Source organism: Perca fluviatilis, chromosome 24 (assembly GCF_010015445.1).
Source record: "Perca fluviatilis chromosome 24, GENO_Pfluv_1.0, whole genome shotgun sequence".
In the NCBI taxonomy this organism is placed as follows: domain Eukaryota; kingdom Metazoa; phylum Chordata; class Actinopteri; order Perciformes; family Percidae; genus Perca; species Perca fluviatilis.
Genome location: NC_053135.1, coordinates 5,653,227 through 5,907,963, shown reverse-complemented (window position 1 = coordinate 5,907,963; position 254,737 = coordinate 5,653,227). Strand labels below are relative to the sequence as shown.

The 254,737-nt window shown below is 40.9% G+C and overlaps 13 protein-coding genes across 36 annotated transcripts; 7 read left to right on the top strand and 6 right to left on the bottom strand.

Annotated features, from left to right (window-relative positions):
- Positions 1-37,277: 37,277 nt before the first annotated feature.
- Positions 37,278-41,714, top strand: mmadhca (metabolism of cobalamin associated Da). Of its 2 annotated transcripts, XM_039793513.1 has the most exons (8): positions 37,278-37,372; positions 37,884-37,925; positions 38,229-38,370; positions 38,642-38,859; positions 39,432-39,537; positions 39,719-39,837; positions 39,927-40,013; positions 41,103-41,714. In XM_039793513.1, the coding sequence occupies exons 2-8, from the start codon at positions 37,914-37,916 to the stop codon at positions 41,319-41,321; spliced, it is 903 nt and encodes a 300-aa protein (XP_039649447.1). In that variant the 5' UTR covers positions 37,278-37,372; positions 37,884-37,913; the 3' UTR covers positions 41,322-41,714. The 2 variants fall into 2 exon arrangements, with proteins under 2 accessions (XP_039649447.1, XP_039649448.1); XM_039793514.1 differs by lacking the exon at positions 37,278-37,372 and having other exon boundaries at positions 37,391-37,925.
- A 1,792-nt stretch (positions 41,715-43,506) lies between these two features.
- On the bottom strand, positions 43,507-50,577 carry lypd6 (LY6/PLAUR domain containing 6). 2 transcript variants are annotated; one of them, XM_039793519.1, is made up of 5 exons: positions 50,503-50,577; positions 45,576-45,737; positions 44,548-44,646; positions 44,182-44,312; positions 43,507-44,095 (listed from the first exon to the last, which is right to left on the bottom strand). In XM_039793519.1, the coding sequence occupies exons 2-5, from the start codon at positions 45,694-45,696 to the stop codon at positions 43,928-43,930; spliced, it is 519 nt and encodes a 172-aa protein (XP_039649453.1). In that variant the 5' UTR covers positions 45,697-45,737; positions 50,503-50,577; the 3' UTR covers positions 43,507-43,927. The 2 variants fall into 2 exon arrangements, with proteins under 2 accessions (XP_039649453.1, XP_039649452.1); XM_039793518.1 differs by having other exon boundaries at positions 43,958-44,312.
- Positions 50,578-52,687: 2,110 nt separating this feature from the next.
- Positions 52,688-64,199, top strand: pspc1 (paraspeckle component 1). Of its 2 annotated transcripts, none has more exons than XM_039793500.1 (10): positions 52,688-53,201; positions 54,209-54,358; positions 54,502-54,653; positions 54,873-54,968; positions 55,177-55,373; positions 55,936-56,020; positions 56,140-56,245; positions 60,552-60,609; positions 62,641-62,777; positions 63,292-64,199. In XM_039793500.1, the coding sequence occupies exons 1-10, from the start codon at positions 52,812-52,814 to the stop codon at positions 63,505-63,507; spliced, it is 1,587 nt and encodes a 528-aa protein (XP_039649434.1). In that variant the 5' UTR covers positions 52,688-52,811; the 3' UTR covers positions 63,508-64,199. The 2 variants fall into 2 exon arrangements, with proteins under 2 accessions (XP_039649434.1, XP_039649435.1); XM_039793501.1 differs by having other exon boundaries at positions 52,812-53,192; positions 63,292-63,507.
- Positions 64,200-68,870: 4,671 nt separating this feature from the next.
- Positions 68,871-95,185, top strand: LOC120554534 (rho GTPase-activating protein 20-like). 2 transcript variants are annotated; one of them, XM_039793477.1, is made up of 17 exons: positions 68,871-68,942; positions 69,130-69,235; positions 73,281-73,366; positions 78,524-78,697; positions 78,839-78,988; positions 81,592-81,633; positions 81,733-81,817; positions 81,990-82,067; positions 83,479-83,545; positions 83,902-84,069; positions 84,144-84,316; positions 84,439-84,603; positions 85,441-85,553; positions 85,849-86,041; positions 87,119-87,233; positions 87,959-88,887; positions 92,806-95,185. In XM_039793477.1, exons 2-17 carry the CDS (start codon positions 69,164-69,166, stop codon positions 93,622-93,624), a joined length of 3,429 nt encoding a protein of 1,142 aa, XP_039649411.1. In that variant the 5' UTR covers positions 68,871-68,942; positions 69,130-69,163; the 3' UTR covers positions 93,625-95,185. The 2 variants fall into 2 exon arrangements, with proteins under 2 accessions (XP_039649411.1, XP_039649410.1); XM_039793476.1 differs by having other exon boundaries at positions 68,893-69,235.
- On the bottom strand, positions 94,770-102,929 carry fdx1 (ferredoxin 1). Of its 2 annotated transcripts, XR_005638507.1 has the most exons (5): positions 102,442-102,929; positions 97,623-97,747; positions 97,370-97,499; positions 96,104-96,283; positions 94,770-95,603 (listed from the first exon to the last, which is right to left on the bottom strand). XR_005638507.1 is itself a non-coding variant. In XM_039793520.1 (4 exons), exons 1-4 carry the CDS (start codon positions 102,579-102,581, stop codon positions 96,175-96,177), a joined length of 504 nt encoding a protein of 167 aa, XP_039649454.1. In that variant the 5' UTR covers positions 102,582-102,929; the 3' UTR covers positions 94,770-96,174. The 2 variants fall into 2 exon arrangements, 1 of the variants encoding a protein (XP_039649454.1); XM_039793520.1 differs by having other exon boundaries at positions 94,770-96,283.
- Positions 102,930-102,988: 59 nt separating this feature from the next.
- LOC120554542 lies at positions 102,989-108,292 on the top strand. Of its 4 annotated transcripts, none has more exons than XM_039793496.1 (8): positions 102,989-103,730; positions 103,865-103,902; positions 104,729-104,947; positions 105,054-105,098; positions 105,573-106,621; positions 106,802-106,939; positions 107,489-107,600; positions 108,068-108,292. In XM_039793496.1, exons 2-8 carry the CDS (start codon positions 103,866-103,868, stop codon positions 108,139-108,141), a joined length of 1,674 nt encoding a protein of 557 aa, XP_039649430.1. In that variant the 5' UTR covers positions 102,989-103,730; position 103,865; the 3' UTR covers positions 108,142-108,292. The 4 variants fall into 4 exon arrangements, with proteins under 4 accessions (XP_039649430.1, XP_039649433.1, XP_039649432.1 ...); XM_039793499.1 differs by lacking the exon at positions 102,989-103,730 and having other exon boundaries at positions 103,756-103,902; positions 105,573-105,653; positions 105,780-106,621; XM_039793498.1 differs by lacking the exon at positions 102,989-103,730 and having other exon boundaries at positions 103,756-103,902; positions 105,573-105,653; positions 105,738-106,621.
- Positions 108,293-108,433: 141 nt separating this feature from the next.
- Positions 108,434-153,310, bottom strand: nbeal1 (neurobeachin-like 1). 4 transcript variants are annotated; one of them, XM_039793462.1, is made up of 55 exons: positions 153,230-153,310; positions 152,327-152,703; positions 143,439-143,530; positions 141,669-141,830; positions 141,336-141,417; positions 140,877-141,004; positions 140,641-140,723; positions 139,210-139,295; positions 138,052-138,424; positions 137,717-137,823; positions 136,425-136,511; positions 134,285-134,368; positions 133,870-133,968; positions 133,105-133,676; positions 132,739-132,871; positions 131,570-131,689; positions 131,023-131,332; positions 130,673-130,758; positions 130,294-130,383; positions 129,995-130,172; positions 129,752-129,885; positions 128,178-128,337; positions 127,449-127,551; positions 127,200-127,359; positions 125,791-125,949; positions 125,204-125,363; positions 124,414-124,502; positions 123,540-124,145; positions 122,788-122,963; positions 122,371-122,659; positions 121,939-122,244; positions 121,685-121,834; positions 121,428-121,585; positions 121,074-121,198; positions 120,389-120,515; positions 120,149-120,297; positions 119,931-120,064; positions 119,680-119,781; positions 119,360-119,455; positions 118,981-119,105; positions 118,717-118,857; positions 118,385-118,515; positions 118,070-118,179; positions 117,502-117,619; positions 116,937-117,034; positions 116,728-116,844; positions 116,497-116,586; positions 116,266-116,375; positions 115,927-116,099; positions 114,705-114,799; positions 114,157-114,273; positions 113,027-113,188; positions 112,608-112,756; positions 112,358-112,493; positions 108,434-111,071 (listed from the first exon to the last, which is right to left on the bottom strand). In XM_039793462.1, the coding sequence occupies exons 2-55, from the start codon at positions 152,375-152,377 to the stop codon at positions 110,967-110,969; spliced, it is 8,283 nt and encodes a 2,760-aa protein (XP_039649396.1). In that variant the 5' UTR covers positions 152,378-152,703; positions 153,230-153,310; the 3' UTR covers positions 108,434-110,966. The 4 variants fall into 4 exon arrangements, with proteins under 4 accessions (XP_039649396.1, XP_039649395.1, XP_039649398.1 ...); XM_039793461.1 differs by having other exon boundaries at positions 108,434-112,493; XM_039793464.1 differs by lacking the exon at positions 136,425-136,511.
- Positions 153,311-153,830: 520 nt separating this feature from the next.
- stradb (STE20 related adaptor beta) lies at positions 153,831-162,500 on the bottom strand. The gene is given in 13 exon segments (XM_039793508.1): positions 153,831-156,109; positions 156,112-156,193; positions 156,366-156,408; positions 156,506-156,762; positions 156,870-156,974; positions 157,108-157,279; positions 157,956-158,079; positions 158,297-158,405; positions 158,591-158,712; positions 158,836-158,938; positions 160,702-160,782; positions 161,417-161,651; positions 162,242-162,500. Coding segments are annotated over 12 exon segments (1,287 nt in total). The 5' UTR covers positions 161,429-161,651; positions 162,242-162,500; the 3' UTR covers positions 153,831-156,032.
- Positions 162,501-162,520: 20 nt separating this feature from the next.
- Positions 162,521-180,233, top strand: trak2 (trafficking protein, kinesin binding 2). 5 transcript variants are annotated; one of them, XM_039793483.1, is made up of 17 exons: positions 162,521-162,643; positions 166,252-166,437; positions 167,324-167,509; positions 170,322-170,381; positions 171,545-171,621; positions 171,725-171,841; positions 172,430-172,645; positions 173,272-173,350; positions 173,460-173,590; positions 174,704-174,778; positions 175,086-175,223; positions 175,460-175,539; positions 175,889-176,029; positions 176,121-176,419; positions 176,583-177,104; positions 177,194-177,293; positions 177,438-180,233. In XM_039793483.1, exons 2-17 carry the CDS (start codon positions 166,383-166,385, stop codon positions 178,222-178,224), a joined length of 3,063 nt encoding a protein of 1,020 aa, XP_039649417.1. In that variant the 5' UTR covers positions 162,521-162,643; positions 166,252-166,382; the 3' UTR covers positions 178,225-180,233. The 5 variants fall into 5 exon arrangements, with proteins under 5 accessions (XP_039649417.1, XP_039649418.1, XP_039649419.1 ...); XM_039793484.1 differs by lacking the exons at positions 162,521-162,643; positions 166,252-166,437; positions 167,324-167,509 and adding an exon at positions 167,853-168,014; XM_039793487.1 differs by lacking the exons at positions 162,521-162,643; positions 166,252-166,437; positions 167,324-167,509 and adding an exon at positions 170,063-170,103.
- A 4-nt stretch (positions 180,234-180,237) lies between these two features.
- On the bottom strand, positions 180,238-186,838 carry trim25l (tripartite motif containing 25, like). 4 transcript variants are annotated; one of them, XM_039793488.1, is made up of 16 exons: positions 186,206-186,838; positions 185,489-185,584; positions 185,114-185,347; positions 184,397-184,556; positions 184,281-184,313; positions 184,143-184,181; positions 183,999-184,043; positions 183,830-183,883; positions 183,704-183,751; positions 183,509-183,574; positions 182,421-182,603; positions 182,169-182,288; positions 181,756-181,791; positions 181,566-181,634; positions 181,325-181,390; positions 180,238-181,056 (listed from the first exon to the last, which is right to left on the bottom strand). In XM_039793488.1, exons 1-16 carry the CDS (start codon positions 186,836-186,838, stop codon positions 180,482-180,484), a joined length of 2,457 nt encoding a protein of 818 aa, XP_039649422.1. In that variant the 3' UTR covers positions 180,238-180,481. The 4 variants fall into 4 exon arrangements, with proteins under 4 accessions (XP_039649422.1, XP_039649423.1, XP_039649424.1 ...); XM_039793489.1 differs by having other exon boundaries at positions 183,509-183,571; XM_039793490.1 differs by having other exon boundaries at positions 183,704-183,745.
- A 1,062-nt stretch (positions 186,839-187,900) lies between these two features.
- On the top strand, positions 187,901-189,209 carry nudt15 (nudix (nucleoside diphosphate linked moiety X)-type motif 15). Its single transcript, XM_039793521.1, has 3 exons — positions 187,901-188,156; positions 188,598-188,794; positions 188,899-189,209. The coding sequence occupies exons 1-3, from the start codon at positions 188,008-188,010 to the stop codon at positions 189,024-189,026; spliced, it is 474 nt and encodes a 157-aa protein (XP_039649455.1). The 5' UTR covers positions 187,901-188,007; the 3' UTR covers positions 189,027-189,209.
- Positions 189,210-189,354: 145 nt separating this feature from the next.
- Positions 189,355-194,854, bottom strand: cpo (carboxypeptidase O). The gene is made up of 9 exons (XM_039793510.1): positions 194,590-194,854; positions 194,435-194,474; positions 194,236-194,337; positions 193,981-194,085; positions 193,594-193,710; positions 193,154-193,247; positions 192,195-192,397; positions 190,097-190,181; positions 189,355-189,995 (listed from the first exon to the last, which is right to left on the bottom strand). The coding sequence occupies exons 1-9, from the start codon at positions 194,655-194,657 to the stop codon at positions 189,730-189,732; spliced, it is 1,080 nt and encodes a 359-aa protein (XP_039649444.1). The 5' UTR covers positions 194,658-194,854; the 3' UTR covers positions 189,355-189,729.
- Positions 194,855-204,213: 9,359 nt separating this feature from the next.
- On the top strand, positions 204,214-238,544 carry LOC120554545 (cholecystokinin receptor-like). 6 transcript variants are annotated; one of them, XM_039793504.1, is made up of 6 exons: positions 213,906-214,113; positions 214,812-215,007; positions 218,022-218,270; positions 226,500-226,761; positions 231,549-231,676; positions 232,486-233,057. In XM_039793504.1, the coding sequence occupies exons 3-6, from the start codon at positions 218,024-218,026 to the stop codon at positions 233,055-233,057; spliced, it is 1,209 nt and encodes a 402-aa protein (XP_039649438.1). In that variant the 5' UTR covers positions 213,906-214,113; positions 214,812-215,007; positions 218,022-218,023. The 6 variants fall into 6 exon arrangements, with proteins under 6 accessions (XP_039649436.1, XP_039649441.1, XP_039649439.1 ...); XM_039793502.1 differs by lacking the exons at positions 213,906-214,113; positions 214,812-215,007 and adding an exon at positions 204,214-204,358 and having other exon boundaries at positions 232,486-238,544; XM_039793507.1 differs by lacking the exons at positions 213,906-214,113; positions 214,812-215,007 and adding an exon at positions 204,240-204,358 and having other exon boundaries at positions 218,071-218,270; positions 232,486-238,544.
- Positions 238,545-254,737: the final 16,193 nt, after the last annotated feature.

The window sequence follows — 254,737 nt, the reverse complement described above, 5'->3', positions numbered from 1 at the left end:
TTCAAGTAGCATGGATTTATATTAGATTTCAGCCTCATTTGTATAGTCTTGAGACTCATTTCTTATATTTCTAATTGGATTGACATCCCACGGCTACAATATCCATATAGAGCAACAGCCGTAATAAAAAACTGTTGTAAAGTATGTAACTTTATTCTTTTTACTAGCCAAATTAAAGGAATAGTGCAACATTTTGGGAACTATGTTTATTCCTGTTGCATCTTAAAAGTACTGTGTAATGTGTAACTTTTCAGCATTAACATGTTATATATTTTATTGAGGCATATTTTGTTACCTTTGGACAGCCAGGCTATCTTTTTCCCATTTCCAATCTTTATGCTAAGCTAAGCTAACCGTAGCTTCATGTTTAGTGTACCATGTGAGGGATGTCGATCTTCTCATATAGTTTTCAGTAAGAAAGCAAAAAATGTATTTTCCTTTTACCCTTAGGTGCTATCTGGTGTTGTTCCTGCTTTCATAAAGTTGCAGTGACATCACATTATTTTCTGCAAAACAACAGCTGTAATCTGGTTTGGGTGTCAGTCCTTAACTATTAAACAGCAAGGTTTTCTTCTAGAGCTGGTTTTGCTTCTATTTTCCCCAGACACACAGGGGAGTAGTCTGTAGATCAAATAACACGCTCTCCACTCAGAGTGTAGCCTCATAAACCAGAACGTCTGACATGTTGAGCATTTGAGTGAAGCGCACAACTTGCCCAGTTTTTTTTCTCAACTGGAAAACCCTGCTTTCTTGCCATTATTGCCACCATTGTTGTTCTTTTTCATACTCTCTCTTGCATTTGAACGGTGATGTCCAGGCAAGTTCTCTGAGGCTTGTTGAAATGCATTTGGGAAATGTAGGACATAATTCAGCTAGAACGAGATAGGGTGGAGAAGGGAAACAACAGAAACTGAATTTAACACTTTAACCCCAAGCAGCTTCTACAACACAAGTTGTGCACCGTTTGCTCACTATGATAGCAGTGGTAAACTAACACCGACACTCACAAAGAACAAAACATCTCTGTGCCAATTTAACCTTAATTCTACAGCTGGGTCCAGACTGTAATGGTATTTAGACTAACCCAGATACTGTAATAAGTAAGGAATCCCACTAAAGCAGAGCGCCTGAGCACAGCTCTGGTCTTAAACACTCCCTATTGGTGGGCTGAACTGGCAGAAAATCAGTCTTGAGCAAGTCTGCAGTCCACCCTGCCCTGTACAGTATGTGTCCCACAACGCCTCATTTTACTCAGCCATGTTGTAGAAACATGGGAGGTGAAGTGAGCTAATCCACTGATTGCAGATGTGCTGTAAGTGATTTCCGCAGTTTCCCCAAGGTTGGGTTCTTATGATTTGCAGCTGTTCAGATACATTGAGCATGTTTTCTTTTTAGCTGTGCTAGTGCTGTGACTCTAGGAATGGCGATGTTGGTTGGTCCACCACGTCCAGAATGCAATATTTCAACAACTGTTTCATGGATTGCCATGGAATTTGGTACAGACATTCATGGTCCCGAGTATGAAACCTACTGACTTTGGTGATCCCCTTATTTTTTTTTCTCTAGCACCACCATGAGGTTGACATTTTTGTTTTTTTAGTTAAACGTTAGTTAAAACTATTGGATGGATTGGCATGCGGTATGGTACAGACATTCATGGTCCCCAGAGGATGAATCCTCATGACTTGGTAATCAACTCCCATGACCTTTCTTCTAGTGCCAGCAGCATGTGAAATTTTAACTTATCCTGTAAAATATTTCAATATCTACATGATTGATTGGCAGAAAACTTTGTACAAACATTCATGGTTCCCAGACGATAAATCCTACTGATTTAGGTAATCCTCTCACGTTACGTCTAGCACCACCATGATGTTGACATTTTTGGTTTAAAGTGAAACATTTTGTCAACTATTCTATAGATTGCCATGAAGTTTGGTTCAGACATTAATGTTCCTCACAGGGTGAATTTAGAGATCCCTTAACTTTTAATCTAGCGCCATCATCAGGTCAAAATTTGTCAAATACTTATGACCAAATACCTGCATAAGTAATGATCTGTCTCTTAGCTATACTTTGTGTTTACTGCTAATTAGCAAATGTAAGCATGCTAACACGCTTAACAATAAACACTATACCTGCTAAACATTGTTAGCATGTTAGCATGCTGCTATTTGCAATAAGCTCAAAGCACCACTTTGCCTCCGTACCATTTCACAGAGCGGCTAGCATGGCTCTCTTAGTGTTTTTTAATTAATAAAACTAAAATTGACTGACACAGACATGACTCACACACACATACAGTGGTGGCATTTATATATGAGAGAAATATGACAAGGCGGGGCCCCCCCCCCCTGGCAAAAAAAAAAAAAAAGACCCCCCCAATCCCCCCACCCCCCCCCACCCCCAAAAAAAAAAATTTTTTTAAAAAAAGAGAGGGGGGGATTTTTTTTGGGGAAGGGGATTAGAGAATCTTGTCATCATATTCTTTTGTTTACACCTGCCTTCCAGTGCATTAATCTGACATGTGACAAACTGCGTGCTTGGAAATTGAGCTGGAAGGTGTTAGACTTTTTATAGGATGCCATTTCTTATTGGACAATTTCTTCTTAGTTTCACACACATAAGTGGATCACAGCATGAAAAAAAAGCTTTTGATTGCTTATTTGACTTTGATTCATGGGGAGGAAACTATCCCAAGACCATTTTAAATGTCTAAATCACTCAGGATTTCCTGCATGTCCAGTTTTGATAAATAGTTTTAATATTAAGCCAAATATCCTTTTCCCCCTCTCCAGTGCAAAACAGAATACTTTTCCTAATCTGTCTGCAGTAACAGCCTTAGAGAGAGATGGGCAGTATTCATCGCCATCTTTGTAGGAGCGAAGAAGCTATTTTTTCATCCTGATTAAGAAATACAATTGCTTGGATTAACTGTTATGGCAAAAGCAACAACTTGATTGAGCAGGAATGATCATCTATCAGCCACATATTGCTTTTTATGTGCAATCGACTGCCTGATATTGAACCGGGTGAAGTCAAGGCTTAGGTGGAAGTGAGCTGCTATGGTTCACGCAACAGCTCAACAAAACAGGCATCATCGCTGCTCGCCCACAGAATATTCTCACACACTCTCTAAGTACTCTGAATGTAAATGCAAGCTTCCCCAAATTGTTGGTGTGTGTGTGTGTGTGTGTGTGTGTGTGTGTGTGTGTGTGTGTGTGTGTGTGTGTGTGTGAGAGCAGCCCCCCCACAGTTTTCCATTTTCCTGCAGAACCAGCTGGGACGGACACAGACTGGGAGCGTGTAGATCAATAGGTCTAAACTGGTGGTGCATTGTTTCCCCCCCAATCCTTCTGCCTCAGACAATCAGTCATGCACAGCTGTAAAATAGAGACAGGCTCAAAGCAAAACAATAGATGTTTTTTTTTTTCTTCACAGAATAAGCTTGTGCTGGACTTGGGCTGAAGGTCTTGAGAAAAGAGGATGAAGAGAAGAACGTGTTTCCTTGTGGCTCTGAGGCGTGCAGACGGCTTGAGCTTAATGACAAGCTTTTGGTTCATTATGAATGAACTGGTGCAACATGGGAAAAGTGTGGCTTAATCTAAAATGCTGACACAGCTAGGCAAAGTAACAGTGTAGAGCCTTTACAAGAGTAGTTGTTGAGTAGTCAGAATTTTTTTTTGCTGAAGTTTATGAAGGTTAGTTTCTTAGTTTCAAATCTTTAGTCTTTCTCTATAAAATTACCTTTTCGTGACTGAATAAGCAACAGTCAAAGTTAAAGTTTGAAAAGCATCCTTATTTATAGTTAATTAAGACTTTAAAATGAGCCTGTTTGCAACATTAGCTGACCATAACCTAATGGTCATACCAGACCAAATAAGACAGTGGCAGCAAAACCCCTGAGTATATTAAACTAAGCAATGGTTAGTTTTATTGCTTATGAGTTATTTTTCAGAAGAATAATGTGTGTTTTCTTCTTTCAAAAGTTACATAGTGTCACTTTAACAATTAAAAAAAACAACTAAGAACTATTAACACAATGAAAATATGTTATTTCAGCCTGGAGCATTACCTGATAGTGTTTCATTGTTGTAAAAAAAAGACTTTGTACTTATAAGTACCACTTTTCATTTCAGCACTCATGAAATCCACCAAACCGAAAACCTTTTCACATTGGCTCACTGCTGCCCTCCATGGGGGATTGTGTTTGGAGAAGACTGTGGGAACAGCAACGACAGGAGAAGCTTTTCATGCTTCTTGGTAGAATGTTTCTGAGGTGAACAGCAGAGTGGGTGCCAAATCACCAGAAAAGTTCCTGACTCATGTTTTACTTGATACAGTTTACTAGCGCCATATTTTTCTGTGGATTTTGGCCCAGAATTGAGCTTTGACTACAAAGCTCAAAACTATTTTGACCTTTCCAAACAACTGAGTCTTATATTCCAGTGAACTGGACTCCCTCCTCTCTCTTCAACATCCTCTCTTCTCCGCTCTGGTTTGCCATATGTCTGATCTTCACCGTGGGCTACATCCAGACCACTGACCTCCTCTGTCTCGCTTCTCCTCTCCATCTGCTCCCTGGCTCGGCCTTTTTGGTTTGGGGCCAAACTCAACACATGTCTGAGCATGTTGTTAGGGGAGAGCCCTTCATCGCCTGCTTAAGCTCTAAATTGATCTTCTTCATAGCAATAATATCAGTTAACATCATGTTCATCTCGCATTGCCAGACATGCCTCCACAGCGCTGCGGAGGAGGGTCTGGCTAGTCCACACAGCATTGGGATGGGAGAACAATGTGCTTTGGTTTATTGGCATGTCTTTAAACCAATCACAATCATCTTGGGCGGCGCAAAGCCACAAATGGAGCCCCGGTGCCGCTGCAAAATAGCCTCTGGAAGGAACTTGTTTTGGTGGAACGTGTACGTTCAAAAGTAGTTTTAGTTGTGCAAAGAAAACTCAGATTGGACAGATAGTCTAGCTAGCTGTCTGGATTTACCCTGCAGAGATCGGAGGAGCAGTTAACCATAGTCCTCAGAAATCCACCGGAGTTTAAAATTCCAACACAAAGAAAGCGGGAAGGAAACGGACATCCGGCCGAAAAGAAGGACATCTAGCGGAATTTCCATCTGCACCGGAGCAATCCCGGAAGTGGAACGTTGTGGATATAGACTGCCATCATGTAGACTATGCTACTGTGGGCTGGAGCCAAAAATCCATTCGGGACATATAAACAATTGTTCCTGTGTTCTTCTCCTGTAACATGCAATATAACCAACAGGACAATTTTACATCTAAAGTCCAATGAAAAACATCAGCTTGGGATGCTTGTGTTTTCTTCAACACATTTCCAATTCCGACAGGAATTCCCTTTACCTTTTTCAGGTAACATGATCTAGCAAAGATCTAGCAAAGATCTAGCAAAGCCATTCCCAAACTTCCTCCTCCTTAAAATCTGTTGCTCTTTTACTGTGAATGAAAGAGAGTAAACCCGATTAATTCAGGTATATGATTGCGCAGCACTTGTGTCCTTTTCATTAGCTAGACAAATATGTATTTGATGATTCAGCCGGCAAAGCCATTTACACAGTGTCTCTTCTCTCTTTCCATCTTTATAAGCAGCCTCTCCTCCGGGCTTTAACCTTGTTAACCACACACACACACACACACACACACACACACACACACACACACACACACACACACACACACACACACACACACACACACACACACACACACACACACACACACACACTAACTTGGGTCACAACTAATCCGAATTCCAGCTGTTCTCAATGAAGCATTAACTCCTTTGAGTGTGTTTTTGTTAATTTATTAGTTCATTTACAGTATCTGCATGAGCCGAAGACCCCCTAAAGATTAAAGAAACTGGAGCATCACAAAATCAGTGTGTGTGTGTTGTGTGCGTGCGTGAGAGAGAGACACACACACACACACACACACACACAGAGAGTGAGACCCCCCTCCTGCTGAGTGTGTTTACTTCACCAATAAAAAAAACAAAAAACACCCAGGACTCCCACCTGCCCCGATTAGCATGAATCAGCAACGGATGGGTCCCTGCCACCCATCAACACCCCTCCCCACAAACCCCCTACTGCGCCACTGATGCTACACTGAGCCAGAGACGCTTATCAGTAGTCGGCCACTCCTGGTGCGCTGTTGAAACCCCGCTGTGCGTTTGTTTTTACCGAGCTGTAACTCACTTTGCTTCTAAATCTTATTTTCACTTCATTGACATTGTTACGTTCTGTTGAGTTGATGTCTTAAGATCTCAAATTTAGTTAGTAATGAAATGGAAGTTTTTGTTGTCGCAGGATGAAAATGTTGCCTACCGTGCAAACAGGCTCATTGTCAACTCAAGTGTGAGCTGTGTACAGAAATAAATAAGGAAATCACGCTTTTATGAGATTAGAGAAACATCTGAGTCAGAACATTTGTTGTGGTATATAAATAACACACAGGAAGTGGGGAAGGAAGCTTGAGCTGAAGCCAAACGTCATCTTAACATACTATTTATGCACATTTCAAAGATGGTTCACACTTCATCTTCTTATTCCAACTTGTCTTGTCCATTTGGTACCTCTCCTGTCTCAGCCTATTAAATCACAATTACATCCCTGCAGCGGCTGCTGCTGTTTGTTAAAGGACTGTAATGTATTCAGATGCATTAGCTCAGCAGAGAGACTCTTAAATTGTTTTTGAATGAGTGAAGGGAGACTTTTCAGTCCAAGCCACACACATTCCTGTCTTTGAAAGTACACACACAAATAGTTAGATAGTCGATTACAGCTTGGTAGAAAGCTAGCAGCATCTCCACCCGCCTTTAAACTTTGGGTGACTGGTGTCTCAGCGGTGGGGTAGAGGGGAGGAGAACTCATTCTTCATGTGCAGATGGAGCAGCGGGTGGAGATGCGGCATCATTACCATAAATGTTAGCTAAGCCGATCAACCTCCTGCCAAGGTCAGATACAGGCCAATCTGGTTTGAATCTCTGAATGATATTGTTTTATTTCCATGGTGGCACAGATTTTTGCACATCATACATGACAAGAGAGTGGGAATTGTCAGCGCTTTGGAGCAGCAATTGTCAAGTAATTTGGAACGGAAACAGCCTGAACAGTATTGAAAATTATAGTAGAGACACAGAGCGATTCAAGTTTTTTTTTGTGACCAATGAGGAAATCAGCGAGTACACTGAAGCTACCTGAGCACGTCTTAGCTGGTGAAATCTCATTGCTACGATCTACCTGGCTCTAAAACTAATCGTTACTCTAAGTCCTTTATCCCCGCTGCTGTCTGCCTTCTAGTTCCTTATAGGGTGTTTTTTTTATTTTCATTATGGTATGCTTTTGTACGGCATTACCTTGGGTATCCTTTTTAGATTGTTTCTAGATATTTATTGTTAGGCTACGTATGAACATGTGTTTTACCAATTCCACATGCAGTGTTTTTAAGCTCAAAGCCTTTGAATGTTTTTAGTTTTGTGATTGTGTTTTTCCTATCTACTGTATCTGAGCTGCTGCATATGATTGCCCTCAAATAAAGTAGAATTGAATTAAACATTGTGAATATTATATCTGCTAAACATCAGAATGTTAGCGTAGCTTTGAGCTCAAAGCGCATGTGACTAAACACAGCCTCACAGCTGCAAGCATGGCTGTAGTGGGTTGTAGTTTCTCTTTACTCTGAAAGCTTTTTGCTTTTACATGCACATGGTAACAACATGTTAATTAACAATCAATGCATTGATCTGTTCCATTGGTAGGGCTAAAGCAAATGCTACTAATGCACTAAAGATTTCTTTTCTGAAGCCGTTGCTGTGGACATTTAGGGGTTTGAAGGGTCAAAGTGTACACCCCGTAGCTCTGTCTATGCTCTTCCACTTTAAGCTAGCTAGATAATATCTCTTCAGCCTTTCAAAAATGGAACTGCCAAGGACACACACGGAAACCTCTGGAATCAAACTGTGTGTGGAGATTAGAGGTAAGGGTTGTGCAGACTTGGCTTATCAGCTGTGTACAGCCTCCAGACTCTTCACGTATCAGTCATCTCTGAGCAAAGCCAATGATTGAGGATGGATCTCAGATGGAAGAAGCCACACACAGCAACACTATTATTAGAAACCTTATTAGAAACATTCACATGCATGCTACCAGAGAGCAGCCAGCAGCTTGCTGAGCGGAGAGGAAACCAGGGTGCATCTTTGCTTTTTGCAATGTTTGTTTCTTAACAAGCGTGCTCATTCGAATCAAGGTGAAAAAAAGAAAATAGTCCTTTGTGCATTTGAAGAGATACCTCTGTTGACGGCATCGGTGCAGAAAAGAGTATGCTAGGCATTGGAAAAAATATTTCAAGGCTTTTCTTTTAACATCGGCACACACAGAAGTGAAGCAGCTTCCTTTGTTAAAGCAGCAATTCATCGGAGAAGAAAGTGAATGTGTGCGTAAGATGACATTTGTTAGCACATAGCTTTTCTCCTATGAAATCATGACAGATTATGTTGGTTAGAAATGTAACATATTTGCCTTTTTAATTTGTTGTCACATACACTCGTGAACAGACGGAGAGGTAGGGTTTGACTGAACTCTTTAATTGGTAAATTAACACATTTGACACTTACGTGAATACAGAGATGGTGGTGTATCCTTGGTGCACTTTATATGAAAATCTACTTATTCTCTGCATGATGACTGTAAAAAAAGCCTTTTAAGTTCAGTGAAAGTGTGCCAGAGTACGTCCTAACACAGGAATCCTGTTCAGCTGCCGCTTTTCTCCCAGAGGTGCTCGACAGCCATAAGCAATTAAACCTCAGCGAGGTTATGGATGACTTAAAGTCCCTGCGAGGTGGGGGCCCAAAAACTGAAACTCAATTAAACAAGGGGATCACTGTACCTCCGCTGTCATTCTGCATACTTCAAGGCAAACATCTGGAAAATTAAGAAATAACCCAACGAAAAATCCTGAAGCCGTTTTAGAACACCCAGCATCATCATCTAATCAGGTAAAATCCTGTCTTTTTAAAAGCAGATTTGGACAGTTTGTTTTAATTGAATTTAAGTGATGGATATGGACGGTGATGGGAAATGGTCTCCACTCTGAAGAAGCCACAAAGGAAACCTCAAAAATGAAATGTACTCAAACGTTTCCTCCAACAAAGGCCGATTACATGATTTCTGGGTAATGAAGTTCCAGAAATTCAAAGGGCTTCTTCTGGCTGCCACTTGGGGACACAGGAGTGTGAGATTGTCTTGAACAGCATCAATAATCTTTCTTTCTATGGTGAATGTTGAATGAAGCCTACAGGAAGTAAGAGCTCTTCTTTCTGAGACAGCTGGACCAACGTTGGACCTCGATTGTCCTCGAGTGTGCTCTGGTACTGTACTGGTTAACATGGGCATACAGAGTGCAGTTTACTGAAGTCACATTGTTGGATTTTTGGCGACTAAACTCATTACATTTCAAGCACTTATCTCTTGCTTCCATTTGCAGCTGCCAGTATGTGAAATTACCTTGCGCTGCTTTTATGTCAGATATTCAAAGAGGTCCCTTTAACAATCCCTTAATGGTCCCATTAAATGAAAAATGCCTTTTTGTGTTGTTACCTTGTGTTCCTGGGTAAATGGTGTCATTTACTGAACCCAGTATGAGGAAAACCAAAAACATTTTCTTGTGTTTTTATATCCAAATTCACCCTTTTTTCTTCAACGACATGTTACTATCAGAGTTCAAGCTAACGTTAAAGGCTATGTCCGGCTCTTTATTTAGCAGACATGGGGACCCGAGTTTGAGACTGGGACTCGAGTCACACTTAAGTCGCACACACAGTGACTTCAGACTCGACTGGGACTCGAGATGCAGGACTTGTGGACAATCTTTATTTTTAGGAAACATCTGATGAGCTGAATCTTATCTCTTACCTCTCTGCATAACCCCCTAACCTACATAACACATAACAGGTAATGTATCCATCTCCTGCGTGAGAGAGGACAACTAGCATGTTCACCGCACCGCATCTGCAGGCATAGAGCTAATCCTAGGCTATTGTTTACCTGGAAAATGAATTCACTAACTTCTTTTTACCTGCTTTAAACACAAGGATAAACTGGTCAAGGTTTCTTTTTTTGAGGTTGATGACAACACTGATATTGATGACGACTTTAAAGGCTACATTAATAAACATAAAACATTAATCAACAATTACATTAATAACAAGCCAAAATGATGACACTAAAAACCTTTTCCAGGAAATTTGCCAAGGACAATTTGTCTCGTAGCTACTGCCAGTAATATATGCTGTGTGCACCAAATATTCCTCTGAGGAATCTCCCTCACACACACTGAGAACACAGCAAAAAGCAGTACCTCAGCATTATTAATAATGGATCAAAGGAGACCATGTAACCCTGGCAGTCGTCCATGTTGGCTTTACATTGATCCATGTGAAGCATTTGGTGCATGGGGAGCACTGATACGTGACCTTGTGGATTGGACAAAAATCATCTCATATTCGACATTGATCCATTGAGTCCACACTAACTAATTGGCGTGTGTCGTGACACGTGTGACATGTTCTCCAATGCATCAAATTAAATAAACATAAAGCACAAAAGCTGCATGATTGGTTTTGATTCTTGGATTTTATTTAGTCATAAAATTAAAGGTTACACTTACTCCTGATAGAAACAAACCCTGGAAGCCTTTGACATGTTATGAAATGCCATATTAGGCTCTGCTGATTAGAAATTTCACATCCATTCTTTCATTGTCATGTGGTTGAATTTAAGTCAAACTGAATTTATAATGTATTTTTGCGAAGAAAACAATACTACAATCAACTTACCTGAAATGCCCGCCCCATAAGCATTCATACTATATGTTGGGTAAGCTGCATGACTGTAAACGTCTGAAACTGAAATATGCATACAGCATATACTGCATATTTACATTATTTGATTTAAGTGTTCAGACTGTTTCTACCACTGATCTGTATGAAAGCCCTAGCAAAGCCGAGCTGTTATCTTAATGGATATTAGAATAGTCTGAAGTATTCATTTCAGTATGACGACACACACACACACACACACACACACACACACACACACACACACACACACACACACACACACACACACACACACACACACACACACACACACAAAACACACAGAGGAATCAATACAGCTATTTCCTCTGATCATCTCCTGTCTCAGATGACAGCAGTTTGACCACATCCTGCCTACACTCATTTTTTCTTTTGCTAAAGCATATTATCATATTTGTTCACTGGATAGTAAATCTGAAAACCAACGAAAAGAATAATTTCTCTATTATATTATAATCCGACACTAACATAAACAATTGTTTCATGTTAGTGTTATGAAACAATTCCATCACAGTTATTTTGTGGTTCATAACCATCCACAAGCTCAACCTGTCTGACTTTACTCTGAAAGCAGCTGCGAGCGCTCGGAGAACAAAGCGACATAAAGCAGGGTTCAGCTCACAATGTTCTAATTCCATTCAATTCACTTTATTTGTCATTTCACTTAGTACTTGCATATGATGATGAGAAGAAAGAGAAAAGTTGTTTCTAAAGGTTTAATGAGACACACAGGAATATATACCGGTACTTTTTCTAACAAACGCTTCATTCACTTTGATAAAGTGAGAGTAGATTGATAGGAAAATGGCACTGGAGGAAGGGAGGATGGATTCAAGGTAGGCTCACTCAGATAAATCTTCAGAAATGAAAACAGTGTAACAATTTATGTCACCAATTTAAACAGATGCGAGAGGCTTTGTTTATAGTTTTTACAGAACGGAATGTAACATATATTAGTTACCAGTTATAGTTATCATGGAGCATCCTTGTCCATCCTTGTTCTTGTTACTTACCAGTCCAATCTCCTACAAACTGGATGTATAACTTTAAGACCCCTGTTGTAGACGGAGGATGTGTTTTTTACACTCTGACCTTATGTGTAATGGGACTTTGCAGCGGTGTGTGTTTGTGTGTGTGTGTGTGTGTGTCTGCTGTGTGAAGGAGCTCACTCTGTGAACTGAGCTCATCTCCTCTCAGATCCTTAACTGCTGAAGGTTTCGCAGGAAGTGTGTCTCCCCCCCCTCCGCTTCCCCCCACCCACCCACCCACCGTCCCTTCCATCTTCCTTCTCCGTTCCATTTCCTCTTCTCTCCTTTCGTCTTTCCTTCCTCTCAGCTGGGACTGACACTGGCAGAGCTCAAAGGGGAAACAGAGACAGAGAGGAGAGGGCTGGTCTCTCTAAACATCCTGGTAGCTGACTTCCCTTTAAAATACATCTGATTCCTGATATGAATACTCTCAACACAATCAATCAAATGATATACCTTTTGATTTGCTGAAACCATGACTCCTCTTTGCGTCAACTGTGCTTGACATTGGCATTGATGAAACATTTTCTCGCTTCCATACTTTTCTGTCACTGAAGCCTCACTCGATGATGCTACATACTTGCCAAACTGCACAAGATGTTTTGTGCGTAGCTCAGAATGTTATACCTTTATTCATCCTCCTGTAAATGCCAGATATAAATACCATTTTTGTTTTATATTGTATTTATGTTTCATACATTAAATTGACATTTTAAATCAATGTCACTGTTTAATTACTGGATATTGTAAATTGAATTTAAACATTGTATGTGTGGATATAGATTTGTATATCATGGATTCATTGCACTAAAATGTTTATTGTTGATTTCATTGTGAGTCTAGATATGTGGATGTGTTTTTGTGCAGGCCAGTCTTGGTTATGAATAGCCTTTCTAAGGCCTCTATTTCTATGTCCTTCAAATTGGTTACCCTGAGAGCTCCTTATTTTAAACACCTGTCCTATGTCAGTCAGCTTGCCAAAACGTCCATCTTTAGAAGTCGAAGTAAATGATGGTATCTTTGTGATTAAGCATGCTGGCTCTTTTTTGCACAATGCACAACATTGAAACCTGTCCTACGGATGCTGCAATGGGCAATTTTCAAGGAAGGTCAAGGAAATGGATTACAAAAGCGGGATAATTTAATTCAAAGCTACTTGCTGGAGCTAGGTTTTGTTGTGTTGAACAGTTAGCTGAAGAGTTACAAACTGACAGGCGACAGAGAGCACACAAGTACATTGAAGTGAGAAAAATTTAAAACACACTTTGGTTTGTGATTAAGAAATTTCTTCAGGTAACTTAGCTTATCTGTGAAGTAGAGCGACTGATTGATCATTAATGTTGATTTTGTCAAATTTAAATTTGAAATTGGGTGTCCTGTGAGACAAACAAGTGTGCTGGACTGGTACAAACTCTGGAGTAATAAGAAAGTTGTGTATGCAGTCAGACTTGGTGGGTTTATATTTAACATAAAAATGGACCAAAATGTACTGAAATAATTTATAAAGAAATGTAAATTCACTGACAGAATAGTAGGCTACCAATAATGAATAATAGATAAAACAAGTTTAAAGAAAACAATGTTGTCCATACTGATACATTTTGAAAATAGGAAAAGGAAAGGTTGTGAGACTTTCAGGAAAAAGTTAGAAGTTGCTGAGATACTCTGAGATACCTTGATTTGGTTTCCGTGAAGCTGTAATACAAAAACTTCATTCAGATGAAGCGGGACTGATGTGGTTGTGTGCCAAAGTAAAGGAAAAAAAAAACATCTGGCATGCTGTCATTCTTCCATCCCTCTACTTTAACACTTTATTGACCTCACATTCTCTGTATAAACCCATGTGGGAGTGAGGAGGCAAACTCCATAGGTTAGTCTTTTTATTATTGCCTCAGAAATATGACTAATTAAAAAAATGCTGCAGGTGTGTCTCGGCTCTTCCCTCTCCTCTGATGAAAACAGTTAAGTCTTCGGTTGCAGAGAGCAAACTGAAAAGCGTTCCATTTTTACGGATCTTTCTGTACAACATAGAAGACCAAACTGCTGCTAGTGGCTTTTGGAAATAACATCCCATAATACTGTTGCAGACAGATTGCATCTTTCCCACAATGCTGAATTACTGCTGTGGAAGGATTTTAAGGGAAGGGGAACATTTCACTGAGAACTTCTGGGGATGTTTTGAATGTAAAATCGACAGCCACTGCTTTCTATTGCATTGCATAACAATTTCAATTCTCCCCCACCCCTACGTACTGCTGCAGTGTTGGTAAGAAGGTTTTCTTGTCAGCCGGGCTGCTTTGATCTCGCTCCAGGTCTGACACATTAGTTATTATCTCCTGTGTGTTTTCCACAGGCTTCCTACACACTGTTAAGGCAAAGGGGAAGGCCCTCCCTCTCTCTGTGTGGATGTGAAAGCCAGAGAATGGCAGTGGGAGTCTATCCAGAGGCTTAGCGAGCAAAGTCGCAGTCAGTCGCTTCTTTCAGGTTACTCTCGATAGAGCGGCGACGGGCAAACTTGCTGACATGTTGGAAAAGTGTTCATTGGCAGAGTTGAATAAGCAAAAGGACCAATGGGAATACACTTTGAGGGGGTTTTTAAAAATCCGTTTGGTGCCTGTTAAAACAGAGCAGGTCTGAGTCTGTCTCACATCTTTAACTTTTTTTGTGAGGACATTTGTTCTTTATATAACACAACTATATTTTTGTTCCCATGAAAAGAACAAAACCAACCATGTGTTAGTCCATCTCCCAATACTTTTTGACCTCAGTCCAGTATACATGGAAATCAAGTCTATAATTCAGTACCTTGTGATTTAATGTTTGCCTTTTTATTAACCGTAATCATTATTTTTCCCAAACCTTAAAGGGGAACTTCTGTATTTTTCAACCTAGGCACTATTTCCCCTTTTTGTGTCTAAGTGACTAATAGGGACACATTTTTTTTAAATTGGTCCAGTATTCAGCAAGAGCCCTGCAGCCACAAAACAGGCTGCAATGTAATCCTATGGGGCAATTACGAATCGTCAATGTGTGTTCATTAAAAGTGCTTGTTTTTGCCACTGACAGGCTCAGATTGTTATTTTAAGTGTCTGACAACATTATGGAAAGGATCCCTATAGAGAAATAAGACGTTTTTCTTGACCTTTTTGCTTGATCCGCTAACCAAGAGAAGTCTTGTTCTGAAATCTCTCAAGAGTTGACTTGTTGCCGTGAGACAGCTGAGTGAGAGTTGGGAGGAAGGAGTGCTGGGAAGAGTTTTTGTTGGAGTACAGAAAGTGTAGCTAACTTTTATCTTAAAGATTTTCATTGTCGTGGCTAAATATTTAGATGATTTTGACAGTGTGGATGAGTCAAGTCACCACCGCAAGATTTTGGAACGAGACTTCCGAGGCTTGGTTAGATACAATAACAAACAGACCGGATCAAGCGACAGGTAAAAAAAATTATTTTTATTATTTCTCTGTATGTTCTTTCCATAATGTTGTCATACACTTATAATAACAATCTGAGTCTGTCATCAGCATTGACAGATCTGGCTTTTTGCATTTTTGAACTCTAGAGGGAGGTTGTAAATGATTACTCAACTAAACAAAGCTAAACTATGAATCAAGTAGTTTCAAACCTAAAGACTGGATACAGCCTTGTGTGCTACATAGTAACTGTATGTCTAGAAATAGCCGCTTGACTAATTTAAACCTGAAATCCTGAACACAACTGACTCACTGATGCCGGCACAGAGCAGAAGTATGACAGCGAGTTGTTGTGACTTCACTTGTGCGAGTCTGAGACAATTTTTCCACGCTGGTGGGGACCCAGATATGTCATATCTGTGATGTGTTTTAAAGAAGACTTATCTTTTCAAATTCTGAAGCTGCAGACTTTTACTCCAGTGGCTGAACATTTTTCCTCCGCCATAGATTTGCCTGTCAGATTGTGTAAATATGACGTCCTCCTCTCCTCACCACACACACACACACACACTTTGCCCTTTGGTTATTGTAGACAATGTCATTGGATGGGTGTGTGTGTGTGTGTGTGTGTGTGTGTGTGTGTGTGTGTGTGTGTGTGTGTGTGCGTGCGCTTGTGTGTGCGTGCGTACCTCTACTGTAGTACATATGTATTTATGTGTCTAAGTAGATTAGAGGAATGCAGTATGTTGAGGTCTGTTTTTAGACATTTACCTTATTCATATACTTTATTCTAATCTGGGCCTTGGTATACATGTTGCATCCCTCCTTTCTGTTCTTTCTTTGACTTCAGCTACGTGTTGTGTGCCTTTTTTTAAATTTCTGCAATATTTGATTATAGTCAATTAACTCTGTAAAGAATTTTGTTCTTTTTGATTGGAGTCTTGCCGCATCTGTCTATGGGTCTCTCAAGCACATTCAGCCTAACCACCATGTCTAAGCAAGCATCTTCTGAAGTGCAAAGGGGAAAAAATGCTGGCGGGTTTTTACACATGTTGTATTATATTATCAGTAACTTCTATTGTCTCGTCTTGCTTGATTATTTTGATCAGTGTTTTCATGGGATTTATAGAATACCACAAGCCTTATCCTTTATATATGATATCTATGGAGACATCTCTTTATCTCTAAAGTAAACAGCATACTCAGGCCCGGGAGATGTTTTTCACCAACAGAACTTCAGTGTGATGGTTAACCTGTAAAGCAGCAGAGAAAAAGGCACAAAATGACTGAGAGTAAGGCATGTGTCTGTGCCCAGGGACCCATTGTCTCATAATCCATCCATTAGCACCAGATGTAACATTAATAGTGAATGTGATGTTTTTTACTGATGTACTTGGCCAATGAGGAGAGATAGCTAAATCTTATCTTCTACGCTCGCCAAGGAGTTTATTTCTGTTATGACGCAACGAAATATGTTTTTGGAAAAGATTTGTATCTAATTATTTCAAGGTGTGCAGACAAAAACCATGGTAGCAAGTCCTATTGAAGTACCCATTCCTTTTGTAAATGAAATAAAATAAAATGGTATGGCCTGGAGTCATGACACGTATATTTGGCACTTATGCTAAAGTGCAAAAAAAAAAAAAAACTTATTTCCCTTGAAGTTTCTAAGCATATGAAACTCAAAAGTTGAACAAAAGTCTAGTGCTGACATCAATGGTAAACTGGAGCAGAATTAATGTGATTATTTCTTTCACATGGTGGCAAAGACTGGCGGTGAAAAGACCGACAGGCACAAAGCTATAACTCATTGTGATCAAGGGAAAGAATTAAGAAGTTACTTGTACTTTGTCAGCATTGTCATCCATAATACCTGAATGTGTCTCTGTTTCAAGTCCAGCCGCAGCCTTTTAATGATAAAAGCAACCAGCAACGCTTCAGGCTCTTTGTGGTTTTCTTTTTTTTGGTATTTTCTTTTTGTAGTTTTGGGCAAAATAGCATGTTTTCGGTTGCAGGCAAAGGATTACCTAAAGCACGACACACATCTCTTGAGTCATCAGTATGGCTTGTTTTCTGCAAGCAAAAGAACCAGGATTAACTCAGAGAGAGAGGGTTCACCCAGCTCTGTGTGTTGAACATGTGTGTATCAGGCATACGTACCTATACAGCTCCTCAGAGACACACACAGCAGATAGAACAGAGCCAGCCGATTGGCTGAGTCACAGAAAGAACAGGTGCTGTGTGGGAGTTAAGCATCTTACAGAATTGACATGTTTCGGTGCTTTTCACCTCCAGTGTTTTGGCATCTGGAGGTGTTATAGACTCTTGTTTACTGTGTAGGATAAGATAGAATTCATACAATCAAAAAAAAAAGAAAACTACAGAAATGTGCCCATCAGTTGCCACCTAATCATACAAGACCTATAGCTTTCTCCTAAACTGTTATGACATTTTAGATTAGTCAAACAAGCTTCCAGATTATTTTCTCCTGCAGCTCTGCAGAGGCAGCAGGCTGCTGTCTCCAGGCTTGTGAATGTCCTTATCCTTTTTTGCACATAAAAGGCTTTTAATAACAAACTCATTATTAGCCTGTTGGGTCCCCTGGAGGAAAGAAGAGCCACACACAGTCTGATGAGGAGATGCACACAGAAAAGACAAAGTGTGGTGTTACAAGGCTGTTATCAGTGAGGCGGCTGCAGCTCTCGGTGTGATCTGCAGATTTCTGTTGCTGCTGTTTGCCAAACCGGTAGCAACCAGTAACCACTTGGCCATTGCAGAAGTAATTTTTTTCCAGTGTAGTGTATTTACATAAGGAATTGACTTCACCTGTGTATTTGCACTTTTTGTAAAGCTGAACTGAAATTTGAATTCACACTTTTTGTGAAAGTAAATATATTGTGCATACGTTTCCAGTTTTCAAAAGGGAATACAATTGTTTTGGGACATTAGTAGAACCGCGTCTAAGCTTCAACCCTCTGAGTAACTTGCAGAGTGCGGCGTAACGTGCGGCGTAACGTGCGTAGTGGTAACAACCTTGGTCTGGAGCCAGTTAACTGTGTGGCTCAAAGTGAATTTAATTATTATTACTTCAACTTTAAAATGGGTGATACATTTGTGTGTTTTTGCCAATTAAACTTAACCAAAACTTAAAAAGTAATGTACTGCTATGCAACTTCAGGAGTGAATTTAATCTCCATGGTTTTCTACTTTATTGCTGCACATCTGGTTTGGCTCCATTTTAATCTGTTCTTGTCACCGGTCAGTTGAGTGCCATAAAAACAAATTAGATTTGGAAATTAGATTTCATGAATTTCTTCTTCAAACAGCGTGTGAAATTGCAGAATCTGAAGTGTGGAATTCCCAGTTGCTCAATTTCTCGTCTTCATGATATTAACTGGGGGAGCAGCCAGATGCTGAAGTGGTATGAAGGTTGACGAGCAAATATAGTGCATTAATTAAAGTGTGCTTTTGATTAGTGCTGCACGACCACTGCCTTCTCCGTCCTATCAACACAAAAATGGAAAGCAGGGTAACTCTCAAATATATAACCAGCTTTTTTGTGTGTGTGTGTGTAAGTGTAACCATGATCTTTTTCCTGTTTCTGTCTCTTTACCTGCCTCCAAAACCCGTAGTGCATTTACATTCTGCAATTGGAAAAGTTTTAAATTAAATATACTCTGGCAATGTTTGCCTGAGAGTTTTATGATCCGGAGACATCATACAGTATATTGTTCCCTGCCTTTATTCTACAATGCTTTGCTTGATTTCCAAATTATATTACAAAAGCAATGAAAAAGTCTTCACAGCATTCATAGTTTGGATATTACTAGAACTTAGATTTGTCTTTTGACATTTTACAGCCAACTGCAGATTTTGCAGTGGAACTTAAGTTTCTTAACTTTGTTCTTAAGCACAAAACTTTGGAAACTTTTAGAGAGATGTGTTGGTCCAAGGCATACTTCCAGCAACACAATGATTTTTTTTTGTGTGTACATTTTCGGCTTTATTTGAAAGAGAACATACATGGGAGGTCCCAAGGCCCGAATCGACCCCAGTACGTTACGGTTATATATATATGGCAAGGACTGTAACCACTCGGCTACCAAGGCACTCCCCAGCAACACACGTGCTCCAAATAAATGAAGTCCTCTGTGTGCTTAAATGAATGCTGAAACTCCTCCTCTAAAACTGGCAACATTTTCTTTTTGTCAATATAGACAAGGTGGTAGATATTACTTCCACTCAATATTGAATACAAATTCAAGACACACTGCTGCGCAATTAGTTTATTTGATGCTTTAATTCCCCCCGTGATAGACAAAACTGCAATTTAAAAAAAGGAACAGCTAAAAAGGAAAACAGGATTACAGAGCTTGTTTTTTTTCAGGGCATCCAAGTGACAGCTGTGGAAGTATATGTACACACATTTTCTTTGTTCTTTTCTGTTATTGTTCACATATTTGAACATGAAGGATACCGAGACAATCTGACTTGATGGATTCAACATTCAATATATCCCAGTTCATTACAAAATAAATCAGTTCATGTTACGCTTTATATTTCCCAGCGTCGTGGTTCTGTGTGTGTCTGACAGCACGGCAGACTGATATCTATTCTCCGCAGTTCGATCAGTTCACATTGAAATTGATTTAATCTTCTGATAAATGCGGGCCCCAACTGTGATAGTAATGATAAAGATAAGGGGTTGTAATTTAATCACCATCACACACTTTAGTGATCACACGTAAACAAGAGGCTTATCAGGCAACATTAAAAAAGGTTTTGTGTCAAGATAACAGGAGCACCTGACAATGTAATGTAATTTAACACCTTAGCTACAACACTGACATATTATCCATCACCTTATAAAGTTGATGTGGCTAATGTGTTAGCAAACAGTTGCCTATTAACACATCAGAATCAGAATCCACTTTATTGGCCAGGTTTGCGTAAACAAACAAGGAATTTGACTCTGGTTAATCTTTGCTCTTAAAGTACAACACTCACTTAACATATAGAGAATAAAAACAGAACAGTAAGAAATATAAAAAAAATACTGTTAAGTATAACAGTATAAAAATGCAATAGAATTTACAAATTTACAAGAAATATACAATAACAATTGAAGAGAGGGAAGGAACATCCAGCAGACATGCAGCAATATTAGCACTCATTCTTGGTGGGACTTTAGTCCAGGCTGTGAGCCTTGACAAACATGTGAAGTCCTTAACCCGCACTTGTTTTCCACCTCAGAAACACTGCAAAACCCAGGCGTGTTGCATCCTATGCTGAGTTCGAAATGATCATACATGCCTTTTATTTCTTCGCGTTTGGATTACTGTAATTCTCTTTTTATTTGCCTCATGCGACAGAGCTTTTGAAACAGTCGCTCCTAGACTGTGGAATGCTTTGCCAATCTTTAAAAAGCAGCTGAAGACGTATCTTTTTAGTCAGGCGTTCGTTTAGCCGTATTACTTTGTATTTTATGCTTTCGTGTTTTACTGTGATTTATTGTGTTTCTTTTATGATTATCGATTTGTTTTATTGTATTTTAGTTAGTTTTTTGCTTGTGAAGCACTTTGTGACTCGGTCTGTGATAAGTGCTAAACTTTCCTTACTTACTCATCTGGCGTTGTGTTTCTGGCCACCTGACGAGATGTCGAATAGTCACTCTCCTTTGTTTGTTCTGTTTCAACCAGGTCTTGAGGAACCATCTGGCCATATAGCTGCTAAATGCTCCACTATGTTCACCAGGTAGCCACGGACCAAAACAATGGGCTGAAAGATGTTAAAACACTCCGTACAGGGGAGGGAAACTGCAGAGTTGATGTTGATTTTCTGTAGAATTGTCACTACGAGTGACCCCTTTCAAATGCCACATTGTTGATATGACGATATTGATTAGAGCAGCTTAAATGTAGGATTAAATGTAGAAGCCGTGGCAGAGAGGTATTGGCACGGCTAAGATTTCAAGCACATATATACACACACGCACACACACGCACACACACACACACACACACACACACACACACACGCGCACGCACGCACGCACGCACGCACGCACGCACGCACGCACGCACGCACGCACGCACGCACGCATACACACACACCCATAGAGCTTGTTGTTTTTACATTTCAGTTTTGTACAGAAATATAACATGTTAATTGTAAGCTTTAGAGGTGCTGGAAGGCGGATTTCTTTTACAGAGCCAGGCAAGCGGTTTCCCCCTGCCTACAGTCTTTATGCTAAGCTAAGCTAATCATCTCCTGGCTCTAGCTTCATATTTAGCATACAACATGGGAGTGGTATCAATCTTCTCATCTAGCTCTTGACAAGAAAGTGATCAAGTGTATTTCTCAAAATGTCAAAGCTGTTTCATCAAGGGTTTTATCACAGCTTTTACACACTATTTTCTGGGAAACCATCTGCACTGAGTAATATTCCTTTTCTTTGGTCATTCAAAACATTTTCTAAGTGCAAGTGCACATGCAGCATTTCTAAAACCAACCCCTGCTCCACATCAGCAGCCTGCCAGCATTTTGTAACCGGCCATCAGAAAAATGACCAGCGATCATCTGGTGACCCATAAAAACAGTGACTGGGTGGCTGCAGAGGCGCCAGATGTGGGCAGGTGTTGCCATAGCTGCTTTATTTCCCCCCTGAGCAGGTGCTTAAAGGCAGAATAGTGGCATGCCGCTGTGGGGAACAATGCTGTTGATGCGAGTGGACAGAGTGTCACTGCAGAGCACAGTGGTCTCTGCAGCCTGCTGTCACATCCTGTGACACTCAGTAGATGCTGCAAAGCAGAGATGTCTTTGAAATATTCCAAATATATACAGTAATATTACTGCTCCATCATTCTAGATTTAAAATTAAATAAACTCCCAGCCTGATTTGAAGCAAAATGGTGCACAAAAAGCAGAAAAGCTAAAACATAGGGTTTACATTTTTTTTCCATTTCAGAACTTTCAAATGATTCAACACCTATTTCTCATAATCTCCTAAATCAATCAAGTTCCAGTCGAAAAAAGATAAAAATACATTAAAGTGTTTAGTAGAGCTGCCTCTCACCGATGTGGCTTTTAATCAATAAGACTGGTAATAAATAATCAGCTTTGACACAATATTGATGAATGAAGTGCACTTTTACACATGTATGGGTTCATATACTGTACATGTATATGTACAAACCGCAGCAGCTGTCACTCAAACAGGATTCAGATGAAGATTTCAAATTACTCCCTATTCTTCGATTTCTGAGTCAATGGATAAGAAAATGGCAAAGTCGTGTGCTGCATTGATTGCTTTCTGGTTTCCTACTGATTTAATGAAATGTGAGTTGTGTTTTCCTTTCTCGCAGCTCCCTTTGTTTTCTGCCTTTTTGAGGGAAGTGTTGCAGGGAGCCACAGATTAAATGAACGGTGGCATATTCCCCCAGGAAACTGAAAATATCTCACTGAGCCAACGTTCTGCAGACTCTGTAAAATGTTGATAAGGCTGCTTATTGCTTTTAAATTAATTAGTTTCATCAGTACAGAGTGAATTTGGTGCATGCACTGCTTTATTGTCCCACATGAATACAATATCATCTTTTTTTATACCAAACGTGAAGTGATATTTGTTTTCTTATTCCAAATTGCATCTGCATTTTCAAGAGTTAAAGACGTTTAGTTCATGTATAGCATCTTTTTTGAACAGTGATGTCATACAAGACGTAGCTGTGATCTACTCTATGAATGACTTCATCATGGTGCACAGGGCGAGTGACACAAAGGCCTCAGGGTGTCAGTGCTGCGCTGCTCAACAGCTACTGTATCAGGGCTCCGTATTCAGATTCACAACTGTTTAGTCCCAGACTGACACACACACACAGCTGGCATATTAAATATGGATACTTCATTAGACTGTACACAGCGATGACTGTCACTGCTCATATCGCTGCTCCTCAGCGGTTACGTGTGTGGATCAGATGCTGCACTCTGATCACTGTCACCACACATCAAGGCATCATAGTCTAATGTTGGTGCAGCTCGGAGCTATTTGGTGTGCAGTAATGTGAGGAGGATGAGGTAGTAATGAAGTCCATCTAACAGAATTAATGTGGTCGGATTGAGAAAAGATTTGCATTTGCAAAAATCTGAGACTTCTGAAAAAATGCTGATGTTGCCACTTTAAATGCAATTATTTTGATGATGGACACACAATGATGTGACTTTAGTCTCATAGTTTCCTAGAAATGAACTGATATGTAACTGCTAATTTTTCGGAAGGTTCCTGAAGAGGACCAGATTAAAATGGACAGTGTTCAACTAATATACTTTCAAATAATTAATTCCAATTAATTGCAAACATAACATAGATAGTCCTTTTTAAGTTCACAGCAGGCCAGCTGAACATGCAAAATGTAATTTGTCTACAGGCAAGCATATTACTATGTCCTGGTTCTTTCTTGCAAATTCATAAGTTAGCTGGTATTTTCTATATTGTCTCAGAACATTGTCTCTATTTTCCCTTTGATTAGCATTTAATTATGTAATTTTTCCACTTCCTGTGAAATCAAGTATTGAATAAGAGGTTAATAAGGAGACATTTGTTCTAATTAGATGGATAACTGAGACAGAATGACCTCGACACGAGGCAGTTGCAGGTGTCAGGATAAAACCATATGTGTTCAAATGACTTTGGGTGCATGGATGTTTTTTGTCCCGAGTTCACCTTCATTAATCAATGTGATTCTATTTTGAGGCACAGGTGGTGGAGCATGACCCCACAACTGTTCAGAGTCCAACCACTAAGGAAACGATGAGGTGCTTCAGATACAAGAAAAATATCTGAATTACTTGCAGTCATGTAAACAGCTTCCCATTGTTAGCATAGCATCATGTTTTTTTGAGGAGAAAAATCAGCTGTTGTGTCGTTGCAGCTTCAGCTGACTTCAAACCAGATCAAAGATCATGTGACCTCCATCATGCTCACGCATCATGACCTCCGAATGAGTTTCTCCTCCTCCAACAGCATAAACAAGAGAACATTCTGTATGATAACGGACAAAGTCAAAAAGTATTTTTCACAAACGCTTGAATTTCATCTGTTCATGTCAAGGTTTTTTTTCCGTGACTGTATGCAGGGCAGTGTTTCATCTCAGAGCTAGAACAAATTGTTATAATGAGACGATGAAAGATGCAAAATGCGATTTATTCTGCATGGTAGCTAATCTTATTAGAATAAGTGCTTACTTCTTCCATTGTCATTGTTTCAATTTTGAGGAATTTTTAGTGAATGTTGCAAGCCTTACAATGATGATACAAACTCAGCAGCGGTATGTTATGATAATACATGCATAGTGCTAATATGCATCCTAGCCACCCTACATATATGATGTTCTCTTCACTGTGTACCATTCGTTTCAGTTTGAGTGTGCAGTTTCTTGAATGTGACATGTTTTGCATGTGACATGTTTTACATGATCACACCAATTTAGCATGTTTAAATGATCCTGTCTGCAGTTCTGTTGTTGCATAATCTGTGGTTAATACTTTCAGCGTTAATTAGACAGAGCTTTATTCTTTGTAAAACATCTGAGCAGAGCAGTTTGCATGTCGTCTTTTGCAAAGCAGGGCTTTAGTGTCTTCTTATGTTTCTGATTATCCAACCAGATGGGTTTTTTTTAGATTCAGGGAGAGCAAATGTGTGGTTTGGTTAATGTTAAACTGGAAAAATCTCAGTTACTTACTGAGTTAAATCGATTTAGGATGTGAACATTTTTCAACATAAAAAAGTAGAAATCTTTGGCCCTTAAAAAACTACTTGCTCTGCATTCAAAAAAAAAAAGAAAAAGATGTTGAAATAGAGACTTGAGAATGGATTTGCCGTCATCCGAGTCTAACATCAGGTCATGCACCGAAGGCATCAATCAGCTCGTGCTGTGATGGAGAACTTGCTGTCCCCTTGGAAAAAAAAAAGGAGAGAAAAAGAGAAGAGCTCAGCGGGACGGCGAGGTCATTATCATCTTGTGCAAGGTCACAAAAATGCCACTGGGTAATTGAGTGAAGCTCGGCTGGTAGCTGTGAATCGAAAAAGGCGCTTCACCTTCATCTGTGGGGGAAAAATGAATCAGAGCTATTTCATATCAAAGCTGGTTTTGTGTAGTGGGGAACAGAAGCAGCCTGAAATAACAGGTTGTTGTTTTTTTCCATTTTGGATGTTCAGCAAAAAAACATGCAGCAACATTAAGGAAGACAAAGATGGAAGTTTATCTGCTGGGAGGAATGATGCAACCAGATGCTGCTGCTGCTGCTTCTCCCACCAACCCTTGTTGCTTTGCGAGGCGACAAAGGAAAGCACTCTCACAGGAACCAAAGTGCCACACTGTCGCAGAGAGTGCATCAGCGAGGAAGTGAATTTATGTTATTTGCCCATTACCTGGAGGCACAGAACTGCTGATGGCAGGGCTTTCTATATTGCAGGAGCCTCTCTATCCCATCAGTGCCTTGTCACAACCAATCCAGCTGCTACTTCTGATAGCTTTCTTTCATTTACCGCTCCCTCTTTCTCTGCATCCCAGCCTGTCTGTTTGTTTTGGAGAGGCCATCAGCTTTCAACAATGTCTCTCTGAGGTCCCACCTGTCCTTGAACCTCATCTTCTTCTGCTGTGTGTGTGTGTGCATGTGTGTGTGCGTATGAAAGAGCAATGGAGAGTGACATTGTGTGTAGAGGTAAAGGCTAGAGTTTTATTAACCTTTACAGAGCAGAGTGAATGAAAAATCAGCTGAATCCTGGTTGGTTCAAAGAGACTGTAGAAGATGGAGGAGCTTTGCATCACAGAATTTACACCAACAATCATTCAAGGTCCCCAAATATTAACACATGCCTGCACATCCTGTGCTGGCAGAGAGTTTGAATTTTTTTGTAATTATATTCTATCCATAAAAAGTGTACTGTATTTTGAATGTGTTAGGCTAATAGTTACACATTATTGTAAATACAGTTATGTGCTTTTCCCCCAAAAGTTAGATGAGAAGATTGATAAAGATATACAGTATTTAGCTTTAGAGATACTGGTAGGCTGATTTTTAACTTATCGACTGAGCCAGGCTAGTGCTTTCCCTCTGTTTCCAGTCTTTATGCTAAGCTAAATTAAGCTAATCAGCTCTTGGCTCTAACTTTGTATTTGGCATACAGACAGAGTGAGAGTGGTATCAATATTATCTAACTCTGGGCAAGAAAATGAATAAGCGTATTTTCCACAAACTGCACAATTATTCACTGCACATTCCTGAAAACCATACTATATGTAGCATCTTTAAATAAATGGCTACACGTTCACAACCCTCATCTCCTACTGAAGTGTTCCTAGCTTGGCATCATGCTGCACCTGTACCTGCTTACACTCATTGTATCTGGATTTTAGAGAGACCCTGAATACATCTCTGTGTGTCCTTCACCATCCTTTAAAACACACAATGCTGCGCGCCGAGCCCAGCCGAGAGGCTTTGTAATGTGCTGTCAAAACCTATTTACCTCCTTCATCTGGCTCTGTTGCCGCACCACAAGTGCACGGTGGGGGTAGTGGGCTTGGTAGGCTACTATCTGTCACTGTCTCTCACTGTGGTAATCCACAAGATCGTTTTTCTTCTTTTTTGACTCCATCGTTGCTAGTAAAGCTGTTATTGCTGCGGTGTTTCTTCTTCCCAGAGATCGTTTGTCAAATCAAATGTATTTAGTTTGAGTTTGTGGCTGGTTCTGACTGTCATACCTAATACTACCCTGTTCCTCTCCAAATAAAACACATCACTTCCTGTAAAACAACAAAAAAAAGCTTCCAATTGTTCCATCAGTCATGGCAGGCAGCAAAACAGGCTGCTCTAGTTAATGTTTTTATATAATAACAATGGACGTGCCTGGTGGAATTTAGGGGTAAGTCGTCCTAGTCCAGTCATCATTATAGACTTATAAGACAATGGGAGTTTCTTGTAGAGTACCAAGTATTTTGTAACGTCTCAAAATAATGTTTGCCCCTGCTGCAGGATATTTCTATCCATCAGATTTAGTCCATTGGATCTCTCTGCAATCAGCTTTCCACATAACCACCACAACATCCGCAACAGTGATGGGATCACGATCGTCTCACTGTAAGGGAATCATAACAATCCTCATCACAGCTTCTCTCTCTCTCTTCAATGTATTGATTTTTAACCTCAGGAGATCCTGACCACTTTGGGCTCCGTTATGAGTTTTCGCTGCTGGTGAGGATGCAGTGCTATATTGAGGAGAGATGCTGGGTTACATGTTGAGTGGGAGCTGTGGGATGATTAAAGCAGGTAGGCCTATTGATTGGCCGATAGACGGCGGTAAGGTGACCATTGATTGGGCAAACAGCCAATTTTTGACCTCGAAGTGCACTGGGTGAATCAATGGCCTTAATCCAGTGGGAGAAGTAAAGAATGAGAAGACTGGTCCCGAAATAACCTCTAGTTTAGTGTTATGTGACACAATAACACATGTGTAATATAGGATTTTGTTAAAAGTAATTTCTTGTTTTAATGTTTCTGTGCTTAATTCTGCTAATTCTGTTATTTTTTATGTTTAAATTGATAAGTTGGAAATGATCTTGACTGGGTAATTGTTGGACATACATGCCAAGATAATCAGTTTCAAGTCCTCCCTGTCCTGTCTTTCTGGCACTCAAATAATCTTATCGTATCCATTTGTCTATTTAGTCAGATTCATTCAGTGTACACCTGTTCAAGATGGATATTTTGACCTTTTAAAATGACTGCTCAATCAATACCATAATAGATACAGTTCATCTTTATTCATGAGGCCCCCAAATAGTGAAGGAGCAGCCCTGTGCATAGTATTGTACATTAGCCTATTGTAGTCTGACCATTGTATAACAATTAATGCACATAACATTTAATAAAATGGCTTTAGAGTCTTAAATGTGTTTTTTTGCATTGCGTGTCTGCAATGTAAAGGTTAGTACACATTCTTTTACACTGTGACAAAAACAAATCTAATCGACCGTACCTTCTGGAATTAGTCAAAATGTTAGCCAATGTTGTCATTTAAAAAGGAACTTTACTTAAGCATGTTAGCATGGTAACTTTTGATTTAGCACTTAACACAAAGCACAGCTGAGGCATGGGAATAGTAGTTTTGCAAAATTAGTATCTGTCCTCTGGGGACCATGAATGTCTGTACTAAATATAATGGAGATCCATCCAATAGTTATTGAGATTTTTCAGTCTGGAGAACCTACAGACCAACATTGCCATGAACCAGCATGGCTAAAAGAATTTGTCAAAGTCAATGATACACAGGTCATGGATTTTGGTCCCTTTTATGAGTTAAATTTCAAAAACATGGAACCCACACAGTGCATCTTAATACCACCTTTTCATTAGACTCTCCCTGCCTGGTAAGCTCCTAAATGTCTCAAAAATCAAACGTAATGTTTGTAACGGCTTGTGAATTACATTGTTAAGATTACTTTCATATGCATAGTTAACTTTCTTTCTTCCTTCCTTGACACTTGAATTTACAACAAAGTAAGAGTGTGTTAATCAGATTATTTCCCTTAAATGACTTAGACTTCATTTAGCATTTGTTTGGTGTGTGCATTGAAATAAGAATTAAAACATAGCAATTTCATTTTAACATGACAACAAAAAGATATTATAGAAAAGCTACAACACTGACCTGGATCAGCTAACAAACCATCCTGACTTCTCTCCACCTGTCACGACTAACAGCTGCAGGGGATTTAAACGGCACGTAGTTTGCTGAAGGTAACCTGAGCGGATCAGAGATACCCCACCAAATTAGGTCAGTGCTTGTTGGATCATTGCCCCTGTCTGATTGAGAGTCGTCATCGCTCTCACCTTGTCTGGCACGTCACACACTTGCACATTCCTGCACTGTACACAGGGACGAAGCCAGGAGACAAAGTCAGCAATAGCAGAGCAATATGCTCACGCTTCAACGCTCACCACTGTAACCCTGCCCGCAGACTGGAAAACACAAAACCTAGTGAAGTGTGGCGGCGTTCTGCTTTATAGAGTGTGAGTCATTAAAAGAGGAAAGGACTTGTGCACACTTTGATATGTCACAAGGCTTTTATTTAATGATGCTGTAGACGGAGCAAAGGTTACCAGGACTACAGGGCAGCAAACAGTGAAGCACTCAGTGGAGATCATTACAATTACAAAGATATAAGTTGGACCTGTGTTTGATTGCCAGCCCTTTTTTCTGCATTAAAACACATTGGGTTTAGGATACAATGAATTAAATGACTATATGAAATGGGAAAAGGCTTGAAGGTAGTGTCGAACCTACAGAGACATGGCATCCAACTCTGCAGTTCCCTTCACTTTGTACTTGGTACAATATGTATGGATTTGTATTGAATGTCTTTGGAAACTTCAGGAAACAATGTTATTTCTTTTACATCATATTACATTTGTTTGTAATTCCTTTTCTGGTATATCTGTTACTTTCTAATGTGTAATTTATGTATATGCAGTGACTGTAATTGTAACTAATATGAGACTGCTTCATTAAACATTCTGGCAAGGTACTGCATGAGAAAATCTTGGCTAACTCTCATTTATTTACATTTTGTGAAGTGTCTACCTGTGAAAAGGCTGCTTCCCTCCTTTTTCCCTTATCCCTTAATCCCTTAATGTTTCCCAACATTAATGTTTTTCTGTGTTTCTCATTTCAGTGATGTGGCTCTAGGGATGGAAACGTTTGGAAGGACAGGATGTGGTACTAACATTCATGGTGCCCAGAGGCTTCATCCTTTTAGTGATCCCTTGACTTTTCTTCTAGCACCACCAGCAGGTCAAAGTTTTCACCTATACTGTGAAATATTTCAACATCTACTGGATGGATTTGCACTAAACGGGAGATTGTACCTGTCAGACACGTTCTCACCTACTGGAAAAAGATAAATACATCTTTTTGGTTTAGGTGAGGGGTGGCGCCTGGGTAGAGCAAGTAGGAGGAAGAACATGGCGCGTATTCACACCGCGGTCACATACCCCCGTTCGTAATTTGGTCATAAACAACTGCGTCTCTTGTCATTCCTTGGATTTGTCTGACGATCTCGGCCCTGACCGACAGAAGTTCCCAAATCCTGTCTTCTCTCCAGTGAGACATTTTCATGGCTGTCTTTGTGTAAATGCACCTTCTCCATCACCCTCGGATGCTTGTATTTTTCCAGTTTACACAATGAACTAAGATGATTAACATGGTAATCATTATACCTGCTAAAAAGAATTAATTTAATTGAGTAAAAATTATTTTTTGTGTACACTAGCATTCTCTTAGACCTTTTTATTTGACCTGAAATGCAAGCACGTGTAGAAAACTTCCTTCCAACCCTTGACCTTTCAGATATCTGTCTTAGTTCATGTTGCTGAGGGGCAAAGCACCTTTGAGAAACATTGAGTGACCAATGTTTCTCAAAGGTGCTTTGCCCCTCAGCACAGTATCATGCTGGTGTGTTTAATCCAACCATGAAGAGTTAAATCAGCCCTGGGGTGCCTGATGTGTGATGAACTCATTGGATTACGTCCAGCTGTCTGCCACCATTATCCACCTTGCTGTTTAATAATGTTGGTCAGCTTTCTGGAGGCTAATTTGTGCATTTAATTGTTTTAGCGCTACCTGGTTGGTGTTGAGTTCAAATGTGTGTCACGGATACATTTCACACAGTCTTTCCATCCAGCTGCATAAAAACCTCAGACCATGACCTTGTAAACCTTTCTAAACAACCAACAATAATTATTAATCAGAAATACCTCAGTGGTGAAACCCTAACACTGACACCTTTCCATCCTTTCTTCCTGCTACATCCTCCTATTCATTGTATAAGCTAACTATTTTCTCTTCTCAAAGCCCATTTGGTCTGCTCTCAGGCATGGAGGCGATCATCAGAGCGTGTGACAAGGCCAAAGAGACAGCTGACATGAACACATCAATACACATTAGGCTCCATACTGTGAACTTGTTTAGCTTCTTGCTCTGATGTGTATGCATCAAATGAATCTTTTATAGTATGGCCTTTCTCGTGATATTATTGTCTTGAGAAAAACATTTTGTGGCACAAATCTATCAGAGATTTGTTTCTATGAGGAATTGTTTCACCCTCCAAAGGGTTGACAAACAGCAGCATTGTACACTGAGATTAGCTAATACATTACCGTTGGGCATTAAGTGTGAAAACCCATCCCCTCTATCAAACTGTATTACAGTTACAGGGCCATCGCCTTTCGCACTGGGATGCCACCCTCCTAGATCTTCTGTTGTTTTGAATGGAAACTGAAAGCACAGGTTAGAAGGGCATTTTGAGCCGTGGCATCGGCGAGCCCCATCTACACCCTTTGTGCACCATGCAGTCATCACAATGCCGTTTTGTGTCATTCAGCCTGAAGGTGTGGAGGGGTTTCTCACATGGCCTGGGTGGATGTTGTTGGATCACACTCCTGTACTGTATTCCTCCGATTTCTGCTGCCTGATAGACAGATATCTTAAAACCTCAGCACTTACACCAAAATATTTTGCATTATTAGACACTAATGTGCAAAAAAATAGTGGTGAGGGGCATGTTAGGAAAATCATTTTTGAGAATAAAGTTGTAATTTTGAGAAAAGTCAGAATAGTCAAATATAAATCAACTCAGGAAATTCTAGAAATTAGTGACCATCTTGAAACACTTAAACTTGATTGTATAAGATATCTGAAACATGTTAATTTACATTGAACAAACAGTATGACATGACTTTTAGAGACTGAATGGCAGTGCACCATCGTTTAGTCGAAGATGACGCTTTAACTTTTTGTGAAACAAGTTATCTTGTTATTCCAGTGCTATTCCAAAAGATTGCTTCAGAGGCTGAAATTACAGTTAAGCACGAAGAAAATATGACATAACTGTCAAATTGTGGATATTCACTTCATTAGCATTCAAGCTGTTTTCCTGCATTTAGAGAGCATATAAAGCATACACAATTTAACATAAGCTGGTACTCACCAGCCCCTTTTTAAGACGCAATGAAGTCATTTTGTCTATTTTCATTTTCTGTGTATCAGACATGACAGAAGTTGGGTATTTTTACACACTTTCAGAGAGCTTTCCCTGTCCACACTGCGCACACTGCTGCTGTAATCCGAACAGACAGTGCTGTGAGACAGTGGCAAGGTTTTACGTGCCTTCAGAAATGTCACCCTACCTCCGGTCCCTGAAAAATGATGAGCGCCGACACACGCTCACACACATACTTGCACAGATGCCATGCGGATGTACGCTGGTGTAAGTTTTAGTTATACAAACATTTCTTGTGGGCTTAGCTGATCCGGAGGCAGTAGTAATGTCATTGCTTGATTTAAATATCATTGGGTAGGACTGAAGCACAATCTCTCCAACTAAGAAAATGTTGGATTGAGGCCTGGTTAAAAGGCAAGAGATAAGAGAGGAGGAAATAAGAAGTCAAGCACTGTTGCTTCAAACTGCAAACATACAGTCTGTAATAAATTATCCTGCTACTTTACTTGGCTGACCTTCAGTGTTTCATCTTGCTGTAGTAGCTTTTGTTACCAAAGGCTCCTGCTGACCTTCCAAGACCAGGGATGCTGTTAACTAAATAACTACTAAATAAAACTGAATTCATACATTTTGATTACATTTTGCTCTGTACCGTTCATGTTCACCACTTGACAAGCTCTAATTTTCTGCACACATATTAGGTGCCTGCCATTTATTCTGGAGTTTATCTTTAACATTGAAGTGTGGGTTTACTGGATAACTTACACCTTATATTAAAAAGGCTGGTTTATTGAATTATTTCTTTCTCTATGTTGACCTCAGCATTACTCCTTGGGGCCCTCCACACACTTATATTCCATTGTCATCAAGAATAGTTTTCCAACCAGCATCCAGCACAACCTCTTATCAGGATGGTCAGAAATACAACCATATTTCTATTTATAACGGCTACTTTCATCTTTTCAGCCTGACGAGAGAAGAAACTGTTTTGGCAATATCATTTGAACTAGAATACCATTAGAGCACTTTGTGAGCCTTTGCTCTGTAGGCTTGCATTCATGATATGTAAAATGGTCTAAATGATCAGGGTGCCACATGCTTGAGTGTTCTCATATGCAAACTGTGTAGTAATTATCTTCCTCATAATTACTACTCGTCTGAATTTTAATGAACCCTTTTCTGCATTAAGGAGCTGTTTGCAGGTATGACGTCAGAACAAAGTAGAACTTAGCAAACAGTGATCAGGGCTCTCAGGGCTTTACCATCAGAATTGGCCTTAAACTACCACCAGTCACTAGTCAAGCATCAGTTGGTGCTGGATGTGCAGCTATAGCCCGGGGCCCTCTATACATATACATAATTTTATGCGCACGGTGCAACAGCAGACACCAACCGCTACCTCATTAGTGACTGCAGCCCCCAGGCTTACAAATGGGAAAAAGCCTAATTGCACAGTTCAGCAGCACTGACAGCGCTCAGAGCGTTTTGGAACAGACTTCAACAAATGAGCATCAGGTGCAAGCACCTACAGTAATATTCTGTTATTTCTGACAAAACCTGTCACAGTTGAAACTACCAAGTTAAGCTCATAGTGCATCACTGGAAGTTTCTGGAGCACAAAGGGACAAGACAAAGCTCACTGGAGAGTGAAGAAGCCAAGTTGGACTGATTAGGTGGCAATCACTTTGCGGAGCACAAGACCCGTTAAATGTTTTAAATGTTCTTCAAATAGGTTATTCGCAATTACGAAAATAATTGAATTCAATTATACCTGCTAAACATCAGCATGTTAGCATGCTGGTGGCTCTAAGCACTGCTTTGCCTATGTGGAGCCTCACGGAGCTGCTAGCATGGCTGTAGATCATGTGATGTCACCATGGTGTTTTGGCAACATTAATCAGCCCTCATGTTGAATTAAACCAGAAATCATCTCTGCCGTGGTTTATTGCACTTGCTTGCACTTGCACTTAACCCTCTCTGCGACTTTCTTGAAATATTATCATACTTGCACCTGGTGCTTCTTCCTAAAAATGGATTCCAAAATGCTGTGAGTGTTGTCGGTAGTGCTGAACTCTTCAATTATTTTCTGTGTGCAAGCCTGGGGTTTACGGTCTCTAATGAGGTAGTGCTGTGTATGAGCTGTTATTCTGTATTCATATAATTATGCATGTTTCAGGAGGGGCTGTTCATGCATTTTACATGAATGCCCACTGTGACCATGCTCACAAAGTTAGGTCAAACAGGGAAGACACCACAAGAAAGAAAATGGATGTTGGGTTTAATAATTAAAAGATTACCCCCAACAATTAAATCAGTTTATATCTGTTTTTACCGTTTACCCAGCTACAGAGACACTTAATATTCAGTCAGCTAAAAAACATTCACTGTGGTGTTAGCAGGAAGTTGGGGGCCAGATGGTGATGCTCCGCAGCGGCTAAGACTCTGTAGACATGTGTTAACCTGTCTGGCTGTTTAAATGATTAAGAATGTAATTGGTTCACATAAAATATACTTCTTGGAACCATAGCTTAATATACATACTGACAATTGTTTGCTTTCTTGAGGGTTAGATGAGATGATTGATAACTCTCTCATGTCTGTATGCTAAATATGAACCTACAGCCAGGAGACAGGAAAGACTGTTAACTTAGGAATGTAAATGTCAGTGCCATAAGGTCTAAGTTTCTAGTTATGGCGAAGAACAAAATAAGGGCTGAAATGGAGGACTGGACCGCAGCCTGAAGATATACAGGATTTAATGCCTTATTTTGTCCGATTGCCTGGTTTTAAATTCAGCACAGTCAAGCAGTCAGGTGGAGGTGGTGGGGGTGGGGGTGGGAAACATGACCAAATCCTGTAACTCTGCAATCCTAATAGGTTTGTCATCCTCACATGCCAAGGAGATGTGAAATACTGTAGACCTTCAATGGCTCTCACTATATCATTAGTTTAGGAGTGAGCACAGTTAATGTGCTGACACAGGCAGGTAGCTCAAAATGTGTGAGATGGAAATGTGTTTTTTTTGACGTTGGATGAAATGGTAGAAAAGTGCTGATCCCAGACAAGCTGATGTGGCCTGACAACACAGCAATAAAAAGACCTCGACTGACTCATGGCTTTGTCTGGAGGTCTTAAGGTTTAGCTGCACTTAGGAATTCCACTCACGAACCAGTCACTGCTGTCCAGGGAAAAGTGTTTCATAGAAAGAATTTGAGACTAATACTGGACTGTTGTTTCACACAACCACAGATAAATAGACTGAAAAATACACAGTGAATTGTATCCATTTGCCTATTTCGATTTTTGTAAATTAATCTTTGAAAGTGGTTTGTTGGTTGGACAAAAACTAGCTATTTGAAGACACCATAGGCTTTGGGAACTTATGATTTAGAGTTTGACTATTTTCAGATTTTTTTTTACTGACAAATGGATTCATTTTAAACACAATGAACACGTTCACCAATAATTCAAAAAACCATAAGCTGCAGCTTTAATGTCAGTAAAGTTGCATATTATCTCACTGAAACACAGAATATTGAATTTCCACCAGACTCAACTCATCTTGATTCATTCATTGCTTTTCACATCCAAATAACAACACTGTTGAGAGAGCCTGAGGTGAAGAATTAATTTGGTAACTGTGTGTGTGTGTGTGTGTGTGTGTGTGTGTGTGTGTGTGTGTGTGTGTGTGTGTGTGTGTCTGTCCTCACAGAGCTTGGCTGTAAACGAGTCTCCCACAGGATCATTTGTAACAGCCATGCAGCATCCACCCTAGATGGAGCCCCTGCGTGACACACACACACACACACACACACGTGCACACATAAGACGTTGCTGGAGCAGCCCCCAGTGAGTGAAGCATGTTGGTCCCAGGGTAAACTCCCACTGCATATCCTGTCAGTTCAGAGAAAGTGTCAATCAGTTTGTCCAAGTCAGCTAAAGAGATGTGTCTACGCCAGCACAATGTAGTCTAATTTACTAGCTGTCCTTCACGACTCTGACAGCAGAAAACACTGTTCTTGCCAGGACAATTCCTCTATTCTAGTTTTTAACTTTATTGATCAAGGGAGAGGAATTTGCTGAGCATGTGTAGCCTACCATTTTTTCACACTTTCCGACCTGGGAACTGTCCAGTACAAACACACTTAGACTTTGATTCTGGATACTATTTAAAGCTCAGCCAAGGTAAAGTTAAATAGTATTAAAGGGAGTTCTATACGAACTTAAGTGTACGTGCTATGAATGCACTTTCCCTGCCCTGGTTGTTATAATTTACACAGGGGGCTGTCCTCTGAAGTTGTTTACATGACCTATAGGGCATTGGGTGTTGATAGATATTCTATTAAATAGTTCAGGCCTGTGACATCATCAGCCTTATCAATGCAACTGAGCAATCAGCCTGACACACCTGGTATTGATTAGCTGCTGTTTCCTCTACACATAGATATCCACAAAAGTAAGTCTTAATGTAAGCCTAACTCTTTACAAGCTATCTGAATAGCAATATGTTGTATTTTAAAGCAAGCTAGAGAACAAATAACATGAAAGGTAAGTCAACATAATGAAAACTTTAAACAGCAAATTCAAAGTCATAAACACTAACTACTTTAAGGGCACACTGCAAGACAGGGGCAGTAGCCTGTTGTAATCAAATCCGTGGTTGTGTTATCTGTTAATTTGCTACCATCTTGTGGCGAGTCATGGAAAACACGGCCTGATATGTTCAGCACTAAGGAGAAAGGCTGTATTATTATAATATGAATATTGTCTCAATATAGCAATTTCTGGCAGATAATGGTGTTGAAGCCATTTTTAAAAGGACCATTATTACCGTTACAACCATAAATTACATCACATACGCTAAAATGTCAGTTGATGTAACCGTTATGCAAACCGCACGAGTTGTTTGTCCCTCGTCACTTTCCGTCGTTGTTTTGCTGTTGCACAGGACGGCGGACGTGCAAGTTGACAGGTAAGAACAACATGTACTTTTCATAATGTAATCCTATTAACAGATGTATATTTGACCTTTTTTATAAAGAAAATTAACACGTTGTCAGGAGTTTTTTTTGCAAGGTCATATCTAGTTAGGAAGTATACAGTACTGTCTGAAAAGGGAGTGTCAAAATAGAATATCAGCTGACATATGGGCTAGCAAACACACCGCTAACGGTAGTAACGGTAGCTAGCTAGCTAGTTAGCTGTTTTGTTTGTGTTGAACCATACATGTGTTGAACGTGTCACATTTTGTGACGATTTATATCCGTTACAAGTTTACCGCTTTTGATGCAAGTGTTTGATAGACTGGACCCCTGATGCTTTTGCTCCCCCGTGAATGATACATGCAATCAAGAAGTTACATTACGTCAGCTAGTATATGTTAACTAGCTAGCTAACTGGCTAGACAACTAAGTTAGCTAGCCTACTACACACAGTTCAGGGTGTCCTCTGTTGTACCAATTGTTGCTGTTTTTATCCAACAGGTTGAAGTTAAAAGCAGGAAACCAACCACAATGTCCACTAGTGTGAGTGACATAACAACTTGTAACCCCTGTACTGTATCCGATTGTCTGCCAAACATGTACAAATAAGGCAATTTTCCAGGATATTGCTTTTCATACAAATTACACGCAGAATACAAAATTTCTTCGGATTTAAAAAAACAACTAATAATTCAGTCTCTGACGTGGTATTTAGTTTATTTGTTCAGTGAATCAAGCATTATGTCTTCTATCTTTTCACTTTTTCTTCAACATTTCCCGAATTTTATCCCACTTGTAGTAAACTGTATGACTTTCTTAGTTTGCCTTTCTTTCTACTGTATGTAGGTGCTGTGTGGTCGAGGCAGGTTGGTCCTATATAAGACCACTGGCCATCAAGCATTAGGTGCTCTCCGTGTCTGCAGAACCAGAACCTTCTCTGCTGCAAGCTCAGATGAGCCCTACATAGCTGTATCACCCAGAGACTCAGGTGAGTCAAGTAGTAAATGAATTAGCCACCAGTTACTGGTAAATGTGACCATAGTATACAGTTTACAAAAGGTTCTGATCTAGATATGAAGGGAGGTTATGATGATGATTTTAGTTTGCTGTCTGTTTGTACTTGCTCCAGTCTGTTGATTGCGTTTCCAAAACAACATGTAGAGAGAGACAAGATGATGGAAGTGAGGGAAGATAAAGCAAAGACAAACATGAAAGAGCAAACACACACATTTAAATTTCTTTGTCACGCCCCCCTCCAGGCCCCAGGACTGTGTGGCCTGACGAGAACATGGGACCATTCGGACCTCAGGACCAGCGATTTCAGTTACCAGGTAACGCTGGGTTTGACTGCCACCTGGAGGGCATGGATGACCAAAAGAAGACTCCAGTTCACAGGACAGTGCCTGATGTACTGACGGCCCCAAGCTGCATAGAGAGACACCAGTTCATACTGGCCCAGTTTGTTAATGAGTTCCAAGTAAGTATTTCAAGTATTTTTATTTTTTTTTTACTTTCGGCAGGGCTGTAACTACCAAAGAGGACAGTAAGGTTATGTTTCTGTTTTTTGTTATGTTTGTTTATTTTTTATTTATTTGTGAATTTGTGGGTTTTTGAAATCTGGGAAGAGTTAACATTCTCTAAGAATAAACATGGGTGTTACATTACACAAGGTACATTTACCAATACTTTTTTAGCCATGTAACGCTATTTCATTTGGATAGGTTATTCAATTGATTGACAGTTAGCACATTATCAATCAGTAGCACTGAGATCGAAAAGTGGTTGATGTTATGCCACTAGTGAAACATCTGCATAAGTTTTTCACTGGAGTGGTATGCTGCTCAGTACAGCCACTTTTCAATTTAATAAATTGTGACCCATGACACAAACTATTCAAAACAATCTCCAAAACAGCTTTGTACGCTGCATGTATCCACATTTTTATCTCCGGTATAATTCACAAAGGTATTCATATTATCAGTCAGAATACAATTTTCAGCCTCAAAGCTGCTTCGTCAGTGTATATTTCTTTGTGTGTTTGTTCATCAGGGAAACCTCGGTACTATAGACACGAGAGTCCACAAAGCTGAGCAGTACTTTAATCAGACGGATGCAGACTGCTCCATAAATTCCTGCCCTGAGCTGTTAAGGAAAGGTAAGGGACGGCTAATTAACTTTAAGTCATCTTTTACAGTGTTGTGTTATATAGTTATAACATGAAGTAAGAAAAGTGTGTGTGTGTGTGTGTGTGTGTGTGTGTGTGTGTGTGTGTGTGTGTGTGTGTGTGTGTGTGGTGGGGGGGGTGGTGTGTGTGTGTGTGTGTGTGTGTGTGTCAGATCTTGAGCTCATGTTCCCCGCTGCGCCCACCACCTCCATCACAGTTGTGACGGTCACACAGAGTAACAGTCAGAGGGAGGAGGCAGTAGACCAGGACAGAGACCAGCTGCTCCACAAAGTGAGTCCTGTGATATTTTATTGTTATAAGTTTGGAGATATGACATAATGTTAAGAACAGCTGCTGATTGCGTTTTCTCCTGACTGCAGTTTGTAAGTGGAGCAAAGGAAATGTGCTTCGCTCTGTGGACTGCAGGCTACTGGGCAGACTTTATTGACCCAACAACAGGAGCACCTGTAAGTTATGTTGTTTGTAGCAGTGATTTTATTGTATTAACAGTGAATACAAGGGAATTTTAGGCATTTTTTATTATGGACGATATACATCTCGATATTTTCTACATAGTGGGCTAAATGTTCAGTTGTAAGTCACATGTGAGAGGACTTTTATGAAAACAGACTAATTAAAATAAAATGCAAAGACAGGGTTTCCTTCCCTGTTTGAAAATATGCAGCTGCAACACATACTGTACATACAACGCTTACTGTACAATTCTCTGGTTTATTAGTGAAGTGTATAAACTACACTGCAGACTGGATTCTCTACTAACAGTGACGGCTGCTCATATGAACTGGTCCAGCACGAGTTGTGTGCACAATCGCATGTCAGCGGCGTTACAAACGTCTCGTGAATGAAATGTCTGTATTGTCACTGCGTGGCATTTTTATGAACTATGATAATCTGGTCTGGTCACATCTCTCGCCCGCATCCAGGGTCCGTCTCACTCGCTTTTACTCATAGAACTGAAGTTAACTTTACATACAGCAACTTTTTTCCTCTTTTGCTTTAATAAAATATGCAGCCATGCAAATAACATTTAAACTGTAGGCAAATATGGCGCTGTGTCTTCCTCAATGTTGCAGGAGAGCCTGTGAGCAAGTGGGGGCCGGGTGGCCCGGAGAGTGTGAGAGGAGAGATGCAAACACAGGCATGGCTTTGTAACACAAAATCAGACTATATCAATATAAACAGTATTGTCTCATCCCAAAGCTCATTTGAAAAATATATTGATATATCTTTAAAAAGTCAATATACCGCCCAGCCCTAAGATGGATGAGAGAAAAAATTAAGTTAAACGATTTTAGCATAAGGCTTCAACATAAGTGAAGGGTATGAATACTTTCTGAATAAGGATGGGTATCGTTTTTAGTACTGACTAGTCCGGAACTGGTACCAGTTCTCGATACCCATAACTATTTCGTTATACTTTAGGAGTGTTTCTATTTTTTTGTCATCCTTATTTAGATACATGAGGGGGCAGATTATTAGAAACCCCCAGTATAATGCTGTCCAGTACATCACCATCACCTTATGTGTCCCAACAGTTCTTTGCATCTCCATCAAGTCAAACCAAACTGCAGACAGAGGAGGAACTAAGAGATTTGGGCTTCCACATCGAAGTGTCAGGCTCCTGCACAGTTATTCGCCACATCCTGAGAGGAACGCCTTTGTTTGTGGGGACTGTTTTCACCAATGCACCCACTCACAGTGCTGCTATCGCAAGACTACAAGGACTTTCAAATGTACTTGCTGATGACGAATAGGCTTTTCTAAATATTCCACAGAACTCAATCTAAACAAGGCCTCTATTTATGGTGTGAAGAAGCTTGGAACGTATATGTGGTATATGGTAGTGTTGGCACATGGTTCTATCAGTGAAAGGTTGTGCAAAGTTTGTCTTACTGTAACAAGGACTGGACTGAGACTAATGTAGACCTCCATGCTGTGCCTGACTGACAGGAAACCAACCCAGCTTACCCCTGCACTGCATCCAGGGAGAAACACACACACACACACACACTCAATGCAGTGGCAAGGGATATGACTACAAATAAAAGACATTTCAACATGTAATATCTGCTGTTTGAAAAGTTGGTAGACAATGTTAACACTTGAGGATGACATCACCTCGCTTTTATTAAAGATATTGGTTTTTAGAACCATAGATTTTTTTTTTGGGTTACAAGTGACAGTTGATATACATGAAAGGGGGAGAGAGATGGGGGATGACACGCAGCAAAGGGCAGCAGGTCGGATTCAACCCGCGCCGCTGCAGGACTCAGCCTACATGGGGCGAACGCTCTTACTGGGTGAGCTAGAGGCCGCCCCAGAACCATAGATTTTAAATGGAAACCCTGTATATCAGGACAATGACTTTTTATACTAACAGTCTTGTTTTTTCTCTTCTTACTGTTGCACATAATCTAAAGAAATATGGATACTTTTTCAGCTGAAGCACTACCAGACATAGACATAAACAAAGACATAAACGCAACAAAAATATTCTGACAATGAAGCCAGGCATTTAATATGCCCAGCGCACACACAGATCAGACCCAGTCAAGAGGTGGTTTTACCAAATGCCTCATCCAAACCCTTGCAGCTTGTGTATCTAACACAGGGAAATATGTGATATTGGGCTATATAAATAAAATGTACTTCTCTCTGACATTATATGGGCATCACTGTTCACTGTTTAAATAGCCAGTGTGTTGAGGCTATAGATGCAAATGTTTCTCTATCAAAGTGATGTCTTATTTTATGCAATGCAAAGATAACTTATCACTATACTCTAACTAATTAATGTTTGTAGAAAATGGATGTCAACAAATTAACAATTGTTCTCTTCAGGGGAGAATTGTACTTTGGTTGAATGGTTTAATTTTAATTTAAATTTAAATTTTGACTGCTGGGTGCAGCAAGGCACAACTGATTAGTCTGAATTTTGTGCTGGAAACAAATGTAATGTTAACACATTTTTACAAGATGTACTGATATACAGAAATACATTTTTGATTTTGCAAAATATCCAGTAAGACATTTGCCTCGATGAGGATTTTATAGAATCTGTAACTACAAAAACAGTGACTGTTGTATGTCCTACCCAGTTTGTGTGTTGGGCACCTGCCTGCCGTGCCTGTAAATTGAGATTGTGTATGTCACAATGTAGTGTCACAATGTGACTAGAGCATGCAGATATGGTGATAGTTATTTTGTTGCCATCTAGTGGTTGATTAGATTTACTGCAGACAGGCTGACTCATTTACCTTCAACTTGACAAATGTTCTTTGACTCCTATTCTACCTCTGATAATAATTGATGAAAAAAAAGACTGCAGGTCACATCAAGAATCAAATGCAGAGCTATGAGTGTTTTAGAGTTTCCGATTGCATGTTTTTGGAATGTGGGAGGAAACGGGAGCGCCTGGAGAAAACCCATGTCAACACTGGGAGAACATGCAAATTCCACACAGAAAAGGCCACAGCCATAAACGGGACCCTCAACTTTCCTTCTGAGACCACACTGAGCCACAATGCTCTTAAAAGGGACATTGTTTTAGGACATACCAGACTTGATTGACAAAATAGAGCTAAAACTCACAAGCTTCAGCTCTATTTTGTCAAACTATCAATCTAGCCTGTATAGATTCTACTGTGTACACACACACACACACATGCACAAATTGGACATTTTGATCAGCTTTACAAAAAGAAATGTCTCTTCATACAGAGGTTTAGTCTGGGGGGCCTGCATGCAGTAGGCCCTATTTAATCCATCCTAATAAGCCAACTAACTATCCCCTTCTGATTCTGGTAAGGGGCCAATCAGATTCCAGGGGGGCTAGGTCACCCCTTGGGTCCCCACTGCTAAACAGTTGAATGCAGTTATACCATATAACATCAGTCTCCATTTTGTGTGTACTCCTGTAACATCCAAAAAACAATTTAATTGAATCACAAGCAATTTAATATTGACAAAACCTAAAAAGAAATACACATTGACATTGTTAAACAACACAGTCACATTAATACAACTTAAAAAACTTAGCTTAAATAAATTAAAAAAGCTTCAACAAATTGTAAAATTGCCTGAGGAGGAAGGAAACCTAATTTGAAGGAAACATGGTGCAGTAGTGACAGTCCTGGACACAGGTTTTCAGTCTTTTATTCGTTCAGACATCCTATAAAATAAATAAAATAAACATGAAACCCAGATGCTAAATATACCAGGCTTGTAAAAAAAATACCATGAGATTAGGAAATACATTTATTATTGTTCTTCACCTTTAGCAAATTTTTCAGTTTCACAAAAAGTGTCCTTTATAAAGTTGGGTCTGATATGCATATGTCTCACAGATGCAGTTTCCCTATCAAACATGTCCAGTTGTAAAGATGCCGATGATGATGTAGCTCAGCTTTGCAGGAAGAAACCCTCTGCTCGAGCTGGCCAGGGGAGAAGTCGAGGAGAAAATGGCGTTGCTCGCATTCCTTGGCGCCAACATGTTACAGATGTTCCCCTCACAGCAGGATGAGCACATCTGACGGATTGCGTGAAATATTCGAATATATTTTTTCGCAACATCAGTATGAGATTGTTAATGCAGCTTAATCTTAATCCACATACCTGATAGCCATTATCGGTGACATCAGCACAGCCGGTAAACAGACAGTCCTTCAGGGTCGCACAGCGCTTTGTCACAGACACACTGTCGCCATGGTTATCCATCATGTGGAGTGTGTGACAGTATCTGGCATCTGGAAGACATGACACGCCTTTTATTTGAGGATTATTTTACTACCTCAGTGTCACTCAGACAGCATCAGAACATAGTGATGTGGATTTCGAAAATCAAACCCCTCTAAAATGTCATATATTCAGATTACACTCTCCTTCATATTTTAGAAAAATTGTAGAGTTTGATGTCCCAAAATTCCATTCTGGTAAGCCCACTATGCACACATAGAAGTAAATGAGAAAGCGCTGATGTACCTTTTGGACAGTAAACATCCGGTGCCCAGCGATTACACTCATAGTTATCTGCAGCGTCTTCACACGTGAAGCACTTAAAGCCACCAGGATGAGGTGTAGCTGTGGAGAACAGACGCATACACTTCAGTACTCTGAGTTCATGATGTCTGATAGAGACATTCAGGGTTTGATTTTAAATATTTGTGATGTCTTCATTGAAAATTTTTGAGCCCTTCTGAAACGAGTATATTTACATGTGTGTTACAAAATGTAAGCTCACTAGAAACTGCTCACTATATGTGTTTGCTTGCTAACAGATGTGCAAAAGAAATGTAAATAGCCTTTAATAATGAGTGAAAAGTATTGTGCGCAAATTGTTGCGCACAATACTGTCATCAGTTCTGCCTCAGGACCTACTCTCAGTTGTCTGTCTTTATAATTGTGATTTTATAATTGTGATTTACAATCCTGCCACACCTGGGCTCTGCAAATCTGTGTGGCGAGCAGGGGCCCCCCTGGCAGGAAAAGAACTAGACAAACTAGCTTATATCTGTGAGGCATGTTTCATTAGTGTGATTGCTCAATGGCACTTTTGTTTTCTTTGCTCTTTATTAATGTGATTGCTGGCGTGACACTGTGACTGTCTCAATGCTCTGGGACAATAACAAGACACTGTTAACTATTCTCATGCCTCACGTAACAGATGTTGTCAAATTCTTACATAAAAGATTTGTTTTCCCGACAGTATCTCTGAATGATCATCTGTTTACTGTACTACTCCCTTTGGCAAGAATCACATCTGTACTGGGAATCAGGCGGTGTTTCATCTGGGACAGCTATAGGCCTCAGGGTCAGCCACTTTTCAATCACAGGACAAAGCCATGTCACGCACGCACGCCCGCGCGCGCGCACACACACACACACACACACACATCTTTATCACTTTCAGTTCCCAAATGTTTTGTCTCATGGTCCTGTTGGAGGCAGATTTGAACAAATGTTTTACATTCAGAACACACATGATGCACATAGTAATATCATGCTCTTACTTGAGGGATGCAGCAGGATGATGTCCGTCATGGTGAAATCCCGTGACTGGACAGTTTTCAGCCAATCAGCAATGTTGGTCATTAGCAGGACCCAGGCCACTGTTAGCCAGGCCTCCATCATTGTCCTAAAGTTCCTTCATGCACTTTTCTGTTTCAGGCAAACTATGGGAGAGAAGGGACCATGAGCAGCTGAAATACATCACAGAGGTGGTTTCAAATACATCCTCAGGAACAGTATAATAATAAATATAACTAAAAACACATTTAAAAAATTATGTGTGTTATGTTTGTCATAATTTCGTAGTTGCAGTGAATGGAGAATATGAAAACAAATGTCTTCTTGAGAGAAAAGCGAAGCCAACATCTAATAATAGAAGGAATTAGTCTATAAAAGTGATCAGCTGTGTGTGCTGCTCATGCTGTGAGCTCACTTTATTATTTAAATGTCAAAAGGAACCCTGCCAGTCTACAGACAAATGACGGAAAGACATCTATTATAACTATTATTAACACTGTCACTTCTGACACAAATGTGAGTTATGTTTCAATTACAAGACCTTTTTGCCCTCTGGGAATTTAGCCATTAGTCCTTGCTTGCCAGATGGTTTTTTTTCTGTCATGCAATGGGTCATTTATTGGTAAAACCGAGTCAGCATGTTAATTATCTTTTACTCTGACTCCTTTTTAAACTGGAGATCACAACAGCAGGTCTGCTAAAGAAAATTCGTCCTATTCTAGACCTTCTTTATGTCCAAATCTGTTACTTAGCCAAACAGATTCACTGCTCCATTAATAAAATGCCCACATCCTTTATTCTGAGACTGACTTTGTTGAGGGATTCAAGAAATATCCTCTAAGCTGCCATGGTAATCCTTTTGAAACATCACAAATCAGGTGCAACTATGCCCATCTTTATTCAGCAGGAAACAATTTGTTTTTAATTCCAGACTCCAAAGAAGGATTTGACAAGTCAGTGACAAACATGCACTGTGTAAAGACTACCTCCCTAACATAAACATCTCTCCATAGCCTAAAGGTTTGAACCACATTCAGAACATCCGACAGCTTATTACTTCAAACGGTACCAAGTATCATTTCAACGCCGGCAGATCAAATACGCTTTAAGAGGTGGCATTCCTGTTCGCAAATATGTGAATGCTTTGTTACCATATGAGAAATAATTCACATAGTCTGAGAGACAATACCTGAGTGCCCTTGATTTATAAAGATTTAAAGCAGTATTTGTTTGTATGCAAGAAAAAAAAAGTGTCTGTTATTGATGTACAATTGGAATGTAATATAATTTGCTTTGGTACACGCTTGGTACTCTTTTCATTATTATTAACAGATTAGTAGACATACACAGGCTATATTATATTTTATATTCATTGATGACATCTAATAGTATTCAGTCACAGTCCAGGCAGAACTCTCTCTATAAAAAAATGCTCTTCCTAGATTCACTGAGACGTCAATCAATGAATTATATACCAGATGACCTGGTTTTGCCTCTGAATTGAGATCAGTAGCGTAAGATCAGCAAGTTCAGATGCCTCTGACTCCATTTTATGTTTTGTCCTCAGGCGTTGTGCTGGCTGTGTGGTTGTAAATACTTGTTTTCTTAGCATTATACATGCCCCAATAACATTGATCCATGTCTTTGATGCAGACAGAATAACCATACTGTATGTGCTGCACACAGCATACTCTAAATTCTGGTATCGAAGGCTCAACCACATTGAACATTGTATATGAAGAATTTTACACAATACATAATATTTAATAGTTAAATGACTTTGAATGCTATGCAAATTAATTGGACTATAATTAACACAGAAAACCACTGTATATTCAAGAAGACAGCTTGATAGTATCTAGAGCTGAAGCGATTAATCAGTTAGTCAATTCATATTATTTTTTGAAGCAAAAATGAAGAGATGCTGGTTTCTTAGTGTTTTGTGATACAATATTGCAGTTTGGGCTGAAAAACAAGACATTTCAATTCAACTTGGGCTTTGGAAACTTGGGATTTGCATTTTTTCACATTCTTCAGACATTTTATAGATCAAATAATGAATCGACTTATCGAGAAAATAAAGCACCTGAGGGGAATGAATTAACACATGTATAATAACTTTTTTGCTCATTGAAAGCTTAAGTAAGTTGATGTCTGTGTCATTTGTTGGAATTAATTTTTAAATTGCAGTATTTAAAAAAATTAATCACATTTTTTTTATCTACCTTGCACTACAGAAGTTGAGTTTTGGAAACGTAAAATACATGATACGGTATTCAGAGAAGTATTTCAGTCCATGGGCTTGCATTCATTAAGCTCCTCAGCACCAGTGCTACTGTATAGCCCATAATGATATTCTGTACGCTGAAAGGAAAACTTGAGATTAGCTCTCCAACTTTGAGCTGTCTGAGAGATGCCGGGTCTTGCCTGTAGTAAATTTGGAGTGCGGGGATTAGGTACAATAGCTCCCTGTTACAACTGGAGAGGGATGGAGAGGGTTTATATCACTCAGGGTTCAATCGGCACCGACCAACTCCTTTGGTTCGCAGGATTGAAAGAATCTGAAGGAGAGCAGGTTTTAAATCTCTCTGTCACCCCTGACAACGGGGGATAAAGTTTGCAGATTGTGAGTGTAAAAGTGATGAGTATGGCTGACACATTGACGGTATTTTGCAGACACTACTGCAATAGTATCTGAAAAGTCTCTCTTTACTGTAGTTTTGGTTTGGTGGTGATGCAGCCATCTCAGTGTCACATTTTGTTCTTTTATCCAGAAAACAAGTTAAAAACAAAACAAAAATTTGATTTAAACTGCTGTTTGACTCATGACCCTGCCTGTAACCTCTTCATACCAGAGATAAGTTATAGGCTTATCTGCCAAGTCCAATGCTATGAATCAGTCATCAGAAGTTCAGAGAACTGAAAAAAAGATAAAGGTATTTCCAAGGATAGACATAAGGTAACATTGAGACAAACTGTGAACTAATTACTTCACACCTTCAGTCCTCAGGCAATGCTATGCTGCCTCAGTGCTGTCAGAGATATCATATTTATGACTGAAACACACATGAATGACCCAAAACATTGTAAATATTACTGGGTAAGTCCTCTTTGTCCAATTCTTGACTCTTTTTGCCATGGATGCTGTGGTGTTATTTGTGTTAATTGCTCGTATACGGGAATATTTGGGGAATACATTTATTAGACATCAGTTGCACTTGTGTGCATTTAGTCTCACTTAGAAATGGAAACCATTTAAATGTGCAGAAACACATGTTTACAACTTAGAAGGTATGGTGTTAGGAATATATATATGGAATAGATAAAGGCAGGTTTACTGATGGACCACACAGAGAAACAGATAAATGCTTTAAAGTACCCTGAGGCCTCTGCAGTTGTTCAAACTCATCACATAACTGTAGGGAAAATACATTGGTAGCTTTGGTTAGACCCTACCAACAGAGCAAAGATCACTAAAAAGTGATCTAGATGATAAAACAAAATGACAAATGTGAACTATTTCATTCCTTTGATGAAGTATAATTGCTCCATGTTGGTCATGCGTGTCAAAAGAATACAAGATTTAGGCCACCAGGGTTGCCTTTGAAGTTCAGCCGATCAGCAGCTCTGTTCTATCGACCAGACACATATGGCAGGGGCTTAACTTCTGTGATACAACTGCTCGTGTTTTTCCACTTATACACTGAAGTCAGAGATACATGACTGCACCAGAGAAATGACAGTAAGTGTTGCTGAATTCTCCTGTCTTAAGCTGTTTAACACTTCACTGTTGACTGAAACACCAAAGTACAGTGTATAACTAACCCTAACCCAAGATTTCTTCAGACCTATGGTTAAAGTGTTAACTAGTGAAGTCCAGCCTCACATACACACACATGCACACAAATACACAGCCTGTAGTAGCAATACTACAATGTAAAAATACTCTGCAATAAATGATAGTCCTGAATGTATGCACTGAAGTAAAAGTTATCAAAACTGCTAATTATGCAGCAGAATGTCCTCCTAGTGTTACATTATTATATACTATAGGCTATTAGTGTTACAGTCTAAGCAGTATTTTGATGTAGTTGGAGATAAGGCTACTGTACTGTAAAAAGTATTTTTATGCTGCTGGGTAGTTGAATCAATGACACTGTATCATATTCTATACGGTGCACGTGTTTTATGTAAAATCTGAATCTGCAAAGTAACAAGCAGCTTGTTGTCGAGTAAATGTCGTGGAAAATGTACAATATTTTCCTCTGAATTGTAGGGGAGACAAAGTATAAAGTAGAATAAAATGGAAATCGAGTAAAGGATTCTTAAAAATGTGTCTTACAGTACTTAGTTACATCTACTCATTATAAATAAGTCTGTGACACAAAGTCCTAATGAACAACTTCACAATCAATGCACAGTGTAAATATACTGTAGGCTACATGTACAAATGTATGTAGACTAAATTCAAATGGCACTAATTATAGAAAAATACACTATGCACTCGTGTCAGCGTTCATGTGATTAAAGATGCCTACTCAAACTGCGCTCCAAATCTCTACTACTCTACACATAAATTAAATCTGCCTAAATAATGAATAAAGCATATTTATGTGACTACCCGAGCGCTATTAAACAGTACAATTAAACTGCATTTGAAATGTTCACACTAATGATGTAATGTTATATCCATACATGACGATTATTAAACCTAATAATTATTCTCAGAAATATGACTACAAACAGAATTGAATCCCACGACCAATTCATAACTGGATTCCAAACATAATATCCTTGATTCATCTTAAATTAGCGCGCTTAATTACACCGAAGCGTGACATTTACTAACGTATTAACACTGACTTAATATGCTTACATAGCCATTCTATGGAACTTTATAATCCAACTCACCGGCTTTATTTTCTCGATAAGCCCGCAGGAGACTGGCAGCGCAGATGAAAATCAGAAACTACTGTGCTGTTCCGACCTGAGCGAGGAGGGTGCTGCAACGTCACTGGCACGTCATTACTACTCCCATCAGCAACACTGCAGCTGGATCAGGAATACTGCTTACATTTTCTACAGTTTTTGTGGATTCCATCAGTAAGAAGTGAATATATAGTATATAATATATAATATTTAGGCTAATCCAGTGGTGTCATGTAGCAAAGTCGTTTTTTTGAATACCTGAGTTTAATTGTTTCTCTTTTGCTAGTTTATATTTCTACTTCACTACATTACAGAGGCAAATATTGTACTTCTTATTCAACTACATTTATCTGATGTTACTTGGCGCATTGATACTTTACACACTAAAACGTGATCACTGTTTAAAACATCTTTTTAGATTAAACTATCCAACGCTAGGCTTAGAAATAGCTCCACCTCTACCAGCTGTAACATTAATATTCTTCTTACACATTGATGTTAATGCAACAGTATTAGGCTAACTATCCTTCAGGTTCCTGACCTTCAGGTTCAATTTATTCACAAAAGTTCAAAGACAAACAATCATAAGACAATATACAGATATGTGAAATGGGACACCATGGAAAGCTATTTAAAGCTTGTGTAAAGGGGCCCAGACACTAGCAAATACTACACATTAAAAATACAATCATATTGTTTTAATAATTAATAAAGCCTATTAACCACAAACATAATATATGATATAGGCCACACTCACAGCGGGCATTTTTCCGCAATTCACCTTTTTAGATTTTAAGTTTGCTTCTACAACACACAACAATGAGTGATGCAACCAAATTTTTTAAATATGATTTATTGAGTTGAGTTTTCAACAAAAAAGAACAGACACAGACCCTTATATACATCTGAGTGAGTAAGATACAACAGACCATTGAATGAGGTGAGGTAAGCACTAACAACAGAAAGTGGTGTTACTTAAAACAAGAGGATAAAGTTTAACCAATACATGTTTAACAAACATCAACTTAATTAAGGCTAAAATCAGGGTCTTTCAGATATGTAAAATGAATGCGTAAGGGATATTGCTCAGGATCAAAAGATAACTATAATGAACATGCATTATTCCTGTAGGCAAATTACAACAAGACCCTTCAAACCGCTTGCTTATTCACATTCCCTGAGTGAAACATTACGCTGCCTGTGTGGACAGACTCCTACAACTTATCAGCGACAGGCAGCAGCCCTCTGACCTGTCTGGATATGGGATCCCTGACAGGAGAGCAATGAGGACGATAACTACCCTTGTCAAACAGAGGAATTTAAGCATTTGCACACAGATGTGCCATGATATCTGGACAGATGGCTGGTCGATCATGGGAAAAGCTTTCAGCAAGAACCTCAGAAACTTGCACACTGCTCAGATGACAAAAACAGACAGAAAAAGACACCTGTTGTGTAAAGGATCAGTCAAAATGTAGGCTATGCTCTGTGTTGGATATAAAGGATTAAGGGGCTGTAACAGGTTTCCTGGTTTTGTTCAGCCATGGGGGCTTTAATGTAGGCTATATTGGATCCCATTGTGCAAATTGTAATAACTCACTGAGTGAGAGAGTGTGTGTTGGAGAAGTGGCTCTAGGGTTTGAGGGGGTTGTACGCTTAACAAATTGCTTCTTTGAGCCAAATTTGTGATTTTAGGCTATATAAATAAAAAAATGACTTGACACTGGAGAGGCACCCCTTTCAGACTATGAGGCTTTTCCCGTTTAAAATAGCAGGATTTAGAGCTGCAATGTTGTAGTTGATTAATCAATGAGTCCATCAACACAACATTAATCAGCAATTACTTTTAAAACCGATTTATCGTGTCACAAATTTTTAAAGCAACTCTCTCACCTCTAGTGAGGATTTGCTGACTTTTGTTTGTTCTATATCACTGTAATAGTATATATCTGGGTTTTGGGCTGATTGGCCAAAAAAAAGATTGGCACATTTATTGTTAAGGAAAAATAAATCATCAGTAGTTGCAGCGCTAATTTGAATTAGTCTGTTGAAGGGTGGAGGTTGATGGTGATTCTTCTAGCTCCCCATGGCTGGAAGGGGGTCACAAAAATTCCAGTTGGTATTTACGCCCTTGGCTGGATCAAAATAGGACGTTGCGCGCGCAACCACCGCCATCTTTGAAAATCAGGAGGTGTGCGTACACGGCACAGCATCAGCAGCGCTGGTCCACAAGCCTTCTCCCCAAAGTTAGTTTAATTAAGATAACGTTACATAAACAACTTTGTCCGAACATGGCTAACCGAAATATGCAGCAAGCAAACATGCAAAGCTGTAATTCTCCTCAACAAGCGAGACGTGGGACCGACTCCCCGGCCCCGGAGCAGTCACCGGCGAACAAAGACAGCCCAACGCCGCAGCAGCAGCAGTCACCCGCGGCCGAACAAGGGGAAGTAGCCGGAGAAGGAAGCGAAGAGTGTCGGGAGGAAATGACTCTGGATATTACGAGTTTTCGGAAGCCCGGTGAGAAGACGTTCACCCAGCGCTCACGTCTTTTTGTCGGAAACCTCCCGGTGGATATCCCGGAGGAGGAGTTCAAAAACATGTTTGCTAAATATGGGAACGTTGGCGAGGTTTTCATCAACAGAGACCGGGGGTTCGGCTTCGTTCGGTTGGTAGGTTCTGTGTGTGTTGCTTTTTTATTCTGAAACTAACCTAGCTATAGGCCTAACGTTAACGTTATGTGTTTTTGGTTTTAATATGTGGAGCGAAATTTCGTGGCTAAGAGGAGCTAACTAAGCTGCTATGTTAGCAAAAACACAAGGTGCTGGTTGACTTCAATCGATCAAGTTATTTGTCACGACTTGACACCATATGCTTGACACCCATATTATAATAACCATTCATCTTACCGTAACATATATTTTGTCTTATTTTGTGTTGTACGTTTCCAAAGTGAAGTCACATGTTACATTTCACATTTTATAGACCAGGTTATCTATTTTGACTTGTATGTGAAAGGTTCCCTGAATGTCTTGTTTCTCCTTATTCCTTCTCCTCACATTGCAATGTATTTTTTTATTTTTTATTTTTTTACACCTTGCAGTTTTATATAGCAAATAAAACATCAATATATAGTTTAACTTATGTGGCACACTTTCATTGGTCATTATAGAAAATATAGTGGTGCAAGGTTTTATACACCGATGTAGGGCTGGACCATATTGCCAAAATCTTTGCAACCAACATTTGGGTCCCCAAAGAGAGAACCTAAACTTGTGACTGGAAGGTTGCCAGTTGGAGTCCAGTTTGCATCGAACTGAGTGGTAATGTAAAATCAAAATGTGATGTAAAAACAAACGGCTATCTTTAAATATTTGCTCAAAATATTTCACATCAGATTTTCTATAAAATTGGAGTTGGTATATGCTGGTTATTATCAATTTAAATTACTTAATTGTGTATCACGATTTCTCAATATATGATTTCATCACGATACGATTCTATTGAAAGGCGAAAAAGAAATTAGCATATTGAATTATCGCCCAGCCCTACACTGGTGCAAATTCTGGACTGTCAAATATCTTTAGGATAACAATTTGAATACAGTTTATTCTGCAGCCCTAACAAATGCCATAACGTGCCTCACTGGGGTATCCTCATCCTTTTCCTTCTCCCCCCTTGTCTTCAGGAAACCCGGACGCTGGCAGAGATTGCTAAAGCTGAGCTGGATGGGACTATTTTGAATAATCGACCAATCAGGATCCGCTTCGCTACACACGGTGCTGCGCTTACAGTGCGAAACCTGTTGCCTGTAGTAACAAATGAACTGCTTGAACAGGTATACTGGACAAAAGCTATAAAATCTCAGAAATTCAACAGGATTGGGATGTTTGTCAATTTTACTTCCTGTGTCTGGTGCTCTGTGGAATTGCTGATTTCTTTGCAGTGATAAGTAATCTGAAACCCACCCTCTACCATTAGGCGTTTTCTGAGTTTGGGCCGGTGGAACGGGCTATTGTCGTGACAGATGACCGTGGTCGTCCCACTGGGAGAGGCATTGTGGAGTTTGCAAGTAAAGCAGCTGCACGTAAGGCCGTGGAGCGCTGCAAAGAGGGAGCGCTGCTGCTGACCACGTAAGGAGTGTGGCACAGAACTGGCTGGGGTTGAATGACTTTGTGGTTTTGTGTTTTAGTTGCATAATGAAGGTTTAGTTTTTACCTACTCATCCCACATCAGTTAAACCTTACCCTTGTACAAAAACTAATTACTTGTGAGGCATTTTGTCCTTTTCTACTGCATCATCTTTCTTGAAATATCACATGTTTAATTCAGTGTTGTCTCTTTTTCTTCAGCACACCTTGTCCAGCCATTGTGGAGCCCTCGGAGCACTTTGATGATGAGGATGGACAGCCTGAAAAACTGCTGCAGAAGACTCCAAAGTACTACAAGTAAGTCAACAAGTTATTTGTAGTTATATTGTAGTTCAAATTCATGCATAGATTTTTGTTACATTAAAATGTGCTTCAGTTTGTTCATACGGTTTGTTGGTTTTTGAACATTTTGAACTCCACAATGCTCATTCTGTCTCTTGGTCTAGGGTGGCTGACGGTAATCCACTGGAGTTGTTTATTTTTGTATTATCTTTTTTTCCCCCAGGGAACGAGAGCAGATGCCGCATTTTGCTCAGCCGGGGACATTTGAGTTTGAATATTCGTCTCGCTGGAAAGCTCTTCATGAGATGGAGAAACAGCAAAGAGAACAGGTGGACAAGAACATTAAAGAGGCCAAAGAGAAACTGGAGGCTGAGCTAGAAGCCGCCAAACATGAACATCAGCTCATGTTAATGAGACAAGGTAGGGGCTGTGGGGCCGCTTTACTGTACTATGTACTTAATATCTCACATTTGTTCAGGTGGGAAATCGGAACAATACCTATTTGCAGTGTAGCTGCTTATGGTGATTGATTTAAGCTGTAGGTCAGCGTAGGATTTAGCCAGCTTGACTCTTTATGGATGTTTTATACATGCATAATATCCGGCAGTGTTATGCTTTTATTATATATCTGAAGTAACCATCTTTACCTTCTCTCATTCATTTTGTTTTAGAGAGCAAATGTTGCACTGTTATTGCTTTGCTGTGGTTCGTGTCAGCTATATTCCGAAGCTCTATGTAGTGTAATGATGGATTGACTTAGATTGGTAGGGTGAAAAGGGGGAATGGGTTATGTCGCCTCAATTGAATAAGTGTTAAAATTTGGTTGCTTATGTCGTGTTGCTCATCATGATTTCTGAGTTATAGGAAATACTGCCTCATGCATGTTGCCCTTTTTGTTTTGTGTTTTTGCATTTATTATTCCTTATATATCCATTCCTCTGCCAGTTTGTGTTACTCATGTTGTCTTCCTCCCTTCTTCCAGATCTAATGAGACGTCAGGAGGAGCTGAGGAGACTGGAGGAGCTCCGCAACCAGGAGCTGCAGAGGCGAAAGCAGATAGAGATGAGGTGTGTTTCCTTTCTTAAGCAAACCATTACGACAGAGTGAGAGAGCTGTTGAGAGTCCCTCTTGTTTGATTTAGTTGTATTTTATTTGACTATTCTGTCTTTACTCTCTCTGGCTGCAGGCATGAAGAGGAGCGGAGAAGGAGAGAGGAGGAGATGATGAGACACAGAGAACAGGAGGACCTGAGACGCCACCCAGATGGCTTCAAACCAAACTACCTGGACAATGTGAGTAGAGCAGGAATACATATATGCTGTGAAGCACACTTAGAAACACACTGAAGACTGTCCAGGTACATTTGCACCTAGGGCTGGGCGATATGGAGCAAATCAAATATCACAATATTTTTGACCAAATACCTCAATATCGATATTGTAGGGTTGACAATTGACAATTCACAAATTTTTACACAATGATTTTTGTGATAAATAATCATCAGGAATGTGGATATAATGACTAAGTGGTTAAAGGCAATTAAAAGAACAGCTAGAACAAAATGACATAACTTTACTGCAATGCAGCCTTTAAAACCAGGAAAAGAAAATACTTATACTCCAAAACCTAAGAAGATATCTATTCTCATATCACGATATCACAATATAATATTGATATATTGTCCAGCCCTATTTGCACTTTTGATACATATTAAAGTATTGTGCACACGCAAACAATCAAGAATCACACCAATCAAAGAGTAAAAGTTGTTGGTTAATACTTTATTATTCAACAAATGCATACATGACCTTTCTCTCTACTTAGCGCATCGCCTTAGCACACACTGATCTTTTTAATTCTAGATAGAAATCAAAAGAAAGTAGAAATACATAATTAAGCATACTTGTCTCCTATTTGCCTTGATATGCTAAATATCATAGTATATACTATGATATTTAGCATACATATACTATGCACCATAGTGTGAAATGGATCTCAACAACCTGTATAGTGTACATACTTTAGCAGTGTCGTTTGTAAGTTACAGCAGCATCCTCAGTTATTGGTTTTTGGTATTGCAGCAGCAAAAAATAGAGTTTTTTTTTCTTTTTTAGCCTAAATCTATTTCATTGAGGCATATCTTGGAGATTTTTTTTAAACGTGTAGTACACAAGAACCACTTGCTGAAAATGATTTAACTTGGTCCAGAGCCCAGTTTTAGGTTAGTAGCAACCCCATTTCTTCATTTTTGTTTCTTTTGCATTTCCTACATTTTAGCAGCACCTCGATTGAATTGTGTTGCTGTGCAAGATTTTCTTATTTCCTCCTAGTTTTGTAGCAGCTTTCAGTCATGTCTATAGAGACAACATTTTCCATCTTTTTGATTATTCTTTATGGTTTTTTAATAGTTGTAGTCAGGCTGCCATAGTAAGACATCACTGTAATACTGTAGTTAATACTGTAGTTCATTGTGTCATGTCAACTATGCATGGGATCGAACAAACGCCCACACTAACCACAGATAATATATTGTTTCACTTTTACTATTTATTTATTAGTAATATATTACTATTATCTGTAAGTTGAATACTAAATCAATATTAGGCCTCTTTTTTTCATGATCCTGTTTTTTTTTTAAGAATCTTTCAGAACTGCATGCTTATGCACACCACCTTTTACAGGTGTTGCTTTTGTTTCCACCCCCTGAACAAATAAAAGAAACAAACCAATGCAAGGTCATAATCAAAGATCAGTGATTGGAACAATACCTTTATGCATGCTGGTAAAGCAGGTTATTCATGGCTTAGAATTCTATAGTCTTGTGTGCAGTTTCTTTTCTATAAATGTGTTTTTCTAAGTTGTGATGTGACTGCACCTTTTATAGTAGCTGCAGTTGTCTCTCGAAAGTTTGAGGACTCTGTATTCATTATTTTTCTTCATGAACATTCATAGTTACCCTTAAATAATGATGGTATAGATCTCTTGTATTGCCAGCTTTAATTTGAGTTAGAAATAGACACCATAAAAAAAACCTAAAAAAAAAACAGGAACATGGTGGGATATATGAATAGAACCAGCCACTCCAACAGATAAGGAAACAAAAACGATGGAGCTTTGTGTACGTGGATGAGAGTGGAATGTATAGTTATAGTTAGTTAATGCTGTCACACTAAAAATATTTACAAATACCAGCTTGGCCTCTGACCCATTTCTAGCATCTTGCCTAGGGCCTAGTAATTGGTAATTATTAATGGAATAGATAATTAATTTACTGGCGAAGTGCTCTAACAGCAATGAGCAGGTTTGTAAAAAACAAACCAAAAGGATGCAAGTTCTAGTTCATACAAGTGGATTTGCAGTGAGAAAAAAGTCAATATGTAATCTGTATGATTTTTATTTGATCAAAAAAAAAGTTTGAGTGAATTCTAGGTGCCTTAACTGTCAGTATGAGTGTCTGTTGGTGTGATATGTTGTTGATTTCTGTGTGATAACTTTTCTCTTCAAATCCTTTGCTCTGTTTAGAGGTCCTGTTGGAGTCTGCATCTTTACATGCATGTAACACACGCACACACTCAGAACTTTCATCTAGGACCATCCGTCTAATTCATACCGACTCCTTAACCCATCTAACACTAATGATTAGTCTTATCAATGAACACACATAGTTTTGAGTAAGATACATGAGAAGTTTCATTTGTATTGTTTTCTTTTAAACTGAAGTGGCATGTGTGTTGTCTCATACAGTTGGTGTGGATTCATATATTAATAGAGTACATGTCAAATTGTACCTCCCTAACAGAGATACTATCAACTCTACATTAGCTTCCTTTGCCATCCTGTCAATTATAAAATGTAATTTGCAGGTGTATTTTACACATTGGTAGACCACTTTGGTATAATAAAAATATATAGACATAATTTATCATGGGCTGTTAACTAATTTACAGAGTTAGAGCAAGTGTTAACCTGCTCTTTCGGGCGTTATACTATTATTAGACTGATGACTCCCAAAATATAAATGCTATCTGCTGCAATCTACTGCTTCCATTAGTTGCAGCTCATGCATTACTGACCACAGACAGATTTGAAGCTGCCATGTCATAAATGTAAGTGGAACAATGATATAGGGTGTTATCACACTTTGAGCACATTCACATTACTACTTATTTTAATCACAACATATTGACCATTAAACAGGTAAGTATATTAAGGATACAAAGGTTGAGCATCTCAATATTTGCACAGTAATTTAACATAGTGTCCCAGTTTTCCTTAACGTTTGTGTGGGACAATGTATAGTTTTGGCCCACCAAATTAAAGTTCCATACCTGACCATGAGTTACCAATTTGAGCTATGTGATATGTCTGCATTTTCTACCTTCAACATAAGAGTATATATACATTTAGAAGGTAGAGGTTGTAACTGTGCAAAAATTCATTCCACCATTATTCTTTGTGATAAAGATTACATTAACATTCACGGACCCATTATAGTGAGTTTATAATTTTCTTAAAAATAGTTTATTTGGTCATTGATGTCCAGTAGGTTTCAATGATATGGATTAAGCCTTGTCTAGATGTTTTAAAAAAATGTTAATCCTAAAGCAGACTCAATACAGGTCAGTCAAATATTGTTGAACTGTATTCACTTTGTGTGTTTGCAAGATTGTGTGAAACCGAGAGAGAGGATTGTGTGCGTCCGTTTTGTGTGTGAATGAAATGTATCCATAATTGTGTTTATTGTGAGAATGAATGAATGAACAGATGATGGAGCATCTCTGGTTTTGTGTTTGGGTCCTGAAACACCAAGCTGACAGGCGTCATTCAGCAGTTCCCAGCACCATTTACTATAGTCGACCATTATCAGCACACATGGGGCTAATGCATGTTGAATCTGCATCAGAAGCAGTCACTAATTTAGTGTTGTTTATCTTTTTTGCCTTCACCCTTTCTTTTGTCACAAGAACAGACCGAATATTACTGTTTATATATTCAAGAGTAAAACAAGTACATTAAAATAGATTAACATATGCATTCTGGTGGTCAGCTGTAGTCTTTGCTATGAGGTTGTTTTGTTTGTTGTCGCTAATTTCTAGTTCGACTTGGTGTGTCAGGACCCTGTGCGAATGTTGTACAGATTTTTTTTTTTACACAACTTTTAATTTGTGTTGGGTCTAGAGGCTGACAAAAGTACATGCTTTAAACTTCTAAAAAAGACGTGTGAATAAAATAGCCTGAAGCCCGTTTGATGTGGCTTAGGTTTTAAAGATATGCTTGCTCTAGCTGATTTGATTAGTAGCCTCAATTTGCAAAGTGTCAGTGTGCATTAAGCTTGTCTGAGACCAGTAAGTCTACAGACCAGCAGGAGGATGGAAAATGTTTCTGCATTGCCAAAGTTTGAATAGAGGCGAAGAAGCATTGAAGCTGAACCTTAAGTTCACCCTTTCCATCACTGATAAAGCTAAATTCTTTTAAATGCCATAGGCAATTTCTATCATCAGTTTTGTGTAGAAAATTAATACTTTTTCAGAAAGCCTATCCACTGAAGAATTGTACTTTAGCAGTTTTGTTCTGAAGGCTCCTTTTCACTTCTTCCAGAGAGAACAGGAAATGAGAGTGGGTGAGCTGGGCCCTCGTGGAGCCATTAATATGGGAGGTACGGGCATGATTGTGTAAAGACTGGTTGATTTAAAAAACCAGATCAAGTGACGAAAATGAGTAAATTATTACTGCCTTAATGTCATCTATCACTGTTTGTATTGCATCCCCAGTGGCTCCTTTTCAACAAGATGTATTCACATGTTTGTAATGACTAAAGTAATACTTTGTATGTTTTCACTTCTTTTTGGTGTAAAATGGACTTAATGGGGGATGCAATGCAAAAGAAAAACAAAACCATAATACAACCCATGACAACATAGTGTCTGTACTCACAGAATATACAGTGTACTGAACGGGGTTGTTTTTGTTGGGGCGAGGTTTCATAGTTTGAGAAATATTTGGTCCCTGAGCTCTCATCCTGAATTGTATGCAGATTTGAAATTGAATGATTTAACTGTGATATTTATTAACTGTTGTGGCCTTTTGAGTTTTTTTACAGTACATTTTCAAGAAGAAGCCTAAAGGCTGCAACATTTATTTAGCACTTTAAGTGAATCATAGCTGGAAATAATTAGAAGACAGACAAACGTCTGTCTTCTAATTATTTTTATTATTTATTTTATTATTTGTCTCCTGTTGTGCAGGATGAGGGGCTGGGGACTGAGGTTTTGGTCTATAATGTAGGACAAATTGTTAGATATTCATGGTCTTTCTTACCCATACATTATTACCTAGGATTGCACATCATCTATATAAACAGAACTGCTGTGTTCTATTTGTATTTTTGTTGTTGTTGCACAAACAGTAGCATCCTGTTTTTACTTAAAATGTGGAAAACCTGAGGGAGATATGGCATTGCTGTTTGTGTCATGTAATCATTTCTAAGGAAGGTTACAGTCTCATTGCTCCACACAGATCGTCAGACGTTTTGTCGTCTGCTGTAATTTTTTTGTCGCCTCAGTGGACATTTAAACCACATACTTAATTTATGTCATGATTTATTTGCTATGCTATGTTTCCATTGCAGAACTTTTTTTAATTTTATTTTTTTTTTTTACCTCAGCCAAGCATGAAAACCTTTTTGCAATATTTCAACTTTTTTTTCTTCAACTTTTTATTATTTACACTCCACTTTTGTTTGTTTAAAGTGCAAATTGAAAATGCACATAAAAACAGGTGGATGGAATCCAAACTCTTACCTCATTCCTTATTATGCTATTTTATAAAAATGTTAATATCCAACACTGTATAGTGTATTATGTCTGTAGCGCTTTTCACAAAGTGGGAGATATTGTTGGTCTGAGAAATTTCCAATATCTCTGACTCGAAGTTGGAGGCTGCTTGTAATTACAGTTCAAATGATAGTTTTACATCAGTCATCATGTTGCAACACGTCGGGATCGTACTATATAACATTTGTAGCTCTGAATGAAAGTGGAGAATTCTGTTGTTTGCGTTTGAATGGGATATAACCTTTGATGTCTGTGCCGGTCTGACTGCTTTTAGAAATGGTCCAAGGTTTTTTCTTTACAACTCTGAATGCTTCACGACTAAGATGATGTGCAATCCAAGGTTTAGTTAGCAAAAGATGTGGATGTTGGCACTTGGCCTTCAAGTTTAGGTGTCAAAGTAAGAACCTCTCATTATTAATTACACAATCTATTGTCTCGGTCTATTCTATCTGTGATGTCTACTTCAACATAATATATGACCTGTTTACTACTTTAAATTAACGTTGGTTTTTAGTTGTGTTGACATATATATATACATTATATATATATATATATATTCAAATAAACTAACATTGTTGATTACAAAACTGTTTTGTAAAGGTCTTACTTCATACTCATAAATTGAGTGTACTGTTAATGTGTTTTTTTTAATGAGTAGCAAAGTAATAAAATAATAGTCTTCATCAGATGACCGATAATTATATAAGCTGTCGACCAAAAGCCAACGTTACATTTTTCTTTGAAGTGATTGAGATTAGTTGTAGTGTTCAGCTACCGCAGGTCTTGCGGGGCGTTGGGGTACATTTTACTGACCCACCAAATGACAAACCAATGCTCCGTTGTTTTGCGTGTAGATGGCTATAACCGTGGGTCTCCGGGGCCCAGTGGTAACCAGGGTCAAATGATGGGCATGAGTGGAAGGGGAGGAGCTGTTGGCCCAGAGGGAACTGCAAATATGGGGACACCGTTGATGTCAGAGAATGGAGCAATGGTAATGTATCAGGAAAGAATTAGGAAGATATAGCTTATCTCTCAATTAGGCTATCTTCAACTTGAATGCCATTTTCTTTATAGACTATAATACAAGAACATGGCCTAATAACAGTACATTAGTCAAACAGTCTGTTTAGAAGTTAAGTCATTGTTTAGCTTCTAAGAAATTCAAAAAAAAAAAAAAAAAAAAAAAATGTAGTTCTTGAATTTGAGCAAAGGCCTCCCCTTAGCCTTATTTTGAAGCAGAAGTAAACTATTTTCTATATTTGTAAAAACCTATATTAAGCGTTGAAAATGTATCTCAAAACTGTAGACTTAACTAATAGTCTTATTCCTCTCTCTCCCTTTGTCTGCTCGGTCCACCTCACTCCCTTTTACTTTCGGATGGCGACACTTGGATCAAACCCTGACTGATGAACTTTTAAATTGCTTTTCTTGATACACTGTATTTGTGTCTGACCCCCGAACACCATTTCCGTCTTTTTTGTTTCCTTGACTCCATGATACCTCAGCAAAACGATAGATACCCGCAGGGTGGATCAGTGGGGGGGCGACCAGAAGTTGAGTCCCCAAAGCAGCAGCCGCAACAGCAGCAACAGCAGCAGCAGCAGCAGCAGCAGCCACAGCCGCCATTAGGCCCTCAAGTTGGACCAGCCCCAGGATTCGGAAGGGGGAGTCCAGTAGGGGGAGTCTTTGATGGGCCAAATAACAAACGCCGCAGATACTAAGATACTTCTGATCATGGAGACACAGTTCTCGTGGATCTTTGTTACTGCCCCAAGCCGATCATCTTTTTTTCTGTGTTACATCGACCCACTTCCTCCCTGTGGGGAAATGTTTGATTTTATTTTTTTTTTTGCCAGTTTTATTTTTCCTGTAAGGAAAGTTGTCACTGAGAGGCATATATTTTGTGATTGATAAAACTACAGAGAAAGGGTTTGTAGCTACATTTATTTGCAACATTTATACACAATATTTTTTCCAGCATACAGTACGTTTCCCCTCTGTTTTTTAAATGACACGGTTTGTGCTTTTTGTCTGCTGAATATTAAGTGTGCAAACAAGTTTCAAAGCATGTCAAGAAGCCCTTTGTGGGTAGACAACTTTGCAGTAGGTGGTGGTTACTATTGTCTTGGATACACTCTATGAAGCTGCTGTATGGGAGTGTTACATTTAAATAAAGATTAATTAGTTTGGACATTGATTTGAGTCAAAACAAGATTGCTAATCTCTGAAACTGAAAAGTAGTGTAAACCCAAGAAGACTTTCCCTGGGAGTTGGTAGTAGTTTGTGGTCCTCCCATTAAAAATACTGTTACTCTTAGCTAATTGGATATTCAATCATACAGTAAGTGAATGTTTCTGCAGCTTCAGTGCATCCTGTATTTGATGGTTAAGAGAAATAAAACATGTCTAGTAGGTTCTGTCTCTTTGTCATTTGAAAGCACTGTCATTTCCTTCATAAACTTGACATTAAAGATGCACCGATAGCAATTTTCTTGGCTGAATACAGTTGAGTTTTTTTACGTCTGACCTGCCAATTCCGATATTGGCCCTTTCTGATTTTCTATTTTTCTAATAACAGGAAAATAATGCACTTGACAAACATTACGCATGCAAATTGAATGAATTACTGATCAAATGCCACAAATGTCCCCACCACCAAGATTTTTATATGAACAATATTTAACTTTTTCTAATCCGGTGATCACAACATATGTTAATAAGAAGAAGACTTTATGGTATCTCCCTAGTGTTTATGTGAGTGTCCAGATATATTTGCTGTATGTCAGTGTGTCGTGGGTTTCTGTCTGCATGACCATACAAGATCTTTGTTTCACTGGATCTGAGAAATGTGATATACACTATGTGTCAGATTCTAAAGAATAGTTTTATAACCGGTAATTACATTTAATTTCTTCCTCTCTTGTATCTTTGCATTGTAAAAACACACATGCGCACACACACACACAAAGCACAAAGCACTTCTGCAAGCCTAATGAAGTTCATCCAGAAAGACTAAATGATAAAATGAGAGAAAACTGCTGTGTGATGTTTTGGAGTGTATGTATGTGACATGTATAAGTTATATTTGTTTTTATAAGGGATTTCTGTGAAGAAAATCGTGTCGTGGCAAAAGGCAAATATTTGAGATATTATGGATAGAAGAGCAAGTAAGACTTAAAATCCCAAGACAAGAAAAGTTGATCTTGTAGGCTGTATGTATGTCTTAACAAGAGCAGCTTTTGAGAAATTTGCCAGGTTTAATTGCCACTGGTTTTTGTAAATCATATCGTTTGATCATTTGGAATAGCTGGTCTTTCATCAGGAATTGCTCCACTGGTTGCTGAAAATCACTGTTTGGTATCAAATGCATTGTTTGCTGAAGCGTAGTTTGATGGTTAATATTTTGTAATTACCAAAATATGATTTGCATCATCTGATGAGCCAGTTTTGGCTTTATTTGTTACTGCTCATTACCGGCTTTGCACAAATATATATTTGAGAGGCTATTTGAATAACATAGTCTATGAAATGTCACTTTTAGTTTAATGCTCAGAATATTCAACAGAATATTTGTTTGAAATGGTCTTCTTTCTCATCTGCTATAGGTCCTGTTTGTGTCCTGCCTCCAGTGAAGGAATAGGTAAATAAACACACACACACAGTGTTTACAACTCTGCAGGTCCATTGTATTGTATTTTAAATGATGTGCACATCAATATTTTTAATAAGATATAATTTTGTACTGCAGCCTCAGACCCCATTAATAAATACCTAGGGTTGATACAAAATATATTGTCCTCAAAGGGCAATTTGGCCTACAGACTGCAGACAATGATTAATAAATATAAAATGTGTATGTATTTTTTTTCTTGTAATTTGTAAGTGAACATGATATGCAGAACAAGAACAGTAGGGCTAGGATGGGGTAATCAGTTAAACACAGACAAATACACAGGTACAGATAATTACACTGGGGATTCGGCAACGTCGCCTCTTGGTATTAAAAACAAAAAGAAACCAGAAGGGCACTCGGAGAGCGTAGACCTCCGCCAAGCCATAACCTATCTCACAATGTTAATGCAGTGTGTATTTTCCCAGTCTGAAAATAATTTTCCAATTATTCCAACACCACATGAGTGCAGCACAAATGCCCTATCTCACAATGTTAACGAAAGTGAAAAATAATTTGTGTATCCACCCCGGGCTTCAAATCCACTGCAGTAGGTTTTCCGTAATCCTCCCGACTGACAAACAGACAAACCGAGCTGAAAACATGACCTCCTTGGCGGAGGAAATGAAGAAAAATGGTTAAAGAAACAGTCAGTGTCTATTTCCTGAGAGTACCAATTTCATCCAGTATTTTTCACCCATGTCTTGCTATAGTTAAACATTGTAAGTGATATTTTCCATGAAGGATAGTTCATAGTAGGAGAGGGGTTCATTAGGTGTTTTTTTTTTTAACTTGCAGCCATAAAGAACCTCAGGAGGTACATAATCACTTTTACACAAAACTTTAGGCAGATCTCATATTGAATATTCACTAGTGCTTACGGGATGAAAAGATATATCTTTCAAAACTTTAAGCAAAGTCAGAGCATATGTATGTATGATTCTTTGAACATAATTTCAGTAGAGACGAGTCAGCACCGACATACTGTCCTGGATAAGTCAAGGATATTCGTCAGTTCTCTGTACTGTTTTGTTACATTTTGATAAAATAAATCACCACAAAATTAAGACATTTTTGTCATTGTGGTGCCTAGCAGCTCATAAACAGTAGTGGTTTGGCATTCCGCATTCAACGTTCAGTGTTCCACTGCTGTTAATCTCCGTTGTTCAAAAGTACAAATCATTATTAAAAGTAGAGGAATCCGTGGTTAAGGTGGATGACATTTATACAACATTATGTAATTGCACAGGTAGGTTTTTAAACATTGTATTGTATCCACATTAAATAAAGATTTATAAAAACCATGTCTCTGATGCCTCTGATTTTGACCTTTCTGTTATTGATGTAAATGATTTGCTGTTGATTTTATGTTAAAAAATGTCATGTTTGTAGATCACTTTTTCCTGCCCTATTAAACGTGTAATAATAACATAAAAAGATTGAAAATGCTGTACCAGTAAACTAGATGAAACCCTCAAACACTTGATTTGTTAATTGGGTCATGTCTGTAATTGATGAACAAAGATAATTGTTATATTGTGGCAGGAGTTTTTGGTCCATTTGTAGAAACAGAACAACTTTGTGTTATATTTATTAGCAAGCAAAAGTTATAAAAAAACAAAGTATTTGGGGCAACAGCCGATGTCGTGGATGGCTGCGGCTCAGAGGCATAGTTGTAATGTACGGTTGTATGTGACAAATAATAAAGTTTCTTTTTTCTTCTGGTGGAGGTCATTGATCACTAACCATCTTATTTTTGTTTTATTTAATCAATAGGAATTTCATCCCTCAAACTCACTGGGCTCTTAGTGGATGATTGTGTATAGGTTGCAGTGAGACATTTGGACTGCCTGTTTGATACAATCAAAGCAAACAGACTGAGGCTTTAAGGGTGGTAATAGTGTGTTTGTAGCAGGAAGGTTGGGAATCAGCGAGGAGGGGCGCGCTGCTTTTCTTTGCCATGCCGAAGGCTGTTCATTATCAACACGAGGGAACATAATCATTAAAGTGATCCAGTTTTAACGGGGCTGATTGTGGCCAATTTGGGGAATGAATACTTTGTCTTTCACTTTCTGGCCTTGTTCTGCTTTAGCCCAGTTTGTGGCCCACTTCTGTTTCTAGAAGGACAATCGATTTTGGGGCAACATTCTTTTCCTTATGAATATTTCCCTTTAGAAAAAATATTTTGTCCACATTTCCTCCCTCCATATGGTCAGGTTTACTTGTATCAATTTTGTATTGTATTTAAGACCTAAATTAATAATTACTTACTTTAAGTGTTTTATTACAGCTTTGGGTCATTAATATCTGCTTTACAGATCAAAGATGATATCTCTTTGTAGAGTTAATTGATACATTATCACTTTATTTAAGGTTTGAATGTGTCCTACATTACAACCTTACGGCCTAAATTGCAGTCAGTACTATTCCTGACAGTTTCCCAGAGACACTGGAATCTAATAATGTGTCTTCAGACTGATGGACAGCCTGAAGCTACTTTACTGACAGTGAGCATCAGACCCATAATCTGATAACAGATCTAAATAAATTCTTTTAGCTTAGAGAATGTTCACAGGATTCCCTTTAGTTTGTTTATCTGCACTGATTTGAACCGTTGTGTTTTTTTTGTAGTTTGGGCTGCCACAAAATGTGTAAACCTTTTGCCCCTAATGCCCAATATGTAGAAAAAGTACTGCGGTGGCAATCCTTGCCTTTGCCACAAACTCGACTTGTACATGTGCAAAGTGTATTTTCTCTTAGTTGGTTCATATTTTTGCCTTGTTTCTTGTAAAATGCTTCACATTTTCCCTATTTAGGCCTCAAAAAATCCTTCAAATGAAAGGATCTAAGCAAACAAATAGCCTTTGTACTTCCCTCAAAAAATGCATGTGTATTTTTGTTTAAATATGTAATGCTAACATATTTTCCAATAAACCATGAATGGTATGTAAGTTTGGTTTTTTTGTTTTAGGGGATGAGGAAATATTAGCATAACAATTCTATAGTTAAAGTCAATATTTAACACTTTTATTCAACTTTACATTGAATGAGGTGAGATAATTTTGTCACCTGGTTTAACAAGCTTCTAAAAAAGGGTTGTATAAATCTAATCTACTTGTTTCTGCTAATAGACCGCAGTTAATTGTGGACTGATCATGTTGATTGAAACAATTCTTTTTTTCTAATGCAGTTTGGTGGCAGTAATCACACGACTCTGCTGGACATCCGCGGATTTCTATTAACAAGCGGATTCCCTTATCAAACAACTAGTCTTACCTAATAATCCTCTTTCATTGTTTCTTTTAGCGTAAATCTGATTTGTCTGCTGAATGAATGGAGTCATTTGGTTATAAATAGATGGACCTATTTTTTTGCAGCGTATTGGCGCCGCCTCCCTTCTGCGCGTAAAGACGCATTAAGAAGTGGCACAGTAACTGATAATCCAGACAGGAGGTGCGTTTAGTTACAGCACAGCCTTTCATTGATGGTGAGGAGAGAGATAGCTGTGTTTTAAACTTTTTTATTTTTCCCTCCTCGCAGTTCACGGTCTCCTGAGTGCTCGCAGACTTAAAGTTTTAAAAGTGACATACTAACAAGCTTGTGTTGGGATGGTTTCTTCCTTTTGGAGACGTTATTAATGGGATTTCTCTCTCTCTTGCATCACCTGAGGACAGTTGGACAGTGAGCCGTAGGGCGTCTGGAGGCTGGATGGACAACATGTCTCCACAGCAGCAACAGGACAGCCTCTGCCGAGGCGGTGGACAGCAAGAAAACAAACGGGTAGGCCTATGTTTTCAACATTTCTATCAGTGTTCCCAGTCCTTGTTTAAGTTAATGGGTAGTTGTGGTTTCTAGAGTTTGACGTGTAAACTGAGGGCGCAAAGGAGAAACAGTTTGTCTCCGGATCCGTTTATAAAAAATATGATTATTTTTGCGTTTTTGTGCAAACTGCAATATGAATGGCGGGTGAAAGGTTAGTTCAGAGATCACCCCGCCTCCGTAAAGACGGGAAAACAACTGAAGTAGTCCCTGGAAAAAAAAAAAAAAGATATGATGACGTTGTACAAAATAACACAGGCAACCATAAACAATATTATCCTGGTTTTTAATTATTAGTGATCAATAGCCAACAACTCAACTTACATAAAACATATCAGTTGGTTTAATCATGTTAAATGTGGTAACAATTTCTTTGAATACCCAGATATGGAGATTTTAAGTGTTTAGAAATGTAATTGTCTTGTAGTCAACGACTAAAACTTATAAAGCATCTGTTACTAATTTATAAACAAAAATGAACGCTTGGGGACAGTGCAAGTTAGGGTTCCCGTTTTGTGTCCCCCTTTCCTGGATTTTGTATCTCCATAGTCCCTATAAATGTATGTAGAAATGCAGGAAATGGCATTCAAATCGGACGACCCCCAGACCCCCTGTTTTGTGTCCCCCCCATTTCTAAAACCAAAGTTACTCCTTTGTGTATCACTATATAGGATCACATTAAATATTGGGTCATCAAGTATTCGTTAAGTGTGTATTATCAGGTATGGATGTTTCACACAAGGAGCAAAAAAAAAAAAGGAATAATTTTAGTGCTTTATTACCATTTATTAAAGTCTTGAAAATACACACACACAGGACCTAATGGAGAGATGTCAGGGTGAGGGGGTTGCCCAAGACCCTAGCAGTTGGGGGTTCAGTACCTTGCTCAAGAGCACCTTGGCAGTGCCCAGGAGGTGAACTGGCACCTCTACAGCTACCAGTCCACACTCGGAGACAAACATTATTTTCACTATTTTCTGACATTTATCGACCAAACGACTAATCGATTATTCAAGGAAATTGTCAGGAGGTTAATCGAAATGAAAATAATCGTTAGTTGCAGTGTGACTGTAAACCCCACCTGCCCTTTGTGCCTATTTAAGATGTTATACTTTCCATTGGGTGTGGTTTGTTATACTTTTATAGTTAACTTGACTGCCCACCTAGAGCCAGGTTCTGTTCGACTTTTCCTGCTGCACTGTGCTGCATCCTTGTTTTCATTAATGATTGATTCCACATCGGCTACAGCTTCTCATCTGTATGTTCTGATTCAAACAGATACAGAAATGCAGTATATCACCATCATGCCATTGATCCCTGCTAGGACTGTGACAACTCCTCACAGTATGAGTAAATACAGTGAACGTTTGAGATGTGCAGTTCCACCTGAAATTAACACAAATCTTTGAAACAGCCCAGAAAGCTCAGTGGAAGAGCACTTATTTTTTTTACTTCAGTGAGAATCAGACTGTGTCTGGGTTCATTTAAACATGGTCTGTGTTCTCATTTTCTTTTATTTATTGTCATTATAGGCACAAATTCTTTGAATGCTGGTAGTTGCAGTATCAACTTCTATTATCCCAGTAGGTTCTGACCTGTGGCCCCTGCTGGCAGTATGACTGGAAACAGTCTATGACTGAATTTCCTCTTAAACTGCTTTGTGTCGTAATACAGCCAATAGTATAAGAGCTGGGCTGTTGTTGGTCAGTAGATTTTTTCCCCAGCATAAAACCCATATCTCCATGTTACCTTTTGTTAGTTTCTTTTTAGGAGTGAAAGGTAACATTGTCATGTTGTGGCTCGAGTGTAGCTTAAAGAATGTTTCACCACTGTGTGACCCTGCTAAATCAATGATATTACACTGTGAAATGTCAGAAATGCCTTGAGGTGAGAATGATCTTTTCTCACTGGGGAGTTTTAGATTTCTTTTTTTTTTTTTTTTTGGACTGAAAGTTTATGAACGCCTACAGACAAGTTGGAGACTGTGACGCCAGTCGGTTGGTCAACCACTTTGGTCCAGACTGAAATATCTTCACCATTGGATGGATTGCCATGAAACTTGGTAGACATCCATGTACTCCTCATCCATGTACACGGATCATTTGTAAATAACTTTGGTGATTCCCTTAGTTTTATTTAGTGCAAAATGAATGACATAGTGCCCACATGATGTGCACGCTTCACTGAGCTCCGACCACCTTGGCGTGTGGTCTGGCTGATCAAGACCCATTGAAAAGACAAGTGTGCAACAACCAACACACCAACAACACCAACCAACAAAAATCATATATACCTTCAACAAAGTTACAAAGTGCTTTAGAGAACAGAAATAAACATAAAATGTATAATAAAGATCAAGAGCATAAACACCTAATCTTCGTTAAGATTTCAATCATGAAATTTAAACCAACAAAAATAATAACAAAACAAAAAACATCATCATTTGATTACCTACTTACCCATCTGACCATACTAAACATAATAAGTATTAGTAGGCGACGGTGTCACAGAGTGTGTTAATCTGACATACAATGAATAAACTGTTTATGTAATTGCTGCTTGTCACCTTGCGGCACATTCACAAATCCTTCTACAAGTAGATTAAATAAAACTTTAATGACCCTCATGGAGAAACAAGGATAATAGGATCCAGCAAAGAAAAATAGGATCTCAATATGGCTGCAAGCAGCAGCCGGTAGGGTGCAGTACAATGGGAACAGACGATTAATATAGCATTGAAGTACCATATTTTTGTCTAGTCTTATTTCATTTCAACCTAAAGACTTTGGATTGAAAAAAAACAAACATGTATGTTTATTATTAGGGGTGGGGGGAAATCGATACAGCATAGTATCGCAGCATTTTCCGTGGCCATACTGTATCGATACACGGACACCAAGATTCCATCTTTTTTAAGAATTTAACGTTTTGGTACTAGAATAATAAAATGAATTTGCTTTTTCAGCCCACTAGATGGAAAATTGAAGTGAGGTGAATAAAGAGAGAAATGTATCTTTTTTTAGACATAATTTGAAGTCGGATAAGGGTATTTAATAGCAAAATATTGCAGAATATCGCAATATGTTTAAAATCGCAGTTTTCAATATTGTACCGTGACAAAGGTATCGTGATAATATCGAATCGTGGGGCCTCTGGCGAGTCCCACCCCTAGTTATGAATATGTGTTTACTGTACCACCACAAACAAAATGATGTATGACAGGCAATTTCAACACTTACACATTTACACACATTTCCACCTGGCTTTTACGGAGTAGTGGAAGTGTGAGAGAGGTCAGGAGTGTCATGGTAGAGACAGATAGAGGCTGCGGAGTCATAAAGGCAATACAGACTGTACAATGTTGTCTACCTGGCTAAACATTCCTCCGTGTTTAAATACTCCTGCTTCAATCTGCTGTTCCTGTCCTTTTGGAGGCCACAGTCGGTCCCAATGATGTGATGGATGTGTTGAACATTAGGATGCCTATGTAACATATGAGGAAAGTGTAAACCTGACGTAATAATGGAGTAACTTCTGTCCACCTCTCTTTGTGGGATTTGAGCATTTGTAGTTGTGCAGGGCAGTGTGTCTTTGTGTTAGCAGATGCAAAAAATGGCTTCATTACGATAATTTTACAGCTGGTTTATGTTTAGACTAATAGGAAAAATTAGACCAAGAAGAGGTTATAGCGTACAACAGGTTTTTTTAAGCTCAATATTGATGTTAACTGGATCTTATTCTTTTTGTGTAAAATCCAAATTGAAGACCAAAGTGAAGTGCTGTGGTAAAGTAACCTGGAATAAGTAGAGATGTAGAGCTAAATACTTTACAAAAAAAAAATATATATATATATATATATATATATATATATATATATATATAAATATATATATATATATATATATATATATTCCTTTGATGAATGCTGCACATAAATGTTAATAAGGCAGTGGTCAGATAATATTTTGAGTTAGATAAATGTATTGTCTCTGTTTGTCTCTTGTAGCGGATGAAGTCTCAGAGTTGTCGGCGCCAGTCCGCCCCGTCTCTGGTCATCACCAAGGCTCTCATCAGGTCCAAAACTCTCTCCAGGTACTGTAAAATACATTCAAAGACCTGAGGCTAGATTTAAAAAGTGAATGGTGCAAATGTGTGTTGCAGTTTACAAGTCATTTTCAGCCACAATCAATATGATTTTATTTATAGCCTCAAATTATAACTAAAGTTTCCTCCGGACACATTACAAATAGAGTAGGTCTAGACCACACTACACAATACTTATACACGTGCGTGCACTCACGCAAATGAATCTGGATCTTTACAACGCTGTCAACGGGGCAGTTTGTTATGGCAGGAGGGACGTCCTGCAGTTTAAGTCATCCCAGGTGTCATGTTGTAACCTGCAGGTGTTAGTTGTTCAGTGTCACCAAGCAGCGCTTATCAGGGTGAGTAGGTGGGTTATAACATCCTCAGAAGCATCCAGTTCACTTACACAGAGGCCACCGAACCCTGAAGCCACACTCTTCACACACGTGCACGCACACACACTCACATGCCCCAGGCATAACCCAGAGTAAGGTGTTGAATCCACTCGGATAGATAATCCTCCTGTAACCAGACTTATCAGAGGATCAGGCACTTATTAATAGCTCTGTCTTTCAACGTATCGACTGGGAAAGTGAAGAAGAAGCAACCTCATTAAAAAGCTCCGACAAAGGTGGGGCCCCTCACTGAGCTACACCAACAACCCCTTCTGTCAAAGACTGTTGACATGGTGTATGGCTCTGTTTTATCACATAACTCTAACTCCAAGTGTGGAAATGGCTAATATGATATACCACTGATATAGGAAATTATATCTCTAGATAATAATCTTTTTTTTTTCTCTCAGATGATTAATAGATACATTTTCTTTTTTCTTTAACCACTTTTGGTTTTTTGATTTGGTTTAAATTGATCCAGTGAGTCCAGTGAGCATTAAAAGGTCTAAAAAAGTGAGTCAGATAAAAAAAAATAGTTTTCACCGTTTTAGCTTATTAAACAACAAACGCAGAAAAGAATAGTTAATAATTTTGGGAAATACGCTTATTCTTTATTTTGCTGAGAGGTTCATGCAAAAGTATCACTATCTATTGAATGCAAGTTTTATTATTCCAAAATCTTTGTTTTCTTTATTGTTTTTTTGTATTTTTATCTTTTTTGTTTTAATCGTCATTGTATTCCTTTTTGGTTTACCAGTTTATGACTTTAAGCTGCCAAGAATATCATTTATTAACAATTTCGAAAGATCCCTATTCAAATAGGGATCCTGGGAAAAGCATCAATGTAAGGATGCGAGCACTGTTTTGCTGTCCCTTTTTAGATTTGACTTTCTAAAAGCTGCAGATTCCCTGACCTCATACTGCACACAGGACTTAGAATTACATTACACAATTTACATAATGAAGAGTGCAGGAGTCCTTTGATCTTTTATGCATCTCTATTGAAACACAAGTCAAAGTGGCACACTATGCAGTAAACATGCAGCTAACTACTAGCTATTTTGTATTTGGTGATGAAGGAGAGAGACAGAGATCTGAAGTGAATAATCTAATAAAAAAGGCACTCGCCCATCATAAGAGACAGGGGCTGACTGAGGCTTTGTGTTTACTCTGCGACGTCACCACCAAACATGCCTTCTGATAAACTAAGACTGTAAATCTCAAAACATCTCCTTATAAGAGAGAAAGGTTTGACGAAATGAGTTAGCAGCTGCTTAGCATTACCAGTCAGTCACGCTGGTTCTAAAGCAAGTTACTGTATTACACACTGACTGGAAGAGGTACTTTGACATAAAAGTGGGATCACGGGTTGCATCAAAGTGTATTGATATGGAACCAAGTCTGGGTGACATTACAGAACTTGGGAGTGAGAGAGGATGTGCATGTATCCCTTGGTGTCCCAAATCTTCAGACTTTAAAGACAATATTCTTGTTTACACTTCATCAAAACAGATCAAATTCAACTTTAATATGTTTCACCTGAGAGGAGACTTTAAGGTGCAACCTGTAGTATTTTAAAGGGGTGATAGAATGCAAAACCGATTTTACCCTGTCATAGTTGAATAACGACAGTTCGGTGGGTAAATAGGACATACATAGAAGCTCAAAATCCCATTGACACCCTTTTACTATGAAAATTTCATATTTTGAAACTGCCGCTGAAAACGGGCGAATCCCAACAAAGCTGGAAGTTGACGTCAACCTCCCAAAAACCGGAACCTTTGTCAGCCCATGGGTGTATTAAGAGAACGGTCACGCCTAACATTTACATAGGCTACACAACTGACCTGAGATCAGTTAGTCTTCTGAATCTAGGTCGCGCAGATCTCAGAAAATGTATACATTGTTCATATGCTATTTTACCATTAAATTCACTTCTGAGAATTTTTATGCGAGAAATCAACTACTTAGAGGTCAAATATGGGCCGTTTTACGAAAAATTGATGTCTAATTGCAAATATTTGTCCGACTGTGTCGGACTTCAGAGGCTGGTGCTGCCTGTGTTGCTGCCTCGCCGCCTGGCCTGCCTTCCTCCACAGACCCCGGTGTAACTCCGGCACGGCTGCTGCAGCCCACAGCACCTCATACCCGCAAAGTCACCGTTTGGGCTGGTGGACTACTACCAAACGCCGCTGCTCTGACAGAGCTCCAGGGCCTGCAACTCCCCTCTTCCTGCTAGCTAGCTAAATGCCCGGTGTATGTGAGTGAAAGCGCGGTCAGCGAGCCTTGTTACGCCAGCATTCTCTTACCACAGATTCTAGTTAATCTTATAATGTGTGTAATTATAATGTGTTGAGTTATTTAAACAAACGATTGGGAAAATAAACGCTGCGTCCATGAGTCTCATTGATAGAGCCTGCGGCTGGGGGAGCTCTATCAATGAGAGCTAGCTAGCCCTCCTCTTAGAATTCCTCTGGAATTCACAAATATTCATTAACTTGAAATCAGACACCGTTGTTAGCTTTATAAAAAATATAGTTAGATGTTGTATAAGTGGCGTGACGAAATTCAAACTGTAAATATACTCGAATTACGACCAAAAATGAAGCTAACTAGCCGCAATCTGTACACATAGGATTGAAGGGACAGTCGCAGCTAACGAAACCCTTACAGCTCACAAATATTCATTAACTTGAAATCGGACACCGTTGTTAGCTTTATAAAACATATATTTAGCTATATGTTGTATAAGTGGCGTGACGAAATTCAAACTGTAAATATACTCAAATTACGACCAAAAATGAAGCTAACTAGCCGCAATCTGTACACATAGGATTGAAGGGACAGTCGCAGCTAACGAAACCCTTACAGCTCACAAATATTCATTAACTTGAAATCGGACACAGTCGTTAGCTTTATAAAACATATAGTTAGATGTTGTATAAGTGCGGGGACGAAATTCAAACTGTAAATATACTCAAATTACGACCAAAAATGAAGCTAACTAGCCGCAATCTGTACACATAGGATTGCAGGGACAGTCGCAGCTAACGAAACCCTTACAGCTCACAAATATTCATTAACTTGAAATCGGACACAGTTGTTAGCTTTATAAAACATATAGTTAGATGTTGTATAAGTGGCGTGACGAAATTCAAACTGTAAATATACTCAAATTACGACCAAAAATGAAGCTAACTAGCCGCAATCTGTACACATAGGATTGCAGGGACAGTCGCAGCTAACGAAACCCTTACAGCTCACAAATATTCATTAACTTGAAATCGGACACAGTCGTTAGCTTTATAAAACATATAGTTAGATGTTGTATAAGTGGCGTGACGAAATTCAAACTGTAAATATACTCAAATTACGACCAAAAATGAAGCTAACTAGCCGCAATCTGTACACATAGGATTGCAGGGACAGTCGCAGCTAACGAAACCCGTAGCTACAGCTCACAAATATTCATTAACTTGAAATCGGACACCGTTGTTAGCTTTATAAAACATATAGTTATATGTTGTATAGCTAAGTGGCGTGACATGTGTGTAACATTTGGTAAGAGATTGCTGGTGTAACAAGCTCGCTGACCGCGCTCTCACACACGGGCCATTTATCTAGCAGGAAGAGAGGAGATGCAGGCCCTGGAGCCTCGGTCAGCGGCGGCGTTTGGTAGTAGTCCACCAGCCCAAACGGTGACTTTGCGCTGGTGTGAGGTGTGGTGGGCTGCAGCAGCCGTTCCGGAGCTCAATCGAGCTCACAGCAAGCCGGGTCTGTGGAGGAAGGCAGGCCAGGCGGCGAGCCCTAACACAGGCAGCTGAACTCCGGCACACAGTTTTACCAAATTTGCAATTAGCCATCCATTTTGCGAAAACGGCCCATATTTGAGCTTTATATCGTTGTTTCGCAATAAAAGTCTCAGAAGTGAATTTGGTAAGGAAACATTGCAGTGTCTGGAATATGAGATTCTGTCGGCGTTTCTAATGTATGTGTATTGGAGATTCGCTCAACCAATCAGCACAGCGACCTCTAATGCGTGGTATGGCGAAGTCGCTCAACCAATCAGCCTCGTCTCTATGTGTGTGTACCGGGCTAAGGCTCAACCAAGCAGCGCGCAGCTCATCTAAATATTCATGACCATACCATATTTGGAAGAAAAGCTCTTGTTACAAATAGGGCCAAAACACAGGGATGCATAAGGGCCAATAAAATATCAACCAGGCCATTTTCAGCCCAACTAATGTTACATACCCCATTAGGAGACCATAAGGAACAGTGTGAAATACCCTATATAATCATTCTATCACCCCTTTAAAATGATAAAAGACACATTTAGGTTTAGACATTTGTACAAATACTATAAAAAGTTAATCTCATTGCGGAGAAGACTGCGACTGTGTTTCCTTAACTCCAATTGTTTGGTGAAAAATCTGCTAAGATGCATCCCTTCTTCCAGTGCACAAGTTTACAATAACGCCTAGGAGAAAGAGAAGACAAATGAACATAAAGCAAAGGGGTTTATGGGAAATGTGGTCTGAGATGGAGATTCGGTATTCTATTGATTCCTAAACACACTACACATTAAATCTTTGATAAACTAGTGCATTTAAAAGTACATACAATGTAACTTGTTTTATTTAACAGAAATCAATTTTTTTTTTTGGTGTGTTTTTGAGTGTTTTGGATCAGCTGGCTGAAAACAGGATGTGTTACTGTGTAAAATAAAACATGTCAGTGATTTTAGCTCCATGTGTTTGTATTACAGAGAGAGCTTCCTGGTTCCTGTGTGCCCAGAGACCTGCTCATTGGTCAAGTCCTTCCTCACTGGCTCTGATAGGTCGTTTCTTCTCCATGGACATGCTCAGTTGAAGACCGGGATGCAGACTCAGGACAGACACCTGTTCCTGTTCAGCGACATACTGGTGATCGCCAAAGCCAAGTAAGCACAAGTGTGCATATGGTATTTTTTTATCCTTGTGTGGAACATTTGGGCTGTTAGTCTCTCTTCAGTGGGGAATTAGGTTAATACCTGGTAAGTGTGGTGTCACACTGGTTCTCGTGGCTCTTTCTGCATTCACAGATCAGCCAATCACTTCAAGCAGAAGGCCCAGGTGTGTGTGTGTGAGATGTGGACAGCAGGCTGCATGGACGAGGTGTGTGAGGGAAGCACGAACCCAGAGAGGAGCTTTGTTATGGGATGGCCCACCTGTAACTGTGTCGCTATGTTTAGGTAACGCACACGCACGTTAATATGTGGTCACATTTATGTTGCTATAAATCTGTACCCAGATTTAATAATTGAATGCCTTTTTAGTTGCATTTGTTTTATACCACAATGCTCTGAAGGTCTCAACCCGAATCTAATGAGATGTTTTAATGGGATTCCAAGTGACAGTTATAGTGGCTATATGTAACTTTCAGTTTGTGTTGATTCTAGTGGCCCCTTTGGACAAAAGTGGTAGTGTTTTTAACACACCTGCTGTCGTAAAGCTCTTTTCTTTATGGTGCTGTATTACCAACCACCGTATATTACTGAGTTAGCATTACTGGGAGGTCATAGTTGCGATGAATGTTTTGCTCACACAGATAATTTATTTACAATAAGAGAATATGTTACAGATGCATCGTTGCATTTCAAGTGTTGCATACGGTAACTTCGCCTACTTCGGATGTATCGTGAGCTAAACCAGGTAACATTATCACTGTCACTGTGTCAAGAGCCAAAGCAATAAGAGTTTGTTGTAGCAACCAACTTAATAATAACTTAGATCAATATAGCGCATTTAATGAAACCCAAGGATGCTTTACACAACTACAGGGGGACAAGGGAAAAGAAAATAGTATGCCAACACAAACACAGACTAAAAGGAATAAAATGTCTGCGCTAAATGGAAGGGGTACGTAATTTAATATAGGCTACTGGCGTACAACCACATCGCGCAATCTAAAGTTATTTTATGACTGAAATAGACATTACATACCTAAGGTCCAATTCGGGGTCGGTTTTGAATCATTTACAATCCCATAATTGATAGCCCTACCCCAGTATCAGCCATATCTAAAGCGGATAACTTCTAAAATAAAATTTAAATACAATTAGGCCTATATAAAGACATCTCCTTCCTTTTACCTGCATATCACGAACACTAACACTTCCGGTGTTAGGCTGAAATCTGTGACCCGTCAGAATGTGTGCTCTGTAGCGCCGTCTACCTGCCGAAAAGCAGTTTGTGACTTCGGACCTGGGCAGAGGCATTAATAAAAACTATATGAAAATAGCGCTCTTTTTACTTAGTCTCGTTTGCTGTTAAAGGTCATTTATGATCATCAGATGGAAAATTACAGTTTCAGAAACATTTAAAAGTTACATATAGTCACTTTAAACTTAATTAACTTTCTATAAACTTTGTTCAGGTTCATTGTTTATGTTCACGCTGCCTCACGTCGCAGGCTGTAAAATGTGTTTGTTTCAGTAGTATACAGTATGTTGGTGATGCTGTAAACTTGACCTTAAATGCCAAATATGCAGCAAACAGACAGGGCAAGCCGTACACAGTTGTATAGAGAGCCGGTTTAACTTCACACTGAGTGATATCCCACCATCTTCCTGGTTAACATAGCCACATAGACCACTTAACACAGGTTTATTTCATTCAAAATGGTGGTGCAAATGATAAGGATAACAAAACCGACACACATTGACTGGTGAATCTGAAAAAAAGAAATAGAAATTAGACCTATTATTCTCACATGTCCATCTTTAAGAAATAAGAATAAAGCTGTCCGTTAAATAACTTGGACATTTTATTAGAAATTAAAGTGCAAAATACAACTCATCATACCAGATGCCGCCCAATTTGAGGGTAAACAAGTGAGTGAGAGGGAATGCAGTCTTAAATAGGGAGTGACCAGGTGATTTCAATCAGGCAATTAGGGTTGACAGGGTGGAAGCTTGAAACCAATCAGTGAGTATGTTTACGTGCACTTCGTTTACATCAATATTCCACTATTATTCCGAATGTGACAATATTCCGAATTTAATACAGGTCATGTAAACCGCATATTTCGGTTTGATATTCCCAATAAGGCCTTTTTCCATATATAGCATTTTCCGATTAAGACATGTGGGATATTCCGGTATTATTCAGGTTTTATACAGTGCATTTGGAATATGCGTCTCAATCTGGGTTTATACCGCAGTTTTCGGCCTCTTGCCTGTTTACGGTTTATGTTCAGCTCTGTGTGTTGCTATGGTTGCTGTACACAAACCAACCAGCCAACAGTTTGCAAGGCTGCAGACCTGATAAGAAAGAGAAACACAGCTACTTTTAAACATTATCAAAGACTTGGATATTAACAGGTTTTTGGATATGCACACCCAACGCTATGCCGATTTTTTTAAAGAAGCTGGTTGAAGGAACGAAAGAGGGTCGGTGTGTTCCCACGGTCCAACAAGTACACCATTTCTGGTAAACTTTGAAAAAATCGTATTTTGCACGTCTACATGTAAACGGGAATATTAGTGGAATATTCACTTTCATTAGCCATGTAAACAGCTTAGTCGGAATATCATCTTTTTCGGAATTAGGGCAAAAAATGGAATATTATGTGCATGTAAACGTAGTCAGTGATGAAGGAAGTGAGGAAAAGGAAGTGAGGTAGGAAGGTGGCGGTATGCACACCAAGTTGTTTTCCAACCGCCAAAAAATGTCAAAAGAAGAAGAAGGAAGTGAGGTAGATTAGAAAAGATGGTGCCAAAACAAGAGAAAATATGGCTCTTGACTAGACACACAGACTGATCAGGTGTGATGTTCCTCTCTATGTTTGCTTCAGCTCAGCAGAGCAGAAAGAGAGATGGCTCTCCCTCCTCAAAAGGTAAACTCTGCCTTCATGCATCCACATAAAGTGTGTCCAAATGTGTGTGGAGAGAAGAGAAATCTGACGTGTCGTGTTCCCTCTTTGCTTCCTCTCCAGTCGCATTAAAGAAGAGAAAGAGAAGGAAGAACCTAAAACCATTCCTCTGAGAGTGTACGGGAAGGGAATCAATACTTTTGCTGTTGTAAGTTTATTTTGAGGTTTGAGCATCTACTTTTACATGCTGTAATCTTCACAAGCTAGTTTTCCGTCTTCCAGTGTTCATGTATATTTGTACTGATACTTCTTGTCCAGAGTATGTGATGTCCTGTTGATCCTGCACCATATATGTCAGTATGTCCTTTTGCCCTGATTAGACCAAGACGCTCCCGGTCAGCAACTCTGATTCAACCAATGAGGTGGTCCGACTGGCCCTGCAGCAGTTCAGCATCATAGTGAGTGAAGAACGAAATATCTTTCTCTTGTTTTCATTAAGTGTAACATAGGGCTGTGCAATTAATCTCAATTGTTATCGCAATTGTGAGTTTGGCCCCTAATGAGCACAAAAACAGAGTAATCGAGAAAAACTATTATTTTGCACATTACGTTTTGCAAGTAAACTCTTATTTTGTCTTGTGTTCTTAATGAAAAGCGGGAAAAGTATGAAGGGGAAATTGATGACTTGTTTCACTGTCTTAAATTCAATACTTGCAACATCTTTCCAAAAGTCAATGAGTAATCGTGTTAAATAATCGTAATTTCAATATTGACCAAAATATTTTCTATAATGGAGCAGCCCTAGTGCATTATTTGCTTGGTCTGTTTGTGCGTGCACACCAGAATCCTACTTTTCCCCCAAATAATACTGTGAATGTATTCATCATGTTTACTGTATACTAAATTAGTCAGTTGCCCATTTACATTGTCTGACACTGTTGCTAAACTTGTTTGCATTTGTAAGATGCGTTTTGATCGTGCAAACCTGCAGGTATTTGTGCAATGCATTCCATTTTGCTCCTCCCAAAGGGAATATGAAAGAGAAGCGAGGATGGAGGAACTGTATTTACCAAATGGGACAGCTTCGTTCCCTCCAGCGTCACTCTGAGGACACGATTATTAGTTACAGCTTAAAGAAAAACTGAATACTGAAAAAAAACGAGTGTAAGTCAGGGAGCAATAAAATCTTTAATAAAAATAATTTTGTTTTGTGAAAGGCTGCAGTTATAATAAGTCTGTCCTTATTAAAACTGTAATTCTAACCACAACTGTAGATCGTTAGATAGACTAGATAGACTTGGAATGGAAAATAAGGTTTAGGGTAACCGGAAACAGTGTCACTATGACATAGTTTGTCCAACCTATCTTTGTCACAATAAAAAAAGAAAATATCTATGGGATCTGTATCAAGATTGTATGTTTAGGTTTAAAAAAATGACCATCGGCCGATACATATAATTATCAGATTTTTAAAATACTGATAGCTGCTCCGCTTACTGTCCCATCAGATCTCATAGGCTTGACCTGTGTTTTCTCTCCACTCACTCCTCGTTATGGAACATCCTCGGTGATGGCGGAACCTCAAGTGGAATGCACAAATATATTCTTACTAAACACAGAGAACAGAGGATGGTGTTTTCACAGAAGCCCTGTAGCCCAATGTCAGCTCAGTTGTGCAAGTTACATGTGATTTTAACACACAGCATGTGAAAAGTGGAAGAGAATAATATTCTTTGTCACATCTCAGCATCCTAAAATGTGTTTCTCCTCTGCAGGACAGTCTGATTGGTTTCTGGGGCAACTTGTTCTCTGAGGCCGTGTAAAGTGGTGTCTTGTTTTTTTGAACGTCTTCGTCTCTGTTTTGCTCAGGGAAATGTGAAAGACTTCCAGCTGTGGGTCATCTCCAAGAGGGACAACACCCCCTATCCTCTAATTGGTCAGTGAGTGCGATCTAGACCAGTTTTAACATTTTTTTTTTTTTTTTTTTTTTTTTTTTTTTTTTTTTTTTTTTTTTTTTTTTATTTTTTTAATTTAACATGACAGATTTTTTCCATGTCGTTTAGATTTCAGGGTGGAAGTGAGGTGTCTGTGTGTCTGTGTGTGTGTGTGTGTGTGTGTGTGTGTGTGTGTGTGTGTGTGTGTGTGTGTGTGTGTGTGTGTGTGTGTGTGTGTGTGTGTGTGTGTGTGTGTGTGTGTGTTGACTAATAATGGGATGTTATGGTACTGTTTATATTTTATAGCAACTATATCAAGCCTCCAGGGAGTGATTCTACCTCTTGTCCTCTGTCTCAGGTCATGAGTTTCCTTTCAGTATCCAGATGAGTCATGTGAGACACACGATGTCTCAGGGAGGCGGCGGAGACAGACAGAGGGCCATGCAGGTGGAGCAGATGCAGGTGTACAAGCAGTGCCAGTTCATAATGAAGCCTCGAGTCGTTGAAGCGCTGCATGTATCTCCAGGTGAGGTCATTCATTCAGAAAAGTAACAAAAATGTGAGTGTTTTTGCTCATGCATTTTGGGATTGCCTTTTCAGAGTGGTCTCAGAAGCCATTTAAAAGGAGGCGTTCCCTCATCACCTGGGCCTTCTGGCGAGGCTCCTCCTCTCACCTGAATGAACTGTCCCTCGCCGGCGGCGCCCGCGGCTGCCTGTTCAACCGGCCACTCAGCTCCGTTTGTGTAGACGACGCTCTGCCAAAGCCAGTTATGGTGAGTGGGCACAACGTCAGGAGGGACTATTTGGGATTTCAGTCCTTGTTTCTCAACCTATTGTTATGGTAAAGAAATGGCTGCAAACACTCTCCCTCACTTTCTCTCTCCTCCCTCACCAGGACATGATGGTGTTTCTGTACCACGAGGGTTCATGGACGCGGGGGATCTTCCGTCGGCCGGCGGGGGCTCGGTCTGTCAGGGAGCTACGGGAATCTCTGGACAGTGGCGAGTTTCAACTTCCTCTGACAAGAGAGCACGTCTTTCTCATTGCCGGAGTCTTTAAGGTGAGACGGTATAAGTGTGTGTGTGTGTGTGTATATTTTAGTTAAACCTGAGAAGGTGGAATAAAAAAAAAGAAGCACTTTGCCCCTCATCTTCATATACATCTTTACTGCAGATAAACACTATGTAATGAAACCAAGGGGCTTTAAAAACTTGTGTTGGTTACCCTATTGACCCTCATCTGTAAGCACAAAATGAGTCTGCTTCCACCCTACTCAGCCTGTGTGTGACATGCTATGTAGCTTCGATAGCAGGACAAGATGTTCGCAGCACAGAGCCTTAGATTGTCTCGTTAATGTAATCTGGATTATAATCTCTTATTATCTGGAGGGATAACAGAGAGCTTCTCTGCGCAAGTGCCTAAAGTATGTCACATATTTACACAGCAAGATTTCTCATTTATATTACATTACATTATATGTCATTTAGCTGACGCTTTTATCCAAAGCGACTTACAATTACTATATATGTCAGAGGTCGCACACCTCTCGAGCAACTAGGGGTTAAGTGTCTTATTGTATCGCAGTGGGAATTAAACCCAGATCTCCCACACCCACGGCATGTGTCATATCCACTGCGCCATCACCACCCAAGTTTATTTATGTCAATGATTTATATTTTTTTGCAGCCGTGATATTGTCTCATTTTAATTGCAGTATATTTGAGTGAACATCTCTCACTTATCCCAAGTAATAGAAATGTCTTACACCAATACCTGGAAATACAGGAACAAAGAGGAGTAATAAACAATATGTATGGATTAGTAGTGATATGTCTTCAGACAGACATCATGGTAGAGAAAACGCTGGTGTGATTGACTGCTGTGGGCATGTTTTCAGGATTTCCTGCGCAGCATCCCAAGCAGCTTGTTGGGTTGTGAACTGCATGAAGAATGGATAGACGTGATGGAGGAAGAGGAGGAGGAGGAAGAACAAGTGGAGGACGTAAAGAGGTAACATTCACACTATACTGCTACTCTACCTTTTTAATATCATTTGATGGCATTCCTTTAAACCAGGGGACTTCAACGTTTTTTTGGCCGTCTCTCTTAGCTGAAAGAGAGACGAAGCTGGGACCCCCTACTACATATGTTGCATACTGTATAACTGAGTGGATGGATTGATATTCAGTGTGGATAATGGACCACAGCAGGGGTTTCCAGATGCTTTGAGATTTGGCAGTTCTTCATGTCTAAAGACTGACAATTTTCTTCTCTTCCTATTCTCCGGTTGTGTCTTTTTTTGCAGGATGATTTGTCGCCTGCCCAAAGAAAACGCCCTGCTGCTTCGCTACCTGTTGGCCATGCTGCACGGTATCGAGGGCAACGCCCACGAGAACCAGATGACAAGTTTCAATTTATCAGTTTGCATCGCTCCCAGCATGCTTTGGCCTCCTGGAGTGCCTTGTAGCCCTGAGGTGGAGGGAGAAGGAACTAAGAAGGTAAAAGAGGGGAAGAAAATATATCACTTTAACAACTAATACATTGTGGAATTTGACCCAGATCTAGAAAGGGTTGGTCGCTGTAACTTTGGCTGCTCCTGCTATTTTAACTTGTTGCAACACAATTAAATCAGTCTGTCTAAGCCATGTCACAGCTCAGTAACAAAGAGAGGGTTCTTAGTTTTGTCTGCGGGTCATAAAAAACATTATTTTTTGGGGCATTTTAGACCTTTATTATATAGGACAGCTGAAGATGTGAAAGGGGAGAGAGAGGGGATGACATGCAGCCAAGGGCCGCAGGTCGGAGTTGAACCTGCAGCCGCTGTGACAAGGGCTGAGCCTCTGTACATGGGGCGCACGCTCTACCAGGTGAGCAATCCAGGTGCCTCTAAAGTCATTGGGTTTATGAATTTTCCAATTCATCATAACAGTTTGCTTTACCGACAAAAAGGTCAAATGCCCACCTTTTAGCTTTTTAGCCTCTGCAGATCAGGACAACTTCCTCAACTGATTTGGAAAATTGGTATATTGACTTCCAAAAGATTGCCCTCATTAACGGAATGGCGCTGTTATGTTTGTGTTAGAAGTATTATTCACACAAATGTTAAGCTGCGTAAACTGCCAACTAAAAGTTATTTTTAGATCAACATGTTTGTGTGTGTGTGTGTGTGTTAATTCCCCTGTTAATGAGAGCATTGTAACACCCTAAACCACGTCAGGCTTTTCTCAGGAATGTCTCCAATCAGTATTATAGAAAGTGTAAAGGGTCTGTATATTTTAGAACAGTTTGACTTTGACGGGAACTAAGCAAGTCCAGGGTTAATGTCCTGCAAAGCACTTTGTTCCAGCAAGTATTAAGCATTGTAACACAAGAAGCTGCTCAGAAAAGATGCACTTTAAATGCTGAAAGCAGGAGATAGGAGAGTGCTTCCACGCAGCCTTGAAAAGTTTCAACACTACAGTTAGTTGGACAATGAACATTGAGAAATGCTAACACAACTGTTTCACTGTTATCATTGAATCTCAGTTGTTACACTAGTTTAATACCAACCTCTCTCTTCCTCCTGTCTGCTGCAGGTTTGTGAGCTGGTAAAGTTTATGATTGAACACTGTCAGCAGATTCTGGGAGAGGATCCCTCCTCCCTGTTTGGAGGGCAGCCACACAGACTCAACACTGACGAGATGGGATCAGGTACACAAATGTCTTTAACTCGAGAGGGATTAAACATTTATGTTATTAGTCTATTTTTATTACGTCTCCTGCATCCATTTAGAATGTTCCTTAATCGTTTTGGACACATGCTAGCAGTAAGCATATTTACTGTTTTATTAATGTGTTGATCCATCACACTAAACACGGAGTCTGCATTGTTAGATGAGGAGGAAACACATAGGTGGTAGAGGTGTGATCATGATATCACTGCCAACTACTATGACCCATGAGCTTATGGTAAAGTGCAGCCCCAAATCACATTTGAATGGATGCCTTTACGTCACTGAGTTCAGGATGAGTCATCCACAATATTTTAATGTTGTAGAGGAGCCTTTTGATTTGACTTAGAATTAAAAATATATTTGTTTTACATGTTTGGCATAGTAAGTGACACAAGGATGCAGGATTAGAAGTTGGAAAATGTGTTTTTTTTATTTTATTGTTTCTTTATAAAGTCCTATCAATGTCAAAAGAAACCCCACAGATTACAGGAAAATTCTTCATGAGTAGAATTATTCATGAAGACAAGTATTTACTGCTAGAAGTTGCACATTTAGTTTGCCTCGTAAATCCTGAGCTATGAAAACAGATCCCATTTGCAATGTTTTGCAAACAGTTTGTTTCTCACCTGTCTTTCTACATGTGTCTTTCCTTTTGCTTTGTCTCTTCTGCATCAACTCTTGGTCCTGCTGCTGGACCATTAGACTCGTGGCTGTACCCTCATACAGACTCATCCTACGACAGTCTAGAGAACGAGTTGGACAACATCAGCGGGGGCTCACCGGGCTTCTGTAGCAGAAGGCACACCAGACCCAAACCGCTACAAGGCAGCCTGGACTCCATCCTCACATTCAGCGACTACGACCCAGACACAGACCCAGACTTGCACCAGACCCAAACTGACAGCCCAGAGTGTCTGAAGTTACACCCACTGGGGAGAGCCAGAGGAAGGAGACAGGACGCACTGACTGTAGACACCTCCACCCTGGACTCGCTGTCCCTAGATGGTCGGCACACACAGCGGCGGCGCTCAGAGCCGGCTATAGCATATGTGGCCAAGTTCCGGCCGTGGGTTTCAGGGAGTACTGATGGTCTCTCTGGCGAGGATGAAGATGATGAAGAAGAAGAGCTCTCCAAGAAGCCGAGCAGCCACACACTCACTCGCACACACTCCAGAGTTCAGACCAGGAGGGGTGGAGGTGAGCCCGCATTAACCCTGCATGGAGCTCAGGAAGTAAGCTCCCCCAGCCTCTCCTCCACCGCCACCTCCCCTGCACAAACCCGCTCCTCCCTGGACTCCTTGGACTCCCTGCACTCCCTCAGCAGTGACCACACCTGGGCGACCAGACGGGGGCTGCAGCCAGCCAAGGCACATCTGCCCTCCAGCGCGCCCCCTTTACCTGTTCCCTCTTCTGTCCCCTCCACAGCTCTAACCATTAGCTCTGCTCTGACCTCTGGTGGACATCCAGACCTGGAGACTTGTCCAAAAGGCTCCCCACCCAAAGAAGCACTCAACTGGGGGACCCTAAAAGGCTGCAGGGGCCTACACCCAAACTCTTGGCTGAAGAAAGGCCGGAGGCTGTCACTAACCCAACAAGACAACTTGGAGAAAGAAGAAGAGGACAAGACTGGGGTGAGTAAAAAATACTAATATATTTATTTTTGAGTTTGATTATAGCATCAAATCACATTACATCCACATCTGATGCATTTGTTTATCTTATGTAATGCATTGTACTATCTCCATCAGTCTCCATGTCCATTTTCCAGTACTAATTTCATCAGGCATGTCATACTCACCACTCGGCATATCACTTTTTTTTTAAGATAATTTTTGGCCATTTTAGGCCTTTATTTTGACACAACAGCTAATTAAGACATGAAAGGGAAGAGAGAGGGGGAATGACATGCAGCAAAAGGCCACAGTTGAACCCCCTGCATCAAGGATTAAACCTCTATACATGGGCGTCTGCTTTACCAACTGAGCTATCCAGGCACCCTGCATATCACTTTTCTAACTGAAATATATTTTTCATTCACTAATTAGTCACAGTCATTTTGTTTTGATGTATTTCCAGATGTTATGCTACTGTCAAATACAACTACCCTTTCTGTACAGATGTTTAATTTTGAAACATCTACAGGAATCGCACAAGAAAAAGTGATTAGAAAATTAAAATAGTATTTTCTTTAGAGCAGCGGAGGTTATGAGTTACATAACATGTTTTTATACTAAGAGAGCAGGTCTTGAACTTGACACTGGCGCCTTCAGTGTCGAGAACATCAACACAAGTGTGCTTAGAACGGTGTATTTGACTTCTTCATTCTGGTGTTAAACCTCATAATAGAGTGCACCTCCTAAGTATTGAACTCACTACCATCGTGTTCTTCCAACTAGCATTCCACCACGCTGAGCTATCTAATCCAACACACTTAACTACCATATATATACGTTTTGGACTTTTTACATCCACTGTTAGACTTTAAAGTGCTCATATTATGCTCATTTTCAGGTTCCTAATTGTATTTAGAGGTTGTACCAGAATAGGTTTATGTGGTTTAATTTTCAGAGAACACCATATATTTGTTGTACTGCAGCTCCTCTTTTCACCCTGTGTGTTGAGCTCTCTGTTTTAGCTACAGAGTGAGAGACGTATCATCTATAAGTTACAGGGCGCAGTTAAGACGTACCCCAGTCTCCTGGGTGAAAGTCTTCCTGTTTCTGGTTGTAAAACCTCATGAAGTGTACCTCATGAGTATGGAACTCACGACCATTGTGTTCTTCCAACCAGCGATCCTTCACCCTGAGCTATCTGATCTGTTACACTAGACTACTGTTATGAGTAATTGACTTTTCACTAAAATGTTTTGACTTTTAAAAACAAACAGCACGTCAGAAGGATTGAACCCTCAACCTCCAATCTTCATGAGACTTTAACCTTCACCTTACCTTGCTGAACTATATGCAAAGCTTGTAAAGGTTCTGGTTGGATGATGTATTTATTGTTCAAACTACAGGGGAGAGCACTTAAAAACTGTAAAGACAAAAGTGGGATTCATTCCTTCAATCTCAGATTGTTGAGTCAGTTATATCTGTGAGCTATTCCTAATTAATCAATTAAGTAATCAAGCAATTAACCTATCAATTAATACATTAATCAAGCAATTAACAGATCAACCAACTAATTAATCAATCAAGTTTATTTGTCACATGAAATAAATTAGTCTACAAGGACAAAGTGTGAACAACAAATAATAGAACGGAAACGTGAACTATCAGCTGCAGGAGTAGCTCACTGAGATAAGCTACTGACTCAACAATCTGAGGTTGAAGGATCAAATCCCACATTTGTCTTGACAGTTTTTCAACTTCTCTCCTCTGAAATGTGACCGATAAATACAACTTCCAACCAAAGCCTTCACAAGCTTTGCATATAGCTCAGCAAGATAAGGTGACGGTTGAAGTCTCAAGGAGATTGGAGGTTGAAAGTTCGATCCCTTCGGGGTGCTGTCCATTTTCAAAGTCTAAAACTGGAAGGGAAAAGTCAAATACTCAAAACAGTAGCAAAGTGTATCATATCAGATAGCTCAGCATGATGCAGCGCTGGTTGGAAGAGCACAATGGTTGGGAGTTCAATACCCATGAGGTCCACTTCATTAAGTGGTTTTAACACCCTGAAACACAAAGTGTTTCACAGAAAATTTCTTTCTTTCCTAAACCCAAGAGTTCGTCTTAACTGTGCACTGTAACCACTGGAGGTGGCGGCAGAGGTGGTGGCAGAGTCGAATGTGCATCAGCCTATCACCCAGGAGAGCCGGGTTCACATCTGGCAGGATGCGTGTAAGGTAGGCACCACCCCGAAGGGGTGGTGCCTACCAAAGGGGGCAGTGCCCACCAGCAACCCCAATGCCTCCCCAAAGGGGGAAACCCCAATGCCGCCCGAAGGCGCGGCATTGGGGTTTCCCAAGTGTCATAAATGGTGCGTTGCAACCCCTATGGGGTTGCAACGCACCTTACCTTTTGCCGACTTCAACCATGAATTTTTTTCTCTAAGTGTCATAAGGACAACTTGGGCCTTTGACCCAGCAGACCAGGGTTCATGTCCCAAATGTCATGGTTAAGTACTTTCCTAATCCCAACTGACTCAGACAGTTGAGTTTTGGAAAGTACTTTTCCATGACACACATGACATGAACTCCAGTCTCCTGGGTGAAAGACCTCATGTTTCTGGGTGTTGAACCTCATCATAAGGTGTGCTTCTCGTGAGTATTGAGCTCACAGCCATTGTGTTCTTCCAACCAGCGTTCCATCACACTGAGCTATTTGATCTGATACCACATGCTGGTTGGAAGTTGTATTTATCGGTCACATTTCAGAGGAGAGAAGTTGAAAAACGGTCAACACAAATGTGGGATTTGATCCTTGAACCTCAGACTGTTGCGTCAGCAACTTATCTCACTGAGCTACTCCTGAAGCTGATATTCCAACTTTCCATTCTATTATTTGTTGTTCACACTTAAAAAAAACAACATACAGTATAGTATGCTGAAAAACAATAAAAGTCATAGTATATAGAATGACGAAAAAAGTCATAGTATAGTATGCAGAAAAAGTAATAGAAATGTCATATTATAGTATCCCTAAAAAGTAATAGTATAGTATGTTGAAAAGTGATAAAAATGTTAGTGTAGTATGTTGAAAAAAGTAATAGTGTAGTGTGACGAAAAGTCATAGTATAGCATGTCGAAAAATAGTTACCAAAAATTTACTTTTCCGTGACACTACACTGTTATTGAAACATTAATGCCAATAAAGTCCCTGTACAATAAAAAATTGTTGAATGCACACCCTGTCTTAAGACCATGGCACTAGAAACACAACAGGGACCACTAGAAGCAACCCAGTGGGACGCCTTTATGGAGCCAGGACAGAGACTGAATATTTTGCCATAGAAAACATCAGTTGTCATTGGGTAAAAAAAAACTACCCACACCAGAATGCAAAAAAAAACTATCACAACAGAATAAAACGTTATACCCGTTTTATTTTCAGTGGAGTTTTAAATTTTATTTTCAATGCCAAAATCTTAAGTCATTCACTGTCCCGGCTCCATACTTCCTTACATGGCTGGACTGTCAGAACACATAGTGAGTCATTTAAAGTCAGAGGGAGCTGATGCTCAATAAAACCACCATAAGATCTAAGCTGGTACACCATAAATCAAGATCCCCAGGTAAAGAAGAATGATGTGGTTGGTATATGGCATTACGTACAGCAGCTGTGGGGAACATGGTCAAACTCCAGATACAGACAATATGACTTCATCAACCAAGAGCCAGAGAAAGATCAGGGAGACCATCCCAGAACCAATGCGGGGGTATGCTTTCCCCCACAATATGACAACTTGTTCTAACCTGACCGAAAGTTACCCGACCAGCTCCACCCACTGAATAAAGGCCTTGAGCTGCAGATCATCAATAAGTGGACCTTTGAGAAAAATATATGGTGAAGAGAATCTAAACTCAATGCACTCTGTGTTTCTACAAACAGGGAGATCCTACTGATAAGTCGCTCCAACTTGGGAAACCTGTCCCAGTGAAAGGAAAAGCATGCGAACGGGGGGGGGCAAAACTGATCTGCAGCCAACAGAAGCCCAAAACCATCAGCAGAGCCTCGAAAGATGCAGCAGGAGGAGGAGGAGGAGGAGGGGGGAGCCATGTAAAGGGGAGGCCTGGCCCGGACTCCCACAAGCCCCGTCATCCTAACCAGGACTCATCCAGCCCCCCTTCCCACCACCGCTCTACAGGGAGTCTCCAATTTCCCAAGCCCCCCTGGCTCCATTCCTCAGACTCCCCGCTCAACAGCACCCATGGCCATACAGGAGGTGACAGCACCCACCACAGCGGCGCAGCTGAAAGGGAAGCCAACGAGCTGAAGCAGCCTTCGCCATCTTGTTTCTACAGGCAGAGTGGTCCGTCTCTGTCCCTGTTCAAGCAACACAAGTCCCACTCCGTGGACGAGGGATGCGACGCCCGGCTCTACAAGCGCCGGGGATCAGAGCCCGGACACCAGGTCGTGGACCGGGCCTCCACCCTGACACGGGCCAGGCTGCCCAGCGACCCGGGACTGAAGGTCTCGGAGGTGGATTCACAGGGAGGGACACCAGAGGCCCGGTTCTGTCTCTCCCCCTTTGCCACCAAAGCAGTGAGGGATTACTTCTCCTCTCACCCGCGCAGTAACCCCCAGAGCAGCCAGCAGGTGACGCTCGCTCTGCTGGAGAGTCGCAAGGAATGGCTGAAGAGGTGCAGCGATCCCGCAGCAGAACCAGACTTTGACCAGCTTCTGTTTGCTGAAGAATCTTATGTCTGATTAGGACTGGAGCAGAACTGGGTTAGATGAATACAACAAGACAAATCACTTAACTTAAACACACACTAGAAAAGACAAACTAAATGGTTATTATACTCAGCACCTTAAATGCATGACTGCTTTTTAGTGTTTCGTTAGACTCTTAACGCATTGACCTCTACCGTCCGATACATTTTGCCTGAGTCTGTGACAGGACTTAAAATTGTATTAATCTGCTTTGGTAGAAAAACTAGCTTTCAAGCAAAACCAGCTACATTTTAAACTAAGCTTATTGCCATTAAGGGAATGTATACATTTTTGCTTGAATGTCCTCAATGCTGGAGTTACACTTGCAGATGCACAAATACTATTGAAAAATGTTTAGAACAGTCTAAACTGATGGATTGTTTTTGTATCAAATGCATAATGAAACTAAGTTGTGTCCAGTCCATGGGCTTTTTTTTTTTTAGAAGAATGTAACTTTGTAACTTGTTTTTATTTTGAACTAAATCAGGCCAAAGTTAAAACCTGCCAATTTAAACTACCTGGTGTTGCCTTCTTTTACCACGAACAAGTAAAATCTCTCACTAATGATTCATCATTGGATTTTCTGCTGCATTATGTTTGGACATTTAAATCTATTAGGTACCATTAATGAATGGTTAATGACTATACTGAGTTTATTATAAAGTAAACCCTTTAAAGAGCCGGCCTACACAACTTTTAACATTATGTGAGCATCACTGATTTCCTGCATCAGCACTTATTTAAAATGATTTGATTTCAAATTAAAAGTTTAACCACAATAGTTGCATTTAAACATAATTAGTAGGAGACATTATGGGATTTAATAAGTTTTTTTTTTTTTTTACACCAAATCAGTGTACCGCTATAGCTTATATAACGGCTAATACAATCATGGTTATAGTTTTGATTCAGAAGCATCACTTCGTGTTACTGTTGGTATCTTAACTTTAACAAATAGGTTCCAAATTTACACAAGACTTGGAGATTAAGGTCATGTGATTTAGTGGGAAATCTGAACTGCCTCTTATTATTGAACAACTCCTTTTTTAGGTGACACCGATTAGGTTTTTCTGTCTGCAGTGAGTCTTTGCTCTTTAAATATTTGGTCATTACATTTGGCATACACTGTTCTAAAAGTCTTTTTTTTTTTTTTTTTTTAACACTATACACATTTCAAACGCTTCTCAGCATTAGCACACGTGACATATGAAAGGTCGTGTTCCAGCACATACAGCAGTACATACACGCAGTAGAACAATTTGTAGGTATGATCCTTGATTTTCTATTTGTTGCCAACAATGTGGTTTTCACACATGCCTGTATTGATTTGAATTAATCAAATGTGTCCTGTCGCAATGTTTCTATTATGTAAATATGACCCCCCAAGGATGTTTTTCAAGCTTTATATTTTATGCAGCTCAAAATGTTGTTTAAATAGGCCATAAGACTGTTGCTTTATTATATTGTCTATGCCTCCTTTCTATATACATGTATTCATACGCTGTGTTAACAAGCCTAAAAGAACCTGCATTTGCAAATAAAATGACCTGATTAACGTTTGATGTAATTATTGGTTTACGGTTGTGGTTATCGGTAGGGGGAAATAAGGACATGCTAGAAACAAGATATTTTCAAACTGAATATATAAAAACATGAAAAAACTGACAGTTCAACACGCCATTAGAAAGGTGATTTTTTTATTACATTATTTTTCATTCTATACATAGATATATATGTGTGTGTTCTAGCTATGTACAATCACATGACTGAATTATACGGTTACATAAAGGATCTGATCAAACCAACAATAGTAGGGGTATACATATGTAGAATAAAATATTGGGGGACATCAGCACAATCTCTGAGGCGTCAAGAACTGTTAGTTGCATTGGTTCACAAACATTTCCTTCACAGGCTGCAGTCAGCTGTGTAGTCTTTTAGCGGTGGACCTTTTCCTTGTTCAGTGATAATGACTGCATTTACACACAAAGAGAGAATCTTGTAAATTCAGTCATAGTAACAAGAAAATCAAAAGATACTTTCTTAGATAATCGAAGGCACAGCCACAAACTAGCACATGTTGCAGTCTGCAAAGTGATGTTCATGTATCAGTCATAGTAACTAATACAAGTTTTTTAAGTGATTAGGATTAACATGAAGAGTTTATAAGGATATGATATCATAGGTTTGTCTTAGCTTAGAGTTTATGTCGTAATATTTTGCCATACTTCCTCACACTAGGATGGCAAGGTTCTCTAATGGTTACAGAGTTTACTCTAAAACTCTTGCCTATGTAGTTTTACTTTCTATAAAATAAAAAATAAAAATGGATTTGCGAGTCCAAATCCTGTATTGTTACATTCTGGTTATTAAAAGCTGGCTCTTGTTGTCGGTGACTTGGAAGTATTTTCATAAAAAAAAAAATAATAATAATGTTGTGGCAGTCCAGCAGTGCTGACAGATTAACACCCACCATCGTCCCTGTGCACATTCCCTCAGTCCTGACCGGGCACAATGTCTACAGCCACGTCGCCCCGCCGCGGGTTAAGAGGATCCGTCTTTGCTCTGTCGGATGTCCGCTACACTCTCCGGAACCCTGGCCACCAAGCCCTCCAGAGACCTCGTCAGACAGATCTGGCAACCCAGGCGAGATCTGTGGGGAGAAAAAATAAGGAGTGTTGAGGCTGTGACACACCAACCTGATGGCAGAAAAGGCAGTCGGACTGATCAGTCGGCTCCCATCGGTCCAAAAAGTGCCTCGGGACACACCGAAGCGACGCAGACGTGAGCGTACGTTCTGTGCGTGCATGAGACTTAATGTCTCCATAACAGCAGGCGGCGCTAATCTGTATCGTCGCCCCAAAAAATGAAAACCGGAAATGACGGAACATCTCTCTAGAAAGAGCACGCTGTCGTCAGTCATTGTTTTCATCACAGAGTTTTGACCGTAGTCAAGAAGGATCGATGGCTAGTAATAAGAAGATACTGGCGTTGTCAGCTCCGGTTTTCTCGTGCACTGAATCGCTAGTCAAGGGCTAGCACTCCACCAATCAGATTGGTCATTGAGTCCGACTGCCCACCGGCCGATTCAACAAGTCAAATCGGCCAAAATGAACTCCAGTCACCGACCTCGCCAGAACGTCCGACGGCCGGTAATCGGGTTGGTGTGTCAGCGCCTTTAAATCTTAAGCTTTCGGGTCGCCATTTTTTCAGCAACAGGCATTTCGTTTATTTACACTCTTTAATCACCTCTATATACAGATGTTTTTATTGGTAGTTATTTGAAATTGAAATGAAGCCAAAATACGAGTGTCTTTTGTAAAGTTGAAGCACAAGTTGTTTTTCCTATATTATTATAATAAGGTGTAACTGACAATATGTCACTGTTGTAGTTACAGCTCGTTGAACAGTACGGCCCCCTGCTATGCTGAGTTAAGTTGATGCTGGTGTAAGATTAACTCTTACTAATCTCATTACCTCAACAGAAACATCTCATCAGCATCATGCAGGGTGCGACACACAAGTCTTAAAAAAGGATAAGACACATTCACATTATCAGCACATTTTTATAGAAAAATTAATTAATTCATCCAATTAACAAGCATTGTCTATGTGGAGATGCGGCCACTGACGAATACAAAAAATCCAATTTAAGTAGCTGTGGTCGATGGAATCTCACTACTGGACAGACCGGTTTGGCCTGCTGTGTGTTCAAGGCAAGTGTTTGTGTCCACCTTACGTGTCAGTCAAGCCGTAGGCTAAATCTAGCATGTCCATCTCCTCGTCTGTGACTGGCCCCAGAGTCTTGTAGACGTCCTCGTCAAAGATCAGATGGCACGTGGAGCACGCCAAGGTTCCCTCACATGCCCCTGAAACCACACCCACAATGGGTGATGAAAGAAGTGAGCAGAGAGACGCTGCTGATTAGATCTATCCAAATCTCTAAATCTCAGTCTATCCTACACCAGAGAGTAGTGAGTGAGTGAGTGTACCAAAGCCATCAAAGTCAAGGTCTTCATTAATGACAATATCCAGCAGGGAGTCTCCCGGCGACCCCTTCGCTGTGACCTTCTCCCCGTCTCGGTTGATGAAGTGGACCGTCACCTTGTTGTCTGACCTGACAAAACACACACACACACACACACACACACACACACACACACACACACACACACACACACACACACACACACACACACACACACACACACACACACACACACACACACACACACACACACACACACACACACACACACACACACACACACACACACACACACACACACACACACACAAAAACACACACACACAGCCCTGAGCCTTCACTGCCCTCTAGTGGTCAGAGCTCATCCCTGCACTCAGACCTAAAGATGCCAAAGTCCTTCAAAACCTCATTGTGGGAAACCCAGAACAGTGTAAACTATATCAAATCCTTTTTACAGCCTGTTTATTTATATAAGTACAATTTACTCCAGCTTAGAATGTTGTATATTTTTTACCACTCCAATAGTTACACACAATTCTCCAGAATATGCCAAGAATTTTCGTCTTCCCTTACAATTGAGTATAAGAGGTAAACAAATCTAGAGCAGAGATGATTAGGTGATAGACAGAAAATTTAATTTACAACTAGTTTGATAATCCATTACAAATTTAAAGTCATTTCTTAAGCCAAATAGCAAATTGCGGCGGACAATTTAAACTTTTTTTTCATGACATTTTATGGACCAAATGATTTACTCATCAATTGAGAAAATAATAAGCCACTTAATAAGGGCATCACTATGGTAACTATTTGTAAAAAGAAAACAAGTAGTTTGGTCTATATAGAGTGAAGAAGCTCTACTAGAAAACCTCTAAGACCAAAATGTGAAGAAGAAGTATGATGCAGGCTATGGTCAAGCTCTTTCTATAGTAGATCATATTTTTATTGGGAATATATGTGTGAATATATAAGGCCAAGGTTATGAGATTACCCCAGTGGGATCACATAACAATAGTCACATTGTCAGACCAATTTCTAAATTAGACAACAATGACCAGTTAAAAATCAGTAAACTACAGATGCATTGAAGGTTATCACTTTATGCATCAAGAAAAGCTATTTTATATCACATAAGCAGGCATAATTTCATAATTTGTCTTTAAGAAAATGAATGATGATGGAATTACTTAAATTAGGGTCTCTTGTTTGACTAAATAGCCGTATTAAAATATAATTTTAAAAACGTTGCAGCTTTATTATACTATGCAATTCCACAATTTGACAGCAGATATAATTACACATGAATGAAAATTAATTCTTCAAACCTTGATGACTCACAGAATGTATGACTTTTTTTAAAGAGTATTTTTTGGGCATTTATTAGATAGGACAGCTGAAGACAGGAGTAGGGGAGAGGGGGGGAATGACATGCAGCAAAGGGCTGCAATTCGGAATCGAACCCACGGCCGCTGCGGCAAGGACTAAGCCTCTGTATATGGGGCGCAGGTGAGCTACCCAGGTGCCCCAAATGTATGATATTTTTAACAGTGTTGGATGAGACATTTGTCCAATAAATGTTTCTATTCAGCGTCACGAAGGTTGAGGATAAACATTCTTCATCTGCTTAGTTTGCACTGGTCTTAGTCACCATTTAGCTGAAGAGAATGTTCTTTCCAACAAGTTGGTTGTATTTTTTTCAATCATTTTCATTTTCAGCCCCAGGTCAGGAGTAACACAGCCACACATTGTGCAAAATAAATAAATACGATCACATCTCAAGGACCGGACATCCTTAAAAAAAGGAGGGAATACAGAAGAACCTACTGCACTACTCCTAAACTACTGTGGAGGGTCGAACAAAAAGGGTTAGATACCATGGTAACATTTTTCTCTGACCCTAGCACTGTCTGCCTAATCTTCTCCAGTTTTAGGCATATGTCCTTAAGCCCCTGGGAATGTGTGGGAGGGTGGGGCAGCATCCTACCACTTACTGTAAGTAAAGTACTGGCGCCCGGATAGCTCAGTTGGTTGAGCGGGCGCCCATATATAGAGGTGTACTCCTTGTTGCAGCGGGCCCAGGTTTGACTCTGACCTGCGGCCCTTTGCTGCATGTCATTCCCCCCTCTCTCTCCCCTTTCATTTCTTCAGCTGTCCTGTCAATAAAGGCCTAAAAATACCCTAAAAAAAAAATCTCAAAAAAAAAAGTAATGTACTGTAAGTACAATTGCAAAAGCAAGGGAGCTAAATCCTTCAGCCGATAGTTGCATTTCCTCCTGGGGAACTCCATAGAGAGTGACAAGGGGATTGGGCTCAATAACAGTTGTTATAACCGTGAAAAGAGTTTCAAACACTTTTCCTAAATTCTTCTGATCTAGGGTATAGCCGATACGTATGGGCTAGTGAGCCGCACTCTTGAAAAAAAAAACTGTAGACTAAAGAAAACTATTATCAAAGACTCAATAATCTCACTACTTTCCATAAATTAATAATTCAGTTATAAAGAGCATTCAAGTAAACCCTATTCCTGTTAAGTGACCCCATTCATGAAATTCCCTGGCACTCTTAGTCAACCTCTGATTTCCTTGGCCATGAATATTAAACTCCGTGACCTCCTGGAAATCTCAGGACCAGCGGGAACCCTGTATAATCCGCTTTTAAAAAAAAAGAAAAAAAAAGAAAAAAGCCAATTATCAAATTCCATACACTTTCCTGCATTACATGATCTTTTAAGACCAAAACATGCATAGACCTGGAAAAGCCTGCATTAAACTTTGATCGCCCAAGTGGATTTTCGAACATGATAGGTACGGGTGGGTGGGGGTGTTAGGGTCAGCCATGCACGTCTGACGTGAGCTCACAGGGACAGTGTCAGGCAGTTTAAGGCCAGCCCGGCATTGTGCAATTCAACAAGTTGTTTGGCCCTGGGCAGCCTGAAGGATGGATCACTTTAGCCTCAGTCTTAGTGAAAGTGAAAGAAAGCATAACCTAACAAATGTTTATTTTGTGATAAAAGCAACACATTTGGCACAGATGTGTATGTTATGAAAAGATATATCGGGGCTGCCAAATATGCCTGAATATTGCAGAAGAATGATTTCATGACTAACGATTGCCAAGGTGTGTTCAAGCTGATTAGATCAGATGTCAGAAGACTACAGTTTTTCCCTCCTTATTTTTTTAAGAGTGCTTTTTAAAAAGAAAAGGAACCTGCTCACTTCAGGGACAAACTTAACCCACTTGCTTTCATGCTGGAATGCATAACATGCATCTACAGAATGTTGATTAGCAGCACAATGGACAGAGATATCGCTGGATAAAGTCCAGTGTCATCAGCAACCCTTTAGTCACAGTTGAAGCTATACTGAACTTTGGTAGACCTCTGGGTTGCCATGGTATGCCCGTCTAAAGGTGAAAATCGTCATCACTTGCTCCAGTGAGCAGATTACGGTTGGTTAGGTTTTCTCTATATTCATTCCAATTGGTCTCTTCATCTCATTTTTGGCACATAACATATCTTAAAAGGAGATTCTGCTTACATGTAAAATACCAAGTTCTGTTGCATACATTTGATTGTTTACACTTGCTACCAAAGGTACTAATTTCTTACCAAGCATGGTAATGTATTTGAAATGTAAGCCACCGCTCCAGGATTTGTCCTCCATGCGATCATGAGGAGGCTGACAGTAGGATGTTACTCCATGTTTCACATGCTGCACTTCTCTGCCTGCACACAATATTGATTTGTACGGTTGATTCAGATGTTGTTGTGCGAGCAGTTTCTGGTGTGCACAGTCTTAAAGAAGGTACACAACTTTGGCTTGGATGTAATCTTCTAATCAGCTTGAACACACATTGACAATCATGAACAGTCATACATTCAGGTTCTCTGCAAAATTGTCATATTTATTTTATTTTGAAAAATGGCCAAATTTGCAGCGCCCCACCCACCGATTTATCTATATTATTTCATAAAATATAAACCTTCATCTGTGCTAAATGTGTTGCTTTATCGAAAAAGAAATTGTCATGAATATTTTTAACCTAGCTGCCCCACTACCTGCACCACATGACTTTTAACATGCATGGACTTGGAAATACCTGCATGAAACTTTAACTTTTAACATGTTAATCTTGGGAGGGTCAGGGTCAGCCGTGCACCCCTTATGTGAGCTCACAGGGACAGTGTACCAGTTTAAGGCCTGCCCGGCATTACGCAATTCAACAAGTTGTTTGGCCCTGGGAAGCCTAGCCTTGGTCAGCCTAGCCTTGGTCAAAGCCTTGTACCTGAACAGAAGGATGGATCACTTCAGCCTCATCCAAGGTTCAATCAGCCTTAAGATGATAACACTACCGCCACTCTTGTTATTGTTATTATGTGACAAACACACCAGTTTTCACACATTGAAATCACACAATTTCAGATTTTAATAACAAACTCAACCTACCGTTATACATGCAAGTGTTTTTTTTTTACTCTAAATAAAACCCCACTGACTAATGTGACAGCTGTGGGAACAAACAACGGACATTTAAAAGATTAAATGTAAAGAAAGTGCGCTATGCATAGTGTTTCCTACACACGTGTCTGAGCCTAGCAAAGCCAAGAATAATTGACGTTAAAGAAACGTCTTCATTTAATGTTCTACTTGATATCCTGCCAGGCGTGTGCTGATGAGCAAGGTCACATGTCACTACCCGTTTTCTGCATGGAGTTTGGCGTGCACCTCTGTACATGCAACACAGAGATGAACAGTATGCACGGTTGCGTTCAAACGTTGCCTTGTATTTGAGCACTAAGTTACTCTCGCAGTAAATGTACCTACCTCAGAGACTGTGTGCCGGTGGTAAAACTCCTCTGACCAGTCAGCCAGGCACCAGCACTCGAAGTTACTGCCGCCGTCCTCCAGGAATATTCTCGTAACCTGACGTGAGACAGTCTTCTTAACGCGGTTACTAAAGCCATTTTAAGTAGCTACACGAAGTTGATAAGGAGCTGGTGAAATATCTGACCTGCTGGACACGCAGACACAGTCCACTTCGGTCAAGCTCTTTGCTTCTCAACGGAGAGAAACCCAGAGAAGTTTGACTTAGCCCACTGAGCTAGCTAGCTAAGCTAGCTTGTTTTAGCTGCGAGAAGGAAGTCACTCTGTCACTGTAACGTTCATTGCGTAACGTCACGTGCAAGTTAACCTATGGCAGGTGCTCGTTGTCTTATATATATGTCAATGGTTGTCTCAGATCCCAAAATAAATGAAGTGAGTGTGATGATCAGCTACAAAACACGGAGTAGGCTCAGATACTATTGCTGCATTCAAACTGCCCAGGTTTATGTAGTCATGAGCAACATGAGACCCCACGTACTTCCTAGCAAGAAAACTGTACACAGTAGGCATAATTTAACAACTTCCTGCCATGACTTTACAAATAAAAGCTTTAGCAAAAAACGTGTTGCAACTTTTCAGGGTTTACACCGTCCAGGTGATACATTGAGTAGCTGCTTAATAAGAGAACTAGAGATAGTTACTATCCAATGTTTTTTTGTTCGGGGCACACACGTTTATTCATAATAACTTTATTCATCATTCATAATCAGAAGTTGTTTGGTTTACGTTTATTTTGAAAGCTGAACCGACAAGTTCCTGCTAAATGTTGGTTAATTATGGTTAGCTTGATGCCGCTTAGAGTAAATGCCCATTGCCTGCCCACTTTGCCTGATAAAAATTGGAATCAGGGGCCCTGAGTTTATGTACAACCATCTCACATCTGTTATTTCCACTCTCGAGCCAAGTTTACAAATATTGATTGAGCTACCCCCGATTAACAAGTGCCATTCACCTTTAACATATCTACAAAACCTGGAAAACAGGATGTTTACATTCCAGTATAATACGATGTCAAGGAAAACTGAACTGAATTTGCTGCAGCAACGGTTCAAACCTTTATCAGGCAAGAACTCAGGGCAAAGTGCATCGAATATCAGCCATCATCAAGATATGGGAGATGCAGATTAATCAATAATCTCATTCAGTGTTATTAGTTCGGGGTTTATGACCAAGACAGTGGTATAAAGGGTAGCCTTTTGTTCCTGCTGTGTTCATCACTGTTGTCTCAGGTAAGCTACACACAAACTGACATACCGTCTACACTGCAACAGTCTCTAGGGTTACAGTCGCTTAATAGAGCACAGGGCAGTGGAAGGAATCGTGCAGCAGTTTAAAGTTGCTCTGTTTATTCTGGTGTTTACAGGATGTTCAAGTTAGTGATACTGTTCCTGACACTGTCAGGTAAGATCTCACTCCCTCCTCTTTCATTGTAGTTACTGTATGCTTGTTTGATACATTACTATAGTACACGACTTACTGAATGCTTTCATTTGCACATGATGGGATACAAAGAGTTTGTTTTATCATGAAAAAAAAAAAAAATGTTTTTTGATATTGACATAACTAGACTTTTTATTAGTAATTTTATTACATACATGTTTTCTATCATTATTCTGAGATTATATAACAATGGTTTTGACAGCTTGTCATGTGGAGATCACATAGTAATTTTGCAAAATAAGTAAATAAATAGCTTTTCTTATGGTCTTGAAAAAAATCTCACAATCTTAATACAAAATAACGCTATGGTTAGATAAGGAAATATCTCAACTGTGATCATGAGACAAAACATTTTAAATGTTAAATTATCTTTACATATCACAATTCATTCCCTTTGATGATCCTAGTTAATTATTTTATACTTTCCATGTCATAGTTCATTTTGGCTTCGTGGTTTGTTGCTAGACTTTGACTATTATTGATTTATTACACCGTTAAAGATATACGAATTATTCTGGCACAATAGTTAATAATTGATGTAAAAGGGACAACCCAAGGGAATTTGTTTTATCAGCAAGGAAGTCTAAGGTTGTGTATTCGAACACCACTAGGTTTCTGCCTGTACTTTATGTGAGCATCTCTTACACTAAATAAATAAGCAGGATGTGCAACCACAGCTGCAAGATTTGCATTCATATTTGCAGATCCTTGGTGTAACTGCCATTTAAGAAACCCTCTCAACTTACGAAGAGAAGGCCAACTGTAAAATAAACAACACCCTTTACAGGCCTCCAAGCTGCCCCACTTGCAGTCCCGAGAAGTTCGCAGAAGACATCTTCAACCTATAAGCTCCCTGATGGCTTTCACCAGGGCACTGAACACTCCGACATCCGTGAACCTGTTCCTAGGGGCTTCCGACAAGGTACAGAGCCCTCCAGGAGGTTCCTTGTTGACCTCAACACAGGCCTCGTGCAGGAACACATCAGTGAGATGGACAGGAGAGTGGGTAAGTATATATTCAAACCTAATCAAGAAATAACTACCTAAGCCGTTTTTGTTGTTTTTCCTTTTTACATTTCCACTTCTAACTTTCATCCGTCTTTCTCTGGAAGAGGGATTTGGAGAGATGGAGAGAAGACACTGGCTGACAGACGAGGGTGAGGAAATTGAAATCAGCGATGTTAATGTCGGTCTGTTGGTTGCTTACCACTTGGTCCAGACTGAAATATCCCAATAACTATTGGACACCTTGCCATGACATACTGTGCAGACATTCATGGTCCCCAGATGATGAATCCTAAAGATTTTGGTCAACTGACTTTCCATCTAGTACCATCATCTTACCATTTGTCCAATACTTCGGTACATGACCAAATGCCTGCAAAACTAATGCCATTCCCATCAGCCTCAGCTGTACTTTGAAGTGCTAATTAGCTAATGTTAGCATGCTAACACACTAAACTAAGATAATGAACCTAGTAAAACTGCTAAACATCAACATCCTAGCATTGTCATTGTGAGCTTTTTAGCATGGTTGTAGACTTTTAGTCTTGTTTTCTTTTATGTACTCAATAGAATCACACTATATACCTAAACGAGCCTGTATAATCTAAAGGTATTCTGTCTTCCAGTCCCTGTTGATGTTCCAGCCCAGAAGAATGGTGGTGGTTGGGTCCGGGTGGAGGAACCCTCTGCTCCTCATCTCCCAGATGGTTTCAGACAGGGAACCGAACCCGTGATGTCTATCCCAGATGGTTTCAGACAGGGAACCGAACCCATGAGGTCTATCCCAGATGGTTTCAGACAGGGAACCGAACCCGTGAGGTCTATCCCAGATGGTTTCAGACAGGGAACCGAACCCGTGATGTCTATCCCAGATGGTTTCAGACAGGGAACCGAACCCATGAGGTCTATCCCAGATGGTTTCAGACAGGGAACCGAACCCATGAGGTCTATCCCAGATGGTTTCAGACAGGGAACCGAACCCGTGATGTCTATCCCAGATGGTTTTAGACAGGGAACAGAACCTGTGATGTCTATCCCACATGGTTTCAGACAGGGAACCAAACCCATGAGGTCTATCCCAGATGGTTTCAGACAGGGAACCAAACCCATGAGGTCTACCCCAGATAGTTTCAGACAGGGAACAGAACCAGTGATGTCTATCCCAGATGGTTTCAGACAGGGAACCGAACCCGTGATCTCTATTCCAGATGGTTTCAGACAGGGAACCGAACCCGTGATCTCTACCCCAGATGGTTTCAGACAGGGAACCGAACCCGTAATCTCTATCCCAGATGGTTTCAGACAGGGAACAGAACCCTTGATCTCTATCCCAGATGGTTTCAGACAGGGAACAGAACCCTTGATCTCTATCCCAGATGGTTTCAGACAGGGAACAGAACCCTTGATCTCTATCCCAGATGGTTTCAGACAGGGAACAGAACCCTTGATCTCTATCCCAGATGGTTTCAGACAGGGAACAGAACCTGTGATGTCTATCCCACATGGTTTCAGACAGGGAACCGAACCCATTCTTATAATTCCATTGCGCTTGAGAGAGGGAACTGAACGCTTTACCTCCAGGCTTCAAACAAAAAGAGTGGCTTGTAAGGGGGAGGTCATCGATGGAAAATGCTATGAGTTCAACCCAACGTTGCTGGCCTTTCAAGATGCACAGGTTAGACACATACATCTCACATTACAATTTTAGGCAGGGACAGTAATTCAGCCTAATTAAACTTTCAGTGGTGAGTCCATGTCACCAATACTGTTTTGTTTGAAAGACCTCCCCATGTTGACCAATCTGTTTGTAGCTCTACAAATTAAATCTCGACTTTTCTGTGACCTTTGTCTCCAGGCTTTATGCAGAGCTCTCGCCCCGAATGCTGAGCTTGCATCTGTAACCACTGGTGATCTGCATTCCCGCCTGGTTGCCCTGGCAACCAAGGATGGCGAGAGCAACCCTGTGTTAACCTGGCTGGGAGGCATAGTCAAGGCAAGTTCCTCTCGTCAACAGTCAAGTACCTACATTCGGAATAAGTTTTGGAAAACTCTCTGACATCACCATTTTTATTAATTTGCTTACTGACTGTGACGCCAACAGTCTGGCCCTGTACTGTGGCACATAATGGAGGCCAAGGAGAGTGTCATCAGATATGTTATCAACAGGATAGATAGTGTTATTCTTACCTTGGTAAAACATTGACCTTTGAACTTTTATTTTTTTAAACGCTCCATCTGTTTCTGTGCTGTCACTAAACAAGGCCAGAAAGCAAAAAAATTAAATAAAATCATACTTATGCATTGATGCAACAGTATTGATAATCTAATAGTAAATAATATAACAGTAATGAGGCATTTTTCTTTTTACTTTTGAAACTTTAAGCCTATTTTTCATATTCTTGTGTTACCCTTACTACTTTTACTTTAGTAAATGATCTGAATACTTCCTCCACCACTAATGTGCTTTCAGTTTGAATAAGAATGGTTTAACCAAGCTTATACGTATGAAATATTTTGTGTGTGTTGGTGTGGCACACCTCAGAACCAGCAGGCATCATGGGTAGACGGGTCAGAGTGGAGTTACAGCGACTGGATGCCAGGTCACCCCAACATTCACACTGATAAACCTGTCTGTGTGGAGATGTTTAAGATAGGTAAGAACACACCACAAACAAAACAACACAGACTAAGGACTGATTTAGGTCTGAAATCAGCATTTCCTGATAGACTTCTGTATCAGACAGGCAGGCCATTAAAGTTCGACTATGTAACTTTTGGAAAATCCCACCTTTAACTGCATAATACCTTTAAAGGTTACAGTTCAGATAAGCCAAATGTCTGGCTATGTCACAAAAAGTAGGTTAAGATAAAATATTAACTTGTTTGAAGGAATCTTTGCCCTGGGGCACTAAGGACAACCTGACTATCTGCTCAGACATATATTACCTTATTGTACTGTCCCTTCCGCACAATTGTACATTTTAGATAAATACTGTAAATACCAGTAATCAGACATGTTGGGCTTTATCTTATTATTACGAAATGGCCTTAGAAAATACCCGAGTGTTATGTTAGGCGAGCCAACATGTCTTCTACAATTTTGTCTCTACCCTTTTTGCAGACGAGAGCTGGTGGACGGCAGCCGACTGTGAACTGAAGAGAGCGTCCATCTGCTCATACCAGATCACTGCATGAAAACCACAAAGAAACACAGCATAAGAGGGTGGCTTTTGATTCATTCTCTTATGAATCAAACGAAAACAATCTTACAGACAATATTGTTTCCATTAGTCTGGGCTACCGTTTGCATCTGTCTGTATTTCCTTAAATAAAACTTGGCATTTTACATCTGTGCGTTTCTATTTTGAAATATGTGCACAAAATTGACATGAGGAAAAAATAAGACATTTGACCTTAGACATGGCAGTTACTTTAAAGCGTTAACTGTAAAGACCTCAGACAGATAAACCACAATTCATATAACCCATTAAATTTAGACAAGACTTTAATGATCATTTTCCACTTGTGTATACAAAGCAGTTTATACAGATTCGGGAGCCAAGTTAGAACAATTTGTTACAATTTAGTACCTGGAAAGTGCAAAAGTACATTTCAAATACGCTGAAATCAAAAATCATGCTGTACATTATATACTGTATTCATAAATAATCACAGATATACACACATCCATTTGGTGACAGTCACAGAGAATGTTGCTAAGACAAAATAGTACTTTTTGATTTTGCTTTGATGTCTTATTATATTCTTGGTTCCCATTGAAACTGGAGGTTTAACATCTGGAATGCTGCTTTCATTTGATTTACGATCAGTTCGGGGATGATAAGCTTCGGTAATGAGAGAAACCTGTGTCAACACTACACTGGGATAAAGGCACTCCGTTTGTTGCAGTCGTGGAACAGCTCAAACAGTGGTCTTTTGTCTGAATGACAAATGTGGATGAACGAAAAACGAAAAAACATTTTATGCACCTTTTAAAAAAAACAAAAAAACAAAAGGACACAGATTGGTCTTTGCACTCCATCTTATTGTGACATTTAAATAAAATCTAAATACAAAATCACTTTGAACAATAAAAAAGTAAAGAGAACCACAAGAGCAACCCTCTGTCCATGAGCCAAAATAATCAAGGGCTGCCATGGTTCACAGAATCAGAGACACCGTATCAACAGAATTTGGCTATAAAAAAAACAGACATGTATCATTGACACACACACACACACACACACACACACACACACACACACACACACACACACACACACACACACACACACACACACACACACACACACACACACACACACACACACACACACACACACACACACACACACACACACGCTTCATACTGTGGTTTGTGATTCTGATTAAGTAAAGAAATCACATTCACACATTGAACAACACGTCTTCCAAGCCACCACAACAAGGCATGCAAACCTTCTCGATGCCCCATAAAATAAAAACTCCTCTGAAATAGGTCACTTCACAATGAGCAGGAAGGAAAATGAGATGTGAAATAATAAAGGATGATAGTTTGAGGATATGATGAGAGCTAAAGGAAAAGGGAGGGAGTTAGGGTACATTTACTGTCCCAGTTAAGCTATAGGAAGACTGGAGATAGAGGACTGGAAGAGCAACCAAGACGAGGACAGAAAACAGGAAGAAAGCTTCGACAGCTACCAGACGAAAGAGCTGTATTGCTGTTAACACTGACATCTCATAAAGCCCTTGAGGATTTCTCCTTTCTCCTTCTTTTGCAGGTGTCTGAACAGTAAGAACAGTTTAAAATATGCCATACAGGTGTCTGCAGTCAAGAGACAAAGTGTGATTTTAAAAACTGCTACTTTTACTTATAAACATGATTTCAAGTAACTTAAAAACATTCAATGAAGTGTGATGTGACTTTATCGTCGTCTCTTTCTGTACTGCTGTGATACATCCTCACATGGAAGCCTCTTTTGTTGGAGAATGTAGTGTTTTGCCTGTAGTGAGAATATTTCCTTTTACAAAACTATATCTTAAATTATATGCCAACATTAAAGACAAACGCTACAAATGTTTCTAGAACAAAACAAGTCAGCTATATCCAAACGTGAATAATCATGACGTCTTCATCATGGTGTCTGCTACCTAATCTCAAAATGGACCAAAAAAGCCATGCATACAAACAGATGCCAAGTTGCTGGGCACATGCCTAAATCTGAACAAAAAAAAACAAAAAGAAATCAACAATAAAAAAAACAAATAAAAATCACACACTCACACACACACACATATATAAATATAAAACGCATAGGAAAGGCAGAAGTTTTGGTCTTGTGAGTGATGGAGCCGTCTTACTGCATAAGGCTGCTGTGTGGCAGCTTTGAGGCAATCATGAAAAGTCTCAGCCTACAGAGCAAAGGCCCGCCTGTCTGCATCAAAGGCAAACTAAGGGAGGACAAAAAGGACACTTGAAACCATATTTTGACATAGAGCATGGCAATATGCTGCACATGCGCACACACACACACACACACACACAGACACACACATACAGGAGAGCGGTTAACTGATCGATCCCTGTCAAATTTAAGCTGAGCAGGTCGGAGAAACAAAGTGCCTCTGTGAAGATGCTCCCGCTGGAAAACCATTAGGCTGACCGTGTAGTATCATGTAAAAATGAGGATGACTAGCTGAGGGATTAAGAGCCATGGTGTTTGGATTGGTGGTGGTGCGGAGGCTGGCACTACTTCTGGATTTGAACCACAGCGCCAGCGCCATACGTTCAATCCAAAGCAGAAATATTCACACAGAGAAACATAACAGACAGGTGGCAATGCTCAATGCTCTAGCAACCCAGAACACTACCTATTAAACTGTGAAAAGGTACTGGAGGAACTGAAGGGAGTTCCTCAGACAGAATGAAGCAAACTGGTTGGTGAAAAAAAGGTATGGGTGACAGGAATGTGGGATATGCATGGAGGGGAGGGTTCAGGGCTCGGGGGACTGGGATGGGTTCAGTTGTCGTCGTGCTGGGTGTTGTACACCGTCTCCCCCGAGGAGATCTGGGTCAGTCTCTTGCTGGAGCCCCACAGCTTCCGTGTGATCTGGCCCGAACGCATCTGAGAAGAGTGGAGGAAGAGGAGGAGGAAGTGGGATGAAGGAGAGTGGGGAAAGAAAAGTGTGAAGTCAAAGGAAACGGGGAAGAAAGGGAGGAGGGATATGATTCATGAGTGATTGATTAGTTAATTGGAACTTGATTGACTTGTGAAGCATCAAAGAAAAAAAATCAAAGCCTGATTCACTTTGGTGAGAAAAGATGAAAAGCAGAAAAGTGTGATAATCAAACGATTGAGAGAGGGACTACCTGTATCAACCTCCAACATCTACACTATCATACTATTTACATTATCAGAACATTAGAGTCTATCTTGGCGCAAGAGTACTGGATTGCATTATTAGATTGTAGCTACACTATTAATATGGCTTGAGTTTGAAGAAGCGTTAGTCTAAAGTTTGTTTCACAGCATAATTATTATAGTCGTAGACTACACTCAAACACGTAACATAATGACACTTCAGGTAAACAGCAGGGTTTGGAGTTGATCCCAGGGCAATGGCCAAATCAAGTCAAACATTGCACGGATGCCAAATATTCTGAAAAAACAGAATGAGGTAAGCACAAAAAGTTGTTTTCATGTCACAGTTGTGTTTCTAGTGGCCACTGTGTCTGCTCAGCTGTGTGCTGAAAGGAATGTGTTAAATCGGTGTGGCTCAGATGTAAATGGTGACTGGGGGCGACAACCATCCCTGAGAAGGAGAGGTGACTGTGGATTAAAATGTCTTTGAGGACACTGAGGCCAAGCATTGCAACACAGGTGATATGTGCAGCAGGCTTATCTGTCTGTGTGTGTGTGTGTGTGTGTGTGTGTGTGTGTGTGTGTGTGTCAGATCTACAGTAGTCTCCACAATCTCCACAGTGGTGTGTCAGCGATGGGAGTACGGTCTGGCTACACCACCTATCTATTCTAAGATAGGGAAATAACACTCTCTATTGTTTGTATTTCTTTAAACCTATCAGACTGGGTGACACTAAGCTCTGATTGTGGAGATAGAGACAGGGGAGGAGGACATTCTGCGTGTGAGAGACGTGGCGGATGTGTAGCTTTATCCCAGCAATGTATATCCGTTGAGCCACACTAGATCTACAGCAATGTGGTGGGGGGGGGAGGGGGGACTAGAGCCGCTGGACTTTATGAGAGCTGGAAGTGGGGCTGAACACCAGCTGGTCGCGCTGGTGTAGCAAGCGGGTTGGTGAACGAGCTCGAAGTGGGGCCAGCAGGGGGGAGGCCATGAGTGGCGATCCCTCCAGGCTCTGAGCGATGTAGTTCCTCAGCGAGTTCTTTACCTCCGCCGGCTTGCCCACGCCCACGATGATCAGCTTGCCATCCTGCAGGCCCACCAGGACGTGGCTCTGCTCCTTAGTGACCGAGACGCAACGCACAGGCACCCTCATGGCCATGGGCTCTGTACACAGAGACAGACTGCACAGGAGAAACAATTATTTCAATAATGTCCACATGCTCAGTCTGCGTTTTATAAAAAAAAAGGCAGTTTCTCAATCTAATAAATTGTAAATCGATGTACAACAAGTTTACCTGTAGAGGTCACGGATGGACAGGTATCCCTGCTCGCTGCCAATGACTACATACTCCCCTGAAACACACATATCAGTCACCTGCTCCTTCAACGGCTCACTGCAGAGGTGCTTTCCATTTACAGAGTAAAGGTGGAGGGCATTTTTATCCTGGGTAGAGAAAATAAAACACCTATGAATAATGATTTTCAACTTAATCTACACAAATCCATGTCTGTAAAGCTGCAGCTCTAGTCCAGCCAGCATTTAGTAGAATTTGAACTGGATACTTTCAGAAAATCTCTGCAATAGCTCACTAAACAAATGTTTGTCATGCCTTTCACACAACTGTGAAAGGCAAAAGTGAGATTCAGCCTACTTGTTTTCCTAGATTGGTCCTTTTTCAAGCAGTGTCCGTGTGTGACAAAACTGTGCATGCACCTTTAGTGTTGCTTTGCCCTCGATGCAGGTGTGGACCAGAAGGTGACCCTCCCAGGACACGGCCAGGTGGAGAATAGAGAGCGGCAGGGAGCTGTCGCACGGCGGGCGCAAGCAACGCATGTACTGACCCCGACGCACCGTGTGGATGATCACTGTCCCATCCTGGAAGCATACAGTGTTTCATTAAAATATATTTTCCTAATGGTAATTAAAATCATTAAATTAAACTAATACCTTAAAGGTCCCATGGCATGAAAATTTCACTTTATGAGGTTTTTTAACATTAATATGTGTTCCCCCAGCCTGCCTATGGTCCCCCAGTGGCTAGAAATGGCGATAGGTGTAAACCGAGCCCTGGGTATCCTGCTCTGCCTTTGAGAAAATGAAAGCTCAGATGGGCCGATCTGGAATCTTCTCCTTATGAGGTCATAAGGAGCAAGGTTACCTCCCCTTTCTTTGCTTTGCCTGCCCAGAGAATTTGGCCAACCCATGAGAGAAGAGAGACATCATGGCTTTCAAACGAGCAAAGTGGCAGTTGGTCAAGGCCACACCCCCACCCTCCACCTTGCCCCCCCCTCTCTCCTCCTCAATAGCTACAGACACAGAAATGGCACATCCTAAGGAAAGCTCATTGTGGGACTGGCTATTTAGACTCCAACCTTTTAATCAAACAACGGCAGACTTAAATGTAAGGCATACTTTTTATAAAAAGAAAGTTTCAGTCAGCTGTAAAAGTTGGCTGAAAATTCTCAACAAAACCACATAAATGGCAATTGGTGTTGTATTGTTGCCAGTGCTTAAAATGAAAGATCACTGTCATTTCAGATTCAAAGCAATCAAAGCCACTGAACACCAAACCTTACAAATCTCTTTACCTTTAAAGACCCAGAATTACACATACCGCTGACTTTCAGTGTAAACCCCACTTTCCAGCTCATTAACTCAGCATGTGATTAAGTAGTTTTTCAAGAGCACACATGATTCAATCTCCAGCTGGCACCATCATTCTTTCGCTCTCATGTTATAATTTATAGACTAATTTACATCAATTCCCAGGATGAGATGAAACAGCAAAAGATGCAAAAACAGTGGTGAACTCTCAAAAGAAGCAGTCCAGTGTGTGCTCTTACACGTGATCCAGACACAGCCATGTCCAGCTCTGTGCTGATACTAACACTGACCACCTCGTCCGTGTGGCCATACAACACCTGTACTGGTTTGGGACAAAGACCCACGGGAGCTCCACCCTGCACAAACAAAGCAAACAAACAAAACCGACTGAAACGGAGAGAGAGAGAATGTATCTGGTCATCATAAAGACATAAAGAGAGGAGAAAGTCACAGAGAAGTCATGTCCCAAAATAAGTTTTCATCTAAATTTTCCATAAATTATAAAGCTGATCAATGAATTAGGAATATTAAAAATATTCTTAAAGTTATTATCAACTTAACAACTTGAATAATGCCTGAAAGTAAAAACCCAGAAATGAATACTGTCCGCTTTAACTTTGAGAACATTAGCAAAGAAGGATGTAATTATTAAAGGCTCCCCAATTACTGAGAGATAAACAACATGGTTTGTGTCTGCATGTTTTATGAAGGTAAATCTAGTACTCTAATACTCTATTTGCAGATCAGTAACTGTCATGGTGTATGAGCGAGTCCTGGCTGTCCTAACCTGCTGCAGAACCTGCCACACCATGCAGGTTGTGTCTCTGGAGCCGGAGATCAGGTGGATGCCACAGTGGTCGGTTGACAAGCAGGTCACAATGTCTGGAGGGATAGTGAACAAAACCACAGATTACTGCAGGTGTGACAGCCCACTCCGCTCCTCTAGGTGTGCCTGTTTTTCTTGCAGGATCAGTGCCCCCAGGAAGTGCTCCGGGCTTTGAAGTCAATTTGACATAGCGGCCAAACAGTGGAATTACAACTTCTGCGTCTGTCGAAAGATGCCATTGGGCCCAAATAAACATTTTCCCATAGACTTACACGGTTTGTCTGTGTGTCTGTGAATCAGTGGATACATTATTTATTTATTTTTTTAATGAGTGTCACAACTCTACTTTGGTCTCAGTTTTTGCTCTAGTATCTGTTTTGTTTGGGAGACATTTGACGAGTTGTGTTAAGTAGGCATGTTTGCAGTTGTATGGTTTAACAAGACGCTGATTTGTTCAGAGAGATGTCTTTGTGTCACAGAGCTATGTATGTTTTTTGCTGATTTTGTGTTCCCAAGTTGCTTTCTTTGGCATATCCTTCTGCTCTTCCGGTTTTCCTCTTTATTTGCTCCTAGGATCAACGGTTGCTGAGGTGAGACTGGGTGACAGGTTGGAGTGGGGAGGTTGCTAAAATTAAATGACATCTCTGAAGAGACATAACGGATTACTGACTTTAGTATGGTTTTTGTAAGCAAATGACTATTTTACGCTCTCATCTTTGCAGCCTATGAGCCAAGTTGTGACACAGGACATATACATTGTAAGATTTTTTTGGGGGCATTTCCCTTTATTATAGTGACGGTCAGTGGATGGACACGAAAGGGGGAGAGAGATGGGGAATGACACGCAGCAAAGGGCAGCAGGTCAGATTCGAACCCGCGCCGCTGCAGGACTCAACCTACATGGGGCGAATGCTCTTACTGGGTGAGCTAGAGGCCGCCAATCAAACTCCTTTTTTAAAATCACTTTTCACACACCATGTTGCTACAAACTCAAACATCCAGTGGTCATATAGCTGCGTCTTGACCTGAGGCTAACATGAGTAACAGGAAGGGCTAATTATTTTTGAATGGATATCTACAAGTTGCAGTTCCATCATCATACTTTGCCTGTTTGTTTTGTTTTGTGATGCAAGTCAAGAAGCAGACTTCTCTTCACAGAATTATGTGTAAGGTGTGTGTATACCCATGTGTCGGATGTGCTGTCCCACAGTCTTGCCCTTAACAAGGGAGGTGACCCGGAGGCTGTTGTCCCAGTGGCCACCGCTGAAGAGCAACTTGCCATCGTGTGAGACCACAAACAGCCCGGCTGTTACCTCCATGCCAGGGGCGAAAGGTCCGGAGAGGAAACGCTGGGTTCTAGGTGAAGAGGGTGAGAGAAGACCGAGACAATGCAGAGAGGAAGGAAGGAGGGTTGGAGAGCTTAGAAAGATTTGTCAACATGGTGGTAAAGGCAGCATTGCATTGTTTCCACAGAGCTATGCTGCTGCAAATGTAATGCATTTGCATGTGTGTGTATTCTCACTTGGCGTTGGACACTGTGGGGTCCTTAATAAAGGTGAAGTAGTTGGAGATGTTCTTGTTGTAAGGCAGCCACCCATGGGTCCCAACCAGGCAGTTCTGACTAACCGTTACCTGGAGACAGTGCAAACACCCTTCATTCATTCCTTTTGTTTACAATTTAAAAAAAGGAGTAGAAAACAACTATTTTCCAACGATTATTATAATGACCATTAGTATTAACGCCAAGTCTCACCATGGTGTCAGGGCTCCCCTGGGTGATGAAGGAATGGGACTGATTCTTTGGGACCACGGCCTTAACCAGCGGCACATTGTCACTGATGCCCTGCAACATGACGGGGGAGAGAAATCCAAGTTATTTTAGGGGGATATTTCGATGAAAAGTGCATGGTAATAATTTTGGTAGGAAATTATATTGACTGGTGTTTTGTTTTAGTTAAAAAACTCATCAGTAGAGAAATCAAACCTCAACAAAGAAGGACTTGAGGTCGCTGAGGTGTTCGAACATGCTGAAAGGACATGAGTCTAGCAGAGCTTTCCTCTTTTCCACTTCCTCCTGAGACAGACGCATTGGATGGGGCTCCTATGCAGTCACACACATACAATAGTCTGAATCTGATTCATCAACACAGATACAGAACTTCATTAATTAATGCATCTGGTGTGTGTCTGCACCTTGAGTAACTGGCAGGGTGTCTGTCCAAAGTTGCTGATCATGCCTTCCAGAGCCTTACGCTCCTTTTCATCAGTGATGGCATCCAGGTCCACCGCCCCTGTAACCCCAAATCAATAAATATACTACACTTACAATTCACAAAGGCAGGACATCATTGATGCAAAATGCTTGAAATTAAATGTCTCCAAAAAACAGTCTTTGTATCAGTAGGTGAACTTAAAGTAAAAGTAAACATTTTGGAAACAATCATGTCTCATTTTTTAACTTTACCTTTTAGAAAATAATTGTAACATCTAAGTAAATACGTTGGTTTTTATATTGTTATTAAAATACAAAAAATTGTAATAAGTTTGCAATAGTTAGTGTGACTGAATGCTTGAAACAAAGTGTTTGTTGTTTTTAAATCTATATTTGCATCCTTTTGTAATCAAGCTGTTGCCAAAAGCATTTTATACACAGTAGTGCATGCAAGAACACTTTCAAGAAAGAAAGAATACTTTCAATTGACGATTGAGGAAAGAATAAAACCATGATGTGACATGATAGCTGTTCTGGATGCTTTACCCTCATATGTGCAGTAGTAGAAGACGTTGAGGGCCTCCACCGCTGCAGGACCCCTCTGCTTGTAACCAAAGATCAGATCGATCCACTCGTGAAGGTGGGCTGATACGTACTCCGACTCCTGTCACAAACCACATATACACCGTGGTCGTAAACAATACAATACAATACAATACAATACATGTAGCTACTACAACAAGCACAATATTACACCTGCATATGCACACAGACTTCATCAAAGTGCCTTAAATTCAACTACAGGAATACTACACTCAAAACCTGTTCATTTGGATGTTGTTTGATGTGAATAACAAAATGTCGACAGTGTAAACTCATGTATCTTCAGATATCTGACATATCAAAGGTAAAATAACAGCTTTGGCGTCAGTCCCTCAGAGTCAAAGACCAGATACTGGACACGCTGCACTAATGTTAAGGCTAGGGTAAAGTTTTAATCATGGTTGCCGTTCATTCAATATTCTACATGTTTTCTTCTTGCACAAGCTCTACAGAGAATGATCCCTAAGAAGCAAGGTCATATGACAGCAGTAGAGCTAAAACTGCATCTCACCAGAGCTTTGCGGTGCTTGTAGATGAAGTCCTCCGGGGACTTGGCCCATTTGGGCAGAACAACGTCATTTACCCTTTCCTTGGAGATCTGCAGGCGACCCAGATCAAAACCTGAATGACAGCAAGAAGAAAGGCGAGGGAACAGAAAGAGGGAAGCGAGAGAAAGGATTCAGAGAATTAATACAAAACATATTTATGACCATGCTCAAATAGACAAGTCCTACAATAATGACCAACTGCCGAGTCTGAATCTGCTCAGATAAATATTTTCTAATCATATTCTTATTGTTTATTTGAAAAAATACTTAATACTCACCATTTTGGTTCTCAAGGAATTCTGGGAAGTAGAAGAACTCTGGGATGAGCTCCTTGACATCATTGGGGTTGTCCATTAGGGTCTGCCATGTAGCAGGGATGGAGTGGAACTGGCGGTCGGCACAGTCAAACCTGAGCCAAGGCAGGATGGCATGGATGAGCATCTATATTAAACACTAGAAACAGCAGCTAAGTGCTGGCACATACATGTCAAAAACTACCTCCAGGGGATGCTATAATTACAATTACTATCATCGCTGAAGATACATGGAGGGAAAGCAGAGGAAAAGCAGAGAAAGAGTGGTAGGATGACTGGCTGACTAGTCGCTTTACCGTCCACTCTGCAGTTGGATGTGCAGGGAAGTGAAGGGCTCCACTCTTATCAAGTAGTGCATCACTCCGGCAGCATTTGAGTAATGGGTGCCATAATGGAATCTGTCGATGGTGCCTGTTGGGTCCTCAAAACTTTCATACCTGGTGGACACATAGAAAAAGTTAACTTGAGCAAGACGGATTGTCAGCTATGTGCTTCCCTTTAGCTGCTATAATGATTATTTAATTATGAGAATAATTTAAGTATGGAGGGATGAATCATACTTCTCTCTAACGGCCTTGGCATTGCGTTCGTTAAGAACAGCCACTGGCTTTGACAGGTCCCTGAATACCCGAGGATCACAGAGGTCCAGCTCCTCTGAGGTGTAGTCAGCTAGAATCCAAGGGAACTGGTCACACACACACACACACACACACACACACACACACACACACACACACACACACACACACACACACACACACACAAAAAAAAAAAAAAAAAAAAAAAAAAAAAAAAAAAAAAAAAAAAAAAAAAAAAAAAAAAAAAAAAAAAAAAAAAAAAAAAAAAAAAAAAAAAAAAAAAAAAAAAACACGTTAGCGTAAATATTACCATTCATCCAGTCACCACACTTCACCGTAATGTATTCAGAGAGAAACGTACCACTGGATACTGAGCCAGGTTGTTGTATGTTCTTCCTGCAATCGTGTTGAGTTGCATCAAGTAGTCAAAGTTGGAAATCTCCCGGTTCACCCATTTCTGTGCAAATGCAGTCTTTATTTTCATTTTCCTCAACACAAAACATTGATGAACTGAACCAATGACGAGATTAAGGTGGATGACTGACGAGAGTCACAGACCAAAGATCATTTGGTTAATAAATTCCTACACAATGAAGCCATATATTTGAAAAATTATATATGCGTGTTGAGACTGTTGGATATCTGTATTTGTTAATGAGCTCTGCATCATTGTTTCCTGACCTGTGTGAGTCCAGAGGCTTTGAGGAGCTCCTGTGGTGAGCGGGTTCCATAAAGGCTGAGGGATCGCAGCAGCAGCATGCGGCTATAGACCTTGTTCCTCACCTGTTGGTAAGAAAACTCTATCTTATTATAAAACTATTTAAAAAGGCAAAAGGGGGATCAAATATTATTCTGTGATCATTGGAATTCAAACCTAAATCAAGAGGTGTTTAAAATGTAGTAAATGCCTAGTTAAATTTGTGATTCATCACCTCCTTCTTGAAATTGAGGAAGTAGTTGGTCTGGTCAATGAGGAAGATCTCCAGGGCTGAGCGGCGTAGGTTATAACGCCGCAGGTGGACCTCTCGGATCTGAGACAGGGGCCATTTGAAGTCGTGGCCCTCTCCTTCAGGAAACAAGTAGTTAGTGCAAGTAAAACATTACTGGGTTTACCATATGTTTTCATCCTCCTCCATCACTATCTCCTCACCTTCCTCTTTCTCCTGGCTGCTGTCGTAGAAGTAGATATGTTGGGTGGTGAGTTCCAAGCGGCCGGGCACCTCGTCCACCACAGTCACTAGCTCGCAGTCCTCCCACAGCACCAGCTTCTCCTTCTGGCCTGCCTCCTCGGCTTCAACTCTGCAGGACAAAGAATGGGAGGTTGTGATACTTTCCTAGTATGTATTACGTGAACACAGTTGTTCTGTGGTTGTTGTGTTGGGTGACTGACTGGTTGTTAGCAGCAGCAGGGTCGTCCTCTGGCAGTTCCAGGATGTCGTCTTCCAGGTCGCTGACTTTGACCTGCTTCACAGCCTCCAGCAGCAGAGACTCTGGGTTTACACGCTGCTTATGGACACCTGAGAAAAGCAAAAGAGACGGGAAAGGATTAAACACTGAGAGGAGGCATCCAGAGATGCTGCAGTGGTTAATATCACATGGCAGTGCAGGAAATTAACTTCTTAGCATGCTTGTCAAGGGCTGCCAAACTACAAAAACTTACCAGACACATTTTTGTTTCATCTCCCTTCAGTTATTTCGTTCAATAAACATAAGATTTACACTTTTAAACTTGCTCACAAAATAAAAAATAAAACAAAAAGCCTCCTGAAGTCCTGACTCTGCAAAATGCTCACCCTTACAACAAGCATAGTAGATCCTCCTCCTCATAAAAGTAGATGGAAGGGTAGGACAAATATTAAGCTTAAAGAAGATTTTCAATGTCAGTCCTTTTTAATCTGTTTATCAATGGTAGGCTGGATAAGTGTACTCATGACATACTGTACTCACACTTATCCCTGATCATCTCATCCACTTACTGGAGCAGGTACTTTTATTTAAGAGACATAACAGAACTGTACCAGGCTGTTAGTCTAGACACACACTAAAAAGTCCAAAGAGAGGCAATGGTGTCTTACCCAGGTTGTCTCTCAGAGCGCTGGCCTCTCGGTGTGGGTTAAAGTTGTAATTACGGACCAGCTTCAGCCTCATGCGGGAAAAGTTCTCAGCACTGGACACCCTCCAGTGCATCTCATCCTGCTGCCTGTTAGAAATAGGGCAAAACACACTTGTAGCCATTATCTGCACATATTATATTTATACACTTGTTTTCTATCACTGCTGCTGCAATTGTTTCAATCTTATCTTAGGAAGTATGAACTAAAATCAACAATAAGTTTGAACCTCCATGTTGATTTGTTTTGCTACAGTAGAAAGTATAAAGTGGGGAAAAGACAAGAAATGTAGAAAAGCAGAGAAGTTGATGTCAATACCTGTCAGCCCAGGGCCCTCTCTTACACACCAGACCCCGGCGTGCTGCCTTCCACTGCCTGAGGGTAGCACTGTTCTGGCTGTGCTGCTGCTTCAACATGCTGTTGTAGCGTAAGTTCTCCTGGCGGCCTCGCCGTGAGAAAGGCTCCACAAATTGCTCCTGAAGGGAGTGAAGAGGAAACGTTTTTTGGATGAGGCTTTGCACCAATAGAGGAAAAGAGGCTTTAGTTATTATTTATTTATTATTGATCCAACTAACCTGGAAGCGGATCTTGCTTTCACCCCTTTCCCTCTCTCTCTTATGCAGGCTGACCATGAAAGCCTCGTAGCACTCCTTCCAGTAGAGAGCCATGGTCTCATGGCCCTGGCTGAATGTTTCGATTTCATACTGCTTCATGTACGGAATAATCTGAAGACGAATGGAAGTAAAACGGAGAACCATACCATTAAGTTTTACAATAAATTTGTTTCTAATATAATCTAAAAACAACAAGGAACCTTTAAATCTCATACATATTTGTCGAGGTAGACACGCCACTCAGGTGAGTTGCAGTACAGCTGGAAGTCCTCAAAGAAGGATGGGCTGCCGTTGTTGTCGGGGAGCTGGGGGAGGTGCAGCTCCATGTAGAGGAGGCGATGGACTTTGGAGAGCAGCGTTCGCAGCAGAGGAACCAGGAAGGAGTATGTCTCCGTTTGCTCCTGGATGGAGCGCCGCAGAATGCCCTCCACCTTACCTAGCAGGTAGCAGGCCTCGTCCTGGCTTGACACCTCTTTGGTCTGCAGGATGCCATTGAGCTTGGCAGTGGCCATGGCACACACCTGGGACAGAGGCAATTTATTATTGGGCATGCATGGGCTTGCTTAGTACAAAAAGCCAGAAGAAATACCAAACATGGCATAGTACAAACAAGGCAGAAAGGGAAGACAATGGGAAAAATAGCTCACTTTAGGGTCCTCCTGAGCCATGAAGCCCAGCAGCAGTCTCAGTCCAACTTGGGAGAGCTGGAACCACTGGGTGCCAGCAGAGTACCACACCATGAGGCTGTCCATCAGTGTCACCGTCTCCTCCAGCACCTTCTCCGTCCACAGTGCTGGATTGACCAGGCCCTCTGCCTGCAGGAAGTCCTGTACCATGTGAAGCAACCGCACTGCATTCTCCGTGTGCTGTGGCAACGTGGCGACTGATGCCTGGCGGTTATCACTCACCGCCCACTCCAACATACGTTCCATAAGACTTTAAAGAGAAAGAGAGAGCACAGAGGAGGACACTGTTAGATACTGTTAGCAAGTCTGTCTCTGAAAGCAACATGTTTTCAACTCCTGCTTTGTCCAGTGTTGTCAGCAGTTGAATACAGGGCTGACCTGAGTTTGATCTGGTCGACAGGAAGCAGCAGCTCGTTGGCGGTTGCCAGTTTGGTGAGAGCTGAGAAGACCTGTCCGCGCTCCAGCCACGCTGAATCATCTGAACCTTCTACCCCACGCCACATCACACAAAGCACAATCTCCAGCAGCGTGGTGCACAGTTCCTCTTCCGCCCGCTAGGTGGCGACATTACACAGGGTTATCATTAGAAGAGATACGATTAAATGTCATCGATCCCTCTGGTGTATCACTGTAGCAGTAGGTCACAGAATACAGCAAATAAAAAAAAAAAAAGGTGATTCCAGTCTTCCTTATATATTAGTACTTAAAATATTCTAATTCCTCTCAAAGCCTTTGACAGCCTGAGTTTTAGTATGATCCCCCGCTTATCTGTCTTGAACATAAACTGCTCCGTCTAGAAATGTAGATGATTCTACTTTTGTCTCTATTGGCTAAATTTGTTCTCCCAGAAAGATCTAACACTTTGTCACATTCCCCAACCAAAAGTTTTAAAATGACACATTTCATTATATAACTGACAGCCTCCTGCTGTGGTCAAAGACAGGTTGTCTCTCTTCCACCTCTGCCCTCCAGTGACACGCTCACTGGATGACAGTGCCATTTCACCAACTAAGTAAGAAGCTCTTGCAGGGTAGTAGCATTAAGGCAACCTCAGAATACAGACTACTATATAAAAGAAAGATGCCAAGGGTTTCTTATCACAGCAAGTATCACAAAAACACCCATCTCACCTCAGCATTGTTGAAGGACTCCCCCAGTGAGATGTTGTCACTGAAGAGAAAGCTGTCTTCAGTCAGGGAGGAAGTTGCATCTCGATCCCCGGTGCTCCCTGGGAAAGGCTTGGAGTTCTCCAGTGGAGAAGGTGTGCTGGGCATGCTACCAGGTGTTTGGCTGCCACTCTCCCCACCTTCATAGGCCTGCAGGTGGGACAGATCCAGCATCAATCCTCCTGACTTTCCCACCACCCAGGGCTTGACGTGTAGTTGCGGCTCGGTGGAGGCAGAGGAAGATGGCGTGTCCAGCAGCGAGATGACGTCGCCGTTCTCCAGGCTGTCCACAGAGCGAGTGTCACCTATGCTGAGCCGGTCATCCTCCAGCCGGTCCAGGCGGCCAGTGCTGCCTGTTCGCGCCCTCCTCTCCAGCGGCAGCTCCAGGCGGTTGGTGCTGCTGCCACTGGGCCGGCTCAGGTCCAGGCTGCAGGCGCTGATGGTGTCAGTGGCCCGAAGTGGCATGGACCCTTCACCCCGCAGGTAGAGACGCATTAGAGTGTCCTGCCAACACTGCTGCCTTGAGATCTGAATGGCAGCATCTGTTTGGGATAGTAGCAGCTGGTGAACCTAAAGACAGAGAGGGAAAATACTAATCAATTGCTGGAACCATCAGTCATTTCCTGTGTCTGCTGTTATATATATATATATATATATATATATATATATATATATTTATATAATATATATATATATAATATATAATATATATATATATATATATATATATATATATATATATATATATATATATATATATATATATATATATATATATATATATATATAAATATAATAGTGTGGATGTCAGCAGGCTGAAGTGCAGGTAGTTCCTCACCCTCTTGCAGACGAGGAGGCGTACACTGGGTCCAGCCCGGTGAGTGAGCTGGGCCAGTGCCATCAGGTCCTTGTAGTTCACCACATTATCTGTAGATTTTAGACAAACACACAATTTTACATTTGTGCAATTATATATTTGGTATTGATTTGCGCTACCATGTGCTAACGTTATGGTCTGCGTTTTTCTTTACTAATGACAGACAGGGGAGCAGTTCTGTCTACTGCCTCCGTCCTGAGCTCCATTGATAGGTAAATAGTATTGGACTGACATTTTTTTCAGCCTCTCTACAAAGCCTTCAACTCCAGTGTGTGGGGTAATGTGAATATGACCGGAGTTCAATTAGGAAGGTTAAGCCACACTGCTCCTCTGTTTAAAGAAAACTAATAACGAGTACTGGCTTAACGCTCTGTAAGTGCTCATGAAATTGATTCCATTAATTCAAGGAACAACACGTCATAGAACTGGCCGGAATGGGCAGCAGAGAATGAACTGGTAGGGGGAAGAAGAAAAAAAAAGAAATCAAAGCACCCCTGCTCACTGACTAAAAGCTTCAACCTAGGCTGAACAGATTTAATTCAGGGGGAGATTTATAGTAGCAGGAGAGTTGCTGCTGCAACTCCAGACTGATTAGTGATACTGTGCTTAATGACAGCAGCTACTGCAGCGTGTTTACATAGACACAAATCTTTACATTTGCTCAAAATAAGGTTAAAGTTACAGTAGTTGAAGAGAAAAGCAGAACAGTGTGAACACACACTTTAGTAATAAAAACAAAAAAAGAGCTGACCTGTGTGGAGGACCTGGTTGAGGAGACAGCGGACCAGTGTCGGAGTGATGTGAAGTTCGGAGAAGAGCAGCGACAGGCTGGCGTAACCTGCCTCCCTCAGCCGCAAACGCTGCTTATTCTTCTCATAGACGCGGTCACAGCGCAACATGCGCTCAAACAACTGTGAATCAAACATTATTTTTTATGACTAATAGTGCTATAATACAGTACATCATGGTATATTCCTGTTGAGTAGGATTGTTGACAAGTGTCTGTGGTTGGATGTTCTGTGTAGTTCTGAGTAAGTTGGTGTGTGGCTCAAAGTCACTTTTACATTTAGGTGAATGAAATGGATGGGCCCTGAATTGAGTCAATACTGCAAGACTATTAAGTGAAACATTTGTAAAACTACATGATTGTTGATCCTGAGGAATACCAATAATGGGTTTATTTAAAATGCCCTGACTTGAAAAACATTAACTTTTCTGCATCTCTTAAAGCGCAATGATATTCCAGGAATTCCATAACTAATCGTGACCTTTTACAGCGGTTTACTTAGTCAAAGCAAGTAAGTCGGTTTGTCTCAAGTGTATTTGGCTGTAGCCCACCTTGAACACGAGCTCTCTGAGTCGATCTGAGTGCTTGTTGTTGAGCAGGAGAGCGTAGCAGGAGTCGGCCGCCCCGGGCTCAAAGAGGAGCAGGAAGAGCTGGTCCCTTGACGGACTGGTCTGAAGAAGGCTGAGTAACAACTCCAGCAGCCCACACAACTGCAACACACACAGCCACAACTACATTTAGCTTCTTTTACATAGTTTTGACAAACTTCTACACTGTTTTGAGAAGGAAATCATAGCACTAAAAGACAGTAAAACAGCTTATCATGCATGTCATATCACTCTGAGATTAAAAAGCACAGAGTGGCATCTTTAACCAAATTTGGCTAAAACAGAAATGGAAGCAGGGAGGTGGGTAACGATATAAAATCTATTGGTTCACAGTGTAAATTAGTGCTTGTATTGCACCATTTATATGTGGACAATGTAGATTATGTTTTGATAAAGTGGATTTTTCATAGTTTTAACATAATTAATTAAGTGTGGCATTTAAACATTCAGTCTGACTTGATGAATGGATAAATAGTATGAGAAAGATGCCAGAAGCCCAGCAGTGGAGTAGGATTATACGATTGACCATATGTTCATAGAGGGTGATGTAAGCTTCCACATATAGTACTGCAGTGTAAGAGGATATGCAAAGTGACAGACAAAATGAAAAACAAGATGGGACTAAAAAAGGCAGCGAGGTGGGGAGGAGGTGTGACAAGAGGAGGAATTGATTTTCACAAAATAGGTGACAGATACAAAGTTGTGTGAAAACTTCATCTAGTCGGAGAGGAAAGCAGTCAAGAAATGTAGTGGTTTGTTTCAGCCAACAGCCACTGATGGATATTGCTTACAGAGAAGAAAATGTTTAAAACATAATGCACAGAGAGAGAGAAGCTGGCAAAAACAGCTGCCATGCGGGAAATGAGCTGACAGCTTCCTGCACAGACATCACTGCAGTAAGTCCATAGGGAAACAGAAAATCCTGTAGTGAAAGGTCATCTTATTTCACAATGAAATCCTTAAATGGCAAGGGCGGCTGGCATTAACCAGTTTCACAATATATGGGTCATCTGACAAGCATACACCAATAATAACTTGACCTACTCCAAATTTCAAGATGTTGGCCTGACACACCTCAAAGTATCATTCTCAGGCTGCAAGGCTGAAAATGAATTAACCTTTTGGTCACAGTGACTGCTGTAATCCCTTGATACGGTTTTAGTAATATTCTGGTCCTGGCTGGGGACAATCTCATAAGACTACTGTATGATTCATTCATATAGTGTTATTCCAACACATGATAATCACATGTTTCTACCTTGAATATTTATTTTAAAAACATTTCCTCTCACAAAAGGTTTATTTTAAGAATTTTTAAGTGCATAATATAACATTTGACCTGACCCCCTCACCTGCTCCTCGTCTCCAATGGCAGCCATGTATCCCAGAATGCTGTGAATCTCCTCCTGTGACATGCCCTTGCTGATGTAGTACTTGATGAGGCCACAGAGAGACGCCCGGATGGTACGAATGTCATCCTCGCTCAGGTCACTCTCTTTATTACTGTTCTTCCTGAAGTACAGAGCAGAGGACGATGAGGTTTTGTGAAAAAGAGACTAAAAGTATTGGTTAGGTATGAACTTTGGGAAATGGAATCTCACCCGTAATAAAGGCGTATGGTGTCCAAAAGGAACTGAACTCCATATTTTTTTCTGAACTGCTTCCGGTTATCTTTGATGACGGTGGACATGTACTGGATATGACCTACATTAGAAGAAAACAAACTTTGAACTGATAAAAGTCACAGTCATGGACACACTCTTTGTTTTACACACAAAATTCAGCAGCATCACATCCAGCAGCCATGAAGAAAAATAGACTTAGATACATGGAAAATGCAAGAAAAATGTGAAGGAAAATAGAAACAAGTCATGATCCTTGGATAATATATTTTCATTAGTTTTCTTTCACGGGAGTTGCTGGTATACCGCTGCCTCAATCGGTTAGTTAGTTTGTGTTATTGTGTGAGTTTTGTGAATTTGAATTTAAAAAAACACCAACGTCACACAACAACACAAACAAACTGATCGAGGAAACAGTTGAACAGCAACTCTACAAAGTGAAATGATGGATGGAATGGATATAACGGCATCAGTTCCCCGTTGAAAAGGGCTGACGGCAAGGTAAAGAAGTAAAAATATAAATATGGCGTACACTTAAACTGTTATGGATTTTTTTTAGGTGGGCCTTTAAATATGTTTTGCTGCTGCTCCAGTCCACAGCAGTACATTGCCTAGCTTCCGTGTCGGTACGGCAGGCTGCTTCTTCAAACTGGGGGCGTGCCAACCCCCATCTAACACACACACGCACCCACACCCACACCCACAAACCTATGCGTAGCGGGAAGTCCCCTTTGTTCCAGATGTTGAAGTTGAACAGTAGATGTGTGTGAAGCTGCTGCAGCAGAGCCTGGTTCTTCTCATATGTCACCTGCTCTATCAGCAGCTGCATAGCAACCAGCACGCTGACATCCACATGACCTGCTGGCAGCTAAACGCATACAAAAACAAATCAATTGTATTTTACTGGCATGCATGCAAAATAATAAAACACAGAAAGGAATATGTGTGATCTGAAAATGGGCCTTCTAAGAAACAAAAAGACATACACAAACAGGTACGTATTATGTATAGCCCCATAAATCATGATAAAAAACTTGTTGGTAAACAAGTATAAAGCTATACCTGACACCCAAAACCCAGCGCCACTAAACAGATCAGGAACATGTTGGAATTTGGAGCTACACATTAGTGGTTTATTTGTACTTTTACCATTTACAGGGTGTGGTTACTTTGCTGGGAGCAACTATTACCGCAACCAAGACATTTTCTTTTATCTGAGTCTCTGTGGAGTCTTTTATTTTCCCATGGTGTAAATGCTGATGCAGAGATATCCCCCCCAGGCGATATACAAATAAATAATGAAGCACATGCACCAGACAAAAGACAGAGGAGAAAGGGATGGAAGAAAGAGGTAAAAAAGCTGAGGTAAAAAAGAATGAGCATTCAAGAGAGACAGACATAAAGGGAAGGACAAACAGACACACAGAACAAACAGATGGGGACAAAAGCTATCTGAGGTGAATTCCTTTCACTGGAGGATGTCGAGGAAAATTCATAATTCTTACACCATGCGAGTCTCGTACATTATAAACAATGTAATACAAGCTATAATAAACTTGAACAAAGTCAGCAGAGATTCTAAATTTGTCCTCTCACAACCAAACTAATCCAGTTTGAATAGGGAGAAAAACAAAAGAGGCCTATGCCCTTTTTGCATGTGGAGACCTTATGCAATTACACATTTTGTGAAATGTTCTCCATTGGTAGAAATTGACCAGAAAATGCTTTTAAAACATCCCTCTAGTCTAGATCTTGCTTCCTTTTTCTTCTTTTTATAAATGCAGGAAGAAACCACACATCTGAAAGAGGAAGAAATTGTATAACCCAAAAAATGAAAGCCGAGCTGAAATGAATTAGTGTGACTCATGCAGAATCAGTAGCATCAGGGGACCTGTCACAAATCGCAGAGAGGCATGGGTGTTATCTTTCTGGTGAAAAACGGTCTTTCATGGTCCACAAGTATTATATAAACATTAAACATTTCGTAATTTTATTTGAAACTGTTCTGCTCTCATGAAAACTTAACTTTCTAACATCAAAAGTTCTACTCACACATATTTGAACAGAGGAAGCACGGAAGTGATGGAAGATGGGTAATAACATGCCAACAGTGCAACACATTTGAACATGTTTGTTTGTTTTTTTTACAAATGTTTTGATTTGCGTGTCAGTGAAGACATAAACTGAAGAGCCCCCAGAGTCTTGTCCTGCGCACAGCACCTAATATTCCGAACGGACACCCTGGTTATATTAATTGTTTGCATAATTAGGATTAAACAGACCTTCTGCAGCAGGGCTCCCAGTGTACTGACACAATGCGAGTGGAACAGATTCTCCTGGTTGATAGGGTGCCTCTGCAGAAAATGCTTCAGCACCAACAGGAAGGTGGCCACCAGATTCTTCTCCAAGCGTGCCTCTGTAACAAAAATAAAAATACATTTGTTGCCACATGTACCCTAGTTTCACAGTTATTGAGAGTAGAGAGAAATGAGGAGGGAAAAAACAATATATGTGCTGGAGCAGACCTGAAGCCCTGTTGGATGGGAGAATGACCCAATCTCCATCGGCTGGCGTGGTCACATCAGGAGTGATGAAATCTGACCCAGCTGCCTGATCACTGGCCTGTTGATCAGGAGTAATCAGGGCCAACTGCTCCAGTATAGGGAAGAGCACTGGCAGGCCGCCCACACAGTTGATCATATCCTGCCACAGATACAACAGCAACACATATTCAAATAGAATAGACATCTGTGCAATTCAAGTTGTAATATTCCTCTGAGCAAACAACAAATACATGACAGCATGAGCTGCACGTTCCTCCCACCTTAATATCCCAGTTGACGACTTTATTCCCTGTCAGGCGTCCATGCAGCATGTTTGGGGACAGATCTAGACAGATGGGGTTCCTACACGCCTGTTGATAAAAGGACCATGTTAAGTTAACAGTAAGCAGATTTTCTTCAAATAAATAAAATTACTATTGTAGTAAAAATTTCATTTTATCTTGCTAAAATCATTCTTTAATTCCCACTCATTAATGAAAATGGAAATATGACCCCATTCGAGAACATTCTGCAGAGCAAATATTTCCATATTCCTACAGAAGAAACACCTTGTCTTAAACAAACTGATATGACTGTTCTGTATGTGGCTGATGTTAAAGTTTTAAGATGGGATGACTGAAACCACAGTGGTCCAATTACCTTGGGCGAGTAATGCAGCAGCAATTTGGTTGAAAGGTCGCCAAGTTCTGATTCCTGGGCTTTGAATGGAGAGATGCAGTTTGGACCTGCGTGGAAGACAGATTAAAAAAAAATTTTTAGGTTTACTTTTATCTATGATCTGTACTGTTTCAATATTTTGATGTGAATTTAACTTTTTTATTAATCTTTATTGCTGGTCTCATTTTCATTCATCAACTGTTGCTGCTTCATTGTTCTAACAAACAATATGCCTCCTTTATCCCACAACATATTTTCTTTAATTTCTCTTTCCTCCTCTTCTTCTTCTTCTTCTTCCTCCTCCTTCTCTCACGCCATTTCTCCCTGCTTACCAGCAATGCAGATGGCTTTAATGTGGTTGGGCTGCAGGGGTTCATGGAAGACCATGACGCATCCCAGCTGTCCCTGCAAGGAGGTAGGACTTCCCCACTCGCTGTCCTGGGTCCCTGCAGAGATGAGCTTAGTCACAGACTCAGGCTTTCCCCCCAGCAGTCCCCCCCAGGTCTGCGGCGACAGGATGGCGCCCAGCGAGGAGCGAGTGTTGGGTGTGATCGGGGAGGAGAAGGGAGGGTCTGGGATCTGGGAGGGCGGGGGAGTGGTGGTCCGGTGGCCTGCTGAACCGATGCAACAGGAGATGAATGGCTGTGGGTGGAGGACAACAGAATGAGATAGGGGAGTGAACAAACAAAAACATGCATGATGTGCATGTACGACACATTTTTCTCTCCTTACAAATACATTAGAAACAGCAAACTGCGGGGTACTTGTAACCTCTTACAGCATTTCTGTCTGTAACATTTACACACAATCTGGTTGGTTGACCAAGTTGCCGAGAAGTTGGTGAATTTCCATTATTAACCATGTGAGTGCAGGTCTCACCTCTGTCATGGTGGGATACTTGAGGGGGGCGGACAGTTTCTGCTGTCCATCCACATAAATGTACACGAGACTCTGTCCAAAAGGCCTCTTTCCTGGTACGTGCACTACACCGATGCTATGCTGTAAACAGAAAATCCAATATAATTTATTCTCTTTAATCCTTAGTGTTGCTCTCTTTAAATCAGTCTACCAATGTGTGATCTTCTAAATATAGGGAGGCAACTGTGTTGCCAGACTTTAGGATATTTAGAATGTTTAGCCTAAATGTCCCTTGGGAAGTTGAGGGCAGTTCAAAAATATTGCATCTTCTGCAATACTGATTGCAAATGTTAGTACTGTGTTAAAAGGGGTCGGATCTTTAATTCTGTCTACATTGCCATATTTCAGTGGCACTACCCCTTCAGTAAATTTATGTCAACAACTTATGTCATGTTGTCTAAAATGGGCTTAACCCAGGACAATGTGAAAATGTAAGAAAGAGGTGGGCACTTTTCTCCATGCCTTATGGGATTGTCCCACGGTAAGGCTCTTATGGAAGGCAGTGTTAAAAAAAAGTTTGAATGGTGGCTCAGACAATCCCTGCCAGAATCCCACAATTATGCCTGTTAAGGGATAGGTGCCTCATGCCCCCAGGCCTTGCTAAATCAGAAGCTGGACTGATGTTAACAGGTTTTATTGTAGCTGCCAGACTAATTTTGCGTAACTGGAAGAGTCCAAATAGACCAGACATTACGGACTGGCTTAAACTTATGACAGAGATAGCGGCCTTTGAACTTCTGATCGAAAGGGTGCAGAATATTCCAAGCAAAAACAGACAAGCATGGATGTCTTTTGAATATAGTATTACTACTGACGTTTAGAGGGGAGGTGGGGCATTGGTGGATAGAGGATAATTACGGATGTGCAGGCACACATATGTGATTTTATATTTGTGGGTAACAGTGTGTATGTAATGGTTATGAGGATGCTGCGTGGGTTCCTTTTTTGGCTGCCTTTTATTTGTTTTATTTCATTATTATTTTATTTTCTATTGTTTGTATTTTCAAATGTGAGATCTATGTATTACATGTATACCATGTATATATGTGTGTGGAGTTGCATTACCAAGATAAATAAAAATGTTAATGACAAAAAAACAACAACAACTGATGTCATGAAACCTGACTCACCCAGAGAGAGTCACAGAAGCAGTAGTCGGGCAGCATGACTGTGACGTACTCCTTCTTCGTGCATACAGCCACAACTAGCACACCCGCTGAGCTGATGAAGGCCTCAAACCCCGTCCCTCCTGGGGTAAAAAAGCTGTATGGGATAAAGTACAGGAAAACAGCTTGAGCAAGCATGGACATACAGAACTTTCTGATGCGATAATCTCGGTTTGGGAATTTCAGAAGAATAGTTAGTCTGCCATCTCCTCCTAATGATACTATACTTGTTAAGACCAGACATTAGATGAAAATGTTCTTATATACACACTCTTGTCCTCAGGTCTCTTTCACCAATACTTTCTCTGTCTTCTTCTCTTTTCCTCTCACCTGTAGAGCTGCTTCCTCTTGTCCTTGCTGAGTGGGCCCAGCTGGTCCTGATCTAGTGACAACCAGGCGAGAAAGCTGAAGGCCGAGCCTGGCCAGCGCTGCACTGTTGGAACTACAATGCCGGCCATGCTGGGTGAGAGGTCAAAGTACTGCATGGCACTTTCCAGGCCCTGCTTCCGTACCATGGCCAGGAGGGCTCTCAGGGCAGGACCTACATAGGGGTGAGCTTGTGTGGACTCTAGAGGTCTAAGGAGGAGCAGGAGACCCAGAAGTTCCCTGGCGCTCAGGGACTGGGAGCCAAGTGAGCCCACCAGCCCCAGTAGGCTCTCAGCGCAAGCTCGGTGTAGCCGTTGGTGACGCTCCAGGCCTACCAGCGCTTGCATGACCATGGCGGCATTGACGCAGGTGGCGCGGGTCTGGCGGTTGAGGCAGCTGAGGCGGCGGAGCCAGTCGGCCGTAAAAAGCTGCTGCTCCGAAGAGTCCAGCTCTGGGAGCCACTGGACCAGCAGCAGCAAGGGCTCCACGTTACTGATGCCCAGGAGCCCCACTGAGGTGTGCTCACCCTCCACCGCCTACACACATATACAGGGAAATACACATGAACACAAAGATAGAGACACAGAATACACACAGATACAGGTGCAGTGGATTAGAGAGCGCCATTCAGTCAATCAGGCAACTAAGAAAGTTAGCAGGACATCATTCAACCACACCAACAAATATAAAAAGAAAGGACGAAACACCAAAAGACAATCCATCTCTCACCATGTTCATCAACTCTTTGAGAAGGTGCCGTGATGGCTGGCCGAGTGAGGTGAGCACTTCATACAGGTGATTGTAACCAATCCTCTCCTTGAACACCTCCTGGAGAGGTGGCAGGAACAATATGTTAAAATACAAGGGCGTAGCCAATAACCCGACTTCAGCTCTGCATAAATAGTGGATAAAGCACACAACTCAGGGGAACATAAATGAAAACAGTGTCAGGAGGGGATGATCAACTTCCTTTCCAGAGTCTCTCACCCGATTGTGGGTTTAAAGCTACTTTTGTAAACTTCTCTTCTCTAACTCAATAACTCAATAATCACTTTGGAATGAGCAGCTGGGTTCTTCAGTGGCTCCAGTCCCAAAATAGACTATAGGGACAGCATGTAATTACATGCAATTGTGTTCCTATTACCTTTGCAGCTGGTGATTTGTGCATCACTGTTGTCAGGGCTTTGATGGTTGCTACAGCGAGAAGGTCTAGTCGCCCTTGAAACACCTGAAGAAAAATCAGACTCGTCAGTCCCTTACTTCAGCCAATCACTTGTGCTTTTAGCGGGCACAGTATGTAGCCAAATGATTGGGCACATGTCAAATCTCTTTCCAGATGAAGGTTATAGCACTTTCATGAGGTGATAAGCATGCATACAATTTAAAAGCCACAATCATATATACGGTTTGAAATGCTAAAATAATAATGATCAACTTATTTAAGGCACTTAATACAACATGCATCACACTTGGAGGAATAAAAGGGAGACTTTAGTAGATGCCTTGAAGTTTGATTCAATTAGTGTGTGTGAAAAGGTGATTAAAATCATTGATGATGGTTAGATCCCTGTTTGTCTCTGCAGTACGGGCTGGCATCAAAGCTTGTACTGCAGATGTTATAGTGCAGATAAAGGAGTGTTGTCTTTCTGCTCCAGGTAAAAAAAACAATCCTTTTAATAGCATAATGATCTGACTGGAGCAGGAAGCTTAGTCAAAATAAAAATACCCACCTCCACACACAGACAGTCACAAAGGAGTACCTCACTCTTTTTCCTCACACAAACAGTCACAAAAAAGCATGCAACCCATAAAACACAAGCACAACCATTCAAAATGAACACATCTCCATCCAGCTCTGTCCTGCTCATGTCCAACATGTTCCGGGTCACTGAACCCGTAATTCCATTGGAATAAACATGCAGCTGTAGACTGGTTGATCCTACAGAGGGTCTTGGACCAGCTGGAGAGGGACTGTGGCAAAAATCAAACACTTAGGTCATCATCACCGAGTCCAGATCACCTCAAACCACTGAACTCTGTGACAACACACACCAGGCCACCGTGATAGCATTCCAGCAAAAACCCATAGTATACAGCAGAAAACCCAGGACAATGGGGAAGGGGAGGGCTGGGGAAACCAAAAATGACATGAAATAAATGAAATGACACAGCTGTGAAAGAGGCAAAGTGGTCACTCTACAGCAAGACGAAAACGTTTTATTATTATTATTTAGCACCTTAGGTCAATTCTGGTTTTGGAATTTCATTTGATTTTTGTTTTCTCCATTACATCGATTACTTTTAAATCGTTATGCTTTATATTAACTGAAGAGCTGCTCTGATGCTGCTTGATCTCTAAAAACCCGCCAAACAGACTGAAGCCTCGGCCACTGCATCAGGTTACAGCTGCACAGCAACAAAGGCACATTCATTCGTGTTTGTGTTTTACATGCTGGTTTGTCCACCTGTATTTACATTATCCAGGTCAATGGACTGATTATACCTTTTAAAAAGGTGGCTCTGTGAGTAGAAAAAGTACAAAGAGTAGAATAAGAAGCTATTATACTCTGTACAGGTGACTTTTCTGTGCACATGAGATGATTCAGTGAGAGAGCTCTGACTGATAGTTGATGCTAAACCGTTCAAAAGACGAGCCTCAGACAGGTATTGTAAGTGACAGCTCATGTCTTATAGATTTCAGCAAAACAAACGTGCAATAATTAATGTGATCGATATTGTTGAACCGTCCCTTCAAGAAAGAGGTGAATACATTCCAAAATGTACTTGCACTACTCAGGCTGTGTGTGAAACTTACTATAATAGCAAGCTAACAGAGCAATGCCTTGGTTACAAGACCTAAAGTTCAGCGAGTTCAACACAACTTCATTTAAAATGATATTGTGAATCTGATCCCTGGGTCTGCTGTAATCTTTGCTAAGCCACAAATTACACAGGCTGTTACAACTGGTTAAACAGGAAATTCAGTATTAATGAGAAAAATATAAAGACCACAAACATGGTGGTGTAACAGTTAGAATCTGTTGAATAAATGATGCTCACACAACTAGCAGTGTGTTGCCTGCCAGCATCCCGGCCGTTTTATGACTCAGCGAGTTTTCTGTTAAGCCATGATCGAATTACAAATCATTATCTGGGACAAAGCAGTGTATGTGTCTTGCTGTGGAGTGGCCACATGGCTCTAGTGAGGTGAGGGTGGTGTGACTTGGCAGCCGGTGAGGTTAAGGGGCAGGTAGGTGGATGGTGTGGGGCTTTCTCGGCGGTACCTGAGTGTCCCTCTCTCCTGTCAGTAACCTGTTGTTGGTTATATCTTTCTGGTCCTTGTCTGCCGCCGTGCACCTAGCATTAACCAGCTGACACACACAACAGGCAACATGTCAACATAGCATGTGGGGAGGTTGATAGAAAGAGAGAATGGCGACAAGGGAGAGTCAGAGGATGGTTCAGGGGGAGGAAAGATGGTGTAAGTGGAGAAGAGGGTGAGAGGTTAAAAGCCATGGCCCTCAGCAGGGGTCACTGTGTGCAGGCGTGTCGGTGATCCAGCCTTGCTTTGGGAGGTAAACATGCAAGGTGGGCAAAATGCTCTTCCTCAAACTAAAACTTTACAAAGTACTAAACACATGACATACAGGCTAGACCAGACCAGGACGATAATGTATCCAAATTATATGTTAAAAAACCTGACAGTATAAATTACATAGATCCATCTATCTTAATTTGTTTGCTGCACTCGTTTGTATTAATAAATATTAACTCCCTGACACAGACCAGTAACCAGTCAACCAGAACAATGTATACATACTGAGTAGAGTAGGTTAACTAAAAAATAACATAATGACATGCATGGCAAAAGGATAAACCCTGCTGCTTCTCTTTGTTCCTTACTAAAAGTTTTTATCAGCAGCTTTGTGAATAGCTTTTAAGGATGACTTTGGGAATACAACCCCAGAACTACTGAAACTGATTCACCAGAGACGTAAATAAACAATAACCAATACAAGACATAACTCTATTCATGTAAAATGATCTTGGAGAGTTTTATCATTAAGTAATTAAGTACTAGCTGACAGGCGCTATTCTGCAAGTACATTTTGCTGAAACTACTTCTTTACTTTCACATATGAGAGTTTTTGTGCATTGTGGTATTGCTACCGCAAAGGATCTGAGTACTTTTTCCACCACAGGATATTTATCTTCGATAAGTGTGTTAAGAAAGATAGACGTCTTTCATCACAAACATTGCAAACAAGCAGCAAGCTGTAATGTAATGCACTACTACACTGTGAGTCCTCAAGTATAAAATCAGCATATTTTAAAATTGATAATGTCGTAAAGAATGCAGCGGGGCAAACATGTCACAGATGCGAGATTACAATTTCAAACAGCCTTAGGGTCTTGTAGTGTCTACAACTAATACCTTAGAAATAATGTTCAATTTGACCCAGTTCTAATCTAAAAACATTAGCTCAGAATTATCAAACACCACATCCAGCCACTTACACTCATAACTGAGTTGTATCCTCAGGTTATATTTAGACAGAAAGAGCTGTACCATTACCTTGCTGTTCTGCAGCAGTCGTGTCAGATGCTCAAAACAGTTACTATTGAGGAAGATGGCTTGTAGAACTGGCCTGTCTGAACACAGGAACATGTCCCTGATAGTGTCTAAAAGACAGCAGGAGAAATAGAAACAAAAAGAGACAAAGGTGGAGAGACAAAGAGAGTCACAGACAGAAATAAAGAGAGAAAGAAAAGCAAAGACAGAAATAAAACAAGGTGGAATAAGTCACATTAAACTTGACTACCCTGTATGCAAATCATGATTTAACTAAATAGAACAGCTCAAAATATATATCTAATATCACAGGCCTTTCTTGTCAATTAAGACCCTACCTAGCATGTTTACTTGCAGAGCCACAAATCGGCTCTCCCAGTGTCGGCCCAGTGTCGGCACTCTGCCCTTGGCTTGCTGCTGCTGCTGCTGCTGCTGTTGGGAGGCAACGACGGCTGCCGGGTCCGAGTTGAGCAGCTTGAAGTAGTTTTCTAGCACAGAGGCGATTTCAACTTGCCGCTGGTCAGAGCTTGAGGACAGGAGGCGCTGCACCACCTCCCGCAGGCAGCCCAGAGTCAGCAGAGCCTTACGGTCGGGGGCCTCACTGTCCCAGTCCTCGCCCTCATCTGAAGAGCAGCTACCCATGGAGCAGTCAGCCAGCACCCGCATCAACACCTCCATGGTGGCTGGAGAGATGGCAAAGAGAGCGTTTCTCTGCCAGAGAGGGAGGGATGGAGAAAGGAAAACAAAGTAGAGCGAAAGGGACAGGGGTTAGACATGATATGGAGAACAGAAGACCCACCGCCCTGCAACAACTAACAGAAACTGCCAACTATAACACCACAGAATGCAAATGGCATGGGAATGGGATAAACACCAACCAATAGGTTTTCATGCTAAATATTTTACTGCTGTGTCAATTTCATGTGGCAGAAGAAGGTTGAAGGCTTGGTGGACAGTTGTCATTGTAATGAATTCGACCTCATCACAGCACTGGAACTGCTCTCATGAAAGTCCTAAATTACTGTACATTGATTTAAATACAGACAGATGGTAAAGTTTCTTTCTTAGTTCTGCTGGATCTCAGTGCAGCGTTTGATATAGTGGACCATAAGATACTGCTGGACAGACGAAAACTGGGTTGGACTCACTGGCACAGCCCTCAACTGGTTTAAATATATCTGCAGAATAGGATTTTGTGTCAGTTGGTCCTTACAAATCTGAACGAACAGCAATGACATGTGGAGTTCTCCGAGGGTCAACTCAATGTCTCAACAAGACTTGTGTTTAGTAGACTTGATTATTGTTACAGTGTCTGTAAAAAAATCAAAGCCCTTTGAATTGCCTTTGTGTCTGAATTGTGCTAAGTAAATACATTTCCTTGCCATCTCTCTATTCAAAACACATCCACGGCCAGCAAGAGCTGATAAGGACACCTCGGTTACCAAGGGGATCAAGCCTGTAACCTGCTAGTTAAAACGTTCGTCATCCAGACTTACCTGATCACCAGCTACTATGGCTCCAAACAGGTGCAGCAGGCAGCATTTCAGACTCTCCTTCAGGTGCTCACTCTCCTGGAAGCACTCTGGAACGAGCACACAGACACACACAGAGACACACAGAGACACACAGAGACACACAGAGACACACACACACAGAGAGACACGCACGCACACGCACACACTTTAGTTTGATCTGTAGGCGTGATGTCTGGTATGCAAAAGCAACACAACCACAAACAAACTATAGCAGAGAAGTACCAAACAGTTGAAGTTCCTGTTTTTTTTTTTGTCTGTAAACAAAACACTGATGAATGGACACACAGACACACCTTGATCTTTTCTAACTCTTTCGTACACACACACTCACACGCATGAAAGCTAAACTAAATCTGAAAATCAGCGAAGATAGGACCTCAGTTAGCGAACACAGTTCACAAACACACACACACACACACACACACACACACACACACACACACACACACACACAACAACACACAAACAAAAAAAAAAAAAAAACACAACAACACACACACACACACACACACACACACACACGTGGCAGTCCTGCCAGTAACCTCTGGGTCATGGTGGTCCATGGTGGTCCCAGTCATCCATTAACTCATCTGTCAACAAGTCCAAATAGGGGGAAAGAAATTGGACATCTTGGCTCCGAGATGTCTGTTTCCTTTGTCCCAATCACGCTAACACTGAACTATCACTGGATCAATCTAATGGCAGTAATATCCAATTGAGCTTAATAAATGGAAAAAGTATTCCCACAAACTTGTTCTTTGCACATCACAGACACACATACACACACAGTCAGGTTGGGCCTTGGGTGGTATCTTTAGTGCCAAACCACAGCAGCCACACACATGACAGAAAGGAGCATTTGTTCAAAATGTCCGCCAGCCTAGCTGAAGTGGCTTGACATACACCATTCACTATCGGCTCATCTCATCGCCTGGCAAACAGACAACGGACACAAAGAGTGGATTCAACTGGACCCAGAGAGGAAAGAAGAGGGGGCAGTGGGAGAGTGACGGCATAGGATCACTTGGGGAAAAAAATGGGAGAGGGGAGGATAGAAGTGAAGAGAAATAAACAGAAGAGAACTGGCTTTTTTATGATGTTGAGGATTGCTTTCATATCCACACCCAAACAGGCCATTGAAGCGAGAGATGCAAATTATGGACCATACACAGCAAGCACTGTAATATTGCTACAGTGTTTGCTAATATACACATAACTGAAGGGAATATATTTCTTCTTAGGGCAAAAAAGTGTCATGTACAGTTGATGAGTATGCCTTAATTAACTATTTTATTACAATAGTTTAAAATGTTCTCCAGAATGCTACAAATACTGTGTGGCACATGGAAAGAGAGTGAGACTCAGAAATACAATTAAAGATAGGGGACTTACGGTAAAAGAAAGGAACAAACTCAACAGTGAGCGGAGCTGCCTTGTACTTCTGTCTGCTCCTCTCTACTGTACCAAGCTGCTCCCTGGAGGGAAAAACACACAGTTCAGGTAAGACACGAGTATGAAACCAAGTAAAGCATGCTGTACACACAGGATGATGAACACCTCTATTGCTGGTGAATGTAAGCTTTATTGTTGTTATGGTTTTGTAAAGCAGTGGTGCAAGATGTTGTTACCCGCAGGTTCGATGCCTCCAGTTGCGGTATGGGTCATAGAGGCTCTCGCAGAAAGCCAGCGCATGACGGACAAACTCCTCCGCCTGGCTCTGGTCTGCCATCTCCTTCTCTTTGGTCTTGCTCTTCAGCTGCAAACCCACACACAGACCCTCTTCACGTCTGCTATTATGGGTCTCATTCAGACTACTTCTACATAATCCATCCAACATATGATTCAAGTGAATCATATTTTAACTTCAAACATGTGTCTCCATAGGTTTATTTTTCTGTTGCCAAATAGAAGAATAAATGTCACTTTTTAATTTATGTTTCTCCAAAATGAGTAAACTATTCAACTACTATTCAATAAATGAATTGGAAATGTTGTGCCTTTTTGTTCACCCTGTTTATTGGGCACGATGTTTTACAGAGCAGAGAGAAACAGAACCATCAGAGCAAAGACAAAGGAAGGAGTCAGACCTGCTGAATATAGACGGTTGTCATAGTGATGATGTGATTGATATACGAGCAAGTGCCAATCTCCTCCACGTTGGACAGGTTCCTATCAGAAACAACCAATCATGTACACACACACACACACACACACACACACACACACACACAGGACAAGTTATCTTACAAGTTAGCTTATCAGTTGCTTGCTTGGGAGTATTAGCTATTACATGTAGGTAACAAATTGAAGCACAAAAGTAGTATACTACAATAAAGCACAACACAATCCATCCATAAAAAACACATCATTCAGAGGTAAAGTAACTATACTGTGTGTGTGTGTATGTTTACTGTCCAGACCTGCAGATGATGATAAGGAACTTGAGCAGCAGCAGAGCCAGATTTTGCTGCTCAGGCTCCAGGCCGTCAGAGGCTTTCTGGACGCACTGCAGCAGCTGGTGGCGCAAAACCTGCAGAATGTTGTCTGGGAGGAGCGTCAACACCGGGGGAACCTCCTCTGGCCTGGACACACAGAAGCATCACAACCAGAATTAATAGGAATCTCCATTAGATAGGAGGATGAAATGCTTTTAGGTTAGGTTAATAATAAAACTGGTACACTGTAAAGTGCAGATGTCACTTTCTAATCATTGGGGGTTTATCACAGAGGTGTCGCGCAGCATACACGAAAGCAACTTGACGGAGCAGAGGTGCTACACATGCCTGCTGCATTCAGGCATTCATTCCTAGAGAAACAGCATGTGTGCTGCACTGCTCATAAGACGGATAGAGAGAAAGAGAGCGCAGCGAAACCCATGCAATGAGTGTTGGTGGGAAAGCAGGACAGATGTGGCAGCTGAAAAAGGGAATGAGAGGGAGGGAGGAGGGGAGGGAAGAAAATGATGATTAGACGGAGGAAAAAAAGGCAAAGAGACAGATCAGGGAGGAAGATGAAAGAAGGAGTCAGAGAAAAAGCAGAACAGGAAGGGAGAAAATGAGTCAAGGAGAAATGGGAAATGAGAGAGAGAGAGAGAGAGAGAGAGAGAGAGAGAGAGAGAGATATGCAGAGACATAAAGCTCAACAAAAGATTTAGGAGGAGGAAAGGATTTAACCACCCATGTTCCTCCACCCCACTCCACCCTTTTGCATGGCCCTCCCTCCATGATAAAATGTGACTGACTAGGTATCAACAAACTAAAATACTGGACACAGGCTTTCAGATGTGTTCAAGCACTGAGCGGCTCTCACATTAACCTGCATCATATGTTCACATGTCGACACCAGTCAGAGGGTCACCTGCAACAAAATGTGACCACTTTGCACAAAAAGCATCTGGTGTGGCCGTGCTATTTTGGATTGTACTGTGGAAGGCTGCACAGTATGCGGTCATTTTGTGGATGAGGCATACAAGATGAGAGAGTTCTGAACCCACTCGCCAGGACCTAATGCAGAAAACTGCGTGGGTGTATTGTTAAATGTAATAGGGAGGTCCATATTATTAGAGTATGTGACATACTTTAGACAGATGAAGACTGACAGGTGACAGTGCGGACTGAGTTGTTGTAGAGCAGTGATTCCCAGGTACTACACTTCTGTAGTTGCCAGGGAGTACGTGAAAAGCTAAATTAATTAACTCAACTGAAAAATAGAAATTGTGATATGTGGATTCCAAGTCAAATCAACCTGAGTCGGTTGTAACACAAATTTTGTAATAAGAGTGTGTGAAAACTAGTTAGCAAGCAGATACATTTAAATAATTAGCTAAAAGTAATGGATACATAGTTGAAACCAAGTGTAAGAAAAAAAGTACTGCAACAATATCCATTTTTATATAATCAATAGTCTTAACATCCAGTTTATTTGGTACATGACGGGTGGTGCTGATGAAGTCTAATTTCACCCATGAAGAATTGTCATATGTGGGTTTTCCTTAGGATGAATTCTCTTGCACAGTACACACACAAAGTGACACATTTTATATTTCCAGTTAGTTTGGGATAAACAGAAGAAGAAGGGTATCTATTTTGACCAGTTGGAACTTTTATTACTACTGTAACTATTAAAAAGGTAGATATATGTTTGCATCATAAAAATGAACTTCAAGTGAGTAAGTATGATACCAACGTTACCTTGAAGGTGGCTTTTCAAAGTCCACATCCAGACATTGCTCATAGGAGCTGATGAAAATCTCCAGCCATAACTTCAAGTAGTCTGGATCCCTCTGAGAAATGAAACAGCCAAAAGAAAGAAAGAAGGGGAGTGAAGAGCATAAAGGATGGAAGAGGGGGAACCAGAGAGACGAGAGAGAGAGAGAGCAGGGTAAAGAAAGAAAACAATATAGTTAGTGGCCTTTGCTGACAAAAGCTGTCATTGTTAAAATACATAAATGGCTGGCAGCTGACAGGCCTTGTCTGCAATTTGATGTGTGTGTGTGTGTGTGTGTGTGAGAGAGAGACTAGACAACAATAAAAAAATGAAATAAAAATAACAATAGAAGCCAAAAACTTTTTGTCTCTGCAAATCTCAATCAGACATTTTCACTTACACTGGCAGTAACCAATAAAATCAAGTTTAAAACAAAGGATACAAATGTCTGATTATGTGGAGCAACAGTAAAAGAACAAAGTGAGAGAAGTTGTATTGTATACTGAACACCATGTTAAAAAAAAGGGGATATAGTGGTTTATGAAGCTGCTACCAAAGCATGACAAACACGTGATAGCAGGAATGTCTCAGGTGTGTGAGTATCTTATCTTTTTAGAGTGGCAAAGCCAAAACATGCACCTGTTGGAGTGGAAAACAGGCTTGGCTGCATTCTGAGGGGGAGTTTCTAGCAGCCGGCTGATCGACATTTCCTAAATTCCTGGAACAATGCCCAGAGAAGGATGGAATGGCAACATGGGCCACAGAGGAAGGCTGGCCTGGCTTGGCTTCTCCTAGGTCATAGTACAGTTCCTGGTGTAAAATACCCTCAACCCACAGGAACAAACACAAAACTGCTTAAACAGCAGGGACCATAAAGACATGTGCGCGCTCCTTACCAATTACCTAGTTCTACTGGGAGCATCAGCTCTTATATATCTCAATAAAGAATACAAGAGAATGCCAGTAAGTACACATTTAGTAAGGTGAAGTCTTGATATGTATTGTTCTGAAGGAAGCTTGAATTTCTACTAAACAAATTGACTAAGTATTTTCATTCATTAAATTAAGTTAAACATTTTCTATTTATCTCTGTAGACGTACTTACATTACAATTTTTTACACTAACTTCATTTGGGCTATGGTTATCATTAAATCTTCATCTATTTAGTCAAACCATCAATGGATCTGACCAGGGGACACTGAGAACTAATGGCTGAAAGCAACACATACTGTAATGTTATTATGTAATCTCTAACACAGAACATAATTAATGGGTGTGTGCTATAAAAAATACATTTCAAGCAGAGGGGAAACTGTTGTAGCATACACCACAGTAGGACTGGAACTAGTCAGGTTTACCGGATGTACAGTGTTGGGATCAAGCCTGACATCCAGTGACAGCACTTCCCGTCCCGCTATCTCTCCTCTTTCTTTTTTGCAAGGGCACCGTCGCTGCATCAGGGGCTTAGCGCCGCCCAGGATGGTTTTGATTGGTTTAAAGAATTACCAACACACCAGACTGTTTCCCCCCCTCCCATCCCAGAATAGATAAGCGGTGTAGCCAGACCATACTGCAGCACTGACACAGCACTGTGGAGATAGGTCTGGCAATGAGAGACTAGACTGCAACTAACAATAATTATCATTAGAGATAGTACATCTGCCAATAATGGTTTGGTCTATAAAACCAAAAAACTGAATTTAAAACTGAACTGAAAAATGCATATCACAGTTTCCCAGAGCCAAAACTGACATATTCAGATGACTAGCTTTGCTGACCGACATTTAGAATGATATAAAAAACTAATTTGAGAAACTAGAACAAGTAAATATTTGGCATTTTTGCTTGTAAAATGATTATTCTTTTTTTTTTTTTTTGTCGATCAACTGAATGATCAACAACTACATGTTTCAGCTTTACACCACAGACACGCAGGTTGCACGACAGTTGGATGGCTCCATGCAGCTTGGATAGAGTCATTAATTCATCATGCAGGAGTAATCACTTGCTGACAACCCCCCCACCATATCCTGTCATAAAGACCTTGAGCCATCTGGAGGGTGCGAGGGAGCAATCTAGGTCAAGGAGGGCTGAAGAGGTGATGGGGGCAGATTACCATAACACCAGTCAGTATATTGTTAATTTGGTATAGTTTGACTAACCACAGGTTTGGGCGTCATTCATTTAGATAATAATTTAGAGGTATTCTGTCATGAACATTAAGTGTTGGACAGTTGTAAACTTTGACCTGTTGATGGAGCGAGAGGAATAGTCAGGGGTTTGTTAAAACCATTAGGATTTACTCTGTGGGGAACATGAACATCTAAAGTAAATTTCCTAGCATTCCATCCAATATGGCGGACCAAAGTGTGAGACCAACAGATCAACTGACATTGCAATCCTTTGAAACACCGCTAGCCTGGCTAAAAGAAAACACTATTTTAAACAGTCAAGCCATTAGGGATTAGGCCTACATGGATTTTGAGGTGCCATCATGTGTCTCTCCTCCCTCTCCCTATATTCTGTCACAGTTGTTGAGGTCTGTGGCCTACATTTGACACTCTTAAGGAGAAGTGTACTTCAAATGTATCCTGGGGAAAAGATAACCACCATATCTATACATTAAACTACCCCGGGAGAGAAAGATACTGATGGAGAATGAAAACACAATGCATTGCTCTAATGTTCACCATGTTATTGGATGGGTCTCTGAACTTTAACGTGAGTTTTTCTCACCACTTTTTTTTTTTTTTTTTTTTCTTTCTTTCCTGCACTGAAGCTATCCCCACCTGGATACTGCAAACGGTACACACCTGAAAACATCACATTATGCCACTTTCAGACAAAATAAATATAGGTCCACAGACAATTCGCAAACCAATTTATACCTTTTCCTATGAAGAATTGTATGATAGAGCTTTAAAGTGAAGAAAAAACACAAATGGAAAAGCAGGGTTTCTTAGGATAGCAGTGCCATCTGGCTAAGGAGTTGGAGAGGGGCTGAAAGGCTGACTGCTTCTGTCCACGTGTCAGAGTGGGAAATCAGTCAGAACGAAGCAGGAAGCAAGCTCTCTGCAATTCCTATGAAGTCATCAGAACAATCCTGTGTGTGTGTGTGTGTGTGTGTGTGTGTGTGTGTGTGTGTGTGTGTGTGTGTGTGTGTGTGTGTGTGTGTGTGTGTGTGTGTGTGTGTGAGACATGTGAATGGAGTCAGCAACAGCCACGTGTGAATAATATGAGAACATGGCATGTCGCCTGTGTGCTTTCTTCTGCTACTGCATGAATTACTGCCCCATATTATTTCTGCCTACTGCTAAAGCTGTCCTTTAACTTGAGCAATAAATACAGCATTGTCTTTATGTCCATGCTACTGCCAGAAGATTAGATGATGATTTATGCCAGCAGCTTTACTCTCAAGTGACTAAGCTTTCTAGTAGCAGTGACTGAATGACTGTGTGTGTGTGTGTGTGTGTGTGTGTGTGTGTGTGTGTGTGTGTGTGTGTGTGTGTGTGTGTGTGTGTGTGTGTGTGTGTGTGTGTGTGTGTGTGTGTGTGTGTGTGTGTGTGAAATAATGTCCTCTTTTAGGCAGCAGCTTGGGAGCACAGATACCCATTGAGGGTTTGGACTGTGGCAGGCGGGGACACACCCTGCTCTACATGGCTCTGTTTATCCACGGCCTTCATCACTGGCCTGACACACACACAGACATACACGCACACACTGATCTAGACGTACGTAAGTAGGAATCCTAACTCACCAACAGTCACCTTGTCCCAACTCTAACAACCATTTTGCATCCCAATGTATACGAAAACAAATCCCATGAGAAGATCACATGCCTCTCCTATGTACATCCATTATCATATTAGTCTAGGCCCTTTGCCAAGCTACTACATCACATTCCTCTGTAAAGCTAACAAGGTCACCAGCAACACAGATCAATGCATTTCATTCAGTTCCCCATTGACATGGGAATCAAACAGGATATGTGTTGACTTGCAATAGCAGATCGGGCTCTGCAATGTGAGATCATATCCTTCCAACTAATAACATCTTCCCCAGCATTGGGTACATCATACCATCTGCTAATAGCAGATAATAATGGTGTCAAACTTTAAGACAATGTCCCTCTAAATAGGCAAAATAAAGTGATACGACTATTTAACACATTAAATCGCTTTATTTTAACAATTTGACCAGATATGTATTCCAGTAAGTCTGTCAAAAGAGATAATAGTAATCCACAACATTAGTCATGTACTGGATGTAAACAATGCAGAATTTAGCATATCTTATAAAAATCGGTCTTGCAAATAAGTAATTAGATTACTTGATTGATTGATCTATTATCAGTATGCCCTTATGCAGTGCAGCAACACAATCTCAGCAAGTGATCCGCCCCTCCAGACAGGCGCGGTCAGCCAGCTAGACGGGTGGCTGTTTGCCTAGTTTGTGGAGGCTGTGAGTGACCTGGTTGGGTGGAAGTGGCATGGAGTCACTGAAACCACAATGTTTAAAAAGGTTCCCCTCCCCGCAGGTTTTAAAGACGGCTGCGGTCATTCTGTTCTGCACCCCTACATCACTGCCTCAGTCAGGGACAACTCCTCAGGCCATGACGTCACTACCAAGGGAGGATTTCAAGGAGCTGGTGGGAGGGGTTAAAACCACATGAAGCATGTCTGATACGCTACAGTATGTCAGTGACATCAGTGTTATTCCAGAGATATTCATAGCACAGAGGAAAATGCAAGAGGGTAACACAGAATGAAATAAGCGGCAGTGAAAAAGAAAGCTAGCCTGAGGGAACATACTTTGCATATCAGCACATTAACCAAAGCCTGAGCGTGTGCGGGTCTGTGTGACATTGTGTGCATGTGTGTGTGTGTGTGTGTGTGTGTGTGTGTGTGTGTGTGTGTGTGTGTGTGTGTGTGCGTGTGCCAACAGAGATTAGACCGTAATAAGCAAACAAGCAGGAAAGCCAGAAAAAAAAGACCCAAGTAAACTACTGTGAAACTGCGGCACTTTCTCCTCCTCCATGGTCCCCAGCTCAACTGTTCATTTCCCTCCTCATTTCTCTCTTCCCTCTATCTCTCCCTAATCTTATCACTATTATGACTCCCATAAGTGCAGGGGCTTATGCAAATCATTTTCGCTTCTCCAATTCCAGTCAAAAAGCGACTAACAAGGCAGGGTAGGGTGGGGGGACATAAGACAGGATGACTGTTCTGTAAATGGTAACCAGAAATGGTTTGTGGACACTTAGAAAGGGAGGGAGTATTTCTACTCTAGAATTAAGATACCGGACTCAGTCTTAAAGCCACTGAAGGGTGAAATGATGCCCCTGGTTGTTGAGGCATGTTCCCTGTGGTTGGGAATTAAAAAGGGCTTTTCTGCAGCAGACAAAGGCTTTAAGAGCGTAACTGGCACTATTCAGAAGTCTGCTAAAGCCTCCGCTTTCTCCGACAAGCCCTTCTGGATAATATACTGGTGAAATAGGAGCGCCAGTGCAGCATGGTGCTGTTGCCTCTGTATACCAGCGGCTACCAGCGGTTCCGTGTGCTCGGGGACAACACTCTGGCACAAACCAATGACAGGCAGCTAAGAGGATCGCTGGTTACGTAACGGCCTTCACTGTCTGACCTCTCAGCCCTCTACAACTCTGTGAAGCAAGCTGGAGTCAGTCCTTTTAACTACTGCAGATTTTCATCATAACTGTTCAAATGTAAACCTTCTGAATGCTTCAGAAATCTACTAATACACAGAATCCTCACTGTTTATTACAACCAAATGTGCACAGAAACCTGCAGGGGTTTCCATTGTTTCTAGGTGCTATGGTCAAACCATTTAAAACCAGGGTATATCAACATATTTTGAACAATGTATTTGAAATTTAAATGACAATATGCAGTGGGATGTGTCTATCTTTAAATGCCTACTCAGCACTTCTTTGGCCATATAAAAAAATATATAGACCTATTCTACAATTGTATTAAGTTATTGGTGTAAACAAACCTTTATCAGCCTCAGCAAGCAAATGAATATGGAGCATAAGCATGCATTTGAAAGCTCTAAGAGCTAATAAGTAGACATCCACAGCCAGAAAACAGAAACACCAACTCCTACACACTCCTCAACACTGACACTGGTGCAACAGCTGCTCACCCACAAATTTCTGACCTCATCTTCAATATGTGAACAGCTGCCACTGCTGGCACGAAACATAGTCTGAAATTATAATTACAATGTCGTAAGTCAAAATCAAAGCATGACACATCCGTTTAAAAAAAAAAAAAACTTCCACTTTCAGCACTGGATACTGGGTGACAATCAGGTGAATAAGATTAGATTAGATGATTAGATTCAACTTTATTGTCATTGTGCAGAGTACAAGTACAAAGACAACGAAATGCAGTTTGCGTCCAACCAGAGGGCAAAAAGAGCAGAAAAGTGCAATGCGATATACAAAGTATAACTGGTATAGACAGGTGGTGCATAGACAGGACAAGAAATATAGTGCAGTGTAGACAGTAGTATACAGTTGGTTTACAGTATGTGGTTTAGTAATATAAATTAAATATAAATATGTGCAGTGTATTAGCAGTTACCTTATAGAGCAGAATAAACATGGCTATGTAATATGAACAATGTATGAACAACATGTACAGATATGTGCAATGTAGTATCAGTAACATTATAATAGTAGTAAGAATAATAGATATATGCAGTATATTAACAGAATATATTATAAGAAAAACTGAATAAATATGGATAATCAGTATGAACCAGATAGACAGATATGTACAGTATGTACAGCTATGTGCAGTGTGGTAACAGTACCATTGTAGTGCATTGCCCATAGTGAATAACATACAGAGATAAGAAATGACAGCTGATGTCTATAGTTGACAGAGCAAGATGAGCTGGTTCTCCTAGCGCATACCTTTGGCTGCTTGTGTTGTACTGTCAAACGCTTCTGAACGAAGTGTTAACCGCTGACACTAAAGGCAGTGATGTCGCCACTGTTTTGTCAAACATTCAACAGAGAGATGACATGAGGGACATATGATCAGCTCAAGAAAACAACAAACACCTTTCAAGTCATCTAACTGAATTATGTAATCTAGTTTAACTAGCTACTGCTTGTACTTTTTGACTGTTTGAATGCTTAATTAGCTTTCAAAGTGGCAGCGGCAGTATCTGATAAGTACATCTAACCACTTGAATGCCAACAACATCCAGTGTATACAATTTTATTATTACTAAACACATTAAATGCATATGTGCTGTATGACAACAGAGGTAAGGACTGAGGTTGGTTGTGAAACAATTAACCCTTTAGTTGGGCCACAGGGGGTCATAGGGCCATCACCCCAACATTCCTCAACTGAAATAGGCCACGTGAGTGACTGCATGTTTCTTTTCTTGCAGCTAACATATCCTGGCAACACACACACACACACACACACACAAACACACACACACACACACACACACACACACACACACACACACACACACACACACACACACAAAAAAACTGACATTTCTGCTGCTCGGGGCAAAGAGACAGGCCGCTATACATATATTATTAAGTGCTTCTCTCTCAGCGCCTCTTTTGCCTCCCGCAGAGAGAAATATTGGCCCGGTGGAGCCTTGGCTCAAAGCCGAAATGAAATGAAATGATCCTTCCTCGCAGTGTAATGCTTAGTCAATGCAAATACACACTCCTGCTAGAACAAATGCAATGTGTATGCTTGCAGCAATTGCTGGCATTTTCACAAGTGGCTGTGACAAGTGTGTGCGGGCAGCAGTGTGTCTGAATACTTCGGTTATAAACCCAAAAACACCCACACCACTGGCATTAGATTTTCTATTTGTGTCTGCATTCAAGCTTACATATTTCACTTTACAGGTTGAGGATTATTCAAGGTACTAAAATTGCAGAAAACAGCTTTGCCTGTACCGTGTGTGTTATTGTGAGGGATTACAGTGGACAGTAAGGTGTGTGACTGCACGTGAGGAGCTGCTCAGGCAGGCCGTTGTGATCAGAAGCCAGGACGTTCACATGCTTTATCGCCAAGTGCATCAAATCTAGCCAACAGCTGACTCAAGGGGAGTCATCAATACTACAGGGTCACATATTCATCTCCACCGTAAAACAAAGCAGTATTCTACATGCATGACAACTTCCTGTCGTAAACTGATATTAAAGCCTGACCACATAGCGTCCCTACTAGTGTTGTATACACGTTTAATCTTTATCTGTTGGATATGTTTTTAGAGTTAATGGGAACGGTATTGACTATTATTTATTCATCACCAATATGGTGAGGGTTCGTGCCAAAGTATTTGCAACACTAACCTGCCCTAAAGTTACATTCTCTGTGAAATAATTATTCATTTATAAGCCTAATGTGTCCTCTACCAATAAATCCTTCAGGACGAGCAGGCAATTTAGTATGGGTTTAACTGGAGCGTGTTAAGAGTCCTATAATGTTTTATACGCGGTTTCAAAAGCTTTTGCATCCTGAAAAGCGTAATGCATGGTATAAAAAGATCACCACTAAATAATTGCAATCAGTGACTTTGGTTTAAAAATGTCCGTTTTTTGTTTTGAGTTCCCATACTGATGATTTCCACACTGACGATACTTACTGCTAACCATAGTCTTCCACAGCAGATATGCTCTGTCACAAAAACAGGCAGGAACACTAGACTTTCGAAATATGAATGCCAAGAAAGAATAACCTCTTTGCCAGGGAGGAAATGTCATCACACTGTCAATTACTTCACTTAATGACATTTCACTGGCTGTTTCACAGGAGACAAAACAGCCATAGTGTTAGTTGTGTGCACAGGAATACCCCTTACCTTAGTGCAGTAGAGCATCCAGACCTCGTACAGTCTCTCCTTGGATGCCATGGTGCTGGTGAGTGGCACCCTCAGGCTGTAGTATCACCCGAGGTCACTTCCCTGGCTGCTTCATGGTTTTCACTCATGAGCTAAACCTCTGCTGCTGGCCTTAATGCTCAACATCGTGACTGTCCAACTCTGGCAAGGTGTAACACGCCTCAAAAGATGCAGAAATGGGTGGTAGATGACGTGTTGTGGCAGAAACTTTCCAATAATTACTCCATGGCAGAGGAGAGACGTGCAGTCCCAGAGAGGACTTGGCCCAGGTGGGCCTGTACTTCCATTTGTTCTGCTCTTCTCGGAGAACCAGAGGGTATTCCCAGCAGCGTTGTTCGCTATCAATGATAAAAACACAGACTTATCATGGAGGCGAATGTTTTGTCACGCTCAGACGACGAAAGTATTCACTGCTAGCAGCAACCAAATGCATCCAGTGACGTTACTCCCTGTGCACTTTGAGCTGCCCTGCTGGCTCCAGGCACAGACGGACTGAGGCGATGGTTAAACTACACGGCAAAACACACACCATTAATAATGTCTGCTCTGTTGTGTGCTCTTCAAAGAAGCTACCAGATGACTCGCTCGTCCTGTGACAGCTGTACAACGCCCTCGGTTATCCTCGGCAAACATTACTCAGTCATTAATCAGTCGACCTTACCTGACCAAGTTAGCTAAAAGCTAGCTGTCAAAAAAAGCCTATTTCTTTTCTTTTTTTTTTCAGCCTTCCTTTCTCCTCCTCCTCATGTGACAGAAACGCCTCGTCCTCGCAAGCCTGCCCGGCTACATACGTCTCATTTGAAAGAGAATATGAATACCTGATAAAAATATATTAAAACCGTCGAGAAACTGAAGACCACTCACCTGTGTAACGAAAAGACCACTGACACTAACGCCGTGTCTCCCTAGTTGCTGTAAATGTGTCAAGTTGCCGACAACATCGCGCATACAACCAACAGCACTTCCTGCCGACGTACTTTTCGATTTATTTCAAAACAAGAGAGCTTACCATAAAAGCACATGATTGAAAATAATTGTACAAATAAAGCAATGACAGAAATTTCGTTATTATTAATTTGTTATCTAAAAATTTGCGCCTAACAAAAATATGTTTGATTACAGAGTAATACTGTGCTTCGTTTTATAACAAGTCGGGTCTATTGTTGAATGTCTGCAGTAGCTATCTTACTTTCGAATTCAGTCAAAGACAAGGAAAGTATTCAATACAGTATATGAAATGGGAGATTGTATTATTAGTCACACAGGGGTGTGGTACAATTGGGATGGCACATTTACAGATATGCCGCATTCTTGCTACAACCATAAATAATTGTTTAGTTAAAATGGCAAGATGCCTTGGCCTTAAAGTTGATAATGGTATATCAAGTTGTTGGCAAAGATTGCACCAGAAAAAACTTTTTGTGGAGCTGATAATGGTATGGTTTCAATAAACAAACATATTGTGTGAAATGGTTAACCAGTACCTTTAATTTGGCAGGGGAACCGGATACATAATACACTGCAGCAACTGGCACAAACATATTACCAAACTAGTCAGGATTATTAAACTGCAGTTTCAATACAGTATGCGTGTTTCTAACATAGCGTATTTAAGTTGTTGTGAGGAAAAAAATCGTGGCTTGCAATATTGTTTTTAATCATTAGGTGCGTTTGCGACAGTTTATCCACTTTACGTTGTGGATGTGGAGCTATGTGGTTGCTAAGGGCTGGGCTTGGTTGCAGAGCTCCATTGGTTAGTTTAATCCCTGGGTTTGATGTTGTGTTGCCATCTAGTGGAGCAGTAGAGAGCTGCTATGTCTCACTAGGGGTGTGGAGATGCGTTTCTGTGACGGAATGTTTTATTTCACATGAAAAAGGGGGTTTCAGATATACATATATATATATCTTTATATATAAAAATAAGTCATAAAAAATAAATAAAGTAATGTGGCTTTGACAAATGATGATGGAGCTTGAAGCAGCCTGGACTAGACGTGGATTGTAGTCTTAAAAAAAAACCTTTATGCAATGCAATATGATACAGGATTTGTTTTTTCTACTGCTCAAAGAGATATTTGGATCAGTTCAGTGCACGTGGCACACATTTGATGATTTAGTGATAATTTACATATTTTTCTAGTTTTATTCAATATTGGTTTTAATGTTTTACAATATTGCTTTTGTTTCTCTTTTTAACCGAACATTGTTTTTAATTCTGTTGTGCAAAGCTCTTTGGGCTAAATATTTGCATTAAAGGTGCTAAAATTAAAAAGTCATTATTATTACTAATTGTTTCATCACTCAAGTTAAAGACATGCTTGGGTATACAGAATGATCTTTAGAAACATGGATAAATGCCTCTGCATCCCAGTGTCTTTCTTTTCAAACACATATTCAACCACAATCAGAATACCAGGTTCTTTGATTATGCCAACAACTTGAGTAAACCGGACAATGTGATACAGGTAGAGGCTTTTACTAGTAGACTGCTTGTAGTTTAATGCTTGTAGTGACTGCATCTTGCATGGTTGTGACACTATTGCAATGATAAAATCTGTCTAAAGAGAGACAAAAAATATAAACAGCTGGCAAAGTTCTCACACACACACACACACACACACACACACACACACACACACACACACACACACACACACACACACACACACACACACACACGAGGTGAAAACAATACCAGCGTCGCTGTCGCAGCTGGTAATCAAACAAGGCTAACAGGAAGTTTAGAAATCAAATTTTGTATATTCATATGTATATATATAATTATGTGTGTATATATATATAAGGCTCATACAGCTACCATGTTTGATATGTACCGTAGATCACAGTTCTCATACACAGTACACTTAATCACAGTTACAGATGGATCACCATATTCAGAATGCAGGTTTCATTAAAACAAAGGCATTGTTGGAGAAGTGGTCACCCAGCACAGTAGAAATATTCTTTTGGTGAATCACTGACGACAAAGGCAGGGAATCTACTGTTTCTACTGATGGTCTCTAAGTCCTACATGGGACACTAGATATATATTCTATTCCTCATGTGCTCTTTTTACATAGCCATCTCAGTATTTACTATTAAGTCTGAATACATTACACTGTAAAGGAAAAATCCACCTGAGCATAGTCACTTAGACTTCAGGGGTTATTTTGTCAGTACCTATTAGGATTTTACTTTTTAATTTATTTACTTATTTCAGATACAGATAACAATGTCAGTAAAAACAACATATACGGTTTAGCACAACTAGCTGTTTTTAACAAAGTATTTCTGGGTGGACTTTCTCTTTCACTCATAGTTGCCTTTTATCTCAGAGGAAGTGCGTGATTATTAGTCAACTGATTAGTCTTTAGTCATGGGAGTTGTTGAAAGTTCATTAGTGTCATCATAGATGCTTTATAAATGATCAGAGCAGCGTCTTTGATCCAGCACTTTCACAGTCTTGTCACCAACCCATGACCCAAACTCAATGTATTCATCAGACAAACATATAAAATACCTCCAAACTACTCAAAAAAGGCTCAGAGAGTTGGGTTAATAATACAAAAGAAAAGCACAGTAGAACTTGGCCTCATTGCTTTGCTTCGATTGTCTTGTGTTTGGCTTGCTAGTCAGTATTTGGAGATTTAGGGAAGGAGAATTGGGGTTAGGAGAAGTCCCACACAGCCTCAGTGGTGTCGGTGGAGGTTGATGTCGGAGTGTGGCAGGATAAGGCGGGGGGCAGGATACTGGAGGGTCCTCGGGGCTGGTGAGGGGCACTGCTGGGTACATTAGGCTGAGGAAGGTGTCTCTGGTGTGTCTCTTCACCTGTCACAGAAGGACACAACTCTGCTTAAACACTGGCACAAGATACTGTATTGTAATTTTTTTAAAGCCTAGTGGAAGTTCACATGACAAGAATTTCACAAAGTAGTTATTTTAGACAAAAGCAGCCGCACTGAGAGGAGTAGGCAGTAGGCATCCTGACTAATAAACCCACCTGCTTGAAGAAGGCGTGGGTCAACAGTGTAGATGCTGACGGTCTATGGAAGACAAAAACAGAACAAACACTCATTTGCATTAAGGTTATGCTGTATATGAATGCAGATCAATTGTCAAAAAAAAGCTGACTGTAATGACCTGCGCTCAGGCTGTTGCTGCAGACACAGCTGGACCAGGTTGTGCAGGGTGGCCGAGTGGTTTTTGGGTGCAGGGCTCTGAGGTCGGTCAGTAGGAGGAGCGGTTGCGCTGTGTGTCATGCTGCCGGTGGCCACGCTCTCCCCAATGCCGGAGTCTACCCCTGACCGGGACACCTTCAGCCCCCCCAGCTCTCCCAGCGGGAACGGAGCCACATCAAGCAGGCAGCAGTGGGAGCCGCGTAGCTTCTGAAGCAGCATCTGAACGGGAAAATTCAAACACTGATGCAAACTGTGGACAAAAGTCCTTTAAAGCTAAATGTGCACATACATATTCTTCTTAAGCAGTTTGGAAGTGTTATCATTACCTGAGTGGGGGGCATGTCCTGGAAAGGCACCCTGCCGCTGACCAGCTCACAGGCAACGATACCTAAACTGTAGATATCTGACTTTACTCCGTAACCGTGCAGGTCCTACTGAGGGCAACACCATGGGGAGAGGAGAGAGGGAATATACATTAGAATAAGGCTGACACTGGAGTATTGTTCCTTTCTGAAATATGCACTGCTGTAATTAAGGTTATCACTAAATCTAGTGAGTCCTGACCTGTCGCAGTAGTTCAGGGCTGAGCCAGGGCAACAGGGCAGGGCTGTGGTGGGGCATGTCAAAAACTGCCCTCATCCTCTTCCCCTCACGCATCATACTGTAAACACTGTGGAGCCCTGAGAGGTAGACACGCCCCTCCCCTGACAGCAGGATATGACTGGCCTTCACACCCCTGACACGAGAGGAATAGGTGGACAGACATGAGATAGATACAAGTATTTTGAATACTGTGTTTCCTTGTGTAGTGGGGAAGGCTTCCCTTAGTGTAGGTACATGTGTAGTGGAGTTTAACTAACTGGTTTACCATATATTTAATTTGTGTTTAGTTTATTTCTTTCAGAGCAGGGTGCCATCTTGTTTGGAGGCTAGGCAGCCGTGGTGAGGTTCCTTCACTGTTTTGCATGTTAGTAATTGCATGGGGACACAATATAGACTGCACCATTTTGCTGTGAGGAATGCGGTGCGATTTGCTGTGTTGCACCTAAGGTGAGTAGCGGTGGCACCCCTGAACACTGAATTCTTAAACATGTTTTTAACATTTATATCAAGGCTGTTTTAACTAATTTTAATAAGAATTGTATCCACCCCCACCATTCCCCCCCCCCCTTTCTTGCAATAGTTCAAGCCCCTGCCTGTATTGAAATAAAAACATTTGGAATACTGTGACTGCATCAAATCTGTGTGCCTTTCTCTCCAATTAATCAATGTTCACCCAGTATTTCCTAGGGTGCAATTCCCTAAGTGGCATCGGTTCTTTCATTCAAATTTCCCCCTTATTGGTGACCCTTGCCACACTTGTAATACAGATGTTTCTTCTACAGATGTTTCTTCTAACGTCTCCCACTGACCGGTGAACGTAGCCCATCCGGTGCAGGTATTCCAATGCTTTCAGGACGCCGTACAGCAGGTACGCTATCAGGGACTCACTCATTCCATCTGGGAAATATGTTCTTAGTAAGGTGTCTGCAGAGCCTGGAGGCAAGAGGACAGGGAAAAGGACACATAAGCAGGTGAAAATCGGCAGTGATCTATCTGAATTGTGAGAACAGTGGCGCAAATTGTGAGGTTTTATATAAAGAAATGCAGATGTGTCAAAACCAATAAAGAGCTATTGGCTCTTAGTGTATAAAGTTTCATAAGCACTAAATTTAATGAATTTTAAAAGGGCAAAAGTTAAGGTGTGTCTGACCATAGGCCATCAGCGGTGTGAGGACCCATAGCTGGCAGCAGGAGCTGAAAACCAGGCGAGAGGTCAGCAGGTTGGGGTGACGGAACAGCCTGGACAGCAGAACCTCGTTCTGAGGTTTGAAACACAATCGGATATAAACCAACCTGGATGGAGAGCAGCTATTGGTTGAATGTAGGTTTGCAGAAGCATGCCTTAAAAACTGTGAAACCCCAAAATAAGCTTTGAAGAGAAGAACCCCATGCACTAAGCAAAAATGTCCTTTAAATAAATGCCTGTTTCTGGACGGCAGCTCACCATGAGCTGCAGCAGCTCCTCCTCGGTGCACTCGTCCAGGTTGGTTTGTTTGACGGCCACCAGCTGGCCAGTGGGGATGTAGCGGGCCATGTTTACCTGGCTGAGATTATTGAAGCCCCTCCCTGTCGTACACAGAATGGAAGAAGTGAAATCTTCCTGCATTTAAAGTCGTGTTTGAAAGATTTTAGTGGGAAATAAGGTGCAAATAACGCTGACTCAAGTGTATGTTTTGGTGTTCTTCTCACCCAGCTCACACAGTAGCTGGTAGTGGGCTGGCTCAGCTGACAGCCCTGTGATGTCATCGCCACCTGCTGGCCCTTGCAGAGTGTATTCAGAACTGTCACAGCTCTGCGGGGACGCACACATATTATGCATTTAAGAAAAAATGATTCAGTCTATCACGTAAGTAACTCAAACACGTACACGTATGCTGTCATTTTAAATGTGCTTTAAGTTATCTATGATGTTCATCAACCTCCCAATCCATATTGACAGAACTTAGGGTTCACATTCACAGCCTCTGGTACAGGTCCCTCCCCCTTAATGGAAAAACAAGCTAATCTGGATAAAAACTGAAAACTACTAACGTACAAATGGAAAGACTCTTATGTAACAGGTATTAACTATGCAAAGCCATTTTCAGTTATATTCTAATAAGTGTGTACTATGATCCTGCCAAAAAATGTACTTACTGCCTCTTTAGTAATTCTTACACAATAAACAATTTTGTGGTGGTGGTGAGGTTATGTGTGAGGGGACAATGTTGCCAGGGAGTGGCACTGTGACACTTAGCAGAGAGAGGGAGGGAGGTGGGGATGGGGGGGATGCTTGCAGTTTTAGTGATGCAGACAAATTTTTGGGACTCAGTATTGTCTGGTTCTCTCTCAGCACAGAATCAGACAGTTGCGTGTGTTTCTGATGTAGCTTTGTTTAAAACACACCAGCTGAATGTGTTTTATCCATACTGTCCCAGCATTTTGTCTGTATTATCAGGGGGAAAGTGAGCTTCCACACTAGCATTTTAAGTAGTTAGTAATATTTAATACAGTACAGATTAAGTAATGCACAGGGTTCATACGCATTTTAACTTTTCTTTTTAATACTTTTCTATGACTTTTTCGGCAAATTTCCATGACTATGTGTTCCTGAAAATGTCAGTCGACATTATACAAAAAAAATACAAATCTGTGTTAAAGTTTACCCTCAGAGGTTTAACTATAAAATAACTGATAATGTATGTGGTTCATAGTGGGATTCGTAATATCGCTCCCCGAATAAAAAAAACAAACAGTGAGGTTAAGATGACATGAAAATACATTTATTAATCACATATTATTATGCTGTGTTAAAAAAAAATTCCATGACTTTTCCAAAACTTTCTGGATCTTTTTGTTTCCAAAACCTTTCCAGGCCTGGAATTTGCATTTTTCAAATTGCATAACTTTTCCAGTTTTTTTCAAAACGTATGAACCCTGAATACATTACAAATGAAACTTCCTGATGAAATCAATCGAAACAATAATGGGGATTATAGCTGCACTTTAAAGGGGCACTCCACCCATTTTTCTAATGAAGATCAGTTAAGTTGCCAGCCAGCTGTGTGGTTTTGGAGCTTTGTCAAGTCTAAGAAAATAACCCCCTGATGATGTCATAGTGAGGTCATCAGGGTTACCTTGACTTGGGCTTGACACTTCGTTTCAAAAAGCCTGTGTTATAAACTGGGAGTATAAGACACATGGATGTTTACAGGCATAAAGGGTCTGATAAACTACAAACTATTGAGCTGCGATGGGAATTGCAGTATCCACTATTTTTAGAGCGTGACCCATACTAAGGACTTAAAATCTGAATATCTCCGCCTCTGCCTCACCAATTTTGACTGCTCAAATTTTCTTGTGAGTCCCCCAACAAAATTTATGGAATAATCAATTAATTAAGCGTTACCAACAGCTTTAACAGCTATAGCAATGCTATTCCAATGGTTACTGTCTTTAACAACTTTAAGGTGAGGGTTAAGCAGATCCAGATAGATAATAAATGAATAGTGATGATATGATGAAGAACATCAGTGTAACGCCTGTCACCATGCTGACAGCGTCTTGGCTACTGACCAGGAGCTGGTGGCTGATGTCCTCATAGCGCTCCTCTATGTCCAAGGGCTGGACCTGAGTGTGGGAGATGCAGGAACAGTCCTGGTAAAGGAGGGAGGGGGGGGGGAGCACAGATGAGACATGCCCTACAGGACAAGAAGGAGTGGAGAGGAAACATGGAGCTTGGGAGTGGAGGGTCAGAGAGGAGGCAGAGAAGCAAGCATCTGGGAATACAGGCTGTGAGGGCACTTACAGGGCATTTTGTCGGAAGTGGTGAGTGGAGAGAGAGTTGAGTAACAGTAACAGGCAACAAAGAGGCAGCTCAATGACTTATGTGTCCCAACAGAGCAAAATAAGAGCTGCATACATAATTAGATGTGCCCATTAGATGTGAGGAATGCACAGAAAGCCAATATTAATATATGATATTTTCCAATCTAGAATATTAATATATGTTAAAGTATATTATATATATGCAGATGCAATGGGGTTTTCAGACAAACTAAAGAATATTTTACATCTTAACAGAAAAACGCTGAGATCTGACATCCGACAAAAACAGTGGTGCATGGACTATCTGGAAGCTCCTAATTTTTAACACACTTGACTGATTGAATTTGCCTTAGACAACAGAGGCATCAGCAACTGATTCGTGACAATACATCTCCTAGGTCCCCCAACTCAGCGACACGCACGGAGGCACAAAGTAAAACCCATGCAGCGTGATAGTTCTTACCAAGAAAGACATGGAGTCCTTTTGGCGACGGTAAGATCGCAGGCTTTGGTAGTCATCCGCTCACAGGCCGATGGAGACCGACCGCGATGGAGGGAGACAGGGGGAGGAAGCGCAGCAGTACGAGACACACGTCGAATCCCCCGCTAGACTAGAGAGTATAACCAGCATCCAGCATGCCTCGGCCATTCATCCATCCGCTTGCAGCTTACCTGGCTGCATCAGGTGATCTAGAGATCTGAGGAAATTGTATGAAATTCACCAGCAGATATCCCCGTCCAGTCAAATCACTAATGTTGACTTGATAAGGAAAATTATAAATGAACCCTAAACAAGAGCTACACCTTCCCGATCAGAAGTTATTATATATTTATTAAGTTGTCTTTGTTCGTGATGTACTAAAAAGAGGACTGCAAGGCTTCATTCGTTGATTACAATCTAAAAAGGAATAATTTCGCAATACCCTTAACTACTCCAATTCCACTTCAAGGTTAAGATTAACTGCAGCCATTTTAGTTGAATCAGAACACGACTATTATTCAAACCCACGGTTAATGTCGTGACTACCAGCAAGCATATAGGCTATTTATTGGGGTGACATATTTGAATGCACGTTAATGTTAAACCCCGTGAAGAAAATACGGGGCAGGCAACACACACAAAAAAAACATCTTGAAACGTTAGGTCTCCTATTTCGGTAGCTAGGCTTAATGTAGCTATGGATATAGTGCAGGGTTCAAGCTTTGAGCTAACGGTAGCTAAGTAGTTATATAATAGCTCTTATGTTTATTGTATGTACTTGAAGTACCGTGTAAAGAAGCTGCTTACCTTCTCCCTTCGACAGCAACTCTAGCGCTTCGACGTAAACAAGTTAAAAATACAAAGGAGAGCCTGATATCCAACACGGCGTTTTGTTCGTAAAGTTCATCTTCTTTAACTTTGTCTCCACCTGCAATGGTCTGTGCCAAAATTAACGAATTTTGCGGTCAATACCGAACCGCATAACATCTCAAAGTGAAAATGTAATCTTTTGACAGGACTTTTAATTTGACACAGATAACTGGCGCGTGGTAAAAACGTCATCGATCTTACTGTCGCACGCTGATGAGTCGTAGCTGTTTGCCATCTCCCTCCCTTCCGCTCCATTGTTTGAGATTTGGTGAGGGCATTGAGAGACACCGTAAATGTAACACTGACATTGTCAATGCTGTGGAATACCATTGACATCGGGTAAGTTCTATCATAATCAGACATATTCTTTGATTTCTGTAGTGCTGTATGCTCCCCGCGTGAGGGATGCCGGGTTGGAGCTCGCGATGGCAAAGCTATGCCAAGCAATAAGGTTGAAGCTGTCATCCTCGCCCAGCATAGAAAAACATGGGAAACGTTACGTGCTTATAGTAGATTCAATTCAAGTAGATTTTAATAAAGGATCTATAGGTTTAGCTCATTTGACGGTCACGTGAAATTATAGATGGCCTGCTAAACATTTTTGTTTATTGGTAACCTAAAAGCAAAATAAAATATCAGTGGCTCGTGTTTTAAATTCGGTAACCATTAACGTAATGTTACCTAACGTTACAGTTAAACACTAAATATGTACGGTTAGCTAATTGTAGATGAACATAAAGCGTAAAGTTACCCCGTCTGTTTGCAAAAATGTCGTTAGTCAACTAGGGAGTCAGCTAACGTTAATCCTAATTCTAAAATTGGGATAATTTAACAAAATATTTACATGTTCGGATCTTTCGGTAAATTCTCCACGTAAAGGACACACAAAGACAGTAGTTATTTTTCCACAGCCCACAAAGGTGCGAGATGACTATAGGAGTTGCATGCAAACATGCAAACATTTCTGTACATGTAAAATTCAATCCAAATAGTTGTTTTTTCGTATATTGAAGTCATGCCGAAATGGAGAGCAGCTCCTGGGGATTCATTAAAAGGCTTAGGTCATATTTTACTCGTCTGTACGGTTACTGACCAGCAAAGCATCTTTGAAATGCAGGTTTTTCAAACAGAGTTCTTTTTAAAATCAATTTCTTCGTAGTAGATGACGGCACACGTGGAGGTTAGTTGTTGGATAGTGGATATTATCAGCCAGTCTGATCAGATGAGTATTTCATGATGTTGTTGGTGATAGACAGTTACATTAAACTTCAGTGTTTTCTTCTTTAGGCTATGCTGATGTTCCAGTCAGAGGTTTCTGGTTATGCAGTAATTAGAGTCACAATGCTGCTTCCTATTTCTTTTCAAGCAAGCCCTCTGGCCCTGTCCAGTTTGTCAGATCAAAGATGTGCTGACTGCACATGCTGTTATACAGCACAAATGGAAACCGTGAAGCAAATCAGGAAAAATAACTTATAGGTTTTGGCATTGGATTATTTGTTTTGCCCTGATCTTATACCAGAGTATGATACTGACATTTCTACTGCTGCACACTGCTGTAGGTCACTCTGGATAAGGGCATCAGCTGAATGAAAATATTAGACAGGAAGGGAGATGAACTCTGATGATGCAAGCCGATTGTCCCTCTGGGACAGCTGGGACAGACTCATGTTGTATAACATGCTGCTGGGCTGTCTGTGTTACATAGAGTTCCTTTCAGGGCTGTCTGTGTTGCTGCTGTGCTTACAGTATACACCTTTTTATAATGTGCAATAATCTGTCACCAACAGTAGATGGTGGTTTCAGATTGTGGTCTGGATTTTCTCCAGTTTTTTTAAGCTGCAGAAAAGTGTGTGTGTGTGTGTTAGGGGTGTGGGAAAAAATCAATACAGCATAGTATCGCAATATATTCTGTGGCAATACTGTATCGATACACAGACGCCAAGTGTCGATCTTTTATTATATATGTGTTTGTCTGCTTGACAATCAGATTTTGCAGCAATACAATTGAAGTGAGATAAACAAACAGATAAATGTATCGTTTTAGATAAAACAGATGTTGACAAAGTTTCCTTTTGGGGACATAATTTGAAATTGGGAAAAATTTGAAGTTGGAAAAAAGTTAATCAATTGCAATATATCGCAGAATATTGCAATATGTTTAAAATCGCAATAATATCGTATTGTGACATAAGTATCGTGATGATATCGTATCGTAAGGCCTCTGGTAATTCCCACTGTGTGTGTGTGTGATGCTTTTTTTAGAATATTTTTGTTATACCTTGTCAATAAGTTAAAGAGGCCGTGGGAATAGAAGTGCATCTCTTGCTATTTATTTCCAGACTAGACTAGGCTGTATCACAAACACAAAGCGGTCTGTGACAGTCTTACTCATGAGATGACTTACAGATCAGCCCTGGCATGTTAAATCAATCAGGGAAAAGAAGAAGCTTGCATCGGAAAAATGTTGCTATGATAGGTATGAATAGAATTTGTGCAGCATTTCTTTGCCCAGCTCATACTGATGTCAGTAGCTATTAAATATGATTATAATATGCAATATTCTGTCCACGGAATTGCACTTAGCCCTTATGTGCATGTTACTATTATAATTCCAGTGCCAGTCTCATTAATGGGTCAGTACAGTGCATCTACCAGGCCTCTTATGCCAAACAGCACATTTAGGCTGTAGCATTACGGGCATCACATTAATCTCTTTTGTGGATCAAACCGTTGCAGCTTCTGTGTTACATAAACAGAGGATGAATGTTGCCCATGGACTCTGTCTTTCCACAGGCATACCTACTGGAAGCCTATCTTGGCCTCTGCTGTTTCGATTGGCCATTGCTTTTTTAAAATCTGTCTATCACAGGCCTCCCAACTTCATGGAAGTGCGATACTAAATTTAAGCATCCAGCGAGTTATTTGGAACAGAATAAATTTGTGAACACATAATAATAACCTATATATGTGTGGGGGGGAGGTAGGGGGGGGTCTTGTGTGAGGTTTATTGAATGTTAGCTGTAGTTGATTACATTGTATCAGACAATTGTATGTTTACTGATTATGTGCAATGTGTTGCCATTTTTGTTCTCTCGACTGGCCAAGACAAATTTCTCCTAAAGGAGACAATAAAGGCGTATCTTATCTTATAAAAATGGACTGAGATTGAGACAAAATCCAAAACAATCTATAAAATTGCAGCACCATAGTGTATAGATGCACGTGTCCACAGCTGGTCTGGTTCTCTACTGGGAGCTCATCCCTTTTTAAGAGCGTACATCCTGTGTCATTCCTTCAGTCACCGCTTTAAGCCATGCAGCAGTCCCTACAGAGATAGTCAACAGGATGTGGGAGGGCTCTGTCTCACCCCTCGGCCCTCCCTTAAAACAGTATGTGACACATAGAGGGAAATGGAAATATGCTGTGCCAGTCTGTAAGTTTCTTACTCTGAGCTCTTAATGAGTGGCTTTTTATCTATCTCTTCTTCAGACAGACGGAAGAGAGTAAAAGTCTTGTAGTTTCTTGAGATTTGTAAGGCTTTACTGATTAATTGGTTGTAGTGGCACATAAGATCTGTCAAATCCCAAAGAAGATGCCAGACAATCAGCAGTTAAAGTATTGAGCAGAAAACACTGTGGGAGGAATGTTTTTTTCTCCATCTGGCCTTAAATGTCAGGAACCAAGTTTGAAGGAATCGAATGAATGTTGTCAGCAGCCTGGAGTCAGATAAACTTCATGCACACACACGGGTTGTAAGCAACAAAATAACTCTTGACGAATATCCTCCACCACTAAACTGATTTCAGTGACCCTTATTAAACTTGACTGGCCCTATATTTGGCTTGCAAACATAAGCAAATCCAATGTGAACTCTAACATTTGTGGCATTTTTGTATCTTAATCTCTGGGAACATTGCTTCTTTGACGCCTAACACTTCTCTCCTCAGGTAAAGGTGTGCGTGTGCACCACCCATCAGTGCAGGAACAGGATGTGAGGTCACAGCGATAGCGGCTCCCTGTTTCAGTCCTGCTTTGTGTTTACGATCGGGGGGCCCCCCTCCCACTCAAAGGACAGGACATGTTCGAGGTCAAACCCCGGGCGGTGGAGAAGAAGGAGTCCAGCACTGAGACAGGTAGGGTGTTGGGGTGTGTGTGTAATTTATCAAATGAATGTTGATACTCCAATATTATCAGGGAAATATCTTCAGTATGGCAAGTGTACAAGCTTTGTGTACATTTTCTAATTTTGCTCTGCCAATGTCATTCTGCCCTGAAGTACAGTATGCTGTGTCTTTGGGCTTGATGCTATAGTTAGCCCCATCTGTCCCAGTAAACCACATATTTACTTAAGTGGAAGGACGTAGGCTTGTACAGTGGCTGAGCCAAGAACACACACACACACACACACACACACACAAATGCTTCCTCTGCCCACACTCGCTCTCAAACCACATTCACTGCAGTCTGACTTCATCTTCAGCTGCATCGTTTTTACAAAATAAAAGCATCCCTCATTATTAATTTATAGTTTCATGGTGATGCATGATAACATGGCCAAGCCTTGATTTGTTTTCAATGCAATGCATCGGCAATATTATAGCAAATAATAGCCTCCGTCAACTGAATAATTATATAGTATAAATATGGCAACCATGCACTTCCTGCATTCTGTTAATATAATGTTAGTTGTTGATTATTTTCATAAACCAGAGCTACTGAGGTTAAAGGAATAGGTCGACATTTCAACTTTTCACTACCTGCATGTACCGTTTTAACCTTTGGACAGAGCCAGGATAGCTGTATGGGGGTAGCTGTACCCTGTTTCCAGTTTTTATGCTAAGCTAAGATAATGCTCTAATAATACAGGGTCATGTTGGGCCTTTCTTGACTATTTTGGACATTTTACACTGTCGGAGATCAATTATGTTATCTAAAACTCACAGCTTGATTTGTCAGTAATGAAAGTAATCATTAGATGCTGGAGAGTAGATGAAAATGTATCTGTCTTCTAACCCCCAGATGAGGGGCTGGGCAGCAGCGGGAAGCACTACGGCTCGCTGGGCTCGGGCTCGGCCGACTCCGGCTCCGTCTACCTGTCCGACAGCCAGGACTGGGTGGTCTCCCCGAGCTGCTCTCCGGACGAAGGCCCCGGCCAGCACAGTGCCATCTCCCCCATGCTGGCCGAGGAGACCTTCCGCTACATGAGTAAGTGTGTGTATTTAGATTTCACTTCAGTGTTATTCGGGCAGGACACTAAGTTAATAGCTATTTCTGTGTCGACTTTCTTTTGATTGGTCAAGCCTATGGCGACATCAGTGAGCAGATGGTGTGTTCGTGTGTCTCAGTGCATTAGACATGTGAGGCATTCATGTTATACAGTGCACATCCTCTTCAATTAAAATCACAGGGATTTAGCGTGGATATTATCCGGCACATGGTTGTCACTGTGTCAGCTTGTCTTTGCTTGTGTGTATCAGACAGCTCACACACACTGTGTGAGTGTGTGAGGGAGGGAGGGAGGAAGAGAGAGAAAGGAATTCAGTGGTCCAGCCAGAGTTAAGTGTAGTTCAGTCACGGGATAGAGAGTGATGAGGAGGGGGGGGAGTAGGGAGGATTGATAGAAGATGAAGACAGGACGTTAGAGAGAGTCGGACCATGCCACTTTTAAACATCACCAATGAGGAGGTTTACGACAACTTTGCTATGGAAGGTGTGTGTGTGTGTGTGTGTGTGTGTGTGTGTGTGTGTGTGTGTGTGTGTGTGTGTGTGTGTGTGTGTGTGTGTGTGTGTGTGTGTGTGTGTGTGTGTGTGTGTGTGTGTGTGTGTGTGTGTGTGTGTGTGTGTGTGTGTGTGATGTGGGACTGCAGAAGCAACTCCAGTCATTGCTGCAAGGTCAGGCAGAACGTGACAGTGTGGAGGGGAAAGTGTGTACATACTGTACTGTGTGTGTGTGTTGCGGTGTTCCTTGAAAGACAGGAAGTGGCAAGTTTGAATTGAATGCTTGTGTGTTTACATTTAAACTAGTTGTGGTATGGGGAAGCAGTGTCAACAGTTGGATAGTCACAAGTTCCTGCCTTTGTTTTTCTCATGAATGCACAATTTTCCTCTCTGTATCGGAGTCCTTTTGTGTCTAATTAAAAGCATGATTTGATCAGACCTGACCTGAACACATTACTGTACAGAAGAACAGAACAGAAGATTTCAGCTGTGTGACATTGTAATGCAGAATGTTTTTGTTTCCATGGTTTTGTATAGGGTAACGTGTTTAGGTGGTGGGTGTATATGTGTTTGTTAGCTGCACGTGTGAGAGAAGGGGTACAGTAAGGGAGTCTCGGTGTCATATTCCTGCTTGGTAAAACATTTGCTCCACTTCTGCGCTGTAAAATCAAACGCAGCCTATTAATAGCCCCTGATGCACTCAAAGAGGCATCGCATGGTAATATTGGAGAAACGAGGAAGTTTTTAGACAATGCTGACGATGTTTAAAAGCTCAGTACTCCTATATGATGGAACACACATATCAAGTATCCCATTTTTGTGTCAGGTTGTGAAATCGGAAGAGGGAGCTGTCTGACTTGGCAAAATGTACACAATCACAACTCTATTTTAATGCAAAGTATGTCAGTATTGTTTTCAGTGAAAAGTAATGAGCCAGAGTGGTGACACATGGACAGAAGTTAACATCAGCAACACAAGTGCAACGTATGGATCCGCAAACATGACCTTAGCCCCTAACTTTCCCTTTCAGTCCTGCAAAACGGATCCTGGTTGTTTAAATTAGCCCAGTTGATACTTTTTGTTTGCTTGTAACGATTATTTCTTACAGCACACTTTAAATTGGGTGTTCAAATTTGTCAAATAAACAAATGCTGTATGCTGGTGTAGATAGTTTATTAGTGCCTAAGGTCCAACCACGCATGCATCAAAAGGTCCACAGTCTTTCTTAAGGAGTCACCCGTTGAACATTGCACTGTGTGTGAGCATGCCAGCAATCCAAAAAATCAATATGAAAATAAAAGTGACTAATTTGGTTACTGATTGGACTTTGCAGTTATGCAGTTTATTGTGGCCAGAGTTCAGTCACTGTCTCCTAAAAGACCTAACGACTGAAACCAGTGTGTCACTGTGTGTGTGCAGTGTGTGATTGCAATCGGAGTTTATTTTTAATGTAGTGTTTGGTGTATCATGATCAAACCGGACCATGGACACATAAGTTATACAGTGACACCATACTCGTCCCAGCAGGTAAACGTGTGTGTGTGTGTGTGTGTGTGTGTGTGTGTGTATACAGTAACATGAAAGATTATATACACTGTGTGCTCACAGTATCCGTCTTCCTGTGTGCAGCAAAGATAGCTCTGTGGGCCAGAGGTTATTTTTAACAGTCGGTTGTTGGAGCGGAGTGCGGTGTCCGGGACCAGGGGTCACCGTGAGCCTCAGATTACTGGACGACAGCTCTCATCTATTAGAGCAGCTGCTTCTTTTTGAGGCTTTCTAGCGATGCTTATTATTACATTTCATTCCTGCTGAAATGTCAATTGTGTCATTAACCAAATGTAAAAAAAAAAGAACAGAGAGGAGAGCGCACATTGAGCTACAAAGATGTATGATGAAAAATAAAGTTTTCAAGGTGTGTGATCAACGCAAAAGTTTTGTTGGGTCATTGGGGCTACATTTAGTTTGTGCTCAGTCTGTTAAACGCTATTTAAAAAAAAGGCAATGTTTCAATGATTAGAGTTGCCACTTTTCTTTAAACAGGTGGAAGGGGAAGCGGTGCAGCGCTGGTGACACCCACTCAGGTGCTAAAAGTGGACCAAACTAATCGATGTTGTAGATTCTCAACAAACTAATGTTCTAAGTGAAGTGGATTTATTGAAGCTTCAGCTTTCACCCTCGGCTTCTTACTTCCTTTCCTCCTTTTCTTTCCCTCTTTGTGTCCCATTCACCTTAAAACAAGCTGGTTGCTTGTACACCATTTTGAACTCTCCCTTCTTTTCTCTCTCCTATCTCTCACTAGCGTATCTTGCTTTGGAGCCCTCTTCTTATTCCCACCCCGGCTCTCAGAGCCTCTCCAAAGGTATCTTTCTCTCTCCATCTGCCTGTTCTGCGACTTCTTTGTAGCTCCAGTGTGAGAGAGGGGCTTCAGTCCACCAATGTGGCTCCGACAGCCGCACTTCAACTTGGAACTGGAGCCACAGACCTGGAGCCCCTCTCTGCTTTTTGCATGTAGTTGACAGCAGACATGAAATCTGCGTAGTATTGGTCTGCTGTCTGCCACTGTATACAGCTTGTAGCACTGTATAGTGTGTGTGTGACATTATATCGATTCTTAGTACAACAATACAATAGTTGCTGATATCAAAAAGTCTGCCACGATACGATTTTGATTCAATTCAGACGATACATTAGCCCATTTAATACAGTCAGTTACATTTATATATTTTTACAAAGAGCAACTAAAATATGATTTGACAATTTCATTACTAAGCTCTTCCAACCTACTCTTTTAAATAAAAAGAATACATATAACGTGGAGCAGGGGTGGTGATGGCGCAGTAGATATGACACATGCCTTTGGTGTGGGAGATCTGGGTTCAATTCCTACTGTGTTACATCAACCAATGTGTCCCTGGGCAAGACACTTAACCCCTAGTTGCTCCAGAGGTGTGCAACCTCAGACATATATAGCAATTGTAAGTCGCTTTGGATAAAAAGTGTCAGCTAAATGTAATGTAATATAAAGTGGGAATTTCAAAATAAATCTCAAAGATGACGATAAGTAGCGATATTTTCACTTTGTATTGATAATATTAGATCAGGATTGAATCGATATATCGATCCAGATCGCGTGCGTGCGTGCACGTGGCCTCATTATGTCTGTATAGTGCTATTGTGGCTTCATTAAATTCAGACCACTAGCAATCACATAGCCATGTTGTGGAGCTGTATCATCAAACAGCACCATTAGTGTTTCAGCAATATCCATAACCTATTGTAACCACAGTGATGGACGATCAGCTACAGATGATTGCTTGATTGTGGCTGCTCACGTTGCTCGTGGTCAGAACATTTAATTAGGTAGAAAGTAAAGTGGAGTGATATGGTGGTTTTATTTTTTACTTTGTTTTGGTTTCTGTGTTTGCATGCACATGCCACAATGTGGATTATAGACTGTGTGTGTGTGTGTGTGGGGGTGTTTGCTTGTGTGTCGCCTAACAGTAAAATGTTGTTTCTGGCCAGTCCTCAGTGCTGATCGCGTGGAGCAGATGGCCAAGACTTACAATGACATCGAAGTGGTCTCGCACCTTTTGGCCGAGGTAGGTGTCCCCTCACTTGTACAGGGCACAATTTTGTTTTGTATTAAGAAGCGGCCTCTAATTGGTTGATTGACTTTGGGTGCTCTGTGCTCTCATTGGCCAGCGGGACAGAGACTTGGAGCTGGCAGCTCGGATTGGGCAGTCCCTTCTGCAGAGGAACCACCTGCTGCAGGAACGCAACGAGGCCTTAGAGGAGCAGCTGGCACAGGCCTTAGACCAGGTAGCTTACACACTCTAGTTCTTGATTTCAAAACTGAGATTTGAGGATAGTGCTTTTAAAATGTTTTCCTCCAATTTCTTTTAAAACGATAGGCACACACTTTCTGTAGGGCTCCTAGGAAGCTATGTGCTGGGGAGAAGCGTATACTACGTGCCTACGGTGTTATCACATATGCATATGTTTATTTGGTTTACAGTTTTTATTGTTATTTGGTTATTGTATTGTCTTGAATGGTTATAGGTGTTATGTCATCTTTTCTTAATTTTTGTCTAAGTGGATATGTTCATGTTGTATGTTTTGTATGTTTAAAAAAAAAAATTGTTAATCATTTAAAAAAAAAAAAAAAAAGTATAGGCACAAAAAGATTGGTATTTGTGTCAGAGTATGATGATCTAAATGGAACCAAAAGCTATTTTAATCATGAAGGCTATCCAAAGTAAATGCATTTAAAAACTAGAGCTTAGTGGTAACCAGTTAAGTGTATTTTCTTTGTCTCTCTGAACCTCTATAATCATCAGGAATCTGCAAATTTCAGTGTTGAACAGCTCACACAGTACTCACTCTACACCCTCCTTCCCCGTGGGCCAGGTTCACCAGCTGCAGCACGAGCTCAGTAAGAAGGACGAGTTGCTGCGGATGGTGGCCAGCGCCTCGGAGGAGAGCGAGACGGACTCCAGCGTGTCCACGCCGCTGCGCCCGCCTCAGCTGCTGGGGGGAACCGCCGCCGCGGCACTCAGCCAGCTGGAGTCTCTGCAGAGCAAGCTGCAGGAGCTGGAGGAGGAGAACCTGTCACTGAGGTCGGAGGTACGAGGTCTAACGCTAGGGGTGGGAAAAGAAATCACTCGTGTATCGTGATTTTGAAAATGTATTCTTTACCCCAGAATCGATATTTTCACCTAAATATGTTCTGTTTACACGGTACCGCCGACGTAGAGACCACATCATATCCGTTTCCAGCAATTCAGAGCAAAAGAAGAAAATGCACATAATCCATGTTATATGTATATACTTCTTTACAAATGAAAAACATGTCAGACTGCCTGACATGTGATGTGCATTCTTTTTAGAAAACAATTGGTTTTTAGATGTGTCTCATGATATATTGTTTCTAGAAGTGTCTTATTCAACTTTTGTTTTTGTTAAAGAAGGAAAAGAAAATCGCTATACTATAATACTATCGAATCGCAATACTTCTGGAATAGCAATACAAATCGAATCGGCACCCATGTATTGTGAAAGAATCGAATCGGTACAAAAGCATATCGTCACAGCCCTATCTAACACAGGATAGACGAGGTTCTAGCGGAGGCAGAACATATTGGGAAGCTTTAAATCATAACCCCGTCTTGAGAAGTGAGTATAATTACTGTTGTTGACAACGAATGATGTTGGAAGTTCTTACTGGTTCCTCTCGACCTGTCCACTCCAAGGCTTGCCAACTGAAGAGCGACACCATCACCTATGAGGAGAAAGAGCAGCAGCTAGTGAGCGACTGTGTGAAGGAGCTCCGTGAGTGAGATGCACACATATTTACACATAAAACACACAGACCCTTGTGTCTGGCATGCTCATTTTAACATTGGTGTGTGTTTGTGTGTGGTTTTTGTGTTGGTTCCAGGTGAGTCCAACAGCCAGATGGTGTCTCTGACGGATGAACTGTCTCAGAAGAACGAGGAGCTGCTCAGACACCAGGAGGAAATCGCCCAGCTGCTCTCCCAGATAGTGGAGCTGCAACACCGAGTGAAGGAGGTGAGGATGTCCAGTTTTCACTAAGCTAGCTACCACTACAGCTCAATAAACTCCCCACTGGAAGGGTTTCAGGACAAGTACGGCGGATACAACTCAAGCCACTTTACGAACTTTTATTGCGCACACATAACACATAGCTAAGCATCCACACACTAGATTCCACACACTGATTGCTACCGCTACGCTAGCCTGTCAGCTTGTTAGTGACGTTAGCAATTTAGTAAGTTAGCAAGCCAGGTTGTAAACCTGTAATGAAAACACAAACACAAAACCCAGAATTAACCAATAAAATTATACAATCATATGATATTAATTCTTGGTTTGAATTACTAGCAAACTGCTAGTTTATGGTCACTCACCGGCAAGGCGTACCAGTCCTGAACATCAATTGAATGCGAAAAAACAAACCTAAAGGCGAACCGCCTGCGCACTGTGACTAATTGAGCAGACCCAGTCTGGTGACCAGGAATGATAATAAAACAAATCTGTAGCCTGGTATGATTATAACATATATGAAATATAACATAAAACAGGCCTGCATTTTGGAATAAGGTGGTAAATGTACACACTTATTTTCTCAAATACTCCGGAACATAATAACATCCATCATTTTTTGTGTATTTATATATGTAAACATTAGTTACACCCGCTGGAAAGTTCTACAGAGGAGGTTACGTACTGTATGGACCAGAGGTGGACATCTGACTGAATCAAAAAAGACCTTCAACTCGACTTTAACTTTAACACCAGTGACTCGTCACTTCACTTGGACTTGAGACTTTTCACCTGGAATAACTTGATATTATCCCCCAAGCACATATGTTAAAATGTACTGAATGTAAATAAATAGACTTGCTATTGGACTTGGTGGTCTTGACTTACCTCAGGACCTACCTATGACTTGCAAAAACAATGACTTTATCCTGATTAGTGGGCTTAATCTCGAGTGTGTGTGTGTGTGTGTGTGTGTGTGTGTGTGTGTGTGTGTGTGTGTGTGTGTGTGTGTGTGTGTGTGTGTGTGTGTGTGTGTGTGTGTGTGTGTGTGTGTGTGTGTGTGTGTGTGTGTGTGTGTGTGTGTGTGTGTGTGTGTGTGTGTTGTGTGTGTGTGTGTAGCTGGCTCTGGAGAAAGAGGAGCTGAGGATCCACCTGCAGGCATCTAAAGATTCTCAGAGGCAGCTCACAGCAGAGGTACTACCTCACACACTCACAGGACGTTTTCGTTCAGACTGCCAGTACTTGTCTCTTCGTGTATGAGTGGAGTTTTATTTAAACTGCTGGAAGAGGTCTGTCATACAGTTACACTGTTTTAGCATGTTCCAGCAACTCACATATACTTTGCAGCACTAGCCCAGATTAATAAAGACAGATTTTGATTGACAAAAAACATTTTAAAAAATGAAGTAATTTTAATTCATTTTTTATAGTTTAACAGCCTTATTCAAATAGTGGATACAATGTGTAAGTAAGTGTGTGTTTGCGTGTGTGCGTGTTGCAGCTGGACGAGTTGGCAGACAGGAATGCGGAGTGTGTAGAGATGCTCCATGAAGCCCAGGAGGAGATTAAAGACCTTCGCAGTAAAAACGCTCCCTCTGCCGGGCTGCGAAGGCACCTTTCCTACGGCCTCTACCCCATGGTGAGAGAAACACTCTGAGGTTTTATGTAGCAGCACTGCAAATTCACAACACACTAGTTAAATAAAGGTACAAAATGCACCAAAAATAAAACATTTGGAGCAACGTGCTCTGAAAAAACACTGTGTGTGTGTGTGTGTGTGTGTGTGTGTGTGTGTGTGTGTGTGTGTGTGTGTGTGTGTGTGTGTGTGTGTGTGTGTGTGTGTGTGTGTGTGTGTGTGTGTGTGTGTGTGTGTAGGACTCTCTGGCAGCAGAGATCGAGGGCACCATGAGGAGAGAGCTGAGTGTAGAGGAGGAGCCTGCCTCTCTGGACCAAAGGTCAGAAACCCAAACGTCACGAATTAAAAAAAATACCCAAATGTAATGAAAAAGCCTGAGACAGTCCTCAGGCTGAGACTAGTTCCATTGTTTACTTCTTAACACTTAAATCCCACTTACCAACACAGAATCACTGGGTAAATGTAGTGAGTGTGCCTGCTACATATCGAGTCTTCTTCATAAACCTTCACAAAATCCAAACAGTTTTTACAGGACACAGCACTAGGTCCAATAATCCACATTTATTTCCATCACTAGTCTTTTAAGACCGATTTTAATCAAGCTCATTCACAAAACGGCTGCTTTCACTAACTTTGTGGACCTTGTCTCTGACCTCTTCTCCCTGCAGAGTATCCCTGAAGAAAGTCTTTCAAACAGTCCGCTCCATCAACGCCACAGCATCGCGGCCGGCGTCGGCCACCCCTCCTATCCCTGGCTCAGGACAGAGCTCTCTAGTGATGACCGCACAGCCCTTTACGTCCACTCAGGGGTACGGTACCAAGAATGTTCCTGTCTTTCCTTTTAAAATGGAGGATTGCGTTTGTGCCCTTTCAGCTCAATAAATGTGCGCGTGTTTGCAGCGATGAGGTTCCAATTGGCCAGCCTGGCTGTCCAGGAGGAAACGACCTGACCAGAGCCCTGCACCGGCTGTCGCTGCGGCGACAGAACTTCCTGTGCGAGCGTCAGTTCTTCCAGGCGGAGCGCGAGAAGAAGCTGCAGTCCCTGGCGGGGGCCGAGGGAGACGTGGAGAGCAGCGGCTGCAGCTCACCAATGGGCAGCATGCTCTCGTCCTTCTCCAACCTGTCCGAACTCTCCTTCGGTTCCAGTGTTTTCAAGACCTTCCTGCCGGAGAAGCTTCAGATTGTCAAGCCCATGGAAGGTAAAGTGTTCAGTGATCAAAACACCAGCAAATATTAATAATAAAGCTGGCACCAGTGATTCTTTAAGGCATTTTTGCCTGGAAAGTAACTGAAATGAATTGTTGCCAGTCGGGGCTTTCAACTCCTATAATTTTTTATGACATGATGACATTTCTCTGTCAGGCTCACTGACGCTCCATCATTGGCAGCAGCTGGCTAAACCACACCTGGCCACCATCTTGGACCCCCACCCTGGGGTGGTGACCAAAGGTTTCTGCCCACTGGTTCAGGACGCTGTCTACCGCTTGTCTGATATGGAGGAGGACGAAGAGGACGAAGAGCACAGAGGTGTCCAGGAGAAGGGGGCAGCAGAGCGGGGCAAGGAAGAGGAGGACGAGGAGGAAGGCGGGATCACCTTCAAGGTGCGCTTTTCGTCTACCCCAGACGAAAGGAAAGACAGAAAGCAATTGATGTCGCCTCTCCCTGTCCCGCCTCTCTCCCCCACCCTGCCGACATCCCCCGGAACACCGGCCACGTCCTCCTCCGCCAGATCAGAACTCCATCTGACCCCCGCACCCCAACACGGCACGGAGAAATCCAGCTCATCATCTCAGCCCATTTCAGGAGCCTGTACAACAGTGGTCCAATCACAAAGTCAGATTTGCATCTCCACATCAACAACAACAACAACAACGTCTTCTTATGGTAAATACTACTTGAAGTATTGAAATAGAAATGTACAGTATACTGTATGTCGACGTGTTTTCTCCTTACCTGATTTGTTGCGTGTTCAGTCCAAAATCCAGGGAAGTGTCCGGGCTCCACCTCCTCTACCTACACCTTCACGACCTGCTGCATCCTGCACCCCAGTGACATCACACAGGTCACCCAAAGGTAAGTCCTCCGTAAAAGATAAAGAGAACATTCATGTCATTTCCTCTTTTTTTTTTTATGATGCAGTGATGAATGATGGGAGGACCCTTTTTAAAAAAAGGCCATGTCTCTCTTCTCACCTTGTCAATTCTTCATGTTTTTCAGTTCTCAGTCGTCCCTCATGGCCAACACACCCAGCTCCATGAGGACAGGTCCCAGTACCCCTGTGACTCCTTGCAGGCTGAGTCTGGGGGACTGCTTTCCCCCCCGACGCCCCCCTGTGCCCACCCGCGGTCTGGCCAAGCTGGTCCTGGAGAGGGGCATTTCTGCACAAGTCTCCACTGACACCCCTCCTCCATCCCCGAAACAAACACCCCGGCAGCCCCTCTTCCACCTCCTCCCAAACACGCCCCCCAACTCCCCCTCACACTCACCTTCTCCCTCCCCGGTGCCCCCGGAGTCCCACCAGCACCCGGCGGACAATTTCCTAGCCTCGCGGCCGGCAGAACTTTTCCTCCAGGACGTTTATGGGTTGAATCTGGGCCGCGCCCCCCATCCCGATCTGCCAAGCTATTCCCAGGAAACTCTAACCCATGTCCCGTCCCTTAAGTCAGGTCGAGCCAGGCCTGACCTCGGCCTAGTGGAGAGGCTTCGGCGGTTGGGATTCACCAAGGTGCTCCAGGGAGCAGAGTCCGAGGCTTCGGCGCCACGCCAGGATGCTGCTACTTTTGTGTCAGCCGGCGGAGGGAGCCTGCTGGACGGCCTGAGGCGCAACCAGAGCCTCCCGGCCATGATTGGTGCCCGAGCGGGGAAGTCAGCCGGTCACCCGACACCTCCTCCTCCTCACCCCACCACCCTGGACATCCCCGCACCACCTTGGGGAAACCCCAAAGAACGGCGCCGGCATCTTGCCTCTGTCTCCCATTTCCCGTCAAGTTCAGCCAAACGCTAAGGGGGAAAGAGGTGGATGGACTGCGAGGGCAAACACTCCAGAACATGAACCCCTCCCTTACACCTCCATCCTCTTCTTCCTCCCCTCATCTCTCCTCTCCTCTGCCTTCGGAGAGAGGAGTCAGGGCATCCAGTGGGCAGAACAATCCCTCCTTTTTATGACTTTTTAATTTGAAAGCACAATTTAACTTAACTGACTGTTTTTAGCTATACCGCAGTGTCTATGTGTGTAGATGTTTGCCATGATGCTAGTTACTGAGGCCTTAGCTCACCTCTGACTGGGGTGTCAGCTCTCGACACCTTCTCAGTCATTAATTAGGTTAAGTAGTTTTCCTGTGAGGCTCTGGATGTTCAGCTACAGGTAGAGGAGGAAGGAAAAGGTCAAATGTAGGTGGACGAAGGTTCGTGAATGTGGATTAGAAAAGAACGGGTTAAGATGAAGGTATAAAAGGAAGAGAGAATGTGGTCTTTATTCATGTCAGAAGGTAAAGTAAGTGAAAGGCAAAGAGAGAAGGGCTGAGCATCCAGTCTCGCTATTCCAAGGGCTTGTTCTGTAATGGGTTGGAAAAGCTTTAGTGTGTAACAACTATGCCCATTATACAGTGAATGCTTCATGGTCATCTCCAAACAAAAACAGTCACAAGTGAAGGGATTTAACATGCTTTTATTACTTGAGGTCTTCAAGTGCTAGCTGGCTTGATGGCATACTGCCGGGCTAATCTTGTAGTCAGACCGCAACATTAACATGCCAGTATTAATGCTAACATGATTTTACAGTAGTTCATTGTTACAGATGTCTGTTGACCGACCATGTGCCGTGCCCCGATTCCCGCCATCCTTGCAAGCGTCTGCATGACCTGTCAAAGGCAACCTACAGGCCTACAGGTCCCAGCATGCACCTGTCGGCAGACAGGTGGGGCCAGGCTGAAGGCGAGGTCAGAACCATAGACGCCAGGCCTTTTTCCTTCAGGTCCTAGTGTTTGTGTGTTTTTAATGGTATGAGGCCTTAAGTAGAAGCAAGCACTGATTTGTGTTCCTGTTAAGCCATGTTTGTATATATTAGTTGCACTCAGTGGGATATGGAGCTTGTGTTAATTTGAGAATCACTGGTGGGCCTTTTTTGAAAGCAAATTTGATCATTTCAGTTTCCAGCGACCATCCTTATCGGAGGCCTGTGGGGCGTTCAGCTTCAGTCTGTTAAGAGGGAAAAACACTTTATTTTAGTTGTATATCACATCCAGGTGTATTATAAGAGGGTCTCGCATGTGTAGTTTACACACTGGCCAACAGGTGGGAGTATTCCTGTAGGAAAGCATATGAAAGTTCATCCTAATTACTACTTTATATTCTATAATATGTTTAGATACAAGGAAGCATAGAGCTTTGTGCTTGACCCGTGACCCTTCAGTGCTGTTGTCCCTAATAACTGTCAATCCAACCAGACCCTCCCACTCAGCTACTGCACTTACTTTATTTTTTTTTTATTTAACTTTGTTTTAGTGACACCATTATCTGAAGTATACAAATTCCTAACATTAATGAGAAAATGTAGCATATGTTGTGCCTGTTGTAACAATGTCTGCTAGCATTTTGACTTAAGATTTTAATATATGCAGCTTTTTTTGCTTTCCACATGTAGAGGTCCACAGAAGGGAATCCAAATTAAGCCAAAAGTGATACTTTTATTTTTTTTCAAGTGATGAAATAAACACGTGATGCTATTTGTGTTAATTTGCTTTAACATGTTTGACAAAAGGAAGCTTCTGTTTAATTGTAGGAGTTGCAGAGAAGAGCATAGATGGCTCATCCAGACTGTTCATATCTTTAGATTTGTTGTAGTTGTCATATTATCCACGGTTTCCAGTAAAGCAGGAAGTTCAGGTTTGGCACTTCCTTTGGCTAAAATGTAAAATCCTGTCACTTGCCTCCCTTCTAAGATCATGATCCTCTGTAAACTACTCATGGCTATTATTCAGTTGCCTCTTTTTTAAATAAAGCAATGGAAACAAAGATGCTGACTCACCCACTGATTTATTATTACTCATACTTGGTGCAGAAAGTCTAGCATGTCTTTAAACAATGCAATATTTGATTTTTGTGAAGCAAACAAACTTTTTTCAGTAAGTGCATTTACAATATGAAAAATAAAAAAGAGATTAGGTGCAACCAAACATTACGTTCAGTCACTGTGCCCTGAGAGTTTGATCAGCATTAGCACTTCCAACTGTGGTGTTAATCTCTGAACTCAGCCTGCACCATCACATGGGACAGATCTTGATGCTGTCAGAGCTGGAACTGAACTGGCCCAGGGCGAAGTCCAGACCCACCCCGACTCCGCTGCCCACCCCGAAGGCAGCGTAAAGCGGCTGGGTGAAGTTAGCGCGGAAGGTGTGAAGGTGCGTCATGCTCTCTGCCACGCTGTAGAAGGCCAGCGTCCCCGTGGACAGGTCCAGGTAGATGCCCAGGCGGGGGGAGTAGGTGACCGGTATGTCCTTCTTCTCATTGTCGTGCATGGCTGAGCAGCAGGTGTCCGACAGCTCCAGGGTCCAGGACTGGGCGTTGTGACCGAGCCCCGACCGGGCGTCTGAGCCCTTCCTGTTCAACGCCCCATATACTACGCCCATAGAGGAGCCCCGGCCTCTCCACTCCACCTCCCAGTAAGAGCGCTGGGCGTACAGGGGGCTCTGGCACATCACCTGGGTCCAGCCATCAAAACGCTGCGGAGTGTCGGGGTAGGGCTGCGCCGCCACCTGCAGGGTGGCTTTAGTGTTGCCGTCGGAGAGAGCCAGCCGTCGGTGGGCCGTGTTGGAGTCAAGGGTCAACGTCACAGAGTCTAGAGGGTTTAATGGACAATTATAATATTATAATGTTGGCGTTGGGGTGGAGTTTTAAACACCTTCTGCATGGTAGGTATTTCTAAGAATAAGACTACACAGGAAGTGATGCGTTTTATCTTTTCAGTTTCTTTGGAGTAAACATGAACAGCAATAGGCACCATGGCAGACATGGTGGTCATTTACCCTGCCAAAGTGTTTGTCAGTGAGTGCCTGAGTGCTCAGTACTGTAATAATAACCTCTAAAATGTAATAATTGAGACTCACACTGTAGGAAGTCCTCTCTGGTCCTCGGCTCTGGGGCCTGGATACTGTCGAGGTTGATTTCTCTCACTGGAAAACCAAACAATATGTCAGTTCATGCACAAAGAGGCACATTTTGCGAATATTTAGAATGCATGTATTGATTTTCTTTCTTTTTGTTGTTGTGGCAAGAATCATCTTTTCATCGATTTGCACTTCTCATTCAAAATGGAGATGCCATGAAGATAAGTTTACATCAACTCACACGCAGGGAAAGCAGGAGCGTTATCCATGATGCCGGGGGTGGGAGAGTCCAAGAAGAGGCCGGGGTTAACTGTCCAATGAGAAAATACTGTTAGACACATTAGTATTAACATACACTTGTCCAAGATTAACTGATATGAGCCAAAAGTAAGAATATTAATTTGACATATGTATAAAGGCTGCCATCTTACTTTCTGTTGGTGTTTCAGGCAGAGCAGCCATCCCCCCTGTTGGGTGTGTACAAGTCACACTTTGAAACATAATCAACATGCTATATAACCAAATGATATTGAGAGAGACACATTTTCTGTGTCAAACTGATCACTTAGACAAATTATAATATATAGATTTGAACATATTTTTGTCTGAATGTTTCATCTACTGATATTTACGTCTTTTACTACTTTGCTGCTTGTATTGAGGTTAAGAAATAAAGCTCATTGTGTTTATCGTGTTAAATTACTTTGAAGAAAAATGGTACCGTAGCTACAATAGATGCCTAAACTGGAAGTCTAAAAGAACAAATTACTCGCTTAAGCTTGCCAAAAACTCTTGAGTCAATTTAATTTGAGAGGAGAGTATGGGAGTTGGAGTCTGATCTTACATGGCTTTCCTCCTGGTGACAGTGTGTTATTGGCCGGGGAAGCTGGGGTGGCCTCTTTGGTGCCACGCCGATGGGAGCGGAAGAGGCTGCTGATCGATGCCATCCGACTGAAACTAGACCCTGAACCAGGAGGAGGAAAGAGAGAGATGGAAAACAAAAAAGGTATTACACTCTAGCATGAGCCTTTTGTGTTGGTGGCAGCAATGGCCACAATTCTGAGGATTTATTTTGGTCAAAAGGTTGGTATTGTACCTCCAGTTGACGCTGCAGGGGCTGGAGTTGGAGCTGGGGTGGCTGGCATTGGAGTCGGAGTCGGGGCCACAGCAGGGACAGCCTGGCTCTGACTGGACCTGTTCCAAAGAGATGGAGACTCTCTGCGGCTGGGAGTGGGGCTGGGGCTGAGGCTGGGGCTTGGCCTGGAGTTGGTCTCCCTCACTGTTTGGAGCACATGTGAGATGTTAGATCAAAGCTGCGGTTACGATCAGTGCCAGCTGATAACAGTTCACTAAAGGCATTCACTAATTATTAAAAAACTGCTGAGCAGCTGAGTTAAAGCACACACTGTCTTCTTTATTTCTAGAATATGAGGAACAGAGGGTGAATACAGGTATATTCAGATATTCAGACAGTATGAGAAAAATAATGGGATTTTTGAACATTAAAGCATTGCAGACATAAATGCTACAAGCATGAACCTGTAAATGAGCATGATATGGGACCTTTAAAGGTCCCATGACATGGTGCTCTTTGGATGCTTTTCTATAGACCTTAGTGGTCCCCTAATACTGTATCTGAAGTCTCTTTTATATAGACCTTAGTGGTCCCCTAATACTGTATCTGAAGTCTCTTTCCCAAAATTCAGCCTTGGTGCAGAATTACAGCCTCTAGAGCCAGTCTCACAATGAGCTTTCCTTAGGATGTGCCATTTCTGTGTCTGTAGCTATTGAGGAGGAGAGAGGGGGGGCAAGGTGGAGGGTGGGGGTGTGTCCTTGACCAACTGCCACTTTGCTCGTTTGAAAGCCATGATGTCTCTATCTTATTGGTGGGCCAAATTCTCTGGGCGGGCAAAGCAGAGAAAGGGGAGGTAACCTTGCTCCTTATGACCTCATAAGGAGAAGATTCCTGATTGGTCCATCTGAGCTTTCATTTTCTCAAATGCAGAGCAGGATACCCAGGGCTCGGTTTACACCTATCACCATTTCAAGCCAATTCGGGACCATAGGCAGGCTGGGGGAACGCATATTAATGTTAAAAAACCTCATAAAGTGAAATTTTCATGCCATGGGACCTTTAAATCAGAACCAGTGTGACCTCCTGCCAGGCAAACCGAATTAACCTACCTGTCTCTCTTTCCTCTCCCCTCTGTCTGTCCCGAAGTCTGGGTGAGTTTGTGTTTCCTCTGTCTACTACAAGGAAGAGGCACATTTTAAAACACACACACACACATTTGTACCGCTCCATCCATGGTAGTGACTCACACCGCAGGTTTGAGGTTAATTTAGGGGGTTTTCGACAGCGCACAGACAAAGCCTCACCTCGTGGTGTGTCTCTACTCCTCACGTCTTGACTTTTGAGGCCTATACCTGAGTAATAAAATGTGAATGTTCAACATGGACTGCATGTCAAATTACTTTTGATATTGTCACGTCAGTTTACATTACCAAGTCCCCGTCTGTCTGTACTCCGTGCTCCCACTGAAATACTGGGTGGAGTAGCTGTGAGACATGACAGAAATCATGTATACATTACGCCCATTTCTATAAAAGATTATAAAGTGAAAAGATGTACCGATGGCAGATAAAAATGTAGACTTAAAAACACTGCGCATACCTGGTGAACGGCTGTTTGTGTTGCGAGAACCCAGACCAGAAAACACTAGAGAGAGAAAGGGGAGATAAGAAATCAGTTGTTTTTTAAATAATGACTTTCCTCTAATACTGTATTATCAGATGAAAAAACTAAATCCAAACTTACATTTAAAAATCCCTCCTTTCTGTCCTGCGCTGCGGTTGGCTAGATAAGATCAGAGGAAGTCCTTGTTAAAACGAGGCGACTCAACAAAACTACACTTTTGTTACATTCATGTTGAAGTTTAAAATGTTTGGAACTTACAGTCTCGCAAAGTGAACAGAGTTGTGTCATTGACTGGAAGAGAACAGACAATAAGATGAAGATAAGACACATAAAAAGAGAAGAAGGTAGGACAAGATAAGACTCTTGTGACAGACCTTGTTTGGTGATCTTGTCCAGCTCCTGGTTGCACAGGTCCTCGACTCGGTCCCTGAGGTCTAGGATGGCTTCTCGTGCAGGCTCAAAGGAAGCTTCCAGATTGACCAACACAGGGGGCAGGTCCCCCGACTCTAAGGGATGGCACATGGACTCGTATGTCTGAAGGGAAATATGCTGGTTAGTTTAGGGGAAATTTATAGCGGAGACTTCAACCACCTTCTTGGTCCAGCCTAGATTAAGATTTAGATTCAGAAAACTTTATTGTCGGTCATGACAGAAAATCTTAGACGTGGCCTCAACATACAGTGCAAAAACAAACATGGACAATAAACATACAACAGCTTATAAAAAGAATTAGCCCAGGATAAAAATTACAATATATGTGTGCAAAGTGGCATAGTGTTGGTGTGTGGGTCATTACTTTTTATTTAAGATGTTTATGGCAGTGGGAATCGAGTGTTTTTGTAAGTTTTTTGGCTTGAGGGACTTCGTAACTTTGGCCTGATGGTAACTGGAAAGAGTTATGCAGGTGTGTTAGTGGGATCTTTTGTAATGTGATTGGCTTCCCTTTCAACTTCTTGGGTGTAAACTACTGATAATGGAATTTGGGTTTGGCCAGTTATTTTACTTGCTTGATCAATGATCTGGGGAAAAAGCTTACATGTATTCTTAACAGAGACGAAATTGAACCAGGATGAGATGTCGAAAGTGAGTACCTCCAAGTAATGGATGTGGTCCTCACAGAGGGCCAGGTCCTTCATCTCCATGTCCCTCTTCTTCAGCTCCTTAATCTCAGCCTGCAGGCTGTTGGCGACCTCCTGAGCATGTCCCATCTTCTCCTGGCTGGCCTGATGCAGCACCTCCTCCAGCAGCTCCTGCAGGCGCTCCACCGAGCGCTGCAGCTCTGACAGCACCTTCTCCGTGTCTTCATGCACCCTGTCTAAAGAACGCTGGGAGAGAGAAGGTGGTCATGTCTCAGTATCCCAAAATAGCCTGACATCTATTTGAATTAACTATGGCAGGGTTTATGGGAAATGTAGTTTTCATTTGGAGAAATAGTGCACCTGCAAAATGAGTGCAAACCAACCAACCTTTGTCACATCCATCATCTTCTTCATGTCTTTCAGCTCCTGCTCTCTGTCTTTCAGTTTTTGCTGATTCTCTGCATACATCTCGGACATAACTTTCTAGAACAGGATACACGAGCACATGACATCAACACAATCCCAATTTATCTCACACAAGCACGAGGAAACAGCTGTGCGTATGACACACAAGAAACCTGGAGAGGGTGGAGCGTTATGAATGGACAGGAATGTAGTTAGGAATGTCCTCAGCCTGGCCGGAGCCACAGTAAGACAAAAAGGAGAGAGGACGACACCCTCTCACACAAACAGAAAAAAAAACATCACACAGAACAATGGACAGTTAGCAGGAGTGGTGATTTACTGTACATGCGCAGTATTGTCACCTATTCTAGAAACAGCTGCCACTTTCTATTTATGTTTTCTTTTTAATAAACTTAACTGTGTTTCATTTTAGGATCACACAAACACTTTAATTTGATAATTGTATAATAATAGGTTTTATTTATTGCTTATTTCATATTAATGTTCAATATGTTTGTTTATTTATGAACCAACCACCAAGGCAAGTGTTAGGCTACTTACTTAGTAGTAATAAAGCCTTTTCTGATTCTGATATTGGATCACATCAACAGTACACCCTGGTTAACTGGTCGAGGGACCCTTTTGCAGCTTCTCATCTGGTGCCTGAGGCCAGTGCAGCATCCATTCTTTCTTTCTTACCTGTTTCTCCAAGCGCTCAGCCTTGGTGGACACACACTCGTGGCCTTTGTGCTGGTTGCTGGTGCACAGCCAGCAGACGAACACCTTACACTGGCGACAGAAGAACTCCTGCAGGTACTTGTGCTGGGTGCAGATCTTCTCAGCCAGATTGGCCGTGGGTGCAATCAGCTCATGCTGATTCAGGGCCTTCTTGGTCTTGTGGGGCTTCAGGTGCGTTTCGCAGAATGAGCTCATGCACACCAGGCAGCTCTTGACCGCCGCTCGCTCTTCTCCTTTGCACATGTCGCACGGCACTGCTGAGGAGGAGAGCTTCCCTTTGGATCTGGATGAGGAGGCGGCTGCGACCCCTCGGGCGCTTCGCATGGATTCACGAACGTCGGCTGTGCGGGCGCCTTTGCGGAGCTGCTCTACAGCCTCCGCCAGCATGGTGTTCCTGGACAGGGAGGGCTTGGGGCTGAAGCTCTGGCGGCATTGGGGGCAGCTGTAGACCCCCTTGGGGTCATCCTTGCTCCAGTAGTCCTTGATGCAGGCCATGCAGTAGCTGTGCCCACACGGGATGGTGACTGGATCATTTGGGAGATCCAGACACACAGGGCAGTTAAACTGCTCCTCTGTCCACAGTTTAGCACTCATAGTGACACTGCCGGAAAGAAGAAAGAGCTGAGAATAGAGAGATGGTTACTCAGAGATGTCTAAAAGCCCAAGCAGAACAGTGGAAGAGAAAGATGCCGACATGTGAAGAGGTAAGCCTGGCCTGGACTGACGGGGGGAAACTGCCGTCTCTCAGGTGAGAGCAGGGAGAGGTGGGCGGGGCCAGAGCCACCTGGCAGGTCTAGCGGGGAAAACGGGTGTCGGTGGAAAACTGCTAAATGCCATGAGAGTGATGAGAGTAAAGGTGTCAATGAACTGATCATTTTATTATTTTAAAAAAGACAGTGGTGTATTCAGTATTCAGATCGACTAAATAAAAAAAGAGTAAAGATCCTTTACTTTAGTAGGCCTAGGCTAAATTTAGCCTACCAGTAGTCTACATGTAGGCTACTCCATTAGGCCTACAAGTAGGCCTAAATAGCCAGCATTTAAAATAAGCCTGGTTTAGCTACATCCCTTAATTGTGAATAAAGTCCTATTTGAAAGTCTATTTGAAAAATGAATGATAAGAAATGCTTTTTATTCTTCATCCTATAATTTCCAAAAAAGGCCTAAAGAATGATTTTCAACTAGCTTTGTCATCATAATATTCCCTGTAGTTCAATAACTATAGACCTACACTTAGCACAACTTGTCACTAGGTGGCAGTGTTATACGTTTAGTATGCTGGTGCTTTTAAGTGTATTTATTGTCCATTATATCAAGAAATAACTAATTATAGATGTTAGGGCTATGGCTTAGAGAGATGTAGGCTATGCTATACTGAAGCACCCTTTAGCCAAAGACTGCCCAGCCAATTCAAAATAAGCGCCTAAATGGAACAATTTGGACGATAAATGAGGTGTAGCAGCTACTTATTACTTATGCCATACTATTGTTGCCACCCTTTAAGGTAGTAGTTACCAGGGAACAAATGAGGAACGAATGAGGAACTGCTAGTGGACCGTAAGCAGTTTATAGTTAGTTCCTCATTCGCTTCTTGTCTTGTTGACAAGACAACAAATGTCTAAATGTCTTTAAAGCGAAGACGGAAGTAGAGATAGGGGAAACCTGCTGTACTTCCTCCGGTTACCTACTACTCATGTGTAGCACTGTCGAAAACTGTTTAGCTAACTCTGTGTGATTTATGAGTCATTTTTAAGTTCGACCAGATGTCACATATAACAGTGAAACGTCCAGGAGTTGGGGTCGGGGTACTGATAACAGACTCAGCCCACTCAGGCTGTGTTCTCCTGGGAAAACGGAAAAGCGCAATGGGCAAAGGCACGTACCAGCTCCCAGGTGGCCACTTGGAGTTTGGGTAGGTAACCTAGGCAGCTATAGTTAGCAAACCCCATTCACAAATCTGACTCTGCTTAGCCGAGGAACGTTATAGTGACGCATGGCTATTAATAAATGTTCAACACTGGCCTTCATTCATTTAACTCAGCAACAACAAAACACTCTTTCACTATGACGTGTGTTTATGTTATTGAGAGAAATTATAATAAAATAAATAACTTCTTAGCCAGTTATCATTATGCCGAATTCTCCCGACGTGGTCAGCAAATATGAAGACATGTTCATAATTTGCATTGTTACACGTGCCTGCCAAGTATGTGTGCACAAATAAAAATTTTCTAGATTTTAAATGCAATTTGGTGTAAGGTAGTGGTAGTGCTGGTTCCTCAGTGTACTGTACATATGACATGCATATGATGACTTCCAGTGGGTGACACACTTCTTTCTATGTCACTGGAAGAGAGACGTGGGAGGAATGTGCTCACAGAGAGGTGATGGAGGAAGCAGGGGTGCGTTTGGTAAACGTCTGCTTTGCGTCAGTGGTGAACTCCATCAGACTGGAGGAGCAGTACCACTACGTCACCATAATCATGCAAGGAGAACTGGACAGGAAGCAGTCAGGAGAGCCAGAGAACCTGGAGCCAGAAAAGAACGAGGGTATGTGAAGTTGAACCACTGTTTTTCACAAGTTTTAAATGGAAAAGCAAAGGATTCCCACCCACCTGAGCAGTTGATAGTATGTGATGTTCTCTCCCTCCCAGGTTGGACATGGACACAGTGGGACCAGTTTCCTCCAGAGGAGCAGCTCTTCTTGCCGCTAGCCGGTCTGAGACAACAAGGCTTCCAGCCGTTCAGGAACACGGTAACAAGCACTGAAACGCTGCTTTGAGACTGCCCGTCACATTGGGAAACTTGTATTCTTCCCCAAAGGATAAAACAAACATACCTCTTCAAAACTCAAGCTCCTGTTTTACATCAAAGGTTGGTTTACGTGTGCTTTTTCTTTAAACATGTTTTTATGTTATGGTACATACTGTAAATGTTTGCCAATATTAAAAACTCTTATTACAAATGTAGTAGAAGGAATTCATGACATTCAGATTGTCAGCTGTGCAGTCATTCAGATTCAAAGCAAATTATGCAACAAATATAATGCAATTTAGAGAGGCAAATGGGCTTCACAAATGTTATAAAATACACACATTAACACAAAAAGGGACATTATTATTTTTTTATTACTCTTTGGCACCAGATGCTGTTAAGACTTGGTAATATTGTAATGCATTAACTATTGCCTGGAATATGGAAGTTTATAAACAGTTATAAACATTTCAGATCATTCAAAGACACAACAGTGAACCAAAGGTGCATTATTATTTTTTAACGGCTACATTTCCATACTATTGATCATTTATCAATAGAAAATTCTGCCTAAAATGAGGATTAAAAAAACACGTTGTGCCCTAAAAAACGTGAACCGTTTCTGAAACTAACTTGAAGCCTAAACTATACACTTGTGCCATACACGCAGGATGACTGGAACTGAAAGCCATACAGCTTTGGTCAGTTTCCCTCGTGCACTTTTTTGCTCCTCACATCAAGGTGGTGCTGGTGACGCCCACTGTTAACAGCATGGTCCACAGGGTTGCAGCAGCGGTTGCCACGGCACCATTGAAGGTCTTGTCGTGGGCGTAGGTGATGATGTGCAGGGCTCCGCTGTAGGCCTCCTCACAGGTTGGCTGGATCTGATCCTGAGGAAGCTGGAAGCCGAATGTCCCTTTATCTCTCAGCTCAAAGGTGTAGGAGTAAGGGATCCCCTGAAACCGAGCCCAGTCCCTGGATGAACCAGAGTTGGCGTCTGTAGAAAGAGGGTACATGCAGTATTTTAGAGTTTCACCCCCTGGAGCCACGCTGCTAGCGCGGCTAACATTTTTATATCTGTGACCAGCATTGACTTACACAATACATCCGGTGAGGTTCCTACAGTGTAGTTCTTTCCGTGGACACTCCTAATGGCGTCTGCTGCACCCAAACCCACCTCCATCTGAGGAACCAGACATTAGCTTTCATCACACATTCAAAGAACGCATCTACACCAACCCTGTGTGTAGAGCAGTCCTATATATCACAATATTTTTGACCAAAAAAAAATCAATGTCGATATTGCGGTGGGGTTTACAAGGCAGGAAAATGCAGGTTTAAACTGTCTAGAGCTTCATTAGTATTAATGACAGGAATTGACATTCCTTCCCCATGACTGGGTGCTGTGGCTGACATAATAGTCTGGCAAAAGGAGCAGAAAATGAGGCTCAGTTGTCACAGATACGTGATGTGAGTGCATGCTTGTGATGCTATCTTTGATATCCACTGTGGTGGAGGAGTGTGAAATGCTTTTGCACCCAGTCAGAACGGTGGAATATGTCTGATGAAGATATGTGTAGTGAACAAGTGCTGTAACAGCTTATGTTCAGAAATACTGTTTTTTTTTTGTCTTTTGCATTTTAAGTCAGTCAGAAGGGGCATTTAGATCTGCTAAATAACTACAATTTGCATCATGTCCTTTAACATTTCTGTAAATATTTATGGGTTGAATTCTATTTTCCCTGTTGCCCTTTTTTATTAATCTGGAGATGCATTGGTGTGAAGATAATAGGATTTTTTAGGCCACTACTGTTTTTTAATTTTTTTTAATTTGTTTATTTATTTGATTAGGACCATGCACATTAATAAACATTTCTGTAAATGTGCCAGTGTTAGCCAGTCGGCTAATTTTCAACTGTAGTCCTAGTTGGCTAGCAACTTTGTTATGCAAGAGTTTAAAAAAATATGATAACAATATATCAGCTGATAGTATTTAAAAAAACAACAACATAGAAGACCTGACCGGATGTTCTTGCATCAATTTTAGAGTCTTAGTGTTTATAAACCAATCCTGCTCCAGGTCAGAAACGTGGTGTCGTTTGAATGGTTTAGGAGAATACAGGGTACCCTTGGGGTCTTAAAAGTCTTTAAAAAGTCTTAAATTTAACTCCTGGGGGGTACTCTGGAATAGGCCGGCTTCCCCCCGCTAAAGTCATGTTAAAGCCGGGGAGAGGAATGGACATAATCCTGTTTTGCATAATTCTCTCTTGATTGTGGCTCCAGTGGGTTATTACCTGCATCAGCCTCCATCCTATCTTATCAGCAACCTGCCATTTGTTTTCCACAAGCAATGCTTCCTAGCTTCCTCCAGTTCTGTTCAGGCTTGGCAGATGGCGACTGACCGCTCTCAGAGGGTGTTAACGACATCTGTCGTACTGCCACGTTTATGGTTTGTATACACGGTGTAAAATCATAATGCATTTTGCCATGCACCATTCAAATGTACTCTATATCCAATAAACAATAAGAAATCCAGAACCTTGACATAGATTGCTAACGTGAGTACCGAAGTGTTTGTAACAGATTATCTTATTTTCTGTGGGTTTTTGTATTCTCTTATGTAGAATCATGCAGTGATGATCAGGCTATAAAGATGCACATACACTTGTTATCCTGAATTATTATTTGATATTTTGTCCAATATTGTGTGTGCATGTTCATTCTCAGAAATGTGTAAAACATGCATCAGTGTTACCCTTTTTACACATACATGGTTATTTTGAAAAACTGAGACATTTCCCTTCGTTTGTGCCCTTCTTTTACACGTAAACAGAGAATTTGCCTCTGTTAATGATTCTTTCTAAAAACTCCGGCCAAACTTTGTTTGCACTTTTGCATGTAAACGGAGGTTAGGCAGCCGAGGAAGTGAGGAAGAGAGAGGGAGTGATTTGTTTCTGTTGTTGCTATTTTCGGGATTCTGATTGGCTAATGTGGGCTTGAGCTTCTTGTTACACTGCCACATACAGGTTTGGCATGCTCTTGACGGCATATATACACGTGTACGTGTAAACCAACACTTTTTTCTGAAAACTGACATGTGCACGGTGTTATTTTTGAAAACACACAGGTTGAAATGTCTGTTTATGAAAATAGCCGGCCACGTGTAAATGTAGCATGTGTCTGTAGATGTAAATACCAGCTCTTTGTAGTTTGGGGCAGTGAAGTTGGGGTGTCCATAGGGAACCAGGAGCAGCTGGCCGTAGGAGTGGATGGTGAGGAAACACAGGAAGTCATCCTTCCGGCTTCCTACAAAATAAGTCACAGCCTGGGCCTCGGGCTCGGACACAGCTTGGCTCCCGCAGTAGGTTTCTGAGCTGCAGTTAAATGATACTCCAAGTGCTGTGAAAGCAGCCAAAGAAATGGAATAATCTAAATCAAATGTAGTAATGACCCCACTTCCTCCCATAACACAGGCAGAGCAAGTTCACCTTTTTACATGTTAAAGCTTCACATGTTCAAATCTAAGAAATCCTATAAGACAACATCAATATAAATGTACGCAAACCATTTATGTTTTAAGCTGCATTAACCGGTTTTGGGCCGCTTTAGCCTGTGAAAGAGCATTATGGGACATTAAGTCCAGTAAAACCTAAGAGTGTCAACTTTAAGTCAATGATGTCAGTTTACATACTGAATTCCCTTGATGGTAGATAGTGTTTCCCCACAACGCGATGCACGGTGGAAATGGAGCTGCTCAGGAAAATTAAAGTTGGGTCGGAGTACTACTCAAGCTGTGAACACAGTTATTAAATGTCTTCTTTGGCTCGAGCTTTGTCAAGTCTGAGAAAATAACCCTAATGATGTCATAGTGATGTCATCGGGGTTATTGCCGATTTGATTTATAACAGAAAATATGTGGGTATTTACTAGGCAGGGAAGTTCTAATGACAGATGGTATTAAGTTGCATTAGGATTTTTGGCCCTACAGACCACTCTTTGTTACCCCTTTAAAATGAATCGTGTGGTAATGAGTCAGCTTCAGGAACATCTTGGGGGGGGAAAAGGCAGTTTTCTCTGTGTGATAACCACTTATCCATGATTATCAAAAACACAGGCTGTATAAATCAGGAGATGGAGAACCACAACCAGACTCACTGCCCCAGTTGGCGTCAAAGTTGCGGTTCAGATCAGTGCCGTAACTGTCGCAGTCTGGAGGTCCCGGTGACCTGTTCTTCCTCCACAGTCGAGTCTACAGGGCAAAATTGTCAAAGTTAAATCAGCTTATTTTGGTCGTTCTACCAATTTAGTAAGAAATAAAATGGGCACTTGTACACACTTCAGTGCTGCCTGTTTAATATATTTTCCATTCATCTTATTTTGAAATGTAATGATTTTGTACTTGGCCTCATGTTGAGCACCAGAAATCCATTTATTCACTGATTGAATTTTAGCTCATTGTAACTTAACTGCCAGTCTGCTTTAATAGACTATCATTCTCTCATATCCTGCTCATCTGTGTCTTGAGAGCTTGAGGCACAACTCAGAAACCCTAGAAAAAGTAATTTGATAAAAATCCATCAAACACAAGCACTGACTGTGTTGTCCTTCCAGGAGTAGATGTAGCCGTCCATGTTGAGTACAGGGGTGACGTAAAAGTCCATGTTTCTTATCATCTCTTGCATTTTTGGGTCTGTTTTGTGTGCTTGCAGGATCTGATTTGAGAATAACATTAAGGGTTAGATTGATATATTGAAGGATATGTAGTATATGTCGTCCACTTCAGTCCTGTTTTAAATAAAAACAGTCTGGAAACTCAATTAAATATTATACTCTTTGTTAGTTAATTTACTTTTATTTTCAACTCTATTAATTTTAGATTTTTACAACAAATGACATACAGTAGAGGCCATGGCGAATGAAACATAGTAAAAACAGTATGTCAATTCTTAATTTACTTTGTTAAATGGCTGCATGTCTCTTACCTGTCTGACAAAGTACTGACAGAAGGCCGGGGCGATCCATTCCCTGGCATGTATACCACAGTCCATCCAGATAGCTTTCTTTTTCTCTCCAGTATTGAGGCCAATCTGGAAGACACATTTATATAGCTTCTTGTTTGGCTACTGTATTACACAAAAACACACAAAACATCACTACACTCCAGTATCATCTGGTATTTGCACATTTCTCATCTGTGTATGCCATAGCGATGCTTCACAGTTTAAAAGTTGGATTACCTTGAGCAAGCGAATGACTCTCTTCTCATAGGTCTGTCCGTATTCCACTATGGTCACAACACCAGGGTTATCCTTCTCAACCTGAGCCATCCACTTGGTGATCTGTAGGTTGGAATACACACATTACACATCAGAGCGTCTGTGTGTGTTGTAATCTGTCAAAATAAAAGTGGCTCTGAGCAGCAATCGGGCCTCTCACCTCCGGCATGGTATGGTATTTGTAGTAGTCATACTCCACTCTGTTGCACACACCAAAATACATGAGACACAGGAGTAGAAGTGTTTTTTGTACAAAAACGTCTCCTCAGTATTTCACACAAGCTGCCAGTATGTCATTTTATGAAGGAAACTCACCTCTCTACTGTGGCTGCTTCCATCGCTGAAAGCAGCACCAAAAGGCTCAGTCCCACATAGCTAAGCATTGTCACTTTGTGAAAGTAAACTCCGTATTTGCAACTGTTTGTGACACTGACCTCAGTATGATACAAGCATTTTAAAGACGTCCATCAGATAAAGATGCACCTTTGCCTCAGCCCTCTTCCACATACAGCACACACACACACCCTATTACTGTGTTAATGATTAATCAGAGCCAAGCCTTAATTACTATATAATCCTTTAAAATAGGCGTTGTTTTTATATAACTGATTGTCATATATTAATTAGGTTTACAGGTTTGATAAAAACACTGCCATAAAAATAGACAGGAGCCATATTCAGTTACACTGAATAGCTTCCTTTTTTTGGCAATTGTTATCTGCCTTTTTCACTTCCGTTTCAGTATGACACTTTGTATTTGTCAACTGCTAACTTTAACTTTTCATCACATCACCTGCAGCTCACTCTTTTCTCCCAAGTGTAGATTCAACTACCTATTAGTGGAGCAGTGAAGTCAGCGCTGTTCGTGGTCAACAAATGACAGCATGCGGGGGATATTTAGTCCTGTACCTTCCTCAGGAACAGAAAGACTCGTCAGAAACACAAACTCACCTGCCACCTTGTGTAATTCACAACCGTTCATCATACTTCATAACTGTTTATCATTGCTGCAATGGTTTCCTCGGTCTATTCTGGAAACGTTAAAGGCCTTTTCTTCAATTCTAAACCTTTTAAAGTAACCTACACCCCTGTCTGTAGTAATAGCAGTGTGTTCAGCCGCACAGAATATGTTTTACAACATGAACATAAGAAGCAGAAGATTAGATAAAATAGAGATACTTTACTTATCCCGAAGGAAATGAAGGTGTCCAAAGCTTATACACAATATACATACACACAGACATATGACATCCACTCACACATACTACAAAAATACAAAGGAAGATATCAATAGTGTGCCTTTACAGTAAAGTTTGGTTGTAGTATGGTCAAAGGAGCGGTGTGGAAAAAATGCAGAAAGGTGCAATGGTATCATAGTTCAAGATAGTGTCAGTGCAAATTCTATTCTAATCTATTCAAGTACAACAGGCAACACAATATATCAAAAATAGAATAATCATTACTTAACTATACATAGACACTAGTAAAGACTTGAAGAAAAGTTTAAGTTTAAGTTGAAAACTGTCCATACACACAAAAAGACAGCGTGGTGTATTGACCATACAGGCAAGCTTGCAAAATGGGCAGATGGCTAATATAGCCAGTAAGGGAGTCAAACAGTGGCAATCAGATTAAGGTGCATTAAGTCAAAGGAAAAAATAATGAGGCTAGACTAAATGGGAAAGAGCAAAGGTCCACACAGTATCAGTACAGTCATAAATGTAGGCACGGTATTCTGTTTAAAAAAAGGCACATGAGTTTAGGTGGATATACCCTGTCAATGAAAGGCTGTTCTGGATGATCTGATTTGGAATTTTTAATAAACTTTAAATTAATGGTGGATTTTGTTTTCAGTATGGAGGCGAAATACAAGTTGTATCAGCAAATAGCTGTATTTTATGTTAATGTAGATGGAGTGATAATACTAGCACGCTATCACGCTAAACTAAGTGTTAAACATTAGACATATTCAGTATACCTGCTAAACATCAACATGTTAGCATTGTCACTGTATGGATGCTAATGTTAGCATTTTGCACAGCCTCAACAGAGCACCTAACACCCTTGTAGTCTTGTTGCCTAAAACCTTTATTATGCTAAACATGATATTATTTTGAAATTCATGGCTTGACTTTGGGAAAAAAACCCTGTTTATAGTTTGTGGTTACATTACATTCATTTATCTAGGTAATTGGGAATAACCTGAATCCTCTGTTGTTGCTTGTTTCATTATATCAGTGCTAAAGGTATCATATGTTATGACATATGTATAGGTTATTTGGTATTTAAACACATTAGAATTTTTTCTTCATAAAAGAGGCTACCAGAGGCAAAGACAATGTTTTATCCATTATTCATCAGCAAGGCTGAAATGTAGCTGGTCAACAAAATCTGTGCTCAGGTGGACTGCATGACATTATATTCTCAGTCTAATCTATTTTTCATTTTTAGAATAACAAGCTATAATGGTATCCCCTCATGTCTTCTTCATATCCTGCGTTTGGTTTATTTTGGTGCTAAATTGCTGTAATGTCTCTGCAGCTCTAAAAGATCGTCTGTGACGCAGCCTTTGGATTTTTATGTTTTGATGCTCTTTTAATAGTTTTTCCAGCTGTGGTTCCTATTGTTGCTCAGGGAGACTACCCAGCCCTTCTGCTGATTGTTGCCAAGCTTTTGTGGCTGCTGTTATAATCTTACATTAGGTTCCTTCCTGTGTGCCAGGTTGTTTTTTTTTAACAAGGAAACAAATCAGTTAATGTAATAACTGTTGAATTGAAGTAAAATTATTTTTGTGCAAAGAGATCAATGAAGCAAGAGTTGCAGACTATCTTAGATATTACGGCATTTCGTTGCCGCCTTAGTCTTCACAACAGAGGTTCAGTTTGAAAACTGTTAGCTCAAAATGTCCTAATTTTGGCCTCCAAATATCACACACAAAATGAAAGCATCTTGTATCAAATTAGGTAGAGTGATATGTCACACAAAACGTTGATCTGAGCATCACAACACTGTATATGTTCATCTCTCATTTTAAAATAAAATTATTGTTATTATTATGAGGCTGTCAAACAGTAACAAATTCTCATTAAAACAGTCAGCAGTGTGTCGCTGGGTTGGATCAGTGGTGGAGCAGGCGCACTGAAAGGCTTACGCCTTGACGCAGAGGTCCAGGGTTCGAGTCTGACCTGTGACGATTTCCTGCATCTCTTCCCCCTCTCTCTCTCACCTAACTGTCCTATCCATTAAAGGCGGAAAAGCCCAAAAAATTATCTTAAAACAGTCAGCAGTGGTCATTTCTTTAAGATTATACTAATAGCAATGAGAGAGAAAAAAAAAATCAATTTACGTTCATATTAAAATTATGTAGTAATTAGAGTAAGAATGACTTTTAAAAATGGGTTTATTGAATATTCTTTATTCCTGTTAATATAAATAATGTGGTATAGAGGCTGACTTAACACTACAGTAAATCCTACTGTACATTCATACAAGGTAAAATGATGCGATTGTACTTCACTTCCACTAAATACTTGGCAGCATTTTCAGAGAAATCAAAAGCATTTCCTTTCTTTCTACCTTTGTTTCCATTGCTGTTAAGATAAATAATGTGGTATAGTATAGTATAAGTAATAAGCACCGAAACTGAGGTAGCAGGATTCTGGAGCCTGAGCATGTGATTTATTGTTTTGCTTTAAAGGTTTTCCACATCCAAATTCTGTTGTTCTGGGAAATAGAGCCATTATCGGACATAATCTTACCTATAAAAATGTTTAGATTGAATGTAAAATTAAATTCGCTGCCACTATAGCAAGGTCTGCTTAAATGTAGGCAGACATGATGGGTTGTAGAAATTGCTCATGTAACATCATCATGTGACATTTTTAATCTAACCTCAAAACTTATTTATTTAGAATGGCTGTTAATTCATAGTAGCGCATAGTAGTAGTTGTGATATTTTCCCTTTCATTCTGCTTTTATGTATTCCTTTCTAATTTTACTGTATGTTTCATTCCTTTTTGATTTTACTGTATGTTATGTTTTATTGTTAAGCACTTTGGATACCTGCTGGTTGCTGTAAAACGCTACATAAATAAATGTTGATGTTGATCTGACCAGCAGATGTCAGTACAATGCCGAGTTGAGATCAAATCTGTAGCCTTAGATAATCAGAGTCAAATATGGGCAGAGGAAGGATGCTTGCAAACACCTGTGCACCCAAACAAGCATACAATGACAGTTGTATTGTAATATACAGTCTATCAGTGGGAGTAAATCATCACCTTAAGTTCAAAAGTGGGCCATCTCTTAATAAAAAGCAAGTGTATGTTGATAATTAATCATTTATGCTACTCGTTATTCTTGGCAAGTCCTCACCAACATCCGCACGGTGCTTTTTAATCCAAGTTGTAGCCCTTTGAGATTAATTTGTGTAAGAGTTCAGTCTTTTTCTGGGAGCTCTAGCTGTCTCAGTTTTGCTGCTCCGTGGTTATACCCTGACAGCATAACGCTTGCATGTTAACTACGCCTCAGCAACCCAAGGTTTTGTCTACACTCCTTTGCTGACATGTGCATCATGTCTATTCATAAGATATAGAGACAAGACCTGTCTCAGTTTTGGCGCTGTGTGCACAAACCCGGGATGTGCGTGTCCCAGACAGAGAATGAAGCACACATCATGGGCTGTTTCCTCATAATGATGGATGAAAGCACTAATGCTTTTGGATGAGAGAGGCAGGCCGCTCTGTTGCACTCAGACACAAGCTTACAACATGTCTGTGTGTGTGTGTGTGTGTGTGGGTGTTTTTAGGTTCTTAACTGTGTGTGTTTGTTTATGTGTGTGTGAATCTGCTCCTCATTAGCTAGTAGATAAAATGAGTGTGTGGAGCAATAGAAGAGGTGATTCCTCCCTGTGGAACCATACCTCCCGCTCTGTTTCTTATTTGTATCGCTGTGTGTGTGTGTGTGTGTGTGTGTGTGTGTGTGTGTGTGTGTGTGTGTGTGTGTGTGTGTGTGTGTGTGTGTGTGTATGTGTACATAATATTACCTTAATCCAACTGATCAGCATTTTAAAGTTTGGTTCAGGGAACATTCACTGCTGAGATAAAAGATTATTCATAGGGATTAGAGATGAATTTAGGTATGTGTTGCTACTTTGTGTACTCAGTTCTCTTTTTTCTAGTTTGGGATTCTTCTTTAAGATACACACGTTAAGCCAAACACTGCATCACCTGACAGTTTTTATCCAGGATTTTATGATCACTCCTGCAGTTTATTTCAGCATTGGACTCATTGTTTTATGAGGTGCAGTTAACTTAGAGAGTGCATAGTGAGGAAAAGCTGTGTCAACATCTGGACAGACTGCAAAGCTGGGAGCATCTTTTTGGTGCAAACATTCCTGAGGGGCCTGAGGGTTCTTATGGGTTGTGGGTTTTAAGTGTCTGATGGTGCTGCATTTACTTGTGAGTGAGTATTCAGTATTGTCTTTGTCATTAAATGTGTTTCAGCCTCCCAGCTTCATTACTCTAGAAGTGTAAATGTCTGATTTCACTTTTTCCATGGGACAAAATTCAAATAAACAGTTGAATGGGGTACATTTCTGAGATGATTTTACTTTTATTCAAAACTAAAAGCACAAGCCAAGTTCCGTAAGATCATTTTAACTTTTGACAGACCCATGCTAGCTCCCCCACCCCGCTTCCGATCCATGTGTTACACTAAGATAATTACATCACAGGATTAGGAGAATATCCTTGGTTGAACAAAGAAGTTGTCAAGCATTTTCATGTCAAAGACAACCACACACATCTCAGGCCATGGACTCCTATTAAGGGACACTTTATCTCATATGGGAACGTTCCACTAATCAACTACTTGTCTTTCTACACTTAACATGAGGAGATAATAATCATAATGAGACAAGTGATTACAGTGATCATCATAATGCCTATGAACTGGGATAATATTAAAGAATTATCCAGTGAAATGAAAATCAAATCCTTAGTTATTATTTTCAAAAATCTTAAGCAGGTATTAGATAGTTTTTTTTAAAACGATAGAATTATCAGATTTAATATTTCGACCTTTTTCTGTGACTCCATTGCAGGTGACATTAAGAAATCAGATTTGAGTTTCCTATTTGAGGCAAATAAAATTGATTCAGTCTTAACCCAAATGTAGTGAGAGTATTGTCCACTAGCCATGGAGCTATGATCGATCCCTGTGGAACACCACACGTGACCACTGGATCTGATAAGATACTAATATCTAGACACAAGGTTATCCTACACAGTAGTGTCACATTTATTACATAGAATTATTTCATTTCATGTACTGTATCAAATTCCTTTTGATGGCTGATTAGTTGGTTTTATTTTATTTGGGGACTGTTAGTAGTGAAAGTGAAACTTATAATTTGACTCGTGTGATTCGAATGACATCATAAAGCAATTTGCCTCCATTAAAGGGATATGCCACCGTTTGTTGAAATAGGGCTTATCACGGTCTCCCCTAGCTGTAGATAAGTGGGCCAACGCATTTTTTGTGCATGCATTGTTTTAGTCCGGTGCAACACCAGCAGCGGCGCCACTAGTTAGCTTAGCGTAGTGGATGGAATCCTATGTTGCCGGTTAGCATGTTGTGAGTAAAAGTGAGCCAACAAAAGACAAAAAAACTTGCACTGAGACAAAAAATGCATTGGCCCACCTATCTACAGCCAGGGTAGACTGTGATGAGCCCTATTTAAACAAACGGTGGTGTATTCCTTTAAGGAAAATTCCACTCTTAAAAAAAAAAAGTGCTTCACACAAAACCAGTCACCACTTCACTGCAGCAAGCAATCCTTTTGTAAAGTCAAATTCTCATGTTTCTAGCTTTAAGAAAGATTGGTGTATGTTTTTTTTGTTTTTACTGTGCTGTCCTGGGGGACTCAGGGATTCTTAAAATGGGCAGACTGACATTTCATTGTATGCAAATCGGTTACTTTAGTGCTCCACCTGAGCTGCCTTTGCTTCAGTGGATGTCTACACAAGGGATTTCATTTCCATCAAAGTAAAATGCCAACACTCTCCAGGAGCAGGATGCTCTGACACCCTGGAGAATCTGAAGTTGAATAGTTCCTTATCTCATCAGACATGCTGGTCATGACCTGTGTGAAGACACAGGAAAAATCAATGAGGAGCCGCCGCCAAACAACATCAGATGTTTGAGAGTAGGCAGAAGCGAGCAACTTTTGGCATGCCTTCAATAAGCTGCTATCTTAAAAAATGTGAAAGAAAGACCAGCACATGTTAGCCAAGCTGGAGCACCATACACACACCTCCCACACAAGTGCAGTAGAACAGCGGCAGCAAAACTTATGAAACCATCAGCAGGACTGCCAGCAACCACCAAACAAATCACAAACACAAATAGTGAAGCCCTCCACCCCCACAGTTCAAACTAACTCCCCCTCGTCCCCGCAGCATCCAGACATTTTTCAAAGCATCAGTATGGTTTCTCAAGCAGTAACACACAAACTAAACCTTGAGGCACTCTGAGAGCGTTCAACAAGGCCATCACGCTGCACACTAGGAGTCCCAGAACATGTTACCTCTCTCCTGCAGGTCGGCCAAATAGACAAATGGAAAATGAAACAGTTGTTCCACGGGCTGCATAAAATCTCCAAGACATTCTCCAGTTTAAAACAAATCATTTGAAACAGTCACAGTGTAAACAAGACAGTGGCATTCACAAAAAAAGTGCTATTCAAAAACACACAATGTGCAATATCTATACCTGTGCCAAAAAACTATTTGTAACCATGGCACCATCTTCTGCCACACAAGGCAATTTAAGAAAAGGTATCTGGTACTCTCCTCTAAACCTTGCAGAATTGCAGCTCTTTGTCCCAATGATGATCTCTGACATCCTGAAAGACCTGGATTTTGTTCACTAGAGCAGAGAAATCAACGGCATCCATTCTTTGAGAGAAAGAGAATGTTCAGTTATCGATCCGCCTGAAATAGTGCATGAAATTAAAACAATTTATTGAAAGAGAAGTTCTAACAAAACTGGCGACACTGATGCCAAGAGGGCAGGGCTGGTCTAAGTTTTTATGGGGCCCCGGGTGAGATTTGACTGGCCAAGTCTCAGCTAGGACTGCACAATTAATCCAATATTAACCCCGATCACGATTTTGGCTTCCCACAATTAAAAGAACATGATCGTTCAAAATGTGTTTTCCGCTATAAACCTCTGCTGCATATCAAATCAAGCACTTCCTAAACTAACAGCATGAATCAGGAAGGACTCAGCAGCCAGCGGTGGCATTAGTCACGGCTGTGTATACCTTCATTAAATCGCCTAAACACGGCACCAGGCTGACCACCATCAGACCTTCACACACATTAGTCTGCCCCGTTATAACTTAGAACTTGACTCAGCCAGACATTTCTCCGTTCTCAGCTGAGATGGACGGGAAAGCGCTTCACTGTTTACAATGTATGAGTTAGCCAGCGGCTAGCAGAACTTTTCCTTTGCTCATCGATTCATTTGTAATTTTCAGTCTGCATGTACATTTTTTTCAGCCTACAATTGTTGAAACAGCTAATATTGGTAGTGAGCAACAAGTCAGCAGCTGCCAAGTCGTCACTGCACCTCTCTCTGAGTGTGCTGCACACTGTGTGTGTGTGTGTGTGTGTGTGTGTGTGTGTGTGTGTGTATGTGCGTGTAAAGAAGAGGAGAGAAATGCCACCATAAATGACAGTAAAAACCCAATGAAGACTCTCACACTGAGCTTAAATGGAGACAGAGCCAAAGGCATTCCTTTTTTTAAGGATTCTGTTAGTATTGAAGAAAAAAAAAGTATACCAAATCCCCAAATTGTAAACCAAATACCTACCCAATAATGAATATTCGGATCCAGCCCTACTTATCTAAAATGTTGGTTTTGCTTGTATCTTAATACACTGAATCAAATAATAATTGTCAATAAAATACAGATGTTTTTTTTGTGTAGCTCTTGAGAATCCTAAGTGGTTTAGAATTTACAATTACATTGTTATCTCTCTTAACCCCAACACACCCACCTACGTCAATTGTATTTCCATACTCACTCACACTTGATGTATAGCTCAGCAGCACAATCAATTAATCTATGAAAAGAAGAAAAACTTGGCCCTGGGGAATGGGACACTCTCAAATATGGTTATCTCAAATATAAACATTTCATACGAGAATATTGTACTTTTTACTCCATTACATTTATTTGACAGCGTATAGTTACCAACTCATTTTCAGATTTGGATTTTACATTAACAGAACATATAATAAGCGTGTAAAATACAATGCATCATAAAGATTAAACCAGTTGCTGCTAAATGCTTCCCTCCGCTATGTTCACCGCTGTTAACAGCTAAGCTAAGAAGCATATTCCTACTGCTTTGGCTAACTTGTATATGACAGTCGTGAGCTGAATGAAGAGAGGGAGGGAGTGTGTGAGAAAGAGAAAGAGAGAGAGAGAGTGTGTGTGTGTGTGTGTGTGTGTGTGTGTGTGTGTGTGTGTGTGTGTGTGTGTGTGTGTGTGTGTGTGTGAGAGAGATAGAAAGACATGCAGAGAGCTCCTCAGTTGCCTTAGCAGCGCAGCTTCATTCCTTCACAGTCGGGCTTCAGTCCGGTGCTGTGAGCGCTTCGCTGCGCTGCGCTTCACGGGGCTTCCCATAGGCTACGACCGCACGTTAATTAACTTCTCACGGTCCGGTTATTGTCCCGTTATTCCACGGTGTAAGAATTTTAAATCAGTGAAACTCAAAGTGGAGTTTTTTTTCTCCAAAGTTTCACACTCCGGCTGTTGTGAAGAAAAACGCGACTGCGGCAAGTGGTTCCAGCGCGGCTCCAGTTTGAAGCAGCCCACGCAGGTGTAGCCTCATTCCGCTGCTAATAACCGTCCTGTCGCCGGAGAGGATGGCTCTGCACACGGTCAATGGGAGTGCGGCGGACGTCTCGGCGGGCTGTGCGCAGCAGGGGAACTTGAGCATGGAAGTCACCGACTACAATATCAGCTGCAATAACGGCTCTGTCCTCCCCAGCCCGGCCAGAGGAGTAAACGGTAAGATTGCTTCTTTTTCTTCTCTTCTTCTTCTTCTGTAGGTTACACAAAGCTGTCTCTCATTAACCATCCAAGCTCAGGTGCTCAAGCTGTAACTGTAAGCAAAGACAACATCTGGCCCCAAACATACGAAACAAATAAGGTGGTATTGTTTTTTCTTAAACTGATTATCAGGATTTGGATAGGCTATATGTCTCTTGTATGGCTGTCATCTTTTTATAATACCCTGTCTGTTGGCACTGGGAAAAAATAATTCAAACAATTTTTTTCTTCTTTTCATAAAAAAAGTTCATATCTGACAGTGAATAACTACAAACCATAACCTACAAAACAAAGGGGTCAACCTCTTAATAGAAAATATGTTATTCATTCAGCTTGATACTGTTGTTTGCCTCTAATTACAAAGTGCCACCTATGAAAGATTACCTGCTTAAAATATAAAATCAGTAGACCTGATGTCATTCTTCACAGATTGAATTTGTACAAACAAAGGGCAATTTGACCTTCTAACTATCACAGATTGTTCTTTAATTTTTCTACTCTGTGCATGTTCACTGGGTTTTACCATTACGTGATTTCCAATCAGGAGTTTTGTGTAAATGAAGTTCTTCAGCCTGATTGTATGCAATCAGTCACCAAGCAGACCAATTTACTGCCGCTTCTCTCTGCATCAATAATGCCACAATCAGCAGAGTTGTTGTGTGCAGTGTGAGAGCCTTTTTTTAAATTTTTATTCTGAATGTTGATTTTTACTGTGTACATTTATCAAAATGCCGCCTACCCGTTGAGGAGATTAAACCCTACACCAGAGGAGAAGATAAGGCCCACAAGCCTTGTCTCCTATCAGGACACCAGTGGAAAATAAGGGCTGATTAGGTAATGAGGTCTGAGCGTGGGAGAGAGTTCTATTTACATTTTTTTTTTTCCTGCTGCTGCTGCAGTATCAAGTAAATTTCAAATCTTCCCCCACTAAATAATTCACAGCCTGGGCTGCATTACTTGTATTGACCTAATACAGGAGGCAGGCTGGAACATCACTCAACTACCCAGAGAGCAAACGCTGTGGGGTGTGTTCAGTGTTTGACCAAGAGAAATGTCCTGCTGACAGATTGTCGCCTCCATCTCATTCCCTCTGTGACACACTGTCATGTATATTGCTGAAACACTAATGGTGCTGTTTGATGATATAGCTACACAACATGGCAATGTGATTGCTAGTGGTCTGAATGTAATGAAGCTTCAATAGCACTATACAGACATAAAGAGGCCACACACACACACACACACACACACTTCTTTTATTTACCTTAATCCTTAGTGCTCCTTCTCTGCAGTCTCCCTTTAGGCCGAGGAGAGCAATGGAGCGTGATTATGCAGCTGTATTGCTGCTCTCAGATATGATATTCCAGTGCTGGGACAGGAAATTAAAGTCCCACCCCCAACTTCCACTTGTGGAATTACTGCTGTCTGATTCATTGAATTGGAGATTTTGTCCTTCACTTGCTAAAGGACTGAGCTGCTGATACAGTGAAAAAACGATATACAAAACTATAACAGCCGTTTGATCAAACTAAATCTGGGATAGTCGAGTAAATATATTCATATATACAATATTCCGATGATGGACTGAATATAAAACACTAAAGCAATGAGAGAAATGAAGCTGATGCATTTTACTTTGCATGCAAATGGCCTGGGCTTCTGATACATGGCTTAAATATTTGTTTTGAGTCAGAAAGATGTTTATTTTGTTGATTACATTAGGAATAAAGCATTAACCACATAGCAATGTGATTCTGAGCAATAACTGAGCAATAATTCTCAACTTCTAAAATTGAATAAATAGAAAGTGATGCATTTTTATGAAAGCAAAAACAGCAAGTTGATCAAAATAACTCTAATAAGTATCTGTACATATTTCCACATGTTGAACCAGAGCACTGAGTGTAAAAAAGCAATGAGAGTGTAAATGAAAAATGAAGCTGAGAAATGTCACATTACAAGTTATTTTCTATGCGTAGGACTCAAATCAATTTAATATTTGGTCTTTAAAAAATGTCACAAAATAGTGGCAAATGCCCATCAGAGTTTTCCATAGCACGAGGTGACAGCTTCAAATTGCTCCTTTTAGTCCGGCAGCCCAAAACCCAAAGGTATTCAGTACAGTGCATGAGAAAACCAGAAAATGCTTATATATTTGAGAAGATGAAAACAGTTATTTCTTTGGCATTTAAAAAAAAAAAAAAAGAATTCATGAGAGTGATCAATCTCTTAATCAATCCAGGCTACTAAAAGTCTACCCGAGGATAGGCAACAAATGAAACAGATGCTCTCTGCTCTCTGAACTTAAACTCCTGCATTCTGTTCTCGTCCTCTGCTTCAAAGCTCCTGGTCAAAAAAAACCTTAAGATGGAGAAGATTAAATACACTATCAGAGGATCAGTTAATAAGTTGTTCTCAAAATTTGAACCCTTGTTTTTTCAAAGACTACAAACACTTCCTGACTATGGAGATGGATGGAGCTACTTGAAGTTGAGAACTTTATATCATCTGGGTACACAATTCTAACCTCTGACTGACCTAAGACTGCTGATCGGATCTGAAACAACTAGCACAGGGCCCATTAAAAACATGCCTATTCAGAATGGGACGATGGCTTGGCCTACTGTACTGCTGCTTGCAGCTTTCAAATGTAACTGTACTGCACTATACAATTTTGAGGTACTTGAACTTTACTTGAGTATTTCTGTTGATACAGACACAAGCTGAGCTGGACTGTGTAGTCAGCGAGTGGTTAATGACCTACTTTAATCTTCTTTTCATCCTCATTTTTTGACACCATCAGTTGTTTTTTTTGTTGCTTTTTTTATTTTAACCGGCCGCTCCCACGCAGCAGAGTTAAAACCGCAGACAGTCAGGTAAAGATGTGCTGGAGTCAGCCTGCAGAGCCATTATTCAAAGTTTATTAAAGTGATGGTTCGGAGTAATTCACCCTAGGGTCCTTTGCACCATGACCTCGAGCCAAACACCCCCCTAGAAGCTTTTTTCACCTGGGTCTAACATTGGGCGAGTTAGCGTAGAGTAGCGTTAGCCGCTGAATAGCTTAGAGCGGGGCTAATGTCCTCACGTTTGTATCTTTACTAATACAAATGTTACCAAAGGTCTACACTAGTATATATAGGTTATGCACTCATAAAACGATGGATTGGAAAGTTTGTAAGTACACAGAAGTTTATGTAAATAACACTTGCCTGCTGGCTTCTGCTCTCTGCTGTTGTTGTTGCTGCGGGGAGACGAATTTTAGGGCTTAGGGACATCTACAAATTACACACCGAAAGTGCCAACAAAAATATTTATTAATTTAACTTTTTTTAAAGTAAGTGCTGTAGTATAACTAGCAGGAGACAAGTAATAATTGAGGTAAGTTTGGAGACATTACCTTATTTAATCATTAAATTAATACATATTTTTGTTGTATCTCTTTCGGTGTAGTAATTTATAGACGGCCCTAAGCACCTGTCTAACTGCAGGTAGCAGCAGCAGCAGCAGCAACAGAGAGCTGAAGAGAGCAGGTAGTGTTCATAAACGTCTGGTGTACTTACAAACTTTCCAATCCATCGTTTTATGAGAGCATAACCTATATATACTAGTGTAGACCTTTGGTATCATTTCGGGCATTATTAGTGGGGTCATTTAAGAGATACAAACGTGGGTCCATTAGCCCTGCGCTAAGCTACTCAGCGGCTAACGCTACTCTACGCTAACTCTCCCAATGTTAGACCCAGGTGAAAAAAGCTTCTGGGGGGGTGTTTGGCTCGAGGTCATGGTGCAAAGGACCCTAGGGTAAATTACTCCAAACCATCACTTTAATATTGAAAGTACTGCCGATCAGTTTACAATGCCTCCTTGTTGTTGTTTTTGTTTTTTTAAGCACATAGTTACATATGCATTACTCCAAAAATAGGATACTGTGTGAAGTGAAAAGGACAGGTAAATGCAGGTCAGTTATAGTATATACAGATTTGGCCCTAATTTGATCAAAAATCGCACTCCTTCTTGCATTCTCCGAGGATAACATTATCGCTGATGCCCATAATTAATAAATGCCGATATACTTAACAGTTTGCCTGAGAGTCATTCATTTTAAAATTGTCTTCAGTATCAAAGTAAATCAGTGCTATATTTTTACAACGATAGGTGCATTGCAAACAGGACTTGGTAAAAGCTAATTCTTCAAACTCTGAATGGTGCCAATTTGCCAAAATGTAAACAAATTGTACAAGCAAAATTATAGATGATTTACATGTAAATGCCCCCCAAAAAATCCTTACATTTTTTGTGATCTGTATTTAAATGTTAATTCTGGAGATACAGACTGTCTGCAATGTTTGCTGCTACAACTACAGGAGCAGCTGTAAAACTCCTACGGCACAGAAATGAAACAACATCTGACATCCATCACATTATAGTAATCATTCAGGACTCTGGAGAGCAGTTCAGCTCAGACAGTGCCCTGCTGATGTGGAACAACATCTGTAGCTGCACCTTGGCTCGGCTCGGACACTCTCCGTTCCCCGCTGATTCAAAGTGCCACTTTGCTGAGCTCACTCAGTCCTTTTGAGTCCATGTGAGATAAGTTATCATGAAGTGGATCTCATAAGCATTAAATGAACACCGTTTCATTTTTCAGAGGGAAAACTTAGCAGTCGCCCCGGGCTCTGGGTATTTACACGGGGATGTAGACTGTCATAACAGGATCACGGTAATAAGATCAAATAATTGAAATTTTTTTCACACACACACACACACACACACACACACACACACACACACACACACACACACACACACACACACACACACACACACACACGGTGTACCAGATATTTCCTCCTTTGAGATTATGAGCTGCTGCCTCTTGTGCACAATTCACATCCTGCTGCGTTATACATTTAATAAGGAAAATCGATTATAGCTTTTATATGCAATTATCTCATCAATTCACTCCATGGATAAAGTACAAATATCATAGATTATGAGGGTGTATAAGTAGACAGCACAAATAAAGATCTCGTCAACCATACAATGGTTGTGTTGAGGTGTAATGCCCTCTGTCTGCACGCTGGCTTTATTAACTCGCGATAGCGGAGGATTAGAGGGGGAAAGGGCGGGAGTTTTATAGGGTTATCTGGTATCAGTCAGACTGGAGGTCTAATTTCACCGTTGGTTAATCCTTAGCGATGTGACTCGCTAAGTGACAAAGCAAATACAACCATACTTTATAGGGCTAGCTCCACCCCTGTGCAACCATACATGACGAGCATGTTTAATGATCGTGAAATAGATGAGCTGTGATTTCTAATCAATCTTTCCCTCGTGACTCTCACAAAGTTTAAGGATCTCTATAGTCTGGAGAAAGTCCAATTAGTAATTGCACTGCAAACTTTGGGAATACAGGTGCCTCGTCGCTGTCTTTGTTGCCATAGTGATTTATGGGAATCAAGTGGCAAACACCTCGTTTAATTTGATAAGGGAGTCCCTTATGCAGCTCCTCTAATAGCTACGAGGTGCTTGTTCCAATGAGTTCATATGAGGCAAATGAGGAATCTCCCATATAATCAATTTCAACAAGTTAGGGTCAGAATAATTGATTTAACTTCCTTTAATGAATATCCTAGAATAGAATAGAATATCCTAAAGCAATTAAAAAACATACTGCACCAATAATTACATTGCGTAGGCTGGAAGAGGTTTGTTTGGGGATGCATTTGCTTTGATTGACAGGCGTCTCAACCTCCTCTTACCCATTACACTCTACATGGTCTCAGTTAAACTACTGTTATTCTTAATGCAACATACATGCAGCCGTTACTGTACACTGAGGCATCTACATACTGTACACCATAAGTATGTACCCTCCTTGAGAACATGAACTCAAATTGCAGCCTGCCCGTCAAACACAGGCAGGCAGGCATCTGGCTTCCTCGCATTGTGTTTGCAGAGACTGCAGAGTGGACAGGGATTTACTGAATATGTTACCCTCCGGAGAGGCTGCAGTGCAGTAACTCTGCTAAATGCTTTACTTTAAATAGACATGAGCTCACACCTAATGTACATGTGCTATCTGCCATCCCATATTGCCCCTTAAGTTTACTCTTTTAACATGCTTTCAACTCTTCACTTTAGTGTCTCATGAGGCAGAGATTGGAGGAATTAATGGCATCAAAAGCAAACGTGCATGTCTGACAACGCCTCGTGGGCAATTGAATATGTGCTGAGCTCGTTCGCACAAGCTCTCTCCAACTTCCAAAAATTTCCAGATAAGGACAGATCAATATTATCCTCTCACGGTGTGGAGGAAAGACTAATTGAGTTGAATTGTGCTGACTGATACAGTAACTCGCCTCATTATAGTGATAAAATGTGACAGAGACAGAGCTCTATGCTTAATTGCTGTCCAGTGAAGCCAATGTGGCTTAAACCTGCATTCTACATGCAGTTTCTTTCCAGCAGGGGGCGACTCTATTGGTTGCGAAAAGAAGTTGGCTTGTTTCAAAGAAAATAGGCAGGTTTCCCTAGCGTTTAGTTTAGCGCAGCACCAATGCAACCATAGTGTCATGACAACACAGTGGCTTGGCAGCGTCATCCTCCTCAGCTTTGCCTACTCGTCCAAAAATTGTCACGTCGGGTTTAAAAAAAACAACAAGATGGCGACGTCCAAATTGCCAAACTCGAGGCTTCAAAATGGTAGTCCATAAACCAATGGTGCTACATCAATTATATATGTTATATTAAAGTGACGGTTCAGAGTAATTTCACCCTAGGGTCCATTGCACCATGACCTCGAGCCAAACACCCCCCCAGAAGCTTTTTTCACCTGGGTCTAACATTGGACGAGTTAGCGTTACCGGCTGAATAGCTTAGTGGATCTAATGGATCCGAGAGTGTCTCTTGTACATTACCCCACTAATAATGCCCGAAATGATACCAAACGTCTACAGTAGTACAAATAGGTTATGTACTTATAAAACGATGGATTGTAAAGTTTGTAAGTACACCAGAAGTTTATGTAAATAACATTTGCCTGCTGGCTTCTCTGCTGTTGTTGTTGCTGCAGTAAGACAAGTGCTTAGGGCCATCTACAAATTACAACACCGAAAAGAGATAAAACAAAAATATTTATTAATTTAACTTATTTTTTAAAGTAAGTGCTGTAGTATAACTAGCAGGAGACAAGTTATAATTGAGGTAAGTTTGGAGACATTACCTTATTTAATCATTAAATTAATAAATATTTTTGTTGTATCTCTTTTCGGTGTTGTAATTTGTAGACGGCCCTAAGCACTCAGTAGCAACAGCAGCAGCAACAGCAGAGACGAGAAGCCAACAGGCAAGTGTTATTTACATAAACTTCTGGTGTACTTACAAACTTTACAATCCATCGTTTTATGAATGCATTATCTATTTGTACTAGTGTAGAAGTTTGGTATCATTTCAGGCATTATTAGTGGGGTAATGTACAGATTCACTCTGGATCCATACTAATTTGGTGCAAAGGACCCTAGGGTGAAATTACTCCGAACCATCACTTTAAGAATTCATTTGCCACCACTTTTTGGAGTAATGTGCTGTATGTTTAGTATATAGTATAGAGCTACAAAGAAGGCCAATAGGTCAAATCTGCAATGAGTCAGAGTCATATATTCAAATATATCAAAAACCAGTGGGATTTTGTTATAAAGCCTACAGATTCTCTTAGACACTTTCAGTCTATAAGTGATCTGCATACACAGGTGAAATCAATCTTGGTATTCAGCGATCATGCTTTTCTTCTGTGATTGAACTGAAAATGATTGATTTGATCCATTAGGACACAAGACATGCCGTCAAACTCTCCAAACTTACTATTGGAATTTGTAAAGGGCAGCGTCTGATTAGCCGTGACAACCAGCGAAAGAACGATAGGGATTAAAGCTGGAGCTATTTAGTGCTCTGGGATCTATTGTTGGCAGTGTGGACACAAATCTTGCATTCAAAGCAAACTTCCACTATGAGGAAACATTCATGCCAAGTATGTTTGGATTCAAATTTGGAGTGCTTACTAGTTGAAATGAGTCCAAAACGCAACCATTAATGGTTATAAGCAAACAGATGTTTGTAATAACCAGCAGGCCCTTATGCTCAGAAAGCCTATCAGAAAAAAAAATCAATTTCAAAACATATTCGGACTTGAATCAAGCCAATTTTTTCATTTACTATGTAGTTGATAAACACCATAGAAGGTTACAGGGTATTACAGCAAAAGGCGATTATTCTTCACTAAAGTTACAAGGCTTATTGGAGGTTGTTGATTGTTTTTATTCACATTCCTGCCAAAATCATCACATCGGATGAAAGTGTTAAGTGAACCAAATATGAAAATGCAACTAAAGTAACTTTAAAGCAACTTTATTGTAGGTTTTGTAAGGGCAATCTTATTTTCAATTCTGCCATTTCTGTGCTGTTACTGAGAGACAATATTGTCCTTGATATTGAAAAATGTTTAATGAGGCTTCAGAAAAGTCAACCAATGATACATTTGTTTTGTCTCTTGACGGACATTTTCTTCCCCCTAAAAAGATGTTTTCATCTCTGACTTTCCAAAGGATACTATTTGTAATAAGAATGAAAATATCATTTAAGGAGGTTTTTTTCCTCAACAAAATGGTACTCTGGGAAATGTAATCATATTAGACTAATTTATGTAATATTACAGCTGTCAAGACAAAATTCATTATAGCAAATTACATTCATATCGATAGGTTAACAATCTCGGGATTTAGCCTCTGTAGGCAACGGCCAATATTTCAGGGTTCCGGTGTAGCCAGCGGATATCGGGATAACGGCCTCTTCCATGCGCCGCTCATCGTTTACAGTCCGATTAGCAACGTGAGACACGAGAATGGAGTTGGAGACGACATCTACAACCTAATCTCTATAAACAAATATCTGCATAGGAATGCATATAGATAAATAAGCTAATAGAAATCGAAAACATCATCAGACAATAGCCAATGGGTTCCGAGATTACATTGAGCCAATGCATTATTTGCCCTTTTCAGCCAAAAAGGGCAAATAATTCACTGAACGTTCAGTCAAGACCATGAAGGACAAGTTTAGACAAAAGGGAATAAGTTGCTGACTCCCACAAGTTCAGGACTCATTACCTGACTCATGTCTACTGCTTCACAGGTTCATTTCCAAAGGGTTTTCTGCTCACTTGAAATTAGGAGTAGCATCAGATCTCTAGCATTTCATCATCTCACAGGGGCTTGGTATGAAATACAGCCTCATAGCTAGGTTGTGATTAAAAGGATAGTTCAGAATTGTGGCATCTCAGTCACATGGCCTCTAAGATTATTACTGCCTTTACTTTTATTTCCACAGGACAGATGAAGAAATGAAAGGGGAGAGAGAGGGGGACATACAACAAAGGGCCACAGGTCAGAGTTGAACCCACGGCCACTGCGTCGAGGAGTAAACCTCTATATATGTGTGCCTGATCTACCAACTGAGCTAACCCGGCCATCCAATAAATCACTTTCAAATGACTAGCTGTCCCTATGCAGTCGTGCTAGTCCTCTCCTAAAAATAAGACAAAGTGAAGTGATGGAACTTTAATGATCCTTGTGGGGAAACAGAGGGACAGTTTGCCTCGCTGAGCAGCCAATAGGATACTAGGACTGGATCGAAATATTTGAATATTCGTTTGATGGGTAGGTATTTGATTTTCAATGTTGGGATTCAAATATTTTTTTTTACATGCATGCAGGCTGAAATTCACTGTGGTGTAGAGCTGGGCGATATGGAGAAAATCAAATATCCCGATATTTTTGACCAAATACCTCAATATTGATATTGTGGCGATATTGTAGGGTTGACAATTGGTGCTTTCACAAAATATGTACACAATGAAATTTTTGATAAATAATCATCAGTTATGTTAATATAATAACTACTGTATGTGGGTAAAGGCAAATAATAGAACAGCTAGAACAGTCTGGTGTGTTCGGAAAATGACATCACTCTACTGTAATGCAGCCTTTAAAACCAGGAAAAGACAACACTTGTGTTATATCAGGTTATTACAATATCCAAAATTTAAGATGCTATCTAGCCTCATATCGATATTGATATAATATCGATATATTGCCCAGCCCCACTATGGTGTTTTGTCTGGATTAAGCCGCTAGGAGTTACGCCACCCCCCTGCTGCCACCGAAGCATTGAATAGGATAGAATACACAGTACAAATAGAGCAAACAAAGGTTAAATAAAGAGAAACAACGCAAGCATAATCTCTCAGCCCTGGGTCATGGCTAAAATGTTCCGCGTCAACTGCAGAATATGAGCAACTCAGAAGCCATCTTTTTATCTGTGATGTATTTATAGATGCTTTTGTATTTGAACACAGCTGTCACGCTTAAGGGAGTCAAAGGAACCAAAGTGAATTGCCATGCAGTCGTTAGGCTCAGGGGAGCCAACATACCACTGGTGCTCAATGAATAGATAATTCCATTTTCACTCGGCTGGATCGCTCACCATCTAACACAATAGAAGCTGCTGAGCCAGTGGGGGCTCCCCACTTGTCCGTGAACACAGTCTCACAAGTGAGTGCTTATAATGCATATCTCCCATAACGCTGTTGGGTAAATCCAACTCTTGTCAAACTTGTCACACCTGCGTTGCAGATTAATCATTCAGTGACTGAAACAAGGTGGATGTTTGCTTATATGAACTTGACTGTGATGTCAATCTCCAGCTGAAGAAACTACTCTCAAAGCCATCAGAGGATTTTCTTATCAAAAGAATAATTCATATTTGTAGTTGAGGGCGAAGGCGATGGCAGAGGTGATTAACATGCATCCTGCAGTGTCCTGGGTTCAAACCCCTCAGCTACCGTTACACTAGCTTTGTTGTCTAGGTCCTCTGCGTACCCCCCGTTAAATGCAAAACTTGTACTTGATATTGCCTACAGCCTTTTGGATTTCCTCAACATTATCATATTTATTTCAAACAACATTTATTTAAATGTAAAATAGTAAATTATGTTCGGCGCAGCATGGGACTATTGCCAGAGAGAATGACACATTTAAATGGGTTTAAAACAACAAATAAAAAAAGTCATATAAAAATTTAATTTTTGTAAGATGCCCTACACAAATGTTAAAAAATACCCACACAGGACAGTAAGATGATGAAATAAAAACATCAGCAATAAAATTCACATTCTCAACAAATCCTGCAGAGGAACGGTGAGCAGCAAAACATTGATGCAATAATATGATAACTTCCACTGTTCAGTATATGCAACACTGAAAGCTATTGTGAAGCAACAGAGCACAAATGAGCAATAGCCTACTGTTAATATCAATCCTTTGCATATGTGAGCCATGCAGAGTAGCATTAAGCAATAATAAAGTGCATGAACAACCAATCATAGGCCTATTTCTCTTAATACAAGGTTCATAGAAATAGTTAAAAAATATATATGAATAATATGTATTAATAATAAAATACTAGTAAACACACCCAAGCCATGCAAAGCATACCAACAGGCATGGGACATGGGACAAGTAAGCAGCACGTTAGCAAAATAAAGCTAATGATAGGCTAATAGATAGATTTTGCGTATTCACATGTCTACATTTTCAAGCCTGAAAGCAAGACTATGCAACTTTTGCTCAACAGCAGCCACTTCACTTGGTCACAAGTCACAATAACAGGATAATGCTATGCTAAAATGAAGATGCTAAACATGAGCTTTACATAGCAGAAGCAGCAAATAGTCATAAAGTCAGCAAACGGACTCACTAATGTCAGTTACACAGCAATATCAATCTAAAGTTAGCCAATATTAGCCACCATGGGCTACTACTACTACGTGTATATACATATGTGTATGTGTATATGTACTGTATATATTATTTGTATTCATGTATTTCTCCGAATGATTTGTACATGCGACAGGAAGATGTTTATTAAATAAGTAAATTTGTGGTGTCTTGTAATCCCATGTGGGATGGGCCAAAATGTTTGGCATGACACAGAAATAAAACATAACTAACTAACTAACTAACTAACTAACTAACTAACTAACTAACTAACATACCACAGCAAGACCGTAAAACTCTATTAGATACGGATATATTGAATATTGTGATACGTGTTTTTCGCACATGCGGGTCGGACAACTGGACCGAATCCGGACCGATTTAGAGATTCGTACCTTTTATTAGCTAGATTATATCTTGTTCCACGCTCCCATTTTTTAATGCCGGCCTCCTTTTCATCATTCATGATGAAGTATACAGTATATTATTTGGATCGTAGCATGGCTTCAACAGACCATTTTCTTGTGAGCACAACTATTTATGTAAAGATAAAATAAAAATAGTAGTTTTCATTAAAAGAAATATTGCGTTGCGTTTGTAGTTTGTGATCTGAACATCCAGTAGGCTACTGTTAGTGTCTTGGTTTCACTCCTTACGAAGGAGCGTGTGCCTTCAGGGTGATGCGTAGCGTTGTTTCTGCGGGCTCTGCTGCAGACTCCCCATGGCGCTGTCTTTAATCAGAGGACTCAGTCAGCGCAGCACATGGCCGGCCCCGACCCTGTCCTGTTAGATACTCTCATTCTCACACAGACTCGCTGTGACAGGCCGGTGTCAGTGAAGGGAGCATCCCAAAAACCCTCTGGCTGGGATGTCCTGCTTTTACTGTTGCTCAGCTGGATGGCAGCGCTGATAGGAACCCATATGGAACACGCGTTCTTTTAGAAGACCATTCTTAGATTTACAACAGGTAGCCTAATCGTCCTGCACAGAAAATGTTCTATGTTGATTCATATTTTAATCATTTAATGGGTTATCTAAACAGAATGAAAACACAGACACTAATTGAGGGAAAGATGTTGATGATGCAAATAATGTTTAATTTCTATCTTGTTCTTCCAGTTTGAGTTATATTCCAAGGTTAGCACCTGGCGCAGTCTGTTCAGCACTCATGATGTTTGACTTTTTCTTTTAGTATTATTTTAATTATAAATTCAATGCACAGGGCGGGGAGGAAAATATTGTCACCAGCACAGTTTAAGATGTTGATTATGCAACGTTATTCTGTCTGTAATAGACTTTGGTGTTGTTTATGCGCCCCTGAGTTTTATTTCCCACGTTTTATTTATTTAATGTCATTTAATACGTAGGTTGCTTGAAGGAATACAAGAAAAACACCCAACACCTGCATACAGATGAAATAAAATATTCTACAAATACATTTTGTTAATCTAGTGAAAGTCTTTTTAAACCAGGGAGTTCATGTAATAGATCAATCTTCCTCTTCTGCCTCTTTTTATTTGTTTGGAACAATTGTTTTGTTATTTGTACATTAAACATTTTATTGTCTCTCATGATTACAAGAAAAACAGGCACACTCAGAGGTTTTGATGAAACAAGTTCATATTTTCTATTTTAGAAGACAGACAACATCCATACAGTGTGTCCCATTAATTCAAAGCCGTGTACTTCGTAGTTCACTTGTACAAATGTACTTCCTTCCTTTAATTGATCAGCTGAGCCATATACAAAAACAGATTCTATAAATGATGTCCTCTCTCTTCCTCTGTCAGACATGGACTCTTTCCGCATCCTGCTCTACTCTCTCATCTTCCTTCTCAGCGTCTTCGGCAACCTGCTGATCATCGTGGTCCTGATGCTGAACAAGCGTATGCGGACCGTCACCAACTCCTTCCTGCTGTCGCTGGCGGTCAGCGACCTCATGATGGCCATCTTCTGCATGCCTTTCACCCTCATCCCCAACATCCTGAAGGACTTCATCTTCGGAGAGGCCATGTGCAAGACTATGTCCTACTTTATGGGTGAGGATGAGTTTCAAACCTGCTTCGATATTTTGGGAAATATGCTTATTCACTCTTCTGCCAAGAGCTAGATGGGAAGATTGATACCAATCTTATGTCTGTGCGTTGAATATAAAGCTAGAGAGAGCAGCTGGTTAGCTTAGCATAATGACTGGAAACAGCAAGCCTGGCTCTGTCACCTCCAGGAAGTCAGTGTGCCTGGAATAGTCCTGCACACAATCCCCTTAAAACCACAACTTATCGTTTGTTTACACTTTGGTTTTTGTACAGATTCAACAAGCAAGACGTGTTAATTAGTGAGTTTTAGAGGTGCTGGCAGGTGGATTTTTTTCCCTTCAGGCACAGCCAGACGCGTGTTATTTCTTATCCTTTTAATTTTTAAATGAAATGCTAATTTGAGTCACAGGAAATTCTTTCCAAAAACGAGTCATGCTAAACTGAGCTGTTAGGAACAAGGGTGAGATTCAAATTAATCTAATAATTTTCTATAACAACAAGCAGATCATTCAGTGCCTGGGTTAAAAGGCAATTTTCTTTTCTAGAACCAAAATCTGGCCCTTTTTGTGGCTGACAGCCGATCAGAAAATGTGCTCCAGCTTTACAATCCTGCTGGAAAAAATAAGAAGCTCAACATATACCACAAGCTTTCAGAGAGGCTTTTCTCTGGGCTTCATTTTGCCTGTCAGAGGGTAACCATCATGCTCAAAGTGCATGAACAGTCACACGTCTTCAGGAGTGTGACTTCATGATGAGCTGGCTCCCATCAGGCCAGAGCCAAGGTGCCACGTGAGGCCTGAGTCACACCGAAGCACAAGAGACGGCGGAGAAACTGAGATCGGCTGCAGTACTTTGTGTCTTCACTTTGAGCTTTGAATGGTTGAGGAGAGCTATTGAACAGTGAGGTCCAAAATCCTATTATTGTCTCAGAAATGTAATGCACCATCTGTGAGAACAGGCCTGCTGAATCTCCTTTTCAATTACTGGGTTCTCTGAGCTGTGATAAAGAGGAGGAGGGCAGGAGGGCCAGCTGCCTCGGACTTTAAATTCAAACCTTTTGTTATTTGGCCGTTTTGGTTAATACTTCATACGTATGCTTGTCATCTAATTAAGGTAAGGGCCACAGAGTAGTTAATAATGATTGTGAACTGATAAATCACTTAACCACATGTATACTGGCATTTTATTAAACTGAATAATGACTAGGATGTCCTCCACTGCAAATTTGATAGATTTTACTTTCTCAATCAGCTACCTAAAAATGCAATAACACATTATTTTCCCTGCAAAAAGGTATGCAATTTAAGAATGTCATTAGTCTATGTTAAAAATTAATGTATCAAAAGATGATCAAAGAGCTGTATTGGAGGTTCTTCTAAAAGACAAAAACTGGAGAGAATCTTCAATAGCACGAGGGGCTCGATGATGCTACGGTATAGCCCCACCCAGAATTAGGTTTAGTTACACAAGAAAGTGCAAAATGTTTGGTTCTAGAAGGCACCAAGACACAGGAACTACTGGGCCTTTTACTTCCCCTCTAGCCATTTGTTCTCAGGATTGTACACCACTTCATTTAATTAAAAGATTTACTGAAGGGGGAAAGGTTCTCAGAGCTTGCTAACTGTCAGTTAGATCAAGATAGTCGCCCCCCCTCCGCAAGACCCCATAACCAGTGAAAGAGCTTCATTTGGAGCTGGACTTGCTAGAATAGTCTCACTAATGATGCAACTTTTTGTAGGCATTTCCTACATGTGTTGCTTGTTTCTCTGTTATTCTGCCAATTATTCCTTCATTCTGTCAGCGTTTTATGTTTTCCAAAGTTGTTTCTTCTTCTGCATCTGCTTGCTTTCTGTCTGCACTTAGGTCCTATCTACCAGTACTATCAGAGTGCTGTTTTGATTGTTTTTTACTTTAAAAAGCAGTTATTTGTTAGTGCGTAGTACTTTAAAAAAAGTGTTTTTTAGTCAGGAGCGCCTTGGTAGCCGAGTGGTTACGGAGTATGCCATAAAATCCCAATGAGTCCGGTCTTGGGACCCTATTTCTACACTGTCCTCTGTCAAATAAAAGGCGAAAATGCCAAAAGAATAAAAAAATTAAAAAGAAGAAGAAGCTGTGTTTGTATTCCAAATACCACACATCTGCCACCACCAAAAGGTTATTAAGCCCCCAACTAGCCCTGGCAAGACAACATGTCTAGTGCTGCCTATGGAAGGAACATAGAATCATTATACTACTCAATGAGAAAATCGTGCTAAATATAATAATAAATAGAAATGGTTTTTGACAAATATCAGCATCTGTATGTAAAAAAACACACACATCAATCAAACCTCCTCCCAGATCTGAGCCTATGAGCAAGGCCTTCTATCAGCCAAAACCAATCAATACACAGGGTCATTGTGACAGTCCTCATCCACTGATTGTGCGGCAAACCTGCTCGGCAAACTCATTTACCCTTTGCAAATTCATCTGTTAGCACATGCCCATTAGACATATAATACACCATCCATCCTTTGATTCCCCTGTTTCTCCATGCATCCATCTAGCTGCCCCTCATTCGATAATCATGTGAATCATAGCCTCCGTACTGTTTCGGTGGCAGTTATGAGATCGATGTTGTAATATTCTGGGTGCGTGTGTTGTGTGTATGTGTGCGGCCTTCAAATCACATTTATGTATCCATGTTTGTGTTTTTATTGCTAGTCATAAGACAATTACTAACCAACTTACCAGCTCAGTCTGTCAGCTACCCCTAAGGTGCAGTTTGCATGTTTTCTAATTTGGACTTTCGTGGCCTCCAGCAAACCTTTTACAGAAGTGGATGCAAGCACCTCTGGCACCTATAACAAATTAATTCCATTTGTAAAGTTTGCATGCCTTTAGGATTCTTTAGGGCAACCTTCAACTTGGAGAATTAGGTGTGAGCTAAGAAATAACAGGCGTAGTGACAGCTGATGAATGTAAATCTTTTACCCCAGGTTGAGGTGTGCTGAATTCCCCTCGATTTAAAACTTCACAGTTCCGCTCAGAAGCCAGTTATCAAGCGGACTACTGTGAGTATTCACCCGACTGGTGTTTAATGAACAAGAAAAGGATTAGAGCTTCTTCATCCCGAGAAGGGAAGATACAGCGCAGGGGAAGAATGGGAGCATTTAGTTGGTTAGTTGGCTGGTAATTAACTTGGCTGTACTGTGTCCAGGATCACAGCAGAATCTCCTCTCCTCAAACATAGCCTTGCAATACTGCCAAGTGTCAGGGAGGGAAGCTCTGCTCAGCACTGCTGTCTGAAAACTCAACTAGAGTGGACTTGTGCAGCAATAACTGAGACACAAGAGACGTGTATATAATGATAGTGTCGACTTTAATATAGGCACAGGAAAATCATCAGCAACAGGTATATTGCTGCTATTGGAGCTGACTGTATTATGTAATATATTATAGTATATGTAAAATGAAAGGGAGGTTTATGGGTTTCACTGGTTCTTCTTTATGCACTGCTGCTTAATGCACATACAGTAATAATAAATGGGAGCATATGGTCTGCAGTTGCTGCAGTCTATTTTAAAGTGTTTACGATTTTCTGTTTTGTTTCATGACTCTTCTTTTAGAGGCCGAACAAATTGCTCCATCAGTGGCAGCACTGATCTCAGATCAGTGTTTGCTTCCCCTGCCAGTAATAAAACAGAGGGCCAAGTGGGCCTGGACTCAAATGTTGAAAGGGTTGATGAAGAATCTAATCCCTCAGACAAGAAGCACACTAGTCTTTGGGCTGTCTGCGTACCTGAAACTGTCATCAATTCAAATTAGTGGAGTATCAGTGCTATACATCACCTGGAAGGGCACTTCCTTTGAGTCTGAATGTGCACAACCTCCCAGCTATTAGTCTTTTTAAGTGTAGGGTTTGAAAACATCACTCATTTGAAGACCTGTGGCTCTATTTCACACAGGCTTCACCCTCTAATGGGGCTCTGTAGGCTGAGCTACTCATCATAATGTAATGTATCCATGCACTGAAAGATAAATGCATATGAATGTGTTCTACCAAGAATAATAAGCTAATAAGATGGCAATATAGCCCGACTCCTCATGCAGTTTTTATGCTTCTTGGTGGCGATGAGGACTGTGTCGTAAGGATGTAAAGTGTTAATTTGTGAGCTTTAGACGTGCTAATAGGTAGATTATGCTACTTTGGACAGAGCCAGACTAGCTGTTTTCCTCTGTTTCCAGTCTTTATGTTCAGCTAAGCTAACAGTCTTGCGGCTGTAGCTTTATATTTACCAGACAGACATTAAAGTATGCTCGATACTCGCCTTACTATTCCTTTAGAACTTCTTTCGATGCAAACGCCTTGAATAGTGTTTCTTTATACTTTTAACTGCATTTTACCAACAATTGTTTTACTCCTCTCATTATAATTCCCTTTGTGTTTTAATTATGTCGTGTATGTCTGCTTTGTAAAGCACTTTACAAAAGTGCTTTACAAATGATGCTTCTTCTTTTTTGTCTTCTACTCGTTTTTATTGTTCCTTTTGAGAAAAAGACTAAAATTCCTCTGCGTTCCACATTTCCACAATAAGTGTAAGCCGGCACTGCGGCTGGGCATGACCGCCTTCAAGCTTCAACAAAAGAACCCCCCATGTGTGATTTGGTGTCTCTCTTTGTCTGTGCTTAGCACTTGAAAGAGATGTGTGGGTGCGAGAGACTTATTGTGCAAGACTTTTACAGTGCCGGTGCGCACAGTTAAGATCTTACTTATGTTGACTGTGCCACCCACCTCCTTATGCGTAGCCGGAGCTGGCTATTTTAGTTGACCGGTAGTGTACAGCAGTCGACAGTCAATAAAAGGATTGTGTCATGGAACATGCAGAAAGGCTTTACGCCCAGATCTTATAGACAGTGACAAAATAGAAATTGTAATAGTAGTTCTAGGATCACTGGTGGCGCCTGCTAAAGAGCCACCCTGCTCTTCCTGATTTTCTGAGCACATAAATACATCTTACTTGCATAACTTCTATTTGGTAGATAATTAGGGCTGGGTACTGAATTCAATACTTTTTAGGTATCAACCGAATTGCCTCTAAAAGAGTATCGAAAAAGTGCCTCGTCATTCAATAACCAATATCAACACCTAAGTAGTAAATCTCATCAGTGTCAGTAAACCAATAAGCATGCAGCATGCTTCTACCAAGATCTAAATAATGTTTGTAATTGGCTATCTAACGTTACAGGTCACAGAGGCAGGCAGAAAAAATCCTACGTTAAGCACAGAGACTGGGCTCATGTAGTAGGAGATGAAAAATAATAGAGCTAAAAACATGTGTATCATGTCTGTATTCAGATTTGACTGAGTTAAAACTTCGAGACAAAGTACTATTTGCGGTGCAAATTGCTGTAAACAGTGTTGGTCCTAACTAAAATAACTTCCTGTTGCTTTCAGAATGTGAAATGCACCTATCGCTTTCATCTCATGCAGTATCTTTGTCCCCCCCCCCTGGGGAGATATGCCTCACATTTTGTAAACCCCTGTTCAGCCAATAAACCCAGCGGTTTTGGTTTGATGTAGTATCCTGTCAGGTTTCATGTCAGTGTAGCAGCAATAAAAAAAATACCCTTCTTGCAAAGGGCTGAAATGCTTTTAATAATGCACAGCAGAGTCTCTCTGACTGCTCACAGAGCATGAAAGGCGTCTTTTTGTGACGATGACGTTCCCTTTGTTCTGGATTATCCCTACAACTCAGCTCCTTTGTTCTGTTAGAGAAGGGATATGATATAAAGTCGTTCTCTTGCCTCTATCACACTCTGCATCAAATCCCACACCATATATCCTCACAGTTCTCTTCCCAAAGTTACAAATGTAGCAGTCGACAATATACACTAAATCCTTAATCTTTTAGCTTCTGATAGCAAAGCTTATCACAATAGAATGGAACAAATCTTTTTTCATTGGTTTGTTGGAGTGACCATCGCCAAAGGTTGATCCCTGTAGAGTGGATGAATTCTCAACCGAGCCATAGAGCCGTCCACCACTCAAATACTTAATATGGTTCCTGTAGATTGAGTTGCACCATGTTTATAGCAGTATGTATAATGACTTCCTCCCTTGAATGGTAATGCAACGCTCACGTTTAATCAGGATGTTCCTGTCGTAAAGGAACAACGGATGGGGATTAATATGTTGTTGCTTCTCGTAGCGACAGAGGATCAGTGGGGTGAATTTATTTCTGGGGGGCTGCTGGTGACACGCAGGTATATCTTTACTAATGCTATTTGTCTCACCTGGCCAGTCTCACCCTCAGAACACAGACTATGCGCTGACTGAGCTTGCTCCCCCTCTGCGGATTATTTATATTCATAGATGCAAATACAATTTGGCCCTGGATTGACTCTGAAGGAATTAAACCGTGTTGAACCCTACAGAGAAAGTGTCCTTGGACAATCACAAAGGTGCTAGCACTATTGAGAGCAGATGGATTTTATCCTAAAACATGTTTTGACTCTTAAATGGAAATTTCTTGTTGCCTTTAATCCTGATTGACGTGGTGGTCGTGGTAATGATAGTGTTAAGGCTTTATTTGAATAATAAATGTATGGCACCGAAGGTGACCTGGGAGGTTCTTGTATTGGATGGGTGTGTTCATGCTTGTTATTGTTTTTCTAAGTAATTGAGGCTGCTGTATTTTGCTGCTGTAAGCAAGGATGTGACACATTTTGTACTCTATCTTTCAAAAGGTGTTATTGTGTATGTGTTTCAGCAACTAATTAACTATTTTGCAAATAGATCTCCTCATGGAGTTTTCATGCTGGGTAATGGGGGAGATGACTAAGTCAAACGGTCAATGTGTAACGTGTTAACGGCAGATTTTGTTACTTTTGGACAGAGCCAGGCTAGCTGCTCCCTCTGCTTCCATACTTTACGCTAAGCTAAGATAAACGCCTCACTGCTGTAGCTTTATATTTACCGGACAGACATGTAAATACTATTGATTCTCTCGTCTAACCCGCCGCAGAGAGTGAATAAGCATATTTCCAAATGCTGAGATATCTTGACTAAAGTGCCGAACAGACTAACAGACCAACTCTCTAAGGGCCCTATCTTGCACTCAGCGCAATTGCCTTTGTACACCAACGCATGTATCATTCCTATTTTGCACCCGACGCACAGCAGACTTTTCCCTCCACAGACGCACGTCGGTAAATTAGGGAATGTATTTGCGCTCCCGGGCGGTTCAGCGAAAAGAGGAGGCGTGTTCCGGCGCAAACGTTACGTATTCCTATTTTGCAGTTTCAGAAAACAAGTCAGGACCACGACCAGGAAAACCTGGTCTAAAGTCAGTGCGCTAGTCTAAAGTCAGTAGCGCGTTATTCAGATGCTATTTTAGGGGCGCATGCTTGGCCATAATGTAGCGTGTACAACAACGCCATACACTTCTCTCTATCTACAGCAGTTCCCATTTTTGAAAACCATACATAATTACAAAGAAAAATATTACTGAAAATGTGCTTCAGGTGTTTGGATAGATCAGGAGGCACTTTACAGTACAGTCCTCAAAATGTCGCAGCATTCTTTGTGGCTTGTTGTGTTTTACACAACATTTCCATGAATATAATGATTGTGTTGATGACATAAATGAGGAAATATTAGAGGACTTAAGGAGACGTGATATTAAACTACGGCGGGATTGGACACTCCGGCGAAATCTGGTGAATCTGGAGTAATGCGCATGTGCTCCTGGTGGAGCGGGTGGACGGAGATGGAGTGGGGGAGGAGGAAGGGCACAACAGGAGCAGGTGTGCGTTTGGAGGCCCACGCTCCGCGCCGCGCGCACAATCCTCTCCAGACTTGAGGAGATCGCCCGAGAGGCGCGCAACAACATCGCCACCCGGCCAAGACGGGCATTTGTTACTTGCGCGCATCCCGGACAGCTCCCGCTGGGCGCCAGGCAAATCGGCCGTAATAATAGCAATCCGCCACGGAACAATACGCCTGCTCTTAAAGGGAATGTGAGATGACGCTGATTGGTTATTTTCACGTTACGCCCAAACCACACCTAGCTACTTCAGACCAACCCATTTAAGATTTGCGTCGGGCGCAAGAGTCATTTATCCCGCCGGTATAATAGCAACAGCGCCAGAGATCCGCCCACAAAGCTACTTGCGTTTGGCGTTTCACACTTGCGTTTCAGATCGTTAAAATAGGGCCCTTTATGTTTATTTGTTTTTTCTTTCCTGCAGGGCTCTCTGTCAGCATATCCACCTTCAGCCTTGTGGCCATTGCCATTGAGAGATACAGCGCCATCTGTAACCCGCTGAAGTCCCGTGCGTGGCAGACCCGATCCCACGCCTACCGCGTCATCGCTGCCACCTGGGTGGTGTCACTGCTAATCATGGTGCCCTACCCGGTGTTCAGTGTCCTCAAGTCTTTCCCCAAGGCCAACGGTACTCTTGGCCACATGTGTCGCCAGGACTGGCCCAGCGGGCAAGCTGAGCAGACCTGGTAAGTACTGGTGGGACTACAAGCATGGTGATTCATCAGCTCATCAAACATTGATCGGATTTCAGTGATAGAAGGAAAAACAATCTGTCTTGCCATTCATAATTGACAAACTTTGCACAAAGAAAACTTTCAAAAGATTTCACATTCATGACAATAATTTGGTGGATGTGCCTCCATTACCCCAACAGGGATGAGTGAGTATGAGACGAATAGACGGGAGTCAATTAGTGAATACAATCTGCTCGGCTTTGGTTCCAAATGTGATACTCTGACTTACATGCAGCGTAATGGTGTCATTTACATATGCATTATCAAGCAGAAAGTCGCTTCATTTTTTGAACCATGCAATCAAACCACTTTCCACTGATTGCTTCCAGTTGGAAAACAGATTTGAAGCTGATTTGGTCATTTCGGTAATTTAGCTCAAATTTCCTGCACAGACCTTCAGCACCTTAGCTGTTCTCTGAGCAGTACATTGAAGCAGTAATTGTATTACAATGTGTGTTTGTAAGTGTGGTAGTTTATCCAATAAATTGTGTTGAACGTGTTTCAATTTCTGTAACAGATGTGGAACAATTTGTCATACTAATGGCTTAGCTTACCTGTGTAGCTCTGCCTTCTAGTGTACTGGGTGATTTTGTAGTTAACTATTGATATTCAGTATAAGGTGCGGTGCCAGAGGCTGGGTGATATATGGTGAGACACAGGGACTACTCGCAGGGCTAGTTGGTGTGCTACTGTAATGGCATGTTACATAAACATGTTAGCGCTAGTCAGTCACAACAGCTCTCTGAGCTTCTTTCTATTTCCTCTGTACTGTGTTGTTTACTCCCCCTGACTGACTGTTCTCAGGATTGTACATCATTTCCATAAAGAGTCATCAAAAAGAAGGGAAAAAAGGCTCTCCAAGCTTGCTTGTTTGTTTCTCAGCTCAGCTGGGACAATAAGTCCACACAGGTTATTCAAAAGAAACATTTGTAACATCAAATCCTGTCTCATAACTGTGATGTTTCCATATACAAACCATACACGGACAACTCATTTTTCATTATGATGATGTTTACTGAATGTGCTTTGGTGAAGACATGCATACAGCGTGTATCGTACGTTACTGTGCATGACTGCAAACAACTCACTCTACACATTACTACTACACACAGGTGTTATAGCACACACTGTAAACACTATAATAACTGTCTGAAAACAGTTCCACTTTTGTGAAGCAGAGGAGGTTAAAAAAAAGTGGATGATGCAACACAGCATCATCCACAATAGCTTCCGCCATTTTGGACTCTCGAAGGTCAGCACTATAAAGATGGCTTGATGCCCCCGTGAGCAAATCCACTGATTGCGGCGATTCCATTACAATAAAAAGTGGCGTGACTGGGACTTTAGTGTATTTTCCTTCTACCTGTCCAAGTAGAACTACGAGAAGGATAAAGAGTCTAGCTAATGATAGAGAGAAGGCTGAACCACTGGGCTGAAGCTGTAAAGGTGGTTACTGAGGTGGTGTCTAAAAAATGAATGAAATCATTAGGTGGGAGACTGTTTTTTAAGATGTACTGTAAAAGGTGACCAGGCAGCTCCTGTTCAGACATACTTGGAGTCCGTATAAAATGGATCCGTTTTCTAGCATAGCAGGGATCGACTACCAAAAAACTGAGAAGCTGGGACGAGACGTCATTAGACAGAGATCCTGTCGATAATTGGTCTGCCCTCAGTATTGGTGCTCTGAGGATACATGTTACAATATTGCCATCTTTTTAGATGAACATGAGTGTTTCTCTGCTCCTGACTGTACACTGAAAAAGATGGAAGAGTAAAGCTTATGCAAAGTGTCTGGAGAGAAACGAATATTGCTGCTGCAGAATGGATTGCTCGGCGTTTCCCCGTCTACAAGCCCTCTGAGGATCAATACATGCTGTTTTGTGGCTAAAAAAAAACACCCCAAGTAGATGAATACACAGCCAAGAACAAGATATGTTAGAGCATCTTGGGAGAGACTACTCAGGGATTTTCACAGATCTGTCCATAAACAATGTAAAGTCCTGCAGTATGGCACAATTAAAATGAAAAGGAAGCTGAAAACCCTTTTACATCTCCCTACTTGACAGCCTTCTGTGGTCGAACGCTGTCTTTTCTCCGACTGTCTATCAAACTGTAAAGCTTCTCCGGGAGAGACGAGGCAGTGGGAGACCAGTTAATTAGTATGCTAGGTGAAGAAGAGGAGGAAGAAAGTCGAGTCTCACAGGGCAAAAGTCCAGATGTGTCACTAAGTATGCTGACCTTTCAAGTTCTAATCACTTTCATCTTCCCCATCATGGCCGTCTTTCAAATTAGACCAGGGTTGGGGGTTAAAACCTAGAATGAAAGGAGATACCACCTTTTCCATCTCCCTATCGCTCTATAAAAATGGCACCTTTTTTTGAGCACCTAATGAAGCAGTGCATAGAGTAACTGAAGCATCCATTTTTAGTCAGAGATGATGAGCAAATGATTTTCCAGACACATAAAAGAGGCATCAAGAAGTTAATGAACTGATTATGTCAAGCCAAAGACAAATGTAATGATTGTTATTATTCTGACAATTTAAAGCAGAATGGAGTTTACATCTTTAGTTTAAATCTCCGGAGGTAATCTTATTAATCGAGGCAAATCTCATTAGATAATAAAGACACTTTATGATGACCGGATAACATTGGCATGGCAATCCCTCCAATGTTTCCGTCAATCACTCACTCTGCAAAGGAAGACAATGATCTAATTTCCACATCTCCCAATCACAGGCTGAGTTTATTTGTAGTCCTATGTATAGTGCAGAAATATGTAACATGCATATCATTTTCTTTGATGGTTAATATATAAACCAAACACACCTTTCCTGGTTGATAATCATGTAACTTTCAGGTGATGCGGGAATAGTCAAAAGAGGGAGCAAAATATGAATATTCATCATGCCGTCCATCTGGGTTTCCCCCTTGAGGGAAAAGCAAGCACAGATACCCACCATTGTTTTTGGTGTTCCCGTACTCTTACATGTTCACTTCCTGAAAACTTTTGTCAAACAGATTTTCCACAGTTTCAAACAGCTAGCTGATGAGAGGCTTTAACTAAAGCCTTTTAGTGAAAGAGAGGGGCTGTGCAGAGTTCAGAGGGTTGCCCAGGAAGACATTAGAATATCAAGAGAGTGAATGAAACTGCCTCTCTGCTGTCGCTTTCATGTGCTGACTGATGTGCACCGCAAACATCGGTGGTTGAGAAGAGCATTCTGTGATTGACGAATCAAAAGGGAGATGGTGGTTGGTTATTTTATTTATTCATGGGTTTCTTTTTTTAGTTTTGTCTTTTACTCTAATGTCGCTTCTCCTTTTAGTTCATAAGGTTTTATTCATTTGATTCACCTTTAAAGACTCGATACTTTGTCAATACTTCATTGTACTTTGCTGCATATTTATAATATATTTGAACAAATATGAAGTGTTGCAGCCACGTCTTGTATAGAATATATGCAGAGTGGTGTCTGCAATCGCATAGACTGAGCCCTTTAAAGTGTGTACATGCTTGAAAAATTCCCCTCTGTCAACATTTTCTGCAGTTTCTTTGGACTTTACTCAGTTAACTACTTTTTCTTTAAGGTGCCATCAATCCAAGCAGAGAGAGAGAGAGAGAGAGAGAGAGAGAGAGAGAGAGAGAGAGAGAGAGAGAGAGAGAGAGAGAGAGAGCACGCCACGGTCATTGTTCTTTCTGTGCCGGGAAAATGGAACATGATCAGAAAACCGCCGCGTACACAGCCTGGGGCAGCATGAAATGTCTCGCAATTGTGATATTACAGCATATTTAATGTTTATTTGGCAAAATGTAATTTCAGAAATGCCTTCTGAAAAATATTTATTTCTGTTGTGTTATGTACAGCCCTGTGTACTGTCTAGTATGATGTGCTGTATCCATGTGACGTCCAGTTGTTACCAGACGTGTCAATATGCACTGCGTTACTGTGTAAACAGTTTGGACAGTTTGATAAGGTCGTGTTGAAAACCTTTCCTCGGTTAAACAGGATGGCTCCTACCTTCTTAAAGAAAGTGGTGTTTTGTAGTGTTAGACCTGCATCAGCTGACAGGTCCAACTGGTTCGCCTCACTCTGCAAACTATAGAGACCTAATGCGTCCTCGTGTTGGGAAGATCAACATCATGTTTGAGTGCAGTGTATTTTCTTAAATCAATAATTCTAATTCGCAACTTCTCCAGGTTACATTTTAACTTCATGCGTTAGGTTTTGACAAGGCAGAGGAATGCTTGGAATAAAAAAAAAAGAAGACGATATCTCTAGCTCTAGTTCAATGGTCCTTTTTTAAAAATACTGTCCATCATGAGTCCGACAACATTATAACATCATGAAAGTATGTGGTAAGGATTTACATATAAAACTGGTAGATGTATGCAGACATGGCATCAGCAAAAAAGCCCTGAGTGGTAGATAAAAAACAGTATCGAGGAAGGTTAAAGCACATGGTGCCGACGAGCTTGATAGCCTGCAGGTAGAAGCTGCAGATCTGGCCCAGGAAGCTGCAGTTTTTGTAATACCACGGGTGTAAAGAGGGCTGTTGGGAGGGGACGACCATCTGTAGGGCCTCCAGCACAGCTCCAACACATGCATGCAGGTGTTTGTGTGCAGGTTTTCCAGCCATCTGCTAGATAATCTGATGTATTTGGATGGCTTTGAGGGCTGATTCAACTCCCTTTTCTTCTCTGACCGTTGTTTTTCTCCTTCCATTCCATCTGTTTTTCAGGTATGTGTTGCTGCTGTTCACTCTGTTCTTCATCCCCGGAGTGGTAATGATGGTAGCGTACGGTTTGATCTCCAGAGAGCTCTTCCGAGGCATTCACTTTGAGCTGGGCCAGAACAGAGAGACCACCGGTGAGATCCATCATAAATTCAATCCAAACGGCAACAGGCTTTTTGTTCACATCGATTTAATTCATACTGCGGATGAAAACATCTACTTCACTTTTTATGGACCTGTGTGAAGCTGTGGTGAATTTCATTATAAATGCAGGCTACAGCGGGATTTCTTAAAAGTCTGGTAAAATATTGCAGCTGCCAGTAATGACACAATTAAACCCCTATTAGGCTAGATATACACCTACAAAATTTTGATTAAATGTGTGGTGTTTTAGTTTTAATGTTATGCACTTCCAATAGGAACATACAACCATTCTCAGGCAAATAGATATGCAACATAACTGTAAAGGTTGCTTTGCCTCAAGCAGAGAATAACATTTTGTTGCTACCTATAGGTTCTGCACCTGTTACAAACAAAAATAGACTTATTCTCAGTTGTCCTAATACCTACTCTGCTTGCTTTCATGCCTGTTTGGAATTTCTCTGTCAGGTAAAGCTGAAATATGGTCCCTTTAGGTGATTATTATAACTGCTGTTGTTACTGTGTGCATAAGAAGCATCAGTTTCCATGGAGTCTTGTGTGTGATTCATCAAGGTTGAGACAATGTGAAATAGCCTTTCTTTAGCAACTGTTGCAACCTATTGCTAAATATAGTGTTTTATTTCTTAGGTGGGCAGAAAAATAATGAACTTGGCATTTAGTTAGCGTTTCTGTGCCTGCTGTAATCAGTTATCAAAGATCCTCTTATCCTTTAATACTTGGCACTTGCATTATGTTGAAGTCCACCAAAGCTCTTCAAAATGTAAACTTTGACTGTCCACAGGCCAGAAGAACGGTGTAGGAAAGGCTGTCACAGGGTCCAACGATGAGGACGATGGTTGCTACATCCAGGTTTCTAAAAAACCCTCCTCTGCTGTGGAGCTCCCCACCCTCTCTGCCTCATCTGGCGCCACCCGGGTCAAAACTGAGCGCCCCCGCAGCAACACCTCGGAGGCCAAGCTGCAGGCTAAGAGGCGAGTCATCCGCATGCTGATGGTGATCGTGGCACTCTTCTTCATCTGTTGGATGCCCCTGTTCTCCGCCAACACCTGGAAGGCCTTTGACCTGAGGTCAGCCTCCAAAGCCCTCACAGGAGCGCCCATCTCCTTCATCCACCTGCTGTCCTACACCTCGGCCTGCGTTAACCCCATCATTTACTGCTTCATGAATACCCGTTTCCGCAAGGCCCTGCTGTCCACCTTCGCCTGCTGCTGCCGCAACCGGCTCTGCCGCTGGTGGTGCAGGAGGAAGGAGGGAGGAGAAGACGGCGTAACCGCCACCTCCATGGCCACCTCCATGGCCACCTCCATGTCCAAGTTTAGCTACACCACCGTCAGCACCACGGGCACCTGTTGAGCCTGCAGGAGAGAGCTGCATGTTTCGCATCTGCGGCTGTCGGGGCAGTGGCTACCGTGTGCACCATCTGTTTTTGTCTGTATCTTCTGTTTTTCACTCTTCATCTTAATATGCTATGAGTCACACACTGAGTAATATCCCCGCCCTCATTTATTAGGCCTTTTTAAAAGGTCTCCTTCAAATTCTGTGTGCATGGTTGCAGAATGTGATGCGGGGAAAAAGCTGTTTCAGTTTGGCGACATTTTTCTTGTGTTTAATTGGCAGCATCCGCTTTGTTGCATCCTGAAGAGAACATCAAGTGCCTGTGCTCTTTGTGTGGCTTCGTTTGTCATGGTAGTTTGTTCACTAGCTGGCAGACATTTTAGTGAAAAACTGTGTTGAAAATCCTGTGTACCTGTCAATACTGTCTTAACGTTCTTACTGTGCCAAAGGAACACTTTTGACAGAGACACACTGTTGAACAACGAGGACTAGTACCTCAGTAATTAATCAGTATGGATTTTCTTTTGCGTTTCATGTGCTTTCATCTTCATTCATTAAGGGCATCTATCTCTCGCTTTCTCTGTGTTATCAGAATTATTCTACTGAAGGCTACACAGGGCAACCTTGAATATCGCTGGGTCCCTAATTTCTGAAATATTTAAACAGCAAGAAATCCTTTTATTTACACGAAGAGATATCAAAGGTAACAGTTAGTCCAGCTTTTTCTGGACAAGCTTTTTGTCAGCTCTGACTTAGTGTTTCACTCTTATTGAGTTATGTTTCATCACTTCTTGTATACAGCATTCTTTCTGCTAATATCCAAATTTCGTCTGATTCCTATTAATAAAAGCATGTGTTGGCTGTTTTGCAGCACTGCTCTGTGATTCAGGCTGAAAAGGCAGGTGCATCTTTACATAAACATCTTGATGATAAACATCTAAAGACCGTAATATCGACATCATTTCTTGGCATGCATAAATATGAAAGCCTGGTGTTTAGAATAAGGCAATGTCTTCGTGTTGATCCACCCTGCAGCATAACAAACTGAAATCAAACAGGCTTGGTCATAGAACTTAAATCTCCTGTTGCCAGTGCTACAAATGTATGTTGAATACTCATGCAGACATTAACATCAGGATGTGACTCATTACAGAATGTTCAGGTAGTCCACCCATGGAAGGCTGATTGCACCTGCTAGTTGCTCCAGTCTGACCCAGCTACAAATGGCATAGGAAAGTGCTTCAGTCAAACTCACCTTTTTCTGCACAATTATCTCTGCAGTATCTTTTATGTACTCTCTCTGCCTTTCGCTGCAGATCTGCCAATTACTCTGAGCATTACCTAAGTACAAAGATCCGTTTCTAGGCTTAGACTAACAAGGTGATTATCAGGAGCCCTCTCCTCTCCTGCAGTGCAAATCTCATGGCTTTCCCTTTGTAAAACTGATGACAAATGGCTCTGCTGACGCGCCATCTGAGCCCTTTAATTCATTAATGATAATAACAACAACAACAACAACAACAACAACACCAACAAGCTGGATTTAAATAGCATCTTTCATTCAAAGAATGGAGCTCAATGTGTGCTACAATAAGGAGAAAATTGTTCGGCAAAAACAAGTACAAAGTAATGTCAACAGAAGTGATAGAAATAGAATAAAATCATAATAGCAAATGAAAGACAACACTTAAAGAGAATAGTTAGACATTTAGGGATATAAGCGTACTTGTTTTCTTGCTAAGAGTTAGATGAGAAGACTGATACCACTATCAAGTCTCTCCACTCAATATAAAGCAGCTCTGTGTGCTTTTGTAATTAACTGCTGTTATCCTGTGAAAACGCCGGTCCGCTTGGAAACAACCATTGAAATGCCTCGTTGCCCCGCTGGGCGGACTCTACCCTCCCGTGTACGAGCCTGAGCTCAATGCTCATCGTCGCCGCCGGAGTTACTGTAGGTTTACAGGAGAAAACTCAGCAGAAGTTGCCATTAAGACATGAAGTAGTTTTGATCAGTGAAATTACCGTCCCTTCTCCACTCTGTTGTGAAGCAGTGCCGCAGTGGTGCTCGTGCACGCCTGTGTGTGGGCGGAGCCCCTGAGGCCAGCAGCTAGACAGAACCCCGAGGAGATGCTAGGCCTACTTTCAACAAATAACAAATTCCCATGAAAATGATTCATGACTTCATTCATGAATTCAGTCAATTCTGCCAAAATATGGACGTGATAGTGCAGCAGTGAATAATTTCAAACCCCATTAAGATAAAAAAGATAGACTCAGAATTTAACAGTTGGCAAATATCTGGATTTGTGTGATGTAATACTTTTGTCCTGCACACGGTGTACGTTGACAGCTGAGTGCTGTCATTTCCTATATGACTTTCAAGTTTGGTCCTCTTTTTCATGTCCTCCCATCGCCTAGCACTCGCTGTCCCTGCAGCCCCCCCGCCTTCCTTTTTATTCTTTTCAGTGCAGAGGCGTATGAATACATGAATGACAATAGCGTGTGGGTGACAGCTGAGATTTGCAGGCACAAGTGCTGTCCGAGAGCAGTTTACAGGCTGTGGCGGAGGTAGCGGCGAGCTCGGCTTGCAGGCAGACAATCCCCAGACAAAAAAATCCCCAGCAGAGCCTTACTTGTAAACCCCTCGCCTGACGACCTCAACTCTGTGTGCTTTTTTATTTTAATTAGAAACCTTGCGAATTTAGTGAGGATTTATTTCACGGTCTGTGCACACTTTCACTTTCCATTAAACAATATTTATTTACATGTTTCACATTATGAAATTGGAGCCTATAGTTTATTGAAAAGCAAACGGTTGAGTATATTAAATTACCATAGCTAAGTAGGAATAATGAAGATAAGCTTCTTAATTCAAAGTTGGTGTTATTTTGTATATCATGGCCTGTAGATTTACAACTTCACAAAATAAATTTCAGTCTCTGGTCATGTGCATTATGAATGAACAGTGCAAAAACTTCTGGGTAACCCTGCAAACTAAAAGTCATGGTAAAAGCCTTGCAGAGATGTAGAGATTTGCTCTTAAAAATGTACTGTTTTTGTTGAGTTTTATATATCGGTTTCTCTATTCACCTCAGCCGGCCAGCCGGTTTAGGGATGCATTATTAAAGTGAGCAAAGCTCCCAGAGTCAAGCTAGTTTTACTCAGCACATTTTGTACTAGTGCAACTCATTTCCTCACTACAGGATATGCTCCTGTAGTCATTTTGAGTTGTTTAGTACGCTAAAATCGGAGATGATTTTGGTCTTTTAATCTTTTGAATACAGAGATCACTGAACTCTCAAAACATAGGTGCGAAAAGTTAACATGTCAGGTCTATACGCTTAATACCAAGAGACAGCCATCAGGCACTTAGCTTGGTGTAGAATAGAAACACTGGGGAAGGGGCAACCTCTAGCTCACCCAGTAAGAGCTGCAGCGGCGCGGGTTCGAATCCAGGTTCATCTCTCTCCCCCTTTCACGTCTATTCACTGTCGCTACTTAATAAAGGGAAAAGCCCCCAAAAATAATCTTAAAAGAGTAGAAACACTGGGAAAAACAACAAGCCTGCCTCTGTCAAAGTTTAAAAAAGACCACCTTCTAACACCTCTAAGATAACTATTACCCTGATGTTGTGATTGTTTTATCCAGTGTAAAAAGGAGTTATGTTTTTTATGGGGGTCATTTTTAAATCTTTGAACAGCCAGGCTTGCTGTTTCCCACTGCTTTTCAGTCAAGCTAAGCTAATGGGTTGCTGCTGTAGCTTCATATTTAGTGGTAGCAATAGTCTCGTCTAATTTTCAGCAAGAAAGCAAATAAGCACATTTCCCAAATGTCTTATAATTCCTTTAAAGGCCATCTGGAGCACTTCCACCAAGCCTCTGCTCAGTAACTGTGAATGTCTCCTGAAGCTAACAGTCAGCTACCGAAATCATTTATTTTTACAATAACGCAGTAAGTTTACAGACTCCTCAAAAAAACAAGGTAAAAAAAGATGACCCCCCCCAGGGGTGAGAAATCGTATTCTTACCCTGTCCCCAGAACAATGCCTGATGCAAATTGAAACTGAAATGAGACCGAGGCATGGGACCGTTTGCACAGTCGGTTTCTCTCTTATCTCTACCTCCCTCAACAAGAAACCCATTTGGTGCTCCAGGCGGCACACAAGCAGGAAAAAACAGCAAGCCTCTTCATTTCCGCACACAACACGTGGAACAATTTTTTGACCATCTCGGGACACAAAAGAAGTGACAGCACACAATATAAACTGCAGTCATATTTCATTAATGTCACTTTTCTGGCAGTGAAACAGTAACCCCTTTCGTATTTGTGATGACTTATTGGAATGTCATTTGTGCCCTTTCAAGCTACTCATTATGATTTTGCTCTAAGTTAACCTGTAACTTGGGGGATTCTCATGTTTTCACTGTAGTTGAAGGATTACGCACTGAGGAAACTCTACTCCACTACTACTACTACACTACTCATCTTGAGCTTTCACAATCTCTTCCTAAAAATGCTACAAACAAAGCTGCTTTTCTTAACTGCTGAGATTTTCAGATTTTCAGCCAGTAGCAAACACTGACAAAGCCCTCATAAGTAAATTAGAAAGATATTATGTGTCAAATATTTATAATGGCTACGGGGAGAGACAGCTGCGAGTAGAAATGTGCCTCTGCAGTTTTTTTATTATTTTGTTCTTCTGCAGAATAATTTATAATTGCAAAGAGTGATTTTTGTAGTTTCACCTCAGGCACAGAATTAAATATTATGTTTTGGCCTACAGGTTCTGCACCTGAGAAAATAATGTGATTTGTCAAAATACCTTGCTCTCATCTGTTTGTTTTCATGTTCATGTTGTTTCATGTTCACCTCTTTGTAAAAAAACGTGTCTTTGGTAGCTTTCTTGTTCCCCCTTCCTTCTCATACATTGAGTGACAGGAAGAGTGGAGTTGTTCTTTTCACTTCCTTAACACCTTCCGAGGGAGCATCTTAAGTGTTAACCTTTATATAGTCTATGGTGTTGACTGCAAGTCTCAGCTTCGAGGGAAAAAAATGGCACAAGTTATCAAACTGAGAAATTCTGAGGTGAAGAGAGGCGTAGAGGTGAGGTGATGAAATCTTATATTTAGCTTTTATTAGCATTGGAAATCCTTCCCTGATGGTGAAGCTGTCTGTGTTTGGAAGTCTACATGTGCTAAATGTTTACCAAAGCAGTCTCCTGGTCTGCTAACATTTGTATTACATTTTGTCACATCTGGTGCCTGCGTGTGCTACATTGTAATACTATAAATGTGTAATTGTCTGTTAGTTAAAAACTATCCTGTCTGTGAGAGGGTTTAAATGTGAGGTTATTGATGTTTGTGATGTTTTACTTTTACTGTATCTCCACTATGATATAGGTATTATGATGCAGTCTTGTTGGGTTCATGGTTACTGGCTACACGTACAGTATTTTTCATGCCAAATGTCCATTATTTAACAAAAAATAAATATTGGGAAAAACGTGATTATGTCTTGATGTTATGTGTGTGAGAGCCATGTGTGATTTCTTCACAAAAAATAGGTTTCTGGTATAAAATGTGCACGATGATGAACAGTAACTGCCTCCGCACTAGACGTTCTGAAGTTTGAAACCCTTTCACATCTTAAGCAGAGGAAAGCTTGACTGTGAATAAGTATTCTGAATAAGGCAGATTAATTATAATAAAAACAACAAACAATGGCAGGTCAGCTTCTCTAGCGAATACATGAGTAAAGGTCCTCGGGGGACGGGAAGCCCTCGGGAAGTTCAAACTCGCATTTCTTGGGCAGGGATGAGGAAGAGGCTGAATGCTCAGGAGTTATCACCTAGCAACACGCCGGGCCACAACTTTAATCTGTCGTCTTGGACCAGAAAACTGAGAAAATACATTTTTTTTCTTTCAAGTTATTCTTCAGAGACGTGGACCTCGCCTTGTGTAAAAACAGATTTGTTTTTTTCTCAGGCGGTGCAGAAGCCTATGAGGCTTTGTAAATATTTTACACAGTCAAAGCGCACAGCAAAATACGCCCTGTCCCCTGAATATTAATGATAACTATGTTGTTTACTGTTGTAATGGATATGGGTTGAAGGCTGCTCTCTGCTCTGAAAAACGTTAATTGGTATGAGGGATTGCAAAACCTTTTGATTTAATTGTTTTACATTTTTTAAATCATATTAAGCGTATAAGAGTTGCATTGCATTGCGTTGCATTTTAAAGAGTAAGTTTTAACCTAGACTGTTATTTATTATGGACGTTAATATTTTGTAAAATCAAAACAACAGGAAACCAGAAAATCCACATAATTAAAACACAGAAGAGAAAAAAAACAGGCATAGTTGCTGTTTCAAGCTTTTGGTTGTTTTTTTTTGTGATAAATTTTTTATTGAAAAATGTACAAAAAATATATAATCACAAACATATACACAGTTTTTTCTTTTCTTTTCCTAACCATCAATGTAACAGAAATGAAGTCCTTTGCACATCATTAGGGAAGCAACAGAATTAGGACCCCTATAACACCCCACACCCCCCCCCAAAGGCGACTCCCCATAATCCCCCCCCACCCAGGATCTCTCTCCAAATAAAAATACAAGCTTTTGGTTTTTAATGAAAACCATCAGCTACAGCAGGTAGCAGGTAGAGCTGATTAATAACAGGTATGCTAGCTGATTGCACAGTTGCATTAATTAGGCTGATGAAGACTTGTCATAGTAGGAAGAGCACAGGTGATGCTAATAACATTAACGAAGGCTCAATTCTATTCAAGGATCCCAGTGAGCCTGCATGCTCAATACTCAATACCGGACCCTGAAACTAAAGCAGCTAAATGGAATTCAGCCTACATTCTTTTGATTATTTACACCCGAGATGTCAAAAGATCCTCTGTGAAAAAGGTCTGTCTTACAAACAGCATAGGCCTGTGACATCAGCAGCTTATTTGATGCAACTGAGCAATCAGCTGACACTAAATAAGTCATTTCCTGACACCTCTGCCTGTGGCTGACAATGGTTTTAAAGCTGCTATTATCAATATTTGAATTTTAATAGTGGATGATGTGAAAGAGGTTGCCACTTTACGTTTTTGGTTCACTCTCATAGTGTATGCTCCAGATTGAGGCAGCTGTTTTGTCAAAAAAGCACTAAAAAAAATAACTGATGCAAACAAGGACAAGAGGCCAGTTTCACCAAATCTGCAAAAGACAGTAGAAGCTGCGATTTGCAACATGAACGCATTTCCTCTCGCTCATTTTAACATGTTTTACTAATCAAAACAAGAGCCATACTTGTGACGCAGGAGAATGCCAGAGGCTTTTAGGACATGAAAATGTATCTGCAATTTGCGAGAGACAATCATTTATGAAACACAACTTTGTCAAACGCAAATCACCGCAGGAGCATCTGCAACAGATAGAACTAGTCCCTGCAGTCCTCATTCCTTTGTCCCCTTCAGCTACAATGTCCTGGGACTAGATCAGTATCCCAGGACAGACAAGTGCAAGCTAGCTGATTTGGATTCTAAAACAGCTTTCTGACTCCAAAGTGGGATTTACAATCTCATTGATTGCAAGCAAAGTGACAGTACACTGGTGATGCATCCTGGTATGTTTCAGATGTTACTCAGCTATTAATAACACCTGCAGGGCTGCAGAGTTCCACACCGTTGTTAATTCATCTGTAATTCCAGCCAACAATGTGTTTCCTTGGCCCTGCATGCTGCATATGCCCATACTGTGATTCCTACACCATTTGTCATGTCTGTCTTCCGCCACAGGGTTCAGTATTGGAAGTCAACAGTGGAGCGCCTAGGAAATGGACAAGGCTTCCCCTGTTGCACCCCACCCACCTACCTCCCAACAGAGCAACACAGACAGCTCATTTATCAGCTTCCCAACCTTCTACCAGGTATTCTTAATGGCCTATCCCCACCTCTGGTACATTTCTCTTCATCCCATCATCTTCCTCTTCCGTTTTCCTACGTTAACATGCAATGCTAAAGATAGGCAACACTGGCTTTTTCTATGATATAGGCCTGACCAGCACGTTAAAGCTATGATATGCTCTATTGCTTTTATCTGTGAAGGCAGGGGTTGGTGCTGTATTAAAAAATACAGCATTGTGTAGAGCAGCAGGATCCCTGTATCCAACAGCCTTAAGGAATAAAAAAAGACTTCTGTCCTGTATTGTACAATAAATGTGTTGCTGCATATCTGATTCAATGCAGAATATAAGTAATGTTTCCCACTTCCAGAGGCCGGAGCATATATTGTTATTTTCAGCTCAACACATAGAGTGTTTTTGTTAAGAAAGCCAGTGTGAGCTATAAAAGCCTTCAGGTCATTATTCTGTTTTTTTTTCTTCTGTGCTATTCACCTTCCACTGTGAGCAGAACATGGTGCTATAAAGCTAACTGTGTCCTGGAGGATAATTCAAATACATTAAGGTTTTCAATGTACCTTTAGATTGTATACTGTATATACACCGGTATTGGTGCTGTTTGTTTAATTTCCTCTAATCAGTTATCTTTAGCGACCCAGCACTATTCATTTAATTCAAGGAAGCACTCACTGCCTGCAGTGAGTGCTTTCCTTTTGCTTTAACTGACAAAAAAACATGCATTTAACAGTTAAAGCAAAAACATAGGTATTGCTTTGGGGTTCCCACTGTTAGATAATTGAAATGTAGCCCACAGAGGTTTGTTGCAAAAATAAAAAATAAAATAATTGTCTAAAAACCTTCCTTCACTCAAGTTAACCTTCCTGACTGGCAATGTCATCAAGTAAAGCTGTATTTGACATGACACATCTGCCTGATAAATGACATTTGAAGATGCTAACGCTATGACAACCCAGTTATTATTCTTGTCCTTCAACTTTGATGGCTTTAATGACTCCCATTACCAAAGAAGGATGTGCTAACAGCACTAACCCATCGTGGGAGGAAAACCTTTCAGGGCGACCGACGCTCCCACCTTGAACACGTCGACCTGGAGGAGACAGATTTATTGCAACCTTCTGTTTTGCAAAGTTTTCTCACCACTGAGGGTTAAGTCTTTTATTTGCGAGATATGTCATTTAGTTGCTAAGTAACTGAACTGAATAGCAGAACAGTTTCCATGGTACAAAATCTGACATATTCCTTATTAAAAACGCATGGGCTGGCTGGCTTGAGAACAGTGAAGATCCTGAGAGGGGGTGGTTACGTTAAGAGTTAAAATTTGAAGCATTTAGTTTGGCGTGCATGGGAATGAAACCCTGCAAGGCATGTGTGTGTATACATATCACTCTAATTTCCAATGGCACTGCCTCAGGACAAGACATGGACTCTCCTCTCAATTTGCTATTTGCTGATGGGATTGGCACAGAGTCACATTTTACTTCAGAAGTAATCACTCGGCCTGTGTTATGGGAGCTAATAGTAATGGGTTTGGAGTTTACCCACTTCATTTGGCGTTTGTGTTTGGTCATATCCATCTCCAAGCCGGGACCAACAGCTTGCTGTGCTTGGCAAGTGTTGTGCATTCATTTCCTGCACCAGAGAGAAGTGTGAAGAAGTGTCAGTATAACAGGTTTATACTCTCATCTTTGGCACAGCATAGTTCTTCTCCTTTCTGTGTCGGTGAAAGATGTTGTGTGTTTGAGCCGACCAGCAAAAGACAGTTCAATCTTACAATTTTTTCTTCGAGAATCACACTTCAACAACAATCGTCACAGACGGGGGATGTCCTCTGGAGAAAATCCATTTTTGTGTGATTGATTGAGTCTTGAAACCAGCGACAGGCATGGGAACCGAATAACAAATTAACTTGAGTGAAATTTACTGCTATACTGCTATTTTTGTTCTCACAAAAACCTCAAAAGGACTTTGAAGTTTTAAAATGGATTCAAGTGCAGCACTGTGGGGCAGAAGAAGGGAAAAAAGATAAAAATACTTAATGCGAGGAGCACTTAGGGTGTCTAATATCCTCCGCTGTCGCCCTGACTTTGCTGTTAAAAATATCATTATTCTGCTGCCTAATTAAAACTGCACTTTCTAATCAAGCTGAAAGCCTCTTGACTGATTTTGGCATGTTTATGATCTATGAGGAATGAAGCAAAAGTGTAATTTATTATGGTAATATGACAACAATGGATCCGAAAAGGCAGGTTGAATGTTTGTATTATAAGCAGATTAAATGTCTGGCATCTCGAAAGTCACCAGCAATGAAAAAGCATTAACAGCAACCATGTAGACAAAACAGAAGTCAAACACCTACAAATACATCTTTTTAATAAACTGTGTGAACTTATTTTCCAGATGCAATTTATTTTTATAGTCAACCAAAGTCACTGGGGACAAGGTAAGGCTAAGTCAGTACAGACGAAGAAACAGCAAGAAACCTCTGCTACATGAACAACCCTATAAATAAAATTGACGGGCGCTGACAAATAAATCAATACTCATGATGAGCCATTAGCTCATGCAATCTAAAAGTAGCGGCACCACATAAAGGGACTATTTTCTCAATAACTGATCATCAGGGCCGTCATCAACACAATCATTACAGAACTAGTAATCAGAGTGACATCAGGAGCCTCATTTGTTAAATGATCTCCTGTTTAATTTGTTCATACGAATACTCCATGTGTAAGTTACAGGAGTGTCATGTATGTGGCTCACAAAACACAATGAAAGCTTTTCAGTGTGATTCATGAAACTAAATTGAATTTCTCCTCCATCCTGAGATCATTATAGTTTTCTAATTAGGAATACCCGACTGGATAAAGTAATTACTGAACACAGCTGCACACCCAACTCTATTACAAGTCTGCCTGAGAGACATCAAACAACACCAGTTCCTGCACAGTTCACACTACGAACACCTCCGGTTTACATACACACCGACAATTGGTTGGTAATTTGATTAAGTCTTGCCTGATTTTGATAAGCGAACTAAAAGTAAAGTCATAATTAGTGTCAGGAGCATAGCTGGATTCAAACTCTCCATTTATCTGGCCATGAAAACACTGCTAAGTTGTATTTGTTTTGATGATGTTATGTGTTGACCCACATGTAGAGGTGGTATAGCAGAGGGCCCGTTAAGAATGTATACAGTATATGAATCAAATATTATTAAATGATAAGGATCAGTTTTAAAGACCTAGTCTGTCGGTCGCTCGCTCCACCACTTTGGTCCAGACTGAAATATCTCAACTATTGGATTAAATTGAAATTGAATGAAGTAGGACATGGCATTTTTACCAAGACATTCCTAATGCCCTAATGTTGCTATAGGACATCACACACTAATTTTCATAACATACATACAATATTTTAGAAAATGAAAGCTAAAACAATGAACTCAAGCTGAACCAAACTGACATTAACTAGCTTTGTCATTAGCTATTATTATTGTTCATCATCTCATCAAAATGCATCTAAATCTCCGTCAAACTTAATTGTCATGTATAGAGAGGATCCAGGCACTTGAATAAACTTGTTCTTGTAAACTCTGTGTAATAAAACTTTAATACTCAATTAAATCAATTAATGAGCACATTCAGGCTGATGATTGGTCGACTAAAGGTGCTGCTGGTCCCCTCGCCACATGAGAGCACATTTACTGAGCATTATTGGTGACTCTCCTCGAGAGAGAAGTTAAGGTCTGCCAAACAAAAGTAGGTTTGTCGCTAGGGATGTTTTTGGAAGAAAAATGTGCTAAAAGTCGCCAAATCTAGCAAGAAAGTTGCTAAGTTGGCAACACACTGTTTGTTAATATTTGTTTTTTATATACACTAAACTATAATGAACATCCTACCTGCTAGCATTTAGCTCAGGGCACTTCTGTGCCTAAGTACAGCCTCTAGGAGCTAGCATGTCTGTAGACTCTTGAGTGTTCAGACTGAATGAATCTGCTTCGTAAACATACAGAGACGAGAGGAAAAGGGAGAAAGACTGGAGGGAAATAAGAGAGAGAAACAAAGTTTGTGGACTTTGTGCGCGGTAGCTAAAACAGACATGAAACCATGGTGACATTGAGAAACAATGTAGTGATGCAAGGAAAACCAGGGGAGGAGGTGGCAATGACACAACCTGGTCTAGTCTACAAATAAAGTGCCAATGAATATAATTTCACTGCCCACAGCACAAAATAAAAAGCACAAACTAGATTGCGGACGTACAAGCGGCCAAAATGGGTTTTCTGAGGAGGGTGGCTGGCTTCACCTTTAGAGATAGCGCATGAAGCTCAGTCATCCATGAGAAATAGAGTAGAGCCGCTGCTCCTTTGTGTCGAAAGGAGCCCGTTGAGGTGAAGACCCAGAACTAGGTGGAGAGAATATATCTCCACCGTGGCCTGGGAACGCCCCCTGGGATCACCCAGTCAGAGCTGGCTAATGTGGCTCGAGAAAGGGAGGTTTGGGGTCCCCTGCTGGAGCTGCTGCCCCCGCGACCTGAGTGGGTGTTGATCAAAGCCAAGGACTCAGTGGGAATCAGATTATTAAATCTGCATATCAGACTGATCCTGGCAGTTATATCTGGGACTGTGGCACTTTTCTGTGCTTGCGTCACAGCTGATGTCTCTGTTAATGGGAGAGATGGAAAAATACTCCGTCACGCTGCCCACATTTCCTCTGCTCTTTGATTTCCTTCTGGCCCCCGTTTGCCAAGTCTGTGTAATTTGGGAGTCCAAACTGAGGAGGAGAGGAGAGACATCATCCGTCATCCTCGTTGACACCTCATTATTAAAATGGTAATCTTTGAGGCCACACCACATGGCACGGTGGCACAAGGCCGCCTGCTGCTGGCTCCGTTCTCTGAGAGAAAGCCAACTAGGGCAGACATGGGATGCCGCTTTGGCCTCTGCAATGTGAGAGAATGTGTGATGACAGAAAGAAAAAAGGAGTGTAAGAACAGGTGAACATACTATAAATCAGACTGATGAGGTTGTTTTTGGCCGTTGCCTACAAACACATGCAGACGGCACTTAGGCACAGAGGCTGAAAATATCCCACATGCCTCACAGCTTCCAGAGGATTTCTCAGATCAAGTCTGATGCAGCCCCTTGGGTTGAGGTTGCTCCCTCGTTCCCAGAGATGAACGTGTGACATCAAAGCAGCAGGATTAGGTGTCGATTACGCTCGACATAAAACAGAGGTGAGCCTCATTAATCTAACCTGTTACAGACTCTCTATCTTCATTGCATTAAAAGTTGTATTTTTATGGATATTTCATTTGAAATTGTTTTCTTGAATTGTGTCAAAAGTTTCATAGTCTCACCTTAAAGGATCCCAAGTCAACATGGAACATAAACCAGGACATTACAGCTGCAGTTTGTGTTGTGCAATAAAAGTAGCCAGGCAAAGAACTTCTTGAAAATGTCAAAAACCTTCACTTCACTGGTCTGAGATATCACTGCTTAAACACGTGTGTTTTGCATGAGAGTCTTTTAAAAATAGAGTTCAAGTGGGGAAGGTCACGTGACCAGCGATCGCAATGGTTGAATATGGAAAACATTATAGCCAAGGCCATGGAAAAGCAAAAAAATGTGCTTCAATCAGTGGTCCACAACGCAGTGAAGGAAGCGTTAGCAGAAATTGAGCTACGGTATGTGATCTGGTGCAACGATTGGACAGGACGCAGGGAGATAACAGCCAGATAAGAAACATGGTGAATGCCTGTGTTGATGACCAGAAGAAATTTGAGTATAAACTAGCAGAAATGGAAGACAGATTCTCGTCTGGTGCTGGAGCCGGCAGCCGGGCCGGGGCTGGCAGATCCAGCGACTAGGGACTAGCGGTATCTGGAGTACTGTACAAGTTTGACTCGAGAGCACTGTATCTAAGTTTTGGAACCAATCTTTAAAGGAAAATTTAATTAGGCTGAAAAAACATGATGAACGTGGACTATTCAGTTTATAATATATGATTATTTCTCTTACTAGGCTGGTGTGTTTTTCGCATAGCCTATTTCAGAACGTAATAACTTGTTGAGACCTAGTTCTAAGGTTTTTGTAACATTGTTCATGTTTAACATAAGAGTTCACTAGACCTGGTTCAATTAACCTGTGACTTTAGACGGGGGGGGGGCAGTTTTGAGCTGGAGTATTGCGCGAGCTGCGTTTGATGTGGCCACGTATCTTGCAGATAGGGGAGGGGGTCTGCGGTCTCAGAGGGTTAGGGGATTTATTTAATTTTTTATGTTTTTACCACACTTTGCTTAGATCTAAATGTACACGTCTGGAAGATGGCTGAGCTTTCAATCCTTTCAGTTAACATCAGGGGGCTAAACGGGCCAATCAAACAAGCCAAATTTCTGGACTATTTAAAAAGGAAGAACATAGACGTGGCACTTATACAAGAGTCACATTTACGTAAAAAAGACGTAAATTGTCTACAAAACAAATATTTCAAGGTTGCTGCCTCATCTAGTGATGACCACTCACTGTAGACAAAAGTAGTAAAGACCTATCATACAGGATATCTTATATGTGTACCACGATAAGGAGTAGGAAAATAGCCTTTGTTTTGGTATATGCACCGTCTACATATGATGAAAGTTTTTTCCCGCGCCTAACCAATGAATTGCTTTCTCTCAATGAATATTCACTAATTATAGGGGGAGACATAAATGCGGTAGATTTAAATCGGGATAGATAGGGTCAATCACACCAAAGCCCAAAAACATATATCGGACATGTTTAAAGCAGTTGTGGAATCCCACCATCTTACTGATATATGGAGGATGCACAACCCTACTAGCAAGGATTACACCTTCTCCACACGCCACCTCACCCAATCCCGCATTGATTATATTTTGTGCTCCAGTGAGCTTAAAGCCCGAGACACACCAAGACGATAATCGGCCATCGGACAGTCTGGCGAGGTCAGTGACTCGAGTCTGGTCGGTGTGTTCCGTGCCTTCGTCCATCCAAGGGGCCGTTGTCCTTTTGGCCAATTTGACATGTTGAAACAGAAGGCGGGCACTGCCGGCAGTCGGACTCAAATGACCAATCTGATTGGTAGAGTGCTAACACGGAAACGAGGAGCGGGATAAGCGTGACTAGAGTCTCTCAAAATCTGACGAATATCTTTTAAACTGACCTTTGTCGATCTGAAATGAAGACAGATTCAGCAACTGCATGGCCTATTTCTCGCTTAAAATGTTTTCAGAAACACGTTTTGGTGAACTATTTTAGTAAAAATATGAGATCGTATTCTGAACGAGCCATCATGACAGTCTGGATTTGAATTTCCGGAGAAACCAGACCCAGGTGACACGTTCGTCCAATCAGCTGCCGGTTTTCATTTTTGGGCAACAATACAGATTAGCGCTGCCTGCTGTTATGGAGACGTATTACGTCTCGTCACTTTGGTGTGTTCCGAGGCACTTTTTTGACCCAGCACATATTGTGGAATTTGTTCTGAATGTCTGAATGATAAATGGTGCTAATAAAAAATGTATCTAAAAAAATAAATAGAGCTCAAGTTGATAAAGTTTTCTAGGTGAAAACAGTCATTGCTTATGTCTTTTTTAAACAACACCTACTATAGTTATGATTCTCTTATCATTTGCATGGGAAAGATGAAATGATGCCTTTTCAAATAACGTTTTATGCTTCATTGAAATGTCACAAATATGGCAGTATGTCTTATTGAGATTTTGTCACTTTCTTTTAAGAGTGGCCCATGAAATATGAAACATAATTTAACTCCCCTGGGAGAAACATCATTCTGTGACTGATCCAGCAGAGAGGTGTTGACATAAGATGCCTTGCGGAATGCTGTCAATCATCCTGACAGGCACAGGGCCCAAGGGACTGAAAGTGAGGAGTCACATGAGCAAACATGAGTGTTTGCTGAGTTGAGGAAACCTTAAGCATCCATATAAAGAAGAGGCTGAAGGTACAGCTCACAGTTATAAAATTACAAAGCTGAATGTACAGTATCCCTCCCTGTTTGTTCTTTCCATTAAAATAATCGGTTAATGTCCACTCCATGGATGCATAAAAAGAACTTGATACAGTGTTCGAGGTGGAACCCTGTTTATTCCTATGAGAGTTGCTCAGTGGTGCATACAGCCAAAAAAGTTCAACTTCCACGTATAAAATTGCCCAGATCGGCGCTGCTTCCGCACTGTGTGCAAGGAAAATAGAAGAAACTTTCCAAGGGCAGTTTGCCAAAATATTCATAACACTCATTACAATTAGTTTTTTACCAAACTACAGTTTACAAGGTTAAGAGTGAACCATCAACCTTTGTTCACCAAGTCTAATTTGACAGATAGCCCATATGAACTGGATGATGAAGAGTAATAGGTACAACATTTTGGGAAATACCCTAATTTGCCTTCTTGCCCAGAGTTAGGTGAGAAGATTGATACCACTCTCATGTTCCGCTGTTAAATATAAGGCTACAGTCAGCAGATGCTTAGCTTAAAGACTGGAAACAGGGGGAAACTAGCCTGGCTTCATCATGTTCCTCTCTGAACTGCTGATCAACATGCTACGGCAGAGATAGCATCCGACACCTAAGTCACATGCCGGAGCTTATTTACTATGTAAATGTCCTTTACCTTCAAGGAGTATCATGCTAAAGGTGAGGTGGACCTACAAACATGTGACTTACTTCATTATCCAACATTTCATACAGTATGCACATGCCTTAAGTCAATATGCCTGGTTTGCTTAATCTTCTCAATAGTTTTTTTTTTTTTCTAAAACAAGCATGGTAGGTTACAGGTTATGTGTCATACTCAGCTGTTAAAGCAACACTAAGTAACTTTCCCCGCTTCGGTCCACCTACAGGTTGCAAGCGGAATTGTCCATTACACTACATTATGCAAGTTTGCCAGATCGGGAAGTGGATCTGTAGTTCGAATGAACTGGGCAATGGAATGTAATGGACAATTCCACTTCCAACCTGTAGGGGACTGAAGCGGGAAAAGTTACTTAGTGTTGCTTTAACCCAGCAGGTGTTAAACACATCCAGTCCACACTGGAAAAAAAAAAATTCTAGTTACCGCTTAGGCCTACTTTTAATTCAAATCTACTTGAAGACGAAGCCTCTTAATGCAAATAATGACCCTTGATCTGCTCTTTTTCATTTCTGCCCAATTTGCAAAGTCCAAACAAGCTGCGGTACGTCTTTAAACTTGATGAGCAAAAAATTGGTTTGCTTTCATTTCTCTAAAACGTCGGGGCTAAACTAAAGGTCTCAAGTAAAGTGAAGGTCAGATTTAAAATGAGCTCATGCTTCATAATGAGCTTTTTAGTAGATTTGGGTGAGTTGTGGTCTTACGGTTTCTCAGACGCTGGCTGTACTCCAGAAGAGGGAGATCACTCAAGCGATAAAGCATGGAATAAGGGTTGCAATGCTTTTTTTGTGAAACTATCTTCATCTGCACCGCTCATGCGTGCAACATTATGTCAAAAACCTGATCAGTACAGAAACTGTCAAGGTTCCCTGTGGGGAATTGGGTTTTCAGTAATACAGCAAAAAAATATAGAATAGACAATTACAGTGCGTGTGCAGGCTGCGCAAAATTACAGCAGTGTCACTGAAAGAAAAATGACAGATATAAAGATATGTAAGATACAAAATAATGAATGAGATAATAGCATACAAATACAAGCGTTCTTTCTGATCCATCTTCCATGTTGCCATGTTCATCATGTTCCGATCTGCATTCTTTATGTGCATCATGAGCAGTTCACTAGATCAAAATGTCATATGGAAGCACAATATGTACAAGAACTACTGTATATGTGATATATCTTCAGTCAAACTCAAAGGCACACTACATCCCATTTTTTGGAAGTAAAACAGCCTAAAATGACTCATTCCTTTCAACGTTCATAAAGTATGATGATTTCCTGAAACTTCAAAGAAAAGAATAATAGCTCTGTTTGAAATGTTTACACAGTTTTCTTGGAAAAGGGAGAAAACAGACAGATAAAAATGCCGTATGGGCCTTTTCAGAAATGAGCATCCACAAACACTCTCTTGAATTAAATAGCCTCAAAGTGATTTAAAGCTCTGGTGTTCTGCTGCTTTCTTTTCATTTTCTTCTACGGTACAGTGTGTCGTTGTTGGTTTAACTCGTTTTCTGTGTCTTTGATAAAATAGATCTCAGAGATGTAGTGCGCTAAAACAAAGCAGAAACCAGTGATGTGAGAAGCCTTGTTTTTCTCTCAATTGGTTACCAAGCAAAGACACGCTCTTTCAAAGAAGTCCCATTTAAAGGAAATCCTGTTATTCATCATTTACTGTTGAACTTGTATGTCTTTTTTCTGATTATTTTCCCTCCCTTTAGGACTCCTGACAGCAGATATCACCTGTGCCATAACTTTTATTGCAACATTTTACCGATAGGACTTTCATCAGACATCACACAGTGCCAGGGGCCAATATGAAGGTCTGATACTAGTCATATCACCTACTTGATTGCATATTAACACATCTATCTGATATGCAAAAGCCAAATAAATGATCCAGTTAAATACAGCACTGGCCAGAATTTATGACAATAAATAAATAGATTTTCTGGAAATAAATGAATAAAAAAGTGGGGTCGAATTATATCTAAGGACTATGCATTTACATATTCACACCATCAGATATTCTTATTAAATGGAGAGAGTACCAGTGTTACACTGGCTTCTACAGAGTGTTGCATAATGTTTGTTTGTATTGTTGCTAGGCTAGCAAGTTTTTAAAGTCTGTTTGTTGTGCAGGATGCGTTCATGCCCATTTTGGAGTGTAGGTCACCTGTATTTTGGCAGCACTCAGAGCCCAATGACAGCCCAACAACACACAATGACAAGTGTTGTTAATTACAGGAAAATAGATGAAAAAAAGACAAAGCGTAAATATATGCTTCTTTTTGTTTCATTTGAACAGGTAAGTGCAACAAGAATGTCATCTAGTAGAGACTGTGAAAATAATTCCAAATTTAAACAACATTGCATCTCCTGGACAACACATCATACCAACCAGTTCTTTTCTGTTATAGCCCGACTATAGTCCAGTTTAACCTAGTTTCAGACGGCCAATGTAACCTGTCCTGAAGTAAATAACTTATTGACAAGTAAAAAACAAGTTGAAATAGTCTTTACTGCATAAATAGACTACGGACTGAATATCTGACAAACAGCCAAGAAATATTACTGTCACTGAATGTCATTGTGAAGAGCTCAAAGGGACAAAATGAAAAAATGTTAAGAACCAGAGTAAATCAGCCCCTTCAAAGAGGCTGACAGGAGAAAAATAAATGCGTTCTGCTAAATTGTTTCACTTTTACGAGAGAAAAAGCTTCAGAGATAAGGACTCTCTTATCTTTAGACTAGTAGCTCGACTACTTTTTACCAACACTCATGGAAAGGTAATTTTGCTTCTTCAAAAAGTCATTTCCAAAAAACAGCTGTCCAAAAAGCGGTCTTTAAATCAGTGTCATATTTCGGCCGATACGATAATAGCCTACCATCTAACTCATTTTTCACATCTTTGCTCAGCTAATTCTAGATATAATATCATAAAATCTCTCAAAAGTGACTAATTTTGACCTTTCTGTGTACACAAATAAATTATGCAATATTGTCACGCTTTCATGCTCACAACATGATCAACCCTTCTGATATAGGTTGCCATCACAACTCCCCTTGGCCAACTATCACATTTACTCCACCATGGCCGCCTAAAGATCAGAATCAACTGTATACTCATTTTTTTCTTTCAATCTGCGACATTTTGCACAATGCATATGTGGAATTTTAACACCTAACTCTGACCAACTGGCTGTGAAACAGAGGAATTTCCTGACAAAGACAGACAAAGAGGACATTAAGTTTATTAATAGTAAGTGCTTTGCCATCTGTTCCAGGTGTGACTATTGCTAATTACATTTTTTGTTGCTGTCCCATATGTTTAATGTGTAATTGTCATATCATTTGGTTTGTTCTAGTTCTACAGTATGGCTCTATCTTTTGTGTGTGAAAAAGATGTGTGAGTGTGTGTGGGTAGATTTTAGCTTCCTTTGTCTGTTTTCACACCCAAGTCCCACACAAGTTAGTTTCATTTTTGGCTAACAGCTAAACCCGTGCAACCTTTTTTTGGCCACTAGGGGACAGCAGAGACAAGCTGAACCACAACACTGCCATATTATCACCTTTTAAGTTAATATGGCAAATTTGCTAGCAAACATTTGCCTATTTACACAACATAAACATACCGAGGCACGTTAGCATTCATTCTGGCCACCTGGTTAATGTAAGTAAGTTTACTCTTCTACCTTGATTCCTGTAAGACCTACTGTTTTTGGATTGTCACTATTGTATTTTATTTGTATATTTTTTGCACCCCAACCCTCAAGTAAATTTCCCTTTTGGATAATAGTTAAGTCAAGTTCAAGTGTTGCACATGTTTGAGACGGACCCAGATTTATCATAGACCCCATATGGCCCTGCTGCTGTTAAGCTCATCTTGCAATAGCACCTGCAATAAAACAAAGACACACAAACGGGAAGGGAGGGAGGCATATTTCTTTCATGCTTACATCTATTAAGGGCTGCCAGTTTATCGTAATGCTAATTCTCTTCAAACAGCATCCCCATCATAGTAATAGCAGCTATGTCAGGCACCATTTCACCTGCAATCTCATCTCTATTAGTGGAATTTTCTGTCCTTGAGTTGCATGACTTTTCCAAAGTGATGAATGAAGCGGATGTTCTCACTGTCAGATCTCTTGGCTTTTTTGGCTTTGACCCAAATAATGACTGTTTATTTTCATGCGTGTTACAGTGAAATATCTTTGGCCTTCAGCAGTGTTTTTTGGAAATCATTGCTGCGACGACACTGACACAAAAAAGTTAAATCCTTCAAAAAAGGAACTGGCTTTTCTAAGAGTGCTTTTCCTGAAATGTATTCACACTGCGTGGCTCTAAAGAATAGCCCATTTATGGAAATGAGGTAGAGCACAGTTTTTTTACTCCATCACTCCACCTAACCATGAAAGATTCTGGTCTGAGAGTGGAGCATGAATGAATTATAGTTCACTCAGAGAAAATACTTTCAACTCAAAGTTTCTTAAGCCTTATGATTATATTTATCTGTTTAACTGTCCGCCTGCCAGGCTGCTTACATTATTCATCTCATTTCTTCAGGAACAAAGAATTCAGACGTTTCACTAACAAAGTTTGTTGACTGATGATCGTTTAGCTCACACGAGGAGACTAATTATAATTCACTCATCCTGTAAATTAACTTTCCACATGCTTGTTAATCTGTTTGTATTGCCTGTGCTTTTCTAATAGTCTCTGTATGCTGGAAATAAAGGTGCCTTACACTCAAAGGATTTTCCTTCAGGTTTTCACAGAGGGCTTCAGAAAAACTTGCAGGACTGTTGGTTGATGATTCTCATTCATTTTGTGTCTTTAAACACTGATTTATTCATGAGAGCTTCTTTGGAAAGAATCATCCTTCAGATAAGATTAACAACAGCAGCTTTCTGAGCCTGCATACCTGCAGCACTGCCAATAGCTTCCCAGTGATCACTGTGCTGGAAATAAAAATCATTCTAAGGCACTTGTGAAATAAATTAATCTAATTTAAGCAACTGTGGTGAATGTACTGATACTGAGGGTGCGTTTAACAAAATACCAAATAGGCGTTTCACTCTCAATTGCATGCCTTTCTTCTAACCGCT

Coding starts and splice junctions, on each gene's coding strand:
- LOC120554534 (XM_039793477.1), top strand. CDS start 69,164: ATGGACAACATGTCTCCACAGCAGCAACAGGACAGCCTCTGCCGAGGC. Junction 81,818..81,989: donor GAATCAATACTTTTGCTGTT/GTAAGTTTATTT, acceptor TGCCCTGATTAG/ACCAAGACGCTCCCGGTCAG. Junction 86,042..87,118: donor AGGGAGAAGGAACTAAGAAG/GTAAAAGAGGGG, acceptor TGTCTGCTGCAG/GTTTGTGAGCTGGTAAAGTT.
- trak2 (XM_039793483.1), top strand. CDS start 166,383: ATGTTCGAGGTCAAACCCCGGGCGGTGGAGAAGAAGGAGTCCAGCACT. Junction 171,622..171,724: donor TCTCGCACCTTTTGGCCGAG/GTAGGTGTCCCC, acceptor CTCATTGGCCAG/CGGGACAGAGACTTGGAGCT. Junction 176,420..176,582: donor GATTGTCAAGCCCATGGAAG/GTAAAGTGTTCA, acceptor TTTCTCTGTCAG/GCTCACTGACGCTCCATCAT.
- lypd6 (XM_039793518.1), bottom strand. CDS start 45,696: ATGATGGAGGCCTGGCTAACAGTGGCCTGGGTCCTGCTAATGACCAAC. Junction 44,647..45,575: donor CATCCTGCTGCATCCCTCAA/GTAAGAGCATGA, acceptor TGTTCTCCACAG/CTACACCTCATCCTGGTGGC. Junction 44,313..44,547: donor GGATGTTTACTGTCCAAAAG/GTACATCAGCGC, acceptor CATGTCTTCCAG/ATGCCAGATACTGTCACACA.
- mmadhca (XM_039793513.1), top strand. Junction 38,371..38,641: donor TGTATCACCCAGAGACTCAG/GTGAGTCAAGTA, acceptor GCCCCCCTCCAG/GCCCCAGGACTGTGTGGCCT. Junction 38,860..39,431: donor AGTTTGTTAATGAGTTCCAA/GTAAGTATTTCA, acceptor TTTGTTCATCAG/GGAAACCTCGGTACTATAGA.
- nbeal1 (XM_039793461.1), bottom strand. CDS start 152,377: ATGGCATCCAAGGAGAGACTGTACGAGGTCTGGATGCTCTACTGCACT. Junction 119,106..119,359: donor ACCTGGCTCAGTATCCAGTG/GTACGTTTCTCT, acceptor GTGTGTGACCAG/TTCCCTTGGATTCTAGCTGA. Junction 114,274..114,704: donor TGTGGCAGGTTCTGCAGCAG/GTTAGGACAGCC, acceptor TTGTTTGTGCAG/GGTGGAGCTCCCGTGGGTCT.
- pspc1 (XM_039793500.1), top strand. CDS start 52,812: ATGGCTAACCGAAATATGCAGCAAGCAAACATGCAAAGCTGTAATTCT. Junction 54,654..54,872: donor GGAGCGCTGCTGCTGACCAC/GTAAGGAGTGTG, acceptor CTTTTTCTTCAG/CACACCTTGTCCAGCCATTG. Junction 60,610..62,640: donor TGGAGCCATTAATATGGGAG/GTACGGGCATGA, acceptor TTTTGCGTGTAG/ATGGCTATAACCGTGGGTCT.
- cpo (XM_039793510.1), bottom strand. CDS start 194,657: ATGCTTAGCTATGTGGGACTGAGCCTTTTGGTGCTGCTTTCAGCGATG. Junction 192,398..193,153: donor CTTTGACGCCAACTGGGGCA/GTGAGTCTGGTT, acceptor CTGCTTTCACAG/CACTTGGAGTATCATTTAAC. Junction 190,182..192,194: donor CCCCAAACTACAAAGAGCTG/GTATTTACATCT, acceptor CTGGTTCCTCAG/ATGGAGGTGGGTTTGGGTGC.
- trim25l (XM_039793488.1), bottom strand. CDS start 186,838: ATGAGTGCTAAACTGTGGACAGAGGAGCAGTTTAACTGCCCTGTGTGT. Junction 181,792..182,168: donor GTCACCAGGAGGAAAGCCAT/GTAAGATCAGAC, acceptor CACACCCAACAG/GGGGGATGGCTGCTCTGCCT. Junction 181,391..181,565: donor CGCTCCTGCTTTCCCTGCGT/GTGAGTTGATGT, acceptor TTGGTTTTCCAG/TGAGAGAAATCAACCTCGAC.
- LOC120554542 (XM_039793496.1), top strand. CDS start 103,866: ATGTTCAAGTTAGTGATACTGTTCCTGACACTGTCAG. Junction 105,099..105,572: donor ACACTGGCTGACAGACGAGG/GTGAGGAAATTG, acceptor TCTGTCTTCCAG/TCCCTGTTGATGTTCCAGCC. Junction 106,940..107,488: donor GGCTGGGAGGCATAGTCAAG/GCAAGTTCCTCT, acceptor GGCACACCTCAG/AACCAGCAGGCATCATGGGT.
- fdx1 (XM_039793520.1), bottom strand. CDS start 102,581: ATGGCTTTAGTAACCGCGTTAAGAAGACTGTCTCACGTCAGGTTACGA. Junction 97,748..102,441: donor ACCGGCACACAGTCTCTGAG/GTAGGTACATTT, acceptor GTGTTTTGTCAG/GTCAGACAACAAGGTGACGG. Junction 96,284..97,369: donor GCCTACGGCTTGACTGACAC/GTAAGGTGGACA, acceptor TTCTCCCCACAG/ATCTCGCCTGGGTTGCCAGA.
- nudt15 (XM_039793521.1), top strand. CDS start 188,008: ATGTCACATATAACAGTGAAACGTCCAGGAGTTGGGGTCGGGGTACTG. Junction 188,157..188,597: donor GGTGGCCACTTGGAGTTTGG/GTAGGTAACCTA, acceptor TGTCACTGGAAG/AGAGACGTGGGAGGAATGTG. Junction 188,795..188,898: donor GGAGCCAGAAAAGAACGAGG/GTATGTGAAGTT, acceptor TCTCCCTCCCAG/GTTGGACATGGACACAGTGG.
- LOC120554545 (XM_039793502.1), top strand. CDS start 204,214: ATGGCTCTGCACACGGTCAATGGGAGTGCGGCGGACGTCTCGGCGGGC. Junction 204,359..218,021: donor CCCGGCCAGAGGAGTAAACG/GTAAGATTGCTT, acceptor TTCCTCTGTCAG/ACATGGACTCTTTCCGCATC. Junction 226,762..231,548: donor GGGCAAGCTGAGCAGACCTG/GTAAGTACTGGT, acceptor TCTGTTTTTCAG/GTATGTGTTGCTGCTGTTCA.